General features: G+C 45.8%; 10 protein-coding genes across 21 annotated transcripts; 4 read left to right on the top strand and 6 right to left on the bottom strand.

The window, feature by feature from the left end:
• Positions 1-16,577: 16,577 nt before the first annotated feature.
• Positions 16,578-101,611, top strand: LOC135394220 (kyphoscoliosis peptidase-like). Its single transcript, XM_064624836.1, has 10 exons — positions 16,578-16,721; positions 41,166-41,303; positions 42,968-43,314; positions 88,775-89,006; positions 89,802-90,122; positions 94,985-95,100; positions 98,044-98,148; positions 98,253-98,410; positions 98,575-98,695; positions 99,295-101,611. The coding sequence occupies exons 2-10, from the start codon at positions 41,178-41,180 to the stop codon at positions 100,178-100,180; spliced, it is 2,412 nt and encodes an 803-aa protein (XP_064480906.1). The 5' UTR covers positions 16,578-16,721; positions 41,166-41,177; the 3' UTR covers positions 100,181-101,611.
• Positions 101,612-101,914: 303 nt separating this feature from the next.
• Positions 101,915-125,271, bottom strand: LOC135394221 (DNA damage-regulated autophagy modulator protein 1-like). The gene is made up of 9 exons (XM_064624837.1): positions 125,170-125,271; positions 107,272-107,612; positions 106,515-106,582; positions 106,266-106,453; positions 105,863-106,031; positions 105,361-105,419; positions 105,128-105,253; positions 102,936-103,137; positions 101,915-102,302 (listed from the first exon to the last, which is right to left on the bottom strand). Exons 2-9 carry the CDS (start codon positions 107,409-107,411, stop codon positions 101,953-101,955), a joined length of 1,302 nt encoding a protein of 433 aa, XP_064480907.1. The 5' UTR covers positions 107,412-107,612; positions 125,170-125,271; the 3' UTR covers positions 101,915-101,952.
• Positions 110,182-111,120, bottom strand: LOC135395631 (uncharacterized). Its single transcript, XM_064626729.1, has one exon. The coding sequence runs from the start codon at positions 111,118-111,120 to the stop codon at positions 110,182-110,184; it is 939 nt and encodes a 312-aa protein (XP_064482799.1).
• On the top strand, positions 121,739-123,810 carry LOC135395381 (uncharacterized). Its single transcript, XM_064626612.1, has 2 exons — positions 121,739-122,011; positions 123,497-123,810. The coding sequence occupies exons 1-2, from the start codon at positions 121,812-121,814 to the stop codon at positions 123,753-123,755; spliced, it is 459 nt and encodes a 152-aa protein (XP_064482682.1). The 5' UTR covers positions 121,739-121,811; the 3' UTR covers positions 123,756-123,810.
• Positions 125,272-131,528: 6,257 nt separating the features above from the next.
• On the bottom strand, positions 131,529-170,368 carry LOC135394219 (uncharacterized). 4 transcript variants are annotated; one of them, XM_064624833.1, is made up of 22 exons: positions 170,061-170,236; positions 169,889-170,000; positions 169,637-169,822; positions 169,452-169,562; positions 167,324-167,385; positions 166,579-166,765; positions 157,980-158,110; positions 157,799-157,925; positions 156,596-156,678; positions 156,279-156,362; positions 153,195-153,292; positions 152,157-153,132; positions 149,955-150,212; positions 146,617-147,840; positions 145,202-145,366; positions 139,079-139,192; positions 134,357-134,458; positions 134,181-134,293; positions 132,944-133,214; positions 132,716-132,857; positions 132,535-132,661; positions 131,529-132,481 (listed from the first exon to the last, which is right to left on the bottom strand). In XM_064624833.1, exons 3-22 carry the CDS (start codon positions 169,736-169,738, stop codon positions 132,408-132,410), a joined length of 4,551 nt encoding a protein of 1,516 aa, XP_064480903.1. In that variant the 5' UTR covers positions 169,739-169,822; positions 169,889-170,000; positions 170,061-170,236; the 3' UTR covers positions 131,529-132,407. The 4 variants fall into 4 exon arrangements, with proteins under 4 accessions (XP_064480903.1, XP_064480904.1, XP_064480902.1 ...); XM_064624834.1 differs by lacking the exons at positions 169,889-170,000; positions 170,061-170,236 and adding an exon at positions 170,276-170,368; XM_064624832.1 differs by lacking the exon at positions 169,889-170,000.
• A 6,169-nt stretch (positions 170,369-176,537) lies between these two features.
• On the bottom strand, positions 176,538-186,275 carry LOC135394217 (pyrroline-5-carboxylate reductase 2-like). The gene is made up of 6 exons (XM_064624830.1): positions 186,146-186,275; positions 182,893-182,957; positions 182,660-182,839; positions 180,900-181,115; positions 180,392-180,484; positions 176,538-176,925 (listed from the first exon to the last, which is right to left on the bottom strand). Exons 1-6 carry the CDS (start codon positions 186,210-186,212, stop codon positions 176,752-176,754), a joined length of 795 nt encoding a protein of 264 aa, XP_064480900.1. The 5' UTR covers positions 186,213-186,275; the 3' UTR covers positions 176,538-176,751.
• LOC135394218 (deoxyhypusine hydroxylase-like) lies at positions 183,425-185,526 on the bottom strand. Its single transcript, XM_064624831.1, has one exon. The coding sequence runs from the start codon at positions 184,600-184,602 to the stop codon at positions 183,676-183,678; it is 927 nt and encodes a 308-aa protein (XP_064480901.1). The 5' UTR covers positions 184,603-185,526; the 3' UTR covers positions 183,425-183,675.
• Positions 186,276-198,145: 11,870 nt separating the features above from the next.
• LOC135394214 (esterase OVCA2-like) lies at positions 198,146-207,405 on the top strand. 2 transcript variants are annotated; one of them, XM_064624826.1, is made up of 8 exons: positions 198,146-198,402; positions 200,665-200,687; positions 200,744-200,814; positions 200,873-200,929; positions 200,991-201,112; positions 201,167-201,245; positions 202,215-202,358; positions 207,225-207,405. In XM_064624826.1, exons 1-8 carry the CDS (start codon positions 198,364-198,366, stop codon positions 207,368-207,370), a joined length of 681 nt encoding a protein of 226 aa, XP_064480896.1. In that variant the 5' UTR covers positions 198,146-198,363; the 3' UTR covers positions 207,371-207,405. The 2 variants fall into 2 exon arrangements, with proteins under 2 accessions (XP_064480896.1, XP_064480897.1); XM_064624827.1 differs by lacking the exon at positions 198,146-198,402 and adding an exon at positions 198,505-198,848.
• Positions 207,406-207,742: 337 nt separating this feature from the next.
• On the bottom strand, positions 207,743-239,682 carry LOC135394213 (transmembrane and coiled-coil domains protein 2-like). Of its 3 annotated transcripts, none has more exons than XM_064624824.1 (11): positions 239,605-239,682; positions 232,996-233,088; positions 232,350-232,506; positions 226,840-227,053; positions 220,343-220,568; positions 219,309-219,374; positions 213,953-214,229; positions 212,825-212,890; positions 212,614-212,769; positions 212,380-212,564; positions 207,743-209,661 (listed from the first exon to the last, which is right to left on the bottom strand). In XM_064624824.1, the coding sequence occupies exons 3-11, from the start codon at positions 232,497-232,499 to the stop codon at positions 209,538-209,540; spliced, it is 1,464 nt and encodes a 487-aa protein (XP_064480894.1). In that variant the 5' UTR covers positions 232,500-232,506; positions 232,996-233,088; positions 239,605-239,682; the 3' UTR covers positions 207,743-209,537. The 3 variants fall into 3 exon arrangements, with proteins under 3 accessions (XP_064480894.1, XP_064480893.1, XP_064480895.1); XM_064624823.1 differs by lacking the exon at positions 239,605-239,682 and adding an exon at positions 233,884-234,140; XM_064624825.1 differs by lacking the exon at positions 239,605-239,682 and adding an exon at positions 233,884-234,139 and having other exon boundaries at positions 226,840-227,041.
• LOC135394216 (zinc finger protein 1-like) lies at positions 237,709-248,514 on the top strand. Of its 6 annotated transcripts, none has more exons than XR_010422792.1 (6): positions 237,709-237,958; positions 238,297-239,154; positions 240,236-242,816; positions 243,686-244,570; positions 245,214-245,405; positions 248,298-248,514. XR_010422792.1 is itself a non-coding variant. In XM_064624828.1 (4 exons), exons 1-3 carry the CDS (start codon positions 237,901-237,903, stop codon positions 240,499-240,501), a joined length of 396 nt encoding a protein of 131 aa, XP_064480898.1. In that variant the 5' UTR covers positions 237,709-237,900; the 3' UTR covers positions 240,502-242,816; positions 243,686-244,063. The 6 variants fall into 6 exon arrangements, 1 of the variants encoding a protein (XP_064480898.1); XR_010422791.1 differs by having other exon boundaries at positions 237,709-238,115; XR_010422793.1 differs by lacking the exon at positions 238,297-239,154 and having other exon boundaries at positions 237,709-237,934; positions 248,298-248,512.
• Positions 248,515-248,980: the final 466 nt, after the last annotated feature.

Below are 248,980 nucleotides of genomic sequence, written 5' to 3'. Positions count from 1 at the left end.
CCATCCCCGATGTCTTCACTGGCTGCCGTCGCCGTGAAGCTGCCCTTATGGTATTTCGGCCGCGACCCAGCTGTCTGGTTTCTCTAAGCTGAGGCGCAATTTAACTTGGCTGGCATAACCTCACAACACACCAAGTTTTACCATGTCATTTCTGCCCTTACTCCCTCTGCTGCGAATGAAGTCTACTACAGCGGCGCCCTTCTACGTCTCGCAGGAAAACCGTGACCTCGCCCTCCGACTTCCCTACACAGTGTCCTCCACGGATGCGGAGGTGCTCGGTCTGCTCACCGCTCGGTGGCATATCGCAGTATCTGTGCCTGATGCGTGGGTCGTCCTCACAGACAGCAAGGCGTCTTTGGCACTCCGTTCAGCATACCACCAGAGCCTCGTGAGTGATCTGCGTACCATGGTACTTCAAGAGTACGCCCACCTCTCCTCGGTCGGCCACCGTATCTGCCTTCAGTGGGTACCCGCGCATATAGGGCCACACGGAAACACGTGTGCTGAAGCGCCGCGCTTGATGCGGCCACTCCAGTTCCCCTACTGCCGCTCCCGGTGTCTGCGTCTTGCCTGCTAGTACTACGTCACTGCGGCGACGGCACATGCAGGTTTCTTGTAGACGCCATCCGACCTCATGCATTCCTGCAGTTCATCGACCCCTCACTGGAGTTTGTCATCGGCTGCCGCAGTACTTGCGAAGAAGGGTCTTCTACATCGTGTTCGGTTGAACGTTGCCCTCACCTGTTCACTCCTGTTCAAAATGGGCCGCGTCCCATCTCCTACTTGTCCCTGCTGCACCGTAGAAGACGATATCTCCTATCAGCTCCTCCACTAGTTGTCAGCGTCACCTCCATCATCGGGCCGTGCTCTGGCAACGCCTTTCAGAGCTTGGGTGCACGGACGTTTCCCCCGCAACACTCCTTGGCCCCCCGCAGCGAGCTACCAAGTGGAGTGTCACTAAGGCGGTGCTCCGCTTTCTCAGTGATACTGGCCTCCGGGGCTCCCTGTGAGCCGGGTTTCTTTTTATTTATTTTTATTTGCTTTATTGAGGGAATAACAAGCCGGCGTGCTGCATGGATGACCTTTCCCTTTTATCTTTCCTTTTTTTCTGCCAATAAACCCCCCCCCCAACGGATTTGTCACAGACGCAATGCATTAAACAGGCATCAGAGGGACTTGTTTGACAGGCGAAGTTTTTCTGAGGGTGTTCCTATAAGCATGGTGTGGGTGGGTGGGTGGGTGGGTGGGGGGATACGTTTATTAAAAAAGGGAAAGAGGAAGATTCGAGGTGGTATGGTGGTAATGACTTCATAAATGACTTGGTGATGCACGGGTCAGCACCCGATGCCTTTTCTCATGTTGAAGGAAACTCACCCCGCCTTCAGAAGAACTGCATACGTTGTTATATTGTGGAGCACCGTTGAAGTCAATAACAATTTGAAATGGTTTCAACTTTTTAACTTCATATTACAACACGTCGAAACACGTTCGCAACCCATGAAACCGATACCACTATATTTATATTCCGCATCGGCCGACAATGCATTTGGCTAATTTTGTTTTCGCCCCAAAAATTCGTAGATTATATTAAATAAACGAATTTTAAAGATCAACGCTGCTTCCACAGGTGCAGAGGCTCCGGTGACGTAACGTCACTCACTAACCGGAGGAGTGAGAGGGCGGCGGGAGGAGGCTGGTCTTGCTCAACGACCCCTCTAACACTTTGCTCTCCCCAACGAGCTCACGTATCCGCTACGCATCTCCAACCTTCATCTTCCGTCCTCCATCTCTCTTTCCTTCTTTTTTCTTTTTTACTATAGTCGTGACGACGCCCACTTCTGTGTGGCAAACAACGGCGAGATGGTCCTGCCATTACCCTCCCCCCCTCCTTCTCCAGAGAGGGATTTCGGCATACTCTCAACGTCCAGCGTCAGCTCTTGCCATGTATTCCGTCGAATAACAGTCACACTATGCCACTATTTCTCGTGGGATTCTCGACACCGTGGTCAGTGGTCCAAGAGGAATAAAACGGCACTATAGTTTCGAAATCGACTGGAACGGATGCGACAGTCCCTTTAATGAAGTAGAACATTGATTTCCCACCAGACAGATTTCACCATTGCTGCAGATTGCTCCTGCTTAACCTGTCAGCGAGTTTAAGAGCTATCAGCCACTCCACTACCTCGGCCAACGAAAACATAGTAAACCATTGGTACGGTCGAACCTCGTTAATTCGAACTCCACGGGAACCGTACTTTTGTTCGAATAAAGCGGACTTTGAAGTAGCGGGAGGCGAACTGAATAACGGCAGTAAGTGCGGGATGAACGGGCAAATCACGTCAGACGCGTTGCAGCCTGCGAGGCTAAGCCTCTCTGGCCCCATGAAAGCCGATGCACTTGTCTGTATAGGATTCAACACTAAAGATCGAATTGCAGAACCATTCAGACACAAAGCCTCGTAGTCAGACGACAAAAACATACACAAGAATCTCTCAAATTTGGTTCTTCCTTACTTAGCTGGTTCTTTAGCTCCCTTCATTTATTGTCGTTGTTGTTGGTTCTTTAGCAAAAATACACGTTGTTATGTTCTCTCTAGGACTTATTTCATACACTTTTCGCGCATAAAGACGCGTATAAAGCTTCGCCTTCAATTGCTGAGTATGAGTAGCATTTTCGTCGTGCAGTGTTAGTATTCATGGCGAACGGGCATGATTTGGTGCGCGTGTATTTTTTCATAATTTTCTGTATCCCAGCTGTTTGTATCATCTTTGGTTTGCTTGAAAGCTTTAGGGAATAGCAAGCCCACATCGTGGCTATAACCTTTCCGTTCTCTTTTTTTTTACTTTGCATTAAACATATCCCATATCCCCCCCCCCCCCCCCCCCCCCCCCCGCGTGTACTCTTGGTGCGCGCGTACTCTCCGAAGCTCTTTAAGGCAATTATTTGCGTTAAGTGTGACGAAAGTCTTTCGGAATTTCGAATTGATCATCCATGAAGGCTTGCGGCCTCGCATCAATACAGAGTGTAGTATTAGTGTAGTATTAGTATTAGTGTAGTATTAGCCAACTTCTTTGCATTGCTTTCTTTTTTACACGTTCCCCACCCCGTCCTGCGTAACATCGCCGGTTGATATTGTAAGCGCGTCCTTATTATACCACGCACTTTGCGCCAGCTTATGTGAAGAGAGAAGAATTTCTTGTGCAACGATGTCCGCATCGGATGCATGGATGGATCGGATTATCAGGAAAACATGCACAGGAAAAAGTCACTCATTGCGGACTGAGCCCTGCTACTTGTGCGTCATACATGCGCACACCCACGCACAAAAGTGTGGGAAGCATACTAACAGGAATAACAAAATATATCTCTAAGAACATAATGAATCAGCGCCGAAGGGAAAAGCGGTGCAGGTGGCGAAGTAACGTATCGTGTTTTGAGTTTGAGTTGAGTTCGAGCTTGATTATTGGCATGAGCGGAAATATGTCTAACCCGATTTTGCTTGCATGCTTGCAGGTGAGAAACAGTTACTATAATATTACAAGTAGCTATAGGTGTTTGATCGTCTTGCCATGCCCCCGCTACCTGTCTAAGATGTGTTACGACTGTCTGCATTTACTTAAGCTGTTATTGTATATGTCTAGAGATGTCGAAACAAACCCTGGACCTGCAGTCGAAGAGACACTGGTAGAGATTGGACAAGGTCAGATAAAACAAGACTCAGTTTTGGACACTATAAAGCAGAACCAAAAGGAAATCGATCAAGGCCTCGCAAACATAGAATCAAAGGTATCCGACATCTACAAACTACGTGCATCGATATCTTCGCATGAGCAGTTGATTGCTGATCTAAGGTCACAAATAACTAACCTGACAAGGAAACTGGACGACTTGGAAAACGGGTCTAGGCGATATAACCTTATCGTTAGGGGATTAGCAGAACTGCCCGGGGAGGACACTCGGCAGGTGCTACAGGACCGTATTTTTGAAACAATGGGGGTTACTACCATTGAACGAGCTCACAGAATTGATACTAGGAACGCGGAACACAGTCAACCAGTGATGGTTCGTTTATATGATTTCAACGAAAAGAGTCTCATTCTAAGGAATTCCAGTCGACTTAAGGAAACAGGAATTTCCGTCACCGAAGACTTTTCTTTTATCGTTCGGCAGTTGCGCAAAAAACTCTGGGATAGTGCTGCTGGAAATCGTGCCGAGGGAGATAGAGTACAATTAATATACGATAAGCTGACAATGACTTATATATACTAAACAATGACATATATAGATGGGACGAAGAATCACAGACCAGAGTTTTACTGAGTGCGAAAAATAGTAACGCTATGGAGAGTGTCCCTAGTACAAGCTCTCAGTCGCAGAATCCCAAAAGGAATTTGCGTTCCAATTCGAAGCAAGTAAAATCAACTTCTAATTGACTTCGTGACCAGGGTCGCGAGTTCGCTCTTCTTTCGCTCAACGCTCGTAGTATTGTTAACAAAATAGATGAGTTGGAGTTCATTATATTGCAATACAATCCAGATGGCTGTTATCACCGAAACATGGCTAACAAAGGCGATACACGATCAAGAATTGCATGTGCCAGAATATAACATATCTTCCGGAAAGATAGGGAACAGAGGGGAGGTGGTGTTTGCATTCTGGTCAGAAGGGATATATATCATCCACAAGATTAGAAGGTATTGGCAGTATTGAGTCTGTTTGCTGCAAACTTGTTTTTGGAACTACGTCTCTTGTTATTGTTAGCATTTACCGCCCACCTGCTTCAGATGTTTCTTGTGTGAGGATCGTGTCAATGATTATTTGGCTTTGAACATAAAGCCCTCTCGGAATGTTGTAGTAACTGGCGACTTTAACTTACCCGGGATTAATTGGAACTCCTTATCATGTGGTGTATCGGAACGGAAAAGTTCTCAGCGTCTACTAGATCTTTGTATACTGCATGGTTTGACACAACTAGTTGATAAACCAACTAGAATATCCGGTGATAAACATTCAATTCTTGATCTCATATTTGTAACCAGAGCTTTGGCTGATTCGATCTGCTCCGTCGAAAAGGGTATATCCGACCATGAGATGATGGTACTTTAGACAACTATGAATTTTCGAAAAAGAACAATACCAGGAAAAGTGGTATCCGTGCTTAAGTTCAGTCAGGCACCAGATAACCAGATATTGCACTTTCTTGAAGATGACTTTGATTCATTTCAGCAGAGCTGTATATCGTTAGAAGAATCGGTTGACAATGTATGGCGACAATTTAAGGGCATTGTGCTCCAATGTCTTGAAAAAATTCCCAGGAATCGCAAACGAATTAACAAACGTAACCCTTGGATAAATAGAAAAACTATACATTTAGAACGTAGTATTTTACGTTATCGTAAAAAAGTTCGTGATAGAATCAACTATACAAGTCTGAGGTCTAAATTGAGCACCCTCTGCAGGTAATTAAAAATCGAACTCAGAAATGCAAAAAGTGAGTTCTTTACCACAACTTTAACAAATTTCATGAGAAACGAACCCTCTAAATTTTGGAAGCGGGTAACGGGAAAGAGCGGAGCAGAAATCAAGCTCCGCTCAGAAAACGAAATAATTGGCGACGCAAGCAGAGTGGCTTGCATCTTCAATAATTATTTCCATAGTGTTTTCACGAAGGAGAATAATCAGAGTACTAGCACGGTTGTGTCCGTGCAGAGTTGTATCTCGGATCCTTTATTTTCGGTAGAAGGTATTTTGAACCTTTTATTAAAACTCAATATAAAAAAGAGCTGTGGGCCAGATAACATATCTAACGAATTTTTTAGGCGTTATTCACGTTGGTGTGCCAGATATCTGCAGCTAATTTTTCAGAAGTCTTTTGAAACTGGTCAGATTCCGTTTGAGTGGAAAATTAGTAAAGTAGACCCAATTTTTAAAACGGGAGACCCATTGCTGCCTTTAACCATCGTCCTGTACCATTAACAAGCAATGCATGTAAGATCATGGAGCACGTGCTCGGTAAACACATTATAGCACATTTAGAAAAATATGATTTACTGAGTTCACGACAGCACGGTTTCAGGCAGGGATTTTCAACCCTGATTCAGCTTACAGAATTTTACCACGATTTGGCAAAGGCAATCGATGAAGGTTTACAAATTGATGTTGTGTTCATTGATTTCACTCGTGCATTTGGTTCCATTCCTCACAAAAAATTGCTGAGGAAACTATCTAGAATCTTTAATAATGCAAGGCTCGTTAAATGGATAGAATCATACCTTTCTTTTCGTCAACAGACGCTGTAGGGGCCTCTCCTGCATCTCAAGGACCATTGGCGCTTCTTTCATGTGCTTCTTCCTTTTGTGTGACGTAGCGTTGCGCAACCAGACGACGGGAGTTCAAGAGTCGTACTTGCACATAACTTCATTTTCATATTTCACATCTCACGCTTCTCGTGTAATGGGGTAGTGTACTGCTCTCAAGCGGTGAATCACCCCAGGCCATAGTCATGATTTAGTAGTAGTAGTAGTAGTTTTCGTCAACAGTTTATGCATGCAGGTTGGAGACTCTAGTTCAGGGTTGTTAACATCAGGGGTTCCCCAGGGTTCAGTCCTGCGACCCCTGTTGTTTAATCTATATGTATATCAACGATATCCCAGACGTAACTGGTCATGGTGTAACTCTGCGTCTTTATGCTGATGATACTGTCCTCTATAGGACAGTTGCTTGTACGGACGACCAGATTGTACTAGCCAGAGCTCTGCAAAATGTTGTAGATTTATTGCGCAATATCCCAGTTAAGTCCGAATGTGAAAAAGACTGTTTTTATGCATATTACAAGAAAGCAAACCTCTCTAGCCTATAATTATTGCATCAACGATACTTTACTGACCAAGATTAATTCCTACAAGTACTTGGGTGTTTATTTTCAATCGAACTTATCGTGGACGGCTCATGTCCATTATGTTACTCAAAAAGCAGTGGGAAGACTATACCAGCTTAAACGAGCGTTATGGCAATCAACGCCTGAAGTAAGACTGAGCGCGTACAAATCACTTGTCCAACTAATATTGCTATATGCTTGTACTATTTGGGACCCATATCTTGTCAGTCACAAAAAGAAATTAGAAAATGTTCAAAGAAGAGGGGCACGGTTCATTTATAGGGATTTTTCGCACGAGCACATCTGCTACTGGGCTGTGCCGCCGAGCAAGACTGCCTCCTGTAGAATTACAATCCAAGACATCACGGCTTAAAATCATTTTTCAACTACTCAGCAGCTTGCGCCCTGTTGCTTGCTTTGTCAAAGATACTATGGGTTCAAGGCATAAACATCAACTTCATTTACATGAATACTATGCCCGTACAGATGTGTTTAAGAATTTCTTTTATCCAAAAACAATTCACGAGTGGAACAGTCTTCCTGAGAGTGTTGTTAGTGCAAGAGATGTTTCCGCTTTTGCACAAAAGTTGGAGTGTTTGTTACATGCCAGCTCACTCCTGTAACGACTCCCGTCCGCGGGTCAACAGTATCCTAAATAAATAAATTATAGGGAAAAAAAAGGAAGATATTAAATTCGTCCCCTGACTAATTCTGCTACTCCCACAAAGGAAATGAAATGCCTGAAAGGAAAAAGAAAAACTAAAAAGATGAAAAGATAATGATAGAAAAACATCACCCCTCCCAGTCACCGATACCCCTCCGATCACCCTCCCGCACACTGTACGTGCACATGCGTAGCTACATCCCCTACGCTCTTAAAAACGAACTTCACCGCATAGCACACCCCTAGCCAACCATAATCTCGAATGATATCGTTATCTGCCCTGATTTGTTGAAAACGGGAGGCGTGCGCCTTTTTGTGACAATTATGAACAGCATAAGTGTCACAAAAAAGGCGTACGCCTCCCGTTTTCAACAAATTAGGGTAGATAACGATATCATTCGAGATTATGGTTGGCTAGGAGCGTGCAATGCGGTGAAGTTCAGTTTTAAGAGTGTAGAAGCGAACTGAATTTCGGGAAACTAACAGAGAACGGGGAACTCGACGATGTATCGTGTTTTCATAATCGATAATAGGGAGTTTTAGTATATCAGAAGGAACTCTACGAAAACAATACGATAAGTGAAGTTATGAAATCGAAGCTTAGCAATGTGATATGTCACTCTCTCCAAAGAAAGAGGGTGATTGGCATATCACGCTTTCGGAATTGTTATCGTGAACACCTTCGCGGACGCTCTAAAACTCCCCATTCTCGACGTATTGGAGAATTTTAGTGCATCGGAAGGTTCCTTTATCTTATCGTTTCGTAGAGTTCTTCCGATGTACTCCAACCCGAATTACCCTTAAAATGTGGTGTTTAGAACGTTCGCTAATATAATTTGTACACATTATGCTCATGATCATTTATTTATCTTGTCCCGTATGGCTCTGGCTGATATTGTTTCGTAATCCTACGAGGGAACTTCGCGGGGGATATCATCGTCACGTTACTCCCCGGGGACTTTTCTCGGGATAAAAAAGGTGAGTGTAATCACAGTAATGCAGCGCACGGCGCTGTCCCGCTAATGCTGCGCAGAGTGCTCGGGTAAAGTGACCGGAACTGACCTAATCTCCCGCACCATGCAGCCTGTGGTGCAAAAAATACTACAAATAAAGGTACAAAACAGAAAAAGAACAGTGTGTGTGTGTGTGTGTGTTTTCTTGGTTTTCCCCTGTGCCTTTCCTCCCCATCTGCACTGACGTGTTCCGCGCTCCTTTTATTAGGGTTATCGTTGAATATTTAGGGCGCAGAAAATCCTGTACATCGCCTCGTTTTATGTGCACTCCTATGCGAGGCGGGACTCGTTCGAAGAGCGTTTTTGCTATAGCGTTTCGTTTTCCCCTTTGAATATATTCAAACATTCTAATGTGTCCTCCCATGTTGAAGGAAGTGCTTCAGTGTGTGTTTCTTGTCTATTGTTGTCCGAATATAGCTTTAATAAGTTCATGCGGGTCGACGACGTACGTGTTTCTCGAAAGGCGTCCTTTCAAGAGGACAGTGTCCTGTCGTTCGCCCAGAATTTCGCCCTGGGAGGGGGGGGGGGGTTGAGTTCCGCAAGGGGGTGTATTTACATGCTTTTGCCGAATTTATATTGCCGAAGCTCACAAAATTTTAGGGGGGCTCCTCTAGATTTTGGGGGATGTTAGGGGGTGTGGGAGGGGGGGGGGGCTCTAGATAAATCACTGACAGTGGCTATATTTGCAACGGCTGCTAAGCTGAATCCGTGCCTATCAACGCACATTTTCGCGATGTTGGACCGTGTTGGATTTGATTTGACTGGATATTAAAATAAGACTGATATTGTGGCGCCACAAGTGTGGAGCCAGCGACTCCGGCTAACTTGCACAGCAAAAGGGTGGTTAATGGTACATAGTATCGAGGGTTAGTTGGATTAATGATGGTGTGATGACAGCATGAAGAATGAACGAGTGAAACACGATTATGAAACGATTAAAGGTAGTTCATGCGTGCGCAATGTTTCCACGGGTCACCGCCCTGTACCGTACACTGTCTTGTGCTGACACCATGCGTCAAAACACTTTGCTCGCGTCGATGTTCTTCGACCTTCTTCTTGAGTATTATGGTCAGCTCGGTGTTTCACTGAAATATGCTGTCGACGGAAAGTCTGCACAAGGAACAAGGCAAAACGTGACTTGTGCTCTCTCGACTTGGTTTGTTACGGGAAGGTTGCAAACGTATACCATTCGTTACACTGCTAAGACATCACATCATGCTGCACATTAGGACATGCACGAAATTTGACTGCAAAATGTTCTCATATTCATGCCTCGAAAGAGTTGCCTGCATCTCTTCCTCTCCTTCTCCCTCTCTTATGGGTTTTGTTTCTGGTTGGAAAATTAACAAAATAATGATATAGCCGAACTTTACGTTGGACCAGCTACTCTAGCGTGTTCTGGGTGGTGATGAGTCGCTACCTGATTTCTAGAAGGGTGAGATTAATACGAAAGCCCCAAGGAAGGTAATCGCAGTGAGCAGCACACGTCCTCTCCATAAGTTCATCGAGCACATAGCCAGTCATCGAGCACATTCCTGACGCCAAGGAGTTCGTTGACGCGTCTCTCCAATGCGCTCCGTGTAGCACTTCACGACTTTGCTGTGTATCACTCGCAGCTGAGCAGTGCGTACCTTTTGAGGACTGGTAGATGTTTTTTATTTGTAAGCTACGACCCTTTTGGCCCAAAGAAGAGCATTCCGGTCACGACAGCAAGTCCTTTACAGCGTTGGGCGCTGTTGCTGGTGAGCTACACTTACGACATGGAGTTCAGGGATTCCAAGGACATACGCCAACGCAGATCGCCTTTCGCGCCTTCCACAGGGCACGAGGTGCACAAACATCACAGAGTTGCCGCAAAAAACTTGCCGTAGTGCTGAATCATTCCTAAGAAAGCACAGCACGTAGTTCCGACATTGTATTTGAAGGAATTATATTTAGACTCTCTGATACTCCCTTACGAGATGGTCCGAAATCTTCAGTATCCACAATGTGCCCTAAATACTCCATCTGCAGCTGGAGGAATGCAAACTTTTAATCCTTCAGCCTACGTCATGGCTAGCCTTCCCTTCGTTTTTTTGTTTTTTTTTTTTTTCTGTCAGCATTAAACATACCCCCCCCCCCTTCTTCACTGTGAAGCCAAAATCATGCGGATGCATGAGCCAACTTTCGTCAAATTATCCAGATGTTAAGTGTCATTTCTACCGGTCATGATAATGTCGCTAAGATAGCAGACACACGGAATTACGTTCAGCAATGACCTGTTTCATCGTGCGCTGGAAAACGACTGGGGCTGAAGAAATACCGAAGGGCATCCCGTTAAACCGGAACAACCCCTTGTAGATATTAATGACCTGCATTTGCTTCATCATCAAGCTCCATTTGCAGATAAGCCTCAGACTGATCGTGCTTCGTGAACTTCTGACCTCCATTGAGGGTCCCTATAGTAACTTTTCCGTACGAGGCAACGTATATTGCGTAACAGCCAGTTGGGAATTGACGGTAGCGCTGAAGTCTCCGCATATTGTCTTAGCACTTAGTCTTAGTACTTAGCACAAGTCTTACAGCACTATTCGGTTTCATAACGACCACTGTGGTAGTCAAACGAATTTCGATCGGCTGCAGCACGCCATTGTCCACCTGTCTTTGCAGATCCTTTTCCACTGCTTGCCTAGTAGCGAAAGAAATCGGGCGAGGCTTGAAAACCTTCGGCTGTGCCCCTGCGTGGAGGTGGAGGTCTTCGTGCATATCTCTAGAGCGCCCTGTATTTCTTCAAGATGTCCACCAAAGAAATCCGCGCAGAAACAATGCTCCCGACAAATAGCTCGTCCACATCTACACGAAGTGCGCAAACCCGGTCGCGTCCCAGCAGGTTCGTGTGTTCTGTTCGAGTGAACAGAACTTCAAGCTTTTCTTGCTTTGAGCCAAAGCACACTTCGAGTTCTTCTTCTGTCTCTTGAATCTCTGTCCTGTTGAAGCACCGAAATTGATACCGTGGAAGTCTTAACTTAGGACTTCTCAGCTTGAAAACGTCCGTTCATCGAGTAAAGTCGCCCGCTATCCACTGTCAACTTGTAGAACGATATCTTCTCCCTGGATTCTGCACGGTACAAACTGCCCATCTTGCTGTGCAGCGAGGAAGACACCTCTGACGAACTTGACTCTGCGAAAACGTCTTCCCCATCCACCTCTGAAACGTCTCGAAGTTGACGGTGCAGCCTTGGAGTTCTGACACATCGCTGCTATGTGACTCCGTTTCCCGCAAGAACGGCAATCTCCAGAGCGGAAACGACAGTCGTCCGAAGCAGGATTCGTATTTCCACAACGAGAATATCGTTTCGCCTCGTCCTCCTTCTAAGTGCACTGAACTGTCAGAGTAGAGTTGCCGAGATTCATTCGCAGCTGCCACACAACTTTCCGCAAGTCGAAATGCTAATTCGAATGTGAGTGACTCCTCGATCACCAAACGAACCGGAAGGCGTTCGTCTCGCATACGCACAATGAAAGCCGTGAGACTGAGAAGAGAGCAGGCTCTGACGTCGCTTTCACCGTCATATTCGCATCAGGTGACAATAGTGCATGGATAAACGCTAATTGAAGTTCATTACTGCCTCCTCCTTGGCATTACGTGAGGAGAACTTGTTTCGTTCGAACTACTTGAATCGCCTTGGAGTTAAGTGTTCCGAAAGCTTGCCCACAAGTTCTTGGTATGGAACTCCAGTTACAATCAGTGGTTGCAGCAAATCGCTTGAGAACTTCTAGGGGGGAGGGGGCGGATAAATTTATTAGAAAGAAGAAAAAAAGGAGGAAAGGTCAGCCAGACGGGACGTCGGCCTTCTAATCCGCAAAAAAAAAAAAAAAAAGAAAAAAGAAAAGAGAAAGAAAAACGATTTAGACTTTTGGACTTAATAACGAAATAAGCAGGCTGCTATTGTCGACGTGAGCTCTCATCCTCGCCACCCTGAGTGCAGTTTCGAACCTTACTTCGTAAAGGTTCCATTCTTGCTACGTCGTGTGGAAAGGTCCTGGTCCCGGACCCCGAAAGTGACGAATGTCATCGCCGGAGGCTGCGCTAATGGACGGCGTCGTTGCCTGGCTGTCCATAGACGGTCAAAGCTCATCGCCAGTCCAGGAACACCGAGACCGTGGGTTTGCGAACCAAACCCTTAATGAAATGACCACAAAGGAATATCATAGAAGCGCGAATATCTATGGGCGCGCTTTATTGGCTTTGCAAAGTACAGCGCCACCACAGCATCCACCAGCTTCGCAAATTACAAGCTCTAGTACCGGACGTTGGCACGACGAAGTCGACCGCACGACGCCACCCGCAACTTCAACACAAGCGGTGCAGGAAACCTGTACCGCGCGAGCTGTCAGCCAGGCCTCCCCGCATTCATCCTCATCTTGCGCAAACCGGCAACCAAGCGGCCCCGGCTGTACTGTTCCACCGGGGACCCGCAGGCAAACTACAGTGACTCAGCTATTTCATGGCCCCCACCAGCTTTGTGATGGTCCTCCCAGCATGCCATTAGCGACAACCTGGTCAACGCTGGCGTCCACGTAGCGGTTGCAGTACGCTCGCTTCCTTCGACCTGAAGCCCGCCATGTCCATCTGGCACTTGCGCACGACGACATGCCGCTGCTGCACCCGCTGCAATCACTGCAAGCTGCGTACCCAGCCGTACCTCATCCACGTGTCGTCACTTGTTGGTATCGACGCGCACGTGAATATCAAGCACGGCTTAATGTCTGAGAGGGGTAGTGATGTGACGGCCAGTCGACGATGAGAAAGGCGGGCCACTGGACCGCAACCCGCACTGCGCACAGCAGAGTTGCTATATTTGACTACTTTGCGTCAAATGTTGATTTGACTACTTTCTAACTGTTGCAGCGCCGAAACATAGGAGCAATGACGACTTGGCTATTTTTTGGCTACTTCGCGGGTGCTTCTTGGCGCTGCATTCGAGGCCCCTGTGTGCCCAAATCTGCAGGATAGTTTTCTTCGTGGCGCCACATCTATAATGTCGAAAGAACAGTGCGTTTATCCCTCTTTCCCTTGATGATCGCCGTTCTCGGCAGTCGGTATGACTCCCTTCGGATTGTTTTCCCTTTGTGTGCTAGGATTTCAGCACCCATTAGAGAGTCCTCTGGTGGGCAACAGTAATCCTCCGACTCAGTGCTGTCGTGTCGCTCATGATCGCACTTCTCGACGTAATCATATAGGCTGTCTCTTTCGTTAAGCAGTGGCCGCAAAACTGCTAATGTTTCATTCTCTACTCTTGTTTCAGTTGGAAGCTAAAGCATGTCGACGTACCCAGTGCCAGCGGTCTATTCAGAATCCCAAGCACGGGGACGTCTTAATAGCTTAACATATCATTACCGACATGTGTCTAAAGCTGAAATAGCAAGTGCACCCCCTGCAGGGGTACAGAGGTAAAAAAAAGTTAGGAGGGTGTCGTTGAACATTTGGAGATGTTAGGGGGTGTACACTGTTAAAACAGAACTTCGCCACATAGCGCGCTCCTAGCCAACCGTCATTCCGAAATATATCATTCTGTGTCCTTATTTGCTGAAAATGGGAGTAGGCGCCTATACGGGACACATTATGCTTGTCCCAGATAGGCTCCTCCCCATGTTTTACACAAATCATGACACAGAATTATATCATTCGGTATGGTGGTTGGCTAAGAGCGTGCTGTGTGGTGATGTTCTGTTTTAACAGTGTAGGCGGGGCTCTGGATAAATCAGTGCCCAGTGTCCTGGACGTATCATTTTTTCTGGAAATGTCGTTTAGGGTCGATTCACACGATGCAACTTCGTTCCAACAACGGTTGCACGCAATTGTAGCTGCAGAGTGTAGGTTCCTTTCACAGGGTGAGCAGCAACTCGCAGTATCGTAGTGTTGAAAGAAGTCGTGAGATGGCGCCAGGTGGTGGTGGTGGTGACGAGTGGCGTCAGAAAATGTCATCATCATCTCCTTCGTTCAATCGCACGAGGACGCGAACTGAAAATACGGTTCACAGTTTGCAAGAACGTATTCAAGAACGCATTCTCGTGAAATATTTTACATGAACTGCAGTCCAAGATTTGATGCTGCTAGCGTCGCCTTCGTAACCCTCGCCGGCTGGGTTCCGGAATTTACGTCTCGGAAGTGACGCCACGACAGCAAGCCATTGCGATTGGATGTCTTCGGAGGAGGAGCCAAATGATAGACAGGTTGCGGAAAACCCAGGAAAAACCCGAGACAGCACAGCCGGCACCGGGATTCGAACCCGGGTACCGCTCAGTCTCGACGTGACATGGCAAGCACGCTAACGGGGAATGTGCGTCCTGGGCCGACAAGGCAACTGTGCCGACATATGTCTGACTGTAGTCTGAGGAAAACCCACGGAAAACCTCAGAGAACACGTCTGGCACCAGGATTCCAACCCGGTTGCGAGACCATGCAGCTCGCGCGTGTGAGTGGTTAGCGCGCTGGCCATGTCGACGCTGGAAGGTACCCGGTTTCGAATGCTGGTGCCAGCTGTGCTGTCTGTGGGATTTCCTCGATTTTCCCCAGACGCTGTCAGACATATGCCGGCACAGTTGCCTCAGAAGTCGGCCCAGGATGCACATCCCCCTTGTATTGGCTATGTGCATGGGAACTTGGCTAGATTTGACTACTTTCTCAGGGCGTGTTGGCGATTTGTCAGGACTTCGACCCTGCAACCCTGGTACATAGATTGCTTAGTTCTATCAACGCAGTACTGGAGTGAAGCCACGGGTTTAGAAGACATCCGGGAGATTGCGTCATCGTCAATCAGGGATCATGTACAGAGACACTATCTGCTGTACTCTAGTACCTGCTGTACCTGCTCTACTGCGTAGTATCTGCTGTACTTGTCGACGCATCCGCACGAACCTGTCTTGGTTCCTTGTTCTTGGTTCCTCTTGGTGATGACCCACTCGTCATTAGATTAGTATGACATATTCGCCACCGTGACCACTTCACTGGTGTCCAGCGTTCTTTCTCTCTTGATGTGATATGCGCAGACACCAGCAACGCACTCCACAATAACGACCAGCCGACGTGTCAGTACGAAGTTATTTTCTGCTCAACGTCATGGCAGTGGAAACATAAATCAATCGTCAAGTAACTTTTCGCATCCGTCGTTTCACGCACACGTTCATACCATGTTCAACACACGGGTCCAGCCATGCAACGTGAGGTCTTTACTTTTTCAGTCGTAATAGCCTGCTTGAAATCAACCAACGCGCAGAGAGTCACCCTTATGCTTGCTCTACTTTCAGCCGATCCACTCCATCATTACCCATAACAGTTCCGCCGTGCCTTCATCAGACACAAGAGCGAAAAATGCGGACGGACAAGAAAAATATCATCATCCATTAACCTTATCCCTCGGCTGATCCAGCGGCAAATTCCCGGTAAAGAAAAACAAGCCCCTGTGTCACCTCCGACAAAATGCGGGTGACGAAAAGAACACTTGTACGTCTATTCACCAGGGATTACAATTAATTTGCCGCTCTTTATAGCCGCAGCACAGAACAAAACAGCACGTCGTCAGCGAACAATGCACTTTCCTCCTTTCCACTGATCACAAAGGGAAAGAGTGATTATACGCACCTACCCATATCCTGTAACAGGAAACACGGATAATAAAGACAAAAGCCCTCACATAAAAAAGGGGGAAGAAAAAAAAAAGCTCTAGTATCCATGGCACCCGGCGAAAACATATATGGGACAGAGTGGAACCTCCTTTCCCCTTCCCTTCTCCTCTTTCCCATCACACACCCCCTCTCCCAACTGTTCTCCCTATAGTTCTCCCTACCTGTCGAAGCTTACAAAGTGGATCTCTGTTTCATTTGGGTGGCAAACTTTCTGTGAGCACCATGGATGTTCTTCCCTGCATCGAGGCGTCTTTGCGAAGTTAGGAGCCGTGTCGACGTTGTAACGCTCTGTCTCGAAAAGTTGCTTTCAGACCGTATTCGTTGTAACCGCTATTCGTTGTAACACAGGGAACTGTATACTTTGAGGTTAATGATGTTCGAGTACGGAACATCGTAGTGTGCGTTAAACTGTCGGGATTCAAGAAGGAATTGCTTGAAAGAAGATGCAACCCTGTCATGGATTACGACAATGTTCTGACGTGACTTCTAGTTCGCTCAGGTAAGACTTTTATTGGAGCTCACCTGAAGGACAGTGTCTTTCTTCAGTCGTGCTATTCGCAAACTGCAATGTGTTGGCTTACGTACAAAGCTGTTGAATATTTTAAAGAAATTCTTCGGAAAAGCGAGGAAGTTTCAGCTATGGAAAAGTGCAGCATGTTTGCAGTGCTGCTCCTTCCGTGCATACATTGTCGTACCGTTTAATTAAACGTAGATATTACAGCATCTTTGTTGCAATGAGACAACGTTTATTATCTGCTACCACATGCAGACTCCGTTTGTGATACCGTTTTCAAGCAATACTACAACAGCTACTATTACTAGGCAGTCGAACGATATACACGCGTGTATGCTGAAGGACAGGACCACAGCCAAGAAAATAATATCTGTCTTTTCCGCTAGGTGACCACGAAATTTCTCCCGTTTTAATTCGCGTTCAGTGGCGCACAGACGCCCGCGTTTTCTTGAGTCATTGAATCCAGCCAGTGGCGTACCCAGAAAAATATTTCGGGAGGGGTTCTATAAGGACATTACATGGGGAAGGAGGATTCCCCCTCGTTTCCCTCTCCCAAATGCAGCACCAAAAGTACGATTTCGGGGAGGGAGGGGGGCGTTTGACCCCCCGGCCCCGGCTACACAACTGAATCCTGCTCAAACGATTGCGCCCGAATCTTAATGATATTTAATGTCTGACGCCCACACATCCTTACGTAAGTGCCACTTCCACATTCCTCTTTGTTTTGAAAAAGTTACGCTAACTGCGTCATACATTAATTAGCGATGGAGGACCAGCGAGTCAGGAAGTGCCATCAAACTCGGCTGTCCTCTCTCCGTCATCACATGGTGTCCGCGCCGTGAACGGGGCCACGTCCTGAAACCGATTAAAAGCAATTTAGAGCAATTAGAGTAGGGAAAAACGGGACGACAGCAACGGGGGCAGGTTGACGGCATGAAGCTTTCGCTGCCGCGCCCAGTGAAGCGAGACCCAAGCACGTCCGTGCATGTGCCTGGGTGACTGGATGGAGTGGCCGAAGCCCGCTACCGTTGAACGACGTTGGCCCACGGCATAACTTCCAAGAAGATTCACCCTTTACCTCGAACCCGGTAGCGATTGCATTACTGTGTCAAAACTCAAAGTGGTAGCCTTTTTTGCAAAGTCACCGTGTGTTTAGGGGGAATTACCCAAAATGCCTATGCACCTTATTGATCGTTAGTTCACTAGCATTCTATAGGACACCCTATGTGGGTTGTAGATGCATTAGGAATATACAGGGTGTTTCCTTTTATCTGCAACACATTTTCAAAAAAAAAAGGGAGTTGCCTTGGGGCGGTTTTACTTTTGTCATTGGATTACTCGACGGGGCTGCTACTAGGGAACCATTTTTTTTTCTCAACTAGGGGACTATGCTGTCATTTTATTCATGGTGGACCACAGACCACGGTATCAATGACCACGGGGAAACATGACAAGAGCAGACGCCGGATGATAAGAGTATGCCGGAATAGGTGACCGGTACTTTCTAAGAATCATGGGAAAAGGGTCGACTTCCGTGTCTCCGATAGCAGACGACTCACGCTATGGGTGCTGCGGTGGTCGTGCATGGCTCTGGAAACATCTTTAGAAAGCGGTAAAGGGCGACTGTCAGACTTGACTAATAGACTGTATTTTTTATATGTGTGTGTGTACATAAACTAATTTACCGACGGTAAGCATGCACGTAATGCAACATTGACCGGAGTCACACTGGTTATACATTATATACGTCATACATGTATGACGAACGTATATAACAAACATCCCTTAAACGTGTATGATCATACAGTGCTGGTCACACTGCTTAAACACCGGCAAAACATGTTTTAAAACACGTGTGTATAACCAGTGTGACCGTGCCGTCATACAAGCAAGCGCTCTGACTATGTTTGACAACATGTTGTCAAACACACGACGATGTATTTGGGCACTGCCGAAAAACGGTGATGGACAAGTTGTATAAACGGGCGTATTCGCCACGACAGTTTTCGTTTGCACGAGTCAGTGTCAACGACATCGTGATGCGCGTGAGTTATTTTGCACGAGTAAGTCAGTATTCGCGACATTGTGTTGCACGTACGTTCAAAATGGCGACCGCTTTGCCTGCGCACATGGAGCATGAAACAATCGAAAATCAGCCAGTGCAGCCCCGTCTTCGTCGTCTTCGTACATTTTGAATTGCGATGTCCGCGAATGGAAGTTATATAAACTCCTGGGTTGGTTACTGTGACACTGACGTGTGTCATACATCAGTGTTTAAGCCACTTCCACTGTAGTTGTATAACCAGTGTGACCGATGTTTGAACGACACATGTTCGAGGCGATGTATAATCATACAAGTGTTTGAATCGAACGTTGTTGTCAAACAAGAATTGTATGACCAGTGTGACCGAGCATTATACATACGCCATACATGTTTGAAGGCATGTTGTCATACATGTTTGGAGCACGTGTATAACCAGTGGCCGGAGTCACACTGGCTCAACAAGCCAGCTTCAAGCGTGCGTCACGTGCGTAAGCAGCGACTTTCAGCTGTAGATGAAAAAAAACAAAAAAAGTGTTAAAATCGAAATCTCACAAATTCGTTTTTGATGTTGCGGGTTTCATATTCTTCAATACATTCATACGTAGGAGAAGTACACAGCATTACCGTCGCTGTGCCAATACCTGACATTATATAGTCCCGAAGAGAATAGTCAGCTCTTCACAACAGCGCAACAGCCACCCATACTGCTTCAGAAGCGACTGGGAAACTAATTTTGAACACGCAGCGATCACAAAGCACCTTGCCTATCGGAACATGTGAGGCGCTCGACACGGAAGCGAGGACATTGACGTCATTTCCGCACGAAATTACCGGTGACCTATTCCATCTCTGAAAAAAGGCAAAAAAATCGTTCCCTATACCACATATCAGAGCACGACATTGAGAAAAGCGATGCCGCAAACGTGCGTGCGTCTGGAAGGAGCCTTAAAGACCGGCCCGCATGGTGCGTTTTTCTTGCGTAAAAGCTGAGTTTTGACGCCCAGCGCGAAATTTTGTACGTCGCAGGGCGCAAGGAGGCGCAGGGGGCGCGTCGAGGTCCCTTCAAGAGTGCTCTCACTCCGTTGCCTTTCAGTGGGTTCCAGGGCATTGCGGAATAACTGGGAACCACGAGGCCGACGCTGCCGCTGCCACTGCACATCAACAACGGCCTTCTATGCCCATTATACTCTCGAGAGGAGACAGAAGATCACTCCTCAGGCATTTGTCCGATTCCTGGTCTATCCTACAGTGGCAACAGGACATTCCAACTAGGTCATCCTTGGGAAGTGTAGACCCAACGCTATCATACCGGCTGCCTGCAAAGTTTCCTCGTTCCCTGAAGTCGTTCATCCGCAGGCTACGTCTGAATGTGGCCTTCACTCCGTTCTATCGCTACCAGCTACGCTGTGAGGCTAGCCCTATGTGCAACGAGTGTGGTGTACTTGCCAACGTTGAGCACATACTTCTCCGCTGCCGGACCTATATTAACGAGAGGCGTACACTGCAGTCACAGCTTGCCACCCTTGGCTGCCGCCCCTTCAACTTGTCGAGCATCCTCGGCCCTTGGGACACCGCGTCCCACTCCAGGGCGGCCTTACGTCATCTTATTGGTTTTTATGAGGCGACAGGCTTAAAGGACTCATTGTGACCCCAACAGCGCTCTCGGACATCCCTCCCCCCATCACGATCACGATCAGGATCGCCATCGCCGCTCCCATCATTCCCGTCATCTCTCATCGTCATCGCTCATCATCGTCATCACTCATATTAGACCCCCTAGCTATGGGGTCCTCCTCCCCACCTCCCCATTTCATCATCAGAATATATCTGTTGTCGTTGTTGTTGTACGTCGCAACTGCTCGTAGAGCGTGATTCACTGCATCAGAGCAGGTTTGGCATTTCAAACTGTATTGGCATCGGAGCGGAAGACCAGCCACACAGACTGGCTCCCTCTAACGTTTCACACGGACTAAACTAAGGCTACGTAGATGCCAACTCTAGAGCAATATGATCTCTAGATTAATATGTGTGCTGGACGTCACCATGCAACGAACGAATACTCGCGGAAAGCTGCGAACGTGACAACGGCACACTGTACTTGGCCACCTAAAAGTGAGGCACATACGTACCTCCATCATCTTCAAAGAGGACCGAAGATGTCTGCCACCGTCTTGCAAAGTGCACAGCTCCCAGCACAGCTCTCTCTCTACGAAGAGCGTGACGAACCCCTGCTCGAACAAGATTTAACACTTCTGCTACACTACGGATGCGGCCACCCTGTGCTGCAATGCAGCGAGAAATCCACACCTGGTAGTTAATCTCAACTGCCAGAAGGAGGAACTGTTTCCTATCGCGATGCGGGACGGGAGGCTGAGAGAGCGTTTGAATGACAGCCCACCGAATGCGTGACACACCGAACAGGACTTCAACTTTGTGCCATAGCGTATCGGGCACAAGGCACTGTTGAAACGCGTGTTCCGCAGTTTCGTGACAAGCACAGAATGGACAGAAAGGAGTGGTGACTCCGTACCGAGCCAGACGGTCCCGAAGCGGTAAAACGCCGTGTGCCAAGCGCCATTGCAGGCTAGCCCAACGTGCGTCGAACCAGCCCGCGGTGACAAGACGCCAAGCAACCTGCCGGGGCACACCAAGGCCCACAGCCGCCGGAGGTATGGGAAGAAGCTCCAAGAGGGATTTGTACAGTCGCTTCACAGTCCACGTAGTTCCACGCGTTCACCTGGGTAGGACTCGCGCAGGCGCCACATGGAGGAGGCATACTCCCTGAAGTGGGGTGCGACAAACTCAGATCGAGGCGTACTCAGCGAAAAAGCCGAAAAAAAACTGACATCAGGACCCAGGAGGAACTGTAACAGATCATGGGCAGGGTGGCACGGCTCCACGAGCGCATCAAAAATACCTTTAAGACCAAGGGCAAGACAATTTGTCTTCATATGTGGAACCCATAGGCCACCTAACTCCCGCTGCAAGCACATGCGGGCGCGTGACACCCATTCCAGGCTGCCACCCCAGACGAAACGAAAAGCTGTGCGAGTAGCAGCTACCAAGATCTGACGAGGGGGAATAACGACACTGCCATGGTACCAGTACTTACTGAAAAACCATGAGGTGGCAAGACGGGCTCGACACGTGATAGGGAGCACCAAACCTCTGAGATCAGCAAGAACGGGGACACTGCGCTGGTGCATCCTCAGCCATGAGGACGGCGACAGTCCGCAACTATTAAAGTTATACCCTAGTATGCGAACATCGTCTTTAACAGGAATCCCAAAGGGCGCAGGGCACGAAGGAGTAGCATTAAGGAAGAGCAAAACACCCTTCGCCCGATTAATGCGCGCATTTGATACGTTGCCATAGGCATCTAGAACACCTAAGACAGCGGTAACAGAAGCTTCATCTCTAAGTATTAGAGACAGGTCATCCGCGTACGCAAAAAGCGGAAGAGCTGTAGAGCCAGGTAGTTTGAGCATACGTGAAGGGAGGAAAGTTGCAAGAGACTCCAAAAGTGGACTAAAGACCATGGCGTAGAGAGCAGGAGACAAAGGGCAACCTTGCGGCACACCGGACTGTATTGGAAAATGGTCAGACAGAGCCCCATTTAGCCCAATCGTAGCTGAAGCTCCGGCGTACAGAGTTCTGACCCAGTTAATAACCGCAACAGGGAAACCAAAAGCGTGCAGGACCTGGTACATGTACCCGTGGTGCACCCTGTAGAAAGCCTTCTCGTTGTATTGCCAACTGTAGGATGGGACAAGCGTAAGCTTGCCCACATCACGCTTCAAAAATAAAGCGCCACCTGTGGCAAGCAAGGGCTCGTGGGAACTTACAGGGAAAGCCTTCTCTTGGTCAAAAGAGGCCAAAACTGCAGGTCTTTAGAAAAAATCTTCCCGGAAACAATACCGCAAGCGATGTTGCCCCGACGACCGTTTTACGGGCCGCGCATTCCAAGACACGGCCCACCCAACTGCAGGTTGGCTGTGTATTGGCATCGAGGCGGAAGACCAGTCACAAGGACTGGCCCAACTGCAGGTTGGCAGCAGACAGTTCACGGGCGTCTGTAGTAACCAATCACGGCGATTTGACCATGCGGAAACCATGCGGTTTGACAGGCGTATTTTTTTCACGGTGCGTGGCCATGCAGAGTTTTACGCAGCACGATATTCACAGAAACACGCACCATGCGTGCCGGCCTAAATCTCTGAGCGCATCTTTAAAATTCGTTTATTGAATATTGAATATTTAATACCCATATTTAATACTCATATAATAAATTATCAAAACTTACTTGAGGCCACTCGTTACTTCTACAGTGAATCCTACCACCGGTTCTGCTGTCTGAGGTTTTCCCTGGGTTTTCCGGCTCACTTTCCAGACGAATGTTGGCACAGTTCCCTGTGATATCGGCCCAGGACGCATACTAGCCCTACTGTCCTCCACTCTTTCCTGCTTTTCTCTCTCCATCAGACCACGTCTATTCGCCGCTCATAGTCACAGTTGCTTCGCGGCGCTAACACGGAAAAAGCATCTACAGTGGATGAGTGCGCTAGTTTGTCAAGTTCGTCCCCATTACAACGGACGAGGGATCGCCTTGTTAGGAGTAGCCTTTTCTTTATCACTGGTATACAGGATATATCTAATCAGCAAACACAGGTATGTTCCAACATCCGAATATCACCGTATACTCCGCTCTCACACGCTTGCGCTTTGCATTTTCTTAGCAAACATACCCATAAGGTGGACCAACATTATGCGTGTTTCTCTACGTGAAACAGTGTGCGACACGCTCTGCGTGAAACCCCACGCTTGTGACCAGTTTTCCGTGCGTGTGATAGCGCGTAAGGAGGGTACGCAGTGTAATTTCATGCATCATATAACAATTGCGGACGTGCAGTAGATAATAGAGAGTTTTAGTACATCGTACGCTATCGCCTTTGCGTACGTAAGGGATAGCGTTGGTGCTTCTGCGCACGCGGAAAACATAAAGAGTACTTCGCGCAGTGCGCAGAACCATCACGCTAGTCCTTACGTACGCAAAGGCGATATCGTTGGTGGTTCTGCGAACGCGCTGAACATAAAGGAAGCTTCGCGTAGTGCGCAGAACCACCACGCAATCGCCCTTGTGTATATAGAGGATAGCGTAGTGGCTCTGCGCACTGCGTGAAGCTATCTTTATGTTTTGCGCTTGCGTAGAAGCACCAACGCTATCCCTTACGTATGCTATTGCCTTTGCTTACGGAACGGACCCCGTTGGTGGTTCTGCTCACGCACAAAACATAAAGAGAGCTTCGCGCATTGCGCAGGACCACTGCATTATCCCATACGCGCGCTATCGCGTTTGCGTACGTAAGCGATAGCGTGGTGGTGCTGCGCACTGCGCGGAGCTCTCTTTATGTTTTGTGCTTGCGCAGAACCACCAACACTATCCGATACGTACGCAAAGGCAATGACGTATGATGGAACCAAGGACTACTGTACTTCCGCATTTACGCAGAGCCGGAGATTACGACCACGTGGTTCGCTCTGCATACACGGCCTTCACACGGCATTTTACGTCGCTGCAATACGCACCATTGTGGCCAGCCTTTAGTGTTGCGCTGGATACCCTACATAAGTATTGATGTTGCAGAATAATTGCACGCTGCAGATGAGGGGCATAGCGCAGATTTCAATGCATATCTGGTGATGGTGGTGCTTGCTTCCTGATTTGGCGACATGCTGTTGGGGCCGGGTGATCGTGTGTTCTGGGCTAACTTCATAGGGAACTCTGCCGAGATCAGAGGTAGAGAGTCTGTTGAAAACGTATGAAAACATTAGATACCACATCGATGTCTTCCCTAGTCGTTTCCAGGGAAAACACAGCGTCTTCCTCAGGTCTTTAGGTCACGCTCGGCTTTTCCTCAGAGGTTCTAAGGCAAATGTCGGCATAGTTCCTTACGAAGTGGGCTCAGGGCACATGATCCCCACTGAGCAGATTGCTGACACACCGGAGCCAGACAACGCAGTGAATACATATGTCTGAGTAGATGAAGGCAATATTGTAAGGATGTCCCAGGGACTTCCCTTGCCGCTGTGCCTGCACCTTCTTTATGTGTTTTTCTTTTTTCGAATTTCCCCATTCATCATCATGAATTTATTTGTTGTTGTTGGATTGCCCTGCGTAATGGCCCCAAGGCAGGAGGGCCGAAGTGATAAGAGACATACTAGGCAAGGGGACACACAGGAAAAACAGATAGGCGGTAGTCCTCACCACGTAGCGAATAGACTTTTTTTTTTTTTTCGTTGAACACCTTCTATGCTATCGAATAAAAGCATCGAAATTACCAACAAATGCAGCTACAAACAAAGGAGCTACAAATGCACATATGTGCAGTAGCAATGATGAGCACCAATGTACATGAGACGTGTATATTATTACACACGTGTAATAATACACACACAATACACACAATGCAAAAAATGAGCAATGTATACACGGATATGGAAAAAATGTCGTGCGTGAAATCACCACGTTCACATGTTGATGTTGATCTTGAAAAAAATAATAGGGAGAGATTGAATTCGTCACACGACAAATTCTACTACTCCCATGAACAGACCCCCCCCCCCAAGGAAAAATGAAAAACAAATATAGAAAAGAAAAACACGCCGCTTTCGCGATAACTTACGTGAGAGATTACAAAACGATGGCCTTTGTATCCCAAAAGGGAATGTCATTATCCAATAGCAGGGGTTTTTGCGATCCAAGGGACTACCCACGAAAAACGCAGAACCAGTAAAACAGATAGCTTCCATGGGATTTGACATCTTGACCCTGCCTGTTGCGCGGAGTTGCCAAATAGCGCGAGGATTCAAGTAAGTATTCTTCGTAAAAGCACGTGGGAACCTGCCCCCAGAAAAATACTGTATATCTGCATGAGAGAAAGCTGTGTTCTATAGTCTTCTAAGGACACAACCTTGGTAAAAATAATTAAGAGCTATGAAGGAGCTCCGTTGCGGCAACCACGCAGGCTGGCAGTGGCATGGATGATGTTTATGTAAGTTATGCAAGCAAAATAAATATTTCACACGATCCCATCCAGGCTATACTTCACAAGCGCAAGCGCATCCTCAGCTACGTAGGCGGAAAGCCACAAATTATCATTATCATTAGCATCCTCAGCCGACTCTTCGCGAAAACGTGGCCGAAATGGATGCGAGAAAAAAAAATGTGAACGATTGTCCCGTACAACTTACGACGTCACGACGACGTCATACTGGAATAGCCCTGCTAGACACTGTTTTGAGTCCGCAACCACTTCGTAAAGTCCCGCAACTTGAGTTGCGCAAGGGGTGTTTCACATAAATCCCCGGGCTGAATAATTCAAAAACAGGTGGCGATGTCGAAGAACTGTCATTGGTAAAGATCCTTGAGATATCTGCATTAATCTGAGCAGTGAGCAGATCATTTGCATGCTCTCATTAATTAAATAAAAAAACAACTTTTAAGTTTCACTTCAGATGTTTATCTATCTTACGTATCGGAACCTTCAGCGAAACGTATTCCAGAAAAAAAAAAAAAAAAAAAAAGACCCGCTTTGAGACTTAGTGATTTTTTCAAGTAATTAATTGGCTTCGGTTTACATATTTCGTGCGCGGAGTAGCGTAATAACGCGCTCTTTCGCGCAACTACCCGACACTAGGTTTTGTGTTCATCCGCTCGGTTCACACGCGGAGGTGCAAGCGCTTGTAATCATCGTGATAAAGGGGCAACGCCACACCCACGCAGCGACACAACGCGCAAGCCCTGTCAGCCAGGTAGACAGGACGGGACGGCGAAAGGCAAATCGTGGCTCTTCGTGGCAATCGTGGCAATGGTTCCCGAACTTCCGGCACCCCCGCGTGCCAATCGAGTGGATGAACACGTAATCTGGTGTCGGATAGCTGAGCGAGAGAGCGCATTATTACGCTACTCCGGGCAAGAAATATGCAAACCAAAACCAATTAATTACTAAAAAAAACACACACACTCACACATAGAATCGAAGCGGGTTTTCCTGGAATATGTTTCGACGAAGGTCCCGATGCGTAAAATGGAGGTTCGGAAGCGTCCGAAGTAGAACTTAAACATTAGGATTTTTATTTAATTGACGAGCGTACGCAAATGAGCCGCTCACTCTTCAGATTATGGCCGATGTGTCAAAGATACTTACCAACAAGAAAGTTCTTCGATGTAACGTGACCTGTTTACGAATTATTCAGATTATTCAGCCCGGGGATTTATGTTAAACATCTGGCATACAAGACCTGCCGCGATTTTGCGGTGTCTCCGCCTGCAATACAACAACATAATACTTCTGGCTATGCTGCAATCTCCGTGATATGGTGATGAATATTTTTGTACTTGCAAGTGAAATTCTGCTTGTTACAGAGGGGCCGTTTCGTGTCGTGGCCTTCACAGCACAGTGGCTCAACCGCTTGAGACAAGTTGCCTCTCCCCACTGCAGCCACTGCGGTGCTGTTGAAGATCTCGAGCACATTCTTCTCCATTGCCTACACTACCAACCTTCGCGGACCGTACTCTCCGCATCCCTCAACCAGCTAGACTCCCGCAACATCTCGCTCATAAAATTGCTTGGTCCCTGGTCACATCCAGCACATCAACGCTCTGCCCTCAAGGCTCTCTTCACCTTTCTGGACACTACAGGACTTCGATCGTTATTTTGAAGGGGCTCATTATCTCATTCCCCGCATCCCCTCCTGCACTGGGGTAGAGTATCGCCCCCGGCGATGAAACTCCCCACCCATCATCCCGAAATAAAGTTGTTGTTGTTGTTGTTTCGTATCGTAAGCGGGCATATCTTGTCCGTAGTATCCTGTCAGGCCGCCTGTGGCATCTCAGCCATGTATGCATCGCTCCCCACTCAGTTGTGACCAGGATACAAACGTGCATTCTGTCCTTCTTCGGAAAGAAATGGAGGGGACCGATTTCTCGCGCAGTGCTCGCCTTGCCTGAGTCTCAAGGCGAAATTGACCTGCCCAATTTCGGCCTTATGAACCACGGCATCCCCCTCAACGCCATGTTGCGGACCCTCCTTTGCGAGGAAGACACACCAGCGAAAGGTTTATTACAATATTGGACAGACCCCCTTGCGAGCCGTTCTGCTACAGCTTCCATACGCAGGTCGCCAGCAACGCCTTGGTATTTCCATGCAGCTGTTCACGTGTCTTATCATCGGCGATTGACAGCACTTGTTCCCGCTTCCACCCTCGCATCCTATTCGTCTTCTCTGATGGCGAGAGTCATACCGTAGAGCGCAACGAGCGACAGCTACTGAAGGCGGATTGACCGAGCGTCGGCCGTCTCTTGGACGACAACTGCATATTTGTCCGGCTACCAGGAATTCACTCCGTGACGTTCTATTGTCCTTTGCTTGGGCCACCCAGCCTACGCTTTAGCTCGTGGGGCATCGCCTCCAACCGATACGTCTCCTTACTGCTACCAGCGAGAGTCTAGCTGGCATTGAAGGGCGTAGCCAAGGACTCATTTCCGCGGATTTTGGTGAATTTATTTTAGTATAAAATGACCACCAGGAACCCATTTCTGCAAAGAAGACCTTAGGCTGACTTGGGAAATTTAGGAGTTCACTTCGAGAAATTAAGTTTCCATCAATTGAAATGAAATAAAATGGCACCAATATGTGGCAAATGTTCCTGGCAGGAAAAAAAATCCCTCGACCTTAAGCCGCTTCGTCACCTACGTTATTTACTATGAATTTCTATCATGGTTGGTTGGTGGTGGTGGTGGTGGTGGTACTGCTAAACGAGCTCGCCGTTGTCAGCCTCACAGAGGTGGGCAACGTCACAACTAACGCTCTGGAGAAATGTGCGTCCTGGGCCGACTTCTAAGGCAACTGTACCGACATATGCTTGAAAGTGTCTGAGGAAAAGCCAGGGAAAACCCCAGATAGCACAGTTGGCACCGGGACTCGATCCCGGCTACCTCCCGGTGTCGACAATGTGGGTGGTGTTGGCGGGGGTGGTGAAAGCGCTCGCCGTCGTCGGCCTCACAGAGGTGGGCAAGATCACGACTGACGCCCTGGGGAATGTGTGTCCTGGGCCGACTTTTAAGGGAACTGTGCTGATATATGTCTGAAAGCGTCCGAGGGAAACCCAGAAAAAAACCCAGACAGCACAGCCGGCACCGCGATTCGAACACGGGTACCTCCCAGTCTCGACACAATGTCGGTGGTCTGCCCTGTGTATGACAAGGTTATATATCACGGACACTGGCCAATATTCCCTTTGCGGATCAAGGGCAATGGATGAGGAAGAGGAACAAGAAGAAGGTTCCATGTACTGCAGATGGAAGCTCACCGTACCAATGCTTCTACATCTCTCTATTTTTATTAAAGGAACAAATTTCGTTACACTCAAGTAACATTAGTGCTATTACTGCGCACAATTTTTATTACACACGCCCAAAAATTTTAGTACATAATTCAACGGCACGCCTCATCGACCTTATGCGCATGTTTACCTGCGCTCTAGCCATAATTGACCAGCCCATGCCACGAGGAACGCATATAGCAACCACAAGCACCAGTATCTTCTACTTCACGGGATTATCGCGCCTATCAAATTGATTTTTGGTCCTCTGTGCAACCGAATCACGACACAAACACACACGCACACACATGCGTTGTTGGAGGCGCGCTGTTTGCTGTCACGAACTTTGTTTGCTTGATTGATCGTTATTGACTCTCCCTATCTTTGCATTATTCTCGCGACGCTGATGCATACATTAGTTGACACAGCTATGTCCATTACACGCACGTACGAATGGTGGTGAAAACATGGCGTACATGTAACTTCGCTTTTTGAGATTGCCGTTAGCGGCAGTAGGTATACGGAAGGTAGTACAGTGTTGGACAAAAGCTTATGTAACACGCTCCAGCACATTCCTTTCTCACAGCGACACGCTAGCAGCGAATGGGACCGTACGGACTTACAGACATGTGCTTGGGTAACACGCAGTCACCTGTTTGCAAGGGCGTACGGTATCATTCGCTGCTGGCGTGCAGGTAGTTACTAGTTAAACTACTGCATTGTACATCAGAAGAAACCTTGAGCCTGAGGACGGAGAGGACAACCACACACACACGCTCATGGTTTCTCCTGATGCATCAGCACCAGCTGGCCGCCATCCTTTCAGTTTTATCTAAGTTACAACTACTAGTTAAGGTTATGTTTTTAGTTAACTACTGTAGTTAGGTTACAGCGGGCTACAACTACTTCGCATTTTTCGCGAATTTTCGACGGGGAGTCAGGACAGTATGCAATGTGTTGCAACAGGACCGTTGGCTGTCAGAGCATTGGCCGAGCTCGACCTCTTAGACGCGGAATGGAGACATTCATTGTCAATACTGAAGAAACCCCGGATCTATATCACCAGCTCGCTTACTTCCTAACTCAGTTAATTACTAAGTTTGTGAACAGAAATGCTACTGCGGATGAGCAGAAAGTACGTCTTTTGTGTTAATCAGGGTACATAACGTTCGACACACACAGCACATTGAAAAAGCTTACGCCCCCTACGTCGTCAGATTGGAGGTGATGACTTTATCATTGCATGACATATCACTACATCAATTGTGTAGAGGGGCGCATGCGGGTGTTATGAGTGCGAGTGTGGGAGCTCACTGTCTTCTAGCTGCCCATACACACTCGAGTGCTATTTCTACGCCTAAGCGATCATAGATATAACGACGCGCACAAAATATCAGAGCAGTTACAAATGTAGTTAAACAACTACATCTTAGTAGTTGCAAAGTAGTTTTAACTATTGCGGCTGTGCTGTAGTTACGCCAGTAGTTAGACTACAACTGGACGCAGTAGTTAGTAGCAGTGGCGTCACTAGGGGGGTGCGGGGGGTGCGGTCCGCACCGGGTGAAGCGACGGAAGGGGTGACGCGCCGTACCAATATTGCCGCTTCCTCCCGTTCTCTCTGGCATGATGACGCCAAAAACAACATGCGGAGCCTTCTGCGAAGCACATGATTTTTTTTTGTCTGAGTGTGGTGTAATATGTTTATTTATGGCGAATCGTCTGGTACGGAAAGGTATCCGTTAAAGGGGGCCGTGGGGTGGAGTAGGGGGTGACGCAAAGAGATCCCGCACCGGTTGACGCGTACCCTAGCGACGCCACTGGTTAGTAGTTATAGTGAAACTACTAAAAATGTAGTTATAGCACATCTCTGCTAGCGTTTCACTCTGAGGAAGGAATGCGCCTGAGCGTGTTCCGTAAACTTTTGTCCAGCACTGTACCAATACATTATGCATGACAATGGACGCTCTCAGATTCATAATGCTTTGCAGATTTCTGTAAACATGAGACAACTGATGTGTGTTCGAGTCCTACAGCTGGCTAACCTTTTCAGTGACTCCCAGATTTCATCTTTAGATTTCTGTAAGCTGTACGTTAAAATGGAAGACACGGTAACGCAGGGGCGAAGGAATGTAGGGGTAGGCAGGGAGGGGTGATCACCCCCTTGAGCTGGACCTGCGTGGGCTTCGTCTCCCCTTACAAGCATAGAGATTGCGCAGGGTGTAAGGTATATACCGTTTTATGAGAAAAACCCTTACAGGATTTCTATGTTCACTTGGACAAATTTTACTTACTCTACGTAGCGTTCTATAAATAGTGAGGAAAATCTGTTGCTTCTCATCAGCGTATTCACTGCTATTGAGTGCCACAAAAACTCATTCCATACCTAAGAGACCTCTATATTGGTGTTGACATGGAGGAATAATAATAATAATAATAATAATAGTAATAATAATTCGTGGCTCTATACGTCGTGAAACAACTGCGATCGTGAGCACGCCACAGCTAGTGCTCGGTTTCTTGATTAATTTTGCCCACTTTGGGGTTCTTTAAAGTGCCACTCCGGACTCAGAAAACAGCGTTCATTTTATATTCAGTCCATGAAAAGAAGAAGGTGCCTCAAGGATTCTATACGCGAAATTTCAATCCTGTTTACGAACGTTGTGCATTTCTGTAAATTTTTGAAGATCTGCTGAGCCTCCACAAGTTTCGATGACGCAACGAGCGACTGACGTAATCACAAGCCTACAAATTGAAATGATGTCATGTTCTGGTGAGGGCACTCGTCTCCTAGCAACGACGCCGGAGTCACGGGAGGGTCACGTTGTGGAGAAGTCACGCGAGGATGATCGAAAGGGGGGAAAATTGGAGAGGTGTCTTCTCCCTCCTTTGTGTTTTCCCCAAGGTGGGAGTGGTCTGATATCACGTGGGGCTCCGCTAACGGAGTGCAAAAGGTAAGCACAACGGAGGACGCGAAGGGCAACAACGTTGCCAAATGAGAGCCGGTCGCTCCGTCGGAGCATAACTTGACGTCACGGTTCTCAAAAATAAAAATTCCGTTCCAATTCCATTTCGAGGAATGGAGATTTGCAATAATTCCATTCCTTTCAATTCCTGAGAATACAAAAGGTATGGTCAGTTCCCACTCCTGGAATGGCTTGGCAACCTAATTCCATTCCGTTAATTCCCTCAATAAAAGAAAAGGACCGGTAACCATACTGGCAAGCCCAGCAGTGCTAGAGGAGATTGACATTACCAAGCACGGAAAAAGCACGAATACAAAGTTATTTCACTTTTGACCGTGTGCAGGCGCGGTGCAAAGTATGCGAGGGCAGAAACCAGCACGTTGAAACCAAAACTGTCACCGGGGCACGCAGACCATTCCATCCCCATTCCTAGGACAGTTTCCGCCATTCCATTCCAATTCCACTCCGGGCTCTGCTAAATCTGGAATGATTCCGGAATGATTCCAACTCCGGAGTGGCAACTCCGCAACCCTGGTCTGTGTGCGTGGTGTCCTGTACGACATCAGCGCAGGGGGCAAAAAGGTGCAAATGTGTGTTGATTTGTGAGTTGAGGCATGATGATACGAAGCGCGACATGGACGAAGAAGGACACACAGGCGCTGTTGCACCCTAACGATGTGAGCGTTTGTTCCGCCCTTGTCAGCGACGTTTTACGTCATATTTCGAGCCACTGCAGTACAGAGGCGTAAGAGATTGAGCAACGCCGTGTACTTTCTAATAGTGTTTTGGTAAAATGCGGCGACCCTCGACCACACCCAACCCGCTACACGCACGACACCGAAGACCTAGACCCGCCACCCGCAACAATATATGGGTGATCCGCGGGGGGTGCCCGCGGGCCGTGGAGGACTCTACTTCCAAGTCAATTTACCTCATGTGACTATATCGGCGTGTTGTGCACAGTTCATATGCGTTTTGTAAATTCTGCCTTTTCCTGAAGGAAATCACTCGAAAATTCGCAGTGTAACCACATCGGTAAAATAGTGACGGCGAAATGGCGAAATGGTTACATTTTATTTATTTATTTTGGCTATGATAAGGCCTCTTTTTATTCATCTGTATTTCACTGTGGCACGTGAAAAGAAGGCGAGTCCCGCTGCACTTGAAATAACAGGAAATATTACTTTATAGTTTTCTCAAACGGTGTAACTTGAATAAAAACAACAACAACAAAAACAAAAAAAAGAACCGAATGGAAGGAAACGAAACACTAAACGGTTTACAACACCGTCGCTGCGTGCTTATCATATTATAGAATGATTAAAACACGACCTGAGAAAGCACAGAGCGTCGAGGGTGGTGTCCGCCAGCTCGGCGCAAACTTTCGTGCAAATACTGGCTGCCGAACTCAAGGTCCGTTCAGCTTCTGCGCTAGCAGAAACGAGAGTCAGCAAATACCTGTACGCACGTGCAAGCAGCGGTCCTTTGCCATCTCTATAGAGTCACTAAATAAGCGTAGCTTATTTAGTGACTCTAGCCATCTCCAGCCATAAAAGTGCCATTTCCTTACGAAGGAGTGAGTCTGTGCCTGATGGCCTACACGTGCATGATTTTCCTGTCATATTTGATCTCACAAAATCCCGAGATTCTCCGGAAGAAATCCCGGGATTTCGGGAAGTCAAAAATTGGTCGGGGTCCCGGGATTCGGGATATCCCGATTGACAACCCTAGTCATGATAAACTAGCCCTGCAAACAGGACAGACAGGAGAGAGGACAAACACTGTGCTAATGCTAGCTAGACAAACACTGTACAAGTGTTTGTCTAGCTAGCATTAGCACAGTGTTTGTTCTCTCTCCTGTCTGTCCTCATTTGCAGCGCTAGTTTATCATGACGGATAAAAAACCGCTAGCAAAGCCATGATGGTCAAACTGTGGACCAAACTGCCCACTGAAATTAAAGAATGGTTGTTAGAGAAGTATCCCCAACACGTATTATGTTGTTGTTGGATCATGTATTGGTTGCTGTGTATTACCAATCAGAGTGTATTGTCAATGAGTCACCTGGTAAGCGTGGTAATCATATGCTTGTCATAACGGCACATTTGTACATAGCTTATCTTGTATGTGAGCATTGTATTTAAGCATTTCGTCCATGAAATACCTCATGTTCATTGCTGCTCATCATAGACTAACCTTGACATTTCCAACTCGTTCTGTTTGGATGAATGAGCTGACTAAAGTTGGTATGTCTAAAGTTGTATGATTAAAGATGGTGTGGAGTTCAACTGTCAGTGCTGGTGCATTTTGATCAACATTCTTATGACAGCGCATTTTTCTTCGTCTTTATTGGATATAGAATTTAGGCGTAGAACTGTACTGTTCGTCAGTTTTGTCCCCAGCAAAAATTGCATGTCTCCATTCCACCATATCAACACCCTTGATTATTGTCACAAAACGGAATAGAGGTGATCTTATTCTCACGTTCGTCTTTCATTCTTTGCTGTACCTTCCACCAGGACTGTACCACATACTCACAGAAAAGTATTTAAGTCAAGTTACTGAATACTGGGCAAAAAGTCACTGAGTAGAATAGTAAATACCGAATCTTCAAAAATATTTAAGATGGAGTATTAAATACTCTCAAATACTTTGACGTCACAGTTGGAATTTACAATCAAAGAAACACAAAGAGTGTGAAGCTGAAAATGGCTTTACCAAAAAGCTTTATTAGTTCGCAGGAACAACTGCGTTTCAAATTTACTGTCCGATAGCCTGCCCAGTATTTTTTTTAACACATTACCCGGAGTACTCAACACGCGCTCTATACAGATGCGAACGAATGCTCTACAGAAATTACATAATTTATTGTCGTCTTTCTTCTGATCGTCTTTGACTTCATAAAGGGTTATTAATATTTTACGTGCCCCCACTCGCTATGACTTTCGGCACGGGTCTTCTATCCTGCCTGATATGGGTCCCAATAGTTTACCCTGCATGCACTGTTAAAACAGATGGTGGTGGTGGGTGGTGATAGGGCTTGCCGTTGTCGGCCTCACGTATGTGGGCAACGTCACGACTGACGCCCTGGGGGAATGTGCGTCCTGGGCCGACTTCTAGCCGAAAACAGAACTTCACCACATAGCACGCTCCTAGCCAACCGTCATTCCAAATGATATCATTCTCTGTCCTTTATTTGCTGGAAATGGGAGGAGGCGCCTATCTGGGACACATGATGCTTGTCCCAGATAGGCTTCTCCCCCTGTTTTGAACGAATCATGACACAGAATGATATAATTCAGTATGGTGGTTGGCTAGGAGCGTGCTATGTGGTGAAGTTCTGTTTTAATGGTGTAGTATCTAATACCCTAGTAGTGATACCCTCTTTTGTGGCAATTATGAACTGCATAATTGTCACACAAAAAAGTGCACGCCTCTCATTTTCAACAAATCAGGGCAGAAAACGATGTCATTCGAAATGACTACAGGTGAAGTAATGGTCGGGCGCATGTACAGCATAAAGCGCATTGCCGAGACAAAAGAGAATCTTTCGCCCTGCGTGTCACGTGCAGAGAAGTATCATCAAAGTGACTTGGAAAATGAGAAGTTGTTATTGAAAAAAGTATTGAAGTTAGATTACTAAATACTGATATTTGAAAGTACTTCAAGATACCCAGTTACTCGCAAAGGTATGTAAGATAAGTAGGGCTCTTCGTTTTCGGGTTAAACCCGATTTTTCACAATATTTGTACCCCGAACCAATTTTCTGAAATTCGGGCATAACCCGATTTCTCCCCGAATTCCGCGGTGTCTTTCTATATCTCATATGGCTTCACAGTGAGCTACGAAAGGGGTGAATCACGTTATCAACCTTAATTCTTAAGCACCCAAGGAAACACCTGAAGGTCCTGCTGTCAGTCACCTCCTAGGTAGTACCAAAGGCAGTTTTTTTTGTTTTTTTTTTACACCTGTCGGAATTTCATTGTTCATCCCTGCAATCGTCTCTGCAGCTTGACTCACACGATTTTAGTTTCACCCGGAAACACCCGAATAAGTAAAACACGTGACAGAACACGCCCGATTCTTCCCTAAATTTCCTTCGGAAGGAAGCGCCCGATTTTTACCCTTCGAATTTCAAAAATAATAAAACCCGAAAACGAAAAACCCTAAAGATAAGTAACTTAAGCACGTGAACCTTCTGGATGAGTAACGACCGCTGTACAGGTTAGCTTAGTGATCCACCCACACCTTGAGTGATAATAATAGATGCAGGCGAGTTGGTGGATGAACTCCATAATGAAGAAAGCCTAAGCTATCGGCGAAGACACGAAAAACAGACACGACAGACACACATTGAGCGGTTGTGTTGTGTCTGTTCTTCGTGTCCTCGCCGATAGCGCAGGCTTTCTTCATTATGGAGACATCCACACCTTGCATTGGAAATAAAAGCGGCAAAAGGAAAAGGAAGGTAAAAACTCTCGAGCAGGTACAGTTGGCTAAGTGTGTGTCTAATGGAGCGCGACAACGAAGAACGGTTGCTTGTGCTACCTTACTCATTACGGAAAGATCACCTATCCGTTTAAACTGCAGCGATGCATAACCACACATGGTCCCATAGCAAAAGCGAGTAGGAAAGTAAGAAGAAGGTGTAATGCTCGGAGTTACCTTTACCGGAGCAGCAAAGCAAACGCGATGATCGGAGGTGATATAAGGGAAAGAATAAGGGAAGTGGGAAAGGACGAAATGTGCTCTCGTATATGATACGAAACGCAGGAGCTAAAGTAGATGTCCTAAGAGGTCATAATGTGGCGAAAGTTTCCTTGCTGCGCGTAGTATGAAGGTGTTTGATATTTTGTGCGACAATCATTTTTTTCTTTTGGTCAAGATCAATCCAAAACTTGGTAGGCGCCTATTATGGTTCGTAAATTTGTAAAATAAGACAAACCTTGGAGCTTTCACCAACCCACCATGGGTGCTACCCGCTCCGTTGCAAAAGCTGTATTGCTATTGCAAACTCTGAATCACAGCGGGACCCCTCACATACTCGCGGGCGCTCAAGCAGTTTCCTTTTTTTTTAAATATTCTCCATTAAATTCTCCATGTGCCAAGTGAATTGTAGGGCTTTGACCTGGAACTTCGTGATGTCATCATCCCATGCACGTCTCTTCGTTCTTTCGTGCTCTCTAGCGAGCTTATTCTGGAAACATTGGAAATCTTGTATTAGAATTTTCGAACATTCAAGTTAAGTCGACAGAGTTGGCTAGTTGGCTTCTCTTTCGGTTTTGCTCATGTCATCATCATGTCACGTCGAGACTGGGAGGTACCCGGGTTCGAATCCCGGTGCCGGCTGTGCTGTCTGGGGTTTTTCCTGGGTTTTCCTCAGACGCTTTCAGACATACGTATGTCGGCACAGTTCCCTTAGAAGCCGGCCGAGGACGCACATATTCCCCCAGGGCGTCAGTCGTGACGTTGCCCACATCCGTGAGGCCGACAACGGCGAGTTCTTTCACCACCACCACCATCATCATCATCATCATCATCACGTATTTGTCGTTATCGTCGTCTTTCGTTGTGTTTCGACCACGTTCGGAAGCATGTGAAGCCTAGATTAGAAATTTAGATATAGAGCACAGCAAGGTATAGAGGATGTTCCTTGTATTACAGCCGTCTTGGTCTTCAAATGTCATCATGTGTTCCCTATAGTTACTTGTACATCGAAAGCGGAAATGCTAAAAAGCGAGGTAGTGAATCTCACTATTTTTATTCTACCGAGCCACCTAATACAGTATGACTGGCCCGAAGACTTATACAGTAACTTGAGTATAGAGTATCCATGTTACGTACGAGGGTGGTTCTATAAGTTTCCGGCCCGACCAACTTTTAATAGTCATAGAGACGAAACAAGCGTATCACTTTTCGACATAGTCACCCTTAACTTCGATGCACTTTTGACACCTTTCAATCAGCATTCTTATATCCTTGAAAAAAATAGTCCGAAGTTTTGTCCGCAAAATGCTGGAAAACTGCCTCTTGCACCTCACTATCGTTTTGAAATCTCCGTCCTCTGAGACCCCTCTTCAAGTTTGAGAACAGGAAGTAGTCACTCGGTGCCAAGTCTGGACTGCAGGGTGGGTGGTGGATTTCTTCGAAGCCGCACTCCTTCAGTGCAGCCTTGGCAGCAGAAGCCGTGTTGACAGGGGCATTGTCCTGGAGCAACCGGACACCTCGACTCAACCTGCCGCGCCTCTTTTCCCTGATGGCGTCTCGCAGTCGGTGCAGGAGTGAAGCATGATAAGTCGCATTCACTGTGGTGTTTCTCTCTTTGAAGTCGATGAGGAGGATCCCGTGACAACCCCAAAATATTGTTGCCATGATCTTCTTTGTGGATTGTGTGATCTTGGCTTTTCTTGGGGGTGCTTCTCCTGGTTTGCGCCATTCCATCGACTCCTTTTTCGAAAGGGGATCATAGTAGAGCACCATAGTCTCATCCCCTGTGACAATTGACTTCAATATTTCTTCTTCGTTCTCTTGACAGAGCTCCAAAAACTCTCTGGCACAGACGACGCGCTGTTGCTTTTGAACTGACGACAGAAGTCGTGGCACCCATCTCGCACTGACCTTTTCCATGTGAAGGCCTTCGCCGATGATGCGAAAAACGGTTGTTTTGGAAAGCCCCAGCCTTTCTGAGATTTCCTTCACCTTCAGACGCCTGTCGCTCAGCGCTTCCTCCTCGAAAAGAGACAGATTTTCTTGTGTCACCACTTCCACTAGATGACCATCGCGTGGATCATCTTCCATGGACTCTCGCCCCTGTCGAACCTGCTTAGCCCAGTCTTTTACCGTTGTGTACGACGGAGAGGCTTCCCTGTACACGCTGTCCAGTCGCGCTTTAATTTCTTTAGGCGAAAGTCCCTCTTTTGTCAAGAATTTTATCACAGCGGTACTGGATTTTTTCCATTTTAACTGAAGAGTGCACCCTGCACTCTTAAAAATGAACTTCACCGCATAGCACTCTCCTAGCCAACCATCGTCTCGAATGATATCGTTATCTGCCCTGATTTGTTGAAAACGAGGGCGTACGCCTTTTTTGTGACACTTATGCTGTTCATAATTGTCACAAAAAAGGCGTACGCCTTCCGTTTTCAACAAATCAGGGCAGATAACGATATCATTCGAGATAATGGTTGGCTAGGAGCGTACTGTGCGGTGAAGTTCATTTTTAAGAGTGTGGCTGTTTGAAATGCCGCTCTCCAACCGACAAAAGCATGGAGAGGGTTGAGGGTGGTGCTCCGGCCCTCCAACAGATGGCGCCACGCGTCCTTAATCGCATTTTCAAATTCGCGCGCATTTTCTACCTCGGGCCAGAAACTTATGGAACCACCCTCGTATTCTTAATAATCTTGAGATGATGACATGAGGAAAACCGAAACATTCCCAATGATTCCAGAATCGTGAAAGAGGGCACGAAATAACGAAGAGACCTGCATTGGATGATGACATCACGAAGTTCAAAGTCAAAGCCCTAAGATTTACTCGGCATGAAACTATTTCATAGGGTCCTATACCAAGTTTTGAATTGTTCTTGACAAAAAAATAGAAAAGAAAGACTTTTATTTCCAATGCAAAGTATGGATGCACTCCATAATAAAGAAAGCCTGGAAAGAGGCAGAGTGGGTCCAGTTTTTCTTTCCCCCTCTCTCTCTCTTTTCTGGCTCTATTGTTCCACCCACAAACACATTTTAGTGTAGCCTGTCATGACTGGGTGGGGACTAACATCTTCATCTTTTTCTTTCATGTCCGATCTAATCCAATCCAAAGAAAGCCTGGGCTATGGGCGAAGTCACGAAAAACAGACACGGCACAACCACGCAATGTGTGTCTGTCGTGTCTGTTTTTCGTGTCTTCGCCCATATCTCAGGCTTTCTTCATTATGGAGCACATCAACACGCTCCCCTGCATCTATATATTATCATCCAGACCGTCCGTTACCGTTCACGTGTGAACGGTGGCGTTGAAGGCAGACTTGTATACACTGTATACAAGTTACTCTATACTATACAGTAACTTGAGTAGGTGTTTAAGTTACGTATCTTAAATACTTTTGCGAGTACATGTTAGTATTTACTATTTAGTAACCTAACTTGAACACGTTTTCAATAACTTCTCATTTTCCAAGTTACTTTGATGATACCTCTGCGCGTGACACACAGGTGGAGCGAAAGATTCACTTTGGCAATGCGCTTTGTGCTGTACACGTCCCTCTTGGGAAGCGGTAGCGTTGTAGCGCTTCGGATTTGGAAGCATGCATGAGGCGATGTGTTGTCCTGAAGAGTATGCGGGTAAACCACTGAGACCCCAATCAGACAGGGTAGAAGTCCCGTGTCGAAAGTCATAGCGAGAGAGGGCAAGTAAGAACTCTTTGTGAGGTCACAGAAACGATAAGGAGAAAAAACGACAGTAAATTCTGTCATCTCTGCAGAACATTCGTTCTGATCCGTAAAATGTACAGTACTGGAAGTAATGTGTTAAAAAAACATGGGGCAAATTATCGGACAGTAATTTTCAAAAGCAGCTGTTCCTGTGAGGTAATGAAGCCTTTTGCTACATTGTCAGCTTCGCTTTTCGTATTTTGTGAGTATCTTGCCGAAGCCTAGCTTGGGCCGACTAGGATATTATTTTAATTCAATGCGTGTAGAAAACACTTTTTCATTTTTGTGCAAGCTCCACCGTAATATACGCGTCTCTTTGATTAAGATGTTAAGGTCATGATTAAGAGGTTAGGTAAGATGGTCATGATTAAGAGGTTAAGGCAGCTGATATTGTGCTTTTCGACATTGGCTTCAGACTTGATTAGATTATGAAAGAAAAGAAAAAAATAATGTGAAGTTGTTTGTCCCGGCGGGGTCACGAACGGCTACTTCAGTCATCGCAGCCAACTCTTCTGCGATTGCACTTCTTTCTATCTAACTTCGAGCCCGTTATGATTTCGACTGAGCGCGAATATATTTTTTTCTAATATACGCAATATTTATCTTCTACAGGTTGTCCGTAAGATGGGGTGCGGGGTGAGCAGAGTACATGCCATCAACTCAAATACTAAGCACGGCTCCGGGCCACAGAACGCCTGGGGCCAAAACGCCTCCATGGATACAGAAGGACACGCTGACGCACAGGTTCAAGTAAGTTAGCGCTGTCCTAAGCGTCAAATACCCACGCTTCTTATGCATCTTCAACGCAGAAATTATTTTTCTTCTTGGTTTAGATTGCGGTGCTTGAACTCTCACATATGGCATGCTTGTTTTTCTTGCCCGCATTTCCTCTACCATTCGAACTTTATGGAGGAGACAGATAATAACAGAGCATCTTGAATTTTATCTTGCATCTAAGAGCTCTTTCAATGGGTCCATTTTGCATCCGTTGAAAACACGTACGAGAAAAATGTTCGTGTGAAATAAGCCTGAACTGCATGTTGAACTGTAGCAAAAAGAGACAAAAAAGAAGAAGGAAACAAGAGGGAGAGAGGGAAGATGAAAGCACGCGTTCAGTGAAAAAGAGCAGGAGTGCCATTGTCGCTAAGGGGTCCGGACAAGGGGATCGTTAGTGGAATCACGTGGGAGTTGTAGCGCTTTTTGCGTTGCTAGAAATGATGAAGAGCAATGGACACTTCATAATGACAGCGACGGAGAAAGGAAAGACGTGTCCATCCATTTTTTGTTTTTCCTTTGCCGACGGAAGAGATGATGATCAGTCCTCGAAGGAGTCGGGACTGTCTTTGTCTGTGTTCAACGAGGATTGATTGTAGGACAGAGGCTTTGCAGGATGAAGAGCACTGAGCAGTGAAATGCACTCTTGTAATAAAGATGAAAAGCGCACATTCGAAATCAAATATGCCCAATAACAGTCATTGCAGTAAAGACGACTTTTTTCCCTCAAACAAACCTAATTCAAGGATTACTCTAGGTTTCACTGGTGTGGTGTTGATTGACGCAATGAGCCCACTGACAATAGGGCTGTTTTCTCTCTCTGTGTTAAGTGACAGGTCAGCTATGGAAAACTTTACCCTACGTCTGTACTGTGTAAACGCCATGTATGGTACCCCGTGTAAGCTTTCTCGTGGTAATCTTGTCTTGTACTGGTGGTGGTGGTGGTGGTGATGATGAAAGGGCTCGCCGTTGTCGGCCTCACAGAAGTGGGCAACGTCACGACTGACGCCCTGGGGAATGTGCGTCGTGGGCCGACTTCTAAGGGAACTGTGCCGACATATGTCTTGTACTTTTTGCTGAATCCGGTACATCTTGATTGGAGTTAGAAACACATCCAATCACTTCATTGTCTGGCTTGTTTTCTTCTTCTTCTGTTTCTTTCCTGAACTTCTGTGTGGAACTGTCGCATTGAAGTAACCTACTTCTTTGTTTGCTTTTGCGTATAGGCTATATATCGTAAACCACACAATGCACGCTGGTCGCTGTCTAATCTCCTCGCCATTTTGATTATCTCGTCTATTATGCTTTCATAGTCGATATGCGTGCTAGGCATGGCAAAGAAGGAAAAAGTAGCGAATTTCCGTTCCATTCCATCTCCATTTTTTTTTCTTTTAAAATCACTCACTCCAGTCAGAGAGTCTCATATTTAAGTATGGTACGCACACTTCATTGTTCTTGTCCTAACATGAGTAGGCAAGACACAGTTTCCACGCGCATGCTGCTATCACATATTACACAAAATATACGCACAATACAAAATATAGTAGAAAAAGTAGAAAATAATGAAAATACAAAGTATATTCATATATTCACGCTACCCTATAAACGCGACGTATTTGTGACGTATCCATGATACGCAGGTGGAGCACCGCTGTGAACAAGCAGACCGTGTCACACAGACGGACAATTTCATGTTCGACGATGATGACCTTTACTTCTCACTGGGAGACGACTGCGAAGATTTCGATAACTGCACCGGCGACATCTCGGCCGCTCCATCGCACGACACGATCCAGCCGGACCCACTTCTGTTGCGAACACCGGACCATAGATGCGACGGCCAAGACATCAAGCGTCAACTGTTGGAGGATGCCGAGCAGAAGATCATGCTATTCACGAGAAAGATTCACTTTGGTGTTGACATGACACCTAGAGCCGTGGCTACGAGTGACATTGGGGTGCAAGCAGGGTGGACACGAAACAACAGGTGAGTCTGTTGTCTTCTCCCCTGTAGTGTACAGTCGGTGCTTATTTTGCGGCGACACTATAATAGCGTCATCCTGAAACCGGGCGCGCAGCTTGAACATAAGTCATCCAAAACATCGTGAATAGCCTTGGTGGTTCTGCGCACGCGCAGAACATAAAGAGAGCTTTACGCATTGCGCAGATCCACCACATCCCTTACGTACGCACAGGCGACAGCATACGATATACTAAAAACCACCACGCTGTCCCTAACGTACGCAAAGGCAACAGCGTACGCTATACTAAAACTCACTAGTATCCAGAGTAGAGCGCGCGCGTTAGCATCCTGTGCACGCGTTAACTCGCAAATACCCGTTGCATGCGTATTTGCGAATACAGTACTACGGTACGGTACGGTACTGTCGAATAAGCAAATTAACCAGGAGCGTTTACACTGCAAAATGATGGTTCCCAAGCAAAAATGCGCATAAAGGACGCATGTCATATTAAATAGTCACCTGGCTGAAACTTTTGAGCTACATGTTGAACTCCATCACTTTCACTCGTTCATCTGTTTGTCTGTGTGTAAGCGTCCTTGGGTAGCCAGTTCGATTTCGACGCAACTCACATCCCCATTTTTTTCTCTTCATCACGTCACTATCACCACATCCCTGTTTGCTGTGGTGAATGTTCCTTGAGGTGGAGTTGGCGTATCAGCTAGCCGAAGTTTGCATCACCAAGGATGACAACCTGACGTCTCGCGCGAAGATGAAGGCGCGTGTCTATGGAAAATTGTTACGGGCACCAACAGGAAACTCGAAAGAGAAAATAAAAATAAAATTGAGATTTTGGCTTCGCTAGTGTGAGACCCGCAACTCCACATCACTTGCACCAGTTACTTTGGTGGAAAACTCCTGTAATGATGATGCCAATGATGATGATTATGATGATGATGATGATTATGATGATGATGATGATTAGTGGTGCTGGTGATTGCGACAGAAAACAACTGCACACACACTGAGATGTCACAGAACGCACAAACACGCAACACGCAAACTGTCGAAAAGGAAAACCCACAAAACACACATAGGCCCAAAACTTGTTGTCTGCATCAATGTCCCGGAAAAAATTCACTACGGCGGAGAACGTTGGGAGTCTGACGCTGTGATTCCAGTGCCCAAGTACTTTTGAAACGCTGAGCGGAGGCCGTCCACTGCTGCCAGCTGCGACTATATAGCAGGCGACGAGCTTCAGTGTATCGTACGCAGGACATGAAAATGTGCTCAACACCTTCCACAACACGGCACATGGAGCAGTTTGGGGAGGCTGCTTTTCTGATCATGGTGTAGAGAGATACGGCGCTGCATAGGACCTTCAGACGAAACCGGTGGATTAGGGTCTCCAACGACCGACGAAGCGAGGCTGGGACCCACGAACGAAAAATTCTGAGTCTATGCTGATCAGTGGAGGGCTTCCAGAATCACTGCGCCACAGGTCTCTGCTTAGTCTCTTCGTTAAAGAAGTCGTCCTCCCATGCTCTTCGTTAAAGTTAAGCGAGTGTCAAAGTGGATAAAATACACCTTACGAACCGGACCGGACTGGTGTGCCAGGGAAGCCGCTGCATCCGCCGCGTCATTCCCAGGTATGCAGGAATGGCCAGGAATCCACTGAAGGATGATGTCGTGTCCTTGTGCTACACAGGCGTTGTAAGTCTTAATGACGTCGTGTACGATTGAAGCAAGACCTGCTGATACGCACGGCGCTTGTAATGCTCGCAATCCGGTCTGTGAATCACTGTAAACAACCCATGATTTGGGGTCTTCATGTGCCTCTATAAATTACATTACCATGATCACCCCGTGTAGTTTGCGGCCGTGGACGACGTGCGATGAGACAATCGTGCGCAGCCCTCAATGCAGAGCTCAGGGACGACATATGCACACGTGGATCCTGACTCATTTGTAGACGCATCCGTGAAAACGCACACTCTGTCCCTTTGACTGTGCATTACCTGAAGAGTTTGCTGACGCACAACCACTTGAGGGCACGAACTTTCTCCCCGCGAGACCCAGTACTTTCGCGAACACCCGGGGCTGTAGCAAAGTCCATGGAGGGCTGGAGTACACTGGCAAAGGCTTATGCCGGGGGACGTAAGTGCGGCACGGCATAATAGCTTGATGGAACTCGAAAAACTCCGTGTCGAAATAGCTCTTGACAACGGGTGCCAACGAAATCTCGTTGTTAGTCGAACGTAATGGCGAAGCGATTCTACCACCCGTAGCACAGAAAGTGGGGGCTGTCTCGCCTCGGTTACAACAGCTGCATTGGACGCTGCTCTGGGAACTCCAAGGCAGATCTTGATGCTCTTTGGCAACGCACGTTCTAGAATCATTTCCGACGACGGCGCAATATCATGAAGAATTGGGAGGTGGAACGTGAGGGGAGATCGTACCAATGCAGTATGTAAGGTAAGCAATATGTACATTATGAGCCACATCGATCGACTTCTTTCCTTAAGTTTCCTTTTTTTTCGTTTTCTTTCCTTTTTCGTTTTTTCCTTATTTTTTTCGTTTTCTTTTTATGAAAGGAATAGCAAGTCGGTCTCTGTCTGACTAACCTTCCCTCGTTTTTTTTTTTTTCAATAAACATATCCCCCCCCCCCCCCATCGACAACCTGCCAAAATCGTCGGATATTGGTACGAGCATGTAACTTGTCCTTGGCTGTTCACTATTCTGGTAATTTCTCACAAGTAATCATCTATGAGCATATCTACACTATGGAGCCCATGGAAAACGATCTCCATGGAAGACACTTGCAACAATCACCTTGTGTCCCGTAAAAAACATTATGCCTTTGTTTACTAAAGCAAACGACGAACTATGACTATAGATAAAAGAACAGAAAATCTGCAGCAGTTGATGGGGACTTTAACGAGCTGCATTTGTGCTGATGCAAATACAACGCAATCGAATAAAGGAAGAGCGGGGGGGGGGGGATTTATTGGGGAAAAAGTAAAAGGAAAGGTAAAAGAGGAAAGGTCAGCGATGCAGCACGCCGACTTGTTATTCCCTAAACAAAAAAGGTACACAAAAAAATAAAGAAATAAAAAAGAAGCCCGGCTCACAGGGAGCTCAGGAGGCACGTATCACGGAGAAAGCGGAGCACCGCCTTTGTGACACTCCACTGGATAGCTCGCTCGCTGCACGTGACAAACGAGTGTTGCCAGGGAAACATCCGTGCACACAAGCTCTGAGAGGCGTTGCCAGAGCACGGCCTGATGATGGTGACGCTGACAGTGGAGGAGCTGCATGCAACGAAGAGCAGGAGGGAGACATGAATAGGACAGCACTCTTCACTTGCGCAGTTAAATGTCATGACCTTAATTGCCCCAATTTCCATTAGCGATGCAAATAAAACACTCATAGCATGCTATTACTTTGTGCTTACAATAGCAGGCACAATAAAATGGGCATAACGATGAAAGCGTGAAAGGAAAGCCTAAGTTTTGGACTACATTTAATTTCTCTTCCATTCAATCAAATCCAACCCCAGAAAGTGTGAAAAGCAAATTCTACTACCTACACTCTCGGAAAAAAATCGCATAGTAAGAGTAAAAGAACGATGCGTTTTTTTTAACCCTTATCCTATACGTTAGCGCAGTACGGATAGACGCCGTTTATTTATCCCCCATATGCCACATAGTAGGAATAAAAACGAAGGACGCTGTGAATGTCAAAAGGGCTTCTTGACTGTCGTCTTAAGCGTCTGTTGGATAAGCAACTGTCTGGAATGCTGATATGAGGGGGGGGGGGGGGGGCAATGCCACATGGCACAAAACGGTTTCCCGTTTGCTGCTGCAGCTTGTTGCTGATCCAAAAGAGGTGGCAGTTGACTGTCAAGTACGCCACAATAGCTAGGAATACTGCACTGCAAAATCGTATGACAAAACACAGACAAACGCATCCATCACGTGAATAACGGATATAAAAAGCACGTTCTTGCGCAAAGCAAGCAATATACAACAGTTCTTGCGACGGTCAAAAGAAAAATAAGAAGCACGATAGCATCACTTGAACCGGGTTAACTCTCTCACCATAGCCCGTGTACGCCGCTATCTCATTTAAACCAGAACATCTGGATACATGGAAGTATTTCCCACAGGGTTAGTAGCACACATCTAATAAACCATAATACAACAAAAATTCATCAAATTATTCCAATTTATCGAAGGAAAGAGCCCACAATAATAGATGCATGTGTTTATAGAATACTGCACCCGTAGCCCGAAAATGATGAGGCATAAGGTGCACGTGACCTAACATAAAAAAAAAAAGGAACAGCATATACTAGCCATAAACCAACAGATTACAATAACTGCAATATTTTACACTAATACAATATGACATTTGTGCATCTTCACAATACTTCAGCACAACGAAATATAAATTGTAGACTAGCTATATGAGCTAGTAATTCAGCAGCTATATGAGTATATGAGCTATGTTTACGTTTATACTGTAAAAACATACAATGAGCGTTATACCACAGGATGAGACATCGAGGTACACAGAGTATGAGACATCCACAAAAAAATCTATAGCAGACAGGTCATAAGCTAATTGTTTATAACAACTGCGGTATAGTTCAGTGTATTCAGACGCAGCGTTTATCCGGCAACGCATCATTATTCATGAAGTAGTCACAACTTACAAGTCATCTGTACAGAAGGGTTGTACTGGTTGTATATGAGGGACGGAGTAGAGTCCTGTGTCCTTCTTTCAACAATGTGACGCACATTTAAACTCTCGGGAGCACTTTCTAATACAGCTGAGGGTGCATGCGGGGTATTGTGCAGTGCAGCATGACGACGAAGAGCGTGTCCCGTTCCTGGGATGCTGGAAATAGAAGTTTATTGTAAAAAGAGCAAAACAATGTGCTTGCTGGTATTGTCAAATGGCTGCGCATGTCTCTTCAACAGTAGATTCCAAAGGTATGACCCTGTTTGAAGTATCTGAATGAGAAAGCTAATCCCGAAAATATGCTAGTGCCGTAATAAATGATGCCGATGAGGTGCCCTTTGCCAGACCTGAGTCCATCTCCGCAGAGGCCGCTTACATGAAATAGTCATAAACGTAACACGGACTTCAAAAACCACTTACTGTACAGGAAACACTCTCGTCCTTTAACATAACATTTAACTGAAGTATTGTTAAACTCATAAATCATTTTAGCTCTCTAAGAAGTGGCGTTTCACACGTTTTTTGCACCACCACCATCACCACCACCTGCACCACGTTATCGAAAATCGTGACTGCTTTTTACAAGTCAGAAAATCCATTTGCTTCCTGTCAACACATCATGCTGCGCTATAATCAGCAAGAATCATCCAAACAGCTATTACAAGAACGGAGTGAGGAATCGTAAACACTGATGCTTCAACAGCAACACCGAGAAAGGCACGTCGAAGAAAAACGAAAGCGAAAAGAGCCTCACCTATAACAAAATGATCTGCTCGTCGATGACCACCACACATAAGGCACCACCACGGTGGACAACGGGCGTACACAAATAAATTGGCAGCGTGGGGATAGCTGGGCGAATCACAACTGTTTAAGCAGCGTCCGCGTAATTGGCTCACTACATCCGGCGACGTTGTCTCGTTCGATGCCATTTCTTCCTGCCACACGTTTCACACAAATGAAATCTGAAGTTCAACTAAACTCAAGACACCCAGCCCAAGTGACAGCTTACATTGCTAGACGGTGCATGACGTGAGATCATGAGACGCCAGAAGCCAGAGTGATCGTTAACTAGGGATGTGCCAACCGGATCCGCGAATCCACGAATCCTCGAATCCTAGGCAGGGATTCGAGATAGGCGAATCCGAATCCCTGTGCCCAAAACAGCGAATCGAATCTTTCGAATCCACCAACCACGTTTGTCTGTTTCTTTTTCAAATTGGCGCCTCCGGAGTCCGCCGAAAGCCTGATTGGCCGACAGGTGTTTTCTTGTGTGTTTGTTTACATTGCTCTGGACTGAAAGAATTCAGAACTGTTACATTACAAGTCTAAAAGTAACCTGGTTTTGCTTTTGATTGTTGCTTAGTTTTATGAAAATAATTCAGACTCGAGAATTTCTGCATTTCTTGTAGTCGATGAACAACATGTTAAATAAATTACGTTTAAGAAGAACTATATGGGTATATTTTCTCCTGAAACTGAAGCATTATTTAATTTGTTAGGTATCATATTCTACTTCAAAACACTTTTCACAATAAGTGTTTTTGTTTTTTTCCTCCTGGCTTTCTAAATTCTTTCTAAAGAAAGGATTCGAAAGATTTGAGATTCGTAAGATTCGTGGGTTCGTAGAACCTTCCTTGGATTCGGATTCGGATTAGAAAAATTGTGGATTCGTCCCACCTCTACCGTTAACCAAGCGAAAGAAAAGACGCTTTGCACACGGAACTGTGCACGTGTTCTCAGAAGGCAGGGACCGTATAACAAATGAAACACAATACGCGTCAATATAGGCGTAAAGGGCCAATACTCCGACGCAGAGCCTGAGTTTATCCGTCAAGACGAAATCTTATCCGTCAGAATATAAGAGTGCCATTTACGTGCCCCGTGCCATTTACGCATAAAACTCCGCCCTTTACGCTTACAGCGGACGCGTTTACGGGTACACTCTTAGAAATGAACTTCACCGCATAGCACGCTTCTAGCCAACCATCATCTCAAATGATATCGTTATCTGCTCTGATTTGTTGAAAACGGTAGGCGTACGCCTTTTTTGTGACAATTATGAACCGCATAAGTGTCACAAAAAAGGCGTACGCCTCCAGTTTTCAACAAATCAGGGCAGATAACGATATCATTCGAGATTGTGGTTGGCTAGGAGCGTGCTATGCGGTGAAGTTCATTTTTAAGAGCCTCATGCTCTTAAAAATGAGCCATGTCACGTCGAGACTGGGAGGTACCCGGGTTCGAATTCCGGTGCCGGCTGTGCTGTCTGGGGTTTTTCCTGGGTTTTCCTCAGACGCTTTCAGACATATGTCGGCACAGTTCCCCTAGAAGTCGGCCCAGGACGCACATTTCCCCAGGGCGTCAGTCGTGACGTTGCCCACATACGTGAGGCCGACAACGGCAAGTCCTTTCACCATCACCACCACCACCACCATCATTTTTAAGAGTATACGTCGGATACGTCGTCAGCCATTTTGTCGAAATTTACGCTTAGTAAGGGTAAGATTGGATGTAAGCGTGAATCTATCCGTTTCTTTCGCGAGAGTGTATGCGTTAGGCCGCGGCGTACAAAGGGCACTGAACTGTTTCTACACTCTTAAAAATGAACTTCGCCGCATAGCATACTCCTAGCCAACTATCATCTCGAATGATATCGTTATCTGCTCTGATTTGTTGAAAACGGGAGGCGTACGTAATTTTTGTGACACTTATGCTGTTCATCATTATCACAAAAAAGGCGTATGCCTCCCGTTTTCAACAAATCAGAGCAGATAACGATATCATTCGAGATGATAGTTGGCTAGGAGCATGCTATGCGGTGAAGTTCATTTCTAAGAGTGTACTTACTTGCTGCTTTAAAGATTCCCAACATTACATAGATTTTCGAACCCAAAAACAGCGACAAGTCATAGACTTGCGTAACATTCATATCAGCGCAGTGCACAACAGAACATTCTATGCACCTTCACGAATTCCCCACTTTACTGATTGAAAGCAGCTTCTTGCCTAATTCCTTCCATCCTGAGAGAATAATAACCACGATAATGCTCGTCCTAGTATCTACTTCATAAAGCTCCAACTAAGCGCACCGAATATAATTGTTTACAATTAAGTCAGGGTCATCCGACGTGCTTTAGCGCAACACGACAAAATTTACGAGATCAACACTGGAGTTGAACACTGCCGAAGCAACGAGGTTCGATCCCTTCTATACCAGTGCTCAACGCAATATAATTACCGATAAATTACGTCACAGATGTTATTCCCCGAGCAATAAGCGACGTTTTATATCGTCCGGCTGCAGCGCGGAATACCAAGGGCGGAACAGTTTCACGGAAGCACTTCGATAAGTCATGCATAATTCCTGGAGGTCAACAAGGCAGCAGATGTATATCGCCGCTGCATACGAAATTACCATCAGTATCTCATTATCCAATATCGTAACATAAGAGCACGAGGCCCAAAGCGTTACGCAATTAGGAGTTTTCGGCAATTAGTGGCTCCATTGGAGGGAACAACGGGAAGTGGAGTAGCTCTAGAGCAGTTTAAAAGCAGACGAGGAATTTAGTGGTGAAAGAGATTGATGGGAAAGATCTGAACGACGAAAAGAAAGGAAAATTAGCGAAGAGGCTAAATAAATAGCGGGGACGTTTTATTTGTTTGTAATATAGGCTAGGTGAAAGCTAATCTGCGTTCGGCTAAAACGGACTTTTCGAAGTTCTGATAACATTGATGAGCAATATCATGTGATATTGTAACGAGGGATCATATCATGGTCGATGTGATAGTGGGCAAGTCGTAGAAGACAATCTTGTATCGGGTTTTTGTGTGAGATTACACGACGAGATCTGAGTGAGTGCACGCACATGGCGCCCACCCTCTGCAACACGCCGTGGATCCTTCTCTCTCACTGTCGCTTGGTCCTGGCCTTCCGCAACACTACGTATATACAGTCGACCCCCGTTTATCCGGACTTCATTTATCCGGATCCCGCGGTATCCGGACAAAAGGCACGGGAACGGATTTTCCTCCATGTATTTTGTTCTCGTTTATCCGGACTTCAGCTTCCGGACTCGGACAAGAATTCCAGGGAACGAAAGTCGAAAATTCTTGTAATCCAGCTTCAGTTATCCGGACTATCGTGAGTAAGAGGAGACACTGACCCCGCTTCGTCACCCTTTTCGCTGTGTTGGGGTTATTCCCGTCACACCTTAGGGACCTACATTCCTCCGTAGGGGAGACAACCGTGCACGATGACCCCCTTTTCTATTTGTGTGCGTTGGGTCACGTTGACCGGTCGAGTCAATTGGAAATATCTCGAGCAACTGTCCGGTTCTAGAGGGGAAAACTCCAACCCGAGGCCTGCTGCTTACGGCCCGTTGGCCGATGAAGACATTCCCCTATAGCTGAGCTGCGATCCCTGATGCAGAGGCTCACTGCGGCTGCCGTAGATGATGCTGCGGTTTCTGACTACGTTGACGTTGATAAGGATGATGACGCGTGCGCAGCTATGACTGATGACGGTGTGATTGCTGCTGTTGCCTTCGATGATGTGCAGCAAGACGGCGCCGATGACGCCAGTGAGAAACAAGGCTCCGACATTGACACTTTGCATCCGCACTGAAATTCTTCGAGCAGCCCAACAGCGTGGCTCAACTCTATGCAATTAGCAAAAGTTTGCAGGAATCGAGTGTCTACACTACTATGTAACAGCTGTCATTGACGAGATTTCTGTGTTTTAATTAAACCTTGCTCTGTAGGACGTTTCTATTCGGTCGTTTCATTTATCCGGATGCCCCGGTATCCGGACGATTTCGCCGGGAACGGCACCGTCCGGATAAACGGGGGTCGACTGTACCTTCTTCACCGCATGCGGCTGAACGTTGGGTTTACCCCAGTTATGAGGAAGCGCCGTGGCCGCGTGCCGTCAGACCTTTGTACCACATGCACTGTGCGCGCTGACCTACACCATCTACTTATGGACTGCCCCGTCTACCAGCGGGAACGTGAGGTCTTGCAGCACAGGGTGCACGCAGTCGACCACCGCCCTTTTACCCTCGGCAAGGTGCTGGACCCCTGGTCCAGTGCCGCTCATATGTATCAAGGTATCACTTTTGGAAGTTTCTGCCATGAACCGGCCTCTTCAACATCGTCTTTCATTGTCTAGAATTAGCACTGTGGCAGGGCTGAGCCTGCATCAGCCCCATCTCATAATCATTTCTCTGTCTGTCTGTGTGTGTGTTGTGTGAGACTGATTTCTCTTATGCAATCAAGAGGAAATTGATTAATATACATGTATATTTAATTAATCCAAGTTTATGACATTAGTGATATGTAATATATATATCTGTAGATACTGAACAGTCCCTCTCACATGGACAATTTATGCTCAATCGCTTTCCCATGTTCTATGGAGTTAAATTGTTGTAAGGCACATCGCTTCTTTACTTAAATTGCGTTTTTGAACATGTGCTGTATGCAAACACAGGACAACCCATTATATGATGATGAGGATAGGACAAAAAATATGGAAAGATATAGCGTGTGTAATAGCATTTGTGCTGGTGACGTGAAGTACACCCTGTAGAAACAGAACTTCACGAGATAAACACACTAAAGGCCAATCAAGCAGTGCTACTGATGCGGCACGTTGGTAATAGAATTACGTTGGTAATGGAATGGAAAGGCCAATCACTGCACAGACTGATACCGTCATCACCACCTCTGATTCGGGGACCTTTCCTATACCTTTCTGTGGCCGTTAACATCGATGCAAATGTCACAAAAGGGTCTCCTCATTTGATAAGTTATCACATGAAGAGAGAGTACGACATAAACGGTGGTGAAGCGGGCAAGTTTGTACAGGTCTAACATGATGAACTAGCACTACACACAACAGGGACCGACAGAGAGGAAAACACAGACAGAAGAATCTTACGGAACAAGGAAAAAGGCATCACTCTGTATATGCCAATTGCATCGTTCAGTTTGTACACATGCAGTCGCTTTTATACTATATACGTGCGACACTCGTGTGGGTAAATGCCGGGTAAATGTAAAAGTGCGGAGAGAATATAGTGATCTTATCTATGAAAAACACTTAGCGCCGCGAAGCGACTATGGTTATGAGCGGCGTACACATGCCGACAGATAGAGAGGACAGCAGGAAGAAGTGAATGACGGAGGGGGGGGGGGGTGTTAGGATGCGTCCTGGGTCGACTTCAGGGGGAACTGTATCGATATTCGTCTGGAAAGTCTGTCGAAAAACTCAGGGACAACCTCGGACAACACAGCCGGTGGTAGGGTTCGATCCCACCACCTCCGACCCGATCGGCCATACCACTGGTAGTGAAGTTATGTTTAGGGTGTACTGCATATGTTGTCACGTTAGCGTTCCCCTGCAAGAGTACATCACGCTGTGGATGGGAACTATTCAACGAATACAATTCATCGCTACTGGAAGCAAACTATTTTGTCTCGTGCGTAAGGTGTGAATAAAACCCGTAGTGAACCGCACATCACGCCTACATCGACGTTCTACTCTGTGACAGACCATCGGCCTCCTCCATTAGGTACACACGTCTTGACGCCGACCAGCGGTACACCGCCGCCGATATAAATTGATGCTGACCGTTTTTAGCGAGCGAACACGGAACGCCCTCCGCAATTGGAATGCATCGGAGCCCATAAGCAGCAATTCATACGGCACCATTTACTGCCTGTGCATCGGGGCCGAGGCCTGCGTGCGGATCAATAGCCATGTCGCCTCGGCCGTCGATTGCAGTCGATACGCCATAGGTGAACCACCATAAAGTATGCCATCAAACAAGGTACCGGTAATGGGAGGCAAAACGCGTGCAAAGGCAAATGGGTGCAATGTTTGCAACCGGTATTGTGCGTGCTGTGTTATTGTTCTCTAAAACGGAGTTCCGTTTACTGATCGAAGGAAACGATTGCTCGCCTTTATAAGTGTGTTTTTAATTTTCATTTCTCCCAAGAGTCTCATGAAACTCAAATCAAGTGGCGTGCTGCTATGACCTTTTGACCGTACATCGTGGAGTGCCGCACAGGAAAGAGAACAACAACTTTATTTAGATGATGATGATGATGACGAATGATGATGATGAGTGGGGAAAGAAGTGAACGTCATGACTACAATTACCCAGAAAACTAAGATCAGGAGCGGTGTTTTTATTGTGTAGCCGGATGATAGCGTCACGTGTTTAGTTGACATTACCATACTTGACGTATACCGAGAGAAATAAGCTGCTCTGCAAAGGAGGTAGTGAGAAAATGGAAAAATGGTTGACGAAGAATTGCGACGAAAAAAGAACACAAAACGACTAATAGAAAAAAACAAAACAAAAAGAAACAAATAACTCTCTCTGTGCTGAGGTCTGGAGCAATCTTTTATCTACTCACTGTACTGTCATTATTGCTTACGGTTCTAACTTGAGGAAAAACAAATTGACGATCCAGCCAGGAAGAAGGAGCAGAGAAGACTATTTTTATTGAAGGTGGATGCTTTTAGGCACTGTACATTTACGAGACACCATAACAAAAACTAAAATGCGATGTATCTTACATATACAGGGTGCGTGACGTAAGACTGACCAGAATTTTGATAAAAAAGCTATGGGAGCAACATACACGCTGTTTTTGCAGTTGAGTTCCACAGCCACGCGGACATCCTCTGGAAGAGAGTATGTAACGACCAGATGACTAATTACCTGAAATTAATTAATGAAATTTTTAATTAAGGAATTTCGGGCAAAAGCGAGATAGCAGCGATTGAGAGACTATCCTCGTTGAACACCACTCCACGTTTAAAAAATCCTGAAACACGCACGTGCGCTAAACTATCCATCCCCGAGTTCTTGTATGCAAATGAGCCGTAATCGAAAAAGCGCGCCTGAGAAGCGAATCACCTACGCCGACGGAGGTTTATCTGGACCGGAAAACGGTTTATCTGGCCAGCTGAGCGCCGCCTACTCCAATTATCTTCACCGCTCAAATCACGTGGCCCTCCTACGTGAAATGGGCGCCGTACTCCCCGCGTTCCCGGTCGCCGGTTTTGGTTTCGGCTCATTTGCATATAAAAATTCGAGTATGGATATTTTAACGCACGTGCGGGTTTCAGGATTTTTTAAACGTGAAATGCCTTGCAACCAGGATAGTCCCTCAATCTGCCATCTCCTTTTGCCCGAAATCCCCTAATTAAAAAGTTAATTAATGAATTTTAGGCAATTAGTCATCTCGTAGTTGCACACTTTCTTCGAGAGGATGCAGCCTGGCCGTAGAACTCAACTGCAAAAACCGCGTCTATGCTGTTCTCAAAGGGTTTTTATAAAAATTCTGATCAGTCTTACGTGAAGCACCCTGTATATATTACTTTCTAATTTCGCGCAGAGGACACGTCACTCTTAAAAATGAACTTCACCGCATAGCACGCTCCTAGCCAACCATGATCTCGAATGATATCGTTATCTGCCCTGATTCGTTGAAAACGGGAGGCGTACGCCTTTTTTGTGACACTTATGCTATTCATAATTGTCACAAAAAAGGCGTATGCCTCTCGTTTTCAACAAATCAGGGCAGATAACGATATCATTTGAGATCATGGTTGGCCAGGAGCGTGCTATGCGGTGAAGTTCATTTTTAAGAGTCTAGGAGTGGCTTCTGTTTTTCTGATAATGTGAGGCCCAGCTTAAGTTTACTGACGTGATGGCTCGTATAGTTGCGTTCGAAGGTACGAGTACATATCCGATGGCTGTGACCGCAGCACATGCGAACTCCAGCGGAGCGAGCATTCACGCTACAGTGTACAGTACGGAGGTACAGAATCCGAATCTAGTAGCGAAACACAACCACGCTGCGGTTAACCTGCCATAGTCGCAGCACAAGTTGTGCGGCGAAGTATCAATGCAGGCAAACTGTTACTTGTCCACGCGAGGCACAGAAGTGATGACGAGTGCTTTTTCTGACTTCCCGCAGAGTCGGCCAAGTCTGACGGTGCCAGAAGGGTGCTGCGTCGCGGAGCGTGTTGATCCAATCCCACCAGCGAAACACGCTTCCTCCGTCACGCAGAAAAAAAAAAGTCCTCATTCACTAGTGCGATTGAATTTGAGCTAGAAAAGAATCAATATGGAAAGCAATTAACTGTGTGCAAAAGGAAATGCTCATGCGAGTATGTGCTGCCAAACACAAACAGCACTATGCGCCGTGTAAGGGTAAAAGAGTTCTTCAAAGCCACATTTAATTACTCAGTGTTCAGTATATTTTTAGAGTTGAGCCTCCTTTTGTTCCTTGGTCAAGGACCCTCGGTCCGCGGAGCAACTGATACGTGCTAGGTATTTGAGACCCTTGACATACGGGGCTCTCACGAATAACGACAAGTACTCCTCCAGTCCTCCTATACATGAAATATGTTTGTGCTTTTGCTGTCCCGCATTCTGAACTTAAGTTGTCCTGCCTCAAGAGTATTACAAAAATGTAACATGTTATGATCCGTTAGACCGTGTCATAATGCGATAACAGAAATATGTTTCGAGGCTGGAAACAAATTCAGCGTGGGGTCGCCACGGCCTGGTTAGGGGATAATTTGACGGACGTTAAACAATACACAAATGTCAATAAAATCAGTACACATTGCACAGTTTTTTGTACCACTGTTGGCTCCAAGTCGATCGAGCTCCATTCGATTGAGAAGGGAAGTTGAAATCTTTGTCGAAAAAAAATATGCGAATTTGAATACATTTCGATATAGAGTGGAAAACCTCTCCACTTCATCGTCTAAACATAATTGTTGTGGTTGTTGTTGTTGGACGGACGCAGCACCTATACATGTCCTAGCCAAAACTGTTGTGCTGCGGCATGTACAGCTCCGGTCAACCTTAATAATATAACACTGGAAAAAATGTGGTCTCGTTCCCGAGCGGGATTACAGCAACCCTTGGGACCATGCGGAAATCTTAATTGAATAAAATTATTCTGTTAGTTCAACGCAAGGATTTTGTTCACTTAACATTCCTCCAGTGCCCCACGGGTGACTGTTATCGCGCTCGGAAATGAGACCGATTTTTTTTTTAAGCGTTATTATAAAGGTTGACCGGAGCTGTACTAAGTAGCACAGCAGTGCATTCATTTGTGTTGGGCTGCTGTGAACAGCAGTGCACATCACAGCATCGAAGCTGTCATCCTGTAGTCACTTACTGTGGTCACTTAGAGTAATCACTTACTACGCAATTAACCAGTGACTGTAACTGATAACTACTACCCACAGAGCAACATTCATGTTCAATACCAGTCCGAGATAGATTGTGAACGAAGATGTGACTATAGTTTCTGAAATCAGAGATACAAAAAATAAATTCTAGCAACAACAACAACAGATATATTCTGATGATGAAGTGGGGAGGTTTTCCACTCCAGGAGTGGAACGCTACCCCATAGCTAGGGGGTCTAATATGAGTGGCGGCAATGATGAGTGATGACGATGAGAGATGACGGGAATGATCGGAGCGGCGATGGCGATGGCTGAACGAGATCGTGATGGTGGGAATGTCCGAGAGCGCTGCTGGGGTCATAATGAGTCCTTTAGGCCTGTCGCCTCAAAAAAGCCAACTACATGACGTAATGCCGCCCTGGAGTGGGCCACGGTGTCCCAACGGCCGAGGATGGTCGACAAGTTGAAGGGGCGGCAGCCAAGGGTGGCAAGCTGTGACTGCAGTGTACGCCTCTCGTTGATATAGGTCCGGCAGCGGAGGAGTATGCGTTCTACGTTGGCAAGTACACCACACTCGTTGCACATAGGGCTAGCCTCACAGCCTAGGTGGTAGCGATAGAACGGAGTGAAGGCCACATTCAGACGTAGCCTGTGGATGAGCGACTTCAGAGGCCGAGGAAGCTTTGCAGGCAGCCGGTATGACGGCGTTGGGTCTACACTTCTTAAAGAGGACCTAGTTGGGATGTCGTGTTGCCACTGTAGGGTGGTAGACCAGGAATCGGACAAATGCCTGAGAAGGGATCTTCTGTCTCCTCTCGAGAGAATAATGGGCATATAAGGCCGTTGTTGATGTGCAGCGACAGCAGCAGCGTTGGCCTCGTGGTATCCAGTTATTCCGCAATGCCCTGGAACCCACTGAAAGGCAACGGACTGGGAGCGATCTTGTAGGGACTTCAGGGCTCACAGGATACCTATCACCACTGAGGAAAGGGAACCGCGGATGCCCATGTTTTTAATTCACAGGAGAGCTGCTTTGGAGTCGGTGTAAATTACCCAGTGCCGCGGTTCACACGAGAAATTGGGAGCAAGAAATTCTAAAGTATTACTGGAACCAGTCAGGAACTAGTTACAGTTACTTTAGAAAGTTGCTATCTGAGAAATATTTATTAATTACAGTTAATGGTTAATTGCTCAGTAAGTGATTATTCGTAGCAAAGTTACTAACCAAGGCGGTGTGTAGAGCGCCTCACTTCCTGCTGGAATATCCGAGATAAGGATTATGGCCCGCATTCATGCTAAGCCCCGACTTTGGCATCCCGTTAGGGTGCTGCTGTATACACAAAAACGCGATTCACGGAATGGGTGCCGCCATTAGTGCTGCCACCCCATGGTAGTCACCGGAACTGTGCTCGAGCGGACTGCCGTTTGCAGAGTTCCTTCATTTTCCCGTGTGTGTTTTCGTTCATTTTTGTGTCCATTCGTGTTCATTTCGTGCCGGTTCATTTTCTCCCGTTCGGGAACGGGTGTAGAACAGATATCGCATCGGCCAGCACTCATCACGTGAACAATTGTGCATAACGCACGCGGAAGCAAGCAACCTTCGTTTTCCTTGATCTTTCGAACGTTGATACGCCACTCAGATGTTTACTGGACGACTAGTTATATGGAATGTTACGTTATCGTCAGCCACGAGTATTTATCCCAATGGGAAGAGCGACTTTGGCAGTTCACCCCTGTTGTGTTGTCGCGGGGAACGAGGCTAAGGAGTGCACGGAGGCTAGTGGTTCGAGAGTAACGCTACAAGGTCTATAGCTGTACGGCTAGCTACGGCTTCCTGCCACGTCCAAGAGCTGTGACGGCGTACTACTCGGGAAGGGGCTGTCAACCGCTCAGTCAATGGGCTGTTGCACGCACATCCGCTTGTATCGCTATTTGTAAATAAACGCGTGTACCATGTATACAAGAGAGAAATAGCGATACAGTTTTCGTTAATGTCCTGCAGCACGCAGGGTGTACATAGCTTATGTTCTCTCGCACATACAACCTTTGTTTCGCTCATGACAGAAGCGAGTGCGGGGCATACGCCTTTTTGTGCATAAGTGTCACAAACAGCGTTCGTCCCATGTTTTCTACAAATCAGAGGAGAGAAAGATGTCATCCGGGATGATGGTCGGTCAGGAGCATTTTGGGCAGTGACGTTCTGGTTTGTAAAGCCGTGTAAATGTACTCCAGTTACTCAATTATACCCCTGTCAATATACGGCCTCCTTGGACTTTCGGTCAATCCTGCGCATCAGCTACGAGCTCTTCAAGCCCTCATCTCCTTCTTAGCAGCAAATGGGCTCCTGCATGAACTCTGAACATTCATCTTCATCATCACTCACCATCTTCTCCCCCTCAAGCAATGGGGTAGGGTACTGCTTCAGCGGCGAAACATCCCACTACATATCATTACATATTTGTTGTTGTTGTTGTCACACGGCAAACTGAATGTCATTCCCCGCGAATGATATTCGCACTGAATGACATTCGTTTCGTGTCACACGGTGAAATCAAATGTCAAGCCAATACATGCGAACGAGTTCGGGGAACTCATTCGCTTTTCCCTCTCGCACCGGCAGCGTACCCTCGCAGTAGAGAGGTATAAAAAACAACAACGATATATCGTTCCAAGAAATCAAAGGCCAATGAAAAGTTGTACTCCAATATTTTATCATGGATTTGAGTACTTTTGACACGAAGGGGAAGGAAGGCTAAACACTTTTTCGGAGAACTAACCTCGTTCCCAGTCGCCACGTTGCCAAGTGCGGTGCAGATAGGCTCCTTAGTTGCCTTTGCTTGTGGTACTTAGCCACTGAAGCGTCTTTGAAAACGCTACGATTTTGTGAAATAGTCTAATGTTTCGTTATAGTTTCGAGCGAAGGAAATACAAATATAACTAATGTACGTGTATAATGCTTTATATGTTTATATGTCTTAATTATCGACACTGACATCGTTTGCGAATGACATTCTGTTTCTTCGTGTAGCTCGATGTAAGACGAACGAATGACATTCGGTGCGATTGTCATTCGCTGGGAATACCATTCACCAAAATGGCAGAGTGGGCCTGTTGGTACATGACTGAATAAAACAGGAGCTAGAAACACGGACAAGAACACACAGGACGACACAGGGAGCAAGTGTCATCCTGTGTGTTCTTGTCCGTGTTTCTAGCTCCTGTTTTATTCAGAATACCATTCAGTTTGCCGGGTGACAGAGGTATTACCTGCTCTGTCTTAAGAGTGTTCTTTATACTCCAGTAGCGCTCTCTAGACGTCAAACTAAGAAGGAGAGTACAGTTCCCCCCGAAGCCGGCCCAGGACGCATGCTAACCCCCACCACTAGTCCCCATTCCTTCCTGCTGCCTTCTCTCCATCTGTCCACGTCTGTTTGCCGCTCATAGCCACAGTTGCTTCGCGGCGCTAACGAATAATTAAAAAGATATAAGGAGGCATATAGCGCTAGCTTCGATGCAATGTATAGTGAAGCGTGCTTTGTCGATGAATGCGCGTCTGAAATTACACAAATTAGGCGTGACGTTGTAGCACCATTTTTATTCACATCCATATGTTGCGCAGCGGACTCTGTCCCACACAGCTTCGATTTCTCGACTGACCTCATTACACGGCCCGAGTTTTAACGGCCCTCCCCGTTCATAACACGTGAGGGAAATACTATTACCCGGTGCAGCATCTAACGAATGTGATATTACAAGTAGTTAGGTCATACAATATTGATGATGACAGCGCGGCTAGCTTGAAAGAGATGTGGGGAAAAAAAAGAAAAAGAAAAGCAAGTACTATAAGCGTACTTGGTAAGTATACAGTGAACGGGTTTTCGCGCTGCCTTTGCTGGTGTGTGTTTAAAATGTATATGTGCAACCAGTTACTCATAAGATGACATAGATACTGGCCGGCTGGTGGACGAGCTCCATCATGGGCAAAAGCAAGGGTCTGAGCAAAGCAGCAAACACAAACACACGACTCTTGAGCCTTGTGTGTGTTTGTTTGTGATTTCTGCCTATAGACTCAAGGCTTTTGTCCATGATGGTGTATGTAACCAATACGTTCTCTGTGTTTAAACTCACAGTAAGCACGTCTTATTACTATACAGTATAGGTGTATGAGGTGTGTGTCGCACAGGGGTGTTGTCATTCTCAAGCTTTGACACGTATGCAAAGTTACTGTGAAATCTGATATGGCAAGACCACAGAAGCTCTTGTATTTCATCGTTCTACCACCAGACTGCAGTGTTGCGAGATTCCCAACAGAGCTCTGATTTCCAAGGGCTGAAACTGAAACGAATATCCGCTCTGTCATGGTTATTATTCGTTTCCTGGATTCCACGCGGGGCTCAGTTGTGGTTCCGGGCTCGCCTCTATTAAAGCCGAACCGGTATCCTTTTCGGCTTTTGTCTTGGATCTGAACTCGTATCAGTGGGACATTTGATGGGCACAACTTTCAAGCAAAGTTTACGTTCAGTTTTTATTTTCTTCGAGCCTTTTATAGCGACAGATATATCCAGGTATTTCCTTTCTGTTCTGTTCTGTCTTTTTTTAGGCGATACAGATTTTTCATGAAAAAACTATAAGGGCTATAGACATGCTGTTTTCACTTCTATCATCTCTGTGCCGGCGGACGTTCTTGGCCATATGTTGCTCGACCGTCAAATGGCTAATTACCTAAAAATCGTTAATTAACTTTCTAATTATAAAAGTTACGAAGTTGTCCCAATGAGAACATCTGTTCCTTTCGATGACCTGATGTCGTAGCCGTTTTCAGAACAAAAATCCGTGCGGTAGATCGTCCGCAAAAAATTCATGGAGGAATACTATTTTTTTCTTTATTTTGTTCATTGCGCATCTCCAGAGACCCGTCTTTCTATTGCCCCCAATGTGGAGAGGGTGAAAGAGCACACTGTCGCCTCTTGCGTCCTGGAAAAAGATTAACAGAAAATGCAACACAAGATAAGGGCAGTTCCGATAGCGTCACCCGATACACGTGTTTTTGTTTTGTTTCCGCAAATTAAAGCTCATCTTCGACGCATGAGGCGGCACTGTGGCGGCATCTTCGACGCATGAGGCTCCTTCACCATATTGTTACAACGACGACGACGGTGTCTGCAGGGACGGGCGCGTGTCACGCACGGCCATTCTCATTCTGTCCATTAAACCATTGCCATCACTACGCTGTGCTGCCCGTATCATTTGGTGGAGGTGCGGGCTATCCTTCTTCGAAGCGCTGTTGTTCTGGCCATCAACGCCCAAGCCCTGACCCCAGGACCACAAGAGACGACGACGACCGGAGACGACAATGAATAAGCCCTGAAGCCAAAGAATAAGCCCCCAACCCCGAAGACGCCCAACGACGCTCGCGACGACAGCGCTCAGTGGAGGATACCCTCGGCCCCTACCCTGTGGAGGCAGCACAGCGTCATTCCACCATCGTTCCATCGTCACCCACCCGTCCATCTTTCGAACGTCACCGTATCGAGCCATTCCCATCATCGACCACACCATCGCCTCGCTCTTCGTCGAGTACATCACCTATTGTGCCCCCGGCAGCATGGCATTCTTCATCTGTCGTGTCCCGGAGGTCACGCCTCGGGGAGGGGGGCAATGTTACGACGACGACGGTGTCTGCAGGGACGGGCGCGTGTCACGCACGGCCATTCTCATTCTGTCCATTAAACCATTGCCATCACTACGCTGTGCTGCCCGTATCAATATCACATTGGGGATGAAGCAAAGACGCGTCTCCGAAGATGCGCAATGAACCAAATAAAGATAACAATGGTGTTCCTTCACGAATTTTTTGCGGACGATCTACCGAACGGATTTTTGTTCTGAAAACGGCTACGATATCAAGTCATCGAAAGGAACAGGTGTTCTCATTGGGACAACTTCGTAGCTTTTATAATTAAAAAGTTAATTAGTCATTTGACGGTCCAGCAACATATGGCCAAGAACGTCCGCCGGCCCAGAGATGATAGAAGTGAAAACAACATTTATATGGCCCTTATAGTTTTTTTATGAAAAATCTGTATCGCCTATAAAAAGGCACCCTGTATATAAGTTCTACTAACGCATGCCTGGCGCTCGGAAATTATTAGGTTGGCGCCAGCGCTGGATCACGTGACCGTTACCACCTGAATATGAGTGCCAGCGGTCTATAGCGGTTTTAGTTGCTTAGATCACCCTAGGGGCATCACGGGCGCTCGTCCCCGTGTTCCGTCATCTGCCAACCCATGTGAACGTCGACGTGTGGACCAATGAGGGCTCTCGCCACCCTCGTGGTGAGGATGTGACGACACCGGATATAGATGGGTAATCAGCTGCCCGGTCACTTCGAGGCTGGGCGGAAAAAGTGCTGGCTGGCAAAATCCTGGCGCTCGGAAAGCGCCACGAGAACACACGAGATTGCTACGTTTTGACCAAGAGAACGCAGTTGCTCGGAAAAAATATAATAATAATAAACAAAATAAAAAATCTGACAGGAAATGACGACATGAAGTCCACATAACATTGTTTGGTTCGGATTGACACGGTTGCTACCTTCCCGACCCAATCTACTGATTTATCATGATAGCTTCTGTCGCTACTAGTGTTGGGAATCCCGCGCCATTTTTGCAGACCGCGATTTCGGGAGTTTTCTGGACGAATCCCGGGATCCCGGGAGGGATTTCGGGACTCAGATAAGACCGAGACGGCGCCCGTGCACATCCTTTGAGTAGTAACTCTGATTAACCCTGCGTGTGTTTCGTGTGTCCCTCCATGGCGCTCTATCTCTATAGATGTCAATCAAATTCCTCTTAGCTTAATTGATTTCATTATTTTTAATATGCGAGGCTTTCTATCGAAAAACTGACTTTTTCATGTTCTCCTCAAATAATGGCCTTAATTTTAGTCCCCTCACATATCGGCCATCGATTTATGTCGGAATGGCACCGAAGACGGAACCAAACTCCGACTTCCAAAACTGAATGACTGAAATATCAAAACCTGGCTGCTGCAACAAGAAGAGAATGCGCGTGGGTCAAATGTTGAAGAAAAATTGAAGAAAGCATATATGTTTGTGGATACCTGTCGTAGCGGCCCAGGCACTTTTCAGTATACTTTGCCACGACCCCTCAACCCGTGCAAGACCATCCTTAGCACGCGAGACATACAACTGTACGCTGGTGGAATCGGGAGACTTCTACGGGAAGTCGCTACACATTTCGTTTGTCTGCTCATCGTAGAAACTAAGTCCACACCTTGGATTGCCAGCAATTCTTTTTTCTTTTTCTTCTCTGCACTCTAAGAAAAAAAGGAGCACTTTTACTCCTTTTGGGGACTAAATGCATTGCCACAAAAAATAGTCCCTTTCGGGAGTAAATGCACGGGAGTAAATGAAGGTCACAGAGTGGAGACTGCATTTCACGCGCTGTTGTAAGAGTCCCAAGTACATAATTCATGTGCATGCATGAAAATACTTTGAAGCAAACCGTCAACCGCGTGATCTATCGAGTGATATACAGTCATGTCTCGCTTATCCGGAGTTCAGATATCCGGAAAACTCGTTATCCGGACTACATTACCGGGAACGAGCCTGCTACCATTGGATTTTGTCTCGGTTATCCGGAATTCGTTATCCGTATCCGGACAGCAAGTACGGAGAACAGTCTTCCAGGACGTAGGTCATTCTGATTCGTTTATCCGGAAAAGCGTGAATGTCCTCAGTGTCTGGCATGTGCTGTGTTCGCATTATTCCGGAAAAGGGTCACATATCACCGGGGCATACTGTACTGTTTGACTCCCCTTTCTTCGGAGGTCACTCCCTTTTGGTGTGTGCAGGCGCAGGGTAGAGATGGTCGACGATAAGCGAAAGAGGTACCAATCCACACGTGAAAATAAATGTCCAGGCCTTCCGAAAGCCTCGCTTGTCTTTTGGCCTATGCCAAATACATTTGCAAGAAGGCGAAGACATGTGCGCGGGACCAACTTGCTAAGACATTACCCTTCTTTGAACAGCAGGGTGACTCAGCGAGCGCCGTGGCTGTGACCGAATTTCTGTCGCACGCGTGCCAACTAATTTGAAGCTGCTCACTTTGCGTGAACTTTTGAAGTGACGATCTTTTCCTCGTTTCCTTTTCTTTAGCTATAAAGAGGTGTCACAAATTTCTCGGGTTTCCGCGGAAGTTTGCTTGGTCCGGTTACCCGGAAATTCGTTACCCGGACGAAAAGGGACGACTCCCGGGGTGTCCGGATAATGGAGACATGACTGTAAAATATTGCGCCATACATAGTGCACAATTTGCGAAAAAATATTTTCTAACTGTTTCTTACTCTGTGTGGCTGGAAAATTGCTACGTTGGCTGAGTTATCGAGTCTTATGCCGTTCAAATTCACCAAGGGTACATTTTTACGTAGAATGTTGCATTCAGGAGGCTATTCGAGAACTCCAGTGACAATTTGCAGTCCTGGGGAGTAAATGTCGGGACTAAATGTCGGGACTAAAATGGGGAGTAATTCCAGACTAGGGAGTAGAAGCTGCAATTGCTCCCCGTTGCTCGCTTATGGTTCCGCTACGGCTTACGGTACATTTCGTTTCGATGCAGTTTTCGGTTCACCCTCAATGCTCCAGCTAGCTCGACGCAGTTTACTCCTCCCATTTTGTTAAAAGTAATTCCGAACTACTACAGCACGTGACAATCATCCAATACTCTCTGATAGTGTTTACTGCTTGAAGAAAAGGTACAAAAAGGTATAAATGAGAGCTAAAGTACCACATTTACACCTCATCAGCACCTGTGGAAGGTGTAGGTCACTGAGGCTATACGTTCCACGGCAGCTGAGGGTACAATAAGGTACTGCTCTGTTACGTTTATACCCTCAGCGTTTTGTATACCCTTACTTCAGCAACGTGTGGGATGACATTTATTTGTGGCGAAGACGATATCATCTCAGTTAAACAGTAAGTACATTAAAAACACAGTTGTTAATACAGTAGCATATTCTAATAAGGTTGGATAGTGATGTGGCAGCCTACGCGTATTATTTCACTACAGGAACAATGCGTGGTAGTTGGTGCCAATAGTTGGGCCATGTGGCTCTTGACTTTTACGTACGTGCTTCATGAGTGTCTTGTCATGTATGTATGACAAGTATGTGTGCATGTATCACTTCTTCTTCATTTATTGTTGTTGTTGTTGCCGTCTTGTTTGGGTTTTCTTTGATAATTAAAGTGTTTCATAGGTTTGATTAAGGTAAGGCACGTGTGATGCCTCCGATGTGCGGGCTATGGTTCCTGTGGTTAAAATGACTCTCATGTGAGGCAATCAACATGGTTGAAAGTTAGCAGCCGCCCTGTCCCGTCTGTATTTTACTCACTCTTGTCAGTGTTTCCCTGCTGCTTGTCATACGATATGGATAGCCTATTATTTGTTCCTGAAAAGACTAAATCTACGCGGGCGGAGGAGGTCCACACTTTTCGAAGTGTTGTATATGTATCTTGTAAGAATACAGCAACTACACTGTTCCCTGGTTACGAACAGAGTGAGGATCGTGCCCCGTTCCTCGGCTTCTTTATTGTCTCCCCTGGTACCTTACATATCTGTTCTCCCGCAAATGCCAACTGCTCCTGGAAATATTTTTTTCCTAATACTCGTTGGTGTTGTTTCTTGGCTTCTAGTTTGATTTCTTTCCTCTCCGATTCACATCCATGCTTTCTGAGTTGGATGTGAGTTTGTTTGCGAGCATGTCCAGGTATTTTCGTCTGCTTCGTTGTCGTGTTCCTTTTCTCCTTTTTCAAAGAAAAATAAATTGTGCGAAGCTGGGCTGGGCAGCCAGCACTCGGACATGACGTTGAAATAAATTTAATATTTCCTTTTTTTTTTTTCGGAATTATACCACAAGGTCTTCAAAATATACCCTCTAGGACAGGGGTGCCGAACTCATTCGTGTCCGTGGGCCGCATTAAGCCATGGAGCAACTACGCGGGCCGCATACCACGGCTTCGGTGTAGCCTATTTTTGATATAGATGACAAAACACAGAACTTAAGACGACATAAAAAGTATATATTTGGGTTACTTCGTGTTTCTCAATCACAGGGTCAGCAATCCTTTTTATTTGCTGTGTCATGAGGAAACTTGGAACCTCTTGTGTTTAAGTACTGCGTCAACATCGTGTCAAAGTGATTGCGTGATTGCGCAATTGCGTTGAGGTGTTCACTTGTTATTTGTGAGCGTAACTTATCCAAGTTCATCACAAAAAACGCAGACGTGTGTTGACACAGTTGTCTCGCGACGTAAAGTTACAGATTATTATTATTAGACGTATGTTTTACCGACCATGGGCAGGTTCACGGAAACAACTGTACAGTGGCTTGGCACAATAAAATAACAATTTAGTCGAACGTTCGTCCCCCATACGGGAGACATCAACAGTGCAGGAACAGAATGAGGGAAGACAGCAAACAGCGGAGACACGGAAGAACAAAAAAATTATCTGGCACAGCAACCGTTCATTACGAACCGAACGGGTAAGGTTAAGGTGGGCCAAGATCATGGGCGTCAGAAAGTGGGGGCAGGGGTGGCGGCTGCCCCCTGACCAAAAATTAGAGGGTGACGCCCCCCCCCCCCCCCGCACACACTTTTCGCAAGTGCCGCGAGGCCCGCGTGCCTCTTACCGTACTGGGCGACAACCCAGAAATGATTGATTGATTGATTGATTTTTAAAAGAAAAAAATGAGCCAAGAGCTTACATAATTCAGAGCTGCGGGTATCGCATTACGAACAACTTCTGGGTTATGTAGCAGCCAAGTTGTGCTTTTACAAGTGCCGAAAAGAAGAAAACATCCGTGTTATATGGCGCCTCTGCTGCAGTGGTATTCCTTTTTCACAATTTTCATCAAGGTTACCACTACTGACTGATAGTGAGAGTACTACACTATCGTAAAGAAGATGGGGCGGCAAAAGTTGTCAGCAAATACACGTGTGTGATTTCGATCGTGCATCCCTGGGGGACCAGGTACGACAAACAGAATAAGACTAATCGGGGAGGAGCATGTTGGTTTCTTCTAAAAACATCTGCCCTTTTTGTGGAAACACTAATTCCACAATCCCTTTTGATAAATGTTGATGGCATTCCATTGCCCCGATCACTACCATGTGTCTTTCGGCGCACGTTAAAGAACCCTCAGGTGGGCGAAGACAATCCACAGACCGACCACTGTGGCGTCGCTCATGATCAGAGTTGTCTCGCGACGTAAAGCCACGAATTATTACTACCATGTGTCATTTCTATTCCATTCCTAAACCGTTTCCACCATTCTATTCCTATTTGTGATGCAGACGGGGTGATTCCGGGATAACTTCACTACAGCAATGCCTTTCCTGCAACCCTAGTTTCGATACGAACAGAGCCGTATATTAAAAGGGAGTCTGGCCATTATTGGGTCATGCCTATACCTGAAGCTCCGCCCACTTTTTCAGCTTTCCGACCAATGAAGTCTTGAAATATGGGGCGCTATCAATCAGCCTGTCCTCACTATTTGCCCCCTTATCCAACATGAGCAGCGCCATTTTGGGTGGCAAGTGGATTGGATGGGATTGAAATGGATAGCTCTCGCAATCTGTAAAATTGGTGGATTTTTGGTGCCAATTTGATAAGCGCCACCTAGGGAGCGTAAGGCACGTCGGAAATTGTCGTCTGCTTCCGTCGTTGTACCGCTGCCGGCAGAACCACCTGCTGGGACACACTCTGTTGTCGGTGTTTAAAAGTCCCAAACGTCGCCACACCAGCACTGGACAGCTGTTTCGGCCTTATTGGGCCTTCATCAGCAATGCGTAGGTGGGCGACGTTTGAGCGCGTGGCGTCGGAAGGTCACGTGGAACGTGATGTCCTCCCGTCAGGGTGAGTGACTCACCTCTGAAAGCCCAGTGCGAACTGCGAAGCCAGTAAAGTATTAATTGAAGAAAAATAGCATAGGCTCTTTGGCTGCACGTTGAACATATGTTTATAAGTCCCAAACGTCGCCACACCAGCATTGGACAGCTGTTTCGGCCTTATTGGGCCTTCATCAGCAATGCGTAGGTGGGCGACGTTTGAGCGCGTGGCGTCGGAAAGTCACGTGGAACGTGATGTCCTCCCGTCAGGGTGAGTGACTCACCTCTGAAAGCCCAGTGTGAAGCCAGTAAAGTATTTTTAATCAAATCTACATGAATAGTTGGAATATAAGAGACAAGAATGTTTATATCCATGAAATCCAGCAATTAAATATAAGACTGTACAGCACAGCGCCGTTTTTGTTATGATTTCGTTGTGATCGCAGTGTTCACTAGGCCTAACACCGGCGACAAAACATATTATTTTCGGTTAGATATCGATGGATGAGCATCAGTTGAAACTGATTTCCAAGAAACGTATATGAGGATGTACATTTGCAGCGTAAAATCAGAGTAGTCTGTGAAAATTTTTTGTCACGAAATCCCCGCTTCACTGTGTTTGTTTTCGTCGCCATTTTGGGTGGCAGTGAGGTGTCATGGCGACCCACCTGATAAAGAGCAAACCAATCAGTGGAGCGAAACTGTGATTGACAAGTCGAGCCTCTTTTTGTAACTCCTCCCAATGGCCAGACTCCCTTTTAATATACGGCTCTGGATACGAACTGACAGACGCGGCACCCAGCGATTGTTGCGTGAAGGAGAGATTTGAGTGTTTGGGCGCCTGAAAACTGACATAATCAAAAAGACCTGGATGTAACCAGCACTATACGAGAAGCCACGCCTTCGAAAAGTGATAGAGCGTGAACGGAAGTGCGAAGTGGAAGTCCTGTAAGCGACGAGAGCGGGTTGCAAGGTGATGCAGTGTTCGGGAAGACTAGGGCTTCATGTTTTAAATACTTGGAGAATTCGGCCAATATGCATGGAGAGCAACTATAGCAAATTGAATATGATAGGCACTGTTCCTTTCTCTATTTGTAGGACGAATGCAAAGCACTTCGAAACGACGAACCACCCTCGATAGCTGGCTTCAAGGCACCACCTCCAAAGTCAATCGTGCGGAATCCGAAACTTTACATAGCCCACGTGAAGGTCCAAGTTTTACAGTGGTCTGTGGTGATGGCAACATCCACACGTGTCCACAGGATTTGGGTACTGCTATGCCAGGCACGACTGAACTTTTGCCTGCATCAAAGTTTTTCGGAAAATATCGCGCCGCCTGACCCACTTACTTTCCGTCATCGGATTGCTTGCACGAGTCATTTCTAATGAACGTGTCAATGGCTCCCATTTTTGTATTTGCCGCATTTCTCAATCTATTTTAATTCCATGTACCATAGTGCTCTCCACTAGGTCAGGTTAGGTTGAGTTGGGTTAGGTTAGGGCTCGCCGGCTTGCTATTCCCTAAAAAGGAATAGAAAATAGAACAGAATAGAAATAAATAAATAAATAAATACAATAAAATAAACACCCGGCTCACAGGGAGCTCAGGAGGCCCGTATCACGCAGAAAGCGGAGCACCGCCTTTGCGACACTCCATTGGCTAGCTCGCTGCACGGGGCCAAGGAGTGTTGCGAGGGAAACCTCCGTGCGCCCAAGCTCTGAGAGGCGCTGCCAGAGCACGGCCCGATTATGAAGGTGACGCCGACAGTGGAAGAGCTGATGGGGCATGTCGTGTTCTGCAGCGCGGCTGGGGCAAGTGGGAGGTGGGACGCGGCCCATTTTGAACAGGATTCAACGGGTGAGGGCAACGTTCAGCCGAAGACGATGTAGAAGGGCCTCTTCTTCGCGGGTACAGCGGCAATCGATGACAAATTCGAGTGAGGGGTCGATGGACTGCAGGAAAGCATGAGGTCGGATAGCGTCTACAAGAAACTGACGGGTGCCGTCGCCGCAGAGACGCCGTATTAGCAGGCGACACGCAGACATCGGGAGCGACAGTAGGGGCACCGGCGTGGCCGCACCAAGCGCGGCGCTTCTCGCAGCCGCGTCAGCACAGTTGTTTCCGTGTAGCCCTGTATGCCCGTGTACCCACTGAAGGCAGATACGGTGGTCGACCGAGGAGAGGTGAGCGTACTCCTGAAGTACCATGGTACGCAGATCACTCACGACACTCGGGTGGTATGCTGACAGGAGTGCCAAAGACGCCTTGCTGTCTGTGAAGACCACCCACGCATCACGCACAGATCCTGCGATATGCCGCAGAGCAGCGAGCAGACTTAGCAGCTCCGCATCCGTGGAGGACACTGTGTAGGGAAGTCACGGAAGTGTAGGGCGAGGTCACGGTTTTCCTGCGAAACGTAGAAGGCCGCCGCTGATGATCCATTCGCAACCGACCAATCAGTACATACGGCGCGGCTGTGCGGATAGGCCGAACTGAGATGCTCGAGCGCGAGCTGGCGGGCTACTGCCACAGGCACATCGTTCTTCCTCTGGCGGCCGGGATACTGGCACAGACCTCGGGTCTCGCAAGCGTACACATCGCTGGGCGTGCAAGGACAGGGAGAACTGTGCAGGAACGGGCCCTTTTAGGCGAACAAAGGCCTGGCTGTCTTCGTCAACGTGACGAAGGTAGTGAAGAAGGTTCCGAGTAAGGTACCGTGCTAGAACGCGGAGGGTTGCGCCGTCCCGCAGGACGTCTATTGGCGGTTAGCGTGCCTCGGCTAGGACAGACTATGTCTTGGTGGTCGAAGGGACTCCCAAGCAGACTCGGAGGCTCCTGGCTTGACTAAAGAGGAGATCTCAGTTTCTGCTTCGGCTGAGGCCATGCAAGATTGGAAGGCTATACCGGATAGAACCCAGCACGAGCGATTGGTGGATACGGCGGAGGTCGGAGAAGGACGGGCCCCATCCTGACCGAATGCAGTGCATACCATACTATGCGGGAAACTCATCTTCCCCACCCCAGGCCTGGCATACTGACGGACGTCCTCTTCCCCGAAGGTTCTTGTGCGGAACGCCTTTCAAAAACTCGCGGCCTCGTGCGCTTTCTTCAAGAAACGGGCCTAGCGGAAAGACCACTCTATAGTGCACCTCTCACCTACAGTGTGCCTCCGTCCCATCAGTATCGGTCATCCTGCCTCTGCATCACTTTGAAGTCCTCAACTCCATTCTCCCACTTTCCTTTTCTTTTTTTCTTTTTTTTGGGAGGGGGGGGGGCTATCGTCGTGACGATGCCCACTTGAGTGCGGCCAACAACGGCAAGCTACCTCGATACCCCCCACGGGCCCCATCGCGAACCAGCGAGTCAACGAAGAACCGCCACGTAGCTGTTGATCTTGGTGGTGAGAGTCTTAATGTGGCGAGACCAGGAAAGGTCACGGTCGAGCACCACGCCCATATACATGCAGTACGGTACAAATGGCAGGGGTGAGCCTTCAATGGGTATGGGGTTGTTGTTAGAGTCTTGGGAGATTGCCACGAGGGCTAACTGTGTGATCCCTCGCTAATACCCCTCTCCCCCTTCGGAGGTTTTGGGGGATGTAAGCTTTGGGTTCGTAATAAACCGTTGCTGTGTCAGAGAAATTTATTTCCTTCTTCCGTGTCTCCGGTTCCAGCCCTCAGTTTGCACCAGCTATGTCTGCGCTCTTTCACTTCTGTCAACATATACATCGGGGAGAGGGCCGCGATGGACGTCGCACACTGAAGGGTCGCCTCGAACGTGTCAACGCGAGAGTGCAACATCAGTCGCGGACCCGCTGTTTGCTGTCTTCCCTCATTCTGTTCCTGCACTGATGATGTCTGCCGTATGGAGGACGAAACGTCCGAGTAACTTGTTATTTTGTTGTGTCAAGCCAGTGTACAGTCCTTTTCGCCATGACATCTCCTGGCTTTTGCGACATCTTTGCATGGACAGCCTTGTCCGGGACAACATACCTATCTTGAGATACTTTCGTTCAACGCAAGAATAAAACGAAGCACGAAGCCGCACCAACGTCTGCGAACTTGTTCTTGTCGGTGCGTCGCAGTGCAGAACAATCAGTGCCATTTGTTAGTCATCAGGAACGTTGTCAACAACTGCGGAAAACGACGAGCCAAAAAGCTCCCCCATTTCAAGTCTCATGCACACGAAGCACCTTTGCTCGAATTTACTCGGGAGATCACCAAGCCTGCGACTAAACTGGTCCGTTTCTTTTAGCATTGGCACCAGTATTACAAATCGGCCGTTTAGGGTTTGCTCAGAAATTTTGGTAGGAATGTGCTAGTAACATGAATGGCAGGGACAGGTTTAGAAAGTCATCAATGAAGACGACGAAACTAACACAGACATACAGGGAACGTCTAACATATATGATTAAAGGTTGAAAGTTCGACGTTCCCTGGCTGTCTTTGTGTTACTTTTGTCGTCTTCGCTGTTGTCATGTGCCAACTGGCTCCGCCCGTAACTTATGGAGTCATCGGCTGACAGGTCAGTGGCTACGTGCAAGATAAACTGCACGAATACGAAGCCCAATGATAGCTCCAGGGCCGTTCATGAAACTTGGGCCGTATCCTTTTTTTTTTTTTTACTCGGGGGCCACGCGGGCCGCCACTTCGGCACCCTTGCTCTATAGGAGGTATATGTTTATGCCCTGAGGTGCAAATAATATAACTTCAGGTAGGTATAAAGCTGCATACATTGAGGAAGGTATAGCGTTCATACCTCAAAAGGTATGCGCCCTGGGACAAGCGGTTTATAGTCCAAAAGGTATAAATTTTTCTAACAGCGTACGTAACACATAATGTCAATCATCTTCCGTCATTTTTCAAAACGCCATCACATTTGTAAAATATATAGTGAAGCAGACGGAGGAACGAATGCCCTCACGTAGTCGCAGTTTGTCATTTCGGTGCCAGACGCCAGGGATTCGTTTGAGTAATGGCATCATAAAAAATGTGATACTCTTTCCATCCTGTGAATGGCAGCTCCATTCTCGTTCGAGCGAAGTAAACGTTCGTCCAGCCGTGCGCTGTGTGTGGTAGAGAAGCAGAATGAAATTGGAAAGACAACTTCTTTTTTTTTTCTCGCTGCGTTTCACAAAAAAAAAAGGGGGGGCCTATATGAAAGCTCTAGAGTGCAACGCTTGGACAGCGAACTCGAAGATTACGACACTACATCGTCTGTGTGTGTGTGTGAACATGCGCAAGTTTAAGCTCACGACCTTACTGCCCTTCACAGTGTAGAGGCCAAATATGCACAACTTGTTCATGCAGGTAGGCGTCCAGATTCTCTCTATTTCTAAATTCCCCAATGTTTTTTCGTGGAAATCATGCGTCATGTTAGTGTTCTGGACGAGGTGCATTAAAGGAGCAATGTGAAGACTGTATTTTTTGCCGTTCACTTCGCGCCATTTGAAGAACTTTCAGCTTCATATAAGTGGGCATGTTGTGCGGCGTGTTACGCACCACAAGCTTCTTGGTGTGGTTCTTGACCGCTGTCTGTTCGAGGTTCGTTGTCTGAGAGGTAGAGCTGAGTCTCGGCTGAATGTCCTGCGATACCTCTGTGGTGTCCTCTGGGGACTTTCTACAAGGGCATTGCTTGGTCCTCACCGGTCCCTCATACGACATATGTTGATCTATCATCTTCCAGTGTTGCATAACCTTTGTCCCTCGTCCGAACAAGTGTTGGAAACCGTCCTTGCAAAGAGCGTAAAAAAGTGCCTCGGCGTCCACAAATGAACGCCAACTGCCCCTGTCATGGCTGAAGCCAAGGAGCCTTCGCTGGTCTTCACGCGGATGGCACAATCTCTTGGGCACTACATGAGGCTCTCCACTCGTCATTACCGCCACACATTAGTGCGCGCCATTCTTCAGTGACAAGCATCCAGCTACAGCCAAGCTGTCTTAGCTCACCGCAGCCTCATTCCCAAGCATAAAAAAACTGATTCTACCCGCAGTCCCACCATGGGCCCCTCAGGCACCACCTGTGCATGTCAATGTCCCTGGCTTGACTTCCAAAAAATCAGCTATAACAATTGTTCTTCGTCATCTCAGTCTGAGCATGCTTCATCGCAACGAAGGCAGAATTAAAATCTTTACTGACGGCTCATCGACACAGACCGGCTCTGCATGTGCATTCGTAATTCCTGAGCTGTCGATCCAAAGAAGTGCAAGCCTGTCGCACCCGACGTCGGCTGCTTTGGCCGAGCTACATTCCATTCCTATGACACTTTCCTTCACTGTGTCCCGTCAACCCCCGATTCACTGGATCATATACTCCAAAACCGCCCTCCAAGCTCTGCAGTGCACCATGGGCTCGAGCTCCCTCGCTCCACTGGTGGTGTGTGACGTCCTCAGGGAGTATTCGTCTGCTGTCACACAGGGACATGACATCACCTTGCAGTGGATCCCAGGTCACTGCGGCGTCCCTGGGAATGAAGCTGCCGACCTAGTTGCGAGACGAACTCATGTGGCACGTCGCGTACCGACGCACGATACGTATTTTACCCAAGCGGATGCGAAGCAAGCAATTGGTACCCTTACGAGACGCCTGTGCAGTGAACTAGCGTAGAGAAACGGGATAGCTGGTAAGTCATACTTCAGGTTTCTTTTTTTTATTTTTTTTTTATTTTTTTGCAGCAGAGAGGCAAGGACAGAAGAAAGATACTCTTTGACACTCGGTGACGCTCTTTCTTCTGTCCTTGATTCTCTGTTGCAAAACAACCTGAAGTGTGCAGTGAACACTGGCGAAGAAGGGTCCCTTCTACGTTATTCCTGTCTATGGTAGATTCAGACGTCCGTTTTTATATGCCCTCAGTGCTTCCTCGTTCCATCACGTCGCTCATCTACAGGCTCCGCCTCAACATGCCATACAGTGGCCGACTATTGTTTAAGCTCGGCAAGGTTTCATCCCCCAAATGCGGTCTGTGTGATGTCGTTGACGACGTGGATCATATACTCAAGACTGCCCGATGTACAGCGCACATCGTTGTACCCTTGTGTCATCGCTGGCCCCCGGATAATCGTCCATACTCCACCGAAAAGGTTCTTGGGTGCTGACCGGAAATCAGCTCATACCACCCATACGCGCCCTTGTGCAATTCTTCGTTTCGACGGACCTCTTTGACGCTCTGTGACGCTCTTTATTTTCCGTGCATTGAGATTTTCACACGTGAACTCTCCTACACTGTCGCCTTTGGTGCCAAGTTTTGTGGTGATGTTTTCGTGTATTCCGTTTCAAAGTATATAGATTTGCGTAGTTTCCCTTTCTTCTTTTCTGAATAACGCGCGTGCTGGAGTAGCCTGCCCCGAGTGACTCGGGACTAACATCACTATTTTTTTTTTTTTTTCACAAATCAAATCAAGGGATCAATGAGGCGACATTTAACAAGACTCGAAACATGACGTGAAGCTGGCCATGACGTGATTTTCCGGTGGATACCTGGCCACTGTGGGATCACCGGACATGATGCGGCCGATCACAACGCCGGGAAAGCACATGGAAATAGTACATTCCGCAGTGTTTACTTCACGAAGGTGAAGTAAGAAGGCCAAGAGTGCCTTAAAGTCTCTGAGCCATAAGCTGTCAAAAGATCAATGGGTTTGTGGCGAGGCTGGATCTTCCCTTCTGCACCGGGTTGACCCCGAACTAGCTCTGGTCCTCCCAACATCCATGCCACGGCAGATTACGTCATTGTTTCACAGGCTCCGGCTCAATGTACCATACAGTGCAAGACTCCTGTACAGGCTTGGGAAGGCGGACTCTCCTAATTGTCCAGTCTGTGGCTCAATCGAAGACGTCGAACATATTATAGTTACGTGCCCAAGATACTCTGAGTGTCGTGACAGACTTGTAGCCGCGTTAGGCCGGGTTGACAATCGACCCTTCGGAGTGCAGAAGGTGCTGGGCCCATGGCCAATGAGCACTCAACTGCCAGCTTTGCGAGCCGTTACACAGTTTTTAAGGGACACCAAGCTGTTAGATTGGCTATGACCTGTCTGTGGCGTTCGTCGCCGCTTCGCGACATCTCCAGTGGGTGATGGTGGATGTGTCTGGAATTCCTTTCCTTAGGTGATCTGGGGTAGCCGGCCCTCGTGATGAGGGCTACAATCCCCATTTTTTTCTTTCTTTCAATCAATCAATCAATCAAGACTCGAAACACTGTTTCATTCGTCAAGATCAAGGAGCCATGCAAAATATTTTCGCTGTGCGCTGTATTGTCACTGCGCAATCCAATTTACAAAAACATTCGGATGAAGCAGCCTCGGATAGCTGGCGCGACCTCTTCACTTGGCGTACGCAAGCCTTCCCAGAGGTCGGATCCGTTATTTTTGGGGGTTCACGGTCGGTTCAGGTTCATGTATATCGGTTCAGTTCAGGTTCGGGATCAGAGCACAGAAGTTCGAATCAGTTTGAGCCGGTTCAAACCTGTTCACTACATGATTTGTTATGGAAACACTGGGCGCTGGCTTGCCGAAGCAAACATTTAATCTGAACCGTTTTGTGAACTGCTAACCGCTTTCGATTTATTTCGGTTCAGTTCCTGTTCGATTCAGCTTGTAGGTTCGAGAGTGGGATCAAGGTTTCCACAAGCTGTCGAAAAAATAATTTGGTTCGGTTCAGTTCCGGTTCAGCCAAAAATAACGGTTCTTAGCGGTTTTCTTTACGCTCTGCCTGTGTGGAACAGGGGCGTCGCGCCCGTCGCTCGTCTGCGGACTAAAGAGTTTCAGCGAAAAACAAAAAGAAGACTGTGCGGACCTCCCTCAGTGCTCCTTAAGAGTGATAGCTTTATATGTCAAACCACCGTATATGTTCGCCCGTAACTCTGTATAGGGCCACGTGACACACAGAGCTTCGCCAAACATTTACCGCAAAGATTGCCCTATAAAGCTGTGGCGATGCGTTCAGAACAAAGCCCGAACATGCAGCCAATTTTTGTGCTCTAACGTTGCCGACTTCCATTTCCCTGTTTTAAAGATATACGCAACACAGATGTCGAAAACCCAACGGTGCCGCAAAAATTGTTGCACCGCCCTTGTTATTGTACCAGAAGTGCTCTAATTAGGCCGCGGGTCACTGACTACGAAGGAGACGTGCACTGCGAGCAGACGGCACTATTGATGTCCCGTCAAATATCTTTTTTATGTCATACCCTTGACCGAGTTGGAGCAACACCTGAGCGATGTGGACCCATCTCAGTTTATGGCAACGCACCGTTTCGGAGTAGACATCTTGTTGATAAATTATTTTGCAGATGGTGATGGTGATGTGATAAAGAATTCTGTCAGACCTTGCGCTTTTTGTGTTGCACTCTGTTTACAAAATGCATAGTAATTGATTGCGTAGCAGTTGACGGGCGCGCACCACAATAGGCTGGAACCCACTGGAGAACCAGTCTGTGCCTTGCTTCGCACACAAGGTGGTAAGTCATTAACACTTCCGTCACTAGGGGTGCAGATGAGCCTCGTATGCCAGAATTTTCGGTAGCTTGCAATGCAGATTTGGAGTCAGTGAACACTAGAGCACTGCACGGACCTGATTTTCAGGCCCGTGCCCGGCCCAGGGCAGGACGTCTTCTATAGATTTCTAGCCCGGGCCCGGGCCCGTACCCTACTGTTTCCATGCCCAGGCCCGGTCCCAGCTCGCCTCTGCTCTATGTGTTCTCGAGGCCCAGAGGTGTACTTAGATTTACTATATAGCACGAGGCAGCGAGAAAAAGGGGGGGGGGGGTACGTGGGGATTTCGAGTGATCTGCCTGCCTAGATTGGCGGCACGTTGCTCGGGGGAAGGATGAAAGGATGTGGGGGAAGGGGGTAGGCGCGAACGAAATATGTGAGAACACCTAACCTAACTGACCCTCGTGCCGGACTCTCACGTAAACGAAATATGCCGGAACACCTAACCTAACTGACGCTCGTGCCGGACTCTCACGCGAACCTGTGATGTGATGTGATGTGATAGAAAAAGAAAAGGGGATGTAAAACCGAACGAACGAAATATGTCAGAACACCTACGCGGCTGCTACTCTCTTGCTTGGGTGAACCGAAGGACGCTCCTTGTGTTGCCCAAATCGCCCAACTCCTTTCGTCTTATCGGCAAACATCTCAGCGCGTCCGCCACACCAATCGTCCCCAAATGTGTGTCAGTGCACGTGTGAAATACAGATCCATTACACGAAATAAGCATGATCACATATACAAAAGTGGTTGTTCTGAGATAAGAATACCATGATATCTCCAAACCCAATTAAACAAAAAGTTAAATCAATAATGGTAGCTGTCCAGTCTCATGAAATATGTTCGCGTACATGCCCGACCATGGCCGGCGTTTTCAAGCCCGTACCCGGCCCGGGCACGGTGGCTGAAACTCGAGCCCGGCCCAGGTCCGCATAAAAACGCAAGGCCCGGACCGGGCCGGGCCGGGCGTTCGGGTAAGCCTAGGCAGTGCAGTGCCCAATGCAGAACAATGCCCATTCCCGCGGAGAATGGGAGAAATATTTGTTTTGACAGGAAAAGTCAGCCAGAAATGACGGCTAAAATCAACGATATGCTGCAGGAAGAATTCCAATGGTATAGAGTTCGTGGGGAATGAACAGGCCGACAGCGCCGCAGAAGCAGTTCTCTCGTCTCGGAAACGGACGAGTATTTCGCTGCTGAGAGGAGACCGTCGTTCCGTTCTTCGACGCGTCGTGACACCCCTGGCTTCCCACCAATGGACAACTGACATTCTCCCCCATCTATGCTGAGAAGAGTTGACCCAATGCTCGCGTTCCGCATGTCTCGAAGCATCTCTAGAGCACATTCTTCTTCATTGTCTACAATACCAACCTTAGCGAACCGCACTCTCCGGGTATCGTAATCAACTTACCTTAATCCCCTTAAACTTACCTCTTAATCACCTTAATGCACAAAGCTTGCTAGCTAAGCATGAAAGTGTTGAAACATTTCTTGACTCATTAAAATTTAATTTTGACATACTTGCTTTCACGGGAACATGGTTCAACATGGATGATGTGCCAGTAACTTTTTCTGACTCATGTATATCTAAAGGCAGAACGGATAAGTTTGGCGGCGGCATCGCTATATACATATGTCTGCATTTCACTAACTGTGATGCATTGAGTTTAATAAATAGATGTGGAAGCATTAGTGATAGAGACATCTGGTATTATTTTTGTGACAGTTTACCATCCGCCTTCGGGAAATCGAAATGCATTTTTAAACCATATGGAATCTTCTTATATGCAGAGTCAGTAAAACTGCCTCTACTGATTGTAGGGGATGTAAATATTGATCTGTTAGGAAATTGCTTTGCTAGGAAAGATTTTGATGAGCTCATTGAATCATTCGGTTCTTGAACAACATTTCTTTACCTACTCGCCCCTCATCTAATACATTGCTTGACGTTTGCATCAGTAAGAACACACCAGTGTTGTCGGGAGTGTTCAGTGTTTTTTTCAATTTTTTGCTTTTTAAAGAATTCAACTAACATATACCGGCACATACTCGACAACTGACTAGATACGATCGCATTATTAATGCCACATCGCTAGATGATTTTTATTCACGTGTCTCGAGCATAAACTGCATGGGATTCATATTACAACGAAACTGATCCGAATGCACTATACACTATATTTCTTGGAAACTTTATGAAGTGTTATGACGAAGCTTTTACTGTACGTGAGCTGTCTAGACCGTCTAGAAACATAAGAAAACCGTGGGTAAATAACCTTCTTTATCAGCGTATCAAGCAGAAAAATGCACTCTTCCAAAAGTTTTTAAAAACACGGAATACTGCATTATGGTGTTAATTCAAGCATGTTCGCAATAGGCTAACTGCTGATTTTAAGAAGGCAAAGGAAGAGTATTACGGAAAGTACTTTAAAATATTAAAAACGACCCTACAAAGGTATGGAGAACCATCAACAACCTTGCTTTCGGCAGTACTACACGGCCCGTCCCGGAAGTGATGCAAATTGGTGGGGAGTCTTATTCTGGTCTACGCATAGCTGATAAGATAAACGACCACCTGGGTAAAGTGGGAGCACCTTCCGTAAATCAATCTTCGAGTTATCAGTTTTCTGCTCCCATCACCTGAAGCATCAATATTCCTATCTCCCACGACTTCTCACGAGATTGAACGTATCATACGTGGTTTAGACAATTCCTCCGCAGCCGGCGCCGATGGGCTCAAGGCTGTTCCGATCAAATATGTAACCCACCTGATATGTGAGCAGCTCTCTTACATGTGCAATTGTATATTACAAACCGGAGTTTTTCCGAATGCACTAAAAATAGCAAGAGTAACTGTTATCAGTAAAGGGGGAAGTATAAATGATTTGAAAACTACAGACCTATCAATGTCCTCCCCGTGTTTTCAAAAATTATTGAGAGAGTGGTTAATAACAGGTTTTAAGAGTATCTTTTGAAATACGATATTATATCCCCAATGCAATATGGTTTTCAAAAAGGAAAATCAACAGAACAGGCATTACTACGTGTCAAAGAAAAAATTGTGCAAAATATTGAAAATCCGTTATTTACTCTAGGAGTATTTCTTGACATTAGGAAAGCGTTTGATTCTATCCAGCACGACATTCTGCTAGACAAGTGCCACCGCTCCGGCATACGAGGTAAAGCAAACGATCCCGTAAAAAGCCACCTGGAATTTCGCTCTCAGTACGTAACGGTACACGGCTTTCATTCTGATAAACGGCTAATCCAATACGGAGTTCCGCAAGGATCTATTTCAGGGCCCACCCTCTTTCTCCTTTACATTAATGACATAGTAAACATCCCAGGCACCCCAGATATAACGTTATATGCTGACGATACTAATATATTTTCCTCGCATAGTATCTTACAGTATATTTGCAACCTGGCAAACTGTTATTTAGAAAAACTGTCATCTTGGTTGGTCTTTAACCGGTTATTAGCCAACGTAGAGAGGACAAAATTTATCGTTTTTCGAACAATTAACAAAAAGCTAGACGACGTGCCCTCCCTAATCTTAGATTCAGTGCGGCCAATTGAACAAGTAAAGGAAATTAAAATACTGGGTGTATGGTTTCATGAGAACGTTTCTTGGACCACACACGTCAATCACACTGCACAGAGCATGTCATATCTGATACCACTCTTTCAGAATAAGTTTATCCACCTTCTAACACAACACTATAATGACGTGCAGTTTAAGCGCATATTGCGCGTTTACCTTGAAGGAAATCTCAATACTCCTCTTTAAGCGGCCTTTATACTATCACTATCGTTAATAGTAAAACTATCATCCATGATTCATAAAACGTTGATTATATTCCGAACTGTTCAGAGCTCACAATAGTGCTTGTTGTGTGCAGTACACTTGATGTATATATGTTTCGTTAGGAAACAGTATTACTCTTGCCTGTAATATAATTGTTGTAAATAGTCACTGATTGCTACTTGTTTTTTTTTTATCTTTTCCTTGTTTTCTCTCTTCTTTTTTTTGCTTGCATGTTGAGTCGGTCCAGCTGCCTTGTCAGGCTTCTGCCTTTAGCGGCTGGTCCACATTTCTGTAAGGCGAGAAATGGAAGAGTAATTAAAAAAATGAAAAACTTGACTCTGCCCCCCCCCCCCGCATCTCACAAAATTGCTTGGTCCCTGGTCAAAAGCAGCCCACCAACGCTCTGCCCTCAAAGCTCGTTTGGCATTTTTGGACACCATAGGACTTCGGTTCTTATTGTGAAGGGCCTCATTTTTTTTAATTCCCCACATCACCACCAGCAATGGGGTACACTCTTAAAAATGAACTTCACCACATACTCGTAGCACGCTCCTAGGCAACCATCATCCCGAATGACAACGTCTCCCTCGTCCCAACGTCCCCCGATTTGTTGAAAACGAGAGGCGGAGCCTATTTTGTGCCGTACATAATGGAACAAAATAGGCTCCGCCTCTCGTTTGCAAGAAATCAGGGGCGAGAACGTTGTCATTCGGGATGATGGTTGGCTAGGAGCGTGCTATGTGGTGAAGTTCATTTTTAAGAGTGTAGAGTATCGCTCCTGGCGATGAAGCTCCCCATTCATCATCTTAAAAATATAGTTGTTGTTGTTGTTGTTGTTGTTGTTGTTGACGGGCGCGCAGATTCCTTTCGTGAGCCCTTACTTCTTCCTTAGGACCATGGCCTGCAAAAGTCTCCAACACGCGGCCCGCGAGCCTCCGTGGGGCGGCCCGCCGGGCTCTCGCAACGAAAGAGAGAGAGAGAGAGAAAAAGAAAAGAATTGAAAGACGAGAAGTGAGTGAGTGAGAGAGAAAAGAAGCTAGTAGACGTTTGTGCAATCGTGGGCCTGCGAAAAGCCTTTGAGTTCTTGGATATCGTCGAATCACGACATTCACAGACCCACTTAAAATAATACACTTCACACGGGAGCTGTCTTCACTACAATACAAGGGAGCTCTGCCGCGGCGACCCAACGCTTCCTCGGAAGGACCGAGCGGTCGAAGGTCGTCCTATAGCTTCGGAATTCGTAGGCGTGAAAGCGTCTCTTCCATAATCACGTGTTGAACTATCAAGCATCCGGTGGACGTCTCTTTGCGCTCTGCAGCGTTTCCATGTCTTTGCGACCGACTACAAAAAAGCACAGGAAGTATGGTCTGCTCGAAACCACATCGGAAGTGGACGGTAGAGGAGAAGAAGCGTGCCTTCCAAGGGCATTGGGAGGTAAAGTATCTGTTTGCGAATATAAACAACGTCCTGAAATGTGTGGTGTGCAAAAAAAACTGTTGCTGTTCCGAAAGAGTACAATCTCCGACGTCATCACGAAGCTCTTCACGAAGAACAGTACGCGGAATTTACTGGAAAGATACGTGAAGAAGGTGATGCGTCTCATATTGGCAGGAACAAGACAAAAAGACTTTTTCGTAGGTTAACAGAGAAAGTGAGGTCGCCGTTGAAGCAAGCCTCGCCCTCTCGCAGTTGATCGCAAAAGCGTCAAAACCCTTTACAGAAGGTCCTTTTACCAAGAACTGTTTCAATCGTGCAGCTGCAATTGTGTGCCCAACCGCAAAAGATTCTTTTGGGAAGATTACCCTTTCTGCACATACTGTCGCTAGGCGGGTTGAGAACATGGGTTCATTTCGAAGAATTTTTGTGCATGTTCCTTAGCGCTTGACGAACCCACGGTCATAAATGATATTGCTGAGTGCGTGGTGTTCATCCGCGGTGTCACGCACTACTTGAACATATACGAGGAACTGTTTGATCTGCTTCCTCTGAAAGCGACAACGACGGGGAGTGACCTGTGGAGCGCGGTACTAGCATCGAAGCAGCACGGGTCTTAAGTGGGAGGCTCTCGCGTCAGTAGCGACTGATGGAGCTCCTTCAATGGTTGGTCGCAATCTAGGTCTGGTAGCCCTCCTTAAAGAAACGCTTGCAGAGGAAGGCGTGCCCCCGAACCTTCCAGCAAGTCGCGGTATGCTACATCAAGGATGGACGTTGTCGTCAAGACCGTTAACTTCATTCGATCGAGAGGCTTGAATCATCGTCTGTTTGCCGATTTCCTTCAAGACTTGGATGCCAGGTACAAAGACCTGCCTTAGCATACAAAGGTCAGATGGCGCAGCAGGGGGAAAGTACCTCAACGTTTCTTCGATCTCCGAGATGAAATCAAGGAATTTCAAGGGGAAAGAATGCCCTGCAATGGTCACCCCGAATGGTTGCGTGACCTGGCGCGACAAAACTAATCACCTGAATATTCTGAATGTGGGCCTCCAGCGGAAAACTCGCTTGATCACAGAGATGTACGGCAACGTCAAAGGTTTTGTAAGAAAGTTGGAACTTTGGGAGAATAAACAGCTATAACGTCGAAGGATCTCTTCCACTTTCCTTGTCTAAAAGCCGTTGACTGCTAGAATGAGGAAACGCTTCGCACATACTCCTCGGCAGTGTCGGTGCTGCAGCGTGAGTTCATGTCAAGGTTTCATGACTCTGAGATCCTTGAGACAATATTTAAACTGCTCGCTGACCCTTTTCAGTTCGTTAAGCCAGAGCTCCAAGTGGAACTAATATATCTTCAGTGCAATTTCACATTGCGATAAAAGTTTTACGAAATCGGCGCTTCCGAGTTCTACAAATATGCAGAGAGGAAATCGTTTCCCTGCCTGATGCCTGACGTCAGCCGTGTTCTGTCGATGTTTGGAAAGACATACGCATGCGACCAGTTCTTTTCAATGATGAATATCAACGAGTCTAAGCTGAGGTCCCAGATGTCTGATGACTATCCTCGAGCCCAGTTGAGAATTGCCACTGCGGTCATGCCACTGCCATTGCCATCAATGAAGCCCTGAGACTTATATCAACGAGGCCCCCAAACAACTGGACTGTGCTTACGGACAGCAAGGCGGCGCTGCAAATATTATCTTCTCCTTGCTCCAAGATCGTCACAGACATCTGCTCCCTAGCCCTCACGACATACAGCCGTCTCACCACCTCCGGCCACAGCGTGTGGCTTCAATGGGGGTCCCCAGCCACATCGGCCTGCCGGAAAATACCCGCGCTGACGCTGCGACGAGAGGCGCGCACGGGGCATCTGCCACCACAATGACCACCACCATTCCTCTCACTCCATCGGCCTGCTTGATACAGATCCGCCGCCAGACGTCTCGCAGCACCCTCGCGTTTAGCGCAAACGCTGTAGCGGCAAACACGTTCCTCCACTCCATCGACCCGAGGATGGAACTCACCCTCTCCCAGCGGCTGTCGCGACAGGAGGAGTCGATCCTCCATCGCCTACGCCTCGATGTTGCCCTGACCCCACTGCTCCTCTCTAAGATGGATAGACGGACGTCCCCGATGTGTCCCTGCTGTGCTGCAGTCGCCGACATACGCCATCTATTGTTGCACTGCAAGCGGTACGCCGGCCCCCGAGCCGCCCTCGCCTCAAATCTCACTTCCCTAGGCCACAGGGAACTTTCCCTGGCGACGCTGCTGGGACCTGTCCGGCACTCTAGACAATGGGCAGTCACCCGAGCCCTCCTGTGTTACCTGAAGGACACTGGGCTGCTCAGCAGCCTTTGAGCCTTGAGCCACCCCATCAGCCACCCCATCGTCCCCTGCCACTTTCTCTTTTCCTTTTCTGCTTCTCTTTTCTCTTTCTTTCTCTGTTTTTCTTTTTTTCTCTTTTGGGTTGGGAATAGCAAGTCAGCCTTGGCCCGTCTGAACTTTCCCCCCCTCTCTCTATCTTTAATAAACATATCCCCCCCCCCCCCCGCTCACTGCGGTCAACCTACAAATGGAGCTCTGGAATCTGATGAGGAAGAAGAGGTTTCAAGTGTCGTCAGCGCATCATTAGGAGCGCGTCTTCCTGTAACATTGTTCGCGTTTAGTTTATTCCGAGGTTGGCTGTAATAAAGTCGGTTTTGTCTGTTCTACCGCGTATTTCCTTCGGGCTTCCCTTCTAGACGATAGGATCGCAGCCAACGGCATCCATGTATCGCCTGGAGTTCTGTGTCATATTAGAGACAGTTGAGAAAGTTGCCACTCGGCCTCTGCGTGGCCTCGGCCACGCGGTCCCCCAAATCATAGCGGCCACTGTCTGCGGCCCGTCGTGGTGTAGGCCAGGCCAATGCAACCCGCGACACACTCTGAGTGGGAGACCCCTTGTCTATAGCATCCCTAACACAGCCCCAACAGCTTCAGCCATGTTGAATGCATCAGCGGCTATGCATAGATGATGTACACATAAAAAGAGGTTCTAACGCGTATAGGTATTTGTTCGCTTTCATTCACATTCTCACTCTCTGATACGTCCTATATGACCGTCTGCACAACGATTAGTGAAGGAGCTGTTTTTTGTTTTGTTTTAATCTTTTCATAATTTTCTGCGTACCTGCCGCTTTTATCTGCTTTTGTTTGTTTGTTAGCTTTTGGGAATAGCAAACCAATATCGTGGCTAACTTTTCCCCTCTCTTTTTTTTTTCTTTGCATTAAATATATCCCCACCTTTTCGAAAACCCTGCAATTATTCAGAGCTATAAGCCACGGTACCGAACTATAGCTATAACTTCTAAGCTTACGTCTGCGTCCACACTGTTCGTTTGATGGTGGGATAACCAAAACAAAAGTGGAAATATGGTGGCTTGCGAGTATTAACCTTCAAACATCAGTCACCTTATTTTCCTTTCCCCACGTTCACGATAGAGTCCTGTTGTACATGGGACGCTACGTCCCAGGCACAACACAACTCTCGCAGAAAAAGCTACACGACATTAATTCAACAACAAATAAATTACGAACGATGATGTCATGAGGAACTGGAGAGAAATCTATTTTATTTACTTGCTACAGTTAGGAGCGTTTCGATGCAAGACGCTACTTGCGGCTAGATCGCAGTGCAAGCGCGGGGAATATAATGTCCACCGTTAAAGATATAGAGATTAGTAACTCCATCTTGAACCGTACATTTGAGTTTCATGCAGATAACTAAGGTGATAGGATTTTTTTTTTATGTCATTCAATAGTAAAATATCTCCTAATATTGTAGTGCCTTTGATTGTACTGCCACCCATGAGTGTTCTCCTATGTCGCAGGTCAACTCAAACAGAGCGCTCGACGACTGCAACGCGCCATTCAAGTGGCAATGGATGTGTAGAGCCGGACGACGTGCTCCGCGCACTTACTCCAGAGGCCGCCCCGGATTTGGACGAAGCAGTACGGACGCAGTCCTATTTGACGCGCATGGCGACAACGGACATCGAGTCACAAACAGATCCGGTCAGCAGAGCTCCTGCCGCAAATGCAGCGGGACATGAACATCACGAGGTTTGATAATTTGTGCATGACATCACTGCACCAACACCACCATCACTGCACTGTTCTTAAATAGCAGGGTATAAAAAATTGGGGGATATCGCTGCTGGGGAGGTTCAGGATCTTTTGGACGTAGAATTTACTTTGGTGCCATTCGTTATGTTAATTGGGTTAAGGAGTTGATGATTTTGACTAGTAAGTTGCCGCACTCGCGCTGTCAGTTCTGAAACAGGTGAAGAACCTCTCGCAAGACCGGACGGTGAGGGCCGCTGCCTGGTGATCGAGTACGGTTGAGAGCGTGTGGACGAAGTTGGTAGAGGATCCGTAGATGCCAGAGGTTCTCTCGGACACGCTATGCTCCGTAACGTCAAACCGATACATTAAAATTCTTGAATGCCACCCATGGAAAAACGTAACCAGAAGACGTTATACCACGTCAAAAAAAAAAAAAAAACACGTCAGCATCGAAGCTTTGCAGTGCCGTCATCCATGGATGACAGCTTTTGGGTTGGTCCAGGGATATTTCCGGGATTTTCGTCTGAGAGGGGTGACGCCCATGTCTGCAGCTTTTATGGCGTTTTCGGCCTTTCTGAACGGTATTTTTTTTTTGGGGGGGGGGAGGCGAAGGGTAGAAGATTTGGGGGCATTCGAGGGCTGCAGATGTGTGCTGGGAAAATTGTTGATGGCAGGGTAGACTTTCCTTGTCCCTGAGAGGACGCTCAGTAGTAATAGACGTTGCTATGGGCAAACGCATTTCGTGTTCAGAGCTGACACATCATGCTTAAGAAGTGTCTTCAAAAACTGCAGATGTTTTCGGACGACGAGCTGTCCTCTCCATATGCGCACATCGGCAAGAGTCACTCGGACGGCAGAAGCGCATTATGCGACAGCATCGCTCAAATCTTGGATGAAGTCGACTCGGATCCTTTGCCCAGGACAAAGTCCCGGAAACAAAGAGCGCCATCTGCACCCAAGAAAGTATGCAGGAGGGAGACCGGTGTGCAGACGGTCAACGACTTGGTCACCGATGAGGCTCCAGAGTACGCGGCACGACCACCTCCATGCAAGAAGAAAGAGATGATACCTTCCATGGCTGTCTTCCACGAAGTAGATAAGATTGCGCTTGAGGTAAGGTATGAATTAGAGTTGCGGTCCCTTCCTTCTCTGTTGCTTAGATTGCTAGGCGCGTATAATAAAGTATGCCATTTTAAAGCAATGCGATGATGGTATAAAGGGCGTCTGGACTTCATTCAGGTACCTATATGAGCTCATAAAAACAGAGTTCAATAGGCCTCCTACATAAATTATTCGCTTTCCGCTGCGGCGTATTCCACAACAGAAGACAACATGATTATGCACAGTGACGCAACAGATGTGGTCTTGCCAAAAAGGTCGACAGTCCTAGCTGACCTGTAGGGCGCGCGCGAGGTCTTCGATGTGTGGATCCTCTAAAAACTCCTGAACTCCTTCAGAGGGAACGAGTGTTGCAGACGAATTTTCGGTCAGAAGTGCGACCTCGCAGCTGTTCGCCACGCTGATGCCACGTCATACGGACCTGAATACGTCACTAGGAGATCGGATCAGGCCTCCAGGGTAGCGCCGCACCACTCATGGCTGCTCTGTGAGGGCGTCCTTGCAAGTTTAATCGCGCAGGGACAAGACGTCCTACAGCGCATATACAGGGTGTTTCTTTTTATCGGCAACAAATTTTCATAGGCGAGTTGCCTTAGGACGGTTTTACTTTTGTCATTGGATTACGCGACGGGGCTACTACTAGGAAACCGTATTTTTTCTCAGTTAGGAGACTAATTAAGGAAGATATTTCAATCAACTTTTTAATTATTGACTTTAGGGAGCACATTGCAATTGCGATATTAAAGCGTGATGTACACACGATGCGCTCGAGGCACAAATGAAGCACAAAAGTAATCGCAGCGCGCGCTACGGACCTAAGTGTTTGACCGCTGCCGTCTACTGTAAACCGCGAGTGGTCGACAGAGGAGCGTCAGCGACGTTGATATCTCCGCCCTCACTTAACGTCACAGAAAAAACGTCATACGCGATGTAGGGAACCCTTATCGCTGTATGTGTCACGATGTTTGTTTTGTATTTCTTTTTTGCTTTCTGTTCCACCTTCATGTGTTCGGAGTCACTTGCGGTATCACTCGTCTCATTCTGCTGGGCACGGCTCTCACCCTTCCCTTGTACGATAAGCGCTGACATGTAGCCGTGATGCGCAAAGCTCCTCGCAAGCGAAAAATAAAACTAGAAAACAAAGATCGTGAAACATACCGCGAAAATGGTTTGCCTGCATTGCGTGTGACGTCTTTCTGTGACGTTAAGTGAGGGCGGTGATATCGACGTCACTGTCGCTCCTTTGCCGATGATTTGCTGTTCACAGCAGTTGACGGAATCACAATACTTAGGTCTGTAGCGCGCGCTGTGATTACCTTTGTTCTTCATCAGTGGTTCGAGCGCATCATGTGGACATCAGGCATTAATATCGCAATTGCAACGTGCTCCTTAAAGTCAATAATTAAAAAGTTGATTAAAACATCTCTGTTAATTGAGAAAAGAAATACGGTTTCCTAGTAGCAGCCACGTCGACTAATCCAATGACAAAAGTAAAAGCGTCCTAATGCAACTCCCCTTTTTATGAAAATTTGTTGCAGATAAAAAGAAACACCCTGTATATATTGTGCATGGGACTTCTGGGGGCTGCTTGATGTAGAAAGCAGGGTCTCGAGCCATGCCAAATGTCGCTTCATTGCTCCTTTAAAGGAGCATCAAAGTGCAAAAATGTATCGCTTCATTTCATTCTTTCATTTCATTTTTGCACTGTAGTGTATTTGTTGCATCATAAGGAATGTACACGTAACTTTGCTATAGCTTACATTTATATGGAACTCATGATCATAGAACACTCGACGGCTAACGAGTAATATGGAATACCGTCAGTGAGTACCGTCACAGCAACACTCGTTGCCTTAGCGGCCATTGCTTTTCTTCTGCTCTGCTTTCCCAAACTTTACAACTTCATAGTTACACCTTATGAACCAAGAAACGCCAGTAAAGAGCCTGATTTGAGCAGTTACGATAATCTATACAAAATGTTCCGAGTATCGACTAGGAGTAATCAAGAGAAACGTGCTTTTCTTCTTCGTGTACGTGAGCAAGTAGAATGTCCGGAAATCAAAACAATAATGGCACGTTATAGAAAGGACAGCTTGCAATTGCTTGCTACAATTGATTGCGAGGCCCTGACAAGCGATTTCCGAGTACATTGCGTGGGCGATCAATGCTCCGAGCCCTCTTAATTTTAATCTGTCCCATTGGATTTCACGAAACCAAGTAATCTCTTAAATAATGCATATAGTACTACACATCTGGAGGACTTTCGATTTTTCGACGCTTTGGTAACTTGGGGCTGGAGATTAGACTTCATGAGCTCATCACTTTTTATTTGCTCCAATTCCAAAGAGCTGGAAAGATATCGCGCTTTAATTATTGCGTTGCTTCTATACGAGATCCCTGTTGCGTAAGGAGGGGACACTCGGAATCCCGTTATCAACGTTTAACGGATTATTCTCGATTACAGAAAACTAGATTATTGATTATGCCAATCGACGCGAGACTGGCAGGTGACCCTGGCTCGAATACGGGCGCCGGTTCTGCTGTTTGGGTGTTTCTTTTCTCTCTCTCTTTTTTTTTTTTTGGGGGGGGGGGGGTCCTGAGACGAAGGGGAGGGGCTTTAAGACTAATGTCGGCACATTTTCCTATGAAGTCGGCCTAGGACGCATGATCTCCCCGAGTAACATGCCGCCACGCCCGCGGGCAGATCGCCCGGCAATCGCCACCACTACCAGTGGAAGGCTCGCGCTCAGTCGTTCTCTTTCACGTGCCTTCTTTGGCGTCTACATCCTCCTCTATTTACAACAGTTCCCGTTCCAACTCACTAAGGAGCTTACGGAAACCGACGCGCTGACGCGGTCGATCGGCCGCTAGTCCAGTGGTGGACCGTCTAGGAACTGGTCGGAGCCTTGCCGAAAAACGCATTTGGAAACCGGAGAAAGAAACTGGTACCACGTGACTGCTACGACACGTGTGGCGCCATCTCTAGTCAAAAATGAGAGAGAGAGAGAGAGAGAGAGAGAGAGAAAGAGAGAGAGTGAGAGAGAGAGAGAACGGCCAGTCTTCCAAGGCAATGCAGAGATTATCACAGAATTATGTCTCTCTCTTTTCTATTTTGGCGAAAAATGTGTCACCTGTTTCGTAGCGGTTTTTCCCTCCTGATCCCGAAAGCACTTTCCGACAATGCTCTGCCCAGTTCCTTGCCGCTCCACCATGCAACTACCGACTGATATACCGTATGCAGCGCGCCGGTTCCCGAAACCTTACTGGAGATACTACTCAGCCCTCGAAAATTGCTACTTTGTAGCAGGGACCGGAACCGGAACTGAACCCGAACCGAAAACCGGAAAAAAACGTTATTTTCCATCGAACCTAAACCAAACCGAACAATTTTTTTGCTTGTCCTGAACTGAACCGGAACTGAACCGAAAAAATTTGATACGGTCACCGGTTCGGAAATCGGTTCAGAGGTGAAATACCTAAGTGTACTATCGACTGACCTTTTTTTTTTATTGTTTGTTTTTTGTACGATGCCAGATGAGACTAAATGTGTATCGCCAGTTTTTTGACGGAAGAAATGAGGGCCCTGACCGGGTTCTGCCAAAAGGCTTCCAGCACTTCGCTTTTGGCTTTCGAGACGCAGAAGAGAAGCAGACGACCATAGGAGTGCAATACAATAAAATATCAGAGCCCTGCTACTCCCTTCGGGTGCCCTGACCATTTTGTGCAACGAAGAGGCAGTGAAACTGAAACTATGCAAAACTTTGTGCGTTTCCCTAAGAACGCTTCGTCTTGTGAAGCAAGTGGTCGTGGCGAGGCAGCAGTAGACGCTTCCTGAAACGGTTATCTCACACCTTTCTCTTACAACCGTGTTGCGGTGAGAGTAAGCTCGCTTTCATGTAGCAAAATTACTGCCGATGAACCGGTTAAACCAGGACCAAAAAAAGTAACGGTTCCAATCCCCGTAAGTGTCCCGATCGCTGACCGTTTTTTTTTTTTTTTTTTTTTTTCGTTTCTCCCGGAGCCGATATACCTGAACCGGTTCAAGCTGATCATTTAGGTTCAGCGGAGCTAAACCCGAACCGAACCAATATGACTGAACTCGAACCCGAACCGCACCGAAAAAAATACCGGTTCCGATCCCTGGTTTGTAGATGTATGCTTACTCTCCTAGCTAAGGCCTCATTTACTGGCTGAAGGATTTGAAGGGTTGCTAGAGGACCTGTCTCGCACGCTTGTTACTTGTGGCAAAGTCCGCCACAGCCGAAAACGAAAAATTTATGGACTGTTCCTTTAATTACAGGGTGTGTGCAGATAACGTATGCCCACGTTTACGCACGTAACGCGTTGCTTCCTTTCCGGACGAACTTCCGGCGGTGCACAAGAGCGCATTTATACGACCAAAACAAACAAATAAATGTCGTGGTAACCAAACACTGCCTCACAAAATAATATCCATACAAACTTTGCTGTCCATGCATTTCGAATGGGCTATACCGACGCCGACATGGCTTTCTCTGGAGAGTTGTGCGCGGGTACCGCTAGGGGCGCTGACAGTGCAAAAACCGAAACTGCAACGTGGCATCTAACGGTAGCTGTAGTAGCTGGATGCAACTGCGCAGAGATCTCCATGCCCTATTGGAAATGCATGGAGAGCAAGATCTTTTGGCTATGTATTTTTTCTCACACAAACTTTGATTACCACGATTTATTTTGAGCAGCTTGAAACAGTCGCACTACAATGAAAAGTCACACATTCATGGAGTCTCCACTCAGTGCTGCCTCCATGTTTGCTGTATTCACTATTGCGATGCAGATTACGTTTCCACGTACAGTCATATGCTAATCTATTTGCGCAGGTTCCAGAAAGCAATCTCGGGTCGTTGGAGAGTCTTGTTCTCTACCTGTGTTCGTACTGCAGGAATGAATTACAGAAAATTCGCATGTTCTTTCGGTGGATCGCGGAAAATATCACGTAAGTATTCTGCTACTGTGCAGTAGTTATCTGTTTTATTATGTTTTGAGTAAAAGAAAAGGACACTGTGTTTAGGAAAATATATTTAGCTTGTGACATACGTAACAAGAACTTATGTTATTTACGTTTTTGGGGGGTGTTTAATGTAAAATAATCTGCGCTGTAGTTCGCGCAATTAATTACCGTACAAGCATCTATACGTAGCCATAATTGCTACTAAGTTGTAGTTCATACACCATGCTACCATGTGACACTATTATCTACGTACCATAATCACCTACTAAGATCGAGTTGTGGCATCAGGGAGGAGCACCCATGACTGTCATGCCTATACCTCGAAAAAACAAGGATGATACTCCCCACGCACAGATAGGGATACCTTTTGAACATGAACATCTCATGCTGCGACACGTGTGTGAGCAGGAACATGAGCAGAAACGACAAGACAATGACAAGTATACCACGTCATGGTGCCGCGACATTCATACGTCATGCCGCCCAATAGCAGCAGCAATCCGTGTCGGCAGCTAGTGACGTGTTTATCACAGTCAAAGAAACTGGAAAGAACGCGACGTCTGTCACGTGAGTGTAACAGACAGTGACTCATCATCTTCTTTGGTAATATATTCAACAGTCTTCGGCTGAGTTGCAAAGCTCCTAAACATGTGTGACTTCTGACAATCTTTCTTTTTATTTTTTCCGTGTTAGCGCCGCGAAGCAACTGTGGCTACTTCTGACAATCGAGCAAGACGTTCCCTTAACCTGTAGTATGGGCACGTCGCTATTGCCGAAATGTTCTCCGACCGGAGGCGATCACTACAGGGTGTCTTTTTTTGTTATACAGATTTTTTATTAAAAAACTATAAGGGCTATAGACATCCTGTTTTCACTTCTATCATCTCTGTGCCGGTGGACGTCCTTGGCCATCTGTTGCTCAAACGTCGAAGGACTAATTACCTAAAAATCGTTAACTAACTTTTTATTTATAAAAGCTACGAAGTTGTCCCAACGAGAACATTTGTTCCTTTCGGTCACCTGATATCGTAGCCGTTTTCAGAACAAAAATTCGTTCGATAGATCGTCCGCAAAAAAATTCGTGAAGGAACATCTTTTTTTTCTTCTTTATTTTGTTCATTGCGCATCTTCGGAGACGCGTCTTCCCTTCACCCGCCAATGTGAGAGGGTGAAGAAGCATAGTGCCCCCTCATGCGTCGAAGATGAGCTTTAACTTGGGGAAACAAAATAAAAACACACATTATAGAAGCGAAAACAGGATGTCTATTGCCCTAATAGTTTTCTTATGAAAACCTGTATCGAAGAAAAAAGACACCCTGTATAGTAGTTTTCCCTAAGGCCAGATAATATCCCATAGTAACTTCGGTAACCCCGGCCAGCAGCTGTGGTCTACGGTGTGGTCTGACGCACGTTGTACCGGTCCTCTCAAACTTGCATTCAGTACTTTGCTCTGCAGCGATGCCGTTGTCTTCGAAGAAAGCGGAGGCGACAGGCAGAACAGTGGATGTCAACTTTTGCTGGCATGTGTCAAAAGCCGCGTGGAGTCGTTGTAGTAATGCCCCTTCTGGAGATAGCACAGACATGCAACCCAGCAGCACGGGATTCCTAGTAAAGCAGCCCACCAAATCCTTTAATGGCGCCTCTGTTGGTACTTATTTTCCTTCTCAGGCGAAGCTTCGCGGGGTTCTGCCGACAGACAATTTCCGGATTCATGAGAACGACGTCTGGGACGTTTATCCCGCTTCTAGTGTCGGAAAATGTGAGCTCTATGCGAGCTATTGGTCCTCCCATACTCCTTCAAAAACAAAAAACACACACACACAATTAAGAAGAAGATAGACTACATAGAAAGTACAGGCCTATTACTCTCAAATATTACGCTTGAATATACTTGGATACCACTATACTACGAAAAAGAAAGAACGGGTGTGGCAGAGTTTCCATGAAGCATAAGTACTGTCTTCTGGTAGCACAACCGCCTTACGGGTACGGTCTTATAGAACTGGTAGAAGTGTACTGTTTCGACTGCTGAACACTAATCTCGCAGGAGGTCATGTGGTCAAAATTACATTTTATAATAATCGTGTTAGATAAGGTTCTCACACAACAGTACAGTTAAATCCACGTTAAAAACAATAGCTTTTATCGTTACAGCGATGGGTTCATTCTAAAATATTATAATGACAGAGCCTGGAACCAGAAAACACGTTAGTTAGAGATATTAATAAGCTAAACAAAACAAAACCAAATGGTAGTGCTATACCTATAGCGGCTATACGAGAGAGAAATTGACCTTTTTCACAACGGCTTATGCGCATGCGCATGACCTTGAGGCGCCAGGAGGGTTATCTCCGTCTTCATTAAATGACAGAAGCGGGGACCAATGGGGAGACCGCAAGAACAGCGCGAGCTCGTTGCTCCCACTCCGGACCGGTTTTGGTCCTTTGTGCTACCCACGTGGATTCGTTTTGACGCGCTTCGAGCGTGGTTCGCTGGAGAGCCGCTAGGATACGACGCGTATGTGAAAATGGTCAATTAAATTGGGAATATTCTCCATTGTTTACATAGTTTGGTAGAAGAATGCCGAACATCGTTCAACGAGAGTTAAAGTAATCGAGATTACCAAAATCGTAACCAGAATATCAAGCAAAGCTTGAATACAGCATTTCATCGTGATTGTATCAATGGTCATAGCGACCGCTGTCTCATACTAGGAAATGGCTATCGTAGTGCCAATACTGCTACTCCCACTACGAGATTACGTATATGTATGTCAACAAGGCTTTCACAGAGGAACAATTTTACAACTATACTGCGAGAACTACACTGTTTGTTACTTTGTATGCAGTTTATATAGATTATCCGAAACCTTTGATCTGTTTCAAACGTGCATGCCATTTTAAGATAAACTAATTCTTTACCTGACAGCTATGACTGGAAGCACATGGAAACTAAGCTAGAACCAGATGAGATCTTTCACTCCAAAGAAGGTGTCTGCAAAGACTACTGCCTTCTATTCAGCGAAATGTGCAGGTAAGTGTTAGGCTATGGTTCAAAGTACGAATGAAAACGTGCGTGCATGTACTGTACGTGCACCATCTGTTTGTCCGTCTTGCTCAACAACCGCTATTTGACAGGCTTGCCGGAATTCGCGAGAAAACGCTGCAAGGCTTTGCTAAGGGATACGACTACAGACCAGGCCACCAGTTCCATCCAGGGCAAGATGTAACGCATGCATGGAATGCCGTGTTCATATTTGGTGCATGGAGGTTCATAGATACAACCTGGGGCACTGGTACGTACGATACGTTTAAGATACCCGCATAAGTCCATGATAAGCATAACATCAACGGTAACGTTAAGGAAACACGCCGTATTTGTCAAGCACATGTAGGAGTATTGTAATTTCAATTATTTTTGTTGAACACAATAATGCAGCAAGTGTATAAATGCTTACAGGTTATACTGACCACACTGGAAAATTTCAAAAGAAAATCAACGAGCACTTCTTCCTGACGGATCCCGAAATCCTCATCTGGACTCATTTTCCGTATGACGAAACAGAGAAAAACTATTCCAGGTAAGAAAATATCATTCCAGTGGAATCGATATGTGTATGCAGTGTATGCAAATAAATGTCACGTGTAAACAAAATGAGCTCGTACGTATAGGAAACACATAGGTAACGTCCCATAGGAAAGCAAACAATAGCTAATGGAATAAAGGAATGTATGAGCATCTCCAATTACACACTGACTCTTGGAGGTAGAGTCGCTGCCATACTTAACCGTAGCGTCGCAGCTCCCCGCGCGTGCAGCACAGTCTGTAGGTCTGTAGTGAGCGTGAGTGCGAAGCAGAGACTGATTGTAGGTGGGTGAAGCAGCCATCTGAGGATGCCGAGCCATTGTCGTGAACCTGTGTACTCCTCAACCCAGTACCGGGCGTATGTTTCGGAGGTAGTCTGAAACCCATAGGATGACACTTCGCGGCGATGCCGTCGGCGCTCGCGCGTTACAGTTAAGTCTGCGAAGGCTGTACCGCACTTAACGCAGAATCCTATTTGACTGCAACCCTGTACAACCTTGTTCTATCGTGTCACAACATCGTAATTTATGGGCGCGACAACACACACAAGAGGCACTGTCCTCAGGAGCAAAACTGAAACTTTTGCTGTTCTAGGTGGCAGCTGCTGGACAAGCCCGTGTCCTTGGACGAGTACAATTCATTGCCGAAGGTGTCACCACAATTCTTCCAGTTCAACATGCGGATACGCTCCAAGCCACAGAACCCCATCGTGTTCCGTGTCCGAACAGAACTCCGGCTCGCCTCACACGAACCTATGCGCTACAAGTTTAAACTCTATCCGGCAGACGAGGTTGAGAACGGTTCGCTCAACAATTACGTCTTCTGCCATTTGCAAGAAGAACGCACAGTCGGCTGCTTCGGCGTTTCTCCTCCTACCGAAGGTCGATACTACCTTAAGATATATGCAAGGCCAGAAAAAGAGATGAGAGGTAGTGCTGCAGAAAATACTTCGAGCCTCCAGAACATCGGCATTTTCCTTCTGGACTGCCTGCGTGCCAAGAAGTACCCTCAGCCCTACCCTTTGAACGAAGTACCGTGGGGACCTACTCAGACTTTTTACGATTATAACATGAGGCTGGTGGACCATATGGGACCCGTTGTCGTGACGTGGGGCGGGAAACGCAAGTTAACCATAGACTTGTCGGAAGGGATGCTGTTCAGCCATCAACTACTCGACGCGGATGGCGTTGAAATGGACGTGAAAGGTATGATAACGCGCGAAGAGAAAGATAAGAGAGTAACATTCCAGATCGTACCTCACCGTGTAGGAATGTTTAAGTTGATGATATTTGGGATGCCCAAGCCGAAGACGAAAGGCAAGTGGAGACTGCCGCTCGTCGCGACGTTTCTGATTGACTGCAAGTTGACGAAGTTACAGCTGGATGATGAGTTGAGGTTGGCGCATCATAGGCCACCGTTGCCAGAGGAAGACAAAGACGATAAGGATAAGGGCAAGAAGGGCAAATCCTCAACACGCTAGGGGTTACGTCACACTGGATTGTGAGTTGACTGGCGGCGGTGCCAATGTGTTTGTTAGGTGAAGCAGACGCTTGGAATTGTAACGAATGCATGGACTCATCGCAAGCAAATTATGATGAGATCAATAAGGTGTCGGAACTGCCAGCGAACACCAGGTACATTCATTACTGGTCACGGTTATATTTCATCCCACATTCACATTACATAGTCAAATGCGGAACTTCAGGAATTATAATCATCCTTGAACCTACATATACCAACGTGCCTGGCGTTGCAGTCAGCGGAGAGAAGTTCTACTATTGTGTTCCTTTACATTGTGTTGTGAACCAGAATGAACTACCGGTACATGCAAGTGCAATACCATGTGTGGGAATTAAGCTGTCTGGCATGCTCTTTCTTTCGACGCTTTGTGTCAGGTCTCTCTATGCGGGCTTCAGAGACCATGGGAATGGATAAATGCATGTTCATAATAGGTATCTGAATTTGAGCGGTAAGTCAAACGAGTGATGCTTAGTCTAGCAATACATTGCCAATCATGATTTCCAAAGTTCGTGCGTGTTGACGCCATATCACGTGGCGACTACTTCCTATCAGGGTGATCACGTGATGTTTCCAGACACGTTTATCTTTTAAACATAGAAAGCGCGCTAGAGAAGCAGTACAGTCATTAGTGCGTGGATTGACATGCGCAAAAAGTGAATAAACTTTCATGCAATCAGTTGAAAAAGCGTGCCAGACGGTTGAATCGAAGCCCCTTCTGCACGAGTGATGTTTTACTTACGCTTTCCTTCCCGGTGTTTTGTAAAAGCCGTGGGGCAAGGCAATGCAGGCTACAAGCGCCGTACAAGCGTCCATCCAGGCAGTCCATGCACTACACTATGCACTACAGCTATGAAACAAATACCTTTCCAAGTCAGTAACTGACGACATTGCAAATGAAAGTGCGCAGCTTTACATCCTTCCACCATCTTTATCATTAACGCTACAGTAAAAAGCTTGCCTCTTCGACTGGATAGGCGAAGGCCCCTCGAGGACTAGCAAGATTATCTCCTCGCTGTAATTGAAGGCACGTGCCAATTTAACCAGAAAAGGCTGTATTATAGCTGCAGCATCAGCAAGCGTAGAATCACGCCCATTTACGCAGAGGCATAGGTTTCCGCGGTGCATTATAGCGGTGGGGCACACGTGCACTTTGCAAGCATATTCGATACTTACGCCTAATATTCGAATATACGGGGTTTCTTCCACTATACTCTCTCGAAGCACTTTTATAAGCTCAAAGTGCCTTGCTGTACAATACAATAACGAAAGATACCCTGGCCATCTTTCTCATGCAAGTATTTCACTCTTCAGCGGCGCCCTTCGTTTCCCACGCTTCCAGAAGGGCGCGCTTTTTGAAGTGTTGTAAATGAGTCTTTGAATAAAAGGATGAACAACTCGAGTCATTGATGCTTGAAAGAAGGCAGTGCTGGGCCTTGAATTACCAAAAAATATGAAACAACGGGAAATGTGAACAAAGGTACAGTGCCAAGCTTTTCTCTACTAGATCACGATGAGGGATAGGCTTCACAAAAATGCCGTCTTTCAGCTGATCGATATGATGATACCATACATCTCACGCTATCGACTAGCCTATAGCAATATTGCAACTCGACAAAGTCGACACGTATCTAGCCATGCGTCGCTGGTGCTTATTTTGCCTGTGGATATCTAAAGGGAAAGCACTTCACCAGGATCAACTTGTACATTTTATACTCTGTTGCTATACTTCCTCTACTCTGTTCTATTGTGTGTGGGAGATGGATCGCCAGCACGCCCGGTAGCCGCATCTACTTCAGCAACTTCCTCGTGTAGTTGTGCATTCACTGGTTTTCCACGAGTGTCCTTCCGTCCCTTGCCATCTGCGTTACCCGTATCGACGATTTCCAGCTGTGCTGACCGGCTACCGCTGGAAGATTTAGATTTCGCCGCGTGTTTGGGCTGAGAATTGTGTCTTTTGACTTGACGGGAGTGACTTCCAGATGTGGGAGACTGCGACAGAGCAGAGTGACCTCGAGGGGACCGCAGTCCGGACTGTGGTCCACGCTCTCCTGAAGAAGCTCCAGGTTGCAACGGAGCTGGCTCTGGAACATTTGAAACGACACTGTCATTTGAACGAAATCCTCTTCGAAAATTGCAATGCAGAATTGATCCCCCGCATCTGTTGAGAGGTCGATTGATACGGCGACATTGCCAGCTCGCTTTGATGGTGCTGCGGGAAAAGGTTGACATGTATCACTTTCTCTCTCTCTCTCTTACGAACATGCCATGCCTGTGAAACATGCGTGCCTTAGACCTGTCACTCCATTGAAAAGTTGGGATAAGTACAGCCTAAAAGTGTCTTTAAAATCACGTGAGATGTCAGACGAATGCATAAGAGATAACATTTGATGAACAGGTTACATGTTGATATGAGACGCTACCAAGGTACGCTTTGGTCAAGGGTGTGACTTTACTTACAGATTAGATTATCTGTGTAAAAATCTTATCTTATTAGTACGCTTATTATCTTATCTTATCTTATTAGTGCGCTATTAGAAGGCGAAAAGGGTATGCATCCGACATGGCAAAGGTCCGGTAACAGTTGCACGAAATACCAGCGGGCTAGCGTGCAGGACATTCGCCAACGCGAATTCGCTGTGTAGAATGGTGTTCCTTGGAAATCATAGTTTTCCATTTTCTGTTTGCACTGTAGCTTACATAGGCTAGACTTTTACCTTCTGGAACCTCTTCGGCTATAAGATTGGCCCTTGAGTCGTCTCTTGGTGGAGCGGCAGCCTCAGCAGGCATGGCAGGCATGTAGAGGTCAAGGGCGAAGTTGAAACCATTTAAGTCAGTGGCGAAAGTCGCGTAGAATGCGAGGTAGTTGAAGAGAAATATCCACTCCGAAGCTATGGACCAGAAGGCGTGTTTGGGGTACTATGGTGGCAGAAGGCATAACGTTAACTGTGGCACTTAATACCAACAATACAGTCCTATCGTTATCCAAGTGTCATGTGCGCTAACAAGCTTTTCTCAACTCGCGTATTATTAGCTTCTGTTGTTGAATATCTTTGTTCAGCACAGTTCTACTCAACGTGTGTTTTTGGTCTCATCGACCAGTCGGTTGTATTTCACATGCCACCTCGATACAGAAGGCCTGCTTAATGCCTCCTCTCACTCCCTCGCACGTAGATATAGAGACTGATGATATCGGCCAATCGCCGCAGGCGATTTCAAACACAGGCTTCATGAGGCTACCAATGGCTGCTCATGTGGCTGATAGCGGCCCATCTCCATAGCTATGGCAACGCCACTTAGACACAGAAGGCCTGCTTATTGCCTCCTCTCCTTCCTTCGTAACGTGGACATATATAGCCAGAATTAGTCTGCTATTGCGATTCGCCGAACTGCGAATTCAAGAACTCGGAAATGATTGCAGCTAACTTGGAAACTGTAGACATGAATCTATAGACAAAAAGTGCATCACGCTTTCCAGAAAATCAGTCATGAGAAAGATATGGGACCGTTTTGAGCTTTATTTTTTGAAGTTTTTCCTGTTTAGTATGTGGAGCCGTTCCATCGTTCCATCACTGCTCGCAGACGACGCTGGTTCGTCTCTATGGCTACGACCGCTTAAACCTTGTTCGTGATTATGGCTACCCCCATTGAAAACACGATCCTGATTGGCTGACTATTAGTTGTTACGTCATGTCGACGAGCAAGCAGGCTTTCTGTATCTAGGTGGTGTTGGCTACGGCCGCTGAAGGTACGGTCGTGATTGGAGGATCCTCAATTGTTACGTCACGTCATTTACGTTAGTTCAGCGATGAGGTTTTGCTTCTACACTCAAACAAAAAATGGGTGATTTTTTGTACCTTTGCAGGCTAAATGTATTCCCACACAAGTATTCCCTTTCGCATGTAGTCCCAAACAAGTACTCCCAAAATGCATGAGACAAAATGAATGGTGCAGAGTGGGCCGGGACACCGTTAAAAGCTTTGTCCTCACACTCTTTTCGTACATAATCCATGTGCATGAATGAAAATACTTTGAATTAAGCCGTGAAGCGAGATATATCGACGAATACGAAATATTGTGACATGCACAGGGCAGAATTTCTGAAGAAAGGACCGCTATCTACTTCTTGCCCTGTTTGCAGAAAGCCGCAGAATTATCTAGCAGTATTCCATTACATTCACGAAGATCACATATCTACGAAGATTGTTTTATTCAGGGGATCATTTGCAAAGTTTAGTTACTGCAGTCCTGGGGAGTAAATTTCGCTGTCAGGGAACTAAAACGGGGAGTAAGTGCATGCTAGGGCGCTAGAAGCTGCAATTACTTTTCCTTGAGAGTGTAGGTGGTGTTCGCAGAGCATATGAAGAACTCCGTCTCCGCTACGGAGTGACAAATAAAACAAACTAGATCGACTACTCCAGGAGTCGGGAACCCGCGGCCCAGCGCTGACCAAGCGCGCGACAATAATTCCGGTGCTTAGGAGTTGTTGTTGTTGGTTATGGGCTTGAGGAGAGGTAATCCAAGACTGGGCTGGCCTGGCAAAGGGCACGGCAGGGTAAGCGAATTCCTCAGGCGTTTGTTGTACTCCCTTACCATAACTTTGTGAATATAACAAGCCAGAAAATGTGAGCTTTCAGTACATTACGCTTAAAAAGTAATAGACCGCGACCGCTTAATAATTGAACGAGGCTAATTTAGACCTCTTTCAAATGGTCTCAAAAATGTTCTGCGACCCCTGGGGAAAAATCGACGAGGGGTGGGATGTAGCCCTTAGGATTGCAAAGGTTCCCGACCCCTGGACTAGTCGAATTCGCCATTATTCTAAAACCGAAGACTATACACTGCTGCTGCTGAGCGAAGCATCGAAAAAACAAAAAGCACCAAAACAACAATCAATGTAATGACTTACACTTCTGGCGCTGCGTGTGATCCAGGTTTCATTCACGCGATCGTGGAGCTCATCGTCGGCATCCAGAAACCCCATACGGTGCAAGTTCACAAGCGCATTGTGCAAACTGATCCTATGCCGGTTGAACTGCAATGTACGATATGACACAGGTGGACAAACGAAGCAACATCTCTATCAGGAGAAGTCCGCCATTCCGAAAACTTTCCTAAGCTAGTAAAGGAGACGCCTATTACCCTGTAATAAGGATCCATTGTTCTCCACGGGTCCGGCTGTATGGGTGCGTAAGACATTACTTCGTGTGTTAAGGACCAGTCACAGAAACTTGGCATGCCAGAGAGTCAAGTAATCGCACCAATCGCTGAAGTGAAGGTGGCCGCGAAGCAACTGTGGCTCTGAGCGGCGCGCAAATGTGGACACATGGAGAGAGGACAGCAGGAAGACAGGGGTTATGACCTGTCGCCATTCCGCGGGCTTGTGCGGACTTCGTTTAGAGAAGGCGATAGCAGAATGGTTAAACGTGTGGAGGACTGTTAAAAGTAATCAGAACTGTGAAGGGAGGCAGATGACTGTAGGACGGTAAGCGACAAAGGGCACAAGAAAGTGCATGATTGAGGAAAGAAACAGTGGGACATTAAACGATTCCCACATGCTTTTGCAGAGCAAATGTATGTTTTTCCTAATGTTTCTTTTTCTCACTTCATTCAAGAGCTAAACAAAATGCATCTGAGAGGATACAAAGAACTGTGGAAATGACGGCAATTGCTGATATAAGGACCTTGGTCTTCATATCTTTTAAGCTGGATGACAGCTTGTACTGCAGGTATGACTGGGCTAGAACGTGTAGAAGTGCAGTTGAAAAGAAGAGGACAGCTCCGATGAGATGAGGAATCAGTATGGGGTCCACCTGCAAAGGTACATTTTCTATAGCATCATCTGTCATCATCAACGACACATCTGTCTTTGGCGCGTATCATGCATAGCAGCCTGTTGAAAGCGACATGTTCAGTGGCTGTTCCAGACTCCGAGTAATTATGAAGCGGCGATGACGTCAGAATGTCAACTTCAGTGTTTTATGATACGCTCCGTGAGTCTACTGATGACTATATTGATGAGCTTGCAAAATCATAATAAAACCAACCCATTGTCCGTCTCTACGAAGGTGTGACAGTGGGTTGACGACCACAATGGTCATGCCAAGACATGAAGCCGAGCTGAAAACAGCGATGCACACGTTAAGCATTTCCAAAGTCGATTTCCGAGAAACGTTTTGCGCAATCTCCAGCTCAAATTTGTTGCGCATGTACATCATGAACAACACAGGAGTGGCTGCAGCGGAAAGAAATGTTTGTGAGATCATAGATTAACTCAACATGTTTTGGACACATACCAAGCAGAACCAAGACAACCATGCACATTCCGAAGAGTCCACTTTGAGGCGGGTCTCCGGCTGCATCACTGAAATTTGCATTATCTGGTTGTAATGTGGTCACACTGATGTGCTGAACGTACACGAGAAGGGTCCCATATTAAAATTTACATGTTACGATAGCCCTGCCAATAATGTACCGCATGTACCGAGACATGTGTCTCAAGCCTGCCCCCCTGCAGTAGACGTCTGCAACGTGGAGAAGCTGCCTTGCTAAGCGCTCTCAATTATCCCGTTCATTCGTGTCTATTCTACTGCATCGAAAGTGGTCAGGGGCTGATCTAGAGGAGGGTCAGGATGTCCTGACCTCCACCTCAATTTCTGTCTACACATTGTTTAACTGACCTAGATCGTGTGTCTACCATGCTGGCCAAGGCTGGACCCCCCTCTTGGAAAAATCCTGAATCCGCCCCTAAAAGTGGGTTGATAACTTTCACGACTTTTTTTTCTTCTGGTTATAGGTAGGCAGTGTCATCGACACGAAGAAAACCTCAAACATTTTCCTGACGGGGTGTATTATGCAAGCATACTTGCATTTAGAGACAAAGAAAACCTACGAACCGTGGGCTTGTGTGGGAGACCATAGGAGGCAAGAAAAGAATGCTGCACAAGGACACCAAGATACTATCCAAATATTTATCGCACCAGATGAGTCACTGGTCCCTTCCGCGACACAAAATGCCTATGATAACATTGGACATGCTGGGAATTACCTTACCTTACGTACGACATGAAGGGCTCGATGTCATGATTTATCAAGGCAATGAAGTAGATGCCTGTAAGCGAAGCAAACCCAAATATACAGCCAAAGTACGGGACCAAGCTGAGCTGCTTCAGAATATGCGGATGAGCGATCATGTTTCCTAAGCGCGCGTACGAACAGAAACACAATGAAATGGGAACCACTGTTCCGCTCGCCACAGCTTCTTCTTCCACCACTAGGAACAGCCACAGCCACAGCTGTCCCCACCTAGGCAGCCAGCACGAGCCGAACTTATATGTTCCTCTTCTTCTTCTCCTTCCTTCCTGGTGGTGGTATTTTCTTCTTCTGATCGACTCCTGAAACAGCAACAATAACAACGAAGAAAAGGTTGGAATCTTTAGACAGTTTGTAGACTTGTTTATGTAGTTGCTGTCTGTTTAAAGGCTGCTGAGGGAAGTGGCATGCTTCCTGAGGTGGGTAGTTCTGCTGGACAACCCAAATCCCAGAGTATGGTCCAGATCCCAGAGCAAGAGCGATTGCACCTTCCCCCGATCTCGTATACCACCACCCTCTTTCCCTTCGCTCACCGCACTTCCCCCGAGCACGGGGAAGCAGTTTGCCTCGCTTTCCGATAGTCGGCAGCGCCTTCGATGAGATATCAATAGAAGATTTCATCTCCTTTACGGGTCGCGATGTATGGTATGTCGGAAGTTTCACACATAGCAACTTGTTGAATACAATGTTCTACGAACAAGCTTCTCTAGGGGGTATATAGTGATGGCGCAGCGTGGGTCTCGCTTTACGGCTTCACAAAATTCGAAGGTTGTCATTGATGTAAATCAAATAGGGCAACTGTGTTGCGTATTGGAGCTCTGTTTCTCGCTTGTAGCCAAGGGCATCGGAAGTCCTTCACGGCAGTAGGGGGCGAGCTCTGACCCGAGCTCTGACCCTAACCTAACCTGACCCGACCCTACTATTGCTCCTATTAACCGAACCCAACCGAACCTTTACATGAAACCTTCAATTTAGACCTCATTTTGTTTTTTAAGATACGGAACCACGGTACTTTCGACGAAACTGAGGCGATTCAGGATGCCATTTTTCTCGGACACCGCGCGGGGGGGGGGGGGGGGGTAATGTAGGGGGAAGGTGCGGCCAGCCTGCTCTGCAGTGGCGGCTCGGTGCACCCAGGGGAGGCAGAAGGGGTAAGGGTGAGAGAGGGAGGGGAGAGATGATGGTGGCACAGGAGAGGGAGGAGCGTGCTAACCCTGTTGCTCTGGGATTTGGGTAGTCCAAGAGGACCACCCACCACAGAAAACATGTAAGCACCCCTCAGTAGCATGCATTTTGACGCTGCCTGTACCACGGTAATCGCAGGGATTATTGGCGAAGGTACCCCATCTTCTCGTACCCGATCTCTCGGAAACGAACCTCCCAGGAAGGGCGCACGAACGTACGAGAGTGGCCCCGGGGCCCCTCAAAAGGTGGGCCTGAACCGTGTCCGCGACGGGCATTCCGTTGGCCCGCGACGGGGCTCTCTTTCCCCGCCTTCCGCGGCCCGTATCGCGGGAATGGGCGGCCGCAGGCGGCTGGGACCGGCGCCATTCGGAGCGCCACGACGAGTCGCAACTTTCGTCCTCTGGGGTGCAAGCGGCTGTCCTGGAACTTTTATAACAAAACCACTCGAAGACCGATATCGAGAGCGAGGGGATCTCCCGAAGAGCCTCCCCCTCCCCCCAGAGCCGGCCGGACGCACCTTTCGGGGACCCCTCGCGGGGATTTCATTCTCGGACTAGAAACGCCCGCCGGGCTCGAACGGCGGATGGCGCGAGGACGGGACCCGCACGCGCGCTCGCTGGAGCGGCCGCCCTTTCTTCCGGAGGCGTTTCGGGGTCGCTAGGCGCAATTGACATTGTAAAAGAAGTTGAGGGTTCTGGCCCGCATCTCATGGGCTCGTGGTGTAGGCATTCTGCCGCCATCGTGGCTACCATTATTTTTCTTGTCATTAAACTCTAGGCACCCCACCCTTACGCACGTCTCCTTCTTATTTAACATTGGTGCCGAAACCCGGGAACTTCTCGGTCAACATACTGCTCAGAAGAGAGGAGCTACAGGGTGCTACAGCCACGGTTGACAGCTATGGAAGACTTGGAGCGGCTCAAGAAGCAACGGAAGTCCGCGAGATCAGCGGTTACTCGCACCATCTCCGACATCAAGACTATTTTGGCAGCGACGCCGCTCAACGTTGATCAACTCAATTTTAAATATAGCTTTCTGGAAGGCAAAGCGGATACTCTTTGGAACTCAACCGCGAGATCCAGCCGCATCTCCAGCCGGAGATCCAGCCGCGAGATCCGAAGAAAGCAATCCGGTCACCGCTGGATGCTGAGAGAGCGCTGCAAGGGTTAGATCCCGCTGCGCTCGCTTGAACGTCCGAAAATTGTCGGAATACACCGTTCGTGGGAGTCCTCGGCGAGATATAAATCTCTGGAAGGCTTGTAGTAAGTCGTGCGTCGTCATCGACTTCGTAAGCTCAAGGTGAACGGCTCTTGTGATGGCACACCAGATAACAGGTAACACCTGCCGGCTTCATCTCCCTCGGGTGATCGGAAATGCAGAGGACCGGCATAGTCGGTGCCCACTGTCTCGAACGGTGGCGAAGGAAGCACCCGATCCCTAGGGAGTGGTGCAGTAGGTTCCGAGCAGGCTCGTGCCCACTCTCGTCGGCAAACAAGACAGCGGTGCAGGACCTTCCTCACAACCTGGCGGCCACGTATTACCTAATAACGCTCACGCAACTCCGCCAAGGTTTTCTGCACGCCAGCGTGAAGAAGTCTGACGTGGGTAGACGACACCAGCAAGGCCGTGAAGTGGTGTTTTGCGGGAATGATGATCGGGTTACTTTAAGGGTTCGGAAAACTCGCCCTATTGCAGGCGTCGTTTTAGACGAATGATGTTGTTGTCGTCATAGAAAATCGAAGTGCTCTGTAGTGACTTGTGATTAGTTGGCTTCGCACCGAAACGCTGACGCTGGGCAATCTGTATCCAGTAGGTCTCGGCCGCGGCCAATTCTTCAGCGATCAGCGCCCCTTCCCTTTTAACCGTGGGGCTACAGTTGTACAGAAATCGCTTCGTCCATGCTGTCACTCGAAGCAGCCGATGCAGCGAACCGAAGTCCGTAATATCGAGAAGGGGACTGTGGGTCGTGAGTGGCGCACAGCCGACCGTAGCCGGCTTCGCTTCCATCCGAACTTCGTCGACGATCATGTCAGATTGGTACCACGGAGGAGGCCAGTTGGCGCGGTTAGAAAGCCACGATGGGCCGTGCCACCAGCAGATGTCATCCAGCAAACGAAGACAAGAGATGCCTCTGGTAAGCAGGTCCGCGGGATTGTCGCAACCAGGACAATGTCTCCACTGCCGTGAATCTGTGATCTCCTGTATGTCGACCACTCGGTTATTAACAAATTGTTTCCATTCCTGTGATGACCCATGAATCCAATGTAGTGCGACTTCAGAGTCAGTCCACAAGACTGCTTCTACCTCGGGCATGGATAGCGTGGCTCTGACGCACCTGAGCAGTCGTGCGGCAATGACAGCACCCATGAGCTCTAGTCTGGGTAGCGAGACATGCTTCACATGAGCAACTCTGCTCTTAGCTAGCAGAAGGCTCACCTCAGAGTGTCCCTTGTCTCTTTCGTTCACTAGATAAACAACAGCGCCATACGCTTTCGGGCTAGCATCGCAAAACACATGCAGCGTTTTGTATGCTGCGGCAATTGATGTAGAGTCCGATAGCGACCGAGGTATCGAAATTCGAGAGATCAGCGGAACTTCCTGGCACCAAGACAACCACGTTCCCATCAGATCTTCGGGGAGACGATCATCCCATTGTATCTTGGAAAGCCAGATGCGCTGCAGTAAAATCTTGATCCTATAATCACAAACGGCGCTATGTAGCCCAGTGGATCGTACACACGCGATGCCGTCTGCAGTACGCAACGTTTAGTGTCGGTCCTCTTTTCAAGCAACTCGGAGATGGACTTCGGGGAATAACGCAACTCGTCAGTGTCGACTTCCCAGACGAGCCCTAACACCTTCTTCAGCGATGTATCTGGCGCGGACGTTGTCCCATCCGCTTCGAAGGTACTGCGTAACGCTGCGCAGTTGCTGGTCCACTTCGCCAGCTTCATACCGGCCGCTCGAAGGATCTGTCGTGCCTGATGGTATAGCGTTACCGCCTCTTCAACACTGTCCAACCCGACAACTAGGTCGTCGACGTAAAAGTGTGACGCAAGTAGAGAAGCAGTCGGAGTATACGTTGTCTCTACGGACTGTAAGTGATGACGTATGGTGGCTGCTAGCAGAAATGAGCTCGACTTGGCACCGAAAGGGACACGCGTCATCCTCCAAGTCTCAACTGATGGTAAAGGTTCGCCGTTCTTTGGAGTCGTCGAGCACCAAAGGAAGCGTAACGATTCTCTGTCAGCCGCTTCCAACAGGATCTGCAGAAACGCCTTTTCAACGTCCGCTGTTACAGCAATTCGAAAGGCTCGAAATTGTAGCAGGAGTTCTAGGACGTCAGGGTTCAAGTTTGGCCCAGCATGAAGCGTTTCGTTGAGCGAGAGACAACCGGGAGCCTTTGATGATGCATCGAACACTATCCGAACCTTCGTTGTCTCTCTGTCCCTACGAATGACTGCATGATGAGGCATGTAGTACAGTGGTCCTGAAACAACTGCAGGGTCAGCCACTCGCTCGGCATGATCGTTCTTCAGGTACTGTCGTATCGTTGAGTCGTACTCATCCATAACCGCTTGGTCGGAGAGCAATTTCTTCGTTATCCTTTTGAGTCTCTGTACGGCTAGGGCCTTGTTGTCACCCAGTAAGGAGCTTTTGCCCGGATCCCTTGGGAGCCGCACAACATATCGACCACCGCAAAGCTTGGCAGCCGCACGAAATTGTTGGAGAACAGTGCCATCTGTATCGTTGGATTGCTGCTGATCAGTAATGCCGAGGTGTTCTAGCTCCCAAAAGGCTTGCAACTGCAGATCAATCTGTCAGTCCGGTTCCTCTGTTCTGTTTGCACGCCAATGCTCATCACTTCTACCTCATGCGCGGGTCTAAAGCGAAAAGCGCCCTGCACCGTCCACCCGAACAAAGTTTCTACTGCTACCAGGTCTTTCGACAATCGCACGGTGTTTCTGGTGACGACCTTCCAGTAGTGATCGGATCCAATTAGAACCGAGATGAGGCTGGAAGGGGCCGAAGGCTGATCTGCTAACTGGAGCCTCATTCTCTTGAGTTGGCTGGATATGCCGGAGGGCACGGATGGAAGCCCATCGGAACAGACGTGCTCGTACTCGATGGCGTTGATTACCACACTATGAGTAGAAGATTGGCTGTGCAGTGTGCACTAGACGCTGTTGTACTTCGTGCGGCTGGCGGTTTTGTTGCCCAAGGTGTGGATGGTTAACTCCTCGAAGCCTACCGAGTGACATCCGACGGTCAGTGAAACGTCGCGCCGAACGAAGCTTCGCTGGCTTCCTCCATCCAGCAAAAGGCGGACTAATTGCTTCAGGCCGTTTGACCCCTCGAGCCAGACGGGGGCTGTCTGTAGCAGAGCCTCGGAGCCGCAGTAAGACTCGAACGCCAAGTTGTCCGATGAAGATGACACCGAAGTGATGACGTCATCTGCAGCCGCGGGTGCGGCTGTAAGAGGCGGCACAACCTTCCAACGGGTGGGCTCTCGATTGGCACAGTGGGCAAGGAAGGTCCGCTACTGCAGCCGTCAAGGACGAAGCTGAAGGCGGTAGGAAGCGTTTCTCTCTGCTGTTCCTAGAGCTTCCCGGAGCGTCATCCTTCAGGGAGTCCGTATCTCGACGGGCTCGTTCACGGCAGCCTACTTGAGTTTCGGTGAAGTCCAGGAGCGTCGAAAGCACCTCAGCAGTAGCACCAGTAGCATCCTGCCCTTTTGACTTGTAGTACTCGAGCTCCAGCTGTCTGGGAATCTTGCGCAACAGTGCCCGGTGAATAGCGACAGCGTACTGCGCAGTTTGCACTCCCAAACTCTGGAGATTCCGAATGCAAACGTATACTGCGTCGTGCATACTTCTCAGCCCCGCCACGTCATCCATAGACTTGGAACCTTTGATGTCGAAAAGCGAGTCTAGATTCTGTCTGATCAGAAGCTCATCTCTTCCAAATCACTTCTTTAGCCTGTCGACTGCTGTTGAATAATTAGCGTCGGTGATCGCCAACCCTGTGATGGCTCGAGCCGCCGGTCCTGCGAGAAGAGACACCAGGTACTTGAGCTTTGTGACAGCAGAAAGTCGGGGGTTGTCGTGTATGCTCGCACGAAACTGGTCCCAAAATCCTTGCCACATGGGACATCACCATTGAAGTTATCGGTCCTTAGCTTCGGCAAACTTGCTCCGTCGCCCGATACATTTGGGGTGCGCAAGGAGTTCGCGGTGTCGCCCGATGACTGCGGCTGTGGAGAAGTACTGGCTGTGCTCGACAGTAAAGCAGGCGATGGCAACACGATTGAGGCCATATCGCTCCTGACAAGAATGGTAGTTTCTGTTATGGGTTCAAGATACCTGTCGCAGTCGTCACATTCGGCTTCCAGTAAATCCTCAGGGATGACAGCCTGGATCTCGCGGTTGAGTTCCAACAGAGTATCCGCTTTGCCTTCCAGAAACGCCACCCGCTCGCTTGCCGAGTTTGCTGGAAGCTTAGATGCCAGCGATGTAACAGGCGTCACCTCACACAACTGTGTCCGCAAACATCAACGTCCGAGCCGCAACCTCCCACCCAGCAGCCTCTTACAGCCGCACCCGCGGCTGCAGATGACGTCATCACTTCGGTGTCATCTTCATCGGAAAACTTGGCGTTCGAGTCTTACTGCGGCTCCGAGGTTCTGCTACAGACAGCCCCCGTCTGGCTCGAGGGCTCAAACGGCCTGAAGCAATTAGTCCACCTTTTGCTGGATGGAGGAAGCCAGCGAAGCTTCGTTCGGCGCGACGTTTCACTGGCCGTCGGATGTCACTCGGTAGGCTTCGAGGAGTTAACCATCCACACCTTGGGCAACAAAACCGCCAGCCGCACGAAGTACAACAGCGTCTAGTGCACACTGCACAGCCAATCTTCTACTCATAGTGTGGTAATCAACGCCATCGAGTACGAGCACGTCTGTTCCGATGGGCTTCCATCCGTGCCCTCCGGCATATCCAGCCAACTCAAGAGAATGAGGCTCCAGTTAGCAGATCAGCCTTCGACCCCTTCCAGCGTCATCTCGGTTCTAATTGGATCCGACCACTACTGGAAGGTCGTCACCAGAAACACCGTGCGATTGTCGAAAGACCTGGTAGCGGTAGAAACTTTGTTCGGGTGGACGGTGCAGGGCGCTTTTCGCCTTAGACCCGCGCATGAGGTAGAAGCACATGGGTACAAGTGATGAGCATTGGCGTGCAAACAGAACAGAGGAACCGGACTGACAGATTGATCTGCAGTTGCAAGCCTTTTGGGAGCTAGAACACCTCGGCATTACTGATCAGCAGCAATCCAACGATACAGATGGCACTGTTCTCCAACAATTTCGTGCGGCTGCCAAGCTTTGCGGCGGTCGATATGTTGTGCGGCTCCCAAGGGATCCGGGCAAAAGCTCCTACTGGGTGACAACAAGGCCCTAGCCGTACAGAGACTCAAAAGGATAACGAAGAAATTGCTCTCCGACCAAGCGGTTATGGATGAGTACGACTCAACGATACGACAGTACCTGAAGAACGATCATGCCGAGCGAGTGGCTGACGATGTGGCGGCCCGTGTGTGATGACGAAGACGTGCCTCTGCTGCCACGCGCTACGGCGCTGGCACGGCAGTTCTACCGGCACCGTCCTAGCGTGAGGCCACGACCATCTGCCCGCTGGGACATTCCATCATCGCCGGTCAGGACTCATGTAGAGGGACACCACCTCCTCTACATTTGGTGACCCGAACAACGACCACCATGTTCGGCGTAATTCGGCTTCATACAATCCCAAATTTCACAACGACGGCTATTATGGGGCAGCAACATCCGCTTACCTGCTCAAGACAGCAGACGATGGCGCTAGGGCCCACCTATCGTGAGTCACCGAGCACGTCTCTCCGCCGGGGCTCGTAATCGGATGCTACGCTCGCTTGTTCTGACCCGGCACTCTTCGACCTCAACGCCCCGTACCGGTCGCGGTACGCCATGGTCCCGCACTCTTCTTCAGGCCTCCACGTACTTCGCGATGGCACACCCCGGCATCACCAGCGACTGTTCAATGAGCAACACGCTCCACTACCAGGGTTCGCCGAATGGACCCAGTTTAAAAAAACCCACCCGGGTTTTTTTGGGTCCACCCGGGCTGAAAAACCCAATAAAGCCCACACGCGGGTGAAATACAGAAACGAAGGGGAAAAAAAGAAAAGAAGGAAAAGGGACGACTGCTTCGGAGATTCCTTTACCGTAAATTCTACAGCGGCAAACAATTATTTCTTCCAGAAACATGAAAAATAGGTGGAGAACGGCTGTTGCGTGTCATATGCAGCAGTTCGAAAAAAAAAAAATCCCAGCACCCGAAAAACCCACCCGAAAAACCCGAAAAAACCCACTGGGGCGGGCTTTTTTAAAAAAACCCGGGTTTTTCCGAACCCTGTCCACTACCGGTATCGGTACGTCGCTGTTCTTACGCCCTGACGCCGCACATTCGTCAGCTCGGCAACGCTTTCCGGAGGACGCTCGCGGAAATGTCTCACGCTGCCCCCATCGTTCTGCTTCCACTTGACACAACGCAAGCTGATCACTGGCGCAGCAGCACGACGGCACAGCGCACTAAATCGACCGTCCGCAACAACGTTCTACAACGAATGTCCACGCCCGCTATCCTGCCGCGCCTGCTGCCGCGAACTCAAGCCGTACTTTCTCATTTCTCAAGCCTCACTTTCCCACGTCCACGTGCCGTCGCCATTCCTCCCGTCTTAGTATCGACGCGAACTTAACCACTCAACCGCAAGCGCCGCTCCGCGTCTGAAGGGGGGAGTGATGTAGCGGACGGTGGACAACGACGAAGATGGCCACGCGCCTGGAGCACCTGCCTCAGTTCCACCGGCGCGGCCATGGAGATAGGCCACCGTCATCGCCTCTCCGTGGCATACCATCGTCGCCGGCTGGGACTCATGTAGAGGAACTCCACCTCCTCTACAACCCTGCAGTTGTTTCAGGACCACTATACTACATGCCTCATCATGCAGTCATTCGTAGGGACCGAGAGACAACGAAGGTTCGGATAGTGTTCGATGCATCATCAAAGGCTCCCGGTTGTCTCTCGCTCAACGAAACGCTTCATGCTGGGCCAAACTTGAACCCTGACGTTCTGGAACTCCTGCTACAATTTCGAGCCTTTCGAATTGCTGTAACAGCGGACGTTGAAAAGGCGTTTCTGCAGATCCTGTTGGAAGCGGCTGACAGAGATTCGTTACGCTTCCTTTGGTGCTCGACGACTCCAAAGAACGGCGAACCTTTACCATCAGTTGAGACTTGGAGGATGACGCGTGTCCCTTTCGGTGCCAAGTCGAGCCCATTTCTGCTAGCAGCCACCATAGTCATCACTTACAGTCCGTAGAGACAACGTATACTCCGACTGCTTCTCTACTTGCGTCACACTTTTACGTCGACGACCTAGTTGTCGGGTTGGACATTGTTGAAGAGGCGGTAACGCTATACCATCAGGCACGACAGATCCTTCGAGCGGCCGGTATGAAGCTGGCGAAGTGGACCAGCAACTGCGCAGCGTTACGCAGTACCTTCGAAGCGGATGGGACAACGTCCGCGCCAGATACATCGCTGAAGAAGCTGTTAGGGCTCGTCTGGGAAGTCGACACTGACGAGTTGCGTTATTCCCTGAAGTCCATCTCCGAGTTGCTTGAAAAGAGGACCGAGGTAGAAGCAGTTTTGTGGACTGACTCTGAAGTCGCACTACATTGGATTCATGGGTCAACACAGGTATCGAGCGGCCGACATACAGGAGATCACAGATTCACGGCAGTGGAGACACTGTCCTGGTTGCGACAATCCCGCGGACCTGCAAACCAGATGCATTGACAGAATGGCGTAAATGCAGGCTAGCTGGTGGATAAATTCCATGAGAGGCAAGCCTGAGCTATGGACAAGACACGTAAGCAAACGTGTTTGCTTACGTGTCTTGCCCATCGCTCAGGCTTGCCTATCATGGAATTTACCAGATGCATCTCTTGTCTTCGCTTGTTGGATGACGTCTGCTGGTGGCACGACCCATCGTGGCTTTCTAATCGCGCCAACTGGCCTCCTCCGTGGTACCAATCTGACATGATCGTCGACAAAGTTCGGATGGAAGCGAAGCCGGCTACAGTCTGCTGTGTGCCACTCACGACCCACAGTCCCCTTCTCGATATTACGGACTTCGGTTCGCTGCATCGGCTGCTTCGAGTGACAGCATGGACGAAGCGATTTCTGTACAACTGTAGCCACATGGATAAAAGGGAAGTGGCGCTGAGCGCTGAAGAATTGGCCGCGGCCGAGACCTACTGGATACAGATTGCCCAGCGTCAGCGTTTCGGTGCGAAGCCAACCAATCACAAGTCACTACAGAGCACTTCGATTTTCTATGACGACAACAATGTGATTCGTCTGAAAGAGCGCCTGCAATAGGGCGAGTTTTCCGAACCCTTAAAGTATCCGATCATCATTCCCGAAGAACACCACTTCACGGCCTTGCTGGTGTCGTCTACCCACGTCAGACTTCACGCTGGCGTGCAGAAAACCTTGGCGGAATTGCGTGAGCGTTATTAGGCAATACGTGGCCGCCAGGTTGTGAGGAAGGCCCTGCACCGCTGTCTTGTTTGCCGACGAGAGTGGGCACGAGCCTGCTCGGAACCTACTGCACCACTCTCTAGGGATCGGGTGCTTCCTTCGCCACCGTTCGAGACAGTGGGCACCGACTATGCCGGTCCTCTGCATTTCCGATCACCCAAGGGAGATGAAGCCAGCAGGTGTTACCTGTTACCTGGTGTGTCATCACAAGAGCCGTTCACCTTGAGCTTACGAAGTCGATGACGGCGCACGACTTGCTACAGGCCTTCCAGAAATTTATATCTCGCCGAGGACTCCCACGAACGGTGTATTCCGACAATTTTCGGACGTTCAAGCGAGCGCAACGGGATCTAGCCCTTGCAGCGCTCTCTCAGCATCCAGCGGTGACCGGATTGCTTTCTTCCCACCGGGTCACCTGGAAGTTCATTGCGGAAAGGGCAGCCTGGTGGGGGGGGGGAGGATCTTGGGAGCGCCTCATCCGCAGCATCAAGGCATGCCTGCGCAAAATACTAGGAAGAAGCACGCTCGACTACGACGCCCTAGGAACAGTCATCGTGCAGCTGGAGGCAGTCCTTAACTCCCGGCCCCTGACATACACCTCGGAATATCCAGATGGCATTGCCTTCATCACACCCGCTCACTTTCTGGTAGGCAAGAGGTTCACCGCTCTTCCTTTAATTCCGTCCCAAAGGCTATCCACTGGGAACCAGTCGACCTCCGAGTAACTGAGACGTCGCTGGAGGTACATGGAGAGGCTGACCGACCTACTGCGTAACAGATGGATCAAGGAGTACATTTTGTACTTGAGAGCCGTCCATATTTACAAACCTCTCGCCTCTGACAGTCTGAAGATAGGGCACATTGTCCTTGTCTCTAACGAAAAGCCCCGCGTGCTATGGCCGCTTGCCCGAGTCCAAGACGTGAGGGTCAGCGGAGACGGATGTATCCGCTCATGCAGGCTGAAGCTGCCTGACGGTCACACCATAAATCGACCAATCCAGCTGCTCCACAAACTAGAAGCAGGCTAGTTTGACCGCAAGCCACGTTGACCACGTTGCACCATCATCGGTTCTTCACATTCTTGTTGGGGGAGTGTAAAAGAAGTTGAGGGTTCTGGCCCGCATCTCATGGGCTCGCGGTGTAGGCATTCTGCCGCCATCGTGGCTACCATTGTTTTTCCTTGTCATCAAACTCCAGGCACCCCACCCTTACGCACGTCTCCTCCTCCTTATTTAACAGACATATTTTCCCCGCTACGGCTCGCCCGGGAGGGGGGTAATGGGTCCGGGGCTGACGCCGCGGAGCCGGACTCACGTTTTCTATTCAAACGACGCTTTGCGGGACGTTCCTGCAAGTGCCGTTTTTGGAGTCAGTGACGGGCAGGACGGGCCAAGTTTTGCAACGAAGGGCTTAGGTCAGGCCCGAAATATTTGCCAGAGAATTTAGGTTAAGATCAAGCTACAGAATTGCCTAATTGATCGATTTCCTCAGCTACGGTTAGCCTAGGAGGGAGAGCGACGAGCCCCCCCCCCCCCCCCCCCCCCCCGCTGACGCCGCCGAGCGGAGCTTATGTGTTCTATTGAAGACGCGCCCCGCTAGGCGTTCCTGCTCAAAGTGTCTCGGAATGTCTGCCGGGCACCGACGAACACGTTCTGGTCCCGAAAGGGCTTAGGTTAGGCCTAAAACTTGGGTTGTGTTAGGCTTGGGTTAGATTAAGCCAACTTAGGTTAGGTTAGGCCTAACTTGAGTTAGGTTCATACAACTTACGGCTGGAACACAGAAGAACGGACAACTTGAGGATTGTGTGTTGTCCTTTCTTGTGTATTCTAGCCTCAGTTCTTTGTCGAAGCCCGTAACTGCATGGGGTGCGGAGAAGGAGAAAACTAATATATATATGTGTAAACTAGCGTCTGGAGGGAGATGATCGCCCAATACCCCCGCTTGGATCCACCACTGTTCGCACCTCAGACTTGAGCGCACACGTGCATAACTGCCGAACATTCGCGTTCTTCGCGGTATACACAACTGAAAACTCCAAATTCAATAAGCTGACACATCTGACGCTAAGACAGGTTGTAGGTAGGGGAATACAAAAAACGAGACGATCTGGTGGAGTGGAAATCTTACTTATGCAGCATAGGGAGTCCGTATAGTCGGGGAGTGCAGCCATCAGATAACAGGCGGCGGTATGCGATGTCATCTAGGTGGCTCCGATTCTTTAATCATCGAAGTAAGGTCGACTAGGGAGCGTTGAGATTTAGGCGTCGGATCGTAGGGGTTTCACAAAACGCGTCGTGTCGTCCAGAACCGTCCGCATCTTGGTGTCATACTCTCCTCTGTCTAAAATTACCACGTCTTCGCCTCTGTCGACAGGCAGGATTATGATCGATGGGTCACCAAATGCAGAGGAGATGGTGTTCCCCTACATGAGGAGCCGGAGGTGCTAGGGAGCTTCTCGACCCGCAGCTTCACGTTGCCGATAGAACTGAAAAGCCAGCACGGTAGTGCGTGGCAGCAGCGTAGCACGGCCACATCGTCGTCGTCCACATAAACCAAACATCAAACCTAAACGTCGTCAACCTAAAACCAACGTTGCCTAAAACAGCCTCCAAATTAACATGGCCTGCACTGCAGGTACATGTATCTTCCCCACTCAAACATGTTCAACATTAATAATCGTTGGAAGGACAATTAATCGTCCATAGAAGCAGGGATATTCTCAGGATTTTCCAGGGGGGGGGGGGGGGTTGACGTCCATATCTGCTGCTTTTGTGGTGTTTGTGACCTTTTTGGTCGGTATTTTTAGGCGGGTGCTGGGATAATCCCTGCATGAAAGTACTGCAGGCAGTTCAGGGGTCCGGATGTCCTCTTCAGTTCCTGTCGTCAGATAGTGCTTCCATTGAGTTTAGTTAGCGTAACAATATCCCACGGACGAAGTACAAGTACCAAGCAGAGGCGGATCCAGAGCCTCACTTTGGGGGGGGGGGGCGAGATGTTTGTCGAAGCAAATAGCAGAGTAGGGGGGGGGAAGATCGCCCAACCGCCTCCCCTGGATCCACCACTGATGTATGCTAATGCGAGCGTTTCCAAAGCTTCAACGATGTCTTTATACTTACTCGATGAGGACAATGTTTCTAAATTGCCGCTAAAGAGTCCGCGGCGGGAAGTGTCTCGAAACGATGAGTTTGCTTCCTGGCAGGAAATGACTTCGCGGGTCGACGACAAATTGGTGGTCACGAGTGACTGTGTACAGGAAAGGTGACCGAATGATATAAAGCCCGCAATCTCGTCCGTCACTGAGTCGCTCTTCTGTCGTCACCCACACACATCGCTTCACTCGGTAAGATCTACCATTGTCATGAAAAACACATTTCCGCGTATCTTCTAGAGCAATTTGCCCACGTTCACTGTGCATGAAGCCCTCCGCCTTCCCGTCGTCACTTTCGTTAGCATATAGTTACAAACTCGGGGACCAAAAACCGGCAATGCCGATAGGCCAGGTTAAATATATCTCGCAGTCCCCTTTGCAAATGTATGTAAATACTTAATATTTTAATAAATATTCTACACATGAGCGGGAAATTGTCCAGCGATAGCCTTGCGCGTACCGGGGTGTAATACCCAGATGGGTCCAAACTTAACGAAATTCGTCTAATTCCCGTGACTTGTGTGACAGATGATGATGATGATGATCCATGCCTGGTTATTCCTGGCTCTCCTCCCCGTGTCTCTGTGTCTGGTCCGGTGGGACCAATTTGCAAACTGCTTGCAGACTAGATTCAATGGACACATGCTGATCGATAGACACGTAGTCTGCGCCACGAGGAAGCTGTTCATCAACTATCGACGCTCCATTTACTGTAGAAACTGCGACAAGTAAGTACGATTTCTCACAAAATCTTGGGATTAACACGAGGTTTTATCCAAAATTTTCGGGACTGGCACTGTCACTTCTGCAAAATCCTAGCTTCTGCCTGTTGGTGGCTAACATCTTCGAAGTAGTCCCCCTCCGCACGTATGCACCGGTCCCAGCGTGTCTGTCCTTTTTGGAATGTGTCCGGGAGGTCGTGTTCGGCGAGGGTGTCGGGTGCCGCCTGCGTTTCTGCTTGTCTCACCTCACTCATGTCGAAACGGTGGCCTTTCATCTTCAACTTTAGTCGGGGAGATACAGAAGAGTCACAGGGAGCCAAGTCGGGCGAGTCCGGTGGGTGCGGGACAACAGTCGTGTTGTTTCCGGTAAAGAAAAAACGCTGGTGAACAACGAAGTGTGAGAAGGTGCGCTGTCCTGGTGCAGCAGCCAGCTGTCGCCAAAGTCGGGACCGACAAAATGCGCTCGTATGCCCCGTAACCAACTCCCACTTCATCAGCAATCGCGAGTCTCGCGAGAGTTCGCAGTCGATCCTTACGAACCAGTTGTTCAATTTTGACAAGCACGACGGGTGTCGTGCGGCTGAGGGGCATGTCAGTGTGCTAGTCATCCTCAACAGAAGTACGGCCGGCTTTGAACCGAGCATGCCATGCAAACACCCGTGTAGAGCTTATGCTCTCTTTCCCGAACACTTGCCGGGTCGTTCCCAGTATCTCCGTAGCGTGCATGCCAAAATTTGATGCGCACTCTCTGTTCCGTCTTCGTGTCCATCATGAAAAACGCCGATCGTCGAGAGCACGGTACGACATAAACGGACGTATCATGTGAACGCGTCCGCCGAGAAGCGTGTAAGTTACCAGACTGACTCTCAATGTAAGGTAGTGTTTCCACCTACCTTTGCATTGCGCCGCTACAAGTAGTGTTCAAATGACAACGCTAGTCTCGAAAATTTTGGATCAAACCTCGTACTTTAAACGTGCCCATTGCAGAGGCTTACAGATAATGCCCAAATTAAATGCACCGTAGAGTAATCTATTCGGACAAAAGAATATTAATTGGACCGTATAACATCCCGTTAAGGTGGATAAACAATATCCGCTTTCATGCAGTTATACCCCACTCAGTCAAGAAGTGATTTGCATTAGACGTACGTATTCTTACGTTTTTGTGTATTATTATAAAACTTTTTTTTCGTACTTGCTGTTCCAAGTGAACTTATATTCAGCAGCCTGCTGTGGGTCTGGCTGCTCTTAAGCTGTTGAACGGTTAAATCAAAACTGATATTCGATAAACATTTACCGCGAGGAATTTGGGTCACCACAAACGAAAATGGACCCCCTTTCCTCAACAATATGTTTCCGCAGATAACATGATGCACGTTGATTGGAAGTTCGTATAGTGTATAGAAAACACACTATGTACATTTACATGAAACAACTGGTACGAAGAAGCTGCCTCCGTGTACGCCCAAATGAGAAATGAACTGTCAACAGGTACTTCCACTGCCAGGGTAACTACGAAGCAGTGTTCCAGTGCTCCGAGGACCCTAAGGCCTACAAGGCTGCCGAAGCGATCAGCCTTTGCAGGGAACAGGCACAGGGCGGGGGCAACACGGCAGACAACATCATCTACGACGGCGTCAACAAGTTCGGTCGGAACGGAGGCGACTGTGTGCGAGAATACCTCGAGAACAACGAAGAGTGCCATTACAACCCCGCAACGCTCGTGTGTAACAACACCCGCTTTGGCTGACACCAATATCGTGCATTTCCTCGTGGACTCTTCTTCTAACATTGGCGCACTTAATAGAGGGGGTGCTTTTTCTGGTGTCGGCAAGCCCCCGTGCATTTCTCGCGGAATAAGAATAAGAGTGAAGACTTTGATGCCACTTGGGTTCCACAAGCATTGAACACTCCAATAAACAACATGCCCAAAACTATTTGTCTCAAGAGTAATATCTAGAGCCACTGACCCTAGTAATATCCAAGCATGTCTTTTCCCCTGAAGGCTCATTGACACATGCGTTTCTTGAGGTGGCGCCGCTCCCTCCCAGACGCGAGGCGTGCCCCCTAGCCGCTTTTCAGAACTGCTTCGTGCTGCAACTCTCGAGCGCGGATCCGCAAACGCTTTTCATCCGCGCGAGGATATTTTGTCCTGTTTTGTTTGTGTTTGGTGCGACCGTGTAAGTGGATCCCTTGTCTCCAGAAGCTGTTCGCTGTCTTAGCTGTGAACGACAAGCTGGGAATTTGTGCGAACCACAGAATGACCAAAAATAAGTACGATCTGATGTGTCGGACGCCGGCAGGTAAACATGTCTCATGCTTCTTCTACAGTTCCTTTTCTGCACGTATTATATTGCGTGAAGTCTGTTGTTCCGGCGACTGATGAAGTACCCGTCATTTGCACGGGATATTTGTAGCATATCTGCTATCAACTTATTATACCTCTTATGGGGTGGTAGTGTGGATCAGAAATTAATGAAGCAGAGGAAGGGTGCTTTCATTGTTTTTTAGCGATCTTCTTCATAAATCTTGCTTTCTTGCTGTTAGACGCGTTTGCATAGACAGTGTCTTCATTTGCAATCACGCGTTTGCAATCACAGGATGTCTCACATTCTTAGAATAGATCTTTCAATTTATTGCTCATAGTGTCACTTGTTAATTTGCTAGCATACATGTATTTCAACTTTTCGTGCTTCCACGTGCAGCAATTTACCTTGAATCAGTTGCGTCAATCTGATGCGATGCACGAACTGATGCAGTAGGTCGTGATGTGATGTAGCTTTCGGTTTCGGAACGTAGGTCCTGCCAGAAGGCAATTAACATTGGCTCCTGTGGAAGCCACCACGAAATATTGCGGGACACGAAATTTCAGCTGCAAAATGCAGCTCAATGCAGTAAAAAAAAAGTGAACATTGTATAAGGGTTATGCACATGACGTCATCCGTAGGAGAGCGCCACTGTCGCTAGCAGATTTCCCGCCATAATGTAGGTCCGTAGGTTGACTATCCATGCCTTCGCACACTTCGCACTCACAGTGTATTCGGCGTTTCGGAGTTGCTGTACTGTGTGAATATTAACGCACATGGCAGTGAACGAAAACCGGAACCTAACTTCGACGGGCCTACATCATGGCGGCGATTTCTGTGAAGAAACTCTATACGTACCTGTTTATTGCCCCTTAAATAGGCCTCTACCGGGAAACGTCATCATGACGTTGGTAGACAGACTGAAACCGAAACAAATCAGAAGAGGAGGGCTGGGTTCCACGAATGGGCACCTGTTCGCTGCCTCCTGTTGAAAGAAAAGTAGGACCACGGTCCATTGATAGCTTTCTGGTCATGCAGCTCCATCAAAAAGTTGGCCTAGGGACAACGGGCACCGCGTGGCGCCGCCGCGATCGGAACCCGGTATAGAAGCTCGCGCCAGTCATGGGAACGGCAGATGCAGTGTTGTTTTTGCGCCAAACATCCTACAAAAAATTATTGGTTGCGATGGCTTCCTGCTACGTTGCAGCACGTATAATGCGAATAATCGTTTTCTGTCAGACTTTACTTTATGCGGAAAGCTGCTGCCGATCACTTCGAGTGGCACGGAGTATTGTCGCGAGTCTCCTATCTTCAAACCCTCAACCAGAGATTCTGGTGCAGTTTATGTGCACAGTGCCCGGTGGTAAGGTGATGCGTACTTTATTTACGCGTAGAGCGCGCATGACGGCGTACTAATTGACGCGATCGGCCGATCGCAATTACACCAGCCTCTTTCACGTGGTACCGGATGGCTTACTCTCTCAATTGTTGCCGCGAAGCTGATGAAGACAAAAGTATAGTTTCTAAAAGGATCTTGACTGACTCAGACATGTCACGAAATGTAGCCGCTGTGTCCCTGTCGTTCATCTCTTGTTTTAGTCATCTCGTGTCGATCTCATTTCTTTTCCGAGACTGAAAGGAACCGCCATATGTTCGATATGCTTGCGTGAATCAATCTCGAGCAGCATTTTTATCCTGCCATGCTAAACAACTTTACTAATGCGTACTTTATTTAGCGTGTAGAGGACTTTCTATACAGTTACGCATCAGACAGACATCGCAGACAGTTACATGACTGATTAGTATTTGACGCGATCGGTCGATCGCGATTACACGATTATTGCACCAGCTAACATCCCTGGGAGCCAAATCAGCTCAAAAGCCCCAGTTGCTTGAGCAATTTTCTTTAAGATTCTATCCATAAAAGCACTGAGTTCGTTGTTGGTGTCGACGGAGTACGCTTTCTTTTTACGAGGCCGTTTCCCTGGGCTCGTTGTCTGACGGAACGGCTTCGCGGTTTCGGCGTGCTCAGATACGACGGGCAGCCGTCGAATATGCGCGGCAATGCATCTTCTCGAAGCTTTGGATTCGATTGGATTGGATTGGGAAAAAAGAAAGAAAAATATGGAGAGGTTAGTCCTCGCGAAGCTTTGGCTTTCCACGTTTGTGCAGCACTTTCTGGCAGTTGATGACCAGGGATTTCCCTACACCCCCCTCAGGGGGGGTGTACACCCTCTCTGCATTTTTGCAACCCCCCCCCCCGAAATTTCTCACGTGACCCCAACCAATTCGGCCACCAGCACGTTCTAGTTGGTAGTGAGTCCGGCGCAGCGAACTACATCATGTACTGTCAAACTTGGGCTGTAGGACCACAGCCATGCAGATGATCGATGCATGCATTTCTCTAAAATCATTTGAAAGTGACTGTTCAATATGCATATATTGCGCGCATATACGAGCAAAAATGCGTGCGGGCACGCAAACTCAATATGGATCATGAAGAACCATTTGCGTAGCTCACCATAATTTGCGCCCAACTCAATCAAGAGAGGTATTCTGCTTTTTTCGTCTAAGGTTTTCACCGTTGGTTGCCAGGTATTCATTGAGCTTCGTGAGACAAGGTGCTAGTCTTTTTTCTTTGTCGGTCGTGTCATTATGCATCTTAATGTTGAAATGCCGTTCATAATGAATCTGTATTCTAATGTACTGTGTTCTAACATGTACAAATAAAACGGAAAAGCTGTGCAGATATGTCACCATTGTGCCACGATTCTTCCAGTGTCTAAGAAAATTCCGTAAGCGGAACCTTCACCAAGCATAACTCCCCCCCCCCTTGAGAGCTCGGCACCCCCCCCCCTCCCCCCAGCAATGAATTTCTGGGGAAATCACTGTTGATGACGAATTCGTCGTGCCACACGACGTCGCTTTGGTCGAAGTGCTTCTCGCAGACACGTGTGTGAGGAGAGTCAAAACTGAATGCGAGGAATGGCACGTTTCCACTTCTCACCCTTGTCAGGATCCGCAGGAAACACGAACATGAATACCTTGCCACCTCACGGATACCCAGAGCGACATTTCGTAACACAGCATGTTTCTGGGATACTGCTAGCACACAGTTATCACGCGACAACAGCCGAAACACGTGTACTGCAATGGGAGACGCAGGCGTTTCCCTCCCGGGTTCCGATGGCAGCGCCACCACGCGGGCGCTCCGGTCCCTGGACAAAGCTTCCCCATAGAGTTGAGAAGCTGCGTGATCAGGAAGCCATCAAAGGACCGCGGTAGGACCGAAAGTCGCGTCCCTTTTAGGGACCATCGTAATCCCCTCAAGACCGTGGCTTTCCTGCGAGACCTTGTTCGCACACCTAGCCTCGAGTGTAGTTCAACTCTACCAAATTGGTGGCGCTGTCGAACACTATGACGTCACTTGCTTACAAACAGGGAGAGGTCTATTGGTATAAGCTAACATATTTCTTGCACGGAGTTGCGTACCAATGCGTTCTTCCGCTCAGCTGTCAGGCTGCCAATTACCTGTTCATCCGCGTGGTTCACACCTGGGGATGACGGAAGGTAATCTTTCTTTATTCCTCATCTTCCTTCACCCCTGCTTGTGAACCGGATAAACACGTAACTGGCAACCGGACAGCTTAGCGCATTGGTATGCTGCTCCGCGCAAGAAATATGTTATCCGAAACCAATTAGCTAGTACTCTAAACATCATCAAGTGTCGATGCGGACTTCTTTTCTTGAACTCAATTTATTTTATTTTATTTTTATTTTTTCTGAAGATTGCGATCTGGAAAATAGAGGTTCCGAAAGCGTCCGAAGTAAATGGGCCGCTCACTGCTCAATTCTTTGCCGATGTCTCAGACCTGTTTACGCATTATTCAGTCGAGGGACCTTCGTGAAGCACCCGGTATAGAAGCAGACATCCAGGCGCGTCAATACACAACTAAAAGCACACTCTGCCAATTTTAAGAAAAATTGCAACACTGTAGGGAGCACCTGCAATCATGCAAATGGTGTGAGCCGGCCTTCAAACAAAACCGTAACTGTGTTTAGAAGCAAGGAAGCAAGGAGAACCGCGCTCTTCATGGAGGCAAAACAGATCAGAGGATTAGGAAGTCAATGCGTTCGCAAGGTCTCAATACACTTCATAGGAATAATTTATAATTTTTTGTACAGGAAGAAGGGAAGACCTTTGGTTCGAGGTACGGTGCGCGTTTCCTTTACTTTATTTCTTTTTTTTTTTTTTTTTGTCCAGGCACTGGGATTTTATCGGTTAACAAGTAGAAACTGTGTTGCTGGAGGATACCAGCGTAAAGTAGTGTGCTGTTTTGCACCCTTTCCTTTTCCCCCTGATCTCAACTGTTTGAAGACAAAGTAGCCATTTAGCATTGGGTGCTCCAACTATTTCGTGAACGCACAGCTTAAAGCAGTGGTTGCCGAGAACATCGAATTGTAACTCAGCCAAGTTATTCTGCTTTTGCCATTTCTTTTCCGTATGAACTTGGAATGGAAATTGTGGATTACATACGTTTCCCACACTTTAATGTCGACCAAGGGTATGGCAATGAGCATTGAAGCACAATATACAAAAAGAAAACTTTTTGCGACCCCGATGATTCTGGCGAGAACTGTCAAGATCGAAAAATAACACCAATGTAACGGCACTGAACGTATGAGTGCCGTTTGCGGCTGTCCAGTCACGTCAAAAACAGTTTGTGAAACACACTGTCTTTTAATACTATCAGCAGGATGTTACTGGATGGAATTTGTGAAAACACCTTTGTCAACATGGGACGAATGGACGCAGTATTTTGAAGCGAGACATCACAAATGCTAGTTGATGGACACAATCAGATAACATGCAAAATGCATAAGCAAACAACCGTTAGTATTGTAAAAAGATCCATCAGAGCAACAACACAAAACAGGAATGCCATAAAGACACCACAACTGCAGCAGTCTTGGTGAAATTAAAAGTTCAGTTTTAGACAATTAGTTAGTTCAACTACAGCTAGTCCTACTAATCAGAACTGTTTAATTCACCGCGATACTTTCAGTTTTTCATCGAATACAAACGAGCGATTACTCCTCACGCATGGTATGTCAATAAGGACTGCACAACAGAGTGTGCGCGTTACTAATATGTGCACTCCTCCGTGTACGACTTGACTGATATGCCTAAAACGTATCTCGAAGCCTAACTGGGACATTCAACTTAACTGTCATAACTACGGCCCCGGGTTTTCCGCGATTCCGCGAAATCCGGAATTCATCGTGGAATCCTTCGTTTGGCACGGAATTTCACGAAATCCCTTATTTTTAGGGGTGTGCGGATACTCGAGTTCGAATCGAATATATCGATCACTCCAAGTATTCGATTCGCGAATCGAATACCCAATATTCGCGTTTCCGAATATTCGAATATACGCCGAATATCAACGACATCTCCCGAAAGCGGGCTTCACCCGACGCTTCCCTGCATGAGGGGAATCCTGCTTTACGAAATTGCCCATGCCTCACGACCAACACAGACAGATTGTAGTTTCGCTTAAGATAACGTTAGCCCAAGCCTATTGTGCATAATTCACCTGAGGAAGGGGCGGTGTCCTTCCCGTGTGCAGTTTAGCGGGGGCACGGGGGGGGGGGGGGGTTGTTTTGATGTCTGGGAAGTTGCCTTTAAAAAGTTTACTCTCAAATAATGCCTACAGTCCAGGAACAAACAAAGGTGTCCAAAAGATGTAAATTCCCCAGGGCATGTATTGTAGACTCCTTCCTATTGAGTTCCTATAAACTCTGTAGATGCTCTGTGACGTCTTTCAGCAGGTATAAAATGATTGCAGGCGACGGACCGAATTAGAGGAGAACACAAGATATCGTGCATGGAACGCTGAGCTACGACAGTGCTTTCAATCTAATTTTATAAAATCTTTTTTTGTTCCCGAGTTTCCCGTTCCAAGCAGCTGTTGACTACTTTCCGCGGAAAGTCGCGGTATTTACAAGTGGGTGCCGCAGAGTTTTCAATTTGCTGCAGCAGAAAACCAGGGGCCTTCGTCATAACTGCACCTTAACTGCACGATTGTAGTGTGTTTACTTCTTAGAATTTATTTTGCCTGTTTCACCAGCAGAGGCATTTTAACAAACAGCTATCATTCAAGGTGATAGCTTACCCTATTACAGACACACTTTATGGTTTCTTTATGCACACTAGTTGGCGTAATCTCTTTCGCAGTCGATAATTAATGCTTATAGGATGTAAGCTCTATGGATGAGTGAACATCAAAGTGGTTTCTTTTGCTTCGAGCTCGGTGTTAAAGAAGCGCTGAGATGACACCCACTGTTTTTTTTTTTCTTTTTGGTTGCAGAGTGTTCTCCAACGAATAAAATTAGTTACTGTGATAGAACGATAAGCGTAGGTGACCTATAGAAGCGAGCGCAAGGGTTCTGTTCCGCACACCTTTGAAAAATCCTTCTCCTCGTGAAAAGAGCGCATCGCAGAACGAGAGGACTTCGTGACGTATGCTACTCCCCTCATGTGACCGGTGACGTACAGCAGCACAGCTCAAGCATGCGTAAGCGGCGCGTGAGCTGCGAAGAAAAAACGAAGAAACAATACACGGAGCCTTCACTACGTCACGCGAGAACCGTGTCGGCCGTCTGCGGATGCTTTCTCCGACTGTTTTTTTTTTTTGTAAATTCGATTGCACAGCTATAACGCACCGCAGAGCGAAAATATTTTGCATGGTAGCTCCTGGTGGACAGCTTGACAGATTAGGCGGGATTTCGAGCGACGTTAAATGTCACCTCATTGCTCCTTTAAACATCTACAAACCTAAATCGTGGCAATAGGAAGTCTGAAGAAAAAAATGTAATTTTCACGAGAAAAAAAAAATCCTGAATTATTTCCAGATAACATTTTTTAGAAAATGCTGTCATTGCAGATTTGCAGCACAGAGATGGTAAAGGCCATGGCAGGTATTCGATAAACCTAATATTATGCTTCATGGTGCACGAAGGAAAAAGAGGTACAGTACCAGCACAGAGCACTTTGCTGGAAACTCCCAATGATAGTGACCAACTAGAGGCAAAGCTCATGTGGGATGAAAATACTTTCTAGTTTTTTTTCTCATGCTATGTCTGCTCAATATTTTTGCATTATATTTCAACTTTACTTGTCTGTAAATGTGGCAACGGGATGAGACAACCACTAATAAAACTTGTTATTTTTATTACATTTTATCCGGACCAATATAACCTTATCCCATTCAACAAGGTCCAACTGAAGGATGACTGTCATGAACTCGCAGAGCAAACAACATAACACATAAACCATGAAATGAGCAAGTCTCTGTTTACCCAGGCAGATGAGTCATGATGCGATGTTATTGATATTGCTAAAATAGAGCTTTGACGAACTCTTCACCAACAAGTTCCAAGCACTGGGCACGATAATATGCCTCCCGATAAACTAGGTGCCACAAAAAAGACTGTGTTAACAAACCATTAAAGTACCAGCTCCGTTCACTCTTTCAGTGTGTTTATAATATCCCCATAACGTGCAGCGATTATTCACAAACGTTACAAAAATTTTGTAACTTTCGTATCGTTGAGTATGAAATAATGAGAGTAGGATGGAGACATCCCCAAGATGCACCATAGGACAAAAAGAAAAAAAGACATTGCTCTTAGGATAATCCTTTACCATTTCACTAGACTCACAAGGTACTTGGCAGGGCACGTCGACATACTTGTACCTAGAATGTCAGGTTTTCAATGTCTGCAACTTAAAATCCGGAAGTTTGACATAGAACGGTGATCACATTCTAGGTAGAGAGAAATAAAGGTTGTCCTTCTACACATGCAGAATTGTATGTAGAACTACATTTTATCACCACTGCTTAGAGTCGTGCAAACGTACACGAAGCTGCGGGTATCACATGGCTGCACTCTACCTTGCATGGAGAACTGAATAAGTATGGCACATTAAAAGCTTTGGCTACTAACAAACAAACTGTTCCCTATCTTACATAAGAATCATGGCAACTACACCCGATAACAATGGGACGGCAGCGTTAGGCGTCATGGATCCCTCACCCAGTTCCCTGTGCTTCCAAACATACTACGCAGAAGTCGCCGAGCAGGCAGCAGTCATGAAAGGTGTGCCCTGAAATATACAGAACTGTTTCTATCGAACATTACAAGGGACGACGGTCTTACCGCATTGACGGACGACAACAGCATTACACGAGGTGAAGAGCAACTGTCTGCAGGAAGCGCAACTTGACAACAGTGTGGTTGTACGACCCCAATGGCCGTCTGCTTCTTCACCATACAGGTGATGTACCTTCACGCAAGGTAATAAAGAGGTATTCTGACATTTAATGCAAACTTAAGCTACCTGGACGTCTGTCAGGTCCTCCATGCTGGCCAAACCTTGCTTCTCCCTTTCCAAGACATCCACAATCTGCGGAGGAACACAGACGGGCCTCCGAGACCACAGGTAGCTTTCTAGCCGAGACAGAATGCGGTGATTCAAGGCCCTACAATATATGGTACTCGATTGAAACAAAGTTTTCGAGACACGATATCTCTATCAGAATGTCCTTTCAGAAATTGTTTGGCTCACTGCTGTTGCTGTCCAATGATGGTTATCAAAGTGCTGGAGAAAAAGAAGTGTGGGCTCAGAGATCCCTTGGGAAGACAATCCAGAATCTCAGAAGCCAGGCCCAAAGAGTCTAGCATCCTCCGCGCCAAGTTTTCCACCGTGACAAGGGTCTCGCTGCTGTCCAGAACTTGATCACAAAATAGGCAGGTTGGCGAGTGGTTGGAGGCTTTTTGTTGCTTTTGCACCAGCTCAAATGCTAGCTTCCATTCTTCCTCGCTCTCTGGCAGTAGGCCTGGAAACATTCAACATTGTGTGTTATAAAAGAGGTATTATGATATAGTACAGTTAATGCTTAGGGTTCTTCGTTTTCGAGTTAAACCCGATTTTTCATGATAGTTTCCCCTCCCCCGAACAAGTTTTCAAGAATGCGGGAAAAACCCAATATCTACGCGAGATCCTTGCGGTTCTTCAACTTGTCGTTCTAGGTAAACCGTCGGAAAAGTGAATCGTAACATCAGCAAAGGGAGCTATTTATGACAACCTATTTGTCCTCCTTTTATAATCCCCTCCAGCAGGAGTCAAACGTGAGCTTTTGTGGAACTGGGGCAAGTGTTTGAATACTGTGGTCATTCACTGCCCCAGATCCGAGCAGAAATATAAAGATTCTTGTTTCTCGTCCCAGTGTCACAGCAGTGGCTTGTTTCGTATGCCTTTAGTTTCCCAAAAAAATTCCCTGATGACATATCAAAAGCAGATCGTAGCACCCGATTTCTTCCCGAATTCTCGTGTGTTAATAGCACCCGATTCCCGCCCCCGAATCTGAAAAATCGTAAAACCCGAAAACTAAGAACCCTATTAATGCTCCACAACACCTGCGCACCTTGACGTAAAACAAGCCGAGAAACCCTTATGATGCTCAGAGCTGCCGTGCAAATACTGCTATAAAATTTGCAGCCAATTATTTATAAACAGATTTTATAGGCAGCGGGTTCACTGCACTCACTTGCAAAACATCTGTGAGCAGCAAGGCAAAGGGACAAATTTTTCTCAGGTGTCCTGTCCAAGGCAGTAGGCTACACACACTATCTAAGGTCAGCTGAAGCACTATGTTAAAGCAGAAACTGAGAGGGGGTCAGGACACCCCTCCACGCACGCATCAACACTTGTTGTCACTTGGGGGCGCTACAAGCCACAGTTTTGCTGCCGTTTCTTTCATTTAATATCTCTAATTCAACCTAATACAAGTACATGCACTTACCATACTGATGGCTGCTGCTCAGCAATTCAACATCCCCTAGTTGTATGATTGTGATTAGATGCTCCAAGCGGAAGCCCAAATGCTTTAGAGAGTATAGGTATCCTGGCCAAAACCTGCACTTGACATGAAAGATATCCTGCACATCCTTCTAGAAAAACTCTGGCAGGCATACTCACCCGTATAACTGACACACTTGCATGCTTTGAATGGACACCCATTGGTCATTGAGCAGGACGGCGTACAAATAGTCTGGCCAGCTCACTCTGTGGGACCAGGTCCTGAAACAGCGCAGATATGCCATACTTGCTCTTCCAAGGAGATACTGCAGCTTATATGCTCAACAACAGTGATGAGACCACGTGTCCAATAATTCGAGCCCATTTTTATGCTCTGATAAACGAGAAGTTTTCCACCTCTGTAGCAGCATATTGAGATGGTGCATCCAGAAATGGAAAGTCCGCTCGGCATTCGTCATCAGAGGTGGGCATCCTCACGAGGGCAGATGAGGGTGAGGCTGCCATCACCTCACACACATTGAGGTGAGGGGAGGTGAGGAAAATATTTCAAGGGAGGTTGAGGTGAGGCGAGAAAAATTTTGTGACAAGGACTCTGAAGTAAGGAAAAACTTCCGAAATGAAGATTGAGGTGAGGAAAAATTTTTTAGAAGGAGGTTGAGGTGATGTGGAGAGGCTATCTTCAATTGCACGATCCCTTAACGGGACTATCGCATCCGTCCCGGTCGATTCCGAAGCTACAGTGCTGTTTTACTCCGCGTTCATCACTGATAATAACGCCGAAAACCCGACGCGAATTGGCAGCGTTGTTCCTGTGTAGTTTGCTATAGAACATCGCAAGAGCAGACGACGCATTCCGGGATTCCCTCTCTGGAAACGTCACACGGACGAAGCCAATCATTGCGCGCCCTTTGACATGGAGAATACTAATCACTGAGCGGCCGGAGGGACCTTGGTAGCCTTGGCAACCGACCGACAGGCAGGAGGGCGGGCGAGCGAGGTGGAATGCCAGGGGACGGCGTCTTCTCTGTTACCGGCTCGCGTAATGTTGCTTCTGGTTAGTGTCGAACGTGTTTGTACAGTCAGGAGCATAACGCCATGTTTCACGTAACATGCACTAACACTGGTAAGTGTATTTACCGAGGACTTTTCACTTAGTATAGTGCGATGCGAACGCCAAGCAGACGATCTCGGAGACAATCGCCTGCGCTGCGCTCCCATTCGTGCGCCTGGCTTACGTCATCATCGTGTTGGCTCCAGATGGAATGCGGACCTTTAAAACTCGTTTACTTAATATGTAAGCTGTTTTCGGAAGAGAAATTTGGCAAAGTTGAGTCTGAAACGGTGACGAACATTATCCTATCGGTATCAGACATACGTTGCCGGATGCGATAGTCCCTTTAAAGCGGCATGGAGAGCTAGCTTTTTCTATTACCAAAGTAGCAGAAATGATTTTGTATTGTATACAGCACAGTCTCTCTGCACTAAAATGAGTCCGGTGTGACCACACGTCATGTGACGAATTCAATCTCTCCCTATTATTCAACATCCACATCAACAGTTTCAGACTTTCAGCTGAGTCAGATACATGATAGATGTGTCAGATCAGATACATGTACAAGTGAATATAGCTTATGTGTGCTTTACATATTTAGTTTGGTTTTCAATACAGTCAAACTAGTCAGTTGAGTCACATACATGATGTGTCAGATACGTGAACAAGTCATATAGTTTGTGTGTTTTATGTGTTTAGAGTTCAGCAAAGCCAAACTAGTCAGTCTGTAAGCAGATGTATTTCACATATTAGGAATGATAGTACATGACAACCAATGACGTTACCAGAGACTGATTTAAGAAATGGAGGCAACGACACAAGCTTTTAGTGCAATAAGCGCATATAGTGGCATATATTCCGTACTGCCACACGTTGAACCATTGAGCCTTTAGTATCCAGTTAGCAGGAATTAAGTTAGGTGACAAGGCACAAGAGGTTTGTGTCTTCATCAAGTAATTTTATTAGTTGGCCAAGACATAAGTCACTAGTAATCTGTACAGCTCGCCTACCTGATGGATTTCAAAACAAGGGTCTTGAAGACAAGGTGCCCAAATTCTACAAATGAATACGTCCGCTATTTAAATAACATATGAAAATAATATTGTTCGATAATATAAAGTCATAAGAGATAAAAATGCAAGATGTACAAGTAAGGTAGAAGGATAGCTGCACACCATCCCGAAAACGACCTTTGCAGCTCTATTGTCATTATCACTTGAGAGATACTCTATAAAAGCAATTCCTGTTTTGCCAATATGAAAAACAGAAACAGCTCAAAATTGTTCAGTTTGTCGAACTTCTCTACCCATGTACCCTACGTCCAATTTTTACTGTTTGTACATGTAGTGGATCCTTGATGAAAGAAGTAGTTGTAGAAGTAGAAATAGTGGGTAGCTGTAACTTTGTCAGGAATCAACCAACGAAGCAGTAAGAAGCCAACCACGACACATACACCAACCCACTCCTAATGTACGCTTTTTTATTATGTGTTAGCGCCGCAAAGCAACTGTGGCCATGAGCGGCGCCACTACTAATAGAAAGAGCAATTGTGAAGTGAAAACGTTTTACAGAAACAGGTTGAAGTGGGACTCCGCAACAAAATCACAACAAAGATTGCGGTATATCCATAACCTTTGGGATGTCAGGAACGTGTACGAAATATCTTGCTTCAAAACTGCTCAGATTTTATTCAAACAAATCTATTCTGAAGCAAGCACTTTGCCTCTGTGAAGCGAGAGGGCACTGAAAGCAACACAATGCTGACACCATCCGGCAAGTGAGAAAGCAGGTTTCGAAGCAGACGACAATGTTGGGTGACGTCATGGTATCCTCCTCCAGACTAGCCTCCATAGGATTTAGCTCCGTTTTCTGCTCTTCGAATTTCGGTTTTGGTTTGCTATTGTTATCATTTAGGAATTAATGACACGCGCAAAATGAAAGCGAATGTTGTGCACTTCGGTATCGAAGAGGTGGTTCCTGTTCGGTGTGATGACCGCCTTTACTTTTTCTTTTTTTAAGTCTTTGCAAAGTCTCCCTTTAAGGTGAGACAAAGCAAAAAATTATGACACGTAGGTTGAGGTGAGATGAGGCGAATATATTTTACAAAGAAGGTTGAGGAAGATATTTTAGAAAAAAGGTTGAGGTGAGCTGAGCTGAGGAATATTTTTCAGAAGAAATTGAGATGAGGTGAGAAAAATTTTTCAGGAATATGGTGAGGTAAGGTGAGAAAAAAATCCCTCAAAATTCAGGTGAGGTGAGGAAAAACACCTAGGACAAAAATTGAGGTGAGTGCAAAGATCGTGAGGGCATTTGCCCACCTCTGTTCTCTGTTCGTTCTGTTCTCTGTTCGTCATACCATCCAAAGGCGTAGTTGCAAGGACGACGCCTTTCGCATCCACCCTCATCAACAGCTACGGAACACTATGCCATCCTTTTGTTTCTGGAGGTTATCGTTGATTTCACCGCAGGGGAATGGGCAGTCTTCATCGAGTCAAAATCTACACTGCAAGCTATCGAAAATTCTGGCATACGAGGCTCATCCGTACCCCTAGCGACGGATCTGTTAATGGCTTACCACCTTGTGTACGAAGCAGGGCACAGGCTGGTTCTCTAGTGGGTTCCAGCCCACTGTGGTGTCATGGGGTATGAACAGGCCAACAGCGCAACAGAAGCAGCTCTCTCATCTCGGAGACAAACGAGTATTGCGCTGCTGAGTGGAGACTGTCGTTCCATTCTTCTACACCTCGTGACACCCCTGGCTTTCTGCCAATGGACAACTGACATTCTCCCCAGTCTATGCTGAACAGAGTTGATCCAATGCTCGCTTTCCGCATGCCACAAAACGACTCTTGTCGATATGCTACATTAATTAATCAAATGCGACTCGATGTGGCTTTTAGAGCACAGTGGCATTATCGCTTGAGACAAGTTGATTCTCCCAGATGCAGTCACTGTGGTGCTCTAGAAGATCTAGAACACATTCTTCTTCATTGCCCACACTACCAACCTTCCCAAACTGCACTCTCTCTATTTATGTCATCCAAAAGGACACCGTGGTCTTGTCCTTGTATGAAAAGCAACACTAACTGATGCACACCAAATTCAAAAGTCTCTAGATGCAAATGTGAACTGCCAATTTGTTCACACTGGCTCGCTACAAATGTTGATGCCTTTGAACAATGATTTCGGCTGTTTTTTTTTGTTTGTTTTTTTTTTCTCTTGTAAGGTCCTTTCTGCAGCCATGCACATTGCATTGTTTCATGGACTGTATTATCCAGATTGCCATGTGGTTTGCCACAGACAAGACTTCTTTATCGATAGTAATGTGCACGTTTGGATGCACTTGAGCAAACATTAAAGGAGCATGGGCGGGACTTGGAACATATATCTTTTTACTGTGAAGTGCGAATGTACTGAAAAAATTGCTTTTACAAGAGAGCACAAAGGGAAAACAACCTCGCCCAGCGGCTCCTCGCGTCTCATGACGTCAGGTGGCAGAGAGTTCTTCATTGGCCACCGAAAATCACCTGCTAGCAAGAGCGACCAGTCAAGACCTGGGACGGGTACAGATGCAAAAAGAAAGAAAGGAAAAAGAAGGAGCTTGCCTCAGTATTGGCGAGGCATACGACGTTGCAGACTGGCGGCCGAGTGGAGCAAGTTTTCTGACCCGGGAGACTGAAAGATCTCTTGTGCTCTAGGATTACGAGCTACTATCACAGTTTTTGTGCGAATGTCTGTCCCAGGGCTTGTAATCCTAATTTCCAGTTCTTCTGACATATTTGTTCTCAAGCCTTTCCATGCTCCTTTAACCTGACAAAGAATATCCTCACCTTGGAGCACCACAGGGACACTTTAGGCACTGCAGGTCACAAGACTCAAGCGAGTGATTCACCCACTCCCATCGTACTTCATTGTTCTCCAGGTATTTCCTCACAGAGGACAACCTGCATTTTCAAACTTTTCACAAATGGTATCCAGTTATGACTACTTCGTTTCATTCCAATATCTCAAATTTAGGTGGGGCAAGTTACGTATCAAGTCAGTTGTCGGTAAGTGACAGTAACGAGTTGTTTCAATGCAATTCCTACTATATCTAAAGCATGTAGTAAAGCAAATTTGTTTCCCAGATTTCCAGCTTATCCATTTCATGAGCCCCTTTTTGCCATTCAACACCTTTTCTGCGGTATTTAATCCTCATTTTATATTATTTGCTACTTATAGCGTGGAATTTACTTGTCTTGCCACTGCTTTTAGTTCTTATACTGTGGAAACTAATCCTCATACCGCCATTGTAATCCTTGTACTGTGGGATTTAATTCTAAATTCTAGCATCCCTTCTGGGATCACTTCATGGGTTTACAGGCAATAAAAAAGAAAGAAAACAATGTCAACACAACGTGTCTGAGAGATTACCTTCTAAACAGATGGAATTACGTAATTATATTTTGACATACCTACATACAAAGAATGATGCCTTAGTGGTTGTTGGTAGCTGCCGACTGCTAATACCTATACTAAAATAGTGTACAAGTGGTTAATTTCGCTGTCTTAATAATTGACAAATTCGAATGGAGGCACGTTTAGGGAATATTTTGAAGGACGTTAATTTCACAGTATATGCTGCACCATGGCGTTCTTAGGTGTGTCAGAAGAAGGGATAAGGCACAGGCGAGCTGGTACATAGTAACTAAAAGTCGAACCCGAGAGAAGGAAACAGGAAGGACAAGACAACCCCTTGCCACCTGTCCGGAGACTTTTGGGAGTGTAAGTTTTTGTCATTAAATGTTCTACTGCGTTTCAGAACTTGTCATCTTGTCCCTCCTGTTTCCTTGTCTCGGGTTCTACATTTAGTTACATAGGTGTGTCACTCACTGTATCAGTTTTCTTTCTTTCTTTTTTCTTTTTTTGCATGAAAAATATTTTCACATTTTTGAGCAAACCTAACTGGAAAAGTGATTCGCAAGAACTTAAATTTGCAAAACAGGTTTCCAACAGTACTCAGTTTTAGTCTATCTTTCCAAGGTCAACTGCATGTTATACAGTATTCCGTGAATGGCGCATTCGTTGTACCAGGGGACTGCAGTACGTATTCTAGGTTAAACCCTTTTCCCTCCCCAGAGACTCTAAAACAAGCCTCTAACCAACTTGGCACGATGACTTTTAGGAAACCTGTGGGAGGCTAGTTTAAGTCATGTGGAAATTGGCCAGTACTTCACGTTTGTAATTGTAAACCATTACTCCCCAGGGCAGAAAACAGTTGAGTTGAAATGCCACTGCTAAGGTATTTCAAGCCGAGTGCACCATCGGATGCCCTGCATGTATCTAGACTGCCAAGCCTCCAGGTGCGCCATACTTCAGGTGAGAGAACAGCGCTTGAAGGAACCAACGATCTCGTGACGCAATTGGCTAGCCAGAAAAAACGAAAACTCTCGAATTATTCTTCATAATATATAATTTAAATGGCCATTTAGATCATCACCAAGGCTGACTCGATCAGACATATCATCATGTGTATCATAAAAATAAAGTAGGTATCCATAATTGTCGTACTACAGCATTCTATTCACCTTTCATCCCTCACACATCTGTAGATTGGAATAACCTTCCAGTTGTATTGCATTAATTATTGATGGTACTAATAAGTTCACAAAAGCTGTAAATGATTGTTTCCGTACTCTGCAATAATGTGTGTGAACATTAATTTTGTTCATTAGTGTGTTGTAGCTTTTCTGTACTGTACTTTATGTTCCCAACTCATGTGTAACGTTCCGAAGCTCTGACGGTAACTGTGACGGTAGCAGTGGCTCCTGCGTTGGTCATAGTGCAGTGTGTATGTAGCAGTAATAAAACTGTATTACTTTTCGTTTGTTTATGATTACGTCCGATGGGTTAAAACATTTTCTTGCATCTTGCTAAGGTTACTGGCATTCTACAGATTGGGAAGAATCGAAGAATTCACAACCTACCACTACATTACCATAGTTATTTGCAGTAACTTAAATCCGCGATTTTGAAGGAGTACGCAAAAAACGCAAAAAATCATCCCATGTGAAAAAAAAAAGAAAAAGCACTTCGAGTACTTCGTGAGACTAATTTCGCAGAACAATAGCATTTGCAAAATTTGCAAAAATTCAACTGTCATTAAAATTATTACTTCTACAGTACATAACATACCAAAATACCAGAACAGTTAAAGACCCCAAGTGCAGCATGATAAGGGCGGATAAGGAACAGAGATTGCCTTGAAAATGTCACTTGACCACTATTTCACAATGTTCCATTACACAAATTTTTTCATGGAAATTACAGAAGATCAGATCCTACGTAAATACGGATGATCGACTGATATGCAAGTTGCTAAAATAAGCTACAAGAAAAACAGATAAAGAAAGCAATGCTCCAAGCTCTTCAGGGGCGAATCCAGACCCTCGGTTTTCAGGAGGGATTCTTTGTCGGAGCGCGTAGTGGGGGAGAAGAGAGAGGGAAATCCCATGCATAAACCGACTTTTTATTTAAGGGGGGGGGGGGCATCCCTCCCCCTTGATCCGCCGCTGGCTCTGATCAGGGTTATGAGATAGAACGTGCCGACTGCTATGCTGCAACCTATCTAGGTGACACCTCAGCTGATATGGGCTTTCAGATAGATAAGAACACAAACCGAAGGAAACCATGAAGGCATCAAGCCATGAAAAAGGTTGTAGAATTTAGCATATCGGCCGATAAAAAGCGATAGATATGGGAGACACGTAGTCTGACAAGGGTCCCCTGATAGATATTGATAAGAAAAAGACAAATGAGGCATAGAGCGGTGATCAATGTTGTGAAACGTAACATACAGACACATAAGGGCTTCCTGTTAAGAATACTAACTGAAAAGAAAATGATAAACTCGGTACCAAAGTCTAATCAGGGCTATGGGATGGAACATGACTGATAAGCATTTTGACAAAAATACATGCTGACAAGAATACATGTGTTCGCCTCCCACTTGGATCAGCAAATTGTCATACATATTGGCAAGGAGGATTTACTTGGGGATGGAATCCTTCTGGAGCGAAATGAATCAAGAAGCGGGGATGTTAAATTAATGAGGTTCAAGACTGTATGTATGTCAATTGTGGCTCCAGACAGAGTCGACAAAGACGCTACCGCCTGCAACAAGAATACGCTGCGCAAGTAACCGAGCATTCTGCGCATATCTCCTCTCCCGGTTACTCCACTCGGAAAGCCCCATTGGCTACGGCGGCGCCCTCCCTCTTCTCTCTCACTACCTCCTCTCATGCGTAGAGACGCACTTGCACAGCGTATTAGCCAAGGCAGGTTATAAGCATGGATGGCACAAACAAATAAGCTTCCAATGGCCAAGAATCAATTAATTAAGATAGCTCAGGAAAGAGAGGCGCTGACACCATGACTCGAACCTATAGATCCTCCTGATTTCCCGTCAGGGATATTTGCACGAACCGCAGAGGTATGGGGTTTTATCAGAACTCTATCCGCAAGGATTTCAAAACGTTACAGACTATTTCTAACTGCAAACCATGACGTAGCGTAGATACCTGCGCAGATTTGCAGGTATAACCGCACTTGTGCACACCTCTAGTGCTCTAAGAAGGTGATCGCCCAGGGTCATCGTGTGTTGGGTGAAATTGTTTTCTTCCTTTTTTATCCCCTCTAAACCTATGAAGTGAACCCAGAAGGCAGAATTTAGGATTAAATCACACGACACAAGGATTAAAAGCTGCGGTATGAGGACTAAATTCCACAGTACAAGAATCAGACACAAAACGAGGCGTATATACAGTCGACCCCCGTTTATCCGGACGGTGCCGTTCCCGGCGAAATCGTCCGGATACCAGGGCGTCCGGATAAATAAAACGACCGAATAGAGACGTCATACAGAGCAAGGTTTAATTAAAACACAGAAAGCTCGTGTATGACAGTTGTTTCATAGTAGTGTAGGCACTCAATTCCTGCAAACTTTTGCTAATTGCATAGACTTGAGCCACGTTGTTGCGCTGCTAGAAAAATGTCAGTGCAGTCCTTAATGCCGACCTCGCATGCTCAACTGTCACAACGGGGGCTTCTTCCTCAACGGGGCCTTCTTTCTCACTGGCGTCATCGGCACCCTCTTGGGTCATGGTTAAGGCCCTTCTTTTTCTGCGATTCCGCGATTCTGCAAAAAGTCGCGGAATTGTGGGTCTGCCGCGGAATACGAGGTTTTGCGCAGAATTTTGCAGAAACCACGCGCTTAACTCAATTTATGCGCGAGATGAACGGACTTTGCTCGCACCGGGTTGGCTTGCGTTACAGCGTGGATGTGCCAACCGGATATGGCCGCCAAGCCGTGACATGGCCCCATCTGTGTGCTGGAACAACCCTCTAACTCCTCTCTCTCTAACCCTCAACTCTCTGGGATTCTGGAGTGGTATGCAAACGCTGACCCTTGCTTTGGTGTCCATAGCTGTCAAGTACTTCTGTGTGACAGTAAACTCTGTGCATGCAGAGAGGTCACTTAGCAAGTACAATTTGATAGTCAGTGGAGAAACGTCGCTCCCTCTAAGAATGAAGTACAATGTACCTTATTATGCTAAGTCACAAAAGTTTTTGAAGTCGCAACCGTGTTCCTCCACACTAAGAAGTAACACAGAGTATTTTCTGTCTGAACTAGGGCAATTTGCCTTTTACAGCGGAAAAATGCAGAATTCATAGTTCCCTGCTGCGGAATTCAGGATGTGCCGCAGCAGAAAAAGAAGGGCCTTAGTCATGGTCAACGTACCGTTATGGTCAACGTCACCGAACGCACACAAATAGAAAAGGGGGTCATCGTGCACGGTTGTGTCCCCTTCGGGAGAATGTAGGTCACTGACGTGTGACGGAAATAACCCAAACACAGTGAAAATGGTGACGAAGTGGGGTCAGCGTCTCCTCTTATTCACGGTAGTCCGGATAACTGAAGCTGGATTACAAGAATTTTTGACTTTCGTTCCCTGGAATTCTTGTCCAAGTCCAGAAGCTGAAGTCCAGCTAAACGAGAACAAAATACATGGAGGAAACTCCGTTCCCGTGCCTTTTGTCCGGATATCGCGGAATCCGGATAAATGAAGTCCGGATAAACGGGGGTCGACTGTACCACGGGAAAAACGCAATAAAGCCATTTCCATTTTAATGGATAACCTGCAAATTTGCCTTCCCCATGACATTCTGATTCTAGGCATTTTTTGTATGGGCCACAATTACAGGCAAATGTAGAAATGCGTATGCCTGCTAAGAGACACTTACTTTGTAGCGTTGCTTATGCATCCCAGCTTCTCACAAGAAAATCATACTACAATGATTCGGATGGTTGACACAAAAGGTTCTATTTGAGATGAAAGAACCGTGCGTCGTCAGAAGAATGACTATTGTGCCGTCAGATAATGGCCTTCAAGAAACCAGGAAGCGTTTGACATCAATTAAATGTTACTAAATCTCCAAGTCAAACTCCCTTATGATTAGAGCCTGAAGTCTTAGGGTTTTGCCCGATTCTTCCACAAATTTGCACATCAAATTGAAGGTTGCCTCTTTAGGGTGGAACCCGATTTTTACCCAGCAAATTGCCCTCACTGGGATGTCTGTAGGAATGTGCTCACTTACTTGTTTGGCAGCAAATGCAGTTACACCATTTGTACCAAACCGCTACAGTTAGTTTGATTAACCGAGCCAGATTTCTCCACGAATTTAGGATACTGGAAGTTTTTTTTCACCCTAATTTGCATGAATTTAGTGCACATGGTTACTTACCCTAATTTTACCCCTCCGAATTTCGAAAAAAAATATTTCCAGAAAACTTTGGGCTCTACTTATGATTAAATAACCTAGATGTAACACAGGAATTCACTAATAAAGTGTGTTCTACACTTTTCCCCCAGTACATGTCAGCAAGTGACCAAAGATACAGAAAAAAAGCTCACATTTGTGGCAATGGAAAAGCGATGAAAGCTCTGTGCATAGCCTTGATGAATAATGATGGATGAGCATTAATGTATCTTGAGAAGTAGAGAATATCCCTCGCAGTTAGTGAATGGACCCTCTTCAGCAGCATATCCTCCACACTGTCTGGGTCTTGCTGATGGAGGCTACGAATTCCACAAAGCATCAATGATTAATGGCACCCCTACCACTGTCCAGATTTAAGTACCCATAGTACCATGGGCACAACCACACTAGAAACATTACTGGCACACTGTTATACTAGAACGTGCTTTGTGCATGAAATATAAACACGCTCTATGCTCAGGGCGTACGGTAAAGTTCTACTGAGTGCAGTTCAAGAGTTCACTCAGAGTTGGTGCATAACAAAAAGTACCCCCGATTTATGAACACCCTCAGTTCCCCGAAAAATCATTCATAAATCAAGGGATTCATAAATCGAAAATTCAGTTAACTGAGTACTATCGAGCAAATGCAAAAGTATTTCCGAGTTGGGATAGTGTTTATAATGCCATATATTGTGTAATTTTGCTTTTGACCATGCCTTCTGCAGTATCAATATCACAAAGAACAGACATTAGCGCATTCATACTCTGTTTATTATGCAATACTAAATTGTTTAATTTTGCTTTGGACCATGCCTTCTGCTGTATCAATCTCACAAAGAACAGACATTAGCGCATTCACACTCTGTTTATTATGCAATACTAAATTGTTTAATTTTGCTTTGGACCATGCCTTCCGCTGTGTCAATCTTGGAAATAAGAGATGTCACCACATTCGCACTGGACTGGTCTCGGATTTCCTCCGGGATTTTCAACCTCCGTTTATTAATCTCCGGGTGACAGTGACCACTTTATTCATCAACTGAGGTCAGGAACACTTGGTCGCACAAGATGCTACCAAGTGTTTCGGAAAACCTGTTTGTTGTTCGGATTTCGAGGGGTTAAGAACCGAGGGTGCAATACCTGGAAAACGTTTTGTCCGTTCAGGCGTCATTCATAAGACCACGGAATTATCCCTTTGAAAGTTTCTGTTGACCTCGGAGCGATCCGTTCATAAATTGAGGGCAAAAATGCTGGGCAACTCCTAGTTGGTTCCCAGAAATTCCATTCATTATTCGAATATCGAGGTTCATAAAACGAGGGAAAAATTAATGGAAACAGTTTGGTTCCCCGTGCTCGTGTTCATAAAACGAGGGAATTCATAAATCGAAGGTTCATAAATTGAGGGTTGACTGTACTACTAAACAACTTGTAAGCAATTAACCCACTGAAGCCGGTCTTAAATGGGTCTTAGTAGCAGTACAGTGTGAGATTGGACGCAACTATGTTTTATGCGGAAGAAAATTTTCAAATTCAGCAGCATTGTTACGCTCCAATGTTAGTCAACTTACAAAGCTAGGTAACCCAGCATCTGTGCAGGCTGTTCCACCACCTTCTCCAATTCGGTGACTATCCAGTCGCTCCCAACACCACATTCAAGAAACTTCTTCATGGCTTGCTTACAAAGACCTGCCACTGCGGCACTCCAGCTTTGATAACATGGTTCCCTGGTTGCCTGTACAATCTCCCAGACAGTCTCCACATCCAAGAGATAAAAGTAATTGCGGATGAAACAGGACATCTTTGTATCAACTGCCTTTGAAGATGGGCTCTGCAATTTTATGGCTGCGTTCTGTACCATGGGCATCCAAGAGAGTGAAGTCACATCACTCTGAGATGTCATGCTCAGGTCACTCTGGAGAGATAACCTTCTTGGCCGATTTTGAGTTCCTGGTTCTTTGGTAGCAATAAATTTACACGCCTCACCGGCGCCCTCATCTGGCTCGACAAAATTCACAGCAACTATCGGCAGCTCAACCTCTTCTTCATTCGTTCCTTGGCTTCCACGTCGTGGCAAATCATCCTCAGAACACTGACTAGAAAGTAACTTTGCCCCAGAAGTGTCATAAGCTTCACTGCACACGACTCCATACTTCTGACCTACGGATGTCTGTCCACATTCCTTCCCAACAGTGTTGTCCAGACCGAAGTCCAAACCGATGGTCGCACAGCCGAGCGAAGACGATGTGCTTTGGAACATGGTTGACTCACTGCACGAGTCCAGAGTCGGCACCCCGGAAAGGTACTGTTTTTCCGAAGGAGAAGACCGCATTGATAAGCTGAGATCACACCGAGTTGAAGTGTCTTCACTTTCAAAGGAGTTTGAACTGCTGCACTCTAAGAGATTCCTTTCTGTCGGGGCTTCTCCAACTCTATTCTGGCTATCTTTGTGTTGTGTAATGGCCTGCTCAATTGCTTGCATGTCACCGAGTAGATCCATTTGAAAACAGAGCATGGCCAGTTGTTTAGCTTTCGTCTTGACTTCTCGGGAGAGGTAAAATGGGTCAGACGTGAAGACAGGCTGGACGACCTGGAGTGCAAGGCTGTGTTGCGTAGAGTCCGCAGGCTGGGGTCTTGTTGGGAAACAGGAGTCCAGAAGCTTAGAGGGATCCGTAGACCCGTAAACGTGAGTGAGGACATCTAAATGCGAGGAATGTAGTACGGTGACCCATTCGTTGAGTACCTGGGAAAGCTGTGGCATACTGAAGAGAACCTGTGGGTTGGACAGGGTCTCACTGCAATAAAGGAGATAAAGCATTTCAAGTACATGATGCACAAACTTGGTTACTAGACAAAAACTGTTTATAGTCACCCTGCACATATTGCAGTCTTAATACTTTGCTGGCACTGATGGAGGAAGTTGTTGTGGGACCTCAATTTTGAAACCTTTCTTCTCTGGTGAGCATTACACTGATGCACGACCTCATATTTCAAGTACTGCTAGCCAATTACCATTGCAAGCGACCTTTATCGTCATATTTATTTATATATTTGGCACTGCAGGCCAATCATTTGATCCAAGAAGAAGGGGTTACAGCAGGCATAAAGAAGGAATTAATATCTGCGACAAAATACCGAGGAAAATTAATAGGCGAGGACAAATGACAAAATATAATACCTATGCCTCAACAGCAACCAAAACATTATACACCATGCATAGCTATAACATACCGGGTGTTTCACAAAGGTCACCAAGTTGAATGATTCATAGACAGGTGGTGCTATCGAAAAGTTTTCAGCTCTGGTTTTCAGTGAGCATGCCTCAGACATCAGCCAAGAACTCAGCAGGTCAAGCAGTGTGCTGTGAATGCGTGTAAACGCATTTTTCCCTAAAATACTGTATCCGAGAGTCTCACCCCTTACGAATGAACCTTATTAAATCGTAAATATCTGTCACAGTCCCTGTATGTCTGGTGTTCTTACCCTTACCTTTGCTTTTAACACCAAAGATAAAAGTGTTTTTCAAAAATAGTGGGGGCCGAAGGAGTAAAATAAGCAAATATTTTAGTTTGTAGAACGAAAGCACTATGTTTGAACTCTATTTGCACAAAATATGAACAAATTTATTATAAGGCTTCTTTCGGAAAACTCCTCTAAAATATGAGTTTTTCGTACCCCATGTGCACTTTCTAAGCTGGCGTGGGAAAAGCATTACAGACAACAAAACTCATTTTATATCAAACTAATGAATCAGGAAAGCTCCTTCTTCTACAACAAGTTGCATTCAAATCAGAGCATCGGGGACCGCGTAATCTTGCTGCAAAATGGCACTGAAAAATTCATTTGCTCGGGAAGATGGACTTTCTCGAGCAGAAAATCCATTTCAATGTTATCGGCTTACAGCGTAGCAAAGTTAGAAAAACAATAAGCCAGTGGCACAGGACCGCTTCACTCCAAGCTTGCCAGGCTGACAACTAGATAACTGATTCAGCTGGGGTTTACGTTGTTTTGCTTCCGTTTGTGCGCTACATGAATGAACTTTTTTCACAAAAACCAGATAGGGTGACTGGCATCCATTTTTCAATTACAAATCAAACTACCCGACTGTAACTCAGATACTTTTAAAAGTAACTTTAACAACCCTGGTTGCCATTGGTCATCAACTTTAGAGTGAAGGGAGCACCCTTTAGGACAGGGGTCTCCAACTCAAGCTGAGTAACAGGCCACATTGGCCTGGATTACACCACAGTGGGCCGCATATATGAACACACACAAAAACTGCCTATGATTTGGGGGAACCTGTGGCCGAGGCCGAGTGGCGTAGCAGCAATTTTCTTGACTGTCTTTAATATGACACAGAACTCTTTCTCCAGGCGATACATGGATGCCGTTGGCTACGATCCTATCGTGTAGAAGAGAAACCCGAAAGAAATGTGCAGTGGACAACTTAATGCTATCTTTTACGACAAGGATGACGAGCACAAAACACTGGACCCTGTGAGCACACATAGTGATGCCCTGAATTGGTGGCAAAATTGCACCATCATTCCCACTGTATGACAGGTGAGGGGCGGCCCACGTTTTCTGACGATGAATGACGATGTGACTCATCATACCTCTTCTGGCATGCTTAAAGGAGCTTGGAAGGCACTTGGAATATGTATTTCTTACTGCATCAGATGAGTGAACTTCAGGAACCGTCATGCAAAATACTTCCTTTGGGAAGTGAAAATTTGCTGAGAACATTGCTTTGCAAGAGTGGCACTTCTGCACTTGCTATGGTGTGGTTACGCATGCACCTCGGATGCACTACAGCTGTATTAAGGAACCCTTCCCTCCCCTGAGCCGTACTCACAGCATGCGCACGTGCACCATGGATGCGTTACAGCTTTATGAATAGCAAAAATACCTTGCTTTCAATGTGGCCTCAGTTAAATTGGCCCCTAGTGGTGGAAGGAACAACCACAAGTCATCCTGTGGTGTCACCATTTTCTCTGGCTCTTCAAGGAATGTCCTACCAATGCAGCTCTCTTCCACAGTTGCCACAGGAGATCCAGGACTCACAACGTCCACCCCAGTTTCCACTCCAAAATATTTTATCCTTGACTCAAAGCCCCGCAAATTCTTCAAGAGGTTTTCTTTGCTACTGAGGTATTTGGATGAAAGGCTGCAAGGAAATAACACAATGTGTAAAGAGAGGATACAGTAGACGCTAATGTACTTGATAGCTCTATACATCGCTTACTTAGTACCAGCGTTACATAGGTACTAGAATTCATTCAACTTGAACAAACTATTTACATATTTCTCCCAGCATATTTAATGCAACTCTATCGGCTACTACTACATAATTTAAAACCACTGAGCATGAGGTGCATCTTACAAGGTAGGTGGATCATTCTAGGGCAGTATCTTCCAGCATTATTGCACAGGGCTTGATAGAACAACTTCGTACGAAACGGCCCTGTGATACAGACTCGCACTTGGGAACATGTCCTCAATAACGTCCTCTATGGCATTAATCGTGTGACAGCTAAAGGGCATCATTAAGGACCCGGGTTTTCCACGATTCCGTGAAATTTCGCGGAATCCTTCGTTTGGCAGAGAATTTCACTGAATCACTTATTTTTAGGGGCGTGCGGATATTCCAGTTATCGAATTCGAATCTAATATCAGTCACTTGAAGTATTTCATTCGCGAATCGAATACCCAATATTCCGATTATCGAATATCTGACTATTCGCCGAATACGAACGACACTTCCCGAAAGTGGACTTCACCTGAAGATACCCTGCATGACGTGAAGCCTGCTCTACGAAACTGCCCATGCTGGAGGACCAACACAGACAGATTGTAGTTTCGCTTAAGATAACGTTAGCCTAAGAGTATTGTGCATACTTCGCCTGAAGATGTGGCGGCGGCCCTCCCGTGTGCAGTTTAGTGGTGGCAGTGGGAGATTTTGATTTGATGTCTGGGAGTTTGCCTGTAAAGACTCTTATATAATGCCTACAGCGCGGAAACAAAAAGGGTGTCCTGTAACTTCCATAGGACATGTATTTTAGGCTCCTTCCTATAAAGTTCCTATAAACACTGTAGATGCTGAAAGATCTTTCAGCAGGTATAAAATGATTGCAGATGACAGACCTGTCTTTGTCAGAGGAGAAATCACAACAACATGTATGTATATAACGCAGAGGCACAACAGTGCTTTCAATCTGTAATTTTATCAAATATTTTCATCCCCACATTATCCAAGAAAATACAGTCGCCGTCCGATTTTTCGGACTCGGCGGGGATCGCGCAAAAGTCCGAATAATCGAGCAGTTTGAAAAAACGAATTTCGCTTCAAAATAAACTTTACTAAGCCCTAGTGGGCTGGAAAAATATGTCGATGCTTTCGTAACGCGCTTCCAGCTCTGCCTGATGACATCAGCTTCTATTTCCCGAAGCGACATTTCGTCAATGTACACTGTCAAAGACACCGCCGTCATCAAGTCCGCAAGTCGGGCTTCACCTAGCGCATGCGTGCTTTAGGTGAAGCTCGCTTTACAGCGCCGTCGCGCGACTCGCGGGCGGAGAGCACGTGCTGGGCCGCTGGCCAAATCGAAGACGCAAAGGCGCCACGACAGACCCCTTCTACTCAGAGGAATGGAAAATGAACAATTATCACTGCCTATTATTTTGCCTCAATATTCTAGTTGGTTGATTTCTTTCGATACGAATTTCGGACGATACCAATATTTACCTGTCACCCCAAGAGAAAAATTCGCTGGTTGGGCAAACAGAGTCCGAAATATCGAGCGACGGAGCTGCACAGCGTCCGAAATTTTGGACGCTCTATACATTAACTCTATGGGACCCACGGCCGTTCCGCGAACGGGTCCGAATAATCGAGCATGTCCGAAAAATCGGTCGGCGACTGTAAAGTGCTTCCCATTTCCAGCAGCTGTTGACTGCTTGCCGCAGAAAATTGCGGAATTTACAATTCGGGGCCCCAGAATTTTGTATTTACCGCAGCAGAAAACCAGGGGCCTTAGGCATCATTTTCTGGCACCATATTGCCCCTCAAGAAACTTAGCTTGCTGGACATGAGAGGATGTAAGTTTCTTACGTTTCTTTAATCTTTGACAGGTCAGCAACATTGGCAAGTTGCATGAGCTCTGATGGACGAACAGAAAATGCACTGGGCATAACTCCCGCGCCGTAAAGTCCCAGGTTCAGGTACTGGTACACACTTTCGTAGCCAACGTCTTGTTCGGCATAGATGCTGGACAAAACGTCCGGATCTACACCGTCTAATGGACTTAATGGTGACTCCAGTGGCGAGGCCGGAATAGCTGCAAGGGTCCTGGAAGCGATACTACATTTGCCGTTGGCTGAACAACTAGGTTTCATCTGCCCATTTGGGCTTTTGCCACTCATCTCTGGTGCCACATTATTACTGCTCAAGTGGACGAGATTCATCACTTTTTGGTTGAGGTTCTCAGGTTGAGATGGCAGGTCGGTGTTTGGCTTCCCAGAATCTAAGGTATCCAACTTCTTTGTCGGTTCTGACAATCCGTTATCATAAGGAGCTTTCGAGGCAACTTGGAGGGTAGTCGAGCTGGATGATGTCGTGGAATGAATTTCACTCGTCTTGTTGGTCCAGCAAGAAGGATCACTGCCACGGCGTGGAATCCGAGGCGATAACTTGGGGTTCGCCACTCGTTCACTCGAATGGCACCGAACGTGACGAGGTGATCCTGCTAATCGCGGTATTGCCTTGCCTTTAGGTGGCCGCTTGCCAAGGTCTACGTCGTACTTCTCCTGAGCAAGTTTTGCTATTCTCGATGAGAGTAGTGGTCTTCCCTCGTTAGTCAAGCCGTCCATCAGGTCCAAAATGAGTCCAGCGGGAATTTTTTGTTGGAATGAGTTTTTACTGATGCAATGATGGTTTGCGAGCAAGAACTGGGCACACTGGCTAAAGTGGTGCCATTGGAAGAGAGAAGTAACTGCATTCTCCAGGGAGAGCAGAGAGCACACGTGAAATTGGTTATTTGCCAGATGAATGTAGATCCGGTTATGAAACAGTTTTATGTCTATAATATCTGGAATGAAGAACACAATGAGAATAAAGAGTAATCTCGGGGACACGTAAATAGTAACTCACCCTTAAAATCGTCAGTCCAAAGAATCATTTCCTCTTTTCGTGGGTCAATTATGTAAATTCCATTGGCACTCCAGGATAATATAACAGGTGCTTTTTCACTAAGAAGTAGAAATAAAATTACTCTTTACTTTGAATACCGTACTGTCTCCATGATAAGTGCAGAAGGAAATGAAACACACAATGCTACTTTGATGCTACTTTGGAGATGAGAGCTCCATTTTATGTTGCTTTTGCCCTCAAGTCAACAAACAAAGGTTATAAAAGGAGCATGAAAGTGATCCCCAAAATATTGTGTGTCTTTTTCGCTGCGGTGTGATCTCCAATGAATAAAATGAGCTCCTGAGAAAGAACGATGAGCGCAGGTGCAGAGTACAGAGCGTGCGCAAGGCTCTGTTCCGCACACCTTTAAAAAATCATCTCCTTGTCCAAAGAGCGCATCGCTAAATGAGAGGACATTGTGATGTATGGGCTCATGCATGTGACCTGTGACGTACAGCAGCTCAAGCATGTATAAGCAGCGCATGAGCTCAGAAGAATAGAACAAAGGAAAAAGGCACAGAGCCGTTTCTACGTCAAACGAGAATCGTGTCTGTCGTCTGTAACGGCTTTCTCCGACTGTTTTTGGAAATTCGATGCCGCAGTGACAAAACACTGCAGAGCAAAAATATTATGCATGGTGACTCATGGTGGACAATTTCACAGATGAGGCAGGGTTTTGAGCCATGTTAAACATCATTTTCTATTGAACTACACGGTCAAGTTCAGCAAAATATAAAATTAACACAAGAAGTCACCAATGACACCCCCCAGGGAGGAGTTGAGGAATATAAATATCTTGGAGTTACAATAACAGCCAGCCTAAACTGGTCTGTTCACATTGGTCATATTGTTGCTAAAGTGTTCCGTAACCTTTGGTAGTTACGCAAAACAATGCACAATTGCATACTTGTAACTAAACTCACAGCCTACGCATCGTTAGTTCGCCCACTTCTAGAACATGCCAATATTCTGTGCGGTCCTTACGCCGAGGTCCGACCAGACTTGTTAGAAAACATCCAGAAGAAAGCTTTGCGATTTGTAATTCATATGGGGGAGGAACGTCAATATCATCGTTGTATACAGTATACTGTATCTGCTCCCTCGCTAGCTCATCGAAAAAAAAATCAAGTGGAACTTTCTGCATAACATAGTGAATGGTAAAATCGCAGTTCGTAGTGTCGCAGCTAAATTTTGTGGGTTCGGCAACAATGTTATGAAAGGGAAGAGACGACAAAGTCGAACTGCCTTCAAACATTTACTGACCAAGAAACTCAAACAAAATTACAGGGCTTACCAAGGGCACGCACACTCAGCCCCTTCTTTTTCTTTTCACACCACCTTGTTTGTTTGTTACATTGGTCTTTGATATTCTGCTCCCACATGGGCCAGGTGGGTGGGTGGGCAGGCAGGCAGGCATGGTTCTGAGAGGTGGGAATAGTGTCCCACAAGTGGCGCCCAACATGGGGCACGACCCAACACTCCGTCAGTGAGGAATGTGGCTGGCGTGAGTTTTCTTTGTTAGCTGTTTTATTTATTTATTTTATTTTATTTATTTTTACGACTGAGCTACTGACTGAGCTACATGCTGCTGTTGTCCCTGAAAAGTCAATGTCAATTTTTGTCAACTGTCAATTTTTATTCCAGATATTGTTCAAACATTGTCCTGCAATATATCAGAAGCTGGTTCCATAATTTTAGATGTGCGCTTGCGCTATAAGTGTCGAAAATATGCTAATTTTGAGATAAGCCTTTCCGAAAATGGGCAAAAAAAAACTTACTTCTGTGCGTACAAAAGAAACGAAATTGACACCACTGTAAAGAGCTTTGAATGGTGAAGACACCTGTCTTTATCTCATGTTTCTGCGATGAACCGGTCACGTAGGAGAGTGGATCGAAAATGAGCCAGTTTTGCAATCTGTTGCGACTTTCACATTTTTTTTTAACGAAACCAAATAGCCCGGTGGTTACCCACCACATGTACCTTGCGTAGTAAAGGTTATTGTGTTATGCGAAGCGCCATTGGCTTCAGGGAAATCGCCTACGACAGCTAGTCTAAAAACGGCACCAATAATTTCACAACCCTCTTCCTCGCGTATCGCTTTGCCTCCGAATGTTCAAACTGGGTAATTTTCCATCATTCACCATGGTGTACTGAACATATTTTTTTCAATCAAATTGCAGACCCAAAGGATCCACGCTTGTTTGAAATTCGGTGGAATTAGCCAACAGGGAGAGATCAAGAATTGTGCCAGCGCAGTGGATTTTAGATGCTTGGTGCAACGTGTCTGACAACGTTGTCGTGTCCGCTTTTAAAAAGTATAGACAACGGAGGACAATGAGGTGTGGGCAGACAGCAACAACGAAAACAACGGTGAAGAAAGCAGTGATGAATAAATGGTATTGTGCATCGTTTCCAACTGTTATATACTGCCTCTCAATCTCTATTTTTTTCCTAATTTGCGCATCCTGAACTTGGGGGGTCGCCCTAGATTCGAGGCAGTCTTAGATTCGAGAAAATACGGTATATCTTCTGGAACTGATGAAAAAAATGACTCGTGTGTGGAGATACTGTGACGGAAAACTCACTTACGTTGATAACATTTCTTGGGTGGGGGAGTATGTTATGGTTTTCGCTGTTATGTCACTAGACGACAACAACATTTTGGTGATTGGCACGGTGTGCTCGAGAATTTTTGTTCTACTAGGATGGAATTTACGACCAGCCTTCTTGCTGGTGTTCGGACAAAATCTTTATTCAAACTGTAATTTGTAGAGCAGTGTTAAGCTCAGTTCCTCCTTTAGAGAGTGGATATTCCACATCACTTTACTTTGTCCCCACGGAATATTTATAACTCTGGAAACGTGTCCATCTCAAGCAAAGGGGTGTCAGTTGACTGGAGTCACTACAGACATTTCTTTCCATGACACTACTTTCTCCAAGTACTCAGAGGAAAGTGGAACGCTTTGGAGCCCGTAGACTCATTACGTACCCGAATACAGTATCGTAAGAAAGTAATGGGAGTTACATAATGCATTAGTACTCACCTAGAAGACAGGCAGAGCAGTCGTCTGAACGCAGCACCTTGTGGATCTGCAGACAAACCACCTTCGCTCAACTGGTAGTCGTGTCTGCAATATTATTGGTCATGAGTGACATACGAGTAACTTTACTGGTTTTATATGCATATCATTGGAAGTGGATTTTTTGCACTTAGATAGGAGAAACTATGCGTGTTGGACAGGTGCCTCGAGACACAGAAAAGGGAACACTGAAAAGCTTGCATTCTTAAAAAAGTCATGCCTGAAAGAAGCATCACAGCCTTATGATATGTTAGTAGATAAGCAAACACAAAGAACCTCACCTGTAAGATACACATTTGGCAGGTGGAAATGAAAGGGAATCTTTGAACTGATGAGTCTTCAACACGCTGCCTCGGAGATCAGCCTTTTTCAATGACAAACGGACATAGCTATTAGAGTCAATTTTTCAGATTTCTAGGAGCCATAGAGTCAGTCCGAATTATGCAGCAATTTTTTGTCAATGAGCAAAATGTGAGCTTTTCCCCTGTAGTTCTTATGCCAAAGTGGCTTAGAAAACTGTCCACGCATGTCTGACCTCTCTGTGGCTCATTTTTTGCCAAAGATAGCTCCATACCTCATACACAAGCCTACCGTATTGACTCGCGTAATTTGCGCCATCGCATAATTTGCGCACCCCCACTTTTCCACTAAAAAGTTGTGAAAATAAAAACTCGCGCATATAATTTGTGCACTCTTACTTTCGTGCGCAACAGAGGTCGTTCCCCCATGACGCTCTCGCGTCACGGGGCGCATGCTGCTCCTTCTTTCGAAAAAGGAGGGAGATCCTCACCACGAATTCCCTACATCATGTTGCGTAATGCAAGCAATGACTCTCCCTTGGTGGAGAAGATAAGATCAAAGGGATTACCCGGTATGGAATCTTATCTGTTTTGACCTTTCATCCCCTCACTACAACAAACCGCGAAGCTGTGTGACATCGCTTGGCTTAGGAAAGATCGACCAGAACACGTGGAGGGAACATATCAGGAAAACTTCTGGCGGCAACATACGCGTTAGCATTCCGCAAGCTGGCTTCACCTAACGCATGCGTGCTTTAGGAGAAGCTCGCTTTAGAAACAGCGTGGAAAGGTTGGGACTTTTTGTATCATCTCGCAAATTTTTACAGCATTGGCCAAAAACAAAGAGAAAATCCTTATGACCTACTTCTTTCACTGACAGTTATAGAAAAGGAACCGTCACTGTCTATTTTCTTGCCTAAATTTTTATTTTGGTGTAATTTTTTTACGAATTTCGGACGACACGAATGTCTTCCGCCACCCCGTGAGATTCCTATCAGTGAGATTGTATCTGGTCGTATTCATTAGTAGTCGTAAGCACGTGGCCTCTCTCACTGGGAAACAGCAGTCATGACGTCGGAGTTTCTACGCTATGTCTAGTCCTCGCTTTGCTGTAAACCTGGAATTCATCCGGAATCCCTCTAATAATTCTCTAGTGAATGTCAGGAGCATAAAAAGGACACTGACCTCCCAAAGCCGACAACCCGGCCTGGCTACATAAATGCTGGCTGGTTCCTGAGACTTGGCACGAGATAGGAAGCAGCATCCAAATTCTCCGTCTCGCAATTTCTTTCCAACTTGGGCAAATTTTTCCCTGAGATATTTCCACTCGATAAAGATGGGGGGGAAAAAAACCTAACCAGGGTACCTTAGGGTGTCGCCAAGGTAACACCGAGTCAGGGTAGAAGCCAGTAGTCTGTCCTGAGCGAAGTCTAGTTGAACTATCTTGGAATCCAGTCGCATTAGTGTGTTCGGAGGTGGCTGAAACAGGCTTTTGGTCTGAAAAATTGGTATACTCGCATTAACGGGGGACGTGGGGATCAACACAAACTTTTTGTTTCTAAATAGATTATGATGAAAATTTGCACAGACGTTGATAATGCCCTCAAAATGAATTAACCAGAAAAAAATATTTGATATATCAAACTTTTTTTTAACAAATTTTTACAAATTGCAAAGTCTTTGCATTTTGTGAAAGTCCTGCAGAGTTTGAAAAATGTGATAGAAGACTGCTTGGACTTATAGTAGTGTATTCCCAAATGTATGGTTGAGGTTGTGACATTCTTAGTTTTTTTCAATTTCCATAATGACAATTTTTGGTTTTCAATTTTCTGCATGCAGTTGCAACTGACGCATCTGGCATAGAAACGTATGACGGTAGCATAAATTATAAATTGATTTATCAGAAAAAAATAAGAATGTCACGACCTCTAGGAATGTTCAGTGATTGCAAAAAAATAGACCGCATCAATATATACCGAGTGGTGACGGAGATACCAGTTTCACAAGCGGAGCAGGTACAGCGAAAAGTTGTTTTGAGAAAACGAAGTACAAAGTTTCACGCTAATTTTACTGTATATTAGAAGGCTCCAGCAGTATAGTCTTTTGCGTCCTTTTGTACACAGGTTCTCTTGCATTCCTGGCACTTTGTTTGATGCACTTTGGCTGCTTTTGCCTTTGATCAAAAGTCTGACAAGGCAGTAGACCCTTGTCCAATGCTTTTGTTAGCTTCTTAGCTCTTGTTAGACTCGCAAAGCAGACACTCGTAGGGATTCTACTGTTCCCCAGGGTTGAGATCATGGGCATACCAAGCGTGGGAAAGGGGGCTGCAAGCTTTGTCACCCCCCCCCCCCCAACCACCTCGACGCTACTTGGGCAAGCCCCTAAGAGAAAACCCTGGGAATGCCAATGGTGGGGATCCTGGCCAATTAGCCTAAGCTTTGGCTCAGTGTCAGACACGAAAGTCAACGACGCTTGTACTGCCGGCCGCGGCATACCTCCGGCAACACCAACGATGGCACAGCAACACATCGTGAATGGCACGGTTTCCAGAATATTATGAGAGAAAGTACTGGATAGTCCTTCGACGATAACACTAAAAGAAGTACTTGGTCATGTTTCGACGACATCACCACCGCTAAACACGTCAACAAAGCGCTCACTTTCGCATTCCGGCGCAGAAGCCTTTTTCTTCTTTTTCATCGGCGGCTTCCGAAAAGATGGACGGTGCCTTACTTCCATTTCAAAACTCGTTTGTCCATCGTAAGAATCGTCCACGTTCAAAAACACAAGAACTAGGAACTAAAAGTTGCGATCGCAATCCTCCCGTGAAAAAGAGTAGACGCTCCGGCGGCCAGAGGAGCCGGTTGCGGAGGAGCGGCCAATCTTATCGCGCGCACGGATCACGTGGCACGGATTTCTCCCTCCGGGGCCTTGAGGAACTTTCGCTCTTCCGAGTCCGAATCGGATAAAAGAGGAGGAATCCGTAAAGAGACGAAACAACCACCCCAGGGGAGCACTGTTGCCGACAGGGTCTTGGACGATAACCCGGCAGTGCCCACGACATTGGGGGTGAAACCAGGGAGGAAGGCTCAGGAGCAACCAGCAGAACCAAACTATGGAGAGTACCTTGGAGATGGAAACACTGAGTCTGGAACATGGACACTGGTACAACGGAAAAAGAAAAGAACAGGCACAGAGAACGCAGGGGGAACAGCACGATCTACAGATCCTAACGGGAATCAGAATCAACCCACGTCACCACGACAAAGAGAAGTAAGACAGGTCATATTGGCTGGGGACTCGAACATATGTAGGATAGAGAACCCGGTCCTTACAGCAGTGGAATATGACAACAGAGTGGAGGTGGTTGGGATCCCGGGAGTACACATCATGGACCTGCTACAGGAGATAGAACGGAAGATTATGCGCCAGGGGCACACAAGGTTCTGGTGATCGTTCACGTGGGACTTGTTGATGTGCTTAACAAGGGCGAGCGACATGACGTAATCGAGACAATGACAAATACACCGGAAAGCTGTGTGGCAAAGTACCCCAACCTAATATGTGAGATATGTGCAGTGCCTATGGTGGAAGGGGAACAAAATAGAGGAGCAATACCCATGATCAGGAGACTGAATGAGAGCTTGAAGGTGATGTGTGTGAGGGGTTAGGGAATGGAGTGAGCTACGTGGACCCTGGATGGCACATGCGAGATTGCTGGAATGGAGGTTTCGACGGTATCCACCTTACATAAACAAGGTAGCAACGTGCTTGGGAGCTGGGTGGCCCGTAAAGCCAGCATTTTTTTAGGGACACCGCGGCACTTTCCCACAAACAACAGAAAATGGGAAGGATATCGCAACAATCATGGAGATATCCTCTATGTGATAAGTCAGGCACTAGCAGATCTCCAGAGACAGGAGAGCAGAAGGCAACACTGCAAGAAATGGTAGAAGGACCCAGAATTTATGGGCAGGAACAACGCAACCGGAGAAAACGATACCAACAGAAAAAATGGAGGAGAGAGAGAGAGAGGCAGACGTAAACATAGAAAATGTGGTCACATGAAAATTGGTTTTCTAAACATGCAAGGAGGCCGACAGGAAAGAAAGTGGCAAGAGCTAAATGATGTGATTCATGATGAAAAGTTCACAGTGTTTTTGGTGACAGAGACCCATCTGCGAGTAGAAAACCCCCCAATATCGAAGGCTTCCTCTGGGAAGGACTCAACAGAGGGGAGGGGGAAAGAAGAGGAGGCGGTGTAGGCTTCCTTGGAGAAAATACAAGAATCTGGAGAAGACTCAAACATGGATGTGAAGAGCACATATGGGTGGAAACAACCCTAAATGGAAGAAAAATAGCAGTCGGTGGAGTTTACTGGTGGACAGGATATCAGGAGGAAAAAAACATAAAAATGGCAACATGCCTTGAGAAAGACATTGAAGACCTGAAGGTGACACATGACATTACCATATTTGGAGACTTCAACGCCCATATCGAAGAGTTAGATGGGAGAACGAACAACAACGGGTGAAGACTCCTGCAAATCGCTGAAAAGCAAGACCTTACGATTGCAAACCTTTTCCTACCCTGCACAGAAACATAGACATGGTCCCAAGAAGAGAAAAAGTCAAATATTGATTACTGCCTTTTATCCAGAAGGTGCTCCAATAAGGGAACAATGCACATCGACGAAGGAGGGGAAATCAGCCTTGGAAGCGACCACAGAACAATAGTATTCAGCTTGGGACATCAACAACAAAAGGATAAGGCCACACAAAACCAACAAAGAAAATACTTAACAGACACAGAAATGATGCAGCTAATGCAGGCCTGGGAAGAGGATGGTACACCACTACAAGATTATGTTTCCTGGACGGATAAAGCTGCCCAGCTAATTGAGGAAAGAAAAAGCACCAAGGATCCAGCACAACCACACCACAGAGCTTGGTGGGATAGTGGGGTCAAGGAGGCCATAAAGGAAAGAAAGGTAGCCTGTAGGGAACACCGTAAGAGCATCAAACAGGCAGACTCTAAAGAAAAGATCATGGAAGCATGGACACGCTATAAAGATATGAAACAAAAAGCAAGCGAGTTGATACAGAAGAAGCAAGAGGCTGTCAACACACGGCTATTACAACAAATCCGATCCAGTAGCAGAGATGGACCCAAGAAATTCTGGAGGTATATCAAGAACACTCAAAAACAAGTCACAGGTAAACAACAGGTACAGCACCCAATAGAGAACAGACCCCTTACAATAGAAGAGCTACGCAGCTACATCACACAACACCTTACCGTTTTGTTTGGTCAAATTGACACAGATTCCCTAAGAGACCAGCTCATGACCATCGTTACCACGGGAAAACAAGATATGGGAGAGTTGGAACCCATAACAAGAGAAGAACTAATGAGAGCAATTCAATCATCTCCCACAAATACAGCGACTGGAATGGATGGAATACCAGCAGCAGCAATCAAGAACCTGAAAGGACATCGGCTGGAAGAACTGAGAAGTTTCTTGAACAATATCCCCAAAGGAGGAAGCACACCAGAAGGATGGCAGAAGAGCCTGGTAACACTAATTTACGAGGGAAAAGGGGACAAGAGTAACCTAACATCATACAGGCCCATTACTGTGACATCGGTCATATACAGAATCTTTATGCGAATAATCAAGGAACGAATTGAAAGGATAATGGAGGAAAAGGCCATACTCGGGAATCTGCAGTTCGGCTTCCGTAATGGTAGACGGATTGAGGATATAATCTGTTTGTCCTAACCCAACGTATCGAACTGGCCAGGATGAAAAAAATGAGACCTATGGACGAGTTTCCTGGACATCGAGAAAGCCTACGCTAATGTTATACACAGTAAACTTTGGAAACAACTCTATGATCTGCAAATTGACAAAGCAATGGTAGACCTCCTAAAGAGAATTTACTCATCAAATGAAATAATAGGGTGCTGGGAAGGCATAAGAACAAGAGAGATTAAAGTCACCAAAGGGCTGAGGCAGGGATGCCCCCTGTCACCAATCCTGTTCATGTTATACATCGTACAGATTGAGAGAGCACTGGAAGAATCACTTCTGGGCTTTGACATTTCATTCATGAGTGCAGGAGAACCAGTGAAACAAGTGATCCCAGGAACCTTGTATGCTGACGATGTGCTCCTAACGACTAGTGACAGGCAACAGCTTCAAGAGCTCGTAAATATATGTAAGGAACACGGACAAAGGATGGATCTGAATTTCAGCGCAACGAAGAGTAAAATTATGCACTGGAAAAACAGCGAATTAAATGAGAACCAGGAAACCAGGAAACCGGCAATATCAAGATACAAGGGAAACCTGTTGAACTCTGGGACAAAACAAAGTACCTGGGAGTAACTATTACGACAAATCATCAATACCTAGGGGAACACGAAGCTCAATTACGGAAGAAAGCCACAAAAGCAATCAGAATACTACGAGTGAATGCACTATGGTCCTTTAACAGGTTCTGGGTCGTCCGAGAACTGTTGAAAGCTGTCGCAGTGCCAGGACTCACACATGGCAGCGCTGTTCTGTGCGTATCGTCAGCCACAACAACTTTTCGAGACAGGAAGCAGAAGGAGGCGGGCTGCACAGCACTGAGAACCCATAGATCAGCACCTAACGCACAATACAGGGTGAGCTTGGTTGGTCAAGCTTTAAGGCAAGAGAGACCACAGCCAAAATTGCATACGAAGAGAGGATTAGGACTGTACCCGACTCATGGATAGTGAATAGAATTTAGAGAAAAATGATATATATGGACCAATACACGACCTGGAGCAGAAAAACAAGATCCATCCTTAGGGACGTAGGCTTAACAGAGAAAACTTTGACAGATAATAGCTTACTGGGAACACGTACAATACGAGACTACGTCCGAAGCTGGGAAACGGCGAATTGGCTAAAGAGTATGGACACCAAACCGGCATTGAAAAACTACAGGACAGGAAAACAAACAATTGGAGCCGAACACGTGTACGACAACTCTACAGGAAGCACCCTACTGTTCGAAGCATGAGCGGGAGTCCTACGAACAAAACTATGGTGGGCAAAAATATGGCGCAACGAGCCACAGCTAGCAGACGGCAACACAAGGGACGTTAACTGCGCCATCTGTGGGGAGACTGAGGAGACAATTGATCACATCGTTTTACGGTGCACAAAACTGTTCCCCGCATCAGGAACGAGCTCTATCACGGTTGCCTTAGGTTTTGGGAATGGAACAAATGAGACGAATACGACGAAGAAGAGACTGGAACTCTGGTGGGACAGAAGCTGACAACTCCGTGACTAGTTATTATCTTCGGCTAGGACGCGCTTAACCTAAGCGTTGTCCGCCCGATACTAAGGGCAGAGCCAACATCATCATCATCATCTTCATCAGAGCGCTTCTCACTGGAGAAGTTCGGATGCGCTGGAACTTTGAAGAGGATAAATGTACTGTCGTTTGGTGCAAAGATGGCGTCGCTCAGTGATGTCGCTCAGCTCTGTTTGAAAAACGACGATTTTTCGTCATTTTCGCGATATTGCCTGCTACCATGCATCAGAAAAAACGAGTTTTAGGGCACTTTGGGGTGGATTTGAGCAAAAATACTTTGGTATCACATAGAAGACAGATTTTCACCAAAATGTTATTTCCAGAAAATCTGTTTTCTTGTCATTTTTCGCGAGTTGATCACCCGCGTACCCCCTTAAGTCCAGTTTTATTCCATCGCATTGAAAGGGAGCACCCATACATTTCTACAGAGAAACAATAGGGTATTGTTTTGAATATTGCCCAGAGCAGTAGATCCTGACTCGCTATGACATATCTGCCTGTGGAAACGCTCACTCGGAAGTGCCTCACCCCCCGTCCAAGGAGGGTTGACATGGGAATGGAGTTTGCGTGAGGCAGTATGGTGCTCACGACTGCAGTCGCTCACAACAGGAGTTGTCAGTTGTTGAGGACAGCAATGAGGTTTAGCAAATATACATGTTTGTCAAGTCAAAGGTTTCAATGTGAAATTATGTTTTATTTATTAACCGGTGAACTTCAATTCGGACACCAGCTTCGTAAACTATGACAGAGCATGCAAAATTTCTTCAATGTTAAATTGTTTGATTTACTAAGCGATAATTTCCAACGAGAGATTGTCAGTAAGTGAAACCCGTTCAGATGCAGAATACTTGAAGGACATATTGCTTAAAATGTTCAAGCATCTTTCTTCGAGCTTCAAAAACAGGACTGAGATATTGCAGAGGATTAAAGGTATGCCAGTTTCTGCAAGAACAGTCAATGAAAGGGCCACAGAATGGCTGCACAAATCACCACGTGCCAGGTCCATGAAATAAATTCTGCTCCAGCATACTCAATTGCAAGCGAAGAGTCAAGCGATATAATGGACATTAAACAAGTAGCCCTACTATGTAGGTATGTCAACTCACATGGGCCTCAGGAAGAACTGATTGACTTTATACAATTCCACGACACAACACGTGGCGAGGATATTTCGCGGGCTGTTGTAAAGTGCCTACGAGACAAAGGCATAAGCATGAGCCACGTGATATCAGTGGGTACAGATGAGGGCACACAGTACGAGATGAACACATAAAGGGAATGTGACATTGCTATAGAAGTCTCTGGGTTGCCAGCTGCTTACGTTTCACAGCGTCTCGCATCCAGAAGCACTGTGCGCTCAAACACTCCCGCTTGAGTGTGTGGAAGTGATGAACCTCGCCATCAATCTCATCAACAACATAATTGCCAAAGGCTGCCACCAGCAGTTCCATACATTGCTGGGTGAAGCTGCATATATTGATCTCACCCTTCATAACAAAGACCGACAACTCTCTAGGGGAAGATCTGTGCGAATATTCGAAATTCTGAATAATATTTCGAATAACGGTGAATAGCAAGGTTCGAAAAGTATTTGAAAGTTCAAACAATCTTTTTATATGCCTTGCTCCGAAGTGTGTCTAGGTGAGGTAGCGAAAATTTGCCGTAAGAAGCACATTTTGATTGCTACTCGGTGGGGCAACTAATTGTCTCCACGTCGTGTGACACAGTGATGTGGTCTTCGCGAGGGGGAGAGCGCCAGCAACACTATAATCATGAGCGATCGACGATGCAATCTTGACACGTAGCAGTGGTTTCAGTTTGTCAAAAGTTCCCTTCAACACTCTGTTTATGTAACAAGATACGGATGAACTGAACAGCACAATCCCACGAGCAGTTCCCCGAAACGACAGAGTATTTTCTGGAATTTCTTCAAGCGGACAGTGTCAGGTGACACGAAGTGCACAGCCCGCAAAACAACGGTGAAGTCACTAACAGGTACCCGAACAGATCTGCTTAATCACCGCCACATCATCCTGGTGCTTATAAGTCATATGTCGAGAGACTGCAGACACGGTAAAATCCAAAATGCAGACGGAGACGAACCTGAAATCACTGAGTACCTGCATAAAACAGTACAGGTCATAATTCATGAAACACATGTTTCACTTCAAAATTACAGATCGGTGGAGAGGTTTAGTAAATCAGAAGGTGATCACGGCATCGGGAAACATGATAAGCTGATGATGACATTCTGGAGGTGACATTCTTTTAGGATGAGGGAAGGCAAGGACAAACTGTTGCTTCTTGTTTGTCGTTGTGTTCCCTCAAACTCGAGGAATGTCATCACATTGCTGATTTGCCAGCTTCCTTTGTTGTATCGTTCTCAGAAAGTGCTTCCAATCTGTGCTCTAGCTGTGAGCTAGTGCACTTCACTTGCGTGTCTCAAACAGTGAGCGTTTCCCTTGTAGACATCACGCTTACGCTGGGCGTCATAGCAGGGCCGAGCCCCCATGCAAATATTTGAGACACCAGCCAGAAAAGTTTGTTAGCTGATAGACAATTCACATGCCAGATCACAGATAAAATACATGCTGCCTTGGATTTTCTTGCCTTGGATACAGTGATGTTAAGGACAGAGACCTTTCCTTGGCTGTCTCCCACAAAAAGACGGCTACCAGTACCATTCCACTGGAGACAGGTGATTGCTGTCCCCTTGTGCTCGTAAGATAATTGCAGACGCTGGGCTTGTACAGACAGACGTTCCGCGTTGTGCTCCATGACCAGAACATGGCCACGGCTGCAAAGGAGAGCGTACGAGAGGATGATGTCACAGTAATCGCTCTTTGAACCATTTACAAAGTTTTAAATATTCGTAGCTACCGTATTTTCTGCAGCACTATAAAGTGCATCACCACTTAGTAGAGTGGTGAATTAGAATTAGAGTGAGTAGAATTAGAAAAATGTACATCATTAGTAATGAGAGCCATCGGAGTACTTGTCACTCATTACATCTATCCTGGAATGAATACTTACTGGAAGCCACAGCGGATTCCTCTCTCGATGGGAAACAACAACGTGGACTCTCTACCGTAGCATATGATGCCGCCTATGATCCCATTTTTCTAGACATGCTACGCATAATTCTCATCAGCTTGACAAGGCACAAGGTTGCAGGAACAGCTTCTTAGGAACAGCTATTTTGGGAGGCAGTCGAATGCGTAACACGTCTCCTCGTGATAGGTACCCATTCGTCGAAAATCCGGCAGATTCGAGCAAGCACTGACGATTCAATGTGTGCATCTCATAGCGGAAAATACGGATAATGCTCACTGACAGTACCACAGTGTAGATGTACCTGGTTGCAATTCCAATGATGCTGTCATCTGGTCCAAAAGCAACTTGCACAACTGAGCCCTCCTACAGATAAATATTTGCTCATTAGTTGTTTTAACTATCTTACCACCATTCACCAAAATATGAGAGTTGAAGGGGAACTAAAATGACACCACAAGTTGGACTCTGCAAACATTGCTTGGTGCAATGACCTTTCGATTACTACAAAAATGCTCAATGTACAGCAGAGCCATTATGTACCGGAAGAATCCAAGTTAAAAAAGGATAAAGTCACTTTTGCAATAGACGATATGCAAAACGCAGCGCCCTCTCGTAGCGCGCACGGAAACCTCCGGAATTCCGCCATGTCTGAGGCTCCCTCCCCGACCCGAACCATACACACGACTCACATCCAGCTGTTCTATCGTGTGTCTTGCCTCACACATGTGCTGTTTCACTATGTTATTCACATGGCGAGACGAAGGGATCAAAAGGGAATGCAAGCAAGGCAAGAGTGCTTCTGAATTCCTTCGTGCATTGGAGCACGGTCATTTCGATTTTGGGAGACAGAATTACGTTAACATAGTGCAATGGCTGCTCTTTAATGCCATCCTATGACATATTTAGACAGTTCAGTACAGTCCATTTAAGAACTATTTAGTGCACTGTATACGGCATAAACATTTGGTACAAAATAAAAGCTTAGTACGATTGCAGCAAGTATCGATGGTCAATTATCCTAGAACTATCTATGGTTCTGGACACTATCGATGACTTAGTTATCGATAGTTTTGTATCACTACTACGCGTTCCCTTTGTAGTTTTCTGTCTGGTTTCTTCTAGAATGTGAAGACTGATGGCACAGCAAATTCATGGACACCCTGTTTTCCATTTGGTACGTTTGTGACAAAGTCAGTCTCTTTGAAGTGCCGTGAACACACCTTTACTGTGTCAGCATTGAACTTATCTTTTCTCTTGATGGCCAGCAGCCATTTCTGTCTCAGGGAAGCTGTTGAAGGTGACCGTAAGTAAAAGCATGAAGTGTCTTCGCACTAAATGATTGAGACAGTCAGATTGCACAGTCTGAGGGCACATCTAAGGAGGACTACCTGTCTGGTAAACAGTCACATGAAATGCAGTGCAACCAAACGTGACAGTTATGTGGGAGATGGTCAAATAACGAAAACTCAGATTCACCGAGCTGAGAAAGACCACAGTTTATACTAGTGCGTAACGGTGAGTGTCACAGTAGCAACAACTGCAATCGTACTAAGCTTTTATTTCGTACCAAATGTTTCTGCTGTATAAAGTGCACTAACAAGTTCTCAAATGAGCTGTACTAAGCTGTATACATTCCTCCTGGGATGGAATAACAGCGTCGTTCGTAATTTTCTTGTCCAACCTATGTCACCGCTTTCAAAGCTTCCGATGCAATAAGGAATACAGACATTTGAGGTTTCCTTACCTGGTTTACATTCCCCTTTGAAACCCGCATCTCATCACATAGATAAGATATTGAAACAGCATATGTGAGAAGCATGACACGCGAGAGAACTGTTGTATGACAGTCGTTTGCATTGCTCGGGCCGGGTGGGACGCCTCATACATGGCGGAATGTCGGTAGGTTCTCGGGAGTGCTACGAGATGGCGCTAGGTTTTGCATATGGTCTATCTGTAAAGCTCACTTCTAGGATAGGAACCCTTACTCGATTGTGTGCAATGTGTGTGCCGCCCATGAGCACAGGTGGTTTTGGTGTAAGGTATGACATCAGTCACATCACAGATCACAGGCAGTACAGGTTGGGACAAAAGTTTACGGAACACGTGAGAGACATACTTTTTCTTCAATGTGACACCCTTGCGGCTGAGGGAAGTGGGCGAGTTCACTGTTTCGGAGGGGTGTAAGGGTGCACTGTAAGCGACACACAGTGGAAGTTTAGGTGTCGCTTGGGTGTGCCTGAGACGTGCAAGCTACCACTGTGTGTCGTTTCCTTCCGCCACTCCGAAACAGTTAACTCACCCGCTTCCATCAGCCGTTACGGTGTTGTACCGAAGAAAAAGTACATCGCTCACGTGTTCCATAAACTTTTATCCCACCCTGTAGGATGTCCAAGTTAAGACCATTCAAAAACAAAGAATATCACCAATACCTTGTTAGTAACTGTGCAGATGAAGGACAGAGACTCCCGTAGAAAGAGGAAAATATCTCCACTGGTTACTCCGAACGCAAGGTACCGCTTAGATACATCAAAGCACAAGTACTGAAACACAGTATCAATAATTGGCCGTCGTGAATTAGCAGAGAACGAGAACCAGTTCTCAAGGGGTTTCTTACCTTCACTCTGGTGGTATCTTTTAAGGGGGTATATATTCCTTGGAGGGACTGTAGTTCGGCCAACACATGACATTGTGGCCGAGTGGATTCCTCATGTGCCATGTGCTAGACTCGCATCTGGGGCTGTCGAGCATGGCGGCAGTTTTCATGGGTTTCGCATGTGGACATGGCTCTGTAGAGGTTTCCCTGAAATTAGCACGTTCCACATAAGGGCTACTGTTGAAACGGCTGAGCGGAAATGTTAAACCATACTCGGCATTAGCATGCACAGACTGCTATTTCCAATCAACTCATATGAGGACGTCACTTGCAACGTGAAAGTACGGTCCGTATCGACGGACCGTGGTGAAACCCTTTTGAAAATCTGCAGTGTAAATTAAGCTTATAGTATAAGGTTCAGCAAAAGTACTGGCCAGTGTCCTACCGTTGACTAAGTCGCATGTGTCAACTCGCAAAGACTGTCAAAAGCACAGCATTGCAGAACGCAAGATACGAAGATGGCAAAACGACATTTATGCACTCGCCATAGTCTACAACTACAGCGCTCAGCGGCTGGCGGCTGCTGCTCTGCTGCTGCGCACCCGCCGTAAAGTAGAGGAGTAGTAGAGTGGGTAGAGTAGTCAGAGTAGCTGCACGCACCGCTAGGCACCGCCAGCACCGCTACACTGGCTGCACCCAATCCCTTTTGACATGCCTTTTGATGACACAGGCAACACAGGGCCGAACGCAGGTCCGTCACGGCAGGGCGAAACCGGGGAACGACGAGTCTTCCTATCTTCTTAGAAGATTTCTTCTATTTTTGCCGGCTATTTGCCTACCCCACGTGACTCTCCAACTTCTCCTCGCCCTTCTTTGTCCTCTCTTCTCTCTCCCTTCTCTTGGGCGCGCGCATTTTCAACGTCACGTCGCCGTCTGCCGTCACATCTACGGCATTGGTGGGACACTTGGTAGCGTGTCCGCCCACTGACCTTAAGCAAGGTTGTAGGCCCTAGCCCGGCCGAGAACATTTGCAGTTCGGTGGCAGCAGGGCCGTCGTCTACTTTTCGCCTCCGGGGGACAAGTGGGAAATTTGTCTGTCCCGCCCAGGGGCGCCGCCTGGCAATTTTTCAGGGAGGGGGCAAGACGACCAAATTGGACCCGGGCGCCACTGCACAGTGCCCCCGGTGGAGGGTGTCGGTCTACAGCTAACTCTTGCGCAATAACTCCGGGTACCATAAGTAGAGCCCGGATTTTTAGGCATGAAAAAAACATGTTTCAGGCGCCTATAAAAGGCCCTAAAAATCCCGATTTGGGCACTAAAAAGGGCATTATAGGCACCATAGGCGGAGAGTTAGTTTTCAACCTGCCGGAGGGGGCCGGGGCACAACGTTCCTCCCCCCCCCCCCCTTTCATGCACAGAGGTCGGGAAACATGCGATTCTTAGGATATCCCTTGAAACTTTCATCTTGTGTGTCAGCTGGGTGGACTTCCCGGAGGGGGCCTGCCCCCTCCACCCCGGGGAAGTTCCGGGGGGGGGGGGGGGGTTCCTTCCAGGGGTTCCTTCGCAGTCGGCACCTATGATAGGCACAACAAATTTTCGTGTTTTTTTTTTTTTCATCTGCGGTACTGAAAGTGCAAAAACAGGATGAATCAATCGGTACCATCCGCCAGAACAGTACCGTAAATGGGAGTTGCGGCTGTTTCGTTAATCCTTTTTGCTGCACAAAATGCAAAACATTATCCATCCTACTACAGTCACAATGCTTCTAGCCATTGCCACCATTCCACGACAGTTCAGAAGGGCTTGTCGCGGCCAGCATACTGGCTTCGAGCATCGAAAGCTTTAGTCGCAAATTTCTTAATTTTAATTTCTGTAAGATCCTGCTTCTAGATTTCGTTTTCAGCATTACGACAAGGCTCGCAACAGGGTATACACACAATTATGGGTGATCAAGTGTCCTCACAATAGACGGGACGTCATTTTCGCTCGTGTGCCTTGCTGGCACTGACTGCAGGAAAGGGGGGCAGCATCCCGAAAGGTTGCCAAACTGCAGAGATTGTACCTACCTTCGCACATCACATCCCCTCCCCAGCATTTTACCGTGTGACAAATTAGTTGCAAAAAAAAGGAAACACGGAAACCAAAAAGCCCTTTTTGGATGTGAGCACGCAATTTCGCTGAGAGTTCTAAATTTCGATAAAACCGTTATGAAATGTGATTTTCAATTCCCAGCTTACATTCCAGTACCTCTTAGATAATCGCTTTTATTAAGTGATATCGATGGTTTCAAAATCTCGTGCGAGGTGACCGATGTCAATTTCGCCTGCAGAACGGAGTGTTGCCACTTCTTAAGGGCCATTATAGGCATTTTTCTATGTTTTTGGAGTTTTAGGCACCTACACCAAAATAGGACAAACGTCGGAATAGGCACTATCAAAACGATACAGGAGGTTCCCCAGCACCCAATTCGTGCTCCTGTATTGAAAAGTACTATTAGGATCAGACGAAAAAAACTAGGCATTTGCCTAGGAATCTGGGCTATAAAAAAAGGTCTGAGTCAGGGGGGGGGGGGGGGGGGGGGAGTAGAAATTCTCTGAATGTAGTATGCTCTTTCCATTGCTCACTTGCATAGTCTTTGATGTGATGTGATGTGTGTGGTTTTTGAGATTGTTGTTGTTTCACTGTTTTCGTGACTATATTTTGTGATCCTGCCTTGACAGGGGCTGAGCCCCTTTTGCAGGAATAGCAAGCCGACATCCCATTTGGCTGACCTTTCCCCCGTTTTTTTTTTTTCCTTTTCGTCTAATAAATATATCCCCCCCCTTTTTGCAAGACATACAAACAAACTTGCATAATGAGTTGCACAAAACGCTGCATGGAGGTATGAGGAGGTGCAACGTTTTCCTGCAGTCGTGCTGCACTCCTGCGGCACTTTCTCGAATGGAATGAGAAAGTGTAGTGCTAGGGCTACATCTTCGCCGTTGCACTACTTGCACCAGTTCAGAAAGTGCAGCCCAATCGAAGACTCCTAATATCTACACGGTATGGTGCCCCTTCTTACCGTACTGGACAAGACATTTCACAAGCTGTCTGTTGCACTTCAAGCAACTGAGAGTGGCAACATCAGCACAGCTTGCAATCCCTGCATTACATAACAGCATTCCAGAAACATTCGGTGGGAGAAGGCGATCAACCGTCGCTACTGGCAAGCTTGGCACAGGGCCTTCTCTGTGCAAGGCCTGATTTTCGCTCATAATTTGCAGTCACTATAGCACGCAGAAAACCGAGCAGACTGCGTGCTCACGAGTAGTACTCTACACTTAAACCGAGAGTCGTTAGACAGTTTGCAAGTAAAAGTTTCACTCATGATCACCAATGAGAAGTGCTAAAATGGCTGGGTGCATCACACATCACTATAACCGTGAGACAAACGAGCAAAGCAAGCAGTAGAAACATGTGGAATCACCACCGCCGGAAAAGGTGAAGACCCAACCATCATCGGGCAAGCTGACACTGAGTGTTTTTTGGGACTGCCATGGTGTGGTAGTGGTGGTGGTGAAAGAGCTCGCCATTGTCAGCCTCACAGAGGTGGGCAACGTCACGACTAATGCTCTGGGGAGATCTGTGTCTTGGGCCGACTCCTAAGGGAGCTGTGCCAACATATGTCTGACAGCATCTGAGGAAAACCCCAGACAGCACAGCCGGGATTCGAACCCGGGGACCTTCCAGCCTCGACGTGACGTGACCAGCGTGCTAACCACTGAGCCACGCGAGCTGGTATCATGATGTGGTGCTAACAGATTATGCTCGTAAGGGGCAAACCATCACAGGAGCATACCACCGAGAACTCCTGACGAGGCTGCAGGATGCTGCCAAGGAAGTGCTTTTGCTCCACAACAACGCCACAGCTCATTCTGCGCACAGTACCCTGGGACCCTTCTTTTGAACAGGCTTTCCAAACTACGTATACGTAGAGCCCTCACTGAAGCACCACTTCTAGGACATTTCCTTGAAGACGCCTCAATGACGGTAGCCAGTGACACTTACTTGGCACGGTACTGTCTCAACTTCAAGGTAGTCGTGAAGTCGTCATCGAGTACGCCGGTCGGACGCTTACCAACAAATGAAAGGAACCTCCACATCAACATTTGGGAATGTATCACTGTCCATTGGTCAATCACACAAAGGTTCAGACATTACATCTTAGGTAGGAAGTTTCACCTCTTAACCGATAACTGGACCGTAGCACATAGAAATACAAAGAACGAGGGGGTCATAGGGGATATGGCATTGTCCTCCTTTGAGGGATGAGAGGCGTATACGAAGAGGGGAGTCAAGTCCTGTAGATCACATAAAGTGAGATCACAAAAGATGAGAGGCTAAGAGTAAGATCAGGTATGAGGCGCGTCTGACAAAAATTACATGAAAATATGTGGGCCAGGAAGGTACTGGGTCCAGCAAAAATTGTCCCCGGAAGAAATGTCCACAGAAAAAATATTCCCAGAAGAATTGTACCCTGGAAAAGATGTCCCCTGAGGAACATCCACTTTTGGTACGCATGGACTTGTTCACTTTGGACGTTGACTTTTTACTAGACCAGTATGAATATTGAAATTTTTTTATTTTTTGAAAACTGGAGTGAGTAATCGTATATCCCGTTCGATTTCCGATTCAAATATGGAATCCAATGTTTGAATTCCGAATCTAATTCATGTTTCTTCCAAACGCAATATATTTGAATAGTCCTGGAGCTGCACACGTAAGGCCAGGGAGGGTATAACAAAGTGAGCGCTACTTCATATTCTGATCTATATGCGTATCTCGCGCATACATGCTATATATGTTTATGTCCCACATATGCTGTGTATGTATCCGGTGCAGTTATTTAACGAGTTGCTTAATTTATTCCAATTCAATTTGGTTTTAAAATAACTATTCTTACATAGCCTTTCTTTGCATAGGGGAGGTTACTGTGGGTGGTCAGTTGGGTGCACTCCATTGCGCCTTGCAATTAATCGGCCATTACAGTCAAGAACCCCTGAGGCACAACGCGTGACTCTGCTAGACACGTTTAAATACATTTTATTGCATGCCAATTTTGTTACTTTTGTCCGCTGCATTTTATTTTCCGACCCCGCACGTCGACTCGCGCACAATTTAAAAAAGCACTTGATCGCATAACACGCTCCTTAGCGATTCCGAATGACGTCGTTCTCTCTCAAAGTAGCTGTATCATAACGCTTAAAATCTACAGTCGCGAAATCCCCACATTCTGATAGCATGCAGGTCAGTGTGACCTCACGCAGGATGTATTTCTTCAGGAAACTAAATAAGAATATCCCAGCCACCTGTGCATGTTCCTATCATGTGCAGCAATCTACATTCCTATGTATCAACAAAGGTGACAATTGATTAGTGTCTTCCCTTGAAACAAGGGAAAGGGTGCAGGTTAGCTGGTGTAGATCCATGAAGACCGAGAGACGTAGACACAGAAGACGACACACGCAAGTTCTCAGTTCTCAACTTGTGTGTGTCATCCTTCTGTGTCTGTGTCTCTCGATCTTCTTCATGGTTCCCTGTGTGAAATTGTTTGGCCTTATGGCGCACATAATAGACTGTTTTCAGTGAAAAGTGACCCACATACTTCCAGGTAAAAAGACTTAATAAGTGGTTAGGAAGGGAGTTGCCTCAGGACAGAAGCCGCCGATATTTCGAAATATCGGCGGCTTCTGTCCTGAGGCAACTCCCTTCCTACATTCTACCGGTTCGCTGGATTTCTACCCATAATAAGTGGTTAGGTAATTTATTTGTTTTGAGTCCAATGACGTCAAGACCGGACATATTGCAACCGGGCATGTCGCAACAAGTCTACGCAGACCAAAAGTAGATGTTCATCAGGGGACATTTCTTCCGTTCCCCGAAGGTACGCTCATATATACAGGGTGTTTTTTTTTATTCATTACGGAATTTTTATTTAAAAAACACTAGAAGAGCAAAATAGATGCCATTTTAGCAGGTGGGTTATACAGCCATGCAGACATCCTGTAGGACAGCGTATGCAACTGCTGGACGACTAATTAGCTAAAATTTATTAACTAACTTACTAATTAGATGTTTTCTGGGAAATGTGGGATAGCAGAATTGGAGCCAGTCATTGTTCAAATCCATCGTCCTTATTAAACACCCCGAGAAGCAAACGTAGTTCGAGATATAAATTGTCAAATTTTGCTATGCAAATGAGCCTAAACCAGAACTACGCAGTACTTGAGCGCAGAAAGAGCAATAGCCAATCCCGTGAGGGCACGTGCTTTGGAGCGATGGAGTCGATGGGAGGAGGCGCTAAGCTGAGACCGCTCTCCGACCCAGACAGAGTGAAGGCTGCATTGTTGCTGCGCTCGAAAAGCGCGTAGTTCTAGTTTCGGTTCATTTGCATAACAAAATTTGACATTTTATATCTCAAAGTATGTCCGCTTAACCATAAAAACTTTCTTGTCTACCTTATAGTTACTTTTCATCAACTTGTATCCTCTTTTAGGGTATTTTTTAGATACTTAACGACAATCACTGACAATCTACATACCAGCTGCAGGCGCAGTAGTGTTCCTATTGAATGCAATGCAATCTGCCCATGGGCGCCGTCACCTCCCCCCCCCCCTCTTCCCGCCGACTTCCAGAAACTAATCCTTCCAGGAGATAATGTAGTTGCAGGTGCAGTTGATGCATCGCCACGCCAAACATTCTGCCTCCCCCCCCCCCCCCCCCCCCGCACCTTCCCGGATAAAATCCTGGCGGTGCTGATGTCATAGGTTGCTTGGTGGGTCGACAAATATATAATTTACCACTGAGATGCATGTTGTACAATATTTAGAAAAAAAATCTTCAATCATTCATACGCAAATAAGAAACACACTATTCGATACATCTGACAATATATGGGTGTACTTTATAATGGGATATCTGCAATTGTAACTCAGATACTGTGATCACCCTCATATATAGGCCTTTCTTGATCTAGCAGTGAAACCCACCTCCATAAGCGATGTAGAGTTGGGCCTCGATATTTTTCTTCCAAAAAGGGAATCATTCTTGCAGCAAATTGAGCAACATGTAGTATAAATTGACAGCATTTCAAGTATTACTTTGAGCGAGATTTTGCTGTACCCGCTGCAACTGCCTCTATGAGAGCAGCCCTGAGTCCTAACTTCTCCAGTTGATAAACTCCTTCAATAGTTGAACCACCAGGGGAGCAGACGTCATCCTTCAGAGAACCCGGGTGACGCTTTGTCTCCAGTACCATCTTTGCGGCACCCTGCACAAGTCCAGCAGCACTTTTCAAATTCATTCAAGTTTGTCGAACAAGGAACGTTTTGAATGCTATTTTGCTGAAACACATTTCTACACATTCGTTGATTTCTTAGGCAATTTGAGGCGCTGTTTGTATCTGTCCCTTCTATATGTTGTTCCAGCCTCAGAACATCAGTTTCTCTCTACATTTCTATAGTTCAGTCTCTAAAAAGAACTTGACATTGTACTTTCTGCAGAACGTAGCATCATTATTTTCCTGTTAGTTCTGTTCTGCAAAATTTTAGCCATGGTTTTGTTTCCATCTTTGCTGCTCCCATGTTAGACCATCTCCATTCGTCAGTGATGAAAATGAATTGAAGGAAATTTTGTGGCTTTCCATATGGTGTACCAAAATACCAGCGAGCGTTAGCGAAAAAAATAAGTGTGCAATGATGTAAAACGAGCATTCTATAAATAGGGCCGATTTTACCTCCCAATCCAAATTAGCCATTTCCAGGTTTAAAGGACCAATGAGGTAAAATTTAACGTCGCTCGAAATCCTGCTTCATCTGTAAAGCTGTCCACCAGGAGTCACCATGCAAACTATTTTCACTCTGCGATGCCTTGTAGCTGTGCAATCAAATTTACAAAACACAGACTGAGAAGGCAGAAACGGATGGCCGACACGATTCTCATGTGATGTATTGAGGGCTCCGTGGCCTGTGCCCAGGGACGGATCTAGAGCGGGGGGTCAGGATGGCCTGACCCCCACCTCAATTTCTGTCTACATATGTTTAATTGATGTAGATTATGTATGTACCATGCTGGACAAGGCTGGACCCCCCCCCCCCCCCCCCCCCCCCCCCATCTGAAAGAAAGATCCTGGATCAGCACCTGGGTGTGCCGGTCTACGTCACTCATCACGTGAGGGGAGTAGCGTACTTCACGGCGTCCTCTCGTTCTGCAATGTGCTCTTATGAGGAAAATGATTTGTCAAAGGTGCACGGAATAGAGCCCTCGCGCTCGCCCTGTAGGTCACCTACACTCATTGTTTTTTTGCAGGAACTCACGTTATTTGTTGGCGATCACTGTGCGCCAAAAAACAAACAAAAAAAAAGGGTGTCACCTCAGCGCTCCTTTAACCCGATTCCCGAGAGTTTTTATATAGTTAGCTTTTGCTAGCTGTTCTTGGCATCGCTATTGATGCTGCCGACTGAAAACTTTGTGTTTACTTGCTACCATACGTTCTACCATTCATTGGATATCGACATCGCACAGTGGTCAGTACAGACTTGCTGAGCGAATTGAGAGTTTCCCGCTCATTTCCTCGGATAAGTGCATGGCCTAGATCACAACAATTCAGTGGCCCAGCTGTGTCTGTATGACACGTAGTACATACCTGGTTTAACCATCACAAGCGTTTGCTGGTGCGTAGATTTACTTCCGATTTTATGCAATGGTCACTATGGCATAAATTAGAGCACTGCACGGGCCAATTTCTTGGGCCCAGGCCCGCCCCGACCTTCCTTTGATTTACCCACCCGGGTCCGGCTCAACGGCTTCATACCAACCATGTCTATACCATGTCTATGGTCTCCAGTTGTGACATATTTTGTGTAGAACGAAATAAAATAAAAAAAATAAAAAAATACCTTGCCCAGGCCCAGCCCAAGCCCGACCAATTTCTAGATTTCCTGGCCCGAGCCCGAGAAATTTCTATGCCACCCGGCCCAGCCCAGCCCAGTGAAGCGGGCTGTAAAAGTTGACTGCGGCTAACTAGCAGAGGGGTAACACAGGCTTGAACCCAATCTAGGACCAGCAATGCACGGGCCCGGCATGGGCCCATCAAGTCAAACACGGGCCAGGCCGGGCTTGGGCTTTCGGGTAAGCCCTTGCCCGTGCAGTGCTCTAGCATATGTGACCGGCAGTTAGCAGTGAGTGCAAAGCAGTGACTAGGATCAACTAGCACAAGTTTGCTCAAGCAAAGGCAGGTCTGCCATTACTAGTGTGTCTAGCAACCAAATGGGGGAAAGAAATACTTTAGAGGCAGTGCCGTACTTAATGGGGCGTATGCCCTGGAGCAATGAAATCCAGTCAAAATGTATATACACAGTACAATATTTGTGCTACTGCAAAGTAAAACCAGAAATAAGCTCACCACATACAGTTCTCAAACTGTACATACTATCTAGATGTCATGGCAGGAGACAACTACGAAGTGGGAATCGCTGTTGTTTAAAATTTGGTGCGGCACCAATTGCGTCAGTAAGATTAAATAAGTGGATTAGTATTTTTTACAGCCTCTGCTTCTGCGTAAACTAAAGTACCCTCGTTAATATGACCACCACCGTTCCCGCAGATTTTGATCATAGAGTGAATTGCCATACTAATGAGAAACGCACCCTCCGCTGATCGCGGAGACCGCTTCGTTCCAGCAATTCTGACATGCACAACAGCGGCAACTGTCCCGACAGTGTAACCGAGTCCTGTGGTCACTACCATTTTATGCACTACGGTGCTTTGGTGGTCTGAAACCGCTACGAGTAATTCAGAGGTCAACAACATCACGAGTCATCCAGAAACCTTGGCATCCTACTTTAGCACTTGGAACCCTCTGAGTGAGGCATGTGGTAGCCTCTCTCTGTGCCTACTCTGCAGGTCACGTGACGCAGTCATAATAACCACAAGATAATACCCGTGTCTGACCCTACTTGTGAAAAAAATGTTGGTCATAGTCCGATAAGCAGATTGTCATACTAACGAGGTGGATTTACATGGCTGTGAAACAGTTCCCAAGAAAAACAGTCATAAAGCGAGTATGTCAGATTATTGGGGGTCATATTAACGAGGGCCATATTAACGAGGGTCATGTTCACTGTATATCAATTTTAGCACGTTACCCAACTTAGCACATGCAAAAAAAAGTTTGATGCTTTCAAGGGCAGCATGTTTTAATGACAAATGATTGCTTGAAGGTGCACTAGCACAGTGTTTCCCAAACTTTTGGCGGTGACGGACCCCCGGAAGTGATGAGAACCAAATCACGGACCCCACACACACACACACACACACACCGTCACAGCCAGTGCATAACCAGCAACCTCGTCAACTGCTGCGTGCTTTCGATACAGCTTCAGAAACGATTCCGGACTGGATCCTTCTTCTTGTTTGCATGTGTATGACGCGGACAAACGTGCATTGCAGGACTTTTCTATCAGAAATTAGAAGCTAGCCGTTGAAGCATGCTTGTAGCAAGTTTGGAAGTTCTGGGTGCTTGGAAATCGGGCAGCATGTACGAGCGCGTGTTTGTGGGGACGAAAATCCTCACTGAAATGTGAGAGACGGTCGCGGACCCCCACGAACACTCTCGCGGACCCCCAGGGGTCCGCGGACCACACTTTGGGAAACACTGCACTAGCATACCACACGCACGTCATCCTGCCACAACCTAGAAATTGATGAGGTAACCCTGGTCAGTCACTGTGTATTACCAGTAATGTTTGAGCTGCTAGCCGGTACGACATATCTCTGGGCATTCCCTGCTGAACGGCTCCATCCGCTAATGCTTCAATCATCATGAACACCTGTAACAGGATGCCTTAAAACTTCAAAAGGTTATAAAGAATGGTCAGCATGCTCAATGATATTGACATTCTCTGTACTAACAACGAATCAACATTTAAGATCATTTTAGGTGAAGGAGACAGCATGCCTGTCAGAAACAGTGACGGGAACAACAAATCGCTCTTGAACGGGAATAATGCCACAAGAATCTCACTGTAGCAGTATCTTTTTCTTTTCTTTCAGAAACATGTGCAACATGGTTCCCACTCAATTTTGAAACAAAAATTTGAGGGTCCTTCAAGGACCTTTTAATGTTGGCCGTCATTTTGCAGGGGATGTAAAACGTGGTTTACAGTCGGGACCTGAATATTGCACAAAGATATTTATAAGCTACAGGGATCACATGAGAGGGACTTTGCAATGGTCATGACTCACATATCCTGGTCCACTACCACTTAGACCGGTAACAGCATCTAACATTTCTTCATCTTCTGCCTCTTCACAGATTCCGACGCTGCTGAGGAGACTACGAACCAGCTGGCCATCTTCAGCGGTAGCGGAAGTACCGCGTGCAAATACGGAGGCACCTTCTTGTACCAAGCATGGGGTGTTGGGCATCACTCTGATCACCCGACATTTTTGAGGAAGTGCCTGGAAACAATGCACGTGATGAAATAATTCATTTTACACATTTAAAGATAACTGGATAAGAATTGGAAAAGCGTTTTACGTATAGAGACACTCTATGTATTTGCATCAATCGGAGAGTACAACATGGACTACACAAAACCCTTTCAGGTACACAAAATTTTACGCGGATTAGAGCACTGCACGGGCTCGGGCTTACCCGAAAACCCGAGCTGGGTAAAGCTTTCTTTTGTGGGCCTGGGCTGAGCTTGGGTTTGACCATTATGGGCCCGGGCCAGGTTCGTACATTGCCAGGACTAGGTCGGACTCAAGGCTGTGTCACCCCGCTCTTAGTTAGCCACGGTCAAATTTTACAGCCCGAAACAGTGGGCCGGGCAGCCCATATATTTCTCGGGCTTGGGCCGAGTAACTTGGAATCCTTCGGGTTTGGGCCGGGCCTGGGCTAGGTACGCACCGTCGGGCCGGGTCCCGGCCGGTAAATCAAAGGAAGGCTGGGCTCGGGCCGGGTCGTTTAGGCCTAAAAATACGGCCCGTGCAGTGCTCTAATGTGGATTACTCGGATCCATGAAACCACGCACAACGGACCTCTTTCACAACGGCTTATGCACATGACCTTGAGGTTCTGGAGAGGGTTATGTCTTTCTTCACTAGATGGCACAGTATGGGGACGACAGAAGTGGGGACCAGTGGGGAGACCGCATGAACGGCGCGAGCTCGTCGGTTCCACTCCGGACCGGTTTTGGTCCTTTGTGCTACCCTCGCGGATTTGTTTTGACGCGCTCCAAGCGTGGTTCGCTGGAGAGCCACTAGGATACGATGCATATGTGAAAAAGGTCCCTTGAACCGTTTTGCTAAGTGGGTGACCGCACTCTAAAGCGTGTTTCTTCCTCAAGATTATCAAAATCCATGCTGACCAGAACGTTGAACCAAAATGTTCCTCTGTTTGTTTCGGGTTCGGCCAAAAAGGTTTGGTTCCGGTTCAGCCCCGGAGTTCACATATATCGGTGCGATTAACCGGTTCAGAGACTGTGAACTGGTTCGGAACCGGTACGAGGTTCTAATATGCTACAAAATTATCGGTAGCCACTAAAAACGATAAAAGATCTCTTAGTCACGTTTTTTATGCATCTATTTCTCTTTTTCGGCCAACAGGACCCTCTCTCATTCCTTCCCCAAGCAACATACCGCCAATCTAGGCAGGCAGACCGCCCGAGTCCCCGCATCGCCCACCCCACCACACACCAACCTGGACCGAACCGGTAACCAAAGTTTTTTGATCGGTTCAGTTCCAGTTCAGTTCCAAGATGGCGCTAGTAATTACGGCTCAGTTCCGGTCAGTTCCAGCTAAAAATTACGGTTTTTGGTTCCGGATTGGTTCAATGCTCTGATGCTGACATTTCCAGGAAACACAGTATGGAATCCTGGAATCATCCTGGAATCACAGTATTGCTGGTTGACACACCAAAAGCAATTCATTCAGTTCATTTTACGGTGCAATAAGAACTGCAAATTATTGAACGAGACAGTGAGAGTAAAAATACGCTTGCCGATTCCATGTCGCGGATCCTGACGCCCATTGCTAAGGACACCATAAGATGACGCTCCTGTACAAATGACGATATGCTAGCGAGCACTTCCGGCATCACAGGTGGTTTAACTGCGATGAATACAGTCTGCGCCTCCCGTAACACATCACCATTCTCATACGATGTCCTACAACCCAGACTCTAAAAAAGAAAGGTGTTTCTCAGGACTTATCAAGAATGAAAGGCTCTCTTACCTGAATTTGTTCCAGCAAGTGTCTTTCAGGACAGCTCGCAATAATCCTAGAACTGTCACATACACCTATTTGGGAACTTCTGATGGTTACTTAAGGCCAAATAATTTTCACTTCAGCTCTATGTCTGCCTTCACAAAGCAGTTGGTCGATCAAAGACATCTTGCGTTAAAAAGAGACACTCTGATTGTTAATTAAATGGACGAAGAAATAATTTTTCTTATTGGCATCCGATAACGATAACGGCATGAAAAGTATATAGCTTGATGGCATAGAAACAAAATGCACCGCCACAGAGCATAAGTTCTGCAACATGTGAGCCATCAGACATATTCCGCAATTGTACAATGCCATAGAGCAGACAGTGGTTCTCTTCTGTAGCGACAATGCAAAGGAAGAACATGTTCGCAGTGGCCCTGAGGGTGTGCAAACAAATATATTTATTTGTTTCAATATCCTCAGGGACACTAGTAGTAATAATCAGGCCACCCAGTAATAATTTCCACTCAGACAGTTTGTCTAAATGTAGACAACATTGTTTTTGTAACAAAACGCTTTTAATTTGGTGTCACGGTCTACTGCAGACACTCTAAATGTCCCATAAACAACAGAAAGTGACATGCATTATAGAACACAGCTGAAGCACAATACATTGTTGCTCCTTTCAGCAGTAAAATCTGCAGCAAGGAAAGTGTGTTGATGCCAACATGAAAGAGCTGAGAAAAGGCATTTGGAGAAATGTTGTTGTTGTATTATGAGTGTGTATAACATTTCTACAAGACGGGTTTATATGAGTGCTTCTGGCTGCACCTGTAATAAAGTATTTGCATACTGCAACTCGTCACTATTTTCATATTCACACATGTCCAACGCCACTTCGCAACTTTCACGAACCAATGCTTCTGGGTCATTTTCAAACTGCTTCAAGATGTCCATACACTCTTGTGAAGCAATCGCGCCCAGTGCTTCTGCACATTCATGTCTTACCATGCCCAGTTCCGAACTATCTGCCAGCACTTGTTTTAAATAGGGCGTTGCTGCTTCTTCCTGAATCTGGCCCAACACGTAAGCTACTTCGTGTCTGAACAGGGCGCTACTTGGACACTTGAGTCCCTGGGACAACGCAAGCACGGCGTCAGTTGAACCGCTGTCCCGCAGAGTGAACATGGCACGGTATCTTTCGAAGAGAGACTTCGTACTGTCCAGTAACATTATCTTTAATTCTTGGATAGGTCGATCTTCCAATAGTGGCGGGGCTGGATCAATAGAGCTGTAAGGACTGTCTTGAAATTTCGCTTCTTTGCTTTCTGGGCTTTCAAGCCAGGCTATTCTCTTAAGTGCCAGTTGGCAGGTCTCCGCAACAACGCTTTCCTTGTCGGCCGTGAACTCCTCCAAGACGCCGAGTGGCATTCCGATCGCCCCCAAGGCTTCAGCGGCTTCATGGCGTACGATAGGTTCTTGGTTGACGTCTTTCAGGACGCTGATGAGAGTTGGAATAGCGGAAGTATCTTTCATCTGTCCCAGACAATAGGCGAGCTCGTGTTTCAGCAGGGCAGATGGATCGTCGAAGCATTTTGAGATGCACTCAATGGCACAGCTTCCTCCCAAATTTCTCAGGGTGAACAATGCTCTAAATCGTTCTTTCAGGGGTCTTTTCCGGTCGTTGAGTACCTTACCGACAGCCTGAACAGCAAAATCTGCCACGTGCCTCATCGTTTTCTGTTGGCTTTGTTTGTTGGCTGCGTTGGATGGCTCAACAAAAATGGCGACACCTGATACCGATGCCTACACGGCTGGCTATCGTATGGAGTACGGGTTCGGTATCCATAACAGAAACCCGAGGATAGGGGAAAATAAATAAAAAGGACGCACGCAAACATAAGTCTCAGAAACGGTTTCAATCACTTTTCGTTAGGCAAATTCACACATCACTTTGCGCATATAAAATTTTCTCAGCATGATTTAGACGTGTTCTCATAATACAAGAAACGTAAAGTTGTAATTTGGATTGTTGGAAACCATTTCCAAACGAAACCAAACGTGATCAAAATTCCGTTTTTATCGCTTCCATGATGACGATGGTATTACTTTCCATCAACGTTTGCCCATATATGTTGGCAAACAAGAAGTTTCTCGTTATGAAATTGCTGATTGCAATGATGCAACAATTATTGCATATTACAGCAACTGCTGCTTCTGCCCACTTCTCAATGATGCCATTGTTATATGTGCTCAATACCAGCGTGAATAGCTATCTCGACTCCAGAGATTCACCGATTGTCATGCGCATGAAGCCCCGAAGATAAAGCGCAGGGATCTTGTGGGAGATCGGATGTCAAAAATGCGCGCGTGACTTTCTCTGATAACGCAATAACCAGTTCGCGCTCAGAGACAACTGCTGAACACGAAGTATCATTTCCCCGAAGCGATAATTCCTGAATTAATTTTACAGAGAAACGGTGGATGAGTCTATAACGAAGGAGAGGGTAAAAATATAGTGATTTACCCAGGACGCTTCCTACACCCGCCCCCCAAATGTTAGGCGACGACCCTCCTATCCCTATGGGGGAGGGCTTGTTATCAGCTTTAGACGCATGTGGGTAGCCGACTGTAATAATTACCCCACCCATTTTTTTGAAGCCTCCCCTTTCCCGTGCTTTGATTCTGGACAAATCACTGGGTAAAATTCGCGAAAGTGGGGAATCAGTGGTAGAACGTAAAGCGTTTCGCACCCCTGAAAATCCTCTCGTCCTCACTTGAACCTGGAGTCACGATCCTAATCTCTGCTCGAGCTTCTCAAAAAACAATAATAATAATAATAATAATAATAATAATAATAATAATAATAATAATAATAATAATAATAATAATAATAATAATAATAATTAAAAAAAGAAATCAAAGCGAAAGAAGAAGCAGAAAAAGGCTGAGCAACCAGCATGACACTCGTTGATTTTACGTATACAAGTAGAGGCAGATTGCATATTGATTTCCCAATAAATAAAATACAGCAGGTAAGAAAAAGCAGTGGGAGTTTGATCTAGAGTGTCGTCTGCTAGTACCTAGTATTCAGCATCATGTCGCACGTGTTTTGACGACAACGTCCTGTTCACGTGCATATCATTTACATAAAAAAGTGAATGGAAAACCACGTAGCAACAGGTCTTCACAGACATATATTTCGGAACTAGGTGAGTCGTCAGTCAAAACAACGCCCAAGCACAAGGGAAAAATCTGCCCTGAATTCTATACGTACCAGCTGCAATGAAACCCTTAGCCAGGGCCTGCGCAATGCGCCCGGCACCCAAGAAACCGATACTCATGGTAGACACTGGAAGCAAACAACAGAAGTCGGAAACTAAAACCAAAACATGCGACGTGAATGGATAGATGTAGCCGATGTGGCGTTTCCCTTTGGAACGGGCGGTAGCTTGCGCCATCTGGCCTATATTAATTAACATGTTTATATATGTATATCTTCCACACTTCCACTGGGGAACTTCTGGTTTCGTTTCCCGTTCCAGAGCGTACGTGCTTTTTCTCCCTGTCCCGTTTTTTTCTCACTTTCTTCTGCTTCTTTTTCTTTTTTGTTATTCCCGCATCTCTGTTTTCACGTGACCACTTCACTTCACTTCGTGACTTCTTCTATAGAGATGTCAGCTCTTTATCATTTTTGTACGTGACGAAATGCAGACTACTGCAAGAAAGAAAGCTTGTGCGTTTATAAACATCAGTTTTAGTGCTTTTATCTTTTTATCACTTAGATAAAAACAGAGACAGGGAACAAAGTTGTGTACGTGTGCGTCCCTTTTTGTTCAATAGATCTCGGGTTTTTCGTTATTGGCTACATCATGGAACGTTGAACACACAGGATTAGGAGGCAAACAAGCTGGTGACTTAGGCAACATATTCCTTGCGTGTAAAGAGCAACAGAAAAGACACACACACGGCGGGACGAGACTCAAACGAGCAATGAAATGAACGTTTATTTTCAACACCCTAGCTGGCTCCCTGTGTTGGAGAGGGGAAAAAATAGACATAAAACGAAGGAGTTAGAGTTACATATGCTGAGGTGGGGAAGAGCAGGCCATTGGAAAGAAGGAGACAGTGATTTATCCAGACCCAGTACTCCCCCCAAGAGACACCCCCTTATAAATTTGGCGAGATTACGCAATATTTTGCCAAAGGGCATAAAAACACATGGGAGCTCATGTTGCGATGTCACACACCCCCTTGCACTGGAAGAAGGTAAGGTTACCGACGGCTGGCCACAATGTGGAGAGCGGTTTATTTCTGCCGATTCCAAAAGAGATATATTGCATTCAGGGCAAGAGCGTGCAAGCCGGGTACGGGTCGTGGGCATGGGCGTTTCCATAGGTTTTCCGAGGGGGAGGGGGACGAGGCATGCATGAGAGGTTTGCGGACTTTGCTGGTGTTGAGAGGATTATTATGACATCTGAGAAAAATTATGCCTCCTGGAAGCTCGAGGGGAGGGGGCACCCCCCCCCCTCTCGGTACGCCCATCCCCACTTGCTCCTCAGACTCAAGGATATGTTACCGTTCAATCGTATACGCCATCTTGCTTGCCTCCTCTTATACGTACTGTTAAAACAGAACTTCATCACATAGCACGCTCATAGCCAACCACCACGGGGTATGCCATGCCAATCAATCAACATCGCGGGTGATATCGCTCTGTCTACCGATAAGCTGAGAAAGGGGGCGCGCACCTTTTTATGCAGTCTATCAACTTTCCTTCCAATCTGAAGATAAAATATGACACGATCCTGAAGGTTGGTTGGCCTACACTCTTAAAAATGAACTACACCGCATAGCACGCTCCTAGCCAACCATCATCTCAAATGATATCGTTATCTGCCCTGATTTGTCGAAAACGGGAGGCGTACGTCTTTTTTGTGACACTTACATAATTGTCACAAAAAAGGCGTACGCCTCCCGTTTTCAACAAATCAGGGCAGATAACGATATCATTTGAGATGATGGTTGGCTAGGAGCGTGCTATGCGGTGAAGATCATTTTTAAGAGTGTAGAACGATTCTTGCTTGTCTAAAAATCCGCTCTCTAAACTCATCAGGAACGCTGTCAACAACTGCGGAAAACGGCGAGCCCAACATCCCGCGGAAGAAAGAGAGAGAGAGAGAGGAGAGAAAGAAAAGAAAAACCAAGCGCATTCATCCGATAAATTCACGAGCCGAAACGTGCATGAACAAGGTTTCAAAGCGGTAATGATTTACTTTCAGTGTGCCAAGAGTCCTTGGCACACAAGCACACAAGTGGCACACAAGTTTCCAGGGGTTGCTTGATGCGGCAGGATAGGGGTGCCAGTGTATCGTGGATTTCGCTTTTTGGAACACCATGTGTGAAGCCCTTGCCCTTCATCAACCGAAATACAAATAACGAAACAAGTAGAGAAATATTTTTGCAAAATATAAATCTAGTACAAAGTATCATTCGTGGCAGTGTGTAGTCCCTCAGAAAGTTAATGGCAACACGCTTGATTCATTCAGAATTTCGAGAATTCATAAAGGCTAAAGTCATCCTGTGATTATTCATATCTTTAATACATCCCTCAATCTGTCCCGCATTCATAAATTTATTTGTCAACATGGGCGGATCTAATGGTGGGTGGCAGTTGGGCGATCCCCACCCCCCGCAAAAAAAAAAAAAAAGACAAAAGAAGAAGAAATTCCAGGAGAGAAAATAATACATATACTGAATTTGGAGGATCACAAAAGTTCCTGCAGTTAGCGGAGTCTATCTAAGCAGTATTCCTGAATACTTTTAATCTCATGAGGTTTTCCAGCCACTTCAAAACTCTGTCGTAACCAGACCTCCAAAGTAGGGGGGGGGGGGGGGGCTCGATACAACCCCCCGCCTACTTTGGAGGTCTGGTTACGGCACTGTACGCCGGTGCTATCGCTTTTAAAAATGAGTTTCACCGCATAGCACGTGTCCTACCCAACCATCACAATTGACAACGCCCTCGCTCCTGATTTGTTGAAAACGATATGATGATCGGGATGATGGTTGGCTAGGAGCGTGCTATGTGGTGAAACTCATTCTTAGTGTAGACCACTGTTAAAACAGAACTTCACCACATAGCACGCTCACAGCCAACCATCATTCCGAATGATATCATTCTGTGTATTGATTTGTTGAAAATGGGAGGAGGCGCCTATCTATGGGACACATTATGCTTGTCCCAGGTAGGCGCCTCCCCTCTGTTTTGAATAAATTAGGACACCGAATGATATCATTCGGAATGATGGTTGACTAGGAGCGTGCTATGTGGTGAAGTTCTGTTTTAACAGTGTACAACGCGCACTGACAGCTTTCACGCCGTGCTACACTCTTAAAAATGAACTTCACCGCATAGCACGCTCCTAGCCAACCATTATCTCGAATGATATCGCTATCTGCCCTGATTTGTTGAAAACGGGGGGCGTACACCTTTTCTGTGACAATTATGAAGAGCATAAGTGTCACAGAAATGGCGTACGCCTCCCGTTTTCGACAAATCAGGGCTGATAGCGATATCATTCAAGATGATGGTTGGCTAGGAGCGTGCTATGCGGTGAAGTTCATTTTTAAGAGTGTACACTTATCAAATTTCTTTTTGCAAGGTGCTATCAAATCACGCTTCAGTGAGAGAAAGTACAATGTTTTGCGTACTTAACATGACCTAAGCCATGCTTGAATTGTTATATTAGTCAATAGATATTTTTAGCTTCGGTGAACCGGTATGAACCGGTTCAAACCAGTTCCAGTCCTTATTTTTTTCTATTTTAGTCCAGGACCTGAACCGAACTGATATGCTTGAAGGCGAACCAAATCCCCTGAAAATAACGGTTCCAATCCCAGACTGCACTGGCGTAGCCAGAGGGGGGGTTCTGGGGTCAAAACCCCTCCCGAAATTGTACCTTTGGTAGTGCATTAGGGAGATGGAAACGAAGAGAAATCCTCTTCTCCTATGTAAAGTGCCCATAACCCCTCCCGAAATATTTTTCCTGGCTACGCCGCTGCCTGGTTGTCATCTGGTTGTCGTGCCAACTGGCTCCGCCCGTCTCTTTGTCAGAGAGCCTCCTACAGGTCAGTGGCAACAGTTTTCTATCACCAGTTAACGCAAGATAAACAGCACGAGCCCAATGGTAACCATAACTTAAAAACCCGAGACTAAAGGGGACAAAAAACGACAACACAGACAAAGTCTCAATCAAAGTCTCTCTCATATAGTTCTCTCTATCCTCTCGTTACCCCATGCAATATGAACCTATACCATCAGCTCGCTTGCTACCTCTCTATCCTCTCGTTATACAATGATAACTCCACGACCGTTCATGAGGCTTGGGCCGGTTCTTTTCTTTCTGTTTTTTTTTTTTTTTTTTGTTGAGGCGCAAGGCGGGTCACCATGCACTTTGGCACCCATGAACACACACAGACACATCCAGTTTTCGACGTCGCCAATCACTCTGAATCCGCTAGTTGGCACTGTTTTCACGATCTAAGACGTTTTCAACTTGAAGTTTCCATTTCAGGCGCATGTTTGAATGTTCGAATTCTCGACGTCGCCAACCGCTCTAAAAACGCTAGTAGCACTGTTTTCACGATCTAAGCCTGGGTGTAGACCAGTTGGAAACCACTTGGCAGTCAAACCAGACGGTAGGCACATCCAGTTCAACTATGGAGACCGGGTGAAACCACGCAGTTGACAATCAAGTGGAACCACTCTGAACCAGAAACGGTTTGTTCCACTTTAAACCACTTTGGCATGCAAACGGACTCACTTCGGATTCCAGTTCAGATTTTCACCTGGGAGAGAGTAACGACGCCGCGGCTTCTAGAAAAGAGAAATGAACCAGAAGGATTCTGCCCAAATCACCTGGTCTGCCCCACCAGCCCCATCGTTGCCGGTCGGAAGAGAACAAAGGAATAGAAAATTGCAAATACGTAAACAACGTGTAGCGGTATATAGCATATCTGACCTGAAATCAGAAGACCGGGTTCGATTCCAGGTTCCACTCTCCGTGTCGTGCTCGCCCGTCCGGCCCGTGAAAGAACGCAAGCAACAAATCAGGGCATCCAAACCGAGGTTTATTTATACGTTCCTTACGCAGTTCCAATCGCAGTTCGCTCCAAACCACCCACCAAGGCGTTGCAATTAGCATAATAGCAAGCAAACTTAGTTCACACAGCGCTATCGTTTAGAAGAAAACGCAATGAAAACAGAGCCGTCTTCGGCGGCAACGAATGGGATCCCAAGGAGGCAAAAACTGTCGACATCCATAATGTGACAGCGAATGAGCCCGAATACATATCGAGGGCATGTAGATATGGAACTGGTCCGACCGTTGTGTTCCGCGGCATGATGGTGCGCACTGCTGCATTTTTCAATAGCGATTCACTGAATTGTAGCCCACAACAGTTCTCGCGAATGTTCTCCTCACGACATTTATCTTCACCTCCTTCGGACAGTGACGCCAGTCCGCTTCGCAACGCGCACTGTGTTTGTCACCGGGACTGCTCCATATAGCGTGGCACGCGCAGCACGAACTAAAAACACCGATGCACGAGCTGAAACGACGTTCACTGCTAATCTATCTGCAGAGATGGCAGACAAGTGTGAAAAAGTGCCCACATTCCCCGACCCCGAAAGTATCCATACATCTGAACAAAATCACAGCTTTCCGTCGAAGTCCATATCAATGAGGTCTTCATCCTCGACGGGGGTAGGAGAGGGCTGTAACGGTTGTCCTTCGGTCACGCGCTGCAGTTCCTGCCGGAGCCGACGGAGGCTCGAGGGAGCGGCGGCCACATCAATGGTCTCAGGGCGGTGGGCTTGCTCAACACGGGATCGGTGCAGGTCGCCCCGCCGGAGAGTTGAACGGTGCAGCTCAGGCACCTGACAGACAGGGAACAACTTGCCCTCTTCTTCGGGTGACCAAGGCTGGAGAGGATCAGCAGGGTTTCTCTCAGACCTAGTCGCAGGTCTCGGTGGTGGGGTAGAGGCCAGGTCCGTAGTCCTAAGGAGGCGTGGCTGCGCCGACCACAGGCTATGTGAAGCCCAGGAAACTGGATTACCCCTGATGCACTAGAGTCCACGTCGACACCGACCTCTGCCTGTGGATCTGGGAGACAGGGAACGGGCATACTGCGAGGAGCGAAGGAACCGGGATACCCATCGAGATGCCCGGGGCACACTGGCGTGCTGAGTTTGACGTTGCATAGTAAATCTGAAAAAGAGAACGACAGCAAGAGGGTAGCTCCATACCGCGATCTGAAAAAGCACCCCCCGAATACAGAAGTGAAAGACCGTGTGACGGAAATCACGGTAAAATATCCTGGTTTGGTTGGTGACCGAAAATAGTAACTGCTACGTGCGCTGCGCGCGTAGTGTCGTAGCTGAAAGCAGGTCTGGAATGATCCAAGCGTATATAGTTGATGTAATGCGGGCCTCTCTAGGTCCCTCTGCGGGCGATTGACCTCTGCACAAATACGAAAGGGATCAAATGCTTGGGGGAATAAAGCATAGTTTGCAGGCTCATCCCAACGAGTTAAAAGGCGGCACTCAATCGAGTAGACGCAAATTTTACTAGGAAGATATCGTGAAAGTACGATCTTCCCACGCTATCGCCTCCGAGCTATCAAAGTGATATGCCCGCAGATATACGTATACAAGCGAAAATAATAATAGTAAATAATACTTCTAAAAAAGAAGAACACGAAAAGGCAAACTACTGAAATAAAAAAGACCCCCACCCCCACCCCCAAGGCTCCGAGATAGTCTATTCGCTATCAATTTCAAATAGAGGCAAAAAAACGAACGTAATTAGCTAGACAAAGAGAGAGAGAAAAAAAAAAGCTTGAGTAGCTTACGGCGTCCCTTACGCGGCCCTGTACACGAGCAGGCTCTAGAACACGGAGCTCTAACCACCTGCTTTGGCAGCACAGGAACCGTGAGGCTATAGGGTGATAATACATTTACTACTAAAACACCGCGGTTTTCCAGCTGAACTGTCCCCGAGACAGGGAAGCCAACCGGCACCGGGACAACAGTGCGAGGCTGTTCGAACCGTCCCGAAAATGCAAAACACATTCAAAAACAAAGAACCTCCCACCCTAGCCGCATCCTCCGGCCACCGAACGCATGTGTACGTCCGCAAACCAGTCGGGCGCCAAAATGTGGGAACCATTCGCATTCTCGGGGCCGTGCTCGCCCGTCCGGCCCGTGAAGGAACGCAAACCCCAAGTCAATAAATCCAAATCGAGATTTATTTACCTCCCTTCCAAAGTTCCGACCGCTGTTCACTCCATACCGTCCACTGAAGTTAATTGACCTGAATGAACGAATTCATCAAACTGAACTGTCTTACCCATCACTACATGCAGAATAGGGATTGGACTTGATCGGGGGGGGGGGGGGGACCTAGCCAAAAAAGGAACACCTGATGGGGGATGATGTAGGGGGAAGGTACGGTCAGCCTGCTCTGAAGTGGCGGGTCGGTGCATCCAGGGGAGGGAGAAGAGGGGAGGGTGAAAGAGGGAGGGGAGAGATGATAGTGGCACAGGAGAGGGAGGGGCGTGCTAAACCTCATGCTCCGGGATTTGGGTAGTTCAAGAGGACTACCCACCAAAAACATGCGAGCATCCTTCAGTAGTCTTCATTGGGATGATTCGTGTACCACGGTAAGCGCCATTGGCGAAGTTGCGCCATGAGTCCACCTGAGGATTTGTTCATTCCCGAATGGCATGCTCGACCACATCGTTGCTAGAGCTTGCTTGACCCCTTGAGCCATTTGGATTTTTCATGGGATTTTTGGAAGTTCGGATCCCTTCCCGATGGCTCCATGGGTGGCACGATCACGGGGATCACGGGCGCGATGGCGCAAAGCATGGGCGCAAAGACCGCAAATATCCACAGTTAACGTCAATACCTGGCTGCACTATGCGGTATAAAGCGGAGGTGACATTATTGGCAGCAATACCGCTCTGTTGCAGCAAAGCAGCAAGTTTGCACAGCGCCATTTCGGGTCCAAGCGGCCACGGATCCAAACAGAAGGAAGTTCCATCAGCGGTTTCTGCGTAGTGACAAAACCTGTATGAAATCCACAGAAAAAGCGGTGCATCTTGCCAACTGCGAACAATTCGAGACCGCATTTGAAAGTGCCCCTACTAAATTACCGCGCGTTGCATATTTTGCAGGGCTGGGCACGATACTTCAGAAAAGTATCTTCGATACCTATACAAGATACAGAACCGAAATTGATTTTCGATACACATACTCGATACTGCATCGTCGATACTTCGACACATCACTGAAATCCCAAATATAATAAGCTGGTGTTACGATTAGCGAAGTTTACATCACTGAAATCCCAATATAATAAAGCTGGTTATATGATTAGGGAAGTAAAAAAATTATCCGTTATTTCTGGAACCTTTAGTGTATTTTTATAGCGCACTTGCTCTTTCCATGCAGATGGCGTTGATAAAAGTGGCGCAAAATCCGTCGTTTTGGGTTTTGGTCTGTCATCAGTGATATCCATTTCAATCCAGAGCAATCGAGTTTCTCCAAAATGGTGGCACCCAGTAAATAAGGGTGAGGTACACGTACTGGATGAATGTAGTAATAGACAACTGTATTTCGACCTATGATTGGCTAGATACCTCAAAAAGTGGGTGGAGCCTCAGGTATAGGCAGGTCCCATTAATGGCCAGACTCCCTTTGGCATACACGGCTTTAACGGCGCCGTCTGGATGGAGAGGGGCATGTCGGGAAGACGCAAAATAGCAGGAGGGCAGAAGTAGCAGAAGTGCTTGCTAGCAGAACTGATTGGCCGGCAGAACCGCTACTTGGAACAGACTGCCGGTATTAACGAAATATAACAAAATTGAATCAAGAACGGGCAAAGGTGCGTATATGAATAAAAGTATGTCATAAAATGCAAACTCTTGGCCATCCGTAGCGTTTTTCTTGCTATTTACTTGTGATCGCTGTCGTTACTAGGCCTAACAAGGACGACGAAACATATTATTTTCAGATAAACATCGACACTGGAGCGTAATTTAAATGTGATTTGCAAGATAACTGCAACAGAATGTACACTTACGGAATAAAATTGACGTAATTTGTAAAAAAAAGAATTGTCATGAAATCCTCGCTTCGTCGTTCCAAGCTACGCCGCCATTTTCGGGAAAATTATGGTGTCATGGCGGCCCGCATAGAAAACAGCAGTCAATCAAAAACGTTCAATTTTATTGACAGGTCTAGCCTCTTTTTTAGGCTCCTTAATGGCCTTTTGGCATACACGGCACTGTGAACGCAAAATCCATTATGTTGCTAGGTCGCCAGGCAATATCCTATTCAATCTAATCCAATCCAGTTTCCCGAAAATATCGGCACCCATAGAATACAGATAATATATAGCTTGGTAATATACTGTATTTTGGCTCGTGATTGGCCAGAGAGTTCAAAAAGTGGGTGAAGCCCCAGGAATAGGCAGGTCTCATTAAAGGGGTTGTGAATCCAAATTCAAATATTACACAAAATCATGTTTGAAATGTAGATTTATGGGTGCCAAACATCTCCGTCGAAACCCTTTCACGCTGCGCTCCCGCGCCACGGAGTTTTGAATAAGGAGATCATTTCACTCTTGGTTCGCCTCCTCCTCGCCCGATCTCGGTATGACGTAGTACCGAGCGAGCCACGGAAGTGCGGAGTTCCCGTCCTCATGACGACGCCTGTAAACAGGGACGCGGCGAGCGCTGGGACGCGACGCGGCGAAGAGAAATGAGCGAAAGGGATATGACGTAGAGCCATAGAGCAACTGGTCAAGGCGTCACTTCCCGCCGACTTCATGGAGCTGCCCGGCACCGTTTGGCGCCACGGCCGGCGGGGGCCTCAAAAATTGGAGATTTTTAAAACTCTAGCATAAAAAATAATAGGAGGTGGGACTTTGCGTACGGAGTCCGTGGAGTAAGGCGTGCAGACTCTGCCAGAGACAAAGTTCTATCCGTGTGGTTTCTCAACCCTTTCAATGACCAGACTCCCTTTGGCATATACGGCACTGACGTTGGCTGCCTACTCGCCCCACCTGGCCCATGGAAACATGTTTTGTGCAGAAAGGCCTAGTGCAGAAACAGGTCAATTGTGGTCCTGCACGTTACCTATGCAGATGAGGCTATACAGGGTGTCCCAGAAAACGTGTCATTGAATTATAATAAAAAAACTACGCCACTTAGAATCACGCGGTCAACAGCATTTGTTCTTATTAGGTTTTTGCCACCTCCTAATGTGAATGTCATGCACTCCAAGTTTAATTATGTAAATATTTGCGAACCGAACTCGGAAATTTGCCAAGTAAAGGTCACTTTTTTACCCCACCAATATGAAGAGCGTGCCGAGTTCACTCAAATTCATGATAATTCACAGTGATATTCACGAGCTATCCCATCGGAAAAAATAGCCGAATATCATGCTTTTCGGAGCATCGAACCATAGCGCGCGATGACTTTTTGAGCGCAATCGCTCTCAATGCGACGAAAGGAGGTTCCGAAGCCAGCCCACAGAGTGATAGTAGAAAAAGTAACAGTTCCTAAAATTGGGAGAGGGAAAGCATTATCCCAGCGAAAGTCGCACGTGATAAGCCGTTCCTGTTTTATCTCCGTCTGCGATGTCGGGGAGGGCTGGATTTCCAACCTCCTTTCGTCGGGCTGACAAAAATTGCGCTGAAAAATTCATCGTGCGCTATTCTGTGCGACCTCCGTAGAGCATGATGTTCAGCTATTTTTTCCGATGGGATAGCTTCTGAATATCCCTGTCAATTCTCATTGATTTGACTAAATTAGACATTCTCTTCACATTGGTGGAGTAAAAAAGTGACCTTTACTAGGCAAATTTCCGACTTAAGCTCGCAAAAATTTACTTCATTAAACTTACGTTACACGACAGTCACATGAGGAGGTGGCAAAAGCACAGTCAGAACAAATGCCATTGACCGCATGACTCTAGATGGTGTAGTTTTTTTTATTATAATTCAATGATACATTTTCTGGGACACCCTGTATATGCAACAGCAGCACCAGTGTAAAAGCCCTGGAGCGTCACCTGCGAGATCACTCTCAGATGTCATAATAGGAACCTCTGAAAACCCGCACAGTCCACAACGTCCACCTCAGGAAAGAGAGGTGCCAAGGGGGGAGGGGCACGCTTGCCCCCCACCCCCTCAGAAGAATCCTGGGAACACCCATGAATAAGGGAAGCACGTTCGAAACACGGTACCTGGGATGACTCATCCACCTTCCAGAGAACATATGCAAAAAGAATATTGGACGTACGCTTCACAGGTATAAAACGGATTGGACGAAGCAAATGAATATCGAATTGACTCCAAGTACAGCAAAGGAACAAGGCGCCACAAAACAAAGACCACAAGACAGTGGAATAAACAGGACAGCAAAGAAATGAAATCAATTGAAAACGAGTACTGGAACCAACGGACGAAGCAAGCAAAATTATGGAACTCCACAACAGATACAAAGATGAGCCAGCCCCGTTTCACCAATACAGAGGAGACCATACCAAGCGGACTTTTATTTCAAGCTCCAACGGGGGCCCTTAGAGAGAATCTCAAAACGATACAATATGCATATTATGTGGCGCCGAAAAAGAAGACGTAAAGGACGTCCGATGCTGCACTATGGCGGGCCACTGTACTGCACGGCCTGTACTGGCACGACCACGAGCAAGACGCGACATCACCAGTACATGAGCATGGCCGCGGCAGTGCTGACTCCTCCCCCAATCTGAGGAAACAGCAGCGACATCGACATCGTCGAGAAGACAAAGCCGGATCCTGAATCAAAGCCACAGCCGGACGGAACAGATATGGACCTCAACTGCGCCGCCTGTGGAGAAATCCGAGAATCGATATCACACATCGTAGTGGAATGTACGAAGCTGACACCTACGATAGAAGCGCCATCTCTAGAGGAAGCGCTTGGATTCGGCACAGGAAAATACGTCGATGCAGTCAAACGACGTCTGAGTATGTGGTGGGAGAAAACCCACAGGAACAATAACAGGACCACAACTGGTGAAAAAGACTGAGGAACTGTGTTTTTAGGCTAGGACGCGCACTGCCCCCGCAGAACGCTGTCCGCCCGGTATAAAGGGAACGGCCAACACGATCATCATCATCATCATCATCAAAGCCAACAAGCCAACAAAAGCCGACGATGGAACGGCGAACGGCTCTGCCATGAAAGCCGACGAAGCGACACGCGACGCGGCGAGGGAAAGGCAAACGAGTAACGCCTTGCAAGCGGTTTCCTGCGGCAACTAATTCTGTGCCATTGGATACCCGTGAGGGTAAACTGCCTCGTTACAAAGGGAAAAGCACAGCCTGAACACGAACTATGTCTATAAAGATATATCTGTAACTAACCTGAAAACACATGGTCCGCATGACGATGGCGAATGTCACGAAGCTGCGGGTTTGTCACATTTTTGTTGTTCTCTCGCTACCATGGGGCACAATACCTTTTTTTCAAAACGTAGTGAGGCCTAGGTGGATATTTCGATTGAAGAATGAAGTTAATGAAAAGGCAGTGGGCTTCCAGTCCATGCTCTCGAACTGCTCTCCCCATTTCCACCGTACTTTATCGAGATATTGGCGATGCTTGTGCCAGTCTTGGATATAGTTCGCTTCAACAACGTCATTTGAGAAGCCTCGACGTCTGTGTGTGTGATGTGTAGGAGATGTGTCCCTTGTGTATCTAAACCAGAGAGTCGAACCGAAACGTTTAACGGTCCGGTTCGGGTTTAGGTTCGGCGATAAGGGTTCGGATCCGGTTCAGGTCCAGAAGGCAATTATAATGGTTCAAAACGGTTCGGTTTCCGAACCGGTTCAGGAACGATGGGTGCGAATGAAGCACAACAGGCAGGTTAAAAGAAGCTTCCGTGTGTGTGTTACAGTGTTTGAAGTGGGCAGGAACGCGTCAGTGGTCGTTCAGGATTTTCAAAGAGTTTGTGCGACATGAAAGACAAGATTAGTAGCGGTTACAAGAAGAACATACCCATGAATTACTGGTTTGGGTTGACTTTCCCCGCACGTAGCTCAGGTCGCGGGGTTGTTAGCGGAATCTCACCAGGAATATCTGTCAACCAAGCCTGCTATCTTGGCCTAAGTCATTTACGTAATTAAAATTATTCGTTACCAGTCAGGATCGCGAATACACGTTAATCAAATAACGACGCTTCATGGTATGTAGTTGGATTGGAATGGTGCGATCGTGAGCTCGGGGACTTTATGTGTAAGGGGCACGTTATTGTGTCAGCACTGACCGCCGCCGTGCTCAGCGTTAGAGTGAAGTGTCTGTGGAACAAAGACAAAGCAAGTGCAAACAGAGAGTTCGACTCATTTTAGACCCACTGGCGAGTTTTAGATACTGTGTCAGTATGGTCGTTTTTGCTTCTTTTATTTTAAATCCACAAAGCAAGCCAACTTGGCATGTTCTTTTCATTCTGACCAGCATGAGTGTGGCCGGTGCTTTACTTTCTAGTACCCTAGGCACGCGGCAAACTTAATACTTTAAACGGAACGACAGTAACTTCACCTCCTGAGCAACCATCGTCCCGAATGACTGACAACATGCCCCTGCTTTCAACAAGCCAGGAGAGAACGACGCCACACAAGATTATAGTTGGTGAGGAGGTGAACTTACCGCCATTCCGTTTCATTAAGTGTGGCTAGCGTATAAGGGGCTTATGTAAGTTCACACGCGCACACGTTGGGAATTATGCTGCAGCGTTATATACACGAATACGTGCTAGAGCTGAGCTCAGGTAGTTTGCTTTTGCAAGGCATTACGTGCAAGAGAACAGAAGAAGAAAAAGAAAAAACGAAGGGGAGAATATTTGAAAGACCAAAGGTCGCACAGCCAACGACATATACGTCGGTTGGTCCGCGTATTGGTATTTATATACAGGATGCCTACGATAACGGTAGAGATGATCTCGAAGACATAGCGCTGTCAAAGAAAAACTGACAGGTTTTGGACATCTTGCAGTTAAGGACATCTTGCAATGCAGCGCCAGGACACCCTGTGTATAGCTGACTCGGACTAGTATATTATTATAATATGTCACTTAATGACTACTACCCAAAACTGTCCCTAATGTCCTGTTGACCTTTAATTCTTATATATATTTATGTGTATGTCTTAGACGTTAGTAGTCCTGGCAGTTTTCAGTTACTATCTGTTGCTATTTTGTGACTCGAGAAGATCCAAATCATTGTTGCAGGGCACGACTTTTTCGGCAAGAAAGACGATGTCTACGAAGCTAATAAATGAAGAAAAAATACGAAAATAATTTTTGTGTTCATGCACAACATCGAAAGTTTCGCACTTAATTCCGTGTGAACCGTTATTTGAACCGGAAACCAGTATTTTTTTACCAGTTTAGTTCCGGTTGAGCTCCAATATGGCGTCGACTCTTTTGGTTCGGTTCAGTTCCGGTTCGGCCAAAAATAACGGTTAATAACGGTTTTCGGTTCGGGTTCGGTTAGACTCTCTGATCTAAACAAGGCTTGATGTAAGGAGAACGTAGCCAGCCCCAGAAACCTCCCACTGTTGATCCCGTTGTAATAATTAATGCAACTGCTTGTTACTGCCATACCGGCAAGCAATAATGCTCTTGTTCAAACATAAACTTGCTCTGTAAGGAAACATGAGACACAAACTTTACCTTTGCAGGTCCTTTGTTTGCATGGATATGGGTAAGCAGCACTTTTTATGATTCCACTCTTGTGACGCTAATGATATCCCACAACAGACAGAATGCAAAGGTGTTTGCTTCCAAGATTGGGGCATTCCGTAAAGCGACAAAAAGTCTACTTGACTTAGGTACATAGAAAAGCTAATCTCTTGTTTCTTTCAATAACACTTCAATTTTTTCCTGAAGAATTCATTGATGCTCCAAATGTTCTTCCTCCCCGGTGTGAAAACGGAATTCAAGAAGGTAATATAGCATAAATTAGATGAGAGCGGCAATGTGTTGTTAACAGTATTCTCTTTTGCAGGTGACAGATGTGCCTGGTGGTATTCAATGTCTGATGATACAGTCACATGTTTGGAACTCTCCCATAAGAGCATTGTCTTTGAGAGATCTATAAATGCCATAAGGGAAGCTTGGATATCACACGTGAGATATGAGCAGCTTGATGATCGCAGCGTTGACGTGATATTTCCATTTCAGGGTCCTTTTGACGGTATATTAGGGTTTAGTCAGGGAGCCACAATGGTTACATTTGTTCTGTTTCTGCAAGCCCTTGGAAGTAAGCCTTCTGTTTTAATCCAACCAGTTTTGTACCATTTCAAGTCCATTAATTTAGTTACGCTTTTCATGGGCTGTTGTGGACTTAGCCATTTTTCTTTGCAACATTTTAGTATTCTACGCCCTTAAAACTTTTTTGTGTTAACACTCCGATAGTATTTCTGTTATTAATTTGAATAAACATGTTGATTTGCTGCAAACAATACTTGGGGGTCCAATGCCAAGAGAACGGTTCTGCATCACCTACCATGTGTGCACATGTCGTTCAGCAAAACAGGAGTCTAACGCGATGCCAGCCACCATAGCACCAGGATTTCCAAATATGTCATCACAGAGTAACTTAACCACTTCTACTGTTGTCTGCAAACTTCTTGACATGCTAAGTGAGGTCTAAAGTGCCAGCAACCTCAATGTTTAACAGTTTTAGCTGCCAAATGAAGCTCTCCCTTGCGAAAAAGCGAAATCACTTCCACACTTGTGTGAAAAGGGCCATCAATAATGTGCCTGCGTCAAAGAAATGTCACACTGACATGAACCATGATGACGTTAGAGATTTGACTGACAACTGCATATGTATTATCTTTTTGCAAATTATGTCAAACAAGGTCTGTTGTTGCAAAAAAAAAAAAAAAAGAAAGAAAAGAGGCCCATCATATCAGTTTTGGGACTGGCTTGGTGTTGAAGGTTCAGTGCCTTGGGGCATCCAACGTCTCAAAGCATGCATGGGAAATTAGTGTGTATGGGAAGAAAGTGCGCAAGATGGGCAGTAGAGAGGATTGGTAGTACAGCAACATTTTCGCAAGTATTTGCCAAACTCTGAGGGTATTTTTTTGGAGTTTCCTATTTTTTTGTAGAATGCAGAGTTTTTGTAATATAGCAGTGCCTTATGTTGACAGAAGCTAGGGAACGCATCAACAAGTGAAAGCCCTCCCTTGCTTTTGTGCATTAATTGACAAATTTTTGATTTCAGAAATCCAGAGCAATTTCAGGTTTGCAGTGATGATTGCGGGCGGCGAGTCCAGGTCCCTGTACTGGGATGTTGTCTGTGAGCCAAGCTTAGTTACCATCCCAACGTTACACATAATTGGAGAGAATGACAGCATAGTTCCCAAAGGTAACACATAATACACAAAATTTTTGTTTTTGCTAGTACAGCACTTATTTATTAATGCGAGGTGGGCAGTAACTACTACTTTAGCGGTTTAACTACAATTACTAACTACTTACTTGAAATTGTAGTGTAACTACTAGTTCAACTACATCTGAGCACCAGCAGTTTAAACTAGAGCTGTGCGAACAGCAAACTTTTGAAATCGAATTGGATATCTTGCAGACACTGTGAATCAAATTTGAATTGTTTATTTCAATATCCAATCAAATTTGAAATTTCCGGAAGGCCTAATTAGAATATTTTGAATATGTCACTTTGCTAAATGTTGTAACTTTGTGCCTGTTGGGGAACTGCTGCTCCTAATGGGGGAGCCTACAGATTTTCTGTCAAAATAAAATATAAGTAAAAGAAGCTCATCTGCTTTAGCTATTACGACACACATTACATTGCTAGGTGTCCGTCCTTTTGTTTGCATCTGTACTTTCTCTACTTCTTTACAAACTGCAAATCTATGCAAAACTGGATGTTGCAAATACATTTAGTGGCACCTAGGTTAATGCACATTGTATATATAGGACCTATCATGACTGATAATAACACCAAAAACGTTCCAGTCTCTTGTGGGAGAGTGGACCCGTATGGGAATTATTGTGAGCACAAGTACAAGTTGTCAGGCAGAAAAGCTAGTCTTTGTACATGTGGGCTGAACAGTGTTGTAGACAAGGAGTAGAGCCACTCATTTGACCGACACATGTCTCATGTGAAAGAGATGCTGGGTGATTTCACGCCGGATCAGGCAGGGTGGTCCGGTCCACCTCTCCAATTTTTTTCTTTCAAACATATATTAAAGGGAGACTCCGCACCAAAAACGTGTTGAGGTAACAGTGCGACATCAATCCGTACCCTATGATATTTCAGTGAATACAATTTCTCATCCCCAAGTGGCCCAGATGATTAGAAAATGAATATTTTGCTTCGAGTGACCAGGCGCTCCTCCACGGAAAAGCAGTCAAGCAACACTGTGCTTCACCTCACCGGTATTCCTCATGTACGACTTTCTGTAGGTCTTGCTTTTACAGCTGGCGAATATTTTAGAACGAAATCGAAGAACCAGACGACTGGTCATCCACGCGACACCAAAAAGTTACAAAGCGTGTGCCCGAAAAACAGCCAGTGGCCCACACGAGACTACCGGTGACGACACGCATGGTACAGGAGGTAGTAGAGGGAACCTGCAGAAGTTTCGGTTTCGTTTTGAGCTTCCCAGCTCTTTTGGTAACTAATGAGTCCCATATTGCCAAACCAACTGTATTTCTCATTTTGGAAGAATGTATCGGACATATTTACACAGCCATTATAATAGTTTCAGATTGTCCCGGAGTCTCCCTTTAAAGCCTTGTCCCTAGGAGGCATATTGGTGCTGAAAGTAGTTCAAAATAATTGGTGGTTATTTTTTAATGAAAGGCATTTCGATCACTGCGCTTCTTACGCAGTTTGACGCCACGCATCTTCATAACTATATGACATACTCAGCTGAAGTTTTTTCCACGCATTGTCTGGGGTGTGTAGCATTGCATCCTAAATTCTGAAGGTCCTAGGGTTTGCACTTTAGGAGATAAAAAATCGCGAAATTGCCTCATTTGTAAAATACGGTATGTTTTGAGAACCTCACAACTCGTCCCCGAGTTGTGATACCTCAAAGTAATCTACATCACCGTGTTCATCTCGAAACGAAAGCGAGTGCATCGTATTGTGAATTAGGGCAACACCCCCAACGGTCTTTTTGTGAGGGGTGTCTACGGAAAATGCATAAATTTCGACAGCGCGCATCCCGTATATGCTCACTCGTGATATCGTTCATTTTACTCACAAATGTTCTTCATTATGACTCAAAAAACTCATTACACTCATTATGACTGTAAATCGGGTCGCCTACTTAACCCATCCCATTTCGGGTCTGCATAAAATCTTACACGTAGTTACTTTTATTGCACAACACGTTTCACTAAACACAAATTTGCGCAGCTGCCCTGGCCTTGTCCACAATGCTGACGTAAGAGTACACCAATGAAGCTGCTACACTAAGTTTCAGAAATATTGGAAAAACATGTGCAATAACTGTGAACACTGTTCGAATTGCATTAACTATTCGACTGGAATTTGAAGTTTCGAATATTTGCACACCTCTAGTTAAAACTATTTTTGTGACTTTGTAGATCTTTTAACTACCCTGGCCTTTTTGCACTTTATATGCACTTGTAAGCTTTCCATATGCATAGAAACAATCAGGGGTAGCTCTCAGGTTAACGATTTCCTCAGGACCTTATTTGCTTGCCTGTGGCAAAGTTACTGACACTGTTCTCCAGATGATTCCTATTAAAGGGCTTGTTGGTGGTTTTCCATGCATGAGGTTTCAGGATCTAACAAGGACACAAATCAGGTAGACAGGTTCCACAGTCATCCACTGGAAGTATACGAGGAAAACAGATATCATTTAGGTAGTATTACTGATAAAAGAAAGGCATTTTGGGGTTTTCTGGCACACTTCCTAGATGGCTCTCGGCACACTCCCACTGAAGTCTGCCCAGGATGCACAGTAATCCCACTCTCTCATCCATGTCCACGTCTGTATGACACTCACTGCCACAGTTGCTTCACAGTGCTCACATGAAATAAAAAGGTTTATAACTACTTTTTGCCCATCACTGGTAATGATGCAATCAAAGGCCAAAATTGAGAGATCCCGGTAAACTATTTAATAAAGTTTTCTTGCTTTGACCACTCATTTGAGTACCGTATTTTCACGCGTATTAGCCGCACCGCAGATAAGCCGCAGGACTCGTTTTTGGATACATTTTGAAAATGTTTTTGCAGATAAGCCGCACTCGCAGATAAGCCGCGGGTAATACGACGTGACTGCTTTGTGCGCTAAACCAGTGATGCACAAAAAAAATCAATAGAGACTCTCAACACTCGTCGACGGCGTACTCCCTGCCAGCTGCCCTGTTCCCGTACTGGTCCGCGACGTCGACGACTTTTAGTTTGAAGCCGCTGTCGTAGCTGTGCCTCCGCGTTGGAGCCATGCCTTACCTCTAACTGCCGTGCCCGTGTCCACGAATGCTGCTGCTCAGGTCAAATGAGAACTGACGCTTAGCTGACCACGTTTTATCCCGATGGCAGGTGTATTGAACCCTTCCTGCCGACAAAGGAGACCGTAGGGAAGGCCATAAACCCTGTGGTCCACATTCCGGTGTCGGCATGATGTATAACAAAGGAGGTCAGTTCTAGTGTTCTACTAAGATCGGATTGTGCCCTTGTTGCGTGTTTTTTGCCGATTGATGAATTAGTGGTGTTCCAGGAGACATTAATCACTGTTACCCCTTTTGTTAAAGCTGCGTGGGGGAATGTATTCGGAAGGTCAGACCACTCGAATGTAGACCCGCCCCTGTTCGGTATTGTTCGTGCACTAGCAGGGCGGTCCTGTTCCGAAAAAACATGAGGCACTGTCGGCCCTTTCGTGTACTCCGGGGTATGGGGAAAATACCAGGGAAAAATAGCCATCAGATAAGCCGCACCGTGGATAAGCCGCAGAGCGTCCGCGAAAAAAAAAATTCGCGCATAAGCCGCGGCTAATACGCGTGAAAATACGGTACTTCATTGCCTGCCTGCACTATTCCATCACCAGATGTGTGGGGTTTATTTTTCTCCAAAAGGCTCCACTCACATTTATCTTGTAATGAGATCACTGTCCATGGTATAGGGTTTCCTGATAGGGCTCCCCTGTGAGTTCATAGAAACATGGACCGTTTGAAACAAGGCTCTCTCTATGCGGTTGAGACATCCTTGAGTTAAGTAACAGTCCATTAACCCATTTAATAACGAAAGAACGAGCAGAGCATGTTGATTGGAACTATGCACAGATGAGAACGCATGAAGGACACTCTCTCTGCCAATTTCACTGAATGAGGTGCACTTCCTCTCCTTGGATTTGGGGGGCTGTTTGTGTAGGGTTTAATTAAACTCGTCAGTTGCAGTTCAATGCAGTCTTTGTGCTGTCTTCTGTGCGTTCTCAACTATGCATATTAACCAGTTTGTAGTACTTGTTTAATAATAGGTGTTCATAATGATTTATTGATGTTTTTGTGTCTAGCATGAATAATTTTACAAGATTAATAATTTCAACATTTGCTCGACACTATCTCTACACATTTTTGCACAATAAAAGAGTGAGCAGTAGTGCTGTTTATGGGCAGAGTAATAAATGAATTTATAAATGTACGCTATTAAAAGTGGGGTGAAAACAAATTGCTTCAGCAGTTTCGTGTCCTCTACATCTGCTTAAGATAATGAGAACCTCGAAGAAACTATGGTCTCGTCAGTGGAAACATAACTCTGAGATGTTTTCGGTATTTTGGTTTGTGCTGGCGTGTATTTAATTGATTAATATTGACTGCCAGAAAAGTTTATACCACTAATGCTAACAACTTCTTTGTACAGTGGCTACCAAGTCATCTGTGGTGTGATCTTTATCGTGTGTCATTTACGAGCAACTAGAGTTCTTGCTCGCATGATTAGCAAAAAACTAAATTAGCATCCCACAAACTGTTGCATAAAGGTGGAATTTGATGGCTGCAGAAATGTTTTCCCATGATTCATTGTCTTCTAAAACAGAAGTGGACCTACTTTGGAATGCCTTTCGAAATTAGAGTGAAACTTTTTTTTCTTTTGTGAAACATTTCTATGTGAAACATACGTCAAACATTTCTTTGTGAAACATTTCTAACGTGGCAATGCACATTCATTTTGTTTGGATGATCAAGTTAAACTGGCCATGATGGAGCTAATTTAATATTTCTTTCCTTCTTTCAGAAGTATCATGTGGGGCATTGCAGCATTTCAGCTCGCCTAGCGTCCTTTTCCATCCTGGAGGTCATTATATTCCAGGAAGTGGGCCATGCAAGTTAGAGTACAGGAATTTTTTTAAAGAGCAGTTGCGACAGAAACATCACTCATAGGTGGACGTTTCAAAATAAATGCTATTCTGCTTATAGATTCTGTGTGCACAATTGAGCTAAATATACTTGCATACTACTCATAATGTAGTGTAATGCCATTGGTGTACATAACTGCCCATTACAATTTTTAGGTTTCCAAAATTGGTTGTGCAGAAAATCTCACCTTAAGTAACGTTGAGCCTCGATAAGGCTCCTCGATAAGGAAGTAGACAGTTTCTCAATAGCACCTCCGTACCTACGATCATGACAGGTTGGAACTCTGGTTCACAGGCCAATTATTCATCAAGAGCTTTGTGTGCGAAAAGCTAATTTAGCTGTTCTATTAGAAAATGAACAGGAATGAAAATACTTCATTACATCCTTGAAACACACTGATGCTAAGAAGAGATTTTAATGAACCTCTGCCCTTTGCTTCTCCAAAGCACTGCAGCTGTCATGTCAGAATCAGATGGCATATCTGCTATACAGTAAAACTCCTTCATAGCGAACACATTTTTAACAAAAATACCACTACAGTGAATTTTTTGACGGTCCAATAATGGGCATCCTTTTTAAGGGAGATACCTGTAGTGCAAATTTTTTCACTGTCCCCTGAGCTTTGTTGTCAAGGAGGCTTATGGTTCAGGTTGAGTACTTCTACTACTTGTTTCACTCACTGCTTGGCAAAGGCAACTGACTGACGCAGTAAATACAATTACGAGAAAGTTATCTGAATCCTTCAATACTGTTTTACATACTGAACTGCACAAAAAATGCACTTTACATACGTCTTCCATAGAGAGAATTTCTCAAAAGGTAACTGCATGACTCGTACGTTTGCAACTCTTAACACAAACAGAAGTAAAGAAAAATACTCCATTTCTTAAGTACACACATTCAGAAAACCAAATAGGCTAATTTTTTAGACTTTACATCAGAGATGAGACCATAAGATCATATAAAACAGTTTCAGATTAAGCATTTGTAGTGCAAAAACCCTAGAGCCTTTGAATTTAAGCTAACTATAGTCTTCAATGCATGCTGCATAGCGTACTAACTGCTATGTCGTAGTATTAGACAAGCGAAGATTAAGAATCTTACTCTTTGCATTGTTATTCGTCATAAGCTAGAAAGTATTCATCTGTGAACTAGTGGACGAGTCAATGAGGACAAACACGACACTTGGACCTTACAGCCTTGGATTAAATAATAGCAGTCGATGGAAAGCAGTTGAGTCAGATTTACACCCAAGCCATACTAGGAAACTCACACTCTCTCTCTCTCTCTCACACTGTTGCCACTTGCACTGTACTTGTGTTTATTTCATGGTTTAAAAAAAGCTGTGTATGGTTTTTGTCATCTGGCACTTCACATAAATTAGCTAACTAAATCTATGTTTTATTCATTTGCAGCTCACTGGAAGCAGTAGTGATGAAATAAAGTGATTGTACAAAAACTGCTCTTATCTGGGAAGCTGTATATATATATAAAACTTATGTTTTCAGGAGCTTCAACTACAATGTCAATCTTTGTTACAGCAAATTCATGTTTCTTTTATGAGGGCGTCATTCGAGAGAATGACAAACTCGCACAGTAAACCCACACAAATGAGAGGGTGCACAATGAACATGCTTGTCTCCGTTTCATAAGAGCTAACACATAGCGTGCATTCAATTTCAGTTTGTGGTCGACTCTACCATTGAAGATGTTGAAACACCAGGAAATTGTGATCACCAAGTTTAGATTTGTGGCAGTAGGTTGTGGCCCAACAAACATTAAAATTATTTGTAGTAAAATGTGGCAACTTTCCTTGCAACGGTTTAACTGTCCTGAAAACAGTACATGCAACGTGTGAGGGGAACCTCCGGAAATGTTACTCTCTCATTACAACCAAGGTAAGCGAAGTTGACTGGACTGCATCTCATAAACCGAGACGAAACATATAGTACAAACAAAAAATTTACACTTTATACATCCTACGTGATTTCAACACGTCTGCAACATGTATGTGAAACAATCGTGTGCAACAATTTTGTTGCGATCCACATTGCAGGCCACTGGAAGTGACACATTGTCAAGATGGGTGGAATGCACTATAAACACACTTGTCCGATAACCACCTTATTACAACTTTTTCTCACAGAGTAAATTATCACAGAATATTGAAGAGGCTTTGGATGACTGTTGTTCATCTCTGTAGCCGTTCTAGGAGGTCGCTCAGGTGAATCTTGAACCACACTGATAGTTCCGGCCATTGTTTCACGGCTGTGCAGATTGCCAGTATGAGCAGTGCTGTAGTGAACACTCTCAGCCTGCGGAAAAAGTATTTCAAAGCGTACTTTACTTTTTAAAAATAACCAAACAAGTTAATCATCTTGTGCAAGCCCAACTTTTTTTACGTACCACTGATGCTTTATGATGCCTTTATCTGCATATCTAGTCTTATAGAGACAAATATGTGGTACGTTTGCAAAAGCATTTCCGATTGGTTCAAGTATGGTAGCTTATTACAGTGTTTATAGGAAACGGGTCACCTTATGTGTGCTACTTTCTTAGAAGTAACATCAATCAATGAAGACAAAACAGCAACTACAACTTTGCAGTAAAGTGTTCATTTTTTTGTTGAAAGCCACATATCCCTATCAGGGTTCGGCAACGTCCCAGCAGGCGCCAAGAGGTAAGTGAGGAGACAGCGGGGGAGGAGAAACGCTGTGACGCAATCGACTGATAATGCCGGTGCAGACGGCTTTGAGAATCCAGGAACATGAGTCAGATATACGTGGTCCTGACGGCTGCTCAAACTCCAAGCGAACTCTTTCGGAACTATCCTGAGGGGCCAAACTGCGGCAACACACGCACAAATGAAGCACCATTATGTGAAGCAAAACGTGTGTTTATGATTGAAATACTAAACGGCTTCCTGCCAATGTGTCGTCATTGTAAGCCTCTTTCATTGTGTCCAACAGCCATGGCAATTTTGGGTACTCCTGTTAAGCTGAGCTTCTGATAAGCCGAACATATTTCCGCAGTTCCTTCATGTTCGTCTAAAAGGGAATTTACTACACACCACGGCGACTACTTCGATGCCACCTCTGCCATCACGACGGAGAAACTGACTGTGACGTCAAAACCATTCAACCATTCATTGGTGCAATCTTGGAGTGAGCAAAGGATGTAAGTGACGTCAGTCAACTTGCAGGGGGCGTGTCGGGTGACCACTCGACGTGTTTTATTGCGCGTGAACTGCGCCCGTATTGAATGCAATATTGCAAAAATAGTATAGATTTCAGATAACAGGCCTCCTTGCGAGCCGTTCACCACTGAAAACTCAGATTTTTTAGGAATCCCTCCATGGACGTAATTTCCTCATCTCTGGTTCCTCGAGCAGGAGGAGAAATGGGAAGAGTTTGCTGCTAGTAAGCTACGGTAATTTTCTCAGGAATGTTTCACAAAGGAAATATCGTGCATTCCTGAAGGTAATGCGTTCTTTATATCAGGTGGTAAAAAAAAATATATATATATATCGAAGTGCCATCCGTTTACTACATACATAGTATGAGAGCAGTGTGTTCCCGTTTAGGGTTACCACCTGTACAGATTTCAACCAAACAGTTAGGAAATTCACGGCTTGCGTTCAGTGTCCGGGTGAAGGTGTAATTCGGACATATAATGTTCAGAAATTGGCCAAGTTGGAATAGAAAAACTTACGACTCGAGTTTTTCGTTTGAGTCGTCATCGCCAAAGACTGAGCGATAGCTAAAAGGAACAATCAAAGCTACGTTGAGCCACATGAAGATACTGTAGAAAATCTCTCATCTATTATTAGAACCCTCCGTACCCATGCTCAGCTTTCAAGTCTCAAGAATTTTATACAGTCCCTCACAACCCACTTCATCCAATCAAAGACGTGCCAAAAAAATGGAGAGAGGTGTGGCAGGGCCCAACAGTAACAGCTACCCACAGAACCCATAGCTTGAGATAGTTCACACTGCACTGGCAAAACCATGTAGATAGAGAACGCCTACGCATTGTCTCCCCTCCCTCTTTCAATTAAGAGTCGAAATTTGTCTGCTACTGCGAATCACCATTCTGCGAATTCGAGAACCCACAAATGACTGCAGCTTACCTGGAACCTGCAGACGTAAATATTTAGACAAAAAGTGCAAGACGCTTTCCAGACAATCAGTTTTGTGAAGGACTGAGACAGTTTTGCGCTTTATTTCCAAGTTTTCCCATTTAGTACGCAGGGATGTTCAATCACAACTCGTAGACGACGGTGGTTCTTCTCCATGGCCACGACCATGGGATTGACTACGGCCGTTGAAAACATTATCCTGATTGGCTGACTCGTAATTGTTACGTCACGTCGACGAGCGCACAGGCTTTCTGTATCTAGGTGGTGTTGGCACTGGGCACAATGCAAATGAAATTGACTGGACCAATAAAAATGCCAAGTTATGCATTCCAGCCTGCCAATCAGGGGCCTTCCTGCTTGTTTTTTTTTACTTCTAACGTTTTTTTGCCTGACGCTCAGTTATTTGTAGCCTGAAATAACTAACGCAACTTTTGGTTAAAACCCTTTTTTTGTTTATTTATATCATTCATTTCTATATTCATATTTGGTCAACTCTAGGTCACTATTTTATTGGAGAGCTTCACGCGAGTTAAGGGATCGTTTTTTAGTACCCGCAGCGAAGTACACAAAAGTACATGTTCTCAAAAGTACAGTACATGTTTTCATGTTCACCCACATGATACGTGATTTTCATGTTCACCAACATGAAACACGCGATTCTTAGCGTACTGTATCCCTCAAAACGTTCATCTCAAGTGTCAGCTGGGCAGACACCTCGGAGGGCCTGACCCAGCCCCTCAGTCGCTGCCTATGAACAGGTAGCTTCTGATGACTCGGAGTAGCGCGATTTAGCGGTATTAATCAGGTTTAACCCGAATCAGGCGAACCTCACTTCCGGGTACAAACTGGACAAATAATCAGCTTAAATCCCAAAACTAAATATGATGTACTTCACCTCGATTGCAGGAAGGGCATTATAATGTTGGCAACTGTAGAGATTAGAAGAAGGATAAGCTGAAGGAGCATTAAAAGCACGTTGACCAGCTTCAGACAGAGGGCTCGTGCTCGAGAATTGTCCAGCGAATCCAGGCTAACCAGCTGCTGGAGGTGCTGGTGTTGCTGGTGTTCCATGCGGCTGATCTGAGAAAGACTCAAGTTACCATGTATACGGTTGCTTTCAGGCACTTACTCTAGTTTGACAGCTTTCCAGAACCTCCTGGACATCTCTGAGCCTTTCCTCACTTTGGTATTGCACCTTCTCTTCCATATCTGCAATGCCTTGTTTCAAGTTCTCTATCTCGTTCTGATGCAATTCGATCAGGTCGTTCATCTGCTCTTCTAAGCGCTACAAGAAGAGAGGGCTCAAAATGTTGTCGTCTGCTATTATTTACAGCACTTACTTCGTAGCGGTAGCGTTCTTCTTGGAGGGTATGGGAGAAGTATGTATACTCCTGCTGCATTTGGTTCTGAAAACAATGACGACACCGATATTACAATTAGCCTTCCTTCACATTTGGTCATATTAAGAAAGAAACGAGTCACTTGTGTTCACCACAGTTATTTGCATTTGAAATGCACATCTGAAAGCATGCTTGAAAAACTAAGCTACTACGAAATCACTGGGGGTTTTCTTCCTCATCCTTGTAAAATGTAGGGGCAACAAACTCCCTTATATGTAAAGGTTAGTGGTGTGTGAATATCCCCATTTTTTTAATATCGAAGCGAATACTAATATGTTCGATTGAAATTTCGAATCGAATAAGATATTGGTATTTCAATTGGGAATCGAATTGAATGCCTCCTCCATACCGAATATATATTCAAATGGTTGCCGCGCAAAAAGCCATGCAAGAACAAAGAACTAATCTACAGCGAAACTGCCAGAGACACTGTTTAAGTGCACTAGTAGACTTATCCTATCCCTTTCCTTAAGTCAAAACAAGGTGGCGCAGCACTCTATTTCGTCCTCGAATGCACCACCTTCTGAATGCATACTTATAGAGATTTGTATACCGCTGCAAATTAAACTAAATCTGTTCTTTGCTAACGTTTCTTGTACGTTTACACTTTATTTACACTCTGGCTATACTGCAAACCGTTTGATCTTGCAACTATTTGCTTTGTATTCGATTCGGTTTTACAGTCACTTGCTTCGTATTCAAATAACCCAATCCGCTATTCGCTTCGTATTCACTTCAGCCCTATAATTATTGACTTTGTATTTGCTTCGGTTTTCAAACTACTATTTGCACGGGTCTAGTAAAGATGTGTGGGTGCTCACTTTTTGAGACTATCAGATTAAATGGCTTTAATGCAAGTCCACCATAGCAGGGTTCTAACATTTCCAAAGTTTCATTTGCTGAAAACTTAAGCACAGAGTGAAAACCTTCAGGGTGTTTAAAGGAAGTGAATTTCTCAGGGTTACACAGGGCTGACACTGTTGCAAACCGTTTGTTTGAGCAAGCGTGACAGCCTCATTTAATTGCACAATGGGGTTATTTGCTATAAAACAGAAAAACGAGTCCCACCTTGAGAGCCTCAACCTCTTCCGACAACCTCTGACACTCCTCCTTCCGTTCGTTCAATTCTATTAAGACCGATTCCAAGTCTGTGTCACACACAGTGTGTGTTGGTACAGAGATTACTGTAGAGCTGCCTTCTGCTGGTGCACTGGGCATAAATGCTGCTACACTTGGCAATGGAGGATGGCGAGGACTAGTGATATTTGCCGTGGAGGTGCACTGTGCCATTTGGCTAGACTCAGATGTCATGCTCGAGCTGTCATCATCAGAAGGGTACTTGTTACTGTAGACACACAGAGTGAAAATGGAATTAATCAAAAATCTCAGGTCATCATGTGTTCGACATGAGGTATTTCTGCATACAGTCAACACGCAGTAAAATCACTCGCTCTTCGTCTCTCCTCAGTATCACTCCTTTACCAGACGACAGATTTTCTTTAGCTGCCTTAGAGAGGTTCATGACTATGAACAGAGAAGTAGGGTACAGCTCCCGTCAACAATGGAAAAAATATGGTCTCGTTCCTGAGCGCGAGTAAGCAACCCTTGGGGACATGTAGAAATCTTAGTTGAACAAAATTCTTCTGTTGGTTTAACGCTAGGATTTTGTTCATTTAAGATTTCCCCAGTTCCCCCAGGGTGGCTATTATCGCGCTCGGAAACGGGACCGAATTTTTTCCGGCGTTATTAAGGTTCATGGGAGCTGTACAAGCGAGCTGATGTATTTGAAATGTATTTGAAATGTATTTGAAATGTGACTCTCAGTTACTTAAAAAAAAGAGCGAGTTACTTCCAAGTTACTTCGGACACAAAATAGCATAACGCAGGTGCAGCGCGAGTGAGCAGTTGAGTTAGACCTTGAGTTGCCTGCGAAGGTGTATAACACGCTTAGATCGTTTTCATTTATGTCCAACAATAGACCTCTCCCTGTTTGTAAACAAATGACGTCATAGTGTTCGACAGCGCCAAAATTTGGTAGAATTGAAGTGCGCTCAAAGCTAGAGGTGAACAATGTCACGCCTGAAAGCCACGGTCTTGAGGGGATTACGATATGGTCCCTTAAAGGGACGCGACCCTCGGTCCTGCTTCTCTTTCAATGGGAGACAGCGAACAAGTGCCCGTTCGTGGAACCCAGCCCTCTCCTTCCGATTTGTTTCGGTTTCAGTCTGTCTACCAATGTCATGATGACGTTTCTTTGGTAGAGGTCTATTCGAACGTTTTGCATCTTGCTCACTGTGGGCGAACAATGGTTCAGCTTCATTTCAATGACAGTGGTTCTTACTTCCTGAATAATATACTGTCATTGATTGAATATCCCGTTTTATGGCAAAAAATGTCATGAAGGAACCGGAGAGAAAGCAAGAAAATATGTGGACGTGAGTGAAAAGAAAGTTAAAAGTAACTTGGAACGTAACTTAAGTTACTTTGGCAAAGTTACCTGAAAAAGGGACGAGTTTCTCTGAAAGTTACCACAGCGCAAAAGTACCGAGATAAGTTACAAGTTACCAAAAAAAGGAACTTCGTTACAGTAACGAGTTACCTCGAACTCTGATTGAGGGTAACTTGTTACTTTGACTAAGCTTCTTTTTTTTGAGAACTTTTAACTTGCAGTATCTTTTCGAGGAGCTCGCTCCTTTTTAGGTTTTCAAGTAACTCGGAGTAAGTTCTCTGAGTAAGAACTTGGGGTTCCAAGTTGTAATGTAATGTGAACTGTGCCCTCGCTCTCTAATCAGACAACAGTTGCTATGTGTGTGCCGGTTGAACATGCACAACACGTCTGATTCCATTCCCTTGATATGTGGTGAAGGCTACGAATTATGTTTTGGCCTAGTACCGTATTTACTCGCATATTGGATGCGCTCGCGTACTGAACACACCCCACAACTTGAGCTCACAAATACTGGCACTTTTCTGTTCCCCGCATATTAAATGCACACCAACTTTAGTAGCACAGCCGTACAGTCTCCCACAACGCCGGCCATCATAATGTACAGCTACTTGCATCAATGGGCGCGTTAAGTGTCTGCTCCGGAACGTTTGTTTGGCACTCCTACCATTAAGTGGTTACGCTCGTACTCAGAGTTTTGTACGCGAGCGGGCTCTTCACGCACCTGCTTTTGGAGTGTGTACGAATTGGGGGTATCATGCTCTGTCACGTGACCTCTTCCCTCCTCTCCATGAAAATGAAGAAAGAGAACGCAGGACATGGGCCGGCAGCAGAGCAGAGAGAGTAGTAGGGAGAAACGGCAGCACAGCGAGCGTGTTCAAGCGGCCATTTAACAGCTGCTCCAGGAGCACGAATTTCAGAGCGCCCGAGGAATAAAAGAGCAGCTACTTAACGTGCCCAGTGAGAACGAGCGCCTGGCGCCAGAAGTGATGAACGACGAATGCGACCAACATAGAGGAGTATTTCGTCCATGTTTGATGGCATGGAAGACGATTTGGTGTGGGAGAACGGCACAGATCTCTCGAAATAAAACGAGAGTTAAGAGTACTTAAGTAAAAAGTAACTTAAATGTTGCGTTCCTATTCCCCCCGTATTAAACATACCCCCTCAATGGCGCAATATTTTTGGGTAAAGGCGTCTGTCCTATACGCAAGTAAATGTGGTATTAGGAGACTCAAGTGCAATTCACCATAGCGACGAGTAGCATATTGATAACGGTGTATATAATGTTCTAAGTTGAGAAGTGCAGTACTCAAATTCTCCATCTTTGTGTGCCAAGTTTTTAAAAATAACTATCAATAACTTTCAGTCACTTTCCACTACTGAGCTGCTTCCTAGGTGCTAGGCTTCCATATGCATTGGAAAGAAAAAAAAGGAGCTGACCGCACCAACCTGCTGGATTTGGTATAGGGTATTACATTACATAAGTACGCTCCCGAAAAATATTTGGTAGCCAATGAAATGTGTTTCCTCTGGCATAATTCTACAGAATTCTCACAAAACGAAAGTTGGCCTTGTTGAGAACATGACAAGCAACTTTGCAGAATTTCGAATCTCTCTTTGTGTCAGCTACTCCCTTGATTTAACAGCAAGATTTTGACTTGCATGAAAAAAAAAAAAAGAGTTTGAATAACAAAACTATATTCATTGAGCACTTCTGGAGAAAATACGTACTGAAAATAGCAGACACTACAAATGCCAAAAATTATTCTGTTTTCACAATTTTTACACACACACAGAAATTGTTTGCTCGATCTTTGTGGACCTTGTGCAGCGATGACATATAACAGTGATGTCGAATGATGGGCTATGATGTTGATCCCGATCACTGTTCTTACAGCAAGCATGGAGTAAGAAAGACAGAAGGTGAAACTTGATTCTCTCCCGCGACCAGGTAAAGTTGATACAGGAGGACCAGTGCTATGTATTAAAAGGGAGTCTGGCTATTAAGGGGTCTGCCCATACGTGGAGCTCCCCCATTTTTTGAACTCGCTGGCCAATCACGAGCCAAAATACAGTTAGTTATTACCGTAATTTCACACGCATAAGCCGCACCGCAGGTAAATCGTAGGACCCATTTTTAGGAACGTCTTGAAAATTTTCTGGCAGATAAGCCATGGGCAATACGACGCAATACGATTTGTGCGACAAAGGAGACCGTAGAGAAGGCCATAAACCCTGTGGTTCATATTCCGTGGTTGGCATGGTGTGCAACAAAGAAGGTCAGTTCTAGTGTTCTACCAAGAGCAGATTGTGCCCTTGTTGCGTGCTTTCCAGAGATCGAAGGATCAGTGTCCTCCCAGAAGACATGAATCACTGTCACCACTTTCATTAAAGCTGCTTGGGGGAAGGCACTAGGAAGGTCAGTCTACTCGAATGTAGACGTGCCACTGTTTCGCATTGTTCGTGTACTGGCAGGGTGGTGCTGCTCCCGAGACGCTGTTGACCCTTTTGTTAAAACCGGAGTATGAGGGAAATACTAGGGAAGAATAGTCATCAAATAAGTCGCAGAGCGCCCGCGAGAAAAAACTAAACAAAACAAAAAACAAATCACACATAAGCCGCGGCTAATACGCATGAAATTACGGTAATCCCAGACTATCCAAGCTCCATTTCACCTGTATTCACTAGGTGCCGCCATTTATGGGAAACTGAATTGGACTAGACTGAATAGGATATTCCCTACTGACATACCAATTACTACCAACATAATGAGTTTTGCAGCTACTTTCATCAGTGCCATCTGGATTAAGAGTGGTATGTCGGGAAGAACAGCAGAACAGAATCACTTCCTAGCATAACTGATTTGTCGGCAGAACTGCTTGTGGGAGCAGACTGCCGGTATTGTACGTATTTTAATTATGAACCACAACAAGTTAGAATCCAGAACGGGCAAAGGTGCGTGGGTTGGCTGCTCCGTCTGTACTCTGTTCCCGCCCTCCATTTCCCTGCTTGGCATGCCAGCCTCTCACTGTGCCGCATCGGTTGCTCACCTGAGCTTTCAGGGTGCTCTTGTTTCCCGTTGATTGCAGAAAACAAAGCATGCCATGGATATGTGTTGTAAATACAACCATTATTCACGTTTCTTACTACATTGGTCCCTGTTAACCGCAGTGGAAGCTGCCATAGGGCTTGAAAAGTTTCCCGTTACGTTTCAAAGTGAACGCGCAAAAACGATGGGAACCAGGAAAACAAGTGCTGCGCCATCTGTCACGTTGGAAACTGCCTTTCTCCATCTCCGAAACTGACTCTATCTGGTCAAGCGCCGCCGCTTGCTTCCATGGGGAGTTTCACCTCCTGTCTTTCTTGCACTGATGGGCAGCGACCAAGGCCCACCATGATATGATGTTGAAGGAATTTCTATCAATCCTGTGCAATGCTTTACCAACGATTGCAATTACGGAAAAATGTACCATGTGTTGAGAGTTATATTAAGTTTAGATAGATAGAAATTCTCCTTCACTCCATGTTCAATGAAGCAGCATTTTCTTACAGTAATTGCTCCCATAGCAAAGCAGCCTGTAGTTGCTCACTTTACTGCTCTCATTAATTGCTTTCTCAATAGATGAAACTCTGCAATGACATTGAACTGCAGAAGCCTGCTCGACCCTGTCGGAAGGTTGGATGGTTTTTTGAATTATTAGAATGAATCCATCTCATGTGTGGCTGCTCCAAAATCAGATCACAAAGTTCCCATTTACAACCACAGTACCAAAAAAATGCAGTCATGGCAAAAAAAAAAAAAAAAAAAAAAAGAACAAACGAAGGAAAGACCATCTATGCATGACAGAGGGTGCCAAATGTGTTGTTTCTCAACGGAGGCACTACGAGTGTGCACCTAGCAAATATGATATGTCGTGTGAATAAATATTTGCGATGCTGCTTTAAAAAAAAGAAAGCGAAAACAAAGCGACTTACTCTGTTGATGAATGTGTGACAGATGCCAAGCCTGACAATCCACCTTTAATGTTTCCCACAACTCCACTGAGGACAAAAAAAAAAAAGGCAATAAATGAGGAAAGATCCAAGAAGAGAGAGAGAGAAGGAGCAAAAGTGAGAGGCTCCCATAACTGAGCAACATGTAGCATGGCTGGAAACCCTGCTTCATTCATCGAGCAGTCTGTCACAATATTTTTGCTGTGAGGTGTATTGTCACTGCACAATCAAGTTTAGAAAAATGCCTGGAGGAAACAGCCCCATCTCTCAGGAGACGGCATGGGGAGGGGGGGGGGGGGGTCCTCATGGAAGGGGGTGGCTTCTACAGGAGCACGCCACCCACCAAGGTCACGCAGTACAATGATACTTCTACAGTGATAAGTAGGGCCTGAATTTTTAGGCATTTACCTATAAGTACCTGTAAATGCCTAAAGGTGGCATTTTTGGGGTTGCCTGCCTTTTTACAGACTCTGCTGGATTGCAACCTTTCTTAACGTTTTTAGATGCCATAACAGCCTTTTTTTTTAGCAATGCAAGTGCGAGTGCACCGATACAGCGAGCAGACAACACAGAGACATGGAGAGAGTGAAAGGCCAACAGATGACGCCGGTACAACCGGTAACAGTTCAAACCGAACTTCTCAAGGATTGCTGTTGTTCTTCGAAAGAAAGTCTAATAGTAATTAGTAACCTGTCACAAATGTGTTACGTTGCACTTCAATATCACGTGATGCCTGTCCGCTAATCCGGGCAGACTCAAACTTCATTCTTTGCTAACGTTGAGGGTCGCCACCTTTCAGTTACTGAAAGTGTTTAAGATTATTTAGTGCGATAAGTATGAAGAACTGAGAGGTGATGACAAGTTCTACGTGATGGTACCTGATTATATGGTCTGATTATATTTCACTTTACAGTTCCTTTAAATTACGAATACATTTCATCATCAAGTGTGCCTTGTGTTAGGTACTGCTGAACAAAGTCTTCTGTATAGCATCCACTAATAACGATGTAACTTACCTAATCCCCTGTCCCACATTCTGCAATACCTCTCGTGGTTGCCATGACGATGAGGCTCCGTGAGTTTCCAGGTCCCGTTTGCGCTTGATATAAGTTTCCAGCTTCTTTTGCTGCTGCGCTATTGTCTGTGCAGATTTCTGATTTTTCTTCTCGAATATGTTCTTAATTCGCTGCATTTGCTGCTTGTCTGCATTTGTCGCTAGCTTCAAGTATTCGTTGACGTTTTCTGCAAAGAGACAGTTTTCATGAAACCATCACTCATCGTGAGTCGATCTCACAAGCAAATTTGTCTTGTTTCTCTTTTCAGGTTACAGCTGCTTTATTACAATCTTGGATTGTGAAGCAGGACACCACTAGCTGAGCAGCTAGGAAGTACAAGGAGTTCATGAAACGAAGGCCAGCATATTTATATTTAAATAGTTTTTCATTTATTTATATGCCTAAATACCTTGTAAATACATATACTGAATGCACATGTGTTTTCAAATTTTGCAGCTACTGGGTCATCTACCTGGTTTGGAGGACACTTTTAGACGCTTCTTTCGGGACACTGCACTTGCATCAGCATTCTAACGACATCAACGTGATTCATTCCTACCAGTACAGGACCCAGTACCAAATATGACTTTTTTCAGGAAAGAAGGAAAAGCTCCAGTTGAAGAACTTGTGAGCTGACAAAAAGTACTCTGCCACCAGATATCAGCTTAATGATGAATTTACGTTACATCATGATGAACTTGAAAATAGCCCAAATGCCGGGGATTGACATCTTTAATGGGTATATACACTGGCAAACAACAATACAACAACGAAAAATTTTGAAGTTTCGAAACTCATTCGAGTTTCATCATAAAAAATTTCTGACGAGTTTCCAAACGTAAAACTTTTTCGTTGTTATACTGTTGTTTGCCGGTGTATATACCCATTAAAGATCATGATGAACCCAAGATAACTGCAATGCAGCCTACAATTTTGGATAGTGATTTCTTTATTGCCGTTGGATCTGTACACGCTATATAAGAGACCATGGGCATTCCCAGAATTTTTTCCAAGGGGGGACAAAGTACTTCCAGGGGGGCAAGTGTGCAACCCCCCCTCCCACATCTTTTTCTGGAGGCGGATGTTGCGGGTGTTTAGAGGTCCCCATTATCAAATCTGAGAATAATCATGACAACCTATGACTAAAGAGCGCACTTTTTCACAAGCGACCTTGGAGATCAAGTGTGTGTGTGTGTGGGGGGGGGGGGGGGGGGTACAGCCCCCCTCGACCTTGCGAGACCCTTTAGGATTCGGATATTCGCTGACGACAAAATCTTTCTGGCTTCCCTTCCATCTGGTGATGCGAATGCTTTGGTGTCTTTTGCAGCGATGTACAGTCTTTTAGTGTAATTTTTGACCAGGTTATTCACGCATTCAACATTCTTTACCAATCGACCGTATGAAACTTTGAACAGCAACGAAAATGCTGCTATCTCCATCGCCAATTAGTGTCGTACATCTGATTCCATACATTCGTTCACTTTCTTGGAAACCCTGGACGATAATGTCGCGCTCTATTGAGGTCGAAGATTAAGTCCAGTTGCATGCACAGGTGTGTGGAAAAGGATCTTTCTCTTCAGACTCCACACATTGACAAAGAATGCAATACTTGTTCTTCATGCTAATGTACAGTATCTTTGCCGATGACAACCGTGACACTGGTGTTTGCATTGTAGCTGTGCCCAAAAGACCTTTTACTCCATCCTCCGTCCACTATGACCAGAAATGTCAAAAGCCGTCAGGATCAGGGCATTCTTTACAATGTTCCTTACTCTTCTCGATTGTTTCCTCGCCTTTGATGGATGTTTTCTTGACCTCGTCATTTGTGGATAGGCGGATCGTACGCAACTGGGGAACTTCCTCAAGAGTCAAACTTGCTAGCACCAACAACGGCAGCTTTTTTATTTAGTTGAGACACTCTACGATCCCTAATACGTGTCGTGAGCCAAATGTTCCACTAACACTTTCAGTCACGAGCCCTTGAGTGATATAGAGGATATGTTTGCAAAGAAAAAGTTGGAATTTGTAGCTTGCTTATCAGACAGTTTGCCCTACACGCGCTTGCTCGCGCACCTTCTCCTGTCCCTTCTCCCAGCTAGGTGCGAAAGCCGAGGTCCCTCTCCCACAGCGGAAGCTGGATGTGGTGGCAGTACAATGCAGCCTTGGCCAGCAGACGACAAAGAGCCAAATTTATGTCCAGTTCACTGCGGAAACTTGAGTGCCTTGACACGAAACTTCAATTGAATGGTGATCAGGATCAACATTTGCACTGCTGGACACCATTCTGAAACTGAAAATTTTCTTCGACGACGTTATACCAACCATTTTCATGCTCGTCCCATAGGGCTCAATGTATTTGTTTGCAAGGAAGCAAAGAATTGTGTAAATTCAACCGTGTGCAGAAGATGAATTAAAAAGGTGTCAATACATACATGGTCTCTTCCATTATTTTATGCGCAGAGCTGGCTACCTAAGAGCCGTAATTTGCGAGATGAACTGGACACTGTGATACCAGTAGAGATTACATTGGGGTGATCCCGCCTTAAACGAATTCTCACTTGGCCTGCACTTTACAGAAGCACCCACACAGCAGCTATCAAAATTCCCAGTGGATCTACTTTATCCCATCATGTGCAGAAACATTCTGTAACAACAAACTCCCTCGATTAAATTTTGTGACTTTGTGATCTGCCCGGGCTAACCAGTAGTGTATTTGATGTCACTTTTCATAAATATTGCTCTTGCTACTGACCGAAAGTCACCAGTCTTGCGACGAAAGCCAACCAGATCACACTTCGCTGTCCATAACTGAAATAATTCAACTTGTTTCAAATTTGACAACCAATTGTACAAATAAACAGATGGATGCCCTATGGGATGGCGTTGTTTCAGCAGCTAACTCAATTATCAGGTATGCTCAAGTTTTTAATAGCAATGACACTACTGTTAGATTTCATAAATTCTATGTGGATGTTGTTAGTTTCAAAATGCTGTCATTTCAGTTCGTACTCAGCTTAATAGCCTTCACCCTAGCACACAGTTTACGATAGGAAAGGAGGACAGCTCCCATTTCTGGTGGTAACCTTAATGTCTCAAGGAAACATTAATACCTTTGTTTAGAGTAAACAATTTGATTAGTTTTAGATATGTATTCACATCTAATGTATTAGCGTGGAACCTTTCCTGAACTTGTACGGTACCAGACATTTGTGCAGCCTTTATTCCCAAAAGTGTCTCCAGTACACCACCAGTTAAACTTATCCGGAGGAGAGTTGACAAAAACCACAGATGGGAGCAAATTTTTTTCGGAGGGAAGAGTAATGTGCTGGTCTGCATTGCTGGATGTTCTCTCTGGGCCCTGTTGCTTCATGTGCCATGTTTGGAATACGGTGGCTGCCCGACAAAACTATTGCACCATCAAATGTCCAAATCTATTTCTGTTTCCAATGTTTTGAACTATTTCTCAAAAAAAACAGCTCAACCTTTTCTCATATGTCAGTATTTCAGCTTGAGCATGCTTGTTTTTCCCATCTCCCGAAAACTGGAGACAGTGTACAACAGAGCCAGATGTTTTGGACTGTTTTGTGAACAGTCGCGCCAGCTTTGCAGCTGACATGCACCAAACACGTTCCAACAGTTAATTTTTTTATACGAGCAATAAAAGTAGCAAAAGTTGTGCCCTATGTCAAGTAGAAAATGTGCCAGGTACGGACGATGACTGTATTGCTTTTGGCAGTCTAGACTAACAACGGCTGCTGTGATCGCGCGGTTAACATACCCTTGAAGGTCAACTGATACGACGGTGTAGCTACGCCCACAGAGGTGATAACGATGCGCGAGACACTGTATTCATGTGATTTTGTAACAGTCTGCTTTCTCGAATAAACGTCTGTCAACACGCTGTGCCACAGTTATTACATAGACTAGCACGACTTGGATGTTTACTGCCTCAGCATCAACATTGCCAGAAAGAGCGTCAACGAAATGTCCGAGCGGTTTGACAGTAGCACTGTGGCTCGGTAGGCTTTAACAGAAGACCTGTACGATGACAATCCTCCTTGATGTAACTTTCGATATGTGCACTGATGTTGACACCTGCATTGAATTTTGCGCTGAATTAACAGGTAATGAAATCATTTGTCAAGTTCTTGGTTTGCCACCCAAAGGCTAGGAAGGCGACAACAGTGATGGTAAAAGTACTGTAGCTCCCTATCAACTCTGGCGACACTGTACTGAATTGGGCCTGCTCCCGTAGACTCTTCATCATTATGATCTACTGTGATGGAGGTGCTTGCTTGCAAACGCTCCACCCACCGTTCGAATAGGATTGAAGCCGGTTGTTACACGCTCAGTCAGGAGCTCATAGTGGGGTAGCTGCTCGTGCATGGCAAGTGGAGCTGGGATGAAGCGTGGGGCATCTCCACAGTGCACTGCAAGTTTCTCTGACCCCTGAGCACACACAGTTGGGTCTCGATATTTAGATACGATATCTAGAGTATGCAAAGCAAAGGAAAGCAAACATCTGTTGACAGCATTGCCAGGAAACCACTTTGTTGGGGATACACTCTTTAGGATGTCTCATAACCAGGGTTGGTTACCGAAAATATTATTGTTTCCAGTTCCGTTTCCGGTAACTGAAAAACTCTGCGTTTTGCTTCCGTTTCTGGACAATTTTTGGTAGCGGTTTCTGTTTCAGTTTCTTTTTAAGAGTTTCGTTTCCGTTTCCGATGTAATTTCGGTACTGGTTTCTGTTTCTCATCCGGAACTCATACTGTCTGGTTTTGGCTTTTTCATGTCAGATATTCTAGCTACATAATGGATGGAGAAGAACAGCCACACCAAACACAAACACTAACACTTTAATGCAAAGTTCGTCACGAATCTTATACACCGCAAGTAGATCCCTCTCTATGTTGCGGAAATACATGCCTTTAAGTTTCAAATGTCTCCACTCATGCGCAAATAACACGTCATCCAAAACTTTCGCATCCATCTTGCTGCGCAGTGGGTTCAACACGAAAGAAAGTCCCGACAATAAACGAATGAATGAATGATGACTGGAAGAATAGTGCGGATATATGTAATTTTCATATTAATGTGAAAACACTGAGGGAAACGTCCTGCGAATTTGGTTTCCATTAACGTTACCACTTTTGAATTTCGTTTCCGTTTTGGTTTCTGGTAGTGGAAACTAAAACAATTTTGTTTCAGTTTCCATTTTCGTTTCCTGTTGAATTTCGGTAATTACAGTTTCTCGTTTCCGTTTCTGGTAGCCAACCCTGCTCATAACTGTGAAAAGAGCCCCCCTCCTGGCAACATTGTACGCAATCCACATGATCGCGTTTCTCCACTGCGTTTCTATGCAGAATTTTGAAGTAATTTCTACAGCTTTTAAATCTAGTCAAACCTATTACATAACATAATATCCCAAGGACCCTGTGCACCTTGTGAATCAATTGGGGGTTGTCTACAAGCCTCTATGTGATCCATGGAGATCACAGCCCCATCTCAGGTTGTGTTCTTCATGGACCTTATCCACCAGCTGACCTGCATCTATGTCATCCTCTGCAGAGATATGTGATGCCTGCTATACAGGAGAAATTGGAAGATGCTCACAAGAATCAATCAGCACCAGCTACAGATAACAAAACCACTGGCTGAAAATTGTCATATGGAATTCGTTGAACATGTACGTAAAGCAGGACATCCCGTCAATTTTGAAAACGTAAAAGCTTTGCATTCAACATGAATGTGCGTGAATATTCCTGAGATGCTGAATGACAAAGGACGATGCTGACAAGAACATCATCCCTTACCCTGTGTGTTCTCTCATCATGTTGCCCTACCAACACTCATCTTCTTGCACTTGTGAAATACTGGCACGCCAAGGTTAGTGAATGCAACACGGGGCCAAATCCTTAGGATTTAAAAGGATTTAATTTTTTGTTTGGTTTTTGACAGGCCCTGGAAAGTATTTCATGCAGCATATGCTGGTGATGATGCTTGCATAGGCATTGAAATGTCCAACTTCTAATTTTGTTTTCTTGTGTTAATGTCAAGTCAGCGCCTGTGTTATCAATACCAGCTTTAATGGAATGTGGTGCAAAGGTGCTTCAGCTGAGAGATACATAATACATCTTCATTCTTGCAACAAATCTGCACGTTCAGTGGAATTCTGCTTGCACTACTGCACGTTGCAGTCTCAACCAACAATTTCGTGACCACTCGTATATTGCAAGACTTATGTAACGATTGGATTTCACACTCCTGTCAATATCATCACAAACTTCGTCTGACTGTATAATTTTTGTGAAACTGATCCAAAATAAAAGTTCTGGAGAACACGTCCACGTGAAGGTTGATGGGTGCGAGCACAATATTTTTTCTAAAATATCTTGTGCTTTTTCCTGACAATTTCAAAAATGTGTGACAACATTCCAGGGGTTTGCCTTCCTTACCATCCCGTGCAGTTTGCTCGGCTTTGATAAGCCCTCGAGTGCGAGCAATCTTCTGGTTGATATGCTCAATGGCTGTCCGCGTTCTCTGCGGATCAGGCGTGTGGGACAGCAAATGATCCGTCTCGTCGCCAAAGTCACTTCCATTGGCCAAGAGGAACGTGCTGGAAAGACCTCCTCCTGGGCTTACGGCCGACATGTGATCCTGCAAAGAAGTCTGTCGTCCTTTCAACCACAGTACACGACAAAGTCATAAAATAGACGTACCGTAATTTCACGCGTATTAGCCACGGCTTATCCGCGATTTTTTTTCCCCACGGGCGCTCTGCGGCTTATCTGGTGACTTTTTTCCCTGGTATTTTCCCCATGCGCCGGTTTTAACGAAAGGGCCGAGAGTGTGTCTGGAACAGCACTGCCCTGCTGATGCACGAACAGTGCGTAACGGGGACGGGTCCACATTCGACTAGATTAATCCACCTGGTGCTTTCCCCCAGCAGCTTTAACGAAAGTGGTGACACTAATTCGCGTCTTCTGGAAGACCACTGACCCATCAATCCACGAAAAACGCCCAACAAGGGCACAATCCGGTCTTGGTAGAACTCTAGAACTGACCTCCTTTGTTGTACACTATGCCGATCCCGGAGTATGGACCACAGGGTTTATGGCCTTCAAATGGTCTCCGTTGTTGCACAAATCGGTCGTCTCATATTGCCTCCGGGTTATCTGCGAGTGCGGCTTATCTGACAGAGAAATTTCAAAATGTTCCTAAAAATGCGTCCTGCGGCTTATCTGCGGTGCGGCTTATATGCGTGAAATTACGGTACGTTAAAAATTACCGCAACGTAAGAATGCTGAACAAGGTTAGAATCTGGGCAGGTTGACTATTCATTTTAACATCCATAAAATCCCAGTGCTGGGTAAAAAAGGCAAAAAGGACAGTACGAGTTACAACACAAAACAACTGCCCTGAAGTGCCAACCAAAGGTTTATTCTAGAGCTGCGCGAATATGCGGAATTTCGAATATGAAACGAATATCTGATGCTATTCGCAACTTATTTTCAGTATTCGAAATTTACGAATATTTTCGAATAGTACTGAAGCGAGGTGCCGTTATCGTCATCGCCTATATGCAAGTGGGCTTCGCCTCATTACATCCAGGGGTAAGGTGAAGCCCACTTCACATTACTGCCATTGCTCCTTTTTGGAGGGCGGCTTCATTCTGGAAGTCGGCTTCACCTCATTACTCTCGAGCGTTAGGTGAAGCAAGCTTTACACTGCTTACAATATTCCGTCACATAAACAAAATACAGGAACCGACACTGAAGATTTTTGTTTCAGTTTCATTTATACAAGCATTCGCGTGGAGGTCCACGCTTCTTCAGGTCGCTCACCTCTTCAGGTCAGAGTAGCTCTGTCACTAAAGCCTACAAATTTTGTGAGCTCATGGTCAAATCTGGGCATTGCAAGTTCCAGTAAATATATGTTCAACTTTGAGAGTTATGTTCAGTAACAGATGGAAGTATGTGCGGCTTCTAAAAAAAGTACAGAAAATTCACGATGTAAACATAGAAACTAGGGGATGCACACAAAGCAGGCTGCATGGAACATGTTAACGAACTCTCAATGCAGTTCATCCCACTGATGCAGTCTACCATACATAACACAGAGGGGCCCTTTTCTCACGATATGTTATGCTGGTGGAAAAGGCTCACATGATGGCAATTGATGTTCTGAGGCTGGCACACAGAATGGACAAATACATACAAAGCCTCATATATATTTAGAACAAAAATTTTCAGACTTCACGGAGTTAGATGCAAACATAGACGTAAATGACCTTTGGATATTCTTTCGTAATAGCATTGAGCACTGCTTATCGAAATTCATTCCCCCGAGACGTAAGAGGGCTAATAGGGAGTCACCCTGGATAACGAGAAGCATCATTCAGTTGAAGTGTCGAATAGCAATTGCATATTGAATAGCTAACTAGCACTGGGAACGGGACAGAGAGAGGAGACGACAGGACAGGTGCTAGACTTCCAACAAAAGAATTTATTGGCAACATACCGCCTTTAAATATGACACTCAAAAAGTTAATGTGTCATCCACACACTCGTCATCCTTTTTCTTGTCCCACGTTTTTAGGAATTTGACTTCATTATCAAACAGAGTGATAGAAGCCTGACTCACACACTGTTGCTCATTTTTCCTTATTTCAAATGCCTCTATTATTTCTCTGGTACGCTGATCACAAGAACGACCTTTTATCCTCGTCTCCGGGAATCTTGGAGAACAGCCACACGTGTTACAATGCACTGACAAGTGACCGGACGGGGTACCCCTCAGGGTTGCAGCATGCTCCCTTAGCCTAATGTTTAAACATCGCCCCGTCTGGCCGATGTATGATTTACCGCAGGTCAGCGGTATCTCATAGACCACATTTGCCTTACATGGAACAAACTTCTTTTGATGTTTTATGTCACAATGACCGACATTCCTTCTATGGCAAGTCATATTACACAATTTCCCTAATTTTTCTGGAGCAGAGAGTGCCACAGGAATAGAATGCCTATTTGCAAGTTTCTTTAAATTATGGGACAATTTATGCATATAAGGAATGACAACCGGTACCCCTACAGGTCTGTTCTTCGCCGGAGCCTTCCCTCCCATGATGGTCTTTAGCAACGTCTCACTGACACTGAATATGAGTTCACATGGATACCCAGCATTTCGCGCTCAATCAATCTGTGAATCATATGCCTCTTTTACACGGTGGAAGCAGGACTTGCGCAAGGCACTATTTAAGCAGTTACTCAAGACAGCTCTTTTTACAATCTTTGAATGAGATGAGTGGAATGGTACTAGCCCTTTCTTGCTTCTGGGAGCATAACACCAACATACATGTTGGCCCTCAAGGTGTATCCGGATATCAATCCGTGTATCCTCTCTCTGTCCCGTTCCCAGTGCTAGTTCGTCATGCAAGATCAACACCAACACGCCCTGTTTTTCGCCTTGATGTCGAATAGCTAGATTGCGAAAACATAAACCTGTTGACAAACCAAAGGTCTCGCAATTGTGTTACCAGTTAAAGACAGAGCTTGGTGAAGCCAAGGATAGATTTCACGACGTCACCCTAACAGCGTTCATAGAGGATTCTCCAAGTAAGTTTTGGAATTACTTAAAAAGGGAAAATCAGTGTATAGGTAATATAATACACAATGGAAAGTCCATATCTGAGAAGACGAGCATCGCTGACGAATGTAACTCTTATTTTCAAAGTGTCTTTAATCGTGATGTTGGCCGATGCAGCCAAGATCTAACTGCGAAGGTCGATGTAGTAATGGATGAGTTAATAGTTTCCCGCGAGGGCGTCTTGAATTTATTATTAAACTTGGATACAAAGAAGGCTGTAAAACCGGATCACATACCTAATGCTTTTCTTAAAAGGTACGCTGAATGGATGTCTTACTTTCTTACACCCATACTTAAAAACTGGAGTGGTCCCCGATGACTGGCTGGTTGCATGTGTTATCCCACTGCACAAAACCGAATCCAGGGCTGATCTTACAAATTATCGTCCCATATCTTTGACCAGCATTTGTTGTAAAATACTGGAGCACTTGGTATATAAACACGCGTCCGCTTTTCTTGAAAAACACCAACTGATTTATAAACATCAACGTGGGTTTCATAAAAAACGATCCACTGTCACACAACTTGTGGAGACAGTTCATGATCTCTGTGGCACTATAAATCGTAAGGGACAAACTGATGTTATATCTATTGACCTACAAAAAGCGTTTGACAAGGTTCAGCACAGCAAACTCTTGAAAAAATTACGTTGCTACGGGTTTAGTGAAACTTTACTGCATTGGTTGTACTTGTATTTGAGCAAGCGTACCCAATATGTGAATGTTGATTCCCACTTCTCTAGCGTTCTTTCAGTTTATTAAGGGGTACCACAGGGGTCAGTGCTAGGCCCATTATTATTTTTGTTATATGTAAACGATATGGCTGATTGTATTTTAGAACCTATCCAACTGAAGCTATTTGCTGACGATTGTTTAATTTATTGTCCAGTTGAAACCAAAAGTGATCAGGAAAAGCTCAATGCTGCCTTCCTATCCATCGTCAGTTGGTGTAATACTTGGGACATGAATATTAATTTTAGTAAAAGTTCCTATTGCCATATTACTTTAAATCAAAGTTCACATATCTCGTTTCGGTATGGGACCCCAGAAACTTGTTTAAATGAAGTGTTCGCGTTTAAGTATTTGGGGGTAACAATTACAAGTAGAATGGACTGGGGAAGTCACATTGACGCTATTTGTTCATCTGCATTGCGCAAGTTATCTATGTTAAAGTGAAAGCTCTCTAACTCGTCTTCTAATGTTAAATTATTGGCATACAAGTCAATACTTAGACCGTCGTTAGAATATGCCAGCAACCTGTGGGACCCACACACAAAAAAAGCACATTGATAAATTAGAAAGCGTACAAAATAAGGCGTTAAGATTTATATTTTCTGCATACAGTAGGCTTACATCCGTAACTCAGTTGAGAAATCGTGCAAACCTCGATACCCTCGAGAAACGTAGGAAACTAAATCGACCTAAAATGTTTTACGCGGTTTATACTGGTCAGCTGGGAGTTGAAGCTACTCGCTATATGTCTCCAAAGCTACAAGAAAGGCTGTTACGGTCAGTTCATCAGCATACATTAAAGCTATATCAGAGTAGAGTAGACGTATTCAAGTTCTCTTTCTTTGTGAGAACGCTGGAGGAGTGGAACCGGTTGCCAGTTCCTTTGCTTAGTGATGTATGTAACGATACTGTGTTTACTCAGCTGTTAGAAAGTGTTGTGTAGCATGTGGAAATATCGGGAAGAATTGTGTGTATAGATGTTTAAAGCGTTTTCTTGATGTACTGATATGTTATCTGTGTGTGCTTTGTTGCATAATTGAACATGTGGCTCTCCTGTAATGGCCCGGTAGGACCCACAATATTAATTTTAAAAAATAAGAATAATAATATGTCTAAGAAATTAATGATGAAAGAAGGAAGGCACTGAAAAGGATAGCCAGCTGCCCTACAGCTGGCTTCCTTCTTTCATCATTAAGGCTCACATGTTTGGAGCAGAACATCATCTTATGAGCACAACACCACAAAACATTTAACCATGAGGTACTATTAAAAATACTCGAATTAGGCCTTTTCCGATTACTTGAATGTGATTCGCAGTGTAAGCGAAATATTCAGAAACTGTTCGCAATAGAAATTTTACTATTCGCACAGCTATAGTTTTGGGGGAGTCAGGGACGCCTCTCACCATATCCCCTCCTGTATGTTTCACGCCAACATTATAGAGACAAAACTGCGCAAAGGGCTAGTACAACAGAGCAAAGGATATGAGGCAAAACAAATACTGCAGAAAAACAGCACCTATGAAGTAGAACACTTAACAAAATGCATTGAATGTTGCTCTGATGTTTTGTCACTCTGAAAGAGCTTACCGCAGGTGTGCCGTCAAGTTCGCCGTCGTCGCCATCCAGGGATCCCGCCGATGAATTGTGTGGTCTAGGTGTTCCCTGAAGGGAAGGGAGAGAGAGGGCCGACCCATCTGGGGCCCGCTGTGAGAGGTGGGGGCTTTTCTTGCGCTTCATCCCCAAACTACGAAAAGAATGACACAAACAGGTTTTTGATATAAACGCGCAGCAATAGACTGCATAAAATATCGGCTACCAAAGGCTATTGGCTACCGGCTACGAGCAGGGTACTGGGTTTTCAGAGTTTTAAATTTTCAAAAAAATTCCGGGTTTATTGCGGTTCCTTTTTCAAATACAGTTAATATCCAAAACTGAGAGAGAGGCCAATCTGTGAAATGACGTAAGAAGTATCAGAAGCTGCCTTGAGGAGAAAAACACTTACTGCGTCAAAAACAGCCTGTATCATAATCACCTGGCAATATGAACATCTGGAAACCCAGTCATTCTCTGACATAGACAAAAGGCTGCCCCACTTTGCTGTTTGCATTGCAACAGCTAGCTGTCCCCCAACCTTGAGGAGGGCAGAGAAAAAGGGAAACGCAAGCCATTTCCCAAGTAGACGACCTAAGAAATGACCTCAAAATGCCCTCATGGTTGTCACTAAATACGATACCTGATTCGGTGACTCCACTGTCCTCTAGGTAGGGACTGAGTTCAGACGCATTACTTGATGCGTTGCAGTCAGACAAGGTAAGCAGGGCTTGTACTGCAAGAATGACTGTGTGTGAAAAGTATGACTTAATCTGAAAGATCGCCGACAAGCGATGATGGACTATACCAGTAACTAAAGTATGAAGTAGGCAAGTCAAGTAGCTGCAAACTATGGCATAATAATTGGGTTTACATGCAAGTTGAAACAAACCTTTTTCCTGGCCAATATACATTATTGTCAGTGCTAGCCTCAAATGCATGCACACTAGAATAAAAAATGTTTCCTGCAGATGAGCAATCCTGCAGCTTGACGTGCTCTCTCCTGTGACATCGCACACTGCAACACAAGAGTGCGGCAGTTGTCACGGGAACAATATCGGAATGAGAAGAGGAATCTTGTATTATAATGGTCTCGGGTGTTTGCCATTGGATCCTCTTATACGCATCCCCATTCTCAGTTATATTACATCAAGGTACTGTACATAAGCTAGAACAAAAACTTTGACCCATGGGTGCTAATTACTATTGATGCACACACAAATAAGGCATAAGATGCACAATGAAATCGTTGACATTCAGAGTGAGTGCGTGACGTTGAGAACTGCTAACTTGATAATAACACCGCTCAAATCGAAGGGGTTACATAACATTAAAATCGGTCTAAACAGCGAGAAATTAGCCGAGGCAGGCTACAAACATGATACTCGGTCCTTGCAATGATCGTAATGCACAACATCACACCCGGAAAAAAGACAACGCAAGTTGTCCAGGACACTGTGAGGACACAAAAAACTAAAGGAACCGTCACGTAAAGACGATGACTGACGGAGACAGACAGGTTAAAACTTACCGGAATAAATCTCGGCAAACGTTGCAAGTAAATGTTGTTGACAAAACGGCCAATATAAGCCCCACACCTAGCGAGAAATGAGACACCCGGGTTGTCTATGAATGGGGGACCTTTCGTATTCGTGGAAGTGGCATAAAGAATTTCAGCGTGAGTAGAATAGATAGCTGTAGATAACAAAGAAGAGATAGCGTGAACGTTTTGCGCATCAACCTCCCTTGTACGACGTCGGCGAAACACGCCGCGCTTATATGTTGTATCATTGTATCAGCTATGTCCCATCAAGGAAGCCGAAGTGTCATCGGCATAGAGGTGTGCAGAGGTGCAGAGCACTGATCTCTATCTATCTATAAAGGCTGGATGGCGCATGGGAGAGGGGCTCGCGGGGGAGAGGCGTGCATTCGGGCCGCCATGTTGGGAGGCCCTAAAGCGCAGTGTGCGCCCATAGAAAACAATGAGAGGCAACGGAGATTGTGAGTATTTATAGCGCTGCAGGCGTTGATCGTTGCTTGTCATCACACAATTTTGTAAGGTGCCAGTATACTGATGCATCCTAACAGTGTTTCACAGGTGTCCTGCCGTTCGATTCTTAATTACGTTATGTTTTGCATTCCGAAACTAGACCGTCACAGCAGTGCAGCGCTGGGGATTGTACTACAGTACGTTTCCCAGCCAATATTTCAACAAGAAACGATGTGAGGTTAACAACCACCATGTATGTAATATCCCGTGCTGCGTTCTGTACAAAAATTGTTCCATAAAGAACGGTCCGGGAAAGGATATACTCGCATGGCAGAAAGAGATCGTTCTGTAGAATCACAGCCGTTGTTTTAGCCGTGTATCGGTTTCGTATGATTTATATCAAGCACCGCCGCAGAAAGTGTCTTTTAGTGAGCGACTGCGGTGCTTTGCCTCGCAAATATGGACACACCGAAGCAGCCCAAATACGTTGTGAGCGTGATCTAATTGCTTCACGCAATTAGAACATGCTCGTTAGGACAGTTAATCAGGTAGTGATGTAAGCTTAATCAATGAAGTTACTTAAAAGTGGTAACACCTTCTTGAGACGCAAGATTTACCTCTTTTTGAAGTGCAGCCCTTCTATGTTTGTTTCTTCCTTCATTTGTTCTGATTATTTGCAGGCGCGGTTGTGCCAAACTGAATGTCCTCCTGGAGTACTCACATGCTTTTGCTGAATACAACTGCAGCGTGAGCAAAGCTGCTTAGGAACGGGGGCCTGCTATCCAGTGCTGACTTTGTCATGCTTGTTATGTGGAGCACATTCGAAAAAATGCAGCTGCACATCTGAAACTCCAATGAGTATCATCGTCATCTAAAAGAGAGCGTCGTAGCACCGTTGTGAGACCAGACACGCTTTCTGAATATCTTCTATGGCACCTTCCGCAGTTTGCACAATTTTGTTCAGCATCGAAGTCTCTCATAGGAACCACTTTGCATTAACTGTGACTCCCATCTTACATTTTGATGTGCAAGGGCCTTCTTGCACTACACACGTATGGTCTGCAACAGGATAATTGCAGCAGGACGATTTGGAGCTTGAAACAGTTGTGATTTTGTCATTTTGGCCCTCGTGTACCCCGTCTGTGAAACGTAAACAAAAAAAATCTAACACTATATGCTTTTGTAAAGAAGGTCACTGATGATGAGTAAAGAGAATATACGAGTTCAAGTTTATTCAATATTTTATATCATTCATTATACTATTCAACATTTTATGTCAAGTTCATACAACATCAAGTTTATTCAAGTTCAAGATTTATTTCTTGCACTTATGCGTTTCAGGATACAATGAACGTGCAGGGAGGTCACAAAAGACTACATTTATTGTTTTATGACCTTGCTACAATGACAATATATATTTTAGGAATGACAATGGACAGGTACTCTCTCTAAATTTGTAGCACTCAATTTTAGGTTAGAATGAGCAATGAATCGCAACTTCCCTCCTGGTATTTTCTTATATATGATGAATTTTGAATTTAATGTGATCAAATATGTGTTAATATAATAGTATATATAAGAATATAATACGTGATAAATGAATGTGATCAACAGTAGATGTAAACAACACCAGTAGCCAGAGAAGTGCATTCTCAAGAAATAATTTTCTTCTTATAGCATATATGTGCATGCCCTATTAACTGAAACAATTATCACGGTTTTAATTTCTGAGAGTGTACTGTAGAGACGGCTTAGATCTACAACAGTTAATACAAGGTATTATATATACTGTGAATACGTTTAAAAATCCCATGTGACACATACTTTTTTGGAGGTGCTGTGGTAATCAAAGTTTGTGGGCATCACGCAGGTTCTGCACCCATTTCTTGAGTATGTCGAGGCAGCTGTGAAGTAACCTGCATTGATGATGATTATTCCAATTTTCATGGTGCATCGACAACAAAGGAAATAATACATCAGAACATTGGTTTGGGTGCAACCAGTTAAAAATAAATATGTTGTTTAATAAATGCATTGGACAAATGTTAAAACAGCAGTTTAAAACATGGTTTACAATCCCTGTATCTTCTAAAAATTAAAAAGATGAAAAACTATTCTAAAAAGAATATGGGGAACTCTTCTAAACAGAATTATAATCTCTATACTGCTGGCTGAAGGAGCCTAAAGTGTAAGGTGTGTTTCTGATGTGAACATGTAAGAAAATATGCAAAACTGAGAGAGGCTAACCACAGTGCGTGCACTGAGGTTGTTCCTTCCTGTAAAGTAGAAACCAGTGGATGAGGAACGTGATACTTACCTGTACACCCAGCCGTATCACACTACACAGATTATTCACTGGGTAGCCCTCATGACGAAACCTGTATTGAGAGACCACTTCTGCCTTAAAAACTGCTTCAAATAGCACGACACGCTACAAATTATTACTATCGTAACAAGCTGACGATACAGCTCAGACAAAGGCGTTATTCAAGTCGCGCCACACTACCGTTACGTAAGATTCTTTGTCACAAATCAAACCAAGGCACAAAACAATACCAATACATGAAAAAAGGTGACAATCGTGGTATCATTATGACGTAATACCGAACTTGTGCGTGAAGGTAATTCAAAGAAATGAATGTGGCACTTGCTTCCGCAGAGAACACCGTGTACCATGCTAGCAATGCATGCAAAAAAGCGCTCGAGTGCTCACACATATATTGATGACAACACTACCTGTGTAGTGTAACGTGCTCTTTCAAGCATATTATGCACTCAAACTGTATTTTCCGCCGGGTAAAATGCAAGTGTGCTCGATTGAACGTCGGAAGAGCGATCAAGCAACCTGCATCCAGTGCTCGTTTTGGGCAAAAAAAACACTTCATAATGGTCAACTAAATATACAGAATGAACGCCTATTTATTCCTCGATAAAGAGTGACTCACCTGTATAAATTTAGGCCCTGTAACCTTGCCAGTACGGTTGGTACGACCGTAATTGCAAGAAGTTGCCATGATCGCTGCGGCGACTGTTGTGAGCACCGTAAGATGGCGGCCGGTTTCTTCACGCTCGCGCTCCCTATCCGCGATCCAGCCTTTTACAATCGAGATCAGTGGTGCAGAGTGCAGAGCGCAGAGCCGCCATGCGGGAGATAAGCGCAAATGTGAGTCGTACGGGTCGTACGTATCATGGTACGCATGTACGCATGGTCGTGCGTACTTGTGTAGAAAACGCGCCTGCACTCGCGATTCTGGGTCTGCGGAGTGCGCGGAGTGCGGCACCCACGCTCACGCAATGTCACGTGATAGAGTCAAGTCACGTGGGGCTCCGCTAACGGAGTGCAAAAAGTGAGCTCTGTGCCACTGATCAGTGATCAGTGCAGTGCTCTGTGCTGGTGCTGCTGTGCTGGCCGTGCTGGTCACTGTAGCCGTAGTTGCGGTTGTTCCGTTCCGTTTGGCCCTGTTCTGTTTCGTCAAGCTCTGTTGTAAACTTTATTTGTTGTTGGTGAAGTCTTGAACGCTGGCAGATTTTTTGGTTCCCGCTTCCGGCGCTTTGCTGATGTCGGCGATCGGTTCCCAAGCAGCACAATCAAGTGCGTGTGCATAGTGGTGGATTGGTAAAAATGTTATTTCCTTTATGAGCAGCTCTGCGAAAAAAAGCACCGCACTGACAGGTCTTCTGCCAGCCACCCCCATATACTTGAACTTCCAGTAGATTGTGCGGCTATGATTGTGCTGCTTGGGTTTTTAACGTTGCCGCCGTGCGTGATAGTTGTAAGCTTCGCCGTCACATGTCATCGTTTTAGAAAAGCAGCAAGTCTTCCAATTTTGCACACTGATAACGGGACACTCGTGTGGCTTTCTTGTGAGATCCTTGGGCGGGTGTTGCTGGAAGTGCCTGCGTGTTCTTATGCATTACAGTTTCAGTGTTAAACAAGGCACCTTGTTGTTTCAGGTGCACCTCCCATGTGGCTGAACAACCCAGGAGGCACAGAATTCAGTTATGCTGGATATCATTTCAGAGTGCTTGCCCATTTCCAACCCAAGAGCAGTCAGTCGTCATTTATCAAATAGTTTGTCAGCAATAAGGTCTCCTCTCATTTACACACGGGGGAAAACTGGTGGAGATTCATCCACATTGATGTTGAGATTAGCAACTCTTGAATGGCTTTTGGAAACGGAAGAAATCGTTTGATTGCATATTAATGATGGTGGACCTATTGGGACATATTAAGCCAAAGCCAGGGAATAGGTAAATTACTCATTTGTGGCATACGAACACATGGTAAATCAGTCGTGGATCCGGGGGGGAGGGGGGGCGATTGCCTCCCCAAAAAAAGTCAGGTTATACATTGGATTTCCCTCTCTCCCCACCTCCACTGTGCGCTCCAAGAAGAAACCCTCCCCAAACCGAGTGTCTGGATCCGCCCCTGTGGTAAATGCACCCCTGAAGTAAAGCACCCCCTCACTGATATTTCACACAGAAACAGCTCTTCTGATGGCCTTATGATTGGCATTGTAGTTAAAGGGGATTACGTGGTGGGATCTTCGATAGACCAAAATCTCCAATCAGTGGCCTTAGACATTGGGTCATGCTTTGTCAGGTTGAACAAGTGCTACATGCTTGTTTGCCAAAGCAAACACAAAGTAAAACCAGGGGGTATACTACGAGTTTCAAACATATGGAGGACGCTTTAGATGTGATGGATAGTGTGGCAGTGAACATGATGATTTAAAAAGGTTCTGAAGAGATAGAGGAAAATCTACTTGTGGAGCACTTCTAGCCTACTTCTGATTTCATAATGCCAAATGGGTGGATGCTATTGAACATATGGATGATAAATTTTTACCTATCACGACTGTCATGTGCATACCTGAATCTGATTTCTAGTATGTATAATTTAATATCGTTAAACAAAATGCCATAATGTTAAAATGTTCTGAAACTGCATTGAGGAGCTTGTTATATCAGCGACTCATGATCCTTTACTTTAATGTACTTTCAGCAGATCTCCTTGTCAATTGTGTTGTACACGAATTGCTCTGGGTACTTTTGTATCGAGAAATTCTGAGGAAGCATTGAGAGGCACTTTCTTTAGATGTTGTGACCTTGCAGTTGTGCTAAATGTTGAAGTTAAAGATGTTGGACGTTCATCGGAGCTTCCTTTGATTGGAAGTCCTTGAATAGCAATAGAGCTCGAATGAAGCTAATGGCACCAAATTAACTGCAAACCCATGACGTCAGTATGTGAACAATACTCACATGCATTCAGCACAGTTGCACTGGAAAAATGGGAATGTCCAAGATGGCTTATTTCTGCAAAAGCAGCGCTAACAGGACCTTTGTGATGCAGACTTTTACGTTATCCATCTACATGCTTGATAAAGCAGTGCTGGACAAAAGCATTTTGCCAGCTATGTTGTCAGTGTTTGTCTGCACCACAAAAGCTCTTGAGTGGGGAGGGGGGGGGGGGGGTATCTTTCAGTCTACTGAATTGAATGTACTATTTAGTTCGATGTACGATGATGATTTTAAAGGAAATACCACAATATTGTTTGACAAATTATGGTTGCGTATGATGTATTTTGCATACTAACTTGTTTTGTATTTAAGCCTGTGTAGCAAGTAAACTTCTGTTAGTTGAGAATCAGCAGTTCGGTTGTGCGCTTCCTTGTCCTTGTCCCTGGCTGCTATTCCTTTTATCATTATGTGCATATGATGTAGACTGGACAAACACCAAGGTCAGCCGTTACGTTATTGTTGTTAAGTGTGTGCAATGCACACGTCTAGCGAGGTTGATTGAGAATTTCACATCAGTTCTTATGTGGCTATGGAAAGATGCATTTTTCTTGTAGCTCTGTGTGGAGTTGAATGTGTGGCTCTCTATTTGCAGAGCGGGCAAAAAAGGCCACCAGGGTGCTGGTGTGCGACCTCTGTGGCTACACGACGCGCTGGAAGCACCACATGGACAGTCACGTGAGATGTCACACTGGGGAGAGACCGTTCAGCTGCGGCTTGTGTCCCAACGCATTCACCAAGAAGAGCCACCTGGACAGACACACGCGGGTCCACACTGGGGAACGACCCTTTCAGTGTCCCATGTGTGGGCAACGTTTTGCTCAGTCATACAACCTCAATACTCACATGAAAAAGCACTAGTCAACCTGATGTGGACATCTTTTTGTGGGGGAAAACTTCTATCCTGCTCTAGTTGTTCCACTCGTGAGGATATTTTTATGAGCTTCTGTGTATGCTTCAGGAACTGTGATGCCCATACTATTATTTTGCAGCAAAATTAATTGCTTTTGCTGTCATTTTTTGGTTAATATTAGCTCTTTCTATGGAATAATGTTGTGAAAGGCTTCAAAAAGTCTTTGATGCAAGAGGACACTGTTTTAAAAGCACACGTTTATTGTTCATCCTAAAGGAAAAATAACAAATGCTCAACACCTTGTAGAAGGGATCAGCCTATAAGGAGCAGACAAAATATGTTTTCTTATCGCTGCAAAATTTCATTTACAAAATACCTTGAACGTTTAGCCTTATGTGTGACTCTCTATTTGCTCTTGATCATATAAGCAGTACAGTGTGACATCCCTCACTCATTCCCTTCTGGGCCCCATGAATGAGCTGAGGATTTCTACATGACAGACCTGTGTGCAACAAAGTGCACACTTCCTAATCTAAATAGTGCAGAAAATCTCTAGTAAAATGTGCTGATTGAGTGGTCTGAAGCATACTTGCTCTTTGCTTTGTTACGCAGAGTGACAATTTCGTAATTCAACGTGCACATTGGCGAGCTTGCAGAATTTTGGGGACAGCGTTAGCAATGTAGCTCCCCATGTCCTTATTCACTAAGTAGAAATCACCTGGGACTTAATTTATTTTGCTAGAAGGAGTATTTATGTGTGTGGTAACTAAAAAATGCTGTTGCATTTTTTTACGTCCAAAGATTTCTTGAATGACGTATTTTGATTCCAGATATTTGTAGTGGTCCAAAGAAAGGTCCCTGGTGTTGTCCTTCTATGCAACATTTATTATCCTGTGGCAGATTCACACTAACTTCCACGTGAATGGCTGAAACTTGGCTGCATGACGATGAGTAAATGAAATGATGGCCTAATGTAGTGCTTGACAGTTGTTTGTGCCGTATGCAAGATCTTGGTATGTGGGGTGCCAGTACACAGGGGTTTTGTTGAGTTATAACAAGTCACTGGATAAAGTGGTCTGCATGATGTCCATGTAGATGGTCAAATGCTGCAGCTTTGTCTTTGTAAATCTGTCTTATATCTTGATCGAGGGTGTCCTTATCTGCATTCAATCTGCCAGTATGCATATCTAGTCTGTACCCTTAGTGACATGATCTGATCTGCACTTACAAACTTTATAGGAAGCTGTCTTGCTTGAATCTATACAAATTGCTGTCCACGGATATTTTCCTGTCTTCACCTGTGACATAAGTGCCTGGCCAGAAGTGATTATCTCACCCAATCTGTTAACTTTGCTGGGGATGCACTTTGAGATAACGCACACTGTTGGGCTTCTGCTCGGGGAACTTTATATATTTGCTAGTCAATTTGTCTTCTGCTCTAGTTATAATTGGTTGCATCATCTTCTGACTGCTTCTTGGCAGGTACGTCTTGTGCACAAACATGTTAATTCAGGTGTCTCAACCCATTAATGTTTGCCACGATACATGGCAACACAGGGTCAACTGTAGTTGTGTCAAAATAGAGTATTGTGCTGTGTGTACTATAATAAATGTGCCAAATTCTCGTACAATTGTTTTGTCTCTGTCGAAAAGTATTTGTAAGGAACCTGTGCATGCTGAGGTACCTTTTACATGTTTCAGTTGATGATAATGAATATTGATGAATAGTGTAGATTACAAACTGGGAATTCCAGCCTGGTCTTTATTATGTCTGTTCAGTTTAGATTAGATTTCTGTGTTTGCATGCATACAGAGATGCATCAGTAGTTCTTTGTTCTGATTGTCTAAAATTGTAGCATTGTCGGGTTTTGTACATGTTAGACTGTCAAGTGGGCCCACATTACTGCCATTTGACAAAAGTGGTGTTTCAGGGGTGACTAGGATTGTTTTCTATACAGTTAATGTTTACAGTTTCTAACATGCTGAGCTCTGTGATGTCTCTCTTCACTCAAACCAAAAACAAACTGAATTTAATTGCATGCATATTGTGCTGCAGTATTTTAATGCATTTCACATACATTTCAAAATGAGATGTTGTGTTGTATAAAAACGAAAATGCTTTCACAGTATTTCCGGTGTACCTGATGGACTTGAAGTGCAGTTCATGCATGGCCATGCTGTACACTGAGGAGGAAGCAACACATCATCAGTGCAGCACAAAGCTTCGTGGCCGATATGCGTGCAGGTATTGTCCTTTCTCCTGCAATGATCGTGAGCTCAAGGTTCAGCATCAAGGGAAACATTTGAAGCAGAAACCCTACAGGTATTATCTTTATCATCATATCTTTCATCATGTATACATATGGTTCTTCGTTTTCGGTTTAAACCTGATTTTTCACGATAGTTCCCCCCCGAACAAGTTTTCAAGAATTCGGGTATAACCCGATATCTACCCGAAATCGTTGTGGTCCTTCAACTTGTCGTTCTAGGTAGACCATAGGAAAAGTGAATCATAATATCAGCAAAGAGAGCTATTTGTGACAACCTATGTGTCCTATTTTTGTAATCCCGTCCAAGTGGAGTCAAAGACAAGCTTTTGTGGAGCTCGGGCAAGTGTTTGAATACCATGGTCATTCACTGCCCCAGTTCTGAGCAGAAATAGCAGCAGAAATGTAAATAGCACCCGATTCCCCCCCGAATTTGAAAAATCATAAAACCCGAAAACGAAGAACCCTATGTATACACTAGTGTGTTTGCCCCCAGTCAGAGCATGGCCATTTTGCATTAACGTAATTTATTTTACATTAACATAATTTATTTTACATGTTTAGTTTTTGTTTTGTTTTCTTTTTTTTTCACTTTGAAGTTGTGTACATAACACTGTTTTGCAAATGGATCAATTCAGAAAAATCTTTAAAAAAATATGTGGACGCCTGGAATCTTCTACACATCAAAGTGGCATTTTCTTTGCCATCAAATTGGGGCTCTCATCCACAAATGGGATCACGTGTAAACCTTTTGCAAAAAAACAAACAAACAAACTAGATTTTTGAGAAATTTTTTCTTGAAAAAAAAAACTTTCTAATTGACAGCTTAATTATAGCTTTGCACTAATGAACTCTCGATAATTAAGACCCAATGGCAAAAGTGCGCTGCTTTAATTTGTACTGCGTATTTGACATTTATTTGCAGTTGCATGGTTTGTGGCAAAGCATTTGCTCGAAACAGTGACCTGAACCGCCACCTGAAGATCCACACAGGGATACGTCCATTTCGATGCGACATCTGTTCGCGCAAGTTCAAGATGTCTTGGCATCTACAATATCACCGCAGCACGCACATTGAAAAGCTGCCATAATCTAAATTGACGATAAACTTTCCAGTCTTGTTCCCGTTGAAAGACTTATGATGGTGCATGAGTATTAGTCTCCATTTAAAGTGACCGTCGCATCCAGAAATGGGTCTATCAAATTGATACCATAGTGTTCGGTATCGTTCATTGGTCTATTTGACAAATTTTCATGACTGGGAACTGCTTAGACATTAAATAAACAAATTTTAAAGATCAGAGCCGCCTCCGCGGGACTGAAATCAATGTGACATATTTATCTAAGCGAACCAGAGGGCTGTGCTGGCTGGGAGCAGTCGACCGTGTTGTTATTGTCTCTAAGTTCGTCTGCTCTGCTTTCGACACTTGTGAATATTGGGAAATTCGCTTCGTCACGTCACGTGAGCATTCGACTACTTTCACGTCTGGAAGCTCTGAAGTGATCATGTCAAGCAGTGCAAGTTGTTACAGTCCTGGTTATATGAAGATGCCCACAGCTAACCCAGAGGTGTTTCACGAGCCGAGGGCCCGCGAGACGAGGTGAAAGTGGGAAGATGCAATTTCCTGTCAAACCCTGACCTACGAGAAAAACTACGCGTCTCTTCTTCGCATTTTTCGGACGACGTCTACAGGTCCACTGACATTAAGCGAATGCGCGTGGGGATTCCAGTAAAAAAGAAAGCCTTTCAGTTGACGCCGTGCCGATATCCACTGAACAAAGGCAACTACTCAGCATGCCATTGCCCGAGGTAAGTGACATTTCTTTCGCAGCCTCAATGAGCTATAATGATTTGAAGATATGGTGCTACGACGACGCTTTTACGGAATTCGTGTGTGCCAGCTATGATGTACGGCCCGTCGTAAAACAATAAAATGAGCAGGGGCTCAGCCACAAACCATGCGAGAAAGATGTATAGCTGTTCCAACCTGCGCACTCAGTAGTACTGCATGACGCTTTTGCAGTTAAGATTTGCGTGAAACGTAAAATGTTGTATGTGCACACTTGGAACACACCCACTGGTTCAAATCGGTGCAGAATAAGTTGATTAATTTCAGCTAGGGGCATTTGATCTTATTTATCGAATAAAATCAGTTGATCAGATTAGAGCTAACCTTTTCCCACAATAAAAAGTGCTTCAAATTGAATGGGGTTCCATGTATGGCACAGAGCATAAATAGTACTACCTTATTAGCATGAAATAATATTTCTTGTTCAGAGCAGTATTGGATTATCGTTGCCTAAATAGTAGGCAGCATAAGGCAGCATCTCCGGCTGTAGAATGTGACTCATCCAAATAGTATTATAGTATCATTTTATCATCAATTGATGCCACATTATGATACATTTACACTTTTCAGAAACCCACAACTGTTTGCAACCTTGCCTTGCAGGTACTCAGACCCACTTCCTGATGCCAAGTAGGGCAAGCCTCCTACCTTCCAGCACCCTCCAACATAGTGTCAGTCGTTCTTGGGGTATGCAGAGACGAGCACAGCTAAAAGTGTGCAACTGGCATCCTTTGGCGATATAAGCTGTTCCACACCAGCACCTCGAGATCCTGATGTACCAGCTGTGTCAACGTGGTATGGTGAAGCATATGTTGTAGAAGCATAATTATTTGGCGATACTACTGCTGATGTTTGAAGGGAATTGCCTCAGGACGAGAGCCGCTGATATTTCGAACAGAGGCTGTTCTTCTGGGCACCATCCTTATCATTGGCACGGTATTTAAAGGGTTAGGTAACCCATGTAATGGTACTACCATGGTAATACCATGCCAATGATCCGGACGGTGCCTAGGAGAAATATCAGCGGCTCTCCTCTTGAGGCAATTCCCATTATACTTCCTTATACTGGTTCGCTGGATTTCTACCAGTCTACGTACTGCTGACGTTGTGTTATTTCGGAAAGGGGAAGCTCAGATCCTGACGGTCAGTCGGGCAGCCCGACTGACCCTTACGGTCTGAGCTTCCCTCTTTCCGAAACAACATGGAGCTGAGATTCTGAAAACCAAGTTTAAGTCCTGTGCTGGCAGATCTCATATCTGAATACACTTTGTCTAGTGAGGAGTACAAAAAACAGTTACGGTCGCAGCCTCGCGAAATCTCGTGTGCATGTGATGTAGGACATACTTTCCACAGTATGCCCATAAGCTATACAGATGCTCATCTACATTTTAGCTTAAATCCAAAAGAATGCTTGTATCTCATGGCTGAGTTGAGACATGTGCCGGTGGAGATAAGGAGGTGCAATAGTAAAATTTTGAGTTTCCTCACACAAAAATAAGATGCAATTGGCAATAGTGAAATAGATACAATTACATTATCTGGCGCAGCGATTCAGCATAACCTCTCTGCATCCAACCATCCTATCTGCTGTGCTGTAATATTTTGAGAGCTGACAAACTAGATTTTGTTTCCTTCTTAAGTCGAACAAGACTATAGAACCCTTGTTGAAAGGCCCATCTTGCGCCAACAGCAATACTCACATCATAATAACAACAAGAGGCACATGGCTGAAAGCAACAACTGCCTGCAGTTGTGGCATCCAGAGCACATGGTCAAGCCAGCCCTGGGTAGAAAATAGGTCAATGGGAAGCACACTCCTGTGCCCAACCATTCTCTTTTAGGGCATGAATGTCGCAAAGGCGCTTCGCATGTTTGACATATGAAAGTGTCTACCCTGACGAAATCACAGTATTTAAAGGCACAAAGTAGCATTTCTTATTTCTTGTTGTGAATGACGTGAATGCATTAATGTGGTACAACTTTGGACAGTACACGTCTCATGCTCGTAACTGTTTCTATTTCCTACATATAATTAAGACTTAAGCACACTGAGAGGCGAAACTTTGATGCTGTCTTATGTGTCTTTTGTTGAGATGTTGTCATATTCTGCACAGGGCTTGTAATTCTAATTCTCCCATCATATATTCCCAGCAAACCATATATATCCAGAAAACGTCTACAGGATATCCTATTTCGGACGTCGGGATATCCCACGGACTTTGCCACAGAGCCCATTTACATCCCCGAGACGTTCTGTGGACTTGCACTTCTTTGTCATTTGTAGATTCTGCGAATATCCCGGGAACGTCTTTTTAGGATATATGGACGTACGTGGGACATCATGCAAGCAGGTCCAACCATGCACTTGCTTTTAGTTGATACATATCTGACATGACACCACCACTCTGATATGTATGTAAATATATATGTATTTGCATACATATTATGTACAATGTTAATTTTTACGTTTATGTGTTGAAATAAATGCCTCGAACATCAACAACAGGTCAGAAATTCAGGGAATGTAGTAAGCCCCGCCAGCGTTCGACCAAACTCTGACGCACGGTCCACCAAGGCTGACCATGTTACCACACGTACTTCCACCCTAAAAGGAAGGCTCCCTTTTTGTCCCCTCCACCGCGTACGCGAATTTAAAGGGAGGATTCACAACGGTTTATGCTGACAAAATGCCCAGAGCTGATGAAATAAAGGCCGTTGGGGCAAGTTCGTTACGTATTTGGGCCGTGATACACCTGTAACGGTGAGGAGGTGCTGCTTTGCAATTAACCCGTGAATCTGCAGAGACATGGTATACCCATTAACGTTTCTCACATTCATCCATGCCAGATACTGTGTTTTTAATTCAAGCTATTGTCTAAAATGCGATTAGCTGCTGAGTGGAGCTATAAAAGTGATCAAATTCCACTGTTGCTTGACGATCGTTGCGAATATAGATAAATACTTTCACGGCTAGCAGCACGCGAACAATAGAAATATATAACAATTTTGCTTGTTCCCCCCATCCAGTTAACGTTTACAGACGTTTTTGCTTGCTCTCAGCAGAACAAAAATGTGGCTGTCGGAACAAGATGTCATAAACTTCACGTTTATTCTCATATCTTCATTCAACGTCCTGGCGACGTTCCTGTGACGTTCAACCAGCCCAAAATCTCATGTACTGGATGCTTCATGGGTATCCAAGGGATCTCCAGGCTTTTCCTCCATTCAAATGTCCAAAGCGCGATATCCTGCAGACGTACCTAGGACATCTGTGATTTACTCTATAGAATAGAAACGCGAATGTCGTTCTGGGACATCCCACAGATATTGCATGGATGTCCAGATATTCAGGACGCTCACGACCTTGTAAGGATGTCCTAGGGATATTAGTGGTTTACTGGGATTTGTTCTCAAGTTCTTCCATGCCCTTTAAATACAGTGGTAATGATGAGGACAGTACACAGAAGGACAACAGTCAAATTATTGGTAGCTGTCCTCCAGAGGCACTTTCCTTCACATTTCCTAACCAATTTGCTGGATTTTTTACTAGTTTATATTTGTGGACAAAGATGTCCAAAGTGGCATCAGGGAGAAATTGTTTCATAAACTACTTGTTATTGCGGACACATTTTGTGTGAGTTAGTTGCTGTTTCATTTTCTCTCACTTGTACTGCTGTTGCATTTCAGGGATGCATCAGGTTGACCTTCCCCTGTGCACATCTGATGCCCATGCACCTTGGACCTCCTGGCTAGGCTGCTAGCTCTTGGTACATTAACCCATCCCACAAGCAAATGGGGACCCAGGGCCCTGCACCTGAATGCATCACTGTAAAGTTGAACATGGTGGAGAACTCACAGGGAAAAGTACAACAAGCACACACAGCGTTCAACTAGCATCTGGTTTATTTGGACAAACACCCCTAGCCCAAATAAATCTGTTACTAGTTGAACACTCTCTGTGTTTGTTGTCCTTGTCCCTGTCCATTCTCCAATATGTTAAGTACAAACAGACATGCTCTATTGTTGCACTGTAAAGTTTTCAAGATAAAGCTAAATTTCAGTCGTACTTTGCCTATCCTTTTATTGTGCAGTTCAATGTACATCTGCACCACATTACAGGGCTGAAACAAGACATGGACAGCAGGAATGAGACAGGTCTCAATGTTATGCTGCGTGACATGAGTTACAACTGGACTGATCAGAAGGATTTACTTGCAGCTTGTTAGTTTACAACACAGGATTGCTGTGGAGCAAAAGGATGCAAAGAGCAGCAATTTATATGAAAGAAATGTGCATAAAATGGAATAAGTGTGTAAACACATGTACGCTCACATAATTTCCATGTCCTATGAATACAGGCAATCATCTTC

The sequence above is a fragment of the Ornithodoros turicata genome, chromosome 5, assembly GCF_037126465.1.
Source record: "Ornithodoros turicata isolate Travis chromosome 5, ASM3712646v1, whole genome shotgun sequence".
In the NCBI taxonomy this organism is placed as follows: Eukaryota; Metazoa; Arthropoda; class Arachnida; order Ixodida; family Argasidae; genus Ornithodoros; species Ornithodoros turicata.
Note: the sequence above shows the minus strand (reverse complement) of the source record. Positions and strands in the feature narration are given on the sequence as shown.

Coding starts and splice junctions, on each gene's coding strand:
- LOC135394214 (XM_064624826.1), top strand. CDS start 198,364: ATGGTCCGCATGACGATGGCGAATGTCACGAAGCTGCGG. Junction 201,113..201,166: donor GGGAAGCTTGGATATCACAC/GTGAGATATGAG, acceptor TTTCCATTTCAG/GGTCCTTTTGACGGTATATT. Junction 202,359..207,224: donor TGACAGCATAGTTCCCAAAG/GTAACACATAAT, acceptor TCCTTCTTTCAG/AAGTATCATGTGGGGCATTG.
- LOC135394217 (XM_064624830.1), bottom strand. CDS start 186,212: ATGAGTATCGGTTTCTTGGGTGCCGGGCGCATTGCGCAGGCCCTGGCT. Junction 182,840..182,892: donor ACTTGCTGGAACAAATTCAG/GTAAGAGAGCCT, acceptor TTTCTTTTTTAG/AGTCTGGGTTGTAGGACATC. Junction 176,926..180,391: donor TAGCAGCTCAAACATTACTG/GTAATACACAGT, acceptor GGACTTGTGCAG/GGTGCCGCAAAGATGGTACT.
- LOC135394219 (XM_064624834.1), bottom strand. CDS start 169,738: ATGGCACATGAGGAATCCACTCGGCCACAATGTCATGTGTTGGCCGAA. Junction 167,386..169,451: donor TCTGCACAGTTACTAACAAG/GTATTGGTGATA, acceptor ATTTATCTGTAG/GAGGGCTCAGTTGTGCAAGT. Junction 132,858..132,943: donor ATCATTGGACAGCAACAGCA/GTGAGCCAAACA, acceptor CATATATTGTAG/GGCCTTGAATCACCGCATTC.
- LOC135394213 (XM_064624824.1), bottom strand. CDS start 232,499: ATGAAGCGCAAGAAAAGCCCCCACCTCTCACAGCGGGCCCCAGATGGG. Junction 214,230..219,308: donor GTCACACATTCATCAACAGA/GTAAGTCGCTTT, acceptor GTGTGTCTACAG/TAACAAGTACCCTTCTGATG. Junction 209,662..212,379: donor ATGCCCTTCCTGCAATCGAG/GTGAAGTACATC, acceptor CTTTTTCCGCAG/GCTGAGAGTGTTCACTACAG.
- LOC135394216 (XM_064624828.1), top strand. CDS start 237,901: ATGTCGGCGATCGGTTCCCAAGCAGCACAATCAA. Junction 237,935..238,296: donor TTCCCAAGCAGCACAATCAA/GTGCGTGTGCAT, acceptor TTGTTGTTTCAG/GTGCACCTCCCATGTGGCTG. Junction 238,393..240,235: donor CCATTTCCAACCCAAGAGCA/GTCAGTCGTCAT, acceptor CTCTATTTGCAG/AGCGGGCAAAAAAGGCCACC.
- LOC135394218 (XM_064624831.1), bottom strand. CDS start 184,602: ATGAGGCACGTGGCAGATTTTGCTGTTCAGGCTGTCGGTAAGGTACTC.
- LOC135395631 (XM_064626729.1), bottom strand. CDS start 111,120: ATGGGAACGTGGTTGTCTTGGTGCCAGGAAGTTCCGCTGATCTCTCGA.
- LOC135394221 (XM_064624837.1), bottom strand. CDS start 107,411: ATGATCGCTCATCCGCATATTCTGAAGCAGCTCAGCTTGGTCCCGTAC. Junction 106,583..107,271: donor CCCTTCATGTCGTACGTAAG/GTAAGGTAATTC, acceptor TGCAAATTTCAG/TGATGCAGCCGGAGACCCGC. Junction 105,420..105,862: donor CGTCATTTCCACAGTTCTTT/GTATCCTCTCAG, acceptor TAACACACGAAG/TAATGTCTTACGCACCCATA.
- LOC135395381 (XM_064626612.1), top strand. CDS start 121,812: ATGATGATGATGATGATCCATGCCTGGTTATTCCTGGCTCTCCTCCCC. Junction 122,012..123,496: donor TACTGTAGAAACTGCGACAA/GTAAGTACGATT, acceptor AACTGTCAACAG/GTACTTCCACTGCCAGGGTA.
- LOC135394220 (XM_064624836.1), top strand. CDS start 41,178: ATGGGGTGCGGGGTGAGCAGAGTACATGCCATCAACTCAAATACTAAG. Junction 90,123..94,984: donor TAGATAAGATTGCGCTTGAG/GTAAGGTATGAA, acceptor CTATTTGCGCAG/GTTCCAGAAAGCAATCTCGG. Junction 98,696..99,294: donor ACAGAGAAAAACTATTCCAG/GTAAGAAAATAT, acceptor TTGCTGTTCTAG/GTGGCAGCTGCTGGACAAGC.